The 225,658-nt window shown below is 43.2% G+C and overlaps 14 protein-coding genes and 2 long non-coding RNA genes across 27 annotated transcripts; 2 read left to right on the top strand and 14 right to left on the bottom strand.

The window, feature by feature from the left end:
- Positions 1–5,424: 5,424 nt before the first annotated feature.
- LOC139345939 (zinc finger protein 385D-like) lies at positions 5,425–25,816 on the bottom strand. The gene is made up of 8 exons (XM_070984826.1): positions 25,650–25,816; positions 21,195–21,310; positions 16,050–16,157; positions 15,353–15,521; positions 14,037–14,291; positions 13,768–13,949; positions 12,386–12,487; positions 5,425–7,532 (listed from the first exon to the last, which is right to left on the bottom strand). The coding sequence occupies exons 1-8, from the start codon at positions 25,657–25,659 to the stop codon at positions 7,290–7,292; spliced, it is 1,185 nt and encodes a 394-aa protein (XP_070840927.1). The 5' UTR covers positions 25,660–25,816; the 3' UTR covers positions 5,425–7,289.
- Positions 25,817–31,367: 5,551 nt separating this feature from the next.
- On the bottom strand, positions 31,368–33,818 carry LOC139345769 (ras-related protein Rab-25-like). The gene is made up of 5 exons (XM_070984582.1): positions 33,565–33,818; positions 32,744–32,939; positions 32,370–32,563; positions 32,148–32,228; positions 31,368–32,065 (listed from the first exon to the last, which is right to left on the bottom strand). The coding sequence occupies exons 1-5, from the start codon at positions 33,599–33,601 to the stop codon at positions 31,938–31,940; spliced, it is 636 nt and encodes a 211-aa protein (XP_070840683.1). The 5' UTR covers positions 33,602–33,818; the 3' UTR covers positions 31,368–31,937.
- An 852-nt stretch (positions 33,819–34,670) lies between these two features.
- LOC139345852 (ubiquilin-4-like) lies at positions 34,671–41,318 on the bottom strand. Its single transcript, XM_070984712.1, has 11 exons — positions 41,147–41,318; positions 39,536–39,687; positions 39,171–39,319; positions 38,812–39,074; positions 38,482–38,640; positions 38,133–38,355; positions 37,781–37,920; positions 37,195–37,278; positions 36,590–36,705; positions 36,256–36,496; positions 34,671–36,170 (listed from the first exon to the last, which is right to left on the bottom strand). Exons 1-11 carry the CDS (start codon positions 41,288–41,290, stop codon positions 36,018–36,020), a joined length of 1,824 nt encoding a protein of 607 aa, XP_070840813.1. The 5' UTR covers positions 41,291–41,318; the 3' UTR covers positions 34,671–36,017.
- A 4,622-nt stretch (positions 41,319–45,940) lies between these two features.
- On the top strand, positions 45,941–47,284 carry LOC139346249 (lens fiber membrane intrinsic protein-like). Its single transcript, XM_070985236.1, has 4 exons — positions 45,941–46,115; positions 46,591–46,740; positions 46,830–46,964; positions 47,223–47,284. Exons 1-4 carry the CDS (start codon positions 45,941–45,943, stop codon positions 47,282–47,284), a joined length of 522 nt encoding a protein of 173 aa, XP_070841337.1.
- A 2,972-nt stretch (positions 47,285–50,256) lies between these two features.
- On the bottom strand, positions 50,257–72,512 carry tinagl1 (tubulointerstitial nephritis antigen-like 1). The gene is made up of 12 exons (XM_070985358.1): positions 72,361–72,512; positions 68,826–69,136; positions 66,737–66,803; positions 62,287–62,379; positions 62,045–62,159; positions 59,660–59,786; positions 59,263–59,413; positions 58,976–59,162; positions 57,964–58,009; positions 56,779–56,902; positions 53,802–53,847; positions 50,257–53,477 (listed from the first exon to the last, which is right to left on the bottom strand). The coding sequence occupies exons 2-12, from the start codon at positions 69,127–69,129 to the stop codon at positions 53,310–53,312; spliced, it is 1,428 nt and encodes a 475-aa protein (XP_070841459.1). The 5' UTR covers positions 69,130–69,136; positions 72,361–72,512; the 3' UTR covers positions 50,257–53,309.
- Positions 72,513–87,037: 14,525 nt separating this feature from the next.
- cfap300 (cilia and flagella associated protein 300) lies at positions 87,038–88,794 on the top strand. Its single transcript, XM_070985340.1, has 7 exons — positions 87,038–87,156; positions 87,332–87,413; positions 87,632–87,704; positions 87,828–87,985; positions 88,080–88,252; positions 88,356–88,422; positions 88,663–88,794. The coding sequence occupies exons 1-7, from the start codon at positions 87,047–87,049 to the stop codon at positions 88,792–88,794; spliced, it is 795 nt and encodes a 264-aa protein (XP_070841441.1). The 5' UTR covers positions 87,038–87,046.
- A 2,846-nt stretch (positions 88,795–91,640) lies between these two features.
- LOC139345777 (potassium voltage-gated channel subfamily KQT member 4) lies at positions 91,641–134,082 on the bottom strand. The gene is made up of 14 exons (XM_070984598.1): positions 133,712–134,082; positions 105,396–105,486; positions 104,247–104,373; positions 103,954–104,129; positions 103,320–103,445; positions 102,927–103,037; positions 102,737–102,832; positions 102,563–102,651; positions 101,554–101,679; positions 98,521–98,750; positions 98,326–98,425; positions 93,383–93,514; positions 92,731–92,869; positions 91,641–92,389 (listed from the first exon to the last, which is right to left on the bottom strand). Exons 1-14 carry the CDS (start codon positions 134,011–134,013, stop codon positions 92,186–92,188), a joined length of 2,049 nt encoding a protein of 682 aa, XP_070840699.1. The 5' UTR covers positions 134,014–134,082; the 3' UTR covers positions 91,641–92,185.
- A 7,163-nt stretch (positions 134,083–141,245) lies between these two features.
- nfyc (nuclear transcription factor Y, gamma) lies at positions 141,246–162,795 on the bottom strand. Of its 10 annotated transcripts, none has more exons than XM_070984619.1 (11): positions 162,720–162,790; positions 151,546–151,655; positions 151,320–151,388; positions 149,795–149,908; positions 147,866–147,961; positions 146,636–146,812; positions 144,198–144,266; positions 143,588–143,746; positions 143,132–143,236; positions 142,967–143,026; positions 141,246–142,618 (listed from the first exon to the last, which is right to left on the bottom strand). In XM_070984619.1, the coding sequence occupies exons 2-11, from the start codon at positions 151,642–151,644 to the stop codon at positions 142,499–142,501; spliced, it is 1,068 nt and encodes a 355-aa protein (XP_070840720.1). In that variant the 5' UTR covers positions 151,645–151,655; positions 162,720–162,790; the 3' UTR covers positions 141,246–142,498. The 10 variants fall into 10 exon arrangements, with proteins under 10 accessions (XP_070840720.1, XP_070840718.1, XP_070840719.1 ...); XM_070984617.1 differs by having other exon boundaries at positions 151,320–151,391; XM_070984618.1 differs by lacking the exon at positions 162,720–162,790 and adding an exon at positions 159,603–159,703 and having other exon boundaries at positions 151,320–151,391.
- Positions 162,796–163,109: 314 nt separating this feature from the next.
- On the bottom strand, positions 163,110–172,578 carry LOC139345859 (uncharacterized). Of its 2 annotated transcripts, XM_070984720.1 has the most exons (13): positions 171,983–172,578; positions 171,504–171,572; positions 169,510–169,534; positions 166,771–166,857; positions 166,539–166,678; positions 166,303–166,422; positions 166,159–166,204; positions 164,931–165,885; positions 164,652–164,772; positions 164,490–164,555; positions 164,302–164,403; positions 163,928–164,198; positions 163,110–163,789 (listed from the first exon to the last, which is right to left on the bottom strand). In XM_070984720.1, exons 1-13 carry the CDS (start codon positions 172,034–172,036, stop codon positions 163,533–163,535), a joined length of 2,313 nt encoding a protein of 770 aa, XP_070840821.1. In that variant the 5' UTR covers positions 172,037–172,578; the 3' UTR covers positions 163,110–163,532. The 2 variants fall into 2 exon arrangements, with proteins under 2 accessions (XP_070840821.1, XP_070840822.1); XM_070984721.1 differs by lacking the exon at positions 169,510–169,534 and having other exon boundaries at positions 163,332–163,789; positions 171,983–172,209.
- A 917-nt stretch (positions 172,579–173,495) lies between these two features.
- Positions 173,496–180,793, bottom strand: LOC139346251 (regulation of nuclear pre-mRNA domain-containing protein 1A-like). 2 transcript variants are annotated; one of them, XM_070985237.1, is made up of 7 exons: positions 180,410–180,793; positions 177,867–177,996; positions 177,411–177,517; positions 177,119–177,213; positions 176,758–176,884; positions 175,984–176,159; positions 173,496–174,532 (listed from the first exon to the last, which is right to left on the bottom strand). In XM_070985237.1, exons 1-7 carry the CDS (start codon positions 180,558–180,560, stop codon positions 174,434–174,436), a joined length of 885 nt encoding a protein of 294 aa, XP_070841338.1. In that variant the 5' UTR covers positions 180,561–180,793; the 3' UTR covers positions 173,496–174,433. The 2 variants fall into 2 exon arrangements, with proteins under 2 accessions (XP_070841338.1, XP_070841339.1); XM_070985238.1 differs by having other exon boundaries at positions 177,867–177,938; positions 180,410–180,612.
- Positions 180,794–181,263: 470 nt separating this feature from the next.
- LOC139346018 (uncharacterized) lies at positions 181,264–193,430 on the bottom strand. The gene is made up of 12 exons (XM_070984929.1): positions 193,321–193,430; positions 188,414–188,460; positions 188,253–188,330; positions 187,916–188,058; positions 187,702–187,824; positions 187,557–187,614; positions 185,510–185,851; positions 184,735–184,871; positions 184,516–184,632; positions 184,099–184,156; positions 183,513–183,578; positions 181,264–183,391 (listed from the first exon to the last, which is right to left on the bottom strand). Exons 2-12 carry the CDS (start codon positions 188,436–188,438, stop codon positions 182,853–182,855), a joined length of 1,686 nt encoding a protein of 561 aa, XP_070841030.1. The 5' UTR covers positions 188,439–188,460; positions 193,321–193,430; the 3' UTR covers positions 181,264–182,852.
- Positions 193,431–197,368: 3,938 nt separating this feature from the next.
- Positions 197,369–199,971, bottom strand: LOC139345411 (uncharacterized). Its single transcript, XM_070983962.1, has 8 exons — positions 199,630–199,971; positions 199,474–199,548; positions 199,239–199,372; positions 199,002–199,133; positions 198,805–198,862; positions 198,638–198,712; positions 198,441–198,530; positions 197,369–198,097 (listed from the first exon to the last, which is right to left on the bottom strand). Exons 1-8 carry the CDS (start codon positions 199,637–199,639, stop codon positions 197,634–197,636), a joined length of 1,038 nt encoding a protein of 345 aa, XP_070840063.1. The 5' UTR covers positions 199,640–199,971; the 3' UTR covers positions 197,369–197,633.
- A 4,183-nt stretch (positions 199,972–204,154) lies between these two features.
- Positions 204,155–204,884, bottom strand: LOC139346311 (uncharacterized). The gene is made up of 3 exons (XR_011603244.1): positions 204,588–204,884; positions 204,376–204,497; positions 204,155–204,280 (listed from the first exon to the last, which is right to left on the bottom strand). It is a non-coding gene; the product is annotated as an uncharacterized lncRNA (long non-coding RNA).
- Positions 204,885–206,284: 1,400 nt separating this feature from the next.
- LOC139346135 (uncharacterized) lies at positions 206,285–212,718 on the bottom strand. The gene is made up of 13 exons (XM_070985066.1): positions 212,676–212,718; positions 212,519–212,575; positions 212,285–212,433; positions 210,475–210,576; positions 209,490–209,538; positions 209,322–209,402; positions 208,688–209,164; positions 208,524–208,601; positions 208,260–208,396; positions 208,053–208,154; positions 207,822–207,879; positions 206,387–206,532; positions 206,285–206,290 (listed from the first exon to the last, which is right to left on the bottom strand). The coding sequence occupies exons 1-13, from the start codon at positions 212,716–212,718 to the stop codon at positions 206,285–206,287; spliced, it is 1,485 nt and encodes a 494-aa protein (XP_070841167.1).
- A 336-nt stretch (positions 212,719–213,054) lies between these two features.
- Positions 213,055–215,955, bottom strand: LOC139345506 (uncharacterized). The gene is made up of 4 exons (XR_011603215.1): positions 215,887–215,955; positions 215,651–215,790; positions 215,142–215,261; positions 213,055–213,109 (listed from the first exon to the last, which is right to left on the bottom strand). It is a non-coding gene; the product is annotated as an uncharacterized lncRNA (long non-coding RNA).
- Positions 215,956–216,596: 641 nt separating this feature from the next.
- Positions 216,597–220,550, bottom strand: LOC139346136 (uncharacterized). The gene is made up of 10 exons (XM_070985067.1): positions 220,490–220,550; positions 220,100–220,236; positions 219,905–220,021; positions 219,401–219,458; positions 219,265–219,312; positions 219,044–219,112; positions 218,577–218,716; positions 217,917–218,048; positions 216,720–216,763; positions 216,597–216,609 (listed from the first exon to the last, which is right to left on the bottom strand). The coding sequence occupies exons 1-10, from the start codon at positions 220,530–220,532 to the stop codon at positions 216,597–216,599; spliced, it is 801 nt and encodes a 266-aa protein (XP_070841168.1). The 5' UTR covers positions 220,533–220,550.
- Positions 220,551–225,658: the final 5,108 nt, after the last annotated feature.

Consider the following 225,658-nt stretch of genomic DNA (forward strand, 5'->3'; position numbering starts at 1 on the left):
GTCTGTCTGCTTGTCTGTAGAAAACAAAAGTGGCACATGCACCACTGAAGAATGGAGCTATAGTAAATTTCTTTGAAAATGGAAATTAGATCATCAAGGGTCAGGCACATTCAGCTCCTCCGAAATTACTAATTGAGTATTTATAATTGACTGCTGAAGATAAGAGCTTGAGTGGTACTCTGGAAAGCGTACCGCTGCATGTGAAGAGAGCTGATAATTGTGTTAATCTTGTATTCCTTGAGGTTTTTTAGAAACTCTTGTGGCTCTTTCAAAATGAGATTACACAGTAGCTCCAAAAGCAAGTCAGTTATTGGATGAATACAGATTTTAATTTGAGCTAAAAAGTCTCATGACACTAAGTTCCAGTGTCCCGCTTTGAATCTTTTTTTTTGGGGGGGGGGGGGTAAAACAGAGGTTATATACACACACAACTTTCTCAAAGCAAACCTGCATCCATGGCACAAGTACCCATTTCTACCCTTTTTAGGTTTTGCTTAATGAATGTCCTGCAAATATTGGATTACACTGAATCACTGAGTCATGATCTCATTTACTTTCCCAACTGAGAGTCAAATTGGCATGTCTTACTTGGCAGAGTGCAGGGAAGAAATCTGCACCTTTGCCGCATGGTACTGCAGCTAACGTAACATCCATTTGGACCTTCTGTCAGCGAGGATCCAAAAAAGTGTCCATGACAGCCTACTGAATGGCATATTGAGGCTACAGAGGGCGCTTGGTAAATCTTGGGTGTTGTCAGTGTCACCCACTGAAAACAAATGACTTCAGCAGGGCCCCTCAGCTGTGAAACAGGCTGGCACTTTCGGGTGAGACCCCTTGAGTAAAGCTTCCAGACAGCTGATTTAGCTTTAGATTTAGCTGACTTTTCTCACAAATATTTTGCACTCTGCGTGCTCTCCATGGGATTATTTCCATATTTTGCATGCAAGGATATGTAGCAATTAAGCTTTATTACAAACAAAATGAATAACATTTTATTACAGTTTTTATTACAGAAAATCCACCTTAACTGCAGCTAACATCATAAGTTGTTTTGTTTTTTTGAAACAATGGCGCACTTCTAGTATGCATAGTGGTCTGAGCATCTCTTCTAGGTCTGAGTGCTCTGTGACTAAGTGAGCCATACAGACCTGTAATGACTCACTGTTTTAATAATAAGATCACTTCTGTTTACCTAAAAGGTGTATTATTCTTGCTAAAAGCAAGTAAATGTTACAGCTGTTGCCTCACTGCAGGGAAATTGTGAGTGTGAGTGTTTTTTGTGAGGCTGTGTGTATTTTAAAAGAAAAAGAGGGGGGGGGGCAGATAGACAGCCAGAGGGACTCCACAGGTTTTAGCTCAGCTTGCCTTAATGGACAAATCCATCACACCATCATTTCATGCCACCCCTGACTATCCACGTGTCAGATGCAGAGAGAGAGAAACTTATTATCACAGGTGCAGGAAAAGGGCAGAATAGGAGGGACAGATTAAAGTAAAAATAGGCTGTTGTTGCAGCCAGAGAAATTAGAACACATGCACATGCAAAGAACAGAAGATATGGACATCAATGCAGGTGCCTACATTGCCTTTTTTGGTGCAACAGTAACCAGTACATGTCTATTTATTCACTGACATGATGCACTGATATCATTATTAAGAGATCACAAACTCATCTCTGTCCAATCAGATTTCCAGCTCACCCATCGCTGTCCAGACAGTCTGACTGGCCAATGAAAAGATCATCTGCTTCTCTACCAGATGAAAAGTATTAGCTCTAATCTGTGCACTCGCCTCAGCTGGGGCCAAGAATACACAGCCCTACTTTTTAATATGGAAAATGTGCGTATGGTGCCATACTCAGAATTTATGGTAATGAAATCATAACACAGGTTGTGTAATCAACCCCAAAAGCAGCCTTTAAGAGAGAAAGAGCTCAGGAAATCAGATTATGACTTGTTTTACGGTGCTGAGGTTGATGGGAAACTGTGGGACAGATAATCACCACGTACATCTTCATCATGTTTCTTTAGTTTTGCTTATTTGACATTACAAGGAGGACATTAAACCTTATATATATGAAAAATGAATAACATGAATCATAAATAACACAATAAAGTCCAAGGCTTCTTTCCCAGCATTATACTGCCAACAAACCAACACACCTGTTATGCAAATTGCATTAAATAAATGCAATTATGTAAAGATAAATATATAAGATTGTGTTTAAAAATATAATTCATTGGTGCTGTTATTCTTTCAAATTGTAAGCTGTAATGGAAGCTGTTTTGTAAAAATACAGTGGTCAATTATGGTTCCAATAAGCAAAGATCAGTTATTACAAATTAAAAGAACAGGTACCCATGTTTGTTTTAAACCTCAGCAAACACAACACAATCTGCAGTCTGGCTCAACGCTTAATCAGTGTTAAATTTAATGCCCCCTAAAACCCACATTATAACACAATCAATCATCTAATTAAGAAGCTGACTATATTTAAAGGGGATAACTAGTCCACTGGTGCAGTGATTACTATAATTGTAGGGCTATTACTATAAACCACAATGTATTTCAATCTTGCAGAGGAGCTCTAACATGGCAATTTTTCTCTCTATGGGTGTGAGGAAGACCAATGTGTGACTGCATTGCTAACAAATCAAACTAGAGGAGCACTGCTTTACCATCACAACCTTTTAAAACCAGACAACAGCAGCACTGAGCCCCAGACACACAATCAACTCTCTGTGGGGAGCAACTTGGTCATTATGCCTTACAGCCGGCTCTTGAACACCCCGCTGAGCCATTTATTTCACAGCCAGCATCCCCTCCGTTTACTGATCTGTTGCTCCATGCCATACTGCTGCACTGCCTCCACAGCAGGACCGGAAAGCTTCACAGGAACTAAAAAAAATTGTCTGGAACTGCAAGGGCAACAGCTGCTACTTATGAGAAAACTGGAATTGGCGGCTGTGTCTGAACTTGCAACTTTTGCTCCCTGGACAACTGTGCAAGCGTGTTGACCCCGACAGATGGTGTCTGTGCCACAGCTCCTCTCTGCCCATCACCTTTTGTCCACCCACTACAGTCGGAGAAATACAGCTCATAAGGGCAGCTTTTACAGGTCTCGTGGTGTAGGAGTGCCAACCTTTAGATGTATAATACCTGTAGATGTTCACAACGATGTCTCTGGATGGGTTAGTCATACAGAGGAAAATACACACTCGCTATGTTTTTAGTGGATTATTCAGTACATTATTTGTCATCATTTTTCATCTGATCCCTGTAAATGAATGCAATATTAATGCAGACTGTGCAGGTGGCTTGCCACACAAATACATTTTTAGCTTGGCCTTTAAAGGAAAAGTTTGACCTTTTGGGAAAGACACTTATTTGCTTTCTTGCTGAGAGTTAGATGAGAAGAGCGATAGCACTGTCAAGGCTGCACAGTACTGTTAAATACATATGCAGCTGCAGCCCGCTGCTGGTTAGCTTAGCTTAGCCTGCCCTCTGTAAAGCAGCGACTTGTCATTTTTGCGCTAAAGGTGCAGGTAGACATACTGTTTCATCTTTGTACAGAGCTAGGTTAGCTGTTTCCCCCACATCCAGCCTTTATGTTAAGCTAAGCTAAGCTAACCGGCAAATTTAACATGCGGATGTGAGAATAGCATAACTCACTTAAACCTATATTCTTTATTTATACATTTATTTGAATGCAGACTTTAAAATGTACTTTGTAAAGAAAGGTTGGGGGTGTGAATACAGATTGCAGTTGTATTTTAAGTTTTACTTTCCAGCCAAGTGTCATAAAATCATTTTTTCCTTTCCACATTTCTGCTGGTTGTAGTCTCATTGCACTTACTTAAAATACAATGTGCAGAAGTGAAAATGCTGCAGCCTCACGCCAAGAGTTTATTACAGTCTTTCTATGTGAACAGCAAGCACTCACATGGCATGCACAGCTCTGCTTCGTACCTTTTGTACTCTCTCCAGGTAGCAGAGAATGAAAAACTCCCTGGATGCCAAGTAAGACTTTTGTTTTTCTGACATATGTTTATGTGTGCGTGTGCGCGTGTCCACCATGAATTTGATAGAGCGGTGAGAGACAAGAGAGGCGGTGGAGAGAGCAGCCGTGAACGTATTGTGAGATAACGAAAGAAAGATGACAAAATGTGAAGAAGAAAAGGCAGTGAAGGCTGGCGAGGGAATGAGCCAGAGAGTTAAGGGGCCAGAGGAGGTCTGGATTCCGACAGCCTGTGGAGAACTGAGCATCCCACACACAGATGTTCACAATCATCACCCCAGACAATTAATAATAATAATAATGACTGCTGTGACAACTGGGAGAATCAGGAGGCAGTGACTGATTGGAGGATAATTCTTTGAATTGGCCTGTGGTATTATTTACTTTGGAGCAGCGGCGCGAGGCAGAAGCAAAAAAATTCAAACTAATTAATCCAGTCAGATGTCTGATGAAAGACCAAAAGAAGAAGATAGCCTGAGAGGTCATAGACAGTTGAAAAATCAGAAATCACACAGCCCCTGACCTGATGGAGTGAGTTAATGCTGCGATCTGTGAGAAAAGTTAAAACAACCATCATACACATGTGCAATCCTATCTTGATCACAAATCTAGTCACAATTAAAATTTACTGCTGTTTCATTTTCAAACAAGAGCAAAAAAAACAACCCAGAGGTAACGTTTAAAAATCATCCTCAGGCGTGTCTGCAGTAAACCATAAACCTACCACAGATCCTCACATCAGTGCCCATACCAAAGCAGCAGTACACGCTCTCTCTATACCTTTAGAATAAAAAATAATTTCTGTTCAAACATAATCTTACCAAAATGAGCTGTGCCTTGCTTGAGGCTGCGGTGCAGTAAACCTCATCAGCAAGACAGACAATAAAGTCAGACAGAACATTCCTGCTTTGATTTATCTCAGAGAATGAAGCTGGAGGGGAAGCAGGCAAAGGTTTAGTAATTTACTCTTAAGTAATAAATAGTTAGAAAACAGAAGGTATGGATGTGCCTTTTTCAGTTTGTTTTTTAGGGAAAAAGCACACTTGAAAATTGTTTTTGCGTGCTGCTAAGTAGCAAAGGGGGATGAAAAGGGCTTAGGTCAGTGTCTGAATGCAGAGAGTTATGGTCTTGGGAGGAGGTGATGCCTGTCTGCATCTCAGCACGTCTACATTTCTGGCAGCGTCTGGGTGAACACGTACACGGGGAGCTGAAAAGACAGACGTTTGTTACAGCGTGTACACTCTATTTGTTGGAACAAAGAAGTATCTGCTGAACACCATATTATGCTGGAAAGATAATCCACTTATTCATTGAATAAAAAGCCTGTTCTGGAGCACTGAATTAGTGTTAAGTAATTTTCACTAATGACCAAGTGAAGATGTGTTCATACAGAAAGGAATCAGATGTGTTCGTCCACAGCTATTGTTTATTGGAAAATAATAAACATCTTCAGTCAAACATGCTCTGATTCATACTTATATGCATATCTGCACACACAAACACACACAGTTATAGTCATCATGGAAGGTCACCATGATGCATCTCCTTTATATCTATACTCAACTAAAGAGTCCATTTTTAATTGAGACTTTCTTTATAGTCATATAGATTATCAGCATCTATAAAACCTGTTAATTACTGGAGGAATGAAGTAGTAGTGCAGCAAACACATAAATAGCTGTACTTCTGTGATGGCTATATCTGCGCATGCACTCACACACATTCACACAGGCTTACATCAGAAATCTCCCTGCTCATTTTCTGCTTTGTACTTCCCCCATCGCAACCTGCCTCATGAGCCCCATTTTCACCACAGGGACTTTCCCCTGGGACAAGGAACCTTTGGAGAAAGTCAATGTGTTTCCACCACAGGGACCAGGATCTAAATCATGGGTGGGGAATGTCTGGCTTCAAGGCCACATGCAGCCTGCGAAACCGTTTGATCTGGTCCGTGAAGCAATTCATAAGTACAAAAATGCAACTCAGAAATGCAAAAAAATCCTCTTGACAGCAATTACTTTTTTCTACCATCAAAGAAAATAACATAAAATAGTCTACTAACACGTCCTTCCCTGAATGCAACACGCAGATAGCAGTTGCGCTGATGTAACATCAATAAACCACGGTGACTTTCAAGAGAAAAAAGATGAGAAATGTTTTCCAAGAGAGAGGGACAAACCACATAAATGGAGAGCCAGTGTGCCTAAATTAGTTTGTGGGGGTGTGCTCGCAGTGATGAAAAAGGCAAATTTTTAGCATCTATACAGCTACAAACATGCTAAACTGGATGGGCTGCAAGAACAAATGCTCCTCAGCAGAATTTGGATGCCCAACAAGCAGCTTTCACAAGACTGCATTCTGACCCGGTGTTATGCAGGGGAGTTTTGTGATGAGCGAGCTAATAGTTAACAACTGAAACCTCATTCAGAAGGAGAATTTGTGAAGCAGTGCTTTGTTGCTGCAGCGCAGCTGCTGCCACCAGACACAGTAAAATTATCCAAAGTGTAAGTTTGTCTCGAGGAATTGATGGAGTGGAAACTCTGTGAAGTGTCTGTGTGCTTTGGCCTTCATACTGGACATTACCAAGTCTTGGACTTGGTTCTGCTCAAGCAGTTCCAGCCATCGCACTCGAGGTTTGTGTGATACATGTGTTCCCTAATTTAGTGCGGTCTGATAGAAAAAAACTTCCCCACACCTGGTCTAAATTAAGCTCGAGGGACATTATTTTATCCCCCACCTCCCTGCTCAGGGGGTAATACTATAGAAATAGAGGATCTTTGATGGGGCTTGTGCCAAATATTTCAGATTTTTCGAGTTTGGTTGAGTTGATAGTACAGTCACTGTTTTCAAAAATCTGCAGCCAAAAGCAACTCTGTTTTTTGTTCTTCGTGCTTCGACACATCAACATGGAGTTAAAGAAGAAAGCATACAGAGGATGACAAAGGTTATGCCTTATTGAGTCACGCTCAAAAATGACATGTAAAGACAGCTACCATGAGTCAGCGGACAGAATTGCCTAATCTTTACTGGTCTTTAGACTGCGATGGAAACGCACAACAATCTGAGGGGAACATTTTAGTTCCTTGAAAAGCAGTTCCTGGGAATTATAGTTCCGGGTACGTTGGGTGGAAACACAACTACAGTGAATTTTGCGTCCTGGTCCATGAAACCCAGAGCATCTGTTGTTAGGTGGACTGCAGTACATCACATCTTGCTCAGATCTCAGGTCTGCTGTTAGCTGTAGTTCAGAGCGGACTAAGATGTCACTGGGTCAGTAGGGGGAAAACAGAACCGGTGTATGTGTTGAACAGATGGGTCCAGGGGCCGGATGCAGCAGCGCCTGGGGGAGGGGCTGACTCTGAAAGAGGCTGGGGCTCGAGTTTGAGACTGGACGGAGAGGGAAGGATGGCAGCGTCGCCATAGCAGCAGCAGCGGCAACAGAGAGTTGACGCTGTAGGAGACACGAGGCCAGAGGTTTGGTCAGGTCCTGGTTCTTCCGTAAAGCAAGATGAATCTGAGGGGGAAAACACAGACAAACTGCAATCAGGGCTTTTTTTTGTTGAGCAGTATAAGAAGGAAACAAGCAGCGGACATGCAGATAAAGTCTTAAGCCTAGTCCAAACATACACAGGCATTTTTTAAAACATAGCTTTTTCTATGCGTTTTGGCCTTTTGTCCAGAGACAAAATGCATTTTAGGTCACTGAAGACAGACCTTTAGGAAAACTTTTATTTATTACTCACCATATTATTACTTTTATTCACTTTTTTCTTTGTTTAGATGAGGCAACATTTCAGGCAATGGTGGACATGGCCAAAATAGTGCCAGGTCTAACGTTGCTAACAGACCTTTGGTATGTTTTTCCCAGAAAATTACAGTTACTCTTCCATTATATCGAGCAACAGAGGTGTCAAAATGTGCTACAGAGGTCACTGCTTCATAATCCATTACTCTCAAGACACAGCCCACGCTGCCAACGTTGCCAAGTTTGGACAAGACCTGATCTGTACATCCTGCTGGATCAGTACTGCTCATGTGCGTAGGTCAGGTCCTACGCCTGAGCGATGGGCTATTCTCACCTTAATTGTCAGGGATTCATATTTTTCACAAAAGTCAGACATTTTGCCAGAATGCCGGGAACTGTGTTTGTCGTTAATGTATAACTTCAGCCACAGGCAAAACGCCATATGTTAAGCAACACTAGATGCAACAGAGAGAAAAAATAAAACTATGGCTTCATCACCTGACTGCTTGCGTGTATTATTTTGTGGTATTAAAAATTCTTAACGCAAAAGAACGTAATTTATCTTGACCAACATTAATGAACATAATATAAACTCGACAGCAGCTTGAACTTCGCCTTAGCTGTGAGGAATATGAAAGTTCACAGCCTGTGATCTGTCTGCTGAGCACAGCCTTGTGGAAGTGATATTTGACAATTCTTCATTGACACAAAAGTCATTAAAGCAAGCAATTTGGCGTTTTTTTTCTTCATTCTATTAAGCTGCGGGGGACTTCATCAAGAAAAAAAAAAGGAGCCAGTCCACATGTCCTGGAAGATTTCAATGTCCCAGACAAATATCATCTGTGTTTATGGATCCTATTTTCCAATGTTTTTGTGTCTGACTATTGGGGACAACAATTTTTGAAATTGGTCCAGTACTGAGTAAGAGCGCTGCAGCCAGCAGATGATTCCTCCAGGTGTTTGCACACCGTCAAAGTACCTCCAGTAATAAGTTTGTTTTTGCCACTGACAGACTCAGCTTGTTATTCTAAGTGTCTGAGAACATTATGGAAAGGATCCCTGCAGAGATAGACCTATATCGCTCTTGGCAAAGCCACCAACACAGAAACATTTACAGAAACAGTCATTTTATCATTGTAAAACACAATTGACTCCGACTCGACAGAGACAAAATGAAAGTAATCTTTCCACTGTTCCAATAATCAACACCAACTCTGGTTTGGTCAAAATAAATATAAGTACAGGTGGTGGTTTTGCCTGCTTGGCATTTCTGCCTGTCGCACCTCCGACGGTGCCATTGTGCAGGCTGCAGGGTCATCAGCGTCTTCATCAATGTTTCACTCCATTATCCGCGGAACATCTCGAGGTGGAGCTGCAGCTTGCCTAAGATCCTTCTTTTCCCCACACCTTGTCTTTCCTTCGGAGCCAGAGGTCATGAAGAGCTCGCTTCCTATTGGAGCCTGTGACTCCAAGGGTTTTCAGGAGCTGCTGTATAGATGCCCCGGTGAAGCCTCTACACTCTACCTCCACTGGGAAGATAAATGCCTTCCACCCCACTTGTGAGTATGTTGCTGACAGATTCGCATACTTTTCCTTCTTTCTCTCGTATGCGGCCTCCATCTGTTCCTTGCATGGGACGGTGAGTTCCACCGTGATGACTACTCTGGCAGGTGCTGACCAGAGCACAATGTCTGGGCGCAGGGCTGTCATAGTGATCACTTCAGGGAATTTCAGCTGGCGGTCGAGGTCGGCTGCTAGCTGCCACTCACCTCCTAGTGACAGAAGGGACTGATCTGTCTTGGTGCAGCTCTGTGCTTGGTTCCCTCGCCAGGTAAACTGGATCCACTTCAGGGCTGTGGGTTGGTTGTTCCTGTTTGCTTCCTGTTTGCGGGTCTCCAGTACGTCCGCCAGCAGGACTCTGTCATTCTGCCACCTGAACCTGCCTTGAGATAGCGCGGTCTTGCAGCCAGAGAGGATATGCTTCAGATTTGGGTTTGGGGAGTTACATAAATGGCAAGGTTCAGGTTCAGGCAGGTGTACATGTTCCGGGGGATGGGGAGTGTGTCATAGGTGGCCCTAATCCAGAAGCTGAGTCTCGCCTGGGGTGTTCTCCACATGTCAAGTGATGGTCCTGTTGGTCACGGCCTCCCAAGTGGTCCGTCTGCCTTGCTGTCGCTGGCTCACCGCTATGATCTTGTAGCTTTCATCGTCCATCGTCCATTCTGGCAACTTCAGAGATTACAAGATCTTTCTTCTCCTTCTTGGTGGCTTTAGACCATCTCTTTGGCGCTGCTCCCCACCCTAGGCCAGCTCTGCCTTGCTGTGTGAAGCCATCGATCTCCTGGTGCTTTAGCTGAACAATGGCCTGGTCCACTGCTTTGGTTGCATTCCATTTGCAAATCTGAGAGTCTCGCCTTCTCCTTTTTATACCCCAGGGTGATGGACTGCAGAGGGAGCTGTAGAGTGTTTTTCCCAAAGAGTGCCGCATTGGAAAGGCAGCGGGGGAGGCCAAGCCATTTTCTGATGTAATTGTTGGCTTTTCCCTCCAACTTCAGGACCGTTGTCATGGTGATGTTGCACAGTTGTAAAGGCCACATTATGCTGTGGTACAGTGTAAACTGGTAACACCATACTTTTCAATTTTCCTGGCAGGGGGCACAGATCTATCTTGTGCAGGCCGTCCTGAAGTTGACTTTTGACAGCTGAGGCCATGCTCTTGTCAGAGAGGTCGGCTGTGTACAGCCTCCCGAGTCTTCTCACTGGTTCCTTCGCAAATAAAGCCTTAATACACCTCGTTAGATATGAAGATATCAGGAGAGGAGTGAGAGGGAGCGCAGTCATCAGAGAAGCAGCAAGGGAAAACAGCGTGTGGAGCTGGAATATTTTCACATTTAACTCTGGAATTAATTCCACCAGACATTATGACATCATGTTGGACAAATTACCGGATCAACCCTGATGAGTCCTGCGAGCCTTCTGTAATGGCCAAGCAATGTTAGAAAAGTCAATGATCACTCAAAGTTTAAAAGCAAAGCTCTCAAAAAAGTATGAGATTTTGGATGGATTCTTGGTGAGATTATGGTTGTCTTTTGTCAGTGTTGCTCTGTTTAAGGCACATTTCACCCTCACAATAAGCTTTCAGTGTGTTCCACTGGCACACACAGCTGTTGCACACTGTGTGTTTTAAGAAAGTAACAAATCAGGTTTCCGGTACTGATCAGGCAGGGACTCAGACCTCTTGTTCCAGGTAGCCTACAGAAAATAACTTTGTTCATGGTTCTGATTGGCCTGCGATGCTTTCGGGTTCAGGTTATATCGTCGTCAGTTGGTATGACATGATCTTCACAGTGCTTAATTTTTTTGAGAAAAGACCTCTGCTCCTCTCCTCTCTCTTTTTCATTTGCTCAGTCAGATTAGCCCCATGGGGCTTTGCACCACCTCCTTCCAGCTAGCTGACTGTCGCACCCACTGAATACCTAATGAATCTACTGTGTAGTTGCCATTGTTATTTCCTCACTATTGCAATCTCTGGTAGCAAGAAGATGTGGACTTTATTAGAGAAATGCCAATTTCTCTGTTGCTGGCTGTAATGACCAACACATAAGTCTTCCTCTACTCCCAGACCCACTGAATTAACTGTATTTGATGGAAATGTGATGGAAGTGTTCCCACAGCACTGTGTGTGTATTCTTTGTAAACGAGGACCAGCAACGGTACAAACTCAAGGATGAATCAGTAGCAGGTGGCCTAGACCCCACTTCACACTTGGAAGCTGTATGTTTTGCCATGTTTTATGTTGTTTTACTGTTGATTTTGAAGGTTAGCTTATTCAGCTTGGCATTAGCTTGTTGTTCGGCTAAAGTGGCTACTCGCACAGTCTGGAACATGAGTTGGACTCATGTTGTCTTGAGGGACAGTCAACAGAAACTGTGTGAAGGGATTTTTTTCCAGTATTTTTAAACCTGGGCCCTATTTTATTGTCTAAATGACCAGTAGGAACAAAAAGTTTTGGAACTGGTCCAGTACGGTCTCAGCTGGCAACCACAAAATGGGCTGCAATGGCTGCAAAATAATCCTTGTGGGCAGCTGTGCCTGTCAAAGTGCGTCCACTGAAGGCTTTTGCCACTAACAGGCTCAAATTGTCTGACAACATTATGGAAAGGATTCATCAAATCCACCACACTTCACTAACAAAAACCAATCATTTAATAATTTTACCATCCAAATCATCATAAAACACACTGTTCTAACATGACTGAAACAAAATAAAACTCACTGCAACCATATTTGTTAGCCTTTCCGCTGTTTCAACGATCAAAATCAAAATAAACCCCAATTCACTGAGTTAGATGTGAAAATGTTGTGGCTCTAAATGCTGTTTTCCACCCACTGCCACTCTGATGCCAGATCCTCCCTCTCGCTTCTCTCCTCATTTTCACATCTAACTCAGTGAATTCAGAGTTCATTAAATTTACTGGATTATTTCAACCATAAGATTCATTAACCCGATATCGCTGACAATTTGTCTCATTGGAAGACAGGAGTGAAGCTTTCTGGAAGAAAGGCTCCAGACAGTCAACTTGTAGGGATGAAAGTAAATGAAGCAACAGCAGAGTACTCACTGCCTGGAAACCCTGGTGACGCGGGGTGGGAGTGTAGGGGCTGAATTTAGGCTTGGCTGGTTTACCTGCTGCTCTATCCTTGTGTCTCCGACTGCTGATGTGCTGCAGAGAAAAACAGAGAGAAAAACAGATAAACACACAGAAAACTAAAGCCAGACAGACGAAGGCAGCAGCACAAGGACGGAGCGGGCAAAGACAGACAGACGCCTTTGTTTGGAAATTTGAATAATCAGTGAGGAGGAAATTAAACGAGACCTAATCAAAGTTCCTAATTTGAAGATTCAAGCAGAATGTTGATATTTTGTTGGCTCCGATTTAGAGATTCAAAATATTCATGAGGGGCGGGCTTGGAAATCTTTTCAATTTGATTGACAAGCGTAAACAGATGGCTACAGCGCAGTCAGCGGTGAGCTGCTAAATATTCATGAGCACCTGGCCAAAGTTAACTTTTAAACAGGCAGTTATGAAGACCAACACTGTGCATGCAGATCACGAACAGGGATACTCGCACCATGCTCAGATGCTGGCTGAAACTGACTAGGCTTACTAGCTTCGTGCTCATTATCTCGAGGGACCTGTGATTTTTTGACTCACCTGCAGCGACAGGTGTGAGATGTTCACACTGTGGTTTGGAATAGAATATGCATGGTCCTGGATGGCTCTTTCTGCACTACATGATGAAAAGAGCGACAGTGCCCCTGTTGATGCCTTTGACCGGCCCGACTGTGTGACTGTTGACCTTTTCAAAGCTTTAGATTCATGAGAGGAACTAACCAGTAAAAGTGATGAGCCAGTGTCTCGCATCACCCACACAATTACAATTACAAGTTACTGTTTAGATTAAGATTTTACATTAACATATGATAACGGTTTAAATTACAACACATTGCTGAATATTATGTGAGTGGTTCCCAGCCATTTTTTTTAGAAAAAACAAAAAAAACAGTGTTTAATTGAGGCCCCGTATCATGTTTCACATTATTAGCAGTTCCATCAAAGATTGATTTCCTCTATAAACTTCTCACATGGTTTAATTTAAATAATTGCTTGAGGCCCAAAGAGGTGAAGTTATGTAGTGAGTATAAAGATTCATCCAAATCTGTGGAGTAAAACTCTCAGACTGATCTTGTGACCCTCTGGAGGGTCACCCTGACCCACTACAGCAGCAAAATGCTCCTCAAAGATTGATATATCAGTGTTAACACACAAATAATGTTAGGTATAATAAAACATCAGTCACAGGGGACAATTTTCTGCAGAAGGAGTACCTTTACTTTTGATACTTTCAGTGCACTTAGCTGATAGCACTTCCGAACTCTTAATGGAAGTCTTTTTAAACTGTTGCACTGGTACTTCTGCCTGAGACATTTCCAGTGGCTGACCTGTTTGAGCTGAGTCTCGGAGTTGACGTGCACGTCACAGATCTCACAATGGAAAGTTTTGTTTTGGAGTCCAGTTGACAACTCAGACGGTGCGGCCATCTTGGCCTTGACCCCGGTCCTCGGGAAGGACTTGATGGCTCCATCACCACTCCTTGCCTCCAGCATTGTCTTGTGCTTAGTGCCTGAGCAGATACAAAGTCAGGTCAGCAGGCTATCAAACACAGTACGAGTGGGACAAGCTTGACGGCAGCGGCGCCTGCGTCTCTCACCACTGTTGTGGGCCTGCAACTGGGAGGCAGAGTTGACGGCCACCTTGCAGAGGGAGCAGTAGAGAAGACGTTTAGCTTTCTCTTCTTCTGTTTCCCCCTCTGGAGCCACTTCAACCTCTCCATCTCTTTGCGTCTCTTTCTCCGGCGTCCTAAGACTGGGCGACAGGGACGCGTTGGAGGGTGCTTTCACAGTTTCAGAGGGGCTGCTGCTTGATGGTGCTGCCTCTGAGGCAGCAAGGTTTGGAGCTGTGGGTTCTGAAGAAAAAGAAAGATGCCTCATGAATAAAAGAATAAGTAGTGTGAGAGAGTCAGGTGGAGACGAGGAGACAAACTTTTTTTAATTTGTATAAAATTCATGAACTCTTAGACGCTTACCAAAAGAAGCACCAATTTCATGACATGCTCAGACAGAGATAAAAACTCACCAGGCTACAGGTGATTATGAGCTCTATCAACCTCTCTAATCGCACTAATAATCAATGATTTCCCCTAGGAGCTGCCAAACGAACAGTTTTGTATGGAGATGATTTGGCTCCATTATCTTCTGTGCGACTGACTTGAAGAGGTTCCCCGGAGGAGCGCGTGCTGATTTAAGGATTCACTCTTTGCTAATAACAATGATTAGCTCTGCCTAGCTGAGTGGGTGTCTGTTTGTTACCATTGATTCCCCACTCTTAGAGGCCAATGAGGTTGTTTGCTGAAGTAATCTTCGGAGAGCTCTCCTGCCGGCTCTTCCACTTTGCTGGAACTAACTCCATTCAGGAAATGATCACTCCTTCTTCCTCTCTCACAAACAAAGTCTCATATCAGCAAAGCATATTCTTTTTGCTCTTCAGCTTGCAGCACAATGTACTGTTTTCATCCCTTAACGCCCACACACGTGCAAAAGTAGCACAGCGGGACTGGCACACATACTGTACATATACGTATCGGAAAGCAATCTGACTGCAGGCGCTTGCACAAACACACACACTACAGTTATCCACGGTACATACTCATACAATGCATTTTCACTGTGTTTTTGATCTCAGAGGGTTACTGAGCAGGGCAGTAGATGTAGACAATGCTAAACCTTTAATCTTTTCACTGTGAAACCCAAAGCAGCAGGAGGTTTATCACATCAAAGAGTTAAAGCCATGACTGGGAAAAGAAGGTTTGAGTGGTACATTCATATATCTAACATTGCCATACATTTGATGTCTGCACACGCATGCACACACACACACACACACACACACACACACACACACACACACACACACACACACACACACACACACACACAGGGAAGTATGCGTGTCTGCAGAGACACACACCTCCTGATGTTGTGTGCAAGCTGGAGGGCTGCGAACAGGGTGACGAGAGGATTTGCGATGTGGTTTCCTTGGCTACCGGTTCAGAGGTCCTGATCTTTGAATCTGGGGCGTCCAGAGCTTTCAGCCTTTTTGCATGTTTGGTGCCACTATAATGGGAAGAAGCCTGCGCCTGGGTACACAACAGAAAACAAGGAAGGATGAAGTATGTGAATAAAAATGTAGCTGCAGCACAAGTTTGAGAGGCTGCCATCGCTCCCACATTGATTAACAGATGTTTTAATATACGGAAAAACATCTGGCGACAAGTAAGTCAAACGTTTGTGCAGCTCCTTGTGTAAAAGCTTGCTTACATCAGTTGAATGCAGCCTTTGCTTACATTTACATATTCTTTCTGTTTTCCATGTATTTTTTCTGACAGTGATTCCCACACTGTAAATTGCTGTTCAGCACGAATTAGTGTTTGTTTATGAGTCATTGTGTAATAAACACAATAAAAAAAGCTCTACAAAGGTCAAATAAGAAAGGTGCGCACATTTCACCCAATTATTAAATGAGGCAGCTGTAACCCCTCAGAACCAGTAAAACAGCCAAATTAATCAAGCCAGCGCAACTGTCGTGTAAGGGTGTGTGTGAGAAATAGAAGCACCCTGAAAGAAAAACAATTAAGAGAGCGTGTTTCCCACAGGACAACACCCACCTCAGAGTTGAACCTCAGCTGACAGACTCCACAGGAGCTGGCTTTCCTCTTCAGCGGCGAGGTTAGCCCAAAGCCTGGGCCAATCAGAGCTTTATGGATGTGATCCATCTGCAACAAAGGAGAGGCTTGACATTAAGGTCATGACCGGGTTAGGGTTGTAAAAGACAAGACAGTGTGGGTAGTGAAAGTGATCACCTGAGGTGTAAATGACATGCTGTCTGCAAGCTGTGCTTCTTTCAAGAAAGCAGATTTATAATATCTCAGGTTAGAGGTGGGGACAGTTTGTCTGGTACCCGGTCATGCATGAACACAACAGCACATGGACATGTTCACACATCCTTCACTAGAGACAACGGGACAATATAATGAGTAATGGCATGTCCTGCCCTCCAGAGAGGCTAAAGCTAGATTAAACTCAACAGGATGAAAGTGACACTCCACCTAAAATCTTTTGACTATGAAGCATTGAGCCACTGTATTTTAGAAAGGTGGCTGTCAAAAGCAGAACAGAGGCTGTGGTCTGCTCTGGTTCACAACAGATCCATTTAATGTAATCAAAATGTTTATACAAACCTGATAATCCACTCTTGCAGCATAATCCACTTCTGCCTGTCCATCATTATGTTCCAAACACTATATGCACCTCAATTTTCTGTCAATCTTGCATGCAAGCTTTAATTTGTTCAATGGTTAGTGCTTCCATTGGTCCGAACACACTAATTGGCGAGCCTGATGCTGTACTTCATAAACATAACGCAGCATAAGTGAGTTAGCAGTACACGGGCACTGATGGACAGCAGATAATGCAGCAAGACAGATTTGAAAAGCTCCTGTGGATGCTCTGATAATTCTATTTTCCACACAAAAAAACATGCAACTATGTGACTCTGGCGCGACCACCATGAATCCCACCTGCTGGAGCTGACAGTAAACACTTTGCAGTCACCTTTCAAACCTACAAAACCTCGCCTCACCCAGACTCCATGACACAGATCCAAGAAACGTGTCATTCACGTTTAAAATCATGCAGTCAGATTTGTCCTGTTACATGAACGCACAAAAGAGCTAACCAAGGAGAAAATTATGGACCTTCACCCCCCACACTCGGTTTATTTATGAGTGTAACCAACAGGCAGTAAACCTCCCCGTGTCTTTGCGTGTGTGTGTGTACAATAACTACACCAGTATCTGACCACACAGCGCCGCGCACCTCTGGACATTGCCTACTGGAATGTTTAATGAGCACATATACTTGGTGCAATAAAACCCAACTGGCCTTCATGGAGCAAAACAAACCTATTACCTGTGATGAAATGTAGGGAGCCATATAACCAGCCACAAACAGGAAGGCTTTATGGAAATCTGGCTGGAGGTGACGTAAAACTTTATGTGTTATTATGGGTCAGCCAGCAAGTTCTGTACGGCCTGGGAACATATAGCACCACGCTGGAGAGTTAGCCTGTGTCTTTAGTGCCAAAGATGAGTTACTTGCTCTTCAAATGTTACGAACGCGACAGAATCTGTCTGAAAGCGCGCGCGTGTGTGTTCTCATTTTCTTTGATCATCACTCCAGGCAGCGGCACTGGAATGTATCTCTGCAGTCATTGGTCTCTTATCTCTCCCTGTTTCCCTGCAGCTGTTTGTGTATGTAAAACTCCAGCAAACACATAAAAACAAATATAGTTCTTTCATGTATCGTATAAAAAAAAGATACAAGAATTAAGAAATCGCTGATTACATAGATGTCTGCAGTAATAACCATTTATGAGGAGCGTAGTTTTATGTTTCTCCAAATGAACATTTTAACGTCAGTAAAAGTTCCCTCCTCTGCCCCAAGGCTCCTGTGTCACTATCCGACCTCCCATCACACATTCCTCACTTACACCCCTCCATCTGCTCCCCTCTGAACCCTCTGCCTCTCCCTCTGTCTCCTCCGTTTGATCAAAGCCACCTTCCCGCCTCCCGCTGGACTCACTCTCTCACCCTTCACTCCCACTCCTCGCTCCGGGGCGGAGCAGCACCTGTGGCAAAGTCATTTTGCCCTTCTTACTCATTGTCTCGCCTTTCTTTCTTCTGAACACACACTGCCTCACCTGCTGAATCAAATCTCCTTCCTCTTATCCACTGCTACCTCTACCCATGCAGCTTTTTGTGACGTTCTAAGCAATAAAACCAGTAGGTTCAGAGGACGACACAGTAAATAAAAACATACAGTTTCAATAGCCTGTTCTCTTGCACCTCCTCCTCCAGTGGTGGTGTGTCAGACATACTCAGCTCCATGGAGTGAGTTATAGCTGAAACATATGGCCAAGTGAAGTAAAGCAGACTTTTACCTGGAGCATGGTCAAAAGTCTCAAAATTTATAATGATGAATGTTCCTGGATTTACATCGTGTACCAGCGCGACAGCTTTGTGTGAGCGCATGACGCAAAGCACCTCAAAAAAAAGGGGCGGCTTATGATGAATGAGCTGCTGCTTTTGGATCTTTGTCATGTAAATTATTATTTGCTAGGAAACAAAAACACTGCTTTGTTTCCATTAAAAAAAAAAAAAAAAAGCTGTCAAAGTACAAGCCAAACGCGCCAGTGAGGTCCCAGTTTGCAGCGCTGGATCCCTGAGTCACGACAAACACTCACACGCACACATGCATGCAAGCCTGTAACCTTGGCAACCCACATGTGGGCACCAAACAAACGCTTTCACAGAGGCCAAAACACATAGCATCTGACGGTCGCTAGAAAATGCAGGCTTATACACTCGCAGGCCAAAAAAAGAGCACATATAAAAACACACATTCCAGGAGAAAAGGTAGAAAAGGTAGGCAGCTGGAGTTCAGCCGTGTGCCCACTTACTTAACACCCACAGGTTCAGATCAGAGGAGGGAGAGGATTCATATCCATTTTACACAATGGACAGATCTCCAGGTTGCAGACAAAATATACTTCAAACAAATCTTTATTTTGCTTCTTTTTTTTTATGTTGCATATCAAATGCTACCATAGGGTTCTGCTCAAGTTCACCTCAAGCGTGTCGCCACAGTCGAGCTGAAAAGATTAGCCGATTCATAGATTAGAAAATGAATCTGAGACTATTTTGTTGATTTCACATACAGAAAATTCTCTGGGTCCATGTTCTGCTTTTCTTTGTCCTATGTGACAGTAAATTGAATATTTTTGGGACTGTGACATTGAAAGTCCATCCATCCATCCATTATCTATACCGCCTATCCCTTTCGGGGTTGCGGGGGGCTGGAGCCTATCCCAGCTACAATGGGCGAGAGGCGGGGTACACCCTGAACCGGTCGCCAGCCGATTGCAGGGCCACATGCAAGGACAAACAAACATTCACACTCACACTCACACCTACGGACAATTTAGAGTCATCAATTAACCTAATGAGCATGTTTTTGGTCTGTGGGAAGCCGGAGTACCCGGAGAGAACCCACGCATGCACGGAAAGAACATGCAAACTTCACACAGAAAGGCCCCGCCTGACCCGGGGATCGAACTGGCAACCTTCTTGCTGTGAGGCACGTGCACTACCTGCTGCGCCACCGTGCAGCCCAACATTGAAAGTTACTTTGGGAAATCACATATATTACAATAAGTATTTTATGGATATTAAACGATTTAACGATGACTTGAGAAAATGATCAGCAGATTAATTGACAACAAAGACAGATCATTGCGAGAGGTATCAGAAGGGGCTTTCAAGGTGCGCTTTCATTTCAGACATGTAGCCAGTGCACCTTCTGCAGCTTCGCTGTATAGAAAAAAAGGCACGAATCTCCAAAATTGCACCCAACCCACAGTGAGCTTTGAAAAGGTCAGTGACTTTTTACAGGGCTGCAGAGTGGGAAAAGTGGAATAAAGTGAAACAAGGATCGAGTTATAAATAGATGAAAAAGGATGTGACTCAGCAGGGAGAAGGTTGGAGAAGGATGTGAGATACTTGAAGAAATCTTTCAACCTGTGGTAAATGAAGAGTGAGACAGCTTTCCTGAGTGGGAAGGTCATCCAAGAGAGCGTCTGAAAAATCAGATCAAAAACTTTGTGATTTTGGATGTCTGTGGTAAAGGAGGGAGAGAGGAGAAGAAAGACAGGGAGAGATGAGGAGCTGAAAACTGTGGAAGCAAGAAAAGGTGCATGAGCGGGTGAGGGATGGGCGAGATGACAGCGGGAGACAAAGTGGAAAATACAAGAGAGGAGAGCTGATGTGAAGAGGGTGATGGAGCAAGAGCGAGGCAGGAAAGTGGAAGAGATGGATGAGAGGGCTGGAGAGAGGCGACCCAGACCGATGCCTGATTTCTCCTCAGGTGGCAGGACGGCTTTTTGACGAAGAGGGAGAGGTCACACACACACAGCTCTCACACACACACACACACACACACACACACACACACACACACACACACACACACACACACACACACACACACACACACACACACACACTGACAGACCAGCAAATGCAACCACACACACACAATCCTCTTCTTCTATACTCTAAATGTGCCTCTTTATATCTTTCTTCAAAAGACCATTTACAGGCAGCTTCTTCATTTCAAGCTCAGGTTTTCTAATGGGTTTGGTATTAGGGAAAGTGAGGGGACAATGAAAAATGGAGGCACTTCTAGCACAGAGGTGTGAGAATTTTTTTTGTATTGTCGTTAATGCATCTTAACTGTAGTCGATGACTTACAGTACACTGATTCAAGCAGGAAAAATGACTTCATTCATCATGTAGCCAGAGAGTATATCAAGATGTAACAGCGTGATTCCGCTGTGAGCCAGACGTCAGCCCTCAGCCCTGCCTGACACAACATCTCTCTTCTGGGCTTGGAGCGTTAGTTCTCTCCACCTTCACCCTTCACAAACACATGGGGCAGACGAAAGCTGTGTGCGAGGAATACCAAGGAATCAGCTCCACCCCCCAGGTTGTGTGGAAATGTCACAGCTCTCTGCATCAGAGGTGATATATTTGGAAAGGTGTGGGCAGCTCGCTCATGCATCTGTGTATTGAAAAATAACTCCACTCTCGCCATGAAATAAACTCCTCCACTTGCAGCAGGAAAGTGCAGCGTGACAAAGGCTTTCTTGAAAAATTAAAGAGAGGAGAGTAGAGCTGGTGACTGGCAGTACTCACATCAGTGAATCCAGGCAGCAGGTGGAAGGGGAGGAGGGGCTTTGCGTCCGGGGAGGGCTGGGTCCTGCCCAGCGTGGGACGAGCCAGCGGCGGCAGAACGCTGTGACACACATTACCTAGGAGACAGCACAGCGGGGAGGAGACAGGTAGATAGATAAACATAGGGAGGAGGGACTCAACGGGGATGAGATGGCTCCCCTTAGAAATAACATGACGTCGATCGAAGCTAATACAGCTTCACTAGATGAACACGTTCTGATACATTTCCTTCATTGTTTTCCCTTTTATTTTCATTGCAACTTTACTAGGATCCTTGTTATCATTTGTCAGTTTATAGTCATGTCAGGAGCTAACCTGGGCACATTAGTCCATCAGTTATGATAATCATATATATATATATATATATATATATTTTAGATGTATTTAGCAATAATAATTCTGCATATTTACTTAAGTACACTTCTTCCACCACTGATGATAATTGCATCTATGTGTGCAATCACACTGTGATTCTTCCACCGTCTTGTTGAGATTTCTGAAAATCAGAACTCCTTCGGCCTGCGACTAATGATTGTTTTCACCATGAATTAATACGCCCATCATTTAATCATTTTGCTGTAGAATGTCACAAAATAGTGAAAAATATCCCCAGTTTCCAAGGTGATGTCATCAAATGTTTTGCTTTGTCCGACCGACAGCCTTGAGAAGCTGTAATCAATAAATCTTTGGCATCTTCGCTTTACAAAGTGACGTAGGTCATTCATGAACTATTAAAACTGCGGCCTGACGAATTTTCTCTGAGTAATTAATTAACTGACTTGTTTCAGCCATAAAATTCATTTACATCTGTTTTTGTCAAAGCCGATCACTTAATAAGAAGCTTAGCACACTTAAAATGAGCTTTCTTTAGATATAAGACTAGTATGATGTGTAAATCTGCTTTTACACACATACACACACATGCACACACAGACACTGGAGGTTAATCAAATACTCTCCACAGGTATAGAACTATAGCTACAGTTAGAGGCAGGGTGCGCATGCACACACACACACACACACACACACACACACACACACACACACACACACACACACACACACACACACACACACACACAGAGGCAAACAATCCACCACATCACACAATATATTATAGACGTATCTCTGCTTCAATGAGGCCATTACTAAAAGTGCTCTGTGATAAGCGTCTTGTTTGTATTACTGACTCCTGATTATGGAAGATTGTTTTCTAGTTTGCATGTTCTCTGAGCTTGATTACAGTTTGGTTCAGGACCAACCTGCATGTGTAATCATCATCATAATCAAAATCACAACACACCCATCCGCTCTGCCATTAGCCTGATTGCCTTTAACTTAAGTCGCGCGTGTATGTGTGCGTGTGTGCACGTAGGCTTAATGTGTACATTTGGCCCGAGTGTTTGCTTTCGCAGGCGGGGCTGCCCTGGATGCATGCATGTGCGACGACCATCACAGTTTTTTCAGTTGGCTGCACACATTTCTACACCGGATGAGTACCACGGCAGTCAAGATGGACTGAACTGTGTATCACTTTTCACTGCTTTGACACAAAATGCATTCAGCTTATTTTCAACTCTACATTCTCTGAGATCTAAATCTAAAAAATAAAAATAGAGAAGACCAACCACAGTTTCCTATTTTAGCAAAGTGCATACCCAGGTGGTTACGCTTTTCTATTCCGTGCCATGTATACACTTTAAAAGGGCAAATCTTTGGAATGAGATTTCCCTCAGTAAACATGGACCCAGGCAGACACAGAGACACTCCATAGAGGGTCCTTAGCCCCACAGAGGAACTATTTTCCTCATGGAGGTGGAAAGTTTCTGACCACCATTCACATGATCAAATGTCCCTCCTGGACGCAATGAATGCTGGATGTCTGGACATATCTGCAGAAGATTGCCAGCGACAGCTCAGGTATGCAAAAAGATTCTTTCCATGGTGAATTGCAAGAGGGGGCAGAAGGTGTGATGTGGATGAGAACCTGTGGTGGTCAAATGCCAAAGACAGTTGTATTTCTCAGTAGCTATAGCTTTGTATTGCATTACTGGAATTACATTAGATTCATTTTGTGCACTTGGAATTACTGGATGCTAAACTAGAAAGAAAATAAGCCTGTATTGTTGTAACAGGCAACTTACTCAGGATAAATATAATGATTCGTGTGATGAAGGATATTTAAAACCTGCAACAACCTTCATCTGCCACTGACTTGGTCAAAGCTGCAAAGAAAAAAGAAACTTAAATGTACAGGCTTAAAGCATGATTAACGCTCACTTTGAGGTATTGTCTTCAACGTCATATTAATGATGCGTCATGTTCAGATCATGTTTGTCTCATCTGTCAGCAGCTGCCTGTGCCTTCTTTTTTTTTAATCTCCTTATTCCCACAGGTCGATAGTGGGTCAATTGCTAATCTGTGGGCACCAGAGGACACAGAGGACTCAATTTTCCTGAGCGCAGACTGCAGTCAGGTGCCTGCAGTGCGTCAGGATCGAGCGTAAACGCTGTTTTGGTTACGAGGGTGGGACGAGAATGTCTTATCATATATTATATATTTGTGTGATAGAAGATGTGAAAATCACGGTCAGTCCCATCAAATAAGCTTCTTTCCTGTAAATGCAGATGACGCACTGGCAGTTTGGGAACCCTGAGGAGCGTTTTTCTCAGAACAAACTTATTGTCGTCTGGGACCTGCAGAGATTTACACATAAGGCAGGTCAAATATACTGTGAAGAGCAGGTGATGTCTCTGTCTAAGTTTTAAAATTCATTTTTCAGGGAATGTTTGCGTGACAGTTTATTTGTCATCACAATGATTCATACAATGAAACCAACAACTGAGGGAGGACTCACAAGACCTGAGGGAGACATTAGCGGATAGAGAAGTTGTAAGTGATCAACAATTTTTTTTATGTATCTGTTTTCTACGTGTGAGTATCCAACACCCGATTTGATTGGCAGCTGAAACTAGAGTAATGTAGAATAATAAACCATTAACCACCAGTTTGATGCGCACATAATCACAGTGGTGTCTGTGGTAATTTCGCAATAGTCTGGCACGAAACTGTCGCTTGATAATGCGCAGCCTCGCTCTCATTAGAGACTGCAGATGGAATAGATAGTCTACCTGCTGCCTTCACATGACTGGAGAGAGTCACCAGAATCAACGACGGGCCACCAAAACAGGTTGCTAACGATTGCGGAGCCGGTAGCGATCACTCCTTCATCTTTATTCTGTCTGTCTGGCATTAAAGTCATAATCATAAAAATCTGTGTGTCAGTGTGTGTGTGTGTGTGTGTGTGTGTGTGTGTGTGTGTGTGTGTGTGTGTGTGTGTGTGTGTGTGTGTGGTCGGGGATTGTAAAGTAGTGGAGTGGAAATACGAACACTGTCACTCTGGCACTCAGTTTGCAGAAGCTGCGCCGCTGGACTGGCATCGCCACACCCTCCACCGCGCCTCCCCTCCCACCGGGACGCCCGGAAAGGTGCCAGCTCGCCGGTGCGCGGCTGCGTTACACGCGGTTCCGTTTGAACAAAAGAAGAGAGCATGGGGTTGACGGGAGAAGCCCCACCAGGCAGCTGTATAACCACTGTAAATGCTGCGTAAATGCGCCTTTGGGTGTACAAAGTGTCCCATTTCCCTTAAGGCCTACTGCGCGCCATTATCTTGCCACAGCCAGTTGCCAACAGCCAACTCCTCCAAACTTTTATCTGAGGCGAAGGCACACCAGCAGACTTTTTCAGAAAAAAAGATATGTTTATCCTTCAAATTCACCATATATTTCATACCTGAACCCCACATGACAACGCACCTGTAGGCATTTGAACAGAAGCTGTCTTTTAACCCCTGTAACGTGTTCAGGCGCTTTTGTGAGAAATGACTTTATAAGACCCAAGAAACACGTGGTCGAGATGACACATGTTTAGACAAATCCGGCGTCGTTGGTCATAAAATACGATTTCCATAAACTGTAACAACCTAGAGCAATAATAATTTGTCTTACTTTGTCCAAGTACGGTTATTTTAAGTTAACAACCCTGCAAGACATTTACTGTGTAAAACCTTCAGCATCATAAGCATGCATTCTGTTTTTGTGAACTATTCTATCAGTTGCTGCTGAGGAATTCGCCCTGTGTGCTTCTGTTATTTTTCTTGAGGATTATTGGAGAGTCAAGCGCCATCGGACGCCTCGAAAGAAAACCATGATCTGTGTGTTTAATTCAAAGAGCTGCGCTGACTGAGATGCACCATCACCGCCTCTGTCTGCTCCGCTGAGCAGGTGACTGACTTCACAAAGCTCACATCCATTCCCACACAGCAACAAGTGACTCCGCTGCCTCATTATCAACAACATAAACACCAAAAAAAAAAAAAACTCGTGAGATGAAAAGCATAACGCGGCGTTTACGTACCGAAATACATTGCGGCACCAAGTGAAATCCGATTGTTCAGTGTGAGATAAAAGTATCTGTCATCTCCAGGCAGAGATGAGGCTTTGCGTCTCCTCTCCGGTCTACCTCTCCTCTCTATGTCTCTCCTGCGGCGCCGATGCTGCTCCTTCCCATCTGGATTCCCTCCTCCTCCTAACTACCCGCCCCCCGCCTCCCCCCCCCTCCTCCTCCTCATCTCCTCACGATTCGTGTACAAGTCTGCCCCTGTAGCTGCATCTCCCAGAAACCTGTTTTTAATTCAGTAAATAGACGGAAATGACCTTAACGAGTATACAGTACCACCCTGGATTAGAGCAACCCTCCATGCCAATACACACAGAGCAAGAGGCACATTTGGGGTTTTATGCAGTGTGCAACTCAATATAACAGCACAAAACAGAAAGAAGGGAATCCTCCTCTTTGATAAAGTTCCCTATTCAGCTTTTCAGGTAATATCAAAATGTTAAAAAAAAATAACAAGGGGAAATCCTTCCCTTCCAGGCCACAGCGTGACTCCTGTCTGCAGGCTTCCCTCCCCGGCTGCAGTCTTTGGAAGGAGCCCCCATGTTCCTCTTACGCTTCTCTAACTGGCTTCCCATCCTCACTTTCCTCTCGGGCCCGTGGTATTTTTAGATGCATCCTGGAGCTTTCGCTGCACAGGGAGGAAACTACACAGGACACACAACTCGCAGTCCAGCTAAAAACATCACAGACTGTCACGCATTTATGCAGGCTTATGCATATATGCATTGCACTCACTCACACGGACAAGGACTCTAGCATGTTCATGTCTGTCGTTCTGTCTTCATGCACGCACACAAACACACACACACACACACACACAAATGTAGAGAGTTTATATGTACTGTATCTCTTGGCAGTGACCTTGGTTCAACTTTCTTGTCCCTGAGCCCAAACATGTCCCCCCCACCCCCCACCCCCACCCTCTGTGTCAGGAAAGTGGACAACAACATGTGTTTTCCCACAATCTCAAACTCCAGGGAGACTCAGCTCAGGAAGGCTATCAATTCAGCAACTGTTGTTGTCAAAATGTGCACACACTGCCTCTGTGTGCTTGAACTAACAAGTACTCGAATTAGTGGTGCATATAAAATAGGAACATATTTCTGAATAAGAGGCGCAGCCCTCACGACAAGGACCTACACAACAAAACCATGAAGTGAAATGAATAAAGCCCAACTCAGGGTTGTTCATTCTGATGATTCACTGGATCAAAACATTATGTGAAGTGCATCTATATGAATAACCATCTTCATGCTCCAGACGTAGCTCCTGGTTACTGAGCCGTTTCATCTGGACCTCCATCTACAAGCAACATGGAACAAAAGCTGAGGAGGAGAAAAACACACATATGGAAATATTGACTCATAAGCTCAATTTAACACCCCTTTTGTCACTTTCTGCATTGCCAAACGCTTTGTTTTCCTCTGAGAAAGAGCAGAGCACTTTAGAGACCGGGTGGTAATATTGCTATTTTCCCCCTCCCTTGGAAGGAGTAGCTGAAAAGTTTCAGTCACACATTTTGGAATGTTTCATCTTCTTCTTTTAGCCAGGTGCCCTGTGCCAAGGTGAAAAAATCAGCATCGAAGTGGAAGTGTGAAACTTAAAAATGTTGGAGTGGCCAGAAATTTCTGGGTCAGTGGATTCGTGGCAAGTGCAGCAACATGAAACCAGGAAAAAGTCAGGTGTTGGGACTGAGGATAAAAGACTTTATTAAGCTAATGTGACTGAAAAAGGTGGCGTTCGCTGACTAAAACATGATCCGCGTCCTCCTCCTCTCCAGGTGTCATCACTTAAGCGCACATGTACACTCGGCAGAAAGCTCATCTGGGATAATATGTTAACGACAATCCTGTTTGACACTGTGTCTGGTCTCGGGTTTCAGCTGAAAGCAGCACTCAAATAATCGCTTGCTTGCTGCATCACTTTACACCTGCAGCTGTTTAGCATCGGACAAACACCGTGGCTGTCATGGCAACTGAGGTATGTAATATTATGTTAAGTGGACCGAAGCTGAGGCTCTTGGCTGGTTTGTGGCTGGCAAACTGTTTAATTGCACCCCGGAAAGGAATCTTGTGACCCAAACTGGGCCTTGAGTAAGGAGGGCCAAGAACAACAGGCTCGACTATGAAATTAGAGGGTTTTAAAGAAGTTCATTGACTGCAGTATATGGGCAGGCAATATAGCTAAACACAAGAAGACACACACACAAACATATACACAGTGCACAGTGTTTGCATCACTTTAGGGGACATTATATAGACTTACATTAATTTCTTGGAGACTACCCAAAGCATTACCAAGACCACTACTTGCCAAACCCCAACCCAAGTCTTCACCCTAACACTAAATGATTTACATTATGGGGACTTGCACTTTGTCAGCATAATGAAGTCCCCTCAACGTGAGTAATACAAATAGACACACATACACACACAGAGTGAGAAAGTGCTTTCTAGCACATTTTAATCCCATAACAAGCGGATCTGAGACTAAACAGCTCAAGTCTTCAAGCAGGAGCGATAAACACACTCTTAACATTTTCTCTTCAGTCACCTCCAGGAAATAATCCACCTCGCAGCTCGCTGTCAGCTCTCTCCCGCCTGTGCACCGAGCACGCCGCCATGCACCCATCAGCTCACCTCTCCCTTTGATTGGTCGTCATAACAACATCACCATGGTAATCAGCGTACATTGACTTTGATTCTATTTATGTGTTGATATCGGCTGACGTGGAAACCTCAAATTTGTGTTCTCCGCTGACATGTGCTGACAGATGAAGGATGATGGAGGAATGTCAGCTGTCACCGCTCTGGCGTTTGGACTTTGGTTTTGTTTTTGTGTTTGGCATGCACAGGTGCAGACAGGCGCGCACACACATGCACGATTACATACACCCACACACGGCACATCAGCCAATTTGGCACAATGGTAACAAATCACAAATCCAGCTGCAATGACAGGTGTATGTCTTATAATCTTGTTATATATCCCACGTATCTCTGCTGTCCAATTAACACAATGTGGTTAATTAAGTGAAAAATAAACCACTTAAAAATGGTGGATGAGCTGATTCACAGGACAGCAATAATATGCAAAAACACCACAAAGACCCCTTTTTGTGTGTGTGTGTGTGTGTGTGTGTGTGTGTGTGTGTGTGTGTGTGTGCCATGAATATGAGAGAGATGAGAGATTTGAGTTTAGTTCAAAACAGAGAGATAAAAGACAACAGAGCTTGTATGTGTTGTGAGAGTTTCGGATGTTTTTTGAGCCCTTGGGTGTATTCGAATGGAAGTTTATAGGGTCTCGTGTCGGTCCCTGGGAATCACATATAAAAAACAAACAAACACAAGAGAAAGAAACAAACAGCAGGAAAACTGCTCTGTAAAGCCCGAGACAGAGTTGGAAAAAGTTTGTGAAATCAGGACTGGTGAGGGGAGGAGAAGCAGCAAAGCTACAGAAACGATGGATCGCATAAGCACGGATTTTTAGAAAAGATCCATGCTTCATGGGGTCAAAGGTCATAAGAACACAAAGGTCACGATTATCCCCACACAGATGTGATGCTGCAACTGTAAATCATCTGGAGGTGAAGATTCCCTACAAAGACCTGGAAGAAGAGGTCTGGTAAATGGCTCCATGTTGGGGTCAGAGGTTCCACACCACTCGACACTTCAGCATGAATCCTTCTCTCAGAGACACTTTTTACAGCCTACATATGTCTAGTAGCATGTGGGTAATAGCCACCACATGTACATATGTGCTAAATCCAAATCTTTCCAACCACCATGAGTGCTTTACTGTGAAGGTGAGGTCAGACAGCGGTCTACGCACAGATCCAGGGGGGATTTGCCAAAAACTGTAAAGTGGTAGAAGAGAATCTAACTATCCTCATTGTAATTTTCTAATTTAATCATTTTTGCAAACATAACCCTTACCTCTAGGCTCAGGACAGAGGAAGATTTATGAACATCATGACCGGGCTTTCAACCTGTGCAGCCTGCTCAGCCGGTGTGGATTATTACACCAGATGCTTTTACTCGGCCCATAAAAATATCGTCGTTCACAGGAAATAATTAAACATTTACTGCCCGGTGCAGACTCTTCCCTATCGTATTTTCATAAGAGAAACTTAATAAAAGCATTTGTGGTCATTTCACTGGAGCAAAATGATCTTCGGCATGAGAAATCTTGCTTGGGGACACCACAGGCGCACACATGCACGCACACACTCACACCACAGTAAAGGCTCCTTATGCACATCTGTGAGCCAGAGATATCTGTCCAGAATGTCATTAAGTAGCACTGCTGTAGATTTATATTCTCTGTCGTGCCATATGAGCCTGTCTAATTACATCCATAGTCTGAGGATCATCTGCATACACACACACACTGACATAAAACCAAGAAGTCTGTGAATGAATTTACTATTTGTGAGGACAAAAAAAAGTGTAAATCAATTCCTTACTTCACGGGCATGTTGATTAGCGTAGAGGGCATCAGAGGTTGCTGCCAGGGCGTCAACAACGCAGCACCACATGAGCTTAATATCGTGATCATCAATGGAATGAACGCTGGATGAGACGGTAGTATGAGTCGGACTGGAGTTTGCTCTCTAGCAAATCAGAGAGGGAACAAATGGATCACGCTGCTCAGTACTGATGCTTCAAACTCAAATTGCAACGTCAGCACTGCCATCTACAGGCCGAGAAGAGACGGAGCACCTTCAGCTCGTGACCGTAAAGCTGCGCTGTTTCTGAGTGTGACCCCTTAATATGAAGCAATGTCTACCAGAGAACCCCAAAAGGGCACATGTCAATGAGATGTGATCAAAGAGTGATTTGTTTCATCTGCAGAGGTAAAACTGTAGCTCACAAGAACAAAACAAAAGAAAGAAAGCTGTTCATAATATCATGTGGCAGACTTCTAGTTTTTCTTATTTTCTACATCTGTCATAAGCACTGCTGTTTGATTCTGTGACAGATGTTTTATTCTAGATGAACTATGTACAATCACCACTAAGGTTATTGGCTATATCTTGATTTTATTGCTCACCATGTTTATATAGGTTTAGATATGGGCATGTAAACACAACATTTCTATTCTATTTTGTTACAGTATTATGACTTACAGAATTTATTCTTAAATTTCTATTCTATTATATATATATATCCTATTTTATTTAACTTTTTTTTTATTCTTATTTGCGTAGTAGCACCTTGGGCCTGTGAGGAACTAGATCTCATTCAGTTGTGTATTATGTATATGGATGAATGACAATAAACAAACTTGACTTGACCTGAAGTACAATTTGGAGGTACTTCTACTTTACTTGAGTATGACTTTTCACTCTATTACATTTATTTGACACCTCTTGTTGCTTGCTTGTTGTTGCTGGTTATATTTCGGATCCAGATTTTAGATACAAAACAAAACAAAAATGGTTTTCTATGAATTAAACTACCCAACAGCATATAAATTAGACTCAAATTTGCCTCATCTTGATCAGCTCCAACAGGAAATGCAGCTTACGTGTAAATGCATCATAAAATAACATCCCAGTAATATACTGTCATATGTACAATAGTAACACTCAGAAAGAGGACATTCTCCATACTGAGGACTGAGACTTTGAAATTTAACATTTTGCTGATAAAACCTCTGCACTTTCACATAAGTAAAATGTTGCAGGGTTCTCAGTGGTAACAGAGTAGTTTTGCACACTGGGATATCACTTCTTTTACTTAAGCAAAGGTTTCGAGTTCTCCTTCCTCCACTGTCTTTATTTCACATCAGCCCTCTCTCCTATTCCCTCGTCTAATTTAGATAATGTGTCTAATGCAGATAATAAATTCATGTCTTTGTGGACATGCAGACAGAATAACATAAATAATTTATTCCAAATGAATCCCAGTGCATTCCTTTATAAAAGCAATACAACTTTACAACGCCTCTTTAACAACATGAAGCTAAGATAAAGGGGGGAAAAAAAGCACAACTATCTTATAAAAAGCTCCCATCAGCCACCACAAGAAATACAGCGTATAAAATAGATTTTCTCAATAGATGCATCTCAATAACTTTTTTTTTATGAGTTACATACTCAAACATGGACTGCTCAAGTGTCAAGCAGGTACCTCGCTCTTCAAACTGTGCGAATGATGTCATGCTTAAGCTTGAGCGACAGTCAAGCCTGATGCTGGTTCAACGAGGACAGGGCGGATCATCGTAGGGCAGCAGGAGCTGCTGTTAGGAGCTCTTGCAGCAGCTCTTGCCCTTCTCCTGTGTCTCACTGGTGGGTCCGATGGGGCTGGACAGGGTCACAGCACTGATGGAGCCACGGGTCACCTCTCTGCTGGCCACCTTCTTATGGATCGCTGGAGAAAATAACGACACATCAGCAGGTGATTCAAAGAACTGAGATGAACTGCGGGTGTTTGGACGCACTGAGCAAGCTACCTGTGAGGACTTCATTGAAAGCAGCTTCGACATTGGTGGAGTCCAACGCTGATGTCTCCATAAACATGAGACCTCTCTTCTCTGGGTTGGTTTGAAGGGTGAAAGCAAGAAAGCAAAGATCACTAATCAACAAACTCAGACGTATTCAAGGAGCAGCATATGACACTGAGCAGTAAATACACCTTTCATGATCAAAAACAAAGACAGCACAACTGAACCGACCTGCAAAGTCCCTGGCCTCATCTGAGGGCACAGTCCTGAGGGTCTCCAGGTCTCTCTTGTTCCCTACCAGCATGACCACGATGTGAGGGTCTGCATGGTCGTACAGCTCTTTCAACCATCTCTCGGCGCTCTCATAGGTCAGGTGCTTGCTGATGTCGTAGACCAACAGTGCTCCTACTGCTCCCCTGTAGTAGCTGTAAGTCCACACCAGGTGAGACACATCAAACATACATGAGCTGGATCTTATGTTCGGACTGGAGGCTGTTGTTGTAAAATGTGTGACAGAGGTATAGCTAATGACTGCATGCACTGAAATCAGTCTCAAACTGCTTTATTAAGTGTCCATTATATGGTGTGTATGTGTGTGTACCCACGCTGAGGTGATAGCCCTGTAGCGCTCCAGCCCTGCTGTGTCCCAGATCTGGGCTTTGATGGTGAAGTTGTCCAGCTGAATCGTCCGCGTGCTGAACTCGACGCCGATGGTGGTGCGACTGTCGTGATTGAACTCATTCTTGGTGAAGCGAGACAGAAGGTTGCTCTTTCCTACGCCAGACTCCCCGATCAGAACCACTGGACAGAGACAGACAGACAGACAGACAGACAGACAGACAGACAGACAGACAGACAGACAGACAGACAGACAGACAGACAGACGAGAGAAGTCGTTCTTTATAAATACTGTCATACAACAATGGAGCATTTTACTTACTGACACGCTAAGTCCAAAAATGTAACAGTTAAACGGTGAAAACTAGAACTTTCTGTAATGAATCAGATATCCTTTATCTCCTCTAACACGTGAAGACTTCCTGTCACTCTCACGAGACACTGTGACATCACACACTGTGCAAGACCAACCCTTGACTGCCTCCACTTTGGAATGAGTGGAATGGAAAACTGTAGCTGGTTTATTCTAATCAGGAGAAATGGATATACAATGCTCATAAGTCTCTGTAGTTAAGCAGGACATGTAAAATTATGTGTCTGTAACAGGTCAAAGGTCAAACGGTTTATAGCCAAAAGGACAGAAAGGTTCCACTTCCTGCTTTACTTCCTTTGCTCTCGGACTTTTACAAAAATTGGAGCAGGAAGCTACAAACATTTGCACCTGACAGGTCAAAAATCAACTGAAGTAATCCACACTAATATCTTTTATCTCTTCTTCACAATCACAGCTTAAGTAAACATGACTCACCTTTGAAGACAAAGTTGTACGACTCGTCGGACCCCATGCTGGGTTGAGTGGTGAAATATTCCTGTTTCACTCGGGAAATATTCTGAAGCCACTTTCAATATTACTTAAAACACAGACAAAGAAAAACAAACAGAGCCTCACTCCTCTTCCTCTCCCTCCAGTGTGGAGAGAGGGACTAAAGGTGAAAATGGACAAGAAAGAGAAAACAGGTTCAGCTGCACCCGCTTCCTTCAGGGATAGGCTAACTCCTGATTGAGGACAGGCAGGCAGGCAGGGCAGGAGTCCTGCAGGAGACACCCGAGGGACGGCTGGAGGGGGGGCGGAGAGCAGGTGGAACAGGTACAACCACTTGCAGGTAGTCATGAGGAACAGACTCCACCCTCTCCAACGCTGTCCTTTCGCTCAGTGACTCAGATCATTTGTTTGATGATAAAGCTCACCTAACTGGTGGATCCGTGTGCCAGAGCACAACGCCATTTTGCCTCTGATGCCCAGAGGGATGTGGTTAGAGGCCGTGAGTCGACCTGTTGTAGTAACACTCGTGTTGGATTTTGTTTGTACACGTGGTTCTTTAAATGCTTTGTAGAAAGCAGATCAAAAACATTGATATAATTGTTGCAGCTATCAAAAACATGGTAGTAATAAAGGTTGTGATTATGCTGACTTATTTTACACGTCCATACATAATTACCAGATATAGTTTTAGAAAGCTTCCTGGAAAGATGTACAGATGAAGATGTTGTTCTCTGAATTCCAGGGGACATAAAGGAAATAGTTTACCAAAGTAAATATGAATTCACAAGTCATTTATTATTCAAAACTTTACACTCTAAATCTAAACTTAATGATTCCCTACAGACAAATTTCACATTTCTTTGCATGTTCTGTAAAATTACCTATAATTAGTCAGAAGTTTGGCAGACAAGTGTTGCCTTGTGGCGAATGACAATATGCAATATTTTCATGTTAAACAACAAACAGAAGCAGAGCAGAAATTGAATTTACATTATATGAACTTCAAGGCCAGAAGAGACTGATGAATGGAAATCTGCAGGCATCACCTCACACTGTCCCAGGGCCATAATCAACTGACACAGAGTGTAGACTGTTTTTGACCATGTTTTATTTTTTTTTTTTAGTACAGTACTGTTAAAAGTTAGTTTCAACATGTTCAATTGGGAGATGGATTTTTTTTTTTTTTCAGCTGAGGTCAACAGACAAAGCAGCTATAGAAGCAGTTGCCAAAGTTACCACAACTACAATGCTGAGATTTTCAAAAGGAAAAAAAAAATAAGACAACCTAGAACATGATTTTAGAAACATATGGTGCCACCATATCATTACTGTTTGTAAAGCCTTTCCATGATTTATTTACGTTTTTTTGCTCACTTGATTTCCACGTTTATTTTTAAGCGAGACAAATCAAAATCATCTCTAGGTACTAACTGCACCTCAAAAAAAGAAAAAATAGAATAAAAAGAGGAATCTGATTAAAATGAAAGGAAAGCTTGTTTGTTTAATTCATGTTCATTTTAACAGCATCCCCTGCTCCGGAGCTGTTACAGTGTGATATCGGATTATGGTTACAGTTCTGGATGATGCTGGGTGGAATTTACTGGGGGGGGTTTCTAATTAATCAACTGAATTGGGGTTGTAATTTGACCGACAATGCTCTTCTAGGGCAGGGGAGGGCAGAAGGCACAGCAGTGGTGCCTCAGAAGGAGAAGACACTGTGCACCCGTGAGTGGGCGCTTTTATCTGGAATGACAAATTACAAGTTTAGGGAAGTGTGGAGGGCGTCGTTTTCTTTAGCGCTTGCAATAAATAGTGAAAGTTGTTGGGCGAAAAACAGCTACTTGTGTAGAATGTCAAGAACAGGGGAAAGAGGGAGGAATGAGGTTGAATGTCTGTATGGTTGGTATCATCCTGTTCTTGTTCTGTTTACCAGAAATTTCTCATGTATTGAATTGCTAGTTAAATGCTAACAAACTGCCTCACACCTGCCATGTATAAAACAGAGCCAAGAGCCAATCACATAGCATGGATTTAATCTGTATTATGTCAATGTCTGTCTGCGTGCTTGACTCCAGTTTTATTTGAAGAAAACAATGAATGAAGAAATAGTTGGGAATCCCTTTTCAGGAGAGGTTTTCATTCCTTTTCTCTGCACCAGAACACCCCCTCAAGTTGAGAGTGGTTCAGTCCGGCTCTACAGCAGCACTCTGAGACAGAGATCTGGTTGATTGACGCCAAGAAGAGAAAGTATGGGGATTAGGGAATGATCTGAGAACAGATGTAGAATGAGGGTCTTACAGATCCTGCCCACATTTCTTCTGTAAAGTTTGGGACAATACACTTAAAATTTCTCTTGGTTCTCTGTAGATGCTGGGTGTGTTGATGAGTCAGGTATGTATGTATGCATGTGTCTGTGTGTCAGTATGTACTGTATGTCTTTACGAGGGCTGTGAGCCCAGCAGTCTCTCGATAGCGGCATTGATGTCTCCTCCAGTAGCGATGAGGGCCTGCAGGTTGGCCTCACGGTTGATGAAGCCCATGGCGCTCAGCTGGTCCAGCTGGGACTGGAACCGCACCTCTGGGGTCTGGGTCTGCAGGGGGCAAATGAATGGAACTTAAAAAAAAAATCTACAGATGTGAAGGATGTAACATCAGCGCATGGGTGTATGTGTGTACCGTTGCACTTCCTCCGCCACCTCCTCCAGCAAACATCTGGAGCATCTGTTGCATCAGCTGCTGCTGGGCGGCGTTCGTTCCAGCACTGCTGGGTGAGGATGCAGGATTCTCTGTGGGCATGCCAGGAACTCCACCTGTGGGCATGCCAGGAACTCCACCTGTGGGCATGCCAGGAACTCCACCAGTGGGCATGCCAGGAACTCCACCAGTGGGCATGCCAGGAACTCCACCTGACATCAAACTACGCCAAAAGAAAAAAACGAGAGTTGGAAAAACCACAAACCTTCACCATAAAAAAAATGCACCATAGGTATATGTGTCTGTGAGAGCATGCCTGGGCATGAGGCCTGGTGCTTCTGTCTGCAGTGTCTGTAGACCCTGTTGGATCTGCATTAGAGCTTGCATGGCCCGGGGATTGGTCATCACTGATAGGGCTTCTGGGTTCTGCATCTGCAACCAAAGAGAGCATAGCAATTAATTAGCCAACTGATCTACAATCAATTTGCAGTCCATTTACTGTTCATTCTTTTCGAGACAAAAGCATTGCGCATGTGCAAATAAACATCTGTGATAAATTTCATAATACCAGGATTAAGGCTTGTTACAGTATATTGCCTCTTATGGGCAGTTATGTCTCCAGGACTGTATAAAAAATGTAGTCTCTGTGACATCACCCATGGCCTTCTGAAGAGCCACTATGAAGCTCACTGACAGTGCCTCCAGCTGTTGCCATCTTGGCAGTGCCTGACTTTGCCACTGCTCCCAGCTAATCCAAAAATAGGCTACGAGGTGGAGCTGCGGTGGGTTAAATGAAGCCTGGTTCCTGAAACCTAGTGACTAGCTGGCACTCAAAGCGGTCACGACCATAATTATGCGTACCTTTAAGCCGTAATATAATTTAAAGTTATCAGAGTTATCAGACTGGAATGTGTGTCGTACCTGCTGCAGAAAGATGGGCAACTGAGATCTGAACTGTTCCTGCAGCTGTGGGTTCCCAGCAAACAAGGGGTTATTCATCAAAACCTGGAAGAGAAAAAGAAAGACAGTCAAGCTAATGTGCCACATCTGGCTATGCTGCCTACTCTCTACAGTTGAGATTTGAATAATAAAGGCTTTAGTTCCAGCAACAAAAGCTCTGGAGCATCACTGTCTTTCTCATCACTGTTAGTTCAACACTCCACTGTAAGGTTGTTCTTGTGTGCAGTACAGTCAGCGCTGTTTATTAGAAGCAATTAAGTCAGAGCCATGTTATTTATTGTTTCTTACAATTCGCTGAAATGCAAGTGAGCTTAACAGACAATCCCCTCTGTTGAGCGTGCACTAAATAGCTGGGCTTATTCGCCTAATGCACAACAGGCCTAGCTACATCCTACTATTCACAATTCATAACAAACTGCAGAGTTCAACATAATCAATCGATTCCATATGTGGTGCACAATCAGAACAACAAAGAGCAAGCTCTGAATCTAGATAACCAGGATTTGCTCTGTAATACGACGCATGTCCACGTCTTTTCATTCCATACCTGGGAGGCCAACTCTGGATTTTGAGCCAGTGACTGCATCATACTGCGCATGTAGGGAGCAGACAGCATGTTCTGCATCAGCTGAGGGTTTTCTGAGATCTGCTGCAGTAGACTCTGCATGCCTGGGCTGTTGAACATCCCTACAAGGCACAGAAAAGAGAGGAGATTAGTTATATACAGTATATGTGTATACAGATAAGTAAATAACAGATCTAGCATGCAGGGTGTACTGAGATAGATAGATAGATAGATAGATAGATAGATAGATAGATAGATAGATAGATAGATAGATAGATAGATAGATAGATAGATAGATAGATAGATAGATAGATAGATAGATAGAGTGAGTTACCATTGCCCAGACTGCCAGGGTTGATACCCAGAGGGTTGGACACACTGGGGTTGGTGCCCCCAGTAGTGCTAGTGCTTCCTGTGGTGCCCCCTCCACTCTCAGAAGAGTTAGAAGAATTTGGTGGCCCCCATGGATTAGGCAGGGGTTCACGGTTCTCTGTCCGTGATGGCTGGGCACCAGACTCAGAGGTCCCACCTAGAGCTGAGAATGGGTTGCTGCCAAACTACAGGGAAAGACACACAAACAATACCATGACAAAGGTTATAGCCTGTGTGAAAACAAATAAAAACAAGGATTAATGGACCACAAACCAACCAAGATTTGATCAGTACACATCCTTCCCAGATACCTGTTCCCTGGCAGCGCTGAACATGGGTTCCTGGATGTCTGTGTACATCCTCCGCAAGGCATTGTAACCTCCTGGGATGCTCTCCAAGTTGCTCAGAGCCCGGTCCTGGTTCCGCATCATTTCCTGCATCATGGCTGGGTTCCTTGCCAGCTCCATGGTCTGGGAGGTGAGATAAAAGGCGATAGGAGGTACGTCAGTAAAAGTTTCTTTTCCACAGAACTAGTAAAATCCTGAATAAACAGACAAAAATGCAGCGGAAATCTGCTTTTGTCATGCCTATGCAACAACTAAACAACTAAGTGCAATTCAGTGCCTCTCCAGTTTGTCTACCTGTCTCATGAGCTCAGGGTTGTTGAGCATGTGGGAGATCTCAGGGTTGCGTTCCATCAGCTGTTGCATCTGAGGGTTAGCCATGATCATCTGTCTCATCAGGTCCGGGTTGGACATCATGTTCTGCACCAAAGGATTCTCCATGATCTGAGAAAGCATCTCTGGGTTGGACATGAGCTGCCTCTGCATCTGCTGCTGCAGCTCCATGAAGTTAGCTGAGCCCATGCCCAGTCCAGCCAGACCAGCCAGGTCACCGAAGCCAGCTGAGGGAGGCCAGATGGGTTACACACATGATCACTGTGGTGCTGAACAAATAAAAGGGTGTTTGACTGTAAATAGTTAGACACAGGCGGACTCACTCAGTATGTTGGGCGTCTGTGTGGGTGGAGCAGTGGTGCCAGTAGAGCCTGCTGTGGAGGAGGGGTTGGTGCCTGGACTAGAGGTGGAGGTATTGCCTGCTTGAGTGGAGGTTGAGCTAGAGGCCGAGGTGCTACCGCCATCTCCTGCCCTACAGGGATAATTTGCAAGCATATGAGAAATTCAGTGCTTGCATAAGCTGATAGTGTGTCTGAAACTCAATGAAGTCAAACATAAATACAATAACAAATGCAGTTAACTGAATTCTGCACCAAGATTGTGTTCCAAAACAACTGAATCCTTCTTACAGGCCTGCTACAAAATGATCTCTTGAGCCAGCGTGCTTTGTTTAATAAAGCAGCCTTACTTGTGTGCCGTCTTTATGACTAGGTGAACTGTCAGGCCATCCTTGATGCCGTGCTGGCTGAGGCTGTCGCCATCCTTCAAGATCTTCCCTGCAAAAATCAGAACCAACTGGTCCTGTTTGGCTTTGAATCGCCTCGAGATCTCTTCTTTAAACTGAAAGATAGCAAGAAACGAAGAGAGACAAGAAAGGAAATGGGACAAGAGTGAGAGGTGAGAAAGAAGATAGGAAATGAAAAGGATAATATTAGGAAAATGATTATTTTTATGTGAGCAGTACTGCAAATGTGTTTCTGTTCTGTTGCAACTTTCAGGCCTTAAATTCTAATTTCCCAGAAAGTCCTCTGTACTTATCCTATTAGCAGCAGTCTAAACACTCCAAATCTGCCAAATCACCATTACTCTTTGACTAGAGTGGGAAGGTAAATTCGCAGAGAAAACGGTCTTGTCCTGAAGGAAGCTGCTCTCATTACCTCTTTAATTATAATTGTTTTTATGTAAGTTCACTTCACTTACTTTCCGATGTTTAAATTTGTTTTGTTCAGCATTTCTTGTTCTATTAATACTGTCTAATTTTAAGTATCTGTTTACTTATATCATAGTCATGTGTGCACCCCTGGAAGACTAGCAACCACCTTGTTGTAGCTGATGAGGATGAAAATAAAGGACAGAGAACAATGAATGCTGTTATTCGCATTAGCTCTCAGCTTTAACTATTTCACACCAGTGTATATAAAGAGTTCTTCTCAAATAATGAAAAGTGTTTACATGATGTGTATCATATATAGAGCCTCGTGTACATAGGGATGACTCACTTGGATAGGAGAGACGTAAGTCCAATGTCTGAACATGAAACACCTGAATATATAACCATGACACACATACAGCCAGACAAAAACGGCTACTCAAGACCACACAGTAACCATAAAAGCTTTCCCAGCTAAAGAAACTACGATTTGCTTCTGGCTACATGGACTTTATTATAGTTTCACAGTAAGACGTCGCCAAGCCAACAGTAGCTGGGAATACTGTATATTCCCTAGAAAGCTGAATGACTCAGTGGCAGCAGTGAGAATGTTCTAGAGGGATAGCAGCTTTAGCATTTTGAAAGCTGTTGAGCCGAAATGGGAAATGAAAGCCGTTCGGCATATCATACTGCCCAAAACCGCTTCTGTGATTCTGTCAGGCCATTGTTGCTTTTGCAGTGGGCACAGCAAGAGCACAACCCGTCAGCTGACACTTGTTTGGCTACATACTAAGCTAACGTCGGCTAAGCTCGAAAGCTGAGTTAGCTAGCTAGGTAGCTCTTACCTAGCTACGCTAACCGTTAGCTGGCTAGCCGGTTAGCCATATCAAATAAAACATGGTTACATCGCTCTTTGAGGTGTCAACAACGTTGATAACACGGAACAATTGTTGATATAGGTAATAATACTTTCATCAGACACGACCTCTCTGATTTCACACACTATCAGTTAGCCGGTAAGAGAGACGATGCTATGCTAATGCTCACACGGCTAACTAGCTTCCTAGCTGAAGTTGTGGGCAGGGGCATGACGTTGGAGCACGGCGCTGAACCGCACTAGCCAGCTCCCCACCTGCGAAATCAACAAACCTGAGTGACAGAGGCATCTTCTGCGATGGCGATTTCTTCTTTGTCTTTAGGAGTTTTTACTGTGACCTTAATAATAGTTCCCTCCGATGCTTCAGGTTTATTATTGTTGTTATTACCAGGATCTGCGGCGCCTTGGTCAGCCATCTTTACTCCGCCGATGGAACAGCTCGGGTCTGGCGTCAGCTTCCGGGTCATGAGAGGTCAAACCCCTTTCCAGAACTAACGTTTGCCTGGTGACACACGATACAAGCCTGAAAACGCGTGTTTCCCCTGAAATTTCTGTTATTGGTACAGTTTTATTTTCGGCTTGATAAAGAAGCCTAAATGCCATGATAAGGGTTATATTACTCGAATAAAAACAGTAAATCATTTGACTTAACAGATGGCCTGTGTCAGGAAAGTTGTTGGGCTATTTATTCTGTCAAATATCAAAGCGTAACAGGCCTCTGAAAATATATTGACCGAATTACGTAATGCAGAAACCATTAGTTATTTATCAATTGTCAAAAAAATTAATTACCAACAATTTTGATGATCACGGAGAGGCTAAATGATTCATTAATAAAAATAATAATAATAATTGATCTTTAGTTGTAGCCTCAAAGTGAAGCGGTCAAGTTAATTTTACTTACTCAGGTCAGTGTCCCAAATTATTTTTTTCAAGGGGCTTTACTTTCTCATTTCAGATAAGGAAATTGGCAAATATGGAGCCATTCTTTGTCTGCATCTGTTAAGTGTATGTTAACAGTGACTGTCTACTTCCTCATATGAAATATCAGGCCTAATTGCTAGTTTTTGTCAACAACTATTTATAGTAGCACATATACAACCACATAAGTTCTACAATAAATAATCACAAGATTTCTTTTGTTCCTTGAACAGATGGTCCTCCTGCCCGGAGGGCTGTGTTTTGTTGTAAGTACACCTGAACATACCTACAGATGCCTGATGGTGAGGGTACTTCCTGTGGGTTTGTGGGTAATTCTGGAACGGATCAAACCTGCTAGCCTTGGGAGAGCCAAAAATTGGTTTAATATGCAGAGATAAAAGTGACTGTACCATCATCTATGTGTAAATTGTGTTCCTTCTGGTCCCTGGTGCAAAACAGAAAGAATGGATGATGCAACATTCAGTCTACACATAAGGTGCAAGGTATAAAACAAGCTACAGAACCATGTAGTGCATTATTAAGGACAATTATACCAGACCATCCATCCATCCATCCATTGTCTTCCGCTTATCCGGGGCCGGGTTGCGGGGGGAGCAGTCTGAGCAGGGACGCCCAGACTTCCCTCTCCCCGGACACTTCCTCCAGCTCTTCCGGGGGGATCCCGAGGCGTTCCCAGGCCAGCCGAGTGACATAGTCACCCCAGCGTGTCCTGGGTCTTCCCCGGGGCCTCCTCCCGGTGGGACATGCCTGGAACACCTCCCTAGGGAGGCGTCCAGGGGGCATCCGATAGAGATGCCCAAGCCACCTCAGCTGACTCCTCTCGATGCGGAGGAGCAGCGACTCTACTCTGAGCTCCTCCCAGGTGACAGAGCTCCTCACCCTATCTCTAAGGGAGCGCCCCGCCACCCTGCGGAGGAAACTCATTTCAGCCGCTTGTATCCGGGACCTCGTTCTTTCGGTCATGACCCAAAGTTCATGACCATAGGTGAGGGTAGGAACGTAGATTGACCGGTAAATCGAGAGCTTCGCCTTTCGGCTCAGCTCCTTCTTTACCACGACAGACCGATACAGCGACCGCATTACTGCAGCCGCTGCACCGATCCGCCTGTCAATCTCACGTTCCATCCTTCCCTCTCTCGAGAACAGGATCCCAAGATACTTAAACTCCTCCACTTGAGGCAGGAACTCTCCCCCAACCTGAAGGGAGCAAGCCACCTTTTTCCGGTCGAGAACTATGGCCTCGGACTTGGAGGTGCTGACTCTCATCCCAGCTGCTTCACACTCGGCTGCGAACCGCCCCAGCGCATGCTGAAGGTCCTGGCTCGAGGTAGCCAACAAGACAACATCATCCGCGAAAAGCAGAGATGAAATCTGCCGGCCCCCGAACCGAACCCCCTCCGGCCCCTGGCTGCGCCTAGAAATCCTGTCCATAAAAATGATGAACAGAACCGGTGACAAAGGGCAGCCCTGCCGGAGTCCAACATGCACCGGGAACAGGTCCGACTTACTGCCGGCAATGCGGACCAAGCTCCTGCTCCGGTTGTACAGGGACTGTACAGCCCTCAACAGAGGGCCTCCAACCCCATACTCCTGGAGCACCTCCCACAGAATGACGCAAGGGACACGGTTGAATGCCTTCTCCAAGTCCACGAAGCACATGTGGACTGGTCGGGCAAACTCCCATGAACCCTCAAGCACCCTGTGGAGGGTATAGAGCTGGTCCAGTGTTCCACGGCCAGGACAAAAACCGCATTGTTCCTCTTGAATCCGGGGTTCGACTATCGGCCGGATTCTCCTCTCCAGTACCCTGGAATAGACTTTACCAGGGAGGCTGAGGAGTGTGATCCCCCGATAGTTGGAACACACCCTCCGGTCCCCCTTTTTAAAAATCAAATCATCAATTATATCAGACCGTGGTCCAAAAAATCAAAAAGTATAAGAATAGTATAAAGTGTCAGTAGTTGCAGTAGCAGTTTGCAGGTAGTCAGACAGGCTATGATGACCGGTAAAGTGAGGCAGGGAATGAAGTGACTACTGTGTGTAGACATTAGACATGTTATTCTACCCTATGATACAGTGAAACATGGAAATGGTCATGTTAATCCAGCCTGTCTCACTGATGCTGACTTGTTCAGGAGTCATCCAGTGTCACATCGACTCCTCTGTTGCCCTGGACTTGGGCCAGAGGTGCCAGCAACAGCACTATGTGGACTTGCTTAGCATGACACTGGCTTCTCTTACAGCGATAATTTTTTAGGCAAATTTATACAAGGAGGAGAAACAGAGCCTTCTTGAGACATTCATACAACTGGAAGCTGCCCAGCACACAGTCTAATCTGTTCCCCAAGTACCTCCACTGGAGTAGTTAGCCCTTGCTCAAGGGCACCTCAGTGAGGGTCACTTCCCTAACCTTTAGACCACCACCACTGCCTACGGTATCTGTCTTTTCTCTTTATTGATTATTTTTTCTCACGTATGCACTCAAACACATGCAGACAATCTCACACACTCATACTTTCTGACCCCTGTTGTTACAGTGTATACTGTGATATAAACTGTGGTTTTGTATGTTAATCTTTTGTCTATTTAATGCAAGACTGGAAAAGTTCCCATTTAGTTGTTGCATGTGTGGTAGAAACAGAGAGAGAGAGAGAGAGAGAGAGAGAAAGCATGCTTATGTGTTTTTTTTCCTCTGTTTGTGTCAGTCCGTCACATTAGTTCTAGATAGTTTTTAAATATTCATCTCAATATAATCTCAAGATAGCGCCCAGGATATAAAACATACATTATATATTATTATATATTATTATCTTAGTGAAGACAAGCCTATAGTCGAGGGAGAGAGACAGCGCGTGTATAGTGCGCTCCCTCTATATGTGTCCCTCCACACCACCACAGTGTGACAGCACTGAAAGAAAAATGTGTGTTTCAGCATGTCGCATTGACACAGACAGTCCTGCATACCTCTGCATATCCCCAGTTCTAGAGCACACCATTTACAAACAAACAAAACCCCCCAAAAAAGAAACCTGGACCGCCACCCCTCGTCTAAGGCCCCACTAACGCCACGCACACACTCAAATGTACAGAGTCACATGCACTGTGGCCCCTACGGTGTCTCATTCCACACAGGGAGACTGATTGTTGCAAAGGATTTTGCTTTCATCAACAGAAAAACGAGGGGACAACTTTTGTGGTTGTAGTATTGTCCGTGACTCTCTCTCTTTCCCCCCCAAGTGAGAACCAGCTCTCTCTCTCTCTCTTTTCCCCTCCACCTGTTGCTATCTTTACCTCAGAGAGTTGGACAGTAGAGAGGGTGCATTTCCAGAAACAAGGTAAGGGATCAATTTTCAGGCTGTTTTTGTGTACCCGTGTGTATGCTAGAGCAATACATTTTAACTTTTGATGACTGTGATCAGACAAAGGCTTGCAGAATCAGATAAAACCTCATTACTGCTGAAGAAGCACTGCTGTGACATGAGGATTGGGAAGGGGAACAACAACAAACTGCAACATTATAGCTTTCACTGTGGTGCTTTTGCTTGCGTCTGCTCATCTAACAGTGATGTTTTCAGTGAAGAAGAGGTAAATATGTTCCACTTTGCTTCATTTAACAAAGCAAGGGGTTAAAGCAGCTATGAATGTGCTCGCTAAATGTTCATATGTAGAGTAACACTCTCACTTTGCTAGTTTCTTATTTCTGTGGTTTTCCTCATTGTGGAATGACTTGTGATTGGCTGGCTTCATATCAAACAGAGCTTCTAATGTAGTAATCATTTGACTGATTCGATGGATCCTTCTGTTTTAAGGTGTTGAGGAGCTTGTATGAACACATGGAGTGCTAACACACTTTTAAACATATGCTGTGTTACATATCGCACCACATCAGGAACCCATTTAATTGGTTTATTCTAGCAATTATATTTTCAACCTCTAAAGTTGCAGGTCTTGAGATAGTATGTATGTATGTACACTGTAGTGCAAAATGTGTTAACTTTGACTTGACATGCTGCCTCTGTGTGAACAAAACACGATTTTCCAGTATCTGCAGTTCCATTAACATCCATGGTTTTTCCTCACTATGTTACAGTCGCTCTGCAGAGGCCCCGTTATCTCAGCTCAAGATGTACAGCTTCATGGGAGGGGGCCTGTTCTGTGCTATTGTTGGTAATATCCTGTTGGTGGTCTCCACTGCAACGGACTACTGGATGCAGTACCGTCTCTCTGGGAACTATGCCCACCAGGGTCTGTGGAGGTACTGCATGTCCAACAAGTGCTACATGCAGACTGACAGCATAGGTAAGACACTTGGGGTGTCTTTCTGCCCAAGATAAACGATCAGGACAAATCAGGATTGCATTTCTCTGAGGGGATTTTCACACAGGTCTCACAGACTATGAGCCCCTGCCTACAGTTTATGCAGTGTATATTTGAGCACCAGCTAATGCAAGAGACACACATAAAAAGAGCTGTATTCTTATCTATAGTTGGATTGTGTTAAATTTGCAAAGAGCTAAATGGTTACATTGAAGGGCAAAATGGTGAACTGGATAGACCGAGTGTCCCTGAGCTAAAAACTACAATCATATCTGGAGAGAAGATAAAATTTCTGTTCACGGAACAATAAATGGACACTTATAAAGGGGAAACTGAATCACTTTTATTTTCTGCATTGAAAGGATCCTGACAGATGTCATGTCAGCATTAATTAAAAGGCAATTAAGGACGTTTTTAAGGAAGACGTGTTTGACGATTTCTACCTGTTTCCTTCCAGCTTACTGGAATGCCACCAGGGCGTTCATGATCCTTTCAGGGATGTCGTGCTTCGCAGGCATCATTGCTGGCATCATGTCCTTCTCTCACTTCTCCTCCTTTGAAAGGTTCAACCGCTCCTTTGCTGCAGGAATCATGTTTTTTGTCTCCAGTGAGTCTTGTTTCCTCTGAATGGACACACGCATACACTTACTCTTACATTAACCACAACTGACATGCACCTCCCTCTCTCCCTCTCAGCTTTCTTTGTTCTGCTGGGTATGGCCATTTATACTGGAGTGACAGTCAACTTCCTGGGCAGGCGCTTCGGTGACTGGCGCTTCTCCTGGTCCTACATACTGGGCTGGGTGGCCATGCTCATGACCTTCTTTGCAGGTGAGAAAGGGCAAAGGATGAGGACAATGGACAAACCTCATTATTATACAGCAAAAACCACAGAACGTACTGTCAAATATTCTAGAAAATGACATGTTTATTTATATTTACAGTATGAATGGAACCCTAATATATTTCAAAGGAGAGTTTTGACTCCAAAACAATTTTTTTTATCACAGTGATCTTTGGGGACGAGTATTTCGAGTAGACCTATTGAATGTAATTTTGCACCAAATGCATCTCCTCTGTCTATTGCAGGTATTTTCTACATATGTGCCTACAGAATGTGTGAATGCAGGAGAGGAAACAGCCCACGCTAGAGGGAAAGAGATAGTTTGTCTAATAAAAAAAATAAAAAAGAGGACAATGCTACTTTAAATTGAGGACAAACTTCAGGCAGTCTGGACTGATCTACTGAAGAGATGACGTCTGATGCTGCTCCTGGAGGCCTCTGACGGTCTGCTGAACATGCTTTCCTAAAGTCACCTTCTTGCAGTATGGATTGTTTTTAGGAATGACGATAGCACAGAGAAAAAACAAACTTAATAAAGTGATTCACATGTCTAATTAACGTCACAGGATACTGGTGTTATTTAACTTTCTTTATCAAATTATTTGGACACATTCATTAAAGTCGGTCCTCAGATTTTAGTGTGATTTTTGCAGCTGTACTTAGAGGCTACCAGAAGGTGGCAGCACTGAAGTACACCGCTACTGTAGGAGGATGAAGGATGTAGGCATTGCATTACATACAGATTGAATCAGGATCAAATATCTGGTTGCAGACTGTTGAGAAACATCGATCATTTATCATTTACAGTCATAATCCTCCAACTCACAGGAGACACTATAGTGGCAGGTAACACATGCTGTGGAAAAGTATAGAATGCAGAAATATTAGCCCACACTGCAGAGAACAATACACCAAAAGTACACAGTACATGAAGCTATTAAATTTGGTCCTGCTTCAGTACTTCTGACAAGGAATACCCCAAACATATTGTTAAATGTTGTTCTTTATTAAGTTCTCGTTCATGGGAAAGAGTTTGGCCTCTGGCAGCCAGCGTGATCTTCCACAACATGTTTGTTGACGTCCCCCTGAGTGCACTCAAGCACAGACAGCACTTGGAAAATTGGTGGGAGGCTGTTTGTGTTTGTTTGCACAACAGGCTACACGGAACCTGAGAAGAAGATCATGTTCCTAGACCGGGGTACAAGGGTGGGGTCTGCAGCCACTGATTGTTCCTCTGCCCCTGTCTTTAATAACGGCTTCCTCCTTCGTGGTGCTCCTTCTTTCCTCGCCATCAGCTGGGAGGTTGAGGAGCAGTAGCAGCTGAGGTAATGAATGCTTTGGCTACTTGGTGACGCAGAAACAATGAGAGAAATGTAAACAGTCACTGGACAGATCCCTTGATCCAAGTTTCCATACTTGGTCCCTGTGGCTGCTGTGAAAAGATAAGCTCTGTAATATTGTGTGCTTTTTCTCCAGATGCTTTCATAACCTGCTCCAAAGCTTTCACTGAGGCCAGGTCTTAATAACCAGTGGGATAACTTGGCAGATTTTCATATTTTAGAAAATCAGATAATGCTGAGTAATATTTACTGACTGCAGAAGTACACTGGGAAGTTTCACAGCGCCGGGGCTGTAAAAACTGAGGAAGTGAGGATGGCGATGATAGTTTCATTCATCCGTCCCTTCACAATGAGCAAATTGTGGATTTTTGAGAAGGATTATATGGAAAGATTGAAAAGTATTAGTAGCTTTCCAGGTCAAAGTCCTGTTTTTTTCTTCAGCTCAGAAAATGTTGCAAAAACACTGAATATAAGCTTGTGAAATAGCAACAACATGTGTGCTTAAAGTTGATGTGTAACTTAAAATGAGCAGTGCATACACTCACATCTCATTAACGAGTTTCATAGGTGAGCAATTGCATGCAGGAATGCAAAGTGACGTCACCTCTCCAAGGCGTCTGTGCTGGACACAGCAGGTCCGCTCACCCTTCTATTAGTGTTTGCTGAACATGGAGTCAGTGAGAACACCTGGTAGTTTTCACTGACAGAGCCTGTTGATATACAGTATGCGACAATTCGCTCAACATGGCTAATTCAGCAGACCTGCAATTTCTCTCACTTCAAACAGGAGGGCGTCCTCTCTCCGGGGTGGAACACTCACCCTCTGTGAGGCAGATGTTCCTCCAGGTGTTTACACTGAGGCACAGACATGCTAAACACACAAACACACTAAAACTACTTCAAGGAGAGAGGATTGTGTATTTATTGAAGTGCTGTGTGTGTGCAGTGGAGATTACGCTTCATCTTTTATCATTCAATTTAAGGATCAAGGGAAAATTAATGTTTGTGATGTTTTTAAAAGAAATTTAGCTGAAAGGGAAACACAAATGACAAGAGATAGTGAAATGGTTTGTTTTTGGCCGGCGGTCCACCATTCATTTTCGGTTTTGGCCTTCCAAGGGAAAACGTTTGGGCGCCCGTGCTGTAAGTGCAGTTGTCATATAGAAAATCAACTCTAACAACTTTCACAATCATATCTCCATTGTTTAATTTCATAAATCATTGGCAAAAGTCTGTCTTTTTTTAGTTATTTTTGTTGTTGTTGTTGTTGTTTTAGTTAACTCACTTAAACGCATCCAGATTAATTTTTTATTATCTTCTAACCAGAATATTTGGGGGTTTTGTCGAGCCGTTTCATAAAAAAAAACAAAGATGTTCCTAAATCATTTAAGTTTGTAGAGTACAAAAGAAAATGGGACTCACTTTCAGTTTCCCCCAGTTCACACATCTCACTCAGTCTGTTTCCTCCAGAATATTTTTGAATCTGCTTTGCTCGATGGCCAGAGGAAGAATATGTGCAACTAAAAATATCTGACTTCCAGTTCTTTAGTTTCATAAACATGTATGCCCTTATTTTTTAATTGGCTCCAACATGGCAAACAGCATATACTGCATGTGTAAATATCTATGATCAATTATGCATACTCTTTGGTCTGGTGTTCTTCTGACTGATGTTCAGAGTTATTGCTCTCAGTGATGGAAGAGTACGCTGACATAGCAGGACCTTATGAAAACTGTCCTCATCCCACCCGGCCTCGTCCCATGGAGCTTCCCCCTGAACACCCTGCACCCAGACCTTCCCATTGTGCCTCACTGATCCCTTATGTTCCTAACAATCACACACCTTCTCCACCATCTAACTTACATACAGTACATGCACACATTTTCCAGATCATCTCGCCTTGTTCCAGCATCTCAGGTGCTCACAATGAGACCGTGTGGTTTTGGAAAGACTTTATTGTGCCGCACATGTGAACATGAATGTGGTATTGCAATTTAGTGCACACAATACAAGAGACAGAGAGATAATAAAACATTGCACAGGAAAAACAAAGAATAAAAGTATATAATTTACACATCTTGTCATAAATAAAGTCTACACATCAGTGAATATGGAGTGGTTCATTTTACATAAAATACACAACTTCTGAGTGGATGTCTGCTGCAGCTCCTGGGGGAGTTTGGAGGAGAGGTTGTAATTAAGTTAAGATCAATTTCAATGGAATTGTTATTTTTGGTCCCATCTGAACCTTTATCTAAAAATACTCAGATTTAACATGGCACATGTTTGTTTGAACATTTCCTTGAAAATGCTACAGCATAAGAGCTTGTATATATAATCAGCGTCATATACATCATTTAGGTCCAGGCTAACAATGAGCCCGAATGAACGTAAATCCAACATACTGTAAGCAAAATAAATGGACATGGACAACAAGATGTCTCTGCTCAACAGAAATTAAATGATTCCATCTTTGGTCAGATTCCAATACTTCCTTCTGCACGGAAAAAAAATCACTTGTTTGCTTTTCTCACCAGGCTGTAACAAGCACAGAACTCATGCATCTCACACTGATGCTGCTCTTGAGGAGGGATGTTCTAAAATATGCATAAATTATTATTAAGGCCTCCCAACTCCACTGGTGGAGATATGTGTAAATTGTAATGAAACAAGCAAGACCAAATCTGTGCACTTAGAGTGAAGGCTGCAGCGCAGTAACATAAACCAAACTAGCAGCTGAAGTTTTGTCCATTGATCTTTTTCTCTCTTGTAAAGGAGCTATAGCAACATGCCCACAGAGGAAAATATATAAGAAGAATCTCCTTTCTGCTGACAGAAGATTAATCACTCTTCAGACCAAAGAGCTGTTTCACATTGTCATTGGTGTCATTTATTGTAAACCTGTTGTGCATCTCATGTCGACGGGCTGCTCTTCATCACCCCCTGCCCTCGCTCACTTCAGAATGAAAGCAAAGATTTGAGTACACTGCATGAGAAACATGTTATACTTGCTTATCTATGTACATCCCCTCCACCACATTGCACATTGCGTGTCCATCCAGACATTTCTCTCCGCTTTTATGTCTATCTTCCTATCCATGCCTGAAGGAGATGATACGGGGACCTTAAAGATCACAAGACATGATGATATAGAAATAGAAAAGGCTTCTGAAGTTACAGCTGAAGCACACCAGGATGTAATTTAAGGTAAGTGGTAATAATGCACCGTGCTTTCCTTTTCAAGTGAGGCCGTGCTCCGAAAAGATCTGAAAATCCCTCAATCAGCCCGCAACCAGGTGAAATAAAGACATAAAGCACTGTGGTACTGTAGCAAAGATAGGCACACGGCTGATAAGATGACACGTTAAGTTTTCCAGCAGAAAACAACAAAAACGAAAAATAATATCTGAGAACATAAAGCCACACAGCTCATCTGCCACCTGCATGACTTGAACTGGTGTTTTGGCGTTTGTTAGGCATGACTTAGCATGTTTATTACATATGAAATGCATCCAACTAAAGGCTCTGCAGTCAAATACTGTAGCACAGACTGGACTTTAGCAGCAGTATAACCCCCCTCATCCTCTTCGCTGTGGTCAAAACAACTAAGAAGCGCAAGCAGAAAAGCGACTGAGTGGTGAGTGTGTTATGAAAGTTACTACATACAGTACATCTTTAAACAAGTAGTAAAATAAAACTTCAAAATATAACTGCAACACAAAAAAATAACATCTTTAGCTCAAATTGTAACAGTGTACACAGAACTGAGCAAATGAAGACTACTATACACAAACACTTTCTTTTGCAGTGGTCAAACCAACTCTGTTTCTTTAAGGCATTACAATCGTTTCAACCTCTTAAAGCATCAGTGTTATTGTTTTCAAATGAGACAGCGGGGTCAAGAACGGCAGTTTTTATTTATGCGTTAATCATTGTGAACGGTGACTTCTTTTCATTTACTGAGACTGAAAATTTATTTCACCTGCAGCCAAGACCAAATGACACATGTTTGATCTACTGACACTGTGCTTCCCAGGATAAACATGTCGCAGAAGGGACAGGGTTCAGCCTGGTTTATCATTAAATTGCGTTCAGGTGTCCAGTGGTACAGCATTGTGAGTGATTTCATTGCTGGTCATGGTTAGTGGCACTGTAAATGCTCTAAAAATTGTAAAGTTATACTCCACATCAAACATCATACTGCTTCCAGTGTCAGATTCTACGTTTTTACTGGAATGTGTGAGAAACTCTACCGCCTGCAGCTGCTAACTCTATACAAGTGTCCTCTCTATAACTGAGGGAATAAGCCGAACCGTGTGTCTGTATAGTCAACAGGTAAGTGTCAGTAAGGTCATCTATGATATACCATCATGTTACACAGTTCAGCTGGGTGTGTCTCTCTGAAGGGGTCGGATGTCTGATAATCTGGCTCTCAGATTTACTCTTTTCCAGGCTGTCTGGATTATCTGGATTATCGATTTAGAGCTAGAAAAGGTTCAGGTTGACAAAGAAGCACAAAGGATAAAAAAGATCAGATTTAGCTTCTCCTTCTGTCGTCACCCAACTTTGACATGAACACGTGTCACCGGATATTACGCTGAGGATTCTGGCAAGTGTGGTCTTTGGATCAGTAGGTACCTGAGGTGCCTAATTGCAAGGCATCGTAGAGGAGCTTTAGCTTAGTTGAGTTGTTCTTTGTTTTTTGGTGCCATAAACGTCATGTTATAGGGAGAGTGGGCTGGCTTGTCCTCTATAAGGGGTAAAGATGGAGGAGAAGAGGGGTTGTATTGATCCCCAGAGTAAAGTAAGGTATAAAAAAGAGGGTTCAGGGGCTCTGGGGTTGAATTTGTGGCTGTCCCAGCCAGCTTGATGGGTAAGGGGATGTGCTGAAGTTCTGAGACTCTTGGTGTGGTTCTCCTCTGGGGTAAAAACCAGCTATAGGTGGGATTAAAAAGAAAGGTCTCAGTGGGCTTTTAACATCTGTCATGTCTCTAAATGTGTCGGCGATGATGGTGGTGGTGATGGTTGTGCATGTCCTCCATCGTGATCCTGCCCCAGACGCCAATCACAAACGTTTCAATCTCACACTCGTTGTCCCCACGAGCGATGCGGAAGTAGCCGTTCTCTCCCCAGTTCTTTCCCCAGGAGTTGGCAGCCATCTGAAAAGGAAAGTATAGCTGGACTTAATATAGATGAAGCAGATTTTATGTAGACAATGCATATATAGTACCAGGCACAGTGTGCAAAAACAGAGCGGACAACACTGTCGAACACTCCCTTTAAAATTTCTTTTTTTCAGTAGAAAAATATGCTTGAGTTTTGATTAAGACCTTATTTGGGTTTTAAATGTGCTTTTTAATATAATAGAATCAAAATTTTAAAGGCTTTTGTTTGGTTTTTGTAGGTAAACCTAACAGTTCTATTTTTAAGGACTGATCAAGACAGATGCATGTTTGCTTTGCACACTGACAAAAAAAACTTACCCAATATTTTTTTGATGTCCCATCAAAGTTTCTCTCCTCTCCCCACCTGGTGCACGAAGCAGACAGAATGTCACTCAAAATGCTCAAACAGCCAAGCAGCAGGAAAACAAAATAAATCAGCTGTGCCACAGTTGCCATTTTTAAAGTATGGATGTTTTCCAAGAAACGTATCAGACCCCGACACTTCTTGGAATGTGTTAACCCAGGACACGCTTGGCATTATTGATGAAGAAAAGCAGGATGAAGCATAAGTATTCAAGTGGGGGAAAATAAATCTTTTATCTTGTTAACAACATCCTGAAAACAGAGTATTTATAGCTGGATGCCGCCTAGTTGCACTCCTACATCATTCCAATCCAAAGAGCATGGAATTTCCCTTTTCCTCTGCCATTTCTGGTCTTTGGACACGAGACAGGAAGGAGAGGGAAGGCTACAAGGAAGTGAACACCACCTAAACCCAATCAATGCACAGACAGCAGATAACAACACTCACGACGTCAAACACACAAACATACATGTGTGAATCTGAACTGAGAGGCCTATCTTTAACCTTCTCCTTGTCCAGCAGCTTTGTTCTCAGGAAACCTTGGCAAAGGCCCATGAATTCCCATCATGCCTTGCACTCTTAGTTTAGCTCACTGCCAACTTTTCAGACGCCCGCCGTTTCTGCTCGTCATGATCAAAACATTCTCCCAAAGCCAATTCCCATCCTGTTTTTGCACTCCAGGCCTTTCGTTTCCCAAGAGACTCCCGGTGCCCAATCGCTTGTTATCTTTTATAAGGGAAAGGAATGCTGGGAAATAGAGTGGCTGCTGTCGGACTCTGCCAGCGCAGCAGCCTGCCACCATAACACCGGCAGATATTGCCAACCTTCTATCGGTGAGTGACTTTATGATCTCAGTGTTTCCCTGACTGGACTCAGATGTCACACTAACCAAGAGCAGACGCATTAAAAACAGCTGTGTAAACAACAGCAGCCAGCTACAACCTGAAACACACTGGGGAGGTGAGATTTGAGAGCAAGGGCACATACACACCTGCATACGTGTGTGTGATCCCACATGCATGCCTGCCTGCCTGCATATTTATTGGCATGGACAGAGCCAGACAGAATCGGACCACTGCTGATCTCTTATCTGGCCTCCAATCAGCTCACTTGCTCACTCGGGGACAATGATGGGCATACCGCTGTGCCCATGTGCCCCCGCCCTTCCACAGCGCCCCTCAGCCCACCCCTGACCTCTTCTCCGAGGACTGATCCCCCTCTCTCTGTCCGGTGCGGTCAGGATCAGCAGCCCAGACAATGCCCTTTCCACCACAGTGGACCTCAATGCTCTTTCCACAAACTTTCCCAGGCACTGGGCTTAAAGGGACGCATCGCTATGGGATTTGGCCTATGTAAACATACTGATGCCTGTGGCTGGCAGGTTGGAGCTCAAAACACTGTGACCCCCGCCCCTCTTCCTCCTCTCTTCTCTCCATCCGTTCCTAAACCCGTGTCGCCGCTACATCCACATCCACTCGCCCAGTGAGCGACAGCGTCAGTAGAAGGAGCCAAAGAGCAGGAGACATTCAGGAAAGCTGGGAATCCTCATGCTCAGCATCATCTCACACCGTGCATCCACAGTTTATTGGCAAACTTAGACTGTTTAGAGCTCATGACACCACAGAGCGTAATCCTGACATGAGCATGGTGGACAAACATGTACGTCCACAGTCTTCTGTGAGAGCAGCACATGCTCGTGAGCTCTGTGTTTTAAACAAGCTAAGCGCAGGTTGGAGGCTGAGTGTTTATTATACACATGCCTTTACATGCCACACGATGTCTTAAAATATACATACAAGCTGCTCTAAAGGTGTTTTTTTAATTTGATTTCTGTGTTTTTTAAAGCACAAAGACTGCTTTCATCATAGCACTGAGATCCCCTGTCTGGAGTTTTTGTTATTTTTTAGAAACTGATGTTCAAGTCAGGGGCAAGCTCAGACAGTGAGGTACTAAGCCACAGTAAAATGCTCACAAACACACATTCCTTAGCCCCCATTATAAAGCCATTACGAGGTAGCTGCTCATTTCTGCAATTTGGAAAGTGAGACTGGTGAGCAGCAACATATCATTGTCACGACAGACACACTTCAAAACCAGCTGGATGACTCAGAGAGAAGAGCCCCATCGAATATTTAAGCAAAAAGGACTCCTCTAATGTTTTTACAGGTCAAAACCTCTCCTGGCCTCTCGCTGGCCTCCAAACAACACATAAAAAACAGCAGCAGACAGCCACCTGTCTGTCTGAGCGCAGTCGACACGATAAGAAGTGCATTTTGGCTCTGATGTGGAGAGCAGAAAAAGAGAGGAAGCGAGGACAGTCAGCGAGTCAGACAGCCAGCTGAGGAGTGATGATGGAGATGTGGCAAGAAAAGAGGGAGGACGGGGAATAACAGAGAGACGGCAGGGGAGAGCAGGTAATCCAGGTGTGTCAGCCATCTACCCGCCTGCATACTTGTGGTCGCTGTAGTTACTAGATAGAGGAGTAGGGGGGGGGGCTTGTCTGGGACAGACAAAGGAGTGGAGCCAAGGTGTGTCTCAGAGAGCAAGCAGCTCTCCAGCAGGGAGGCTTGTTCACTCATACACTCTCAGCTGAGCGCAAACACACGTGCAAGTGAAGCTTTGAATCAAACCTCATCCCAGCAGCTGCTCAATTAAAATCTGATTCATCCTTGATAATCACTTTTTTCTGCTGAATTGGCATCTATTGAGCATGTGGTAACGGTAAAACCAGACACAGGAAGACCCCATTCAACCAACAAGTGAGTGCAAAGTTTGCGTAACAGCCTCAAGTGTTAACGTTGAGTCTAATCAGGGTTATGCAAAACGTCTGCTTAGGACCATGCTGTGACTGCAGGCTGCCGGTTCACAAAACAAGGGAAAAAGGGCTCCATACCAAATGTTTTGTACTGGTACTGTATACTGGTCACTTACCCAGTGATCCTGACGGAGTGTGTGCCATGTTTGCGGTATTGTGTAGGTTTGGTGAAGCTGACGTCAGTGTGTTTGTAGATCCCATTCTTATAGACAAAGAAGTCCTCATGCACCTCCATAATAGCTGCAAGAGCAAACAAGTAGGGAGAATTAGTGAGGGGACATGAAACACACACACACACACACACACACACACACACACACACACACACACACACACACACACACACAATATGATTATCTTTTGTAAAGGCTGCTGAACCTCTTGTGGCTTGGAGAAATAAAAATCTTATACAAACAATCTAAAAGTAATTACCTCATTTCACCAAACAAATTCCAATTTCTCCCCTGTGTCACACACACCCAAACATCAGACAGTGTGTGTGTGTGCGTGTGTGTGCGAGTGTGTGTGCATGTGTGTGTGTGTATGTATGTGTGCCAGCGTGAGCTCAGCTGTGAACTCTGTGTGACTTTTTTATTTCAGCTCGATGGCAGTAACTCTGCGGATGTACAGCTGAGACATTCCCTCATTTGGAGGAGTACCTGCACTTAACCTAGTGTTCTCAAGCTGAGAACACTGTGTGGAACCCTGCTCGCTATCAACAACTCTCTCTCTCTCACACACACACACACACACACACACACACACACACACACACACACACACACACACACACAGTTCTTTGCCTTTGTGTCAGAGACAGGCTCAAAAGGAAACTTGGCCAGTAAGTTTTCCTGGACTGCTAAACAATAAAACAAGAGGCTGGAACAGGCTCACAGAGAATCACACACACACACACACACACACACACACACACACACACACACACACACACACACACACACACACACACACATACACATGACTCCATCATTCAGTGTACTTGACAATGGTCCAGATGGGCACCAGACAGTGAGGCGGGCTTGTAAAGGAAGGTCAGTTCAACCACACTGACATGAAGGCCCATCATTTCTGACCAGGTGACTGGGGTCACAGTTGAAACGCAGGCCAAAACCATCAGGTTGACAAGGTCAAACATGACATCATTCGAGGTCGGATACCCAACACGACTTCGAGGTGCATGTGTTTGGAGTTACGTGTCTCTTGGGAGTGCAGTGTTGTTTCTATTTTTTAAAAAGTGACACTCACTTGGTAGCAAATATTGACACTAAAATCTAATTTACCTTGCACAGGGCCATTATCCATAATCTCCTTCATGATCTCCTTTTCCTGAAAGAGACAATAGAAGGAACAGTTTATAGGCAGCGGAGAAAGACGGACAGAAAGATCATTACACGTCAGTGAAATGGAGAGGATGAAAACAACCCCTCTGGATGTTAAAAGTCAGATAACAAGATTGAGACCAGCAGGGCCCCCTGGCTTTAATGCCTGGCTTATTGACTTCACAAGCCATCGGGAGACAGGAACAACAGGCTGTAATGATTTCGAGAGGCATTAGCTGTCATTTAGCATTGATGGATGTGAGCTGATAAAGCCACGTGTTGGCTGCAGGTCCGTGGATGGCTTCGAATAGGAGGAGACACATGGGGCTGCATGCAGAGATGGCTTCTGGAAACGGTTTTAGTGAATGTTATGTGATACTTTGTCCAAATAAGGAAGGCCAGAGGTGCCTTCAATGTGAAGTGGACTTTAGATCATCCAACCTTTACATTGTGAAATGGTAAGGTAAACACAGAAATCTAATTCCAGATACACTTTTGAGTCTTAAAATGATGGCAGGTAATGATGTCTGTAAATTGCTTTAGTTCACTCACTGGCCTCTATAGCCAATATATTTTGAGCCTAACAAATTCAGCAACAAACAGTCATAATTGCTTTTTCACTTTGTTAGAAGTCAATCAACCTTCATCAAAAGCACAGCTTCTCGCCGTTCGCCGACTCAGTGAAGAGTGCCGTCGAGCACTTAATCCTGTACATTCCCATGTTCATTCGCAGCAGAGTCAAGCATGCATGAGGAAAGTGTGCAAAAACACATACTGTAATAAACACGTGAAAGAGATTATGGTCTACTGCAGCACGAGGAAGTCCTAAAAATGTACAGCAGGCACATGAGAGCTGTTTACTGAACACGATGTCATGGTCAGGTGTTGAACTGATGGAGGTGTGCGTACTTGCATGTGTGCATCATGTACGTCTGTTTGTGGATGCATTGTTTTGCGTTTGTGTAGCGCTTACATTGGATGACAGCCTGTAGGGCGGTGTGGACTGGTAGATGTCGTTCTGGTAGTTGTGTGTGTTGGGGCAGCGCTGTGTGGCCTGCCTCTTCCCCCGACCGATCGAGCGACTCTGCATCATGCAGCGGCCCACCTCTGCTGGTGTTTGCTGTGGGGGTCGGTATGGATAACAGTCTTCTGTCACCACTCTGTGAGAGGAGAGGGGATGTTGTCATCAAGGCATCTCCACAACTTATTGTATGCTGCACTGTTTTTTTATTTTTAGTTCATACAAAATGAAACCTTTACCCTCTACGTCGGAGGTACCACCAGGCTCCATCGATGCGTCCTCCAGTACAGCCCCCCTGGTTGCGAGTGTCACAGGAAATAAGATTCTGGGGGGACAGCTGAGGAGTCATGTGACCCATTGACTGGATGGAGATTCTGTCTGATGCCACAGCTGATGAGGAGGATAGGCAGTATTAGAAAATGTCAGCTGAAAACCTTTTCAAGAAGATGCACCCTGAGTGCTTTCCAATTAAATTGAAGGATTTTAAGATTTTGTTAGTTAATTGTCTACATTTTGCAGGTGCTGGGTAGTATGGGGAGCATGAGCAACCTGTCAAATATGTCAAAAGTTACTCCACTTGACAAAGTTTTATGGATTTTCTGTCCATTTTCTCCATTTGTTCTGTTCCTGCTCTACCTGCAGTTGAGAAAGCCCAGGATGCGGCACAGTTGCCCTGGTCCAGCGGTTCATGAATCTTTCCCGGCCACTTCTCTGCTGAGTTGAAGTAGAGAGGCAGACGGTCAGTCTGAGGATCCATGTTCATCTGGCCGAAAGAGGAAAGGAGAGACAGAGAGACTGTCAAGACAGGCCTGCAATAATAAAGTCAGTCAGGCTTAATCACTGAGAAAACATTAACCTTTCTCAGTACAAACAGTTATTATCATGAATGAGAGAGTAAGATCTTCCACAGTTGGTTGAATGAAGACCTTTCCAGACATACTGAGTAACTTTTTTTTTTTTTGCCAATAGCTGAACACAAACTAACAGCTGCAATTAAAACACTTGTGGACAGCTTTGTGTGACATGTTCAGATCACTGGCAGGTTACATAAGTCTGCTAATCAGCCCTCCAGTGGCAGGGACTTTTTCACAGGACCGTTTGGCCCAATGCCACTCTGTGACACTGTAGAACAGACAGGAACCGCTGATCCTGGTCCTCTCCATGAGACTATGAGTCTGTTTAGTTACCGGGATGAGATCGAGTGCGTCATTCAAACCAGCTTTCATGGAGCATAAGTATCACAGTGATGATAGACCCAAATTAGGATGTGATAGAGTGCAAATATCCACTCTCAGGTGCTTCTCAGATGCCAAACATACTCCATCTATTAGTTTCCCCTCCAGGTTGGATGCTCTCCTAATCTCCCAGTTATGTCTGATAACAGAGAACACACTTCTGCAGGACTGACTTTCCCTCTCTCTCGGCCTGGCTGCCTGCGCTGCATTCCTCTGATTAATAGTGAGGCATTCAGAGCGCAAACGGCCACCTGATACATAACTAAGGAATGTGCTTCTGGTCAGAGGTTTGTAGCTGTGGAAAGTCAAAGTCCAAAAGCGCAGACACCTGAAACACCTGACCTGAAGGCATTGTAAAAGAGGAAACAACGGCTGCGAGAATAACGTGTTGTGTAATAAATTCATTCATGGATTCCCAATCGTGCATCCCTTAGACAGGAGACAGACAGGAAAGGAGAGGAATGAGGGAGAGATTTATGAATGGGCAGCAAGGCTCTGATCTGGTTCCTGGCACAGGTAGGGACACGCTGATGGCGGAAGGAGGAGGGGGAGTTATGAGGTTCTTTTTGGGGTGGAAAAAGTCGTGGAATGCTGGGAGAGGTAAACGCTGGGGGAGTGAGGATGGATGGATGAAGGGATGGATGGAGGTGTGGAGGTGAAGACTAGAGAGGAGGTTGCTCTTTATTCTCCAGGCTGCCACTATCTCCTCCATCTTCTCTGTCTGATGTTTTGGTTCCGTCTTATGTAATCTGTCTGGGTAAAATGTAAACAAAGGCTGAGCGGATCAGAGCGGGCCGAGGTTCCAGACGGAGACGTCACATACCACAATCCACCATGATTAAGTGGAAAACGTTTTGATCAGCGCACCCTTGTTGTAATAAGTTTTAAGGTCGTAAACTAATAGGAAGTATGCAGGCGATTTTACAGAAGCAAAAAACCACAACGCAGCTGTAACACTTTTTCTGCATTCTCACCTGACACCAGAACTTCCTGCCCGCACCTTTCTCCTCCTCTACAGACGGCTCTGCCCATCATGAGTCACACAGTCACACTGATTCACACCTATTTCTGCTGGTATACAGCACTGTATTTCAATAAAGGTTTTAAATCATCTTTTCATTGCACTTCATCGCATCTTAAAATTGAAATTTGAAGACAAAAACAGAAGATTAACCATTGTGGCTTGAACTTAACATACATTACCTACCGAAAAGACAAAAGGTGATTTCAATTCATGTTTTTTATACCATTAAATAATCGAAATTTTTACAACTTGAATTTAAATGAGTCCGTCTTTCTATGTAATATTTTGGTTCCTGAATTCTTTTTTGAAACAGCTGCTAACCTGGTTCTAGATACTTTCTTTTCTCCTGTATGACAACATGTAAAACACATGTTGTCATACAGCTGCAGTGGGAACAACAAATGTACAAGATGTATGCGACACTGTGTGATTGCATGCAAAGAAAACATGTTTAAAGTGGAATTTTAAGGGGAAACTCAGGGTTTAAGAGGTTACACCCACTAGCAACATGATATTCTTCTAACTCCTGTGTGGAAATTCTCTGTTGCCACATTTTAAAAGCGAGGTCAAAGGTCAGCTACAAAACAGTAGCACTGAGGATGGTAAGGATTTCATGACGTGCTTAAGGGCAACTGAAAAGTACCAACGCTGAAGTTTCTGTCTTGCCTTCAGAAAATTGACCACTCACATATTTCTCTTTCGACATGCTCTTGGTCTGATTAACCCCAAAATTAATTTTCAAGGACGGAGACTGTCCTGTACCTGGATCTCATTCATGTTCATGATGGTCCTGGAGGGTCTCTGTGTACCCAGACGGTACCGGATGCCCTCGTCGAGAGTCATGCCGTAGAGCTGAGTGTAGTTGGCTGCCTTCCACCTGAAAGCACAACACAGGGGGCGAAAGGGACAGAGGTGCGTTTATAACCATCCTATAAAGATCTTGCTGTAGAGCATCAAACACCATCAAGTAAGTGTGTTTATGTGTGCCTTAACTAGTTTTTTACCCATAGTTTCCTCTGTTGATGGCGTGGATCATGTCAGGCTCCATCAGACAGGCGTTCTGCTCACACTCCCAGCGTCCTGTGGCCCCACATGTACTGCAGAGGAGAGACAAAATAGGGACAGAGAGATGAGACCATTCAAATGCATTAGCAACTGTAATTGCATGAAAATAGTCCTGATTTCCATATTATATGCTGAAGCCAGTGAAGTCAACAGCGTAAATAGAAAAGGCCGTTTGAGACACAGACAAATATGCGGAGGCTCAGAGGAATTCCCAAATAAGAAATGAATTGAGAGAAGAATGTATGTAACTGGAAAAGGGATGAATGAGGGGGTGAGAAATTGAGGGAGAGGTTAAAGGAGACATTCAGCCTTTTAAGGCCGCAGAATTCAGAACCATTTTTAGAAGGAAGCAGAGAGACTTAAGAAGTCAAGAAGATGACAGAAGAGATAAAAGAACAGGATATTAATGATGATGACGACGTTCACTTTGGGGATGTTCAAAAATAACTCGCACTGAGTACTTTCTGATGACTCACTGTGAAGGAGTGTGTGTGTGTCTGCACATGTGTGTGTACCAAAAACTAAACTGAGGTCCGTATAAATATTACACATGACTTTTAAAAAGCACAAACGTTCTCTGCACGATATTTTCTCACTAAAAAGTTGGTATTTTGGGAAATATGGTTCTTGCCAAGTACAAGATGTGGGGATTGATTCTTTATTTTATGCCTGTGCAATGTTAGGGTTTTTTTTTCCCACGATGGCAAAGTCACAACCTACTCTGCTCTGCCTCTGATTGGCTAGTGCTTGTTGCCTGACTGGACTAGATTTAGGCATAGAGGACCTTTTAAATGAATTGCAGAGGTCTCATGCGAGATTCAATGATTGCTCTTTGAAGATATTAAAGCTTTATTGATGCTCTCTTGGTATCTTTGTTGTCGTTCCATAAATATTTATGTTCTCAGGTCCTTCTCATTACCTGGTTAGGTAAGGTTACTAAATCACCATAAATTACTGTGTATAACAGCTACAGAGCCAGCAGCCTTTTTGGTATTATCATAATATTTGAGCGTGATAGCAAGAGAGAAAGAATGAGGGCTGTTTCCCACAAAGGTGTTTCTAGACTTCCAACCATAAAGTCTACTGTACATCATACATCGTGTTTACAGAGAGGGGAACCTGCCCATTAAACACAAACACATAGCGATGAAGAGGCCGAATTCCCCTTTCGTCACACTTAAACCTGCACAGTGTGCATCACCTCTCAAACTGCGCTCCACCCTGCTGGGTCTCTGAGACACAGATGCAGAGTTTAGACCAGAGTTTAGACCAGTGAGAAATCATCTGACGGCTTTGACTGGAGGACAGACAATGACCTTTTGCCTCTCTCTTCCTTCAGCAGGAACACATAATATGCACATATTACGTGCAGCTCAATGCCAGTTAGTCAAAAACGACAATAATTCAGGCAGTAATAGTACTGGACACACACACAGGGACAGTCCTAAGGACAGACCCATGGAGACCGGGGGACAGAGTGTGACTGAGAATGAAATGCGAGGGCTGCAGAGGGACAGTGGGAGACCATATTTCACATTCTTTGTCACACACACACAGTTGCATACATCCTTACAAATACACACACCTGGATATCATGGGGTGTATTGCCTCGCTGTTGAGCCTGCCAGATCAGTTGCAGCAGAACCTTGTTTGTGTGTGTTCAGATATGAGATATCTGCACCATCTGAGAAGCTACAACAACTTAGAAAGCCCAAGCTGGCATTGGTTTTTGTCTGATCTGAAGCACAAGCCGACAGAGCAGAGCTGCTGCCAAATCAAAGAGGAGATAGTCGCTCCTTTGGGCTGTGTGAGATTGCCGGTGCGAGCAGGAGGCGCCATGTTTCAGATCATTTGGAGCAGATAAAGAGTTATCAGGATGCCAACAGCTCAGGGAGGAAAAGGCCTCAGCTGGAGATCTCATTAACCCTACAAAAGACTGCCACGCATATCACCGTACATCTTCACACATGCACACACGTAACAGTAAACACTGCTTCAACAACACTCGATTCTCAGTGAGGTTGTGCTGTGTTTCTATACCGTCTAGCACTGACAACATCTGCCCGGCAGGAAAAGTAAAAGTTAGTACTGTTTGTGATATTAATTACTTCCTAATTTTGCTGAAGCCAGTGGTTAGTCAATACATGCAGGAGGTTAGATAAGAGCGTGCTGTGGCTCGATCACTGCTAATGAGAATCTTTGGAGGGAAAAGGGGATCTCTGTCCACCCAAAGCGGAAGCCGTCTCCTCCACCCTGCAGCCCTGATTGTGAGAGTTGGGAGGCACACATTTGGGAAATTAATAAGTGAAGGGAGTGGGAGTAGGAAATGGGAGTGTGTGTGTCCCTCTGCGCCAAAGCTGTGGTGCAATTTTTCAAGCATCCATGTGTATTACCTTAACAAGCACGTGTGAGAACGTATGTGCATAAGACTCTTTTGTTTGGCGGTGAGAGGGGGGAGTTAGCACATAAACTCTGTTTTCTGGTGGCACTCAAAGTTATTTTTACCACGCAGCTTGTGTTTGCTCAACATCCAGATGAAGAAACGCCAGCCTCGCCATTCATCAACTTCCACCCTTGCCTATCTACACAGCCATCAGGCCCTTGAGGTCAAATATAATTGAGGTGCCTTGACAAAATACTTCAGGTCTATCACAGCGATGCAGCACAGCTTCTGGAGTCAAACAGCTGCGAGGCTTAAAGCAGAGGATGTGGAGGGATCAGGGAGGGAAAGAGGTGTCATGACAAACAAGCATAATGTGTTCTTGTTGCATGAAAATAAATACAATACGGATGTACAAACTGATGTTAAATCAACATTTGTGTGTGCGAGTGTGCATGTTCACACACCTACACATGCCTACAGTGTCTTTGAGGAACATCAAATGACACAGGTGTGAGAAGCCACAGTGAAGGATAAGTGAGAAATTCCTTCTTCCTGCTTCACTCGACTCCCACGCGTCCTTCTAGTCTCTAGAGAATTGCTTTACCTCTCCTTGACTGCCACTAATATCGTACAGAAAAATGACAACAGCCATTTGGACTCTGTTGCCCTCATGGTGTGAAAGGCCATGGAGATAGAAGACACATATCTTAAGACACTTATCTAAAATACTGTATTTGGAAACTATTAACTTCATGTCATGGTCACAAGGTGAAGAGCTGTTTATGAATTTGTCCATTAATACCCCTGAATTGGAGAAAATAGTACAACATTTTCAAGGAGATCTATTCAGAGAGACAAAACAAAAAATAGCTTTGTGTCACACTGTCACGCCTCAGTTTTGGGCTTTATAAGAAAGTGAATTTTTATTTACATCAAAGTGAGAACACACTGTTCAGTTCAGAAAATCTTTCCAACTGTGATTTATCTTCGCCACGTTACTCAGGAGGGGATATGAGAGACGCTGCTGGAAAGGCTGGCGCAGGCACAGCACTGAGTGGGAGATGGGAAAAATATGCATGGGGCTGATTTCTGTTCTTATTTCTCCTCACTTATGCAGCTACTGTTCCAGACACAGACTTCCAAGCTGTTCAATACCATGAAGCTGCTGATGTTTAGCAGGTATGATATCTATGATGTTCACTATCTTTTTTTAGCAGGTGCTAATTAGCGTTAAACATGAAGCACAGCTGAGGCTGATAGAGACGTCATTAGTTTGGCAGGCATTTGGTAATAAACTGAACTTTCCTTGTCACAGAAAAGCACAGGTGTTACTTATGATATTAACAATGGCTCTGTTCCATTCAAGTGTCTCAGTATGTCATGACAAGTAGCCAACATGCACCATACCAGCACCCTAAACTGAGCACCTAAGTGGAATTCATCCATCATTCATTTTATACTTTTCCTACTGTGACACGTACTTAAAAGACTCTTATGAGCAAAGAGTTATTATATACACTGCAGTCAAGGAAGTAAAGCTGGACAGGGTCAGTGTGTGTGTGTGTGTGCGTGTGTGTGTATGCACAAGGATATGAAGATTTCCTCTCGAAACATGGATATGAAAACAGAATATTACGCCATAAAGACACCAGTGATTTTATCATTACAAACACATGCTGTGCACAAACATATTTCGTAAACCCGCACAACCTCCTTATAATTTTAGTACAGATCCCTGAGGTTTTAAGAATTCCAAGTACTGTGTGTCACCGTGAATTTTGGGGAAATGTGATGCACAACAAGTTTTTTCATGGCTTGAATATTTCACTCGGTACAAGCATCTAATGGTTCATGTGAAGTGTGGGAACAAGTAGATGCAGAGCATAAAGATGAAGTGAGGGGGGGTAATGTTATTAAAATTTTAAGCTACTTAAGGGGACATTTAAGAGAAAGCCCAGGATTTAAGAGGTTAAAGGAGAAATAGAGGGAGAGAGGGGTTTACATACCATAAATTGCAGTTCTCTTTGTATGTTTGCCCCGTAAAGAACTTGTTTCCATTTCTTTCACAGGTGCCTGAGAAGAGACAAAGAGAGGCATCTTAGGATATATCTGGGTTTGATGTGGCTAAACAACAATGATCCTGCCACTAATCTCAAAGAAAGCCATGCACAGAGATGCAGACTTACATACACAGCACTCACGCTTAATATGATACAATCGCACTGGCCGAATTCCTTCACTTGCACCCACAATAAAAAGTGTTACCAGTAACTCCCCGGCTGTGTGCAGTGTGTGTGGGTCTGTGTGTGAGTGTACACACAGAATATGTGAGGTCTAAGGAGCTCTGAGCTCCAGTAATCCAGTGTAGGAATGTGGCGTTAGCTTCTTTCCTGCCTTCCCAGGCTTCCTGGGCCCTCGTCATGCTTTAACCAGCTTACGCTCCTGAGACTCAAGCAAAGGGCCCCAAAAGCAGCCTGTCCATTACACCCATAATTAAGCACCAAAAAACTGAACATTTGTGAGCTGCAGCGGTGAGATAAAGTCCACTCAGCATTAGCATTCCTTTTGAATGAATTTGACCCATTGCACTTGAAGTTTGAACCCTGCTTACTCACAGATTGTGAAATACTGTGTTGACCTGGTGACAGATTCATGAGGAAGGTTATCTACAAGCTGATTTACAGTGGATGGTGCTGTCCCAGTGTGAATTTCAGATGGAATTTAGGGCATGAGCTGGCTAACAATTTACAGTGTGAGTAGGTTCTCCGGCCTGTGCTGTGAGGCCCAGAGCTGATAGTATGATTTATGACTGAGGCCCTCTGATAGCCATCTTCCCACCTCACAGCTGTCTCACCCAGTCTGCCACAACGCAGTTACTGAAGAGTGTGACAAGTTACACATTGACAGAGAAGGATCTTATACGGGGAAATTATGATGAACTGAAAAGCATGTGCCTTGATGTAACATTCACGTCATTTTAGAATGTATAAAATATTATCTGCTGACAACATAATGAGAAAAGGCCAGCTGAATAAAGCGTTGAATATTGAGTTATGGACTGCAACAAATTGTGCCTGCAGGACAGCGATAAGAAAAAGGACCTATTGTAAAAATCTGTCACCTCCTTCCTTTTGAAGCTCTGCAGCTTTCTTCCAGGCTGTGTGACAGCGTGGTTGAATATGTGTGTGCGTTCATGCTCTCAAGCATACATCAGCGTGCGTGTCCCACCTCGTGATCCCCCCACCTTGTCGTCCAGGGAGCACATACCTGCACCGACCCCGCCCGCCTCCCGCCCTGCGCCCGTTGTCTGTCTCTCCCTTCCTCCACATAGCCCAAATTCTTTCTCCTGACCTCCATTCATCCCCCCGTTTGGCCCTCCACCCTCCCTCTGTCTGGGTTAATAAGAAGTCTACTGTTCCCTGTACTGTTCTGTTGTCAGGTAAGCCTCTGCTGGTGCTGGCACATTTTACACCTCCTCCTTGAGAGAATGGAACTGTAAGTGTATGGGGAGTCCAAATTTAGTGTAAAATCGAGGAAAATTAGTTGAATCTGAACTTATCTAATTAAGGATAAAACAATCTATTCATTGTTTTTATACTGAATTAATCCAATACAATTGTATCTGCAGTATGCACATATTAATATATTTCAATTCTCCTCTGACATTTATTTTTAAAAAACAGATGCACCATGGGTCAGAAAGGAGTGTTAGGCCATATGCAAAGGACAACAAGCCTGTGTTTGTATCAGGGTTAATCAAAATCAGAAAGTATCTATTAGAACAATGTCTTATTTTGAGAAATGGGCAGAGATTCAGCTCCCCTGCCCACTCGAATAATTCTAATACAGTCCTTAATTGTAAGCATGTTTCTGTCCTGTGAGTTGAGTAGAAAGCAGGTATGTAACTGTAATTCATTTCCAGGTGTCGTGCTGCTGCTTTGTGATCCAGCACAGAGTCTGTCAGTGGGGTTCTGGGCTGCTCTCTGACGGAGCTTAACTACCTGCCACAGGCCCACACACACACAGACACTCCCGCAAGGCTCACTCATGCACACACAAACACATTTACACATTTGCTTGGGCACCCTCACTCACCAATGAAAGGTGGCTCTATGCCTAGACAGTGACCCCAGAAGTCAGGGCAGCAGTCAGAGACAGTGCGGTTGCAGAACAGGTCGCAGTAGCAGATGGTGTCCAGGTAGGGAACTGTGCACAGGTCGTCCCTGCCGGGGCAGCAGCCTCCTCTCCTCTGGCAGTAGGAGCCAAACGGGTCCCTGATGCCTCCAACATGAAGAGGACTGGCAAGCTCCCTCTTGGTCCTTCTAGACAGAGTTCTCTCTGCACTGCTCTCTCCCACCACCAGGAGCAGCACCGCCGCAGTCAACAAGAGGAGCTTCATGATATATCTGTGGAAAGGAAGGGGACAGGAAATAGGATATATGATGTTTAGGTAAAGGTTATACTATGTAGTCCATGCCCCTCTATCATCTGTATCCTTGCAATGGATGATGAAGCAGAAGTTGGCCTGCTTTTCTCAAGAGACACACTCCAAATGTTTCACGCTTGGCAGGAAGAGAGGTGAAGAGGTTGCACTGGGAGAAGCATAATTGGGGTATGACTGCTGCCAACACACTATCCCACTGTGTAATTCACATGCACACTGACACATATACACTCAATAGCACGATACACACACACACACACACACACACACACAAGAGATACATTTAATCAGAGCTGGCAGCAAATAGTCCAAATAGAAATCCACATGATCCTCAGAGATCATCTGCTTATTTTTTTCCAACTTTCCTTTAAAGCATCCAAAACAAACAGAAGAAAGTGATGGAAAAAAAAAGAAAGAAAGAAGAAAAGAGGTTTTTAACATGCTGGATAATGTACGATGGGGTCACTTCAGGGCTCATGGTCAAAGGTCCTGAAGCTTATTTGTTTCCCTCTTAGCCCTTTGCATGACTCCACTGAAGATGTGTGTAATGCCCACATTTTACTGTAGTTTTCCTTCATAAGTGTTGGTATTTAGTCCCTCTTGCAATGTTGCTATTTCCACGAATGTGGCACTGTTTGCATTTCACTGTCATATAAATCCAGCTGCACTATAAGCACCCTGTAATTAAATATTTAGCTCTAAGAGGGACCTGCCAGTGCAGTTATGAGGGGACATTATCATTTGAGATTAGCATGCTATCTCGGTCACAGAAATAAAGTAATGTCCTGCTGTCAGAGCTAATCTGTCACACTCGAGGAAATTGTCTGGGTGAACAGACACATCCAGTATTAATGGACCTCAGAGACAATGAAGTTTATCTAAATACCACGCGGGGCCATCAACCAGGCAGGCAGAGGGAACATACAGTAAATGTCTGTCTCACATTTATTCTCTCATGAGTGTGTGTGTAACACCTTCATTGACCAGGCTTAGCCATCTTCAGCTCACTCGTATGCTTCCCAAATGTCAAACAACCACCCATATGTATGTGTGTGTGTGTGTGTGTGTGTGTGTGTGTGTGTGTGTGTGTGTGTGTGTGTGTGTATTGGTCTCAGGTTACTGGCTGGGTGAGTCTATGTGGGGCCGAACAAAGACGAGGGGTTGGCCCGCTGCTCACATAAATAGCAGCATTAATTAACCAATCAGATCTCAGAACACAATGGACACTCTGCACATAAAGCGGGGCTCCGGAAAAGATCTTTGCTGTGCTGTTTTCTGCATGACTGTGCCTTTAGTTGAAACACCCCCAACACACACCCACCCATACACACACACACACATACACACGCACACCAGCATATGGCAGCATGGGATGGGCAGGTCTCCTCCTTAACACAAGTGTTTTGTTGTGGCAGACTCTGAGCAGCAGTGCAATAAAACACCCACCAGTCTGCTCAACAAGCTGCTGAGGCCTGCAGCTCAAACTGACAGTGTTAAAAAAAAAACCCACATATGCTGGCTGCTGACAGTACCTTAATCAATAACTTCGCTATATGGAGATACTTAAAAAATATATATATATATATGATTGAATATTGGAAAACATTTGATGTTTGGTGTAGTTCTTTCATAGCTCATAATATTCATCATATTTGCTGATGAGTCAAAATTATTATGAAATCTCAATATTTCAAACATTATAGGCTAAAGTTAGGTAATTAAAAATTAGCATGAGATGCCGAGCGATAGTTAGGAGAGCTTCCAATACTTAATGCATACTAATACACTCGGCTTCTTTTCTCAGAGTGTCACAGAAGCTGCCATATGGCTCATCAGTGCTGCAAGCAGCTGTAGCCAAGCTACTGATCCCACACTGCAGACACAGGACAGATGAACCCTGAGCACAGGCAACATAACACACACACGTGCGTGCACGCGCACGTGCGCACACACAGACATACATAATGTACATCCACATTACAACATGGCAGAAATGGTAGAAACGTCTTTGTTCACCACAGCATCAGGACCATGTCTAAAAACATCAAACACACAGTTGTTTTCTTACAGGATTCACCCACATTATTACATCAGATATTTCCTGTCTCATCTCAGTCTTACTCAGTCGTTTCCGCTTGCCCAGATTTTGATTTATAGTCTCTAAGATTTAAATCAACAGCATGCCTTTCCAATAACAGTGACCAGGTAAGTCTTGATCATCCACAGAGCTCACTCTCTGAAACACTCTGAAACTACTTTCTACTGAAGCAGTTGACTCTATACAAACTTTTAACAGCACATTGAACATTTTAAATGTTGTTTTTTTTTATTTTTTTCAAAAGCCATGGGCACCAGAAACTGTATAAGTTTATGTTTTGTTATGTAAGTTTATGACATTGAGGTTGAGCCAGAACTGGACAGAGACAGATATCTGAAAAAAACTAAAAACCACAACTATCTGCACGAAAAATAAGAAAATATGTGATTTCATAATTTGGGTGAAACCTTACAGGTTCTGTGACCCCACTCTCCACTCTCAGCAAAACTTTGAGATATCACTGCACCCCCATTCATACGTATAAAAACCTTCTCAGCTCCATGTCCCTCTGTGTCACACAGTCCTTGATGATTATCTGTTCAGCTCTATTTTTAAAACACCCACCAGGTCAAGGTGATGGAGAACAGCGAGCATTCATGACACTGTGCAGGTATCTAATGAGACCTGCAGCACAACAGGTGAGTGATGAGATAACTGGTCATGATTTATTATTAGTCTCATTGTGGATTATGGAGCTGCCACAAACTCACTGAACTTAATAACCTCCAGAAAAAACTTCACCAGTTTCCCACTCATATTCTTGAGCCTCTGAACAACACATTGAATAATATTGCGTCCACCAGCCCCACACCCTGAAGGTAAATAAGTCCTAACAGTCACGACTTGACTAGTTTCAGTTCTGTGGCTTTGGCTAAATAAAGCAAAGCTCGGAGGAATTAGCCCTAATCTCAAAAAAATAATGATTAGCAAACGTATAAATCAAAAGATCTTAAGAGTTTCCATAAATCAGAGAGATATTTTGGGTAACATGAGATCAGCATAAACCAGGCTGTGACGTTCAGCCTGCACCTGCCTGGAATAAAAGAGGGCTGCTGTTGAAGCCTGAAGAAAGCAAAGTCTGTTGTTACCTTGAGTTAGAGAGAGAAATCCTGCTTTTGTAATCCGACAGAGAACCGCAGAGCTTTGCTGGTGTTGCTCAGGAAGTCATTCACAGGTAGAGAAGGTTTGGGTAAAAGGTCAGTCTCCTCTTTCCTCTGTTCCTCACTCTCTCACAGGATCTGCTCTGTCAGACTCTGTCTTCTCTATATACAGGCAGTCAGCGAGGGCTAACCACTCCCCCCACCCAGACCCCCCTTCGCTCTCTGTCCTGTCCCCTGCTTCACTGCCTCCTGCTCAAATCTGTGCTCTCTCTCCCTCCCTCCCTCTCTCACACACACACATTTCTTTCCTTGAGACTCCCACAGGTTTGCTATCTCCTCATGCCTTTCCTCTCCTTATCAGACTGGAACCTCCAGTCTGAGAGTGCAGCGGTTTGCACTCGCACACATCGATATTCACTCTGCTTCTTTCTTTCCTCTGTCACTTTCACTTACGCCACTTTCTCCTCCACTATCTGTGGCTGCAGGGTTAAATGGACTTGTCCCTCTGTGGTAGACACAGTGGTGAGTGCCGCTGACCTCCTGTCCACCATCTAGTGGTCATGGGTTGCATATCTTCACCTCAGGCAGCCAGGAAATTATGGGATAGCCTGCGGGAGACCTCCCAGCTTCTAGAAACTTACACGAGTCTCTGGAGGTGAAGTTTTGGCAGGTGTTTTAGGGAGGTCAAATACTCTGAATGGACAAAATATTACGGATGTTTTCTGTTTGCATGATCCACGTGGCAGTTATCTTGGATCTGTTTGTACCATTTGCCTCTATTTTGTAACATCTCCTCCTTTCCAACCTTAACAGATTGAGGAAATCACTAAGATATGAGGTCTTTTTTCAGTGAAGTTCAAGGCTTTTTTTAACTTAGTGTTTATGAATTAAGTATTTAACCCTCTCATTTACATATGAATTCAAAGGTCAGGACGTGTGAATATGAGCAGTTTTGATTATTATTGCTCAAAGTGTGCATGATGATGCAAATAAAGAAAATGTCAGTGAGGCAGTTTCAAACACTGAGCCAAACAACTGCCCAAATCCACTGGGAACGAGTCTTTAGGATGATGAATGCTACAATACATGCTCTGACTTTAATTCTAACATGTTGGCATTTATTTGGACATCTGGAACTTGGCAAATTGAAGAAAGGTTTGATTTTTTTTTTTTTCTTTATTTCTATTAGCTCACAAAATGGAAACAGGTTCCACCACAAACTCTCTTTAAGTCAAAAGCATTCAGTGCTTATTGTTGAGATGCATGCTGCTAAACTGTCTTATAGTGCGAAAAGACAAACATCAAAATGGGGCTGAAAAACCCACATTAACTGCTTAAGGCTACTTAAGACTAGTACTGTCTACAGCAAAATGCAGTATCCGTTTTGTTTTTGCAATTTTGCCAGATCTCTGAAAGACATGTGACTTTTTGGCTACTTGGCCAGAAAAGTGAAATTCTGCCTGAACACTTGCAGGAGATGACTCATCCATTAAGTTAAAGACAAATTGTCTGATTTCAGAGGGACAGTGAACTGAATACAGTGTGGAATGCTAAAATACATGCAGCATTTAGAAACAGGAAGTCTGTCTTGTAAAATGATGTGTGATACACTTGGATGTGAGACAAAAGTTTCCTGTATTTAATAGTAAACAGACGTTTGGTATCTTCTTCTCTAAAGGGCCCAAAACAGTGTCTCAAACTGACATGACAGAAATGAAAAGCTCTCAGACAGCTTCTGTCATTAATGTGAGCACAGATGAGACAGTTCTGGCTAACAGGTTCACTTTTCATGCAGCACTGTAATTATGGCTTTAACACCTCTTACACAACCTCATGCCTCCTGAAGAAAGGTGCTCTTTACAGTGTTTTACTGTCCCCACCGCCTCAATCATTATTGCAGGTTTTACTGTACATGTTGCCTTCCACTGAAGGTTGATTCAGTTGAACAAACATGTGAAGAATGCTATTTTGCACAACTACTGGCAGTGAATGAGTCATGTATAGAAGAGTATGGCTGTGATGCTTCATTGACGGTAAACACAAAAGAGGGTGATTGTAGCTATCAGGAGGAGAAGGCGTGTGTGTGTGTGTGTGTGTGTGTGTGTGTGTGTGTGTGTGTGTGTGTGTGTGTGTGTGTGTGTGTGTGTGTGTGTGTGTGTGTGTGTGTGTGAGAGGACCCTAATGGACCCCTGAATCAGAAGAGGAAGTCACCAGATGAGGGAGTGTGTGTGATTCATTCATCTGCAAGACGAGGAGAGTGAATCACCTTGAATGGCTGTTAGACATATGGCTCACTGTAGGCGGTGTGTTGCAAGGCTCTTGTATGAGTGGTGCGCTTTCGATATGAACACACTCAGTGACTCAGGCCTTTAATGAGACCCAGGATGTTTAACAGTGACACTTAGTTCTTCAGGGCAGCAGCAGAAAAAAAGGAACCAGATATCAGACCAGCAGTGCTTCTGTTTGTGAGGTAATTTCCCCGAAAATAGACCGAACTGTGGAGGCAGAGGACACACATGGTAACAATAAAGCCTATACATACACAGCAAACCCTCAGCAGAGGCCCTCCAAACCAACACATACACACACACACACACACACACACACACACACACACACACTCACATGCACACAGAATGACAATTGTGTGCACTTTCAGATGTGTGTGCATTTATAGCAATGTGTGATCAATGTGTTTAGCAAGGAAACTTCCAGAAAAAGAATCTAGCATTGAGAGTGGACTTGACAGACACATGGCGTGGGCCAGACACACACACACAGAGTCATCCCGAGGAACAATCCCTCTCTTTCTCCCGATCATTGCATCGCAATCCTCCGCTGACGCTACGCAGCGAAGCCGGGAATCCCAGCTGCACTGTGTCGGGGTGGATCTCTGCTCTCCTGACCCCATGGAGGAGTGGACGCAAATGCACGTCCACGTCTCCAGTGCATTTCCTCTTCCAGGAACATGCAGAACGCGGGCGGCTGATAGTAAACACGAATGGGCGTGCTGATGTCACACACGTTGACGGAGTGCGGGGTGAATCAGCAACCTTTCTAGATGTTTTTGAGGCAGTTTTCGGCAGGTGTGTGGAAAAAACACCCACATGTCAGTGCTGATGAGAAGCACAGACACTTGGAAAAATATTGGAGTTTCAGTGTACTGTTTGTTCTCTCTGCAGCTGCAGCTACGGGACTTTTGTTTTTGAGAGCAGTCGATGTACTTTTGTTTGGAGGATACATGCCTCAAACAAAATAACCTTCACACCAACAGCTTAATGGAGTGGAATATGAGATACATCTATACTGGTCCCCTTTCTCTCCGTAATCCTCTTGCTCAGCTCAGTTTCAGGCTCAAATTCCTTCACATGTTAAGTTAAAAGGTCACAACGCTGCACAGGGAGTTACATTTGCTTTTCTTCTGCATATCTCGAAGACAAAACACCTGTCCCAGGGTCAGTGCAGCAAGGACAGAGGAGGGCAAAAGGAAGACATTTTTAAAATGAGTGGAGGGATGTGAAATCCTGATGATGCAGAAGTCAGCAGGTTGTACTGTGAAAAGAGCAAGTTATGTCATTTTTTTCATCAAGTCCTGAAAATGACTGCACACACACGTATGTATCTATACATTGTCAAAAATGACACTAAACTTGTTTTAAGAAACGTGTTGCCACCTGGATTCCTGCATGTTCAGGGGGGCATTAGTTCGCTAGTTTTTAAAGCGGAGGAAGTGCCTTGTTTTTGGACCACATGGCAGTCTTAAGGAGCTGGTTGCGGTGGATTGGAGGCTTATGAAACGCAGGACTTTGACACCTGGGAGCAGGGTTTGCATCCTGAGTGCTGTGTGTGGTCATGTTTAGGCAACAAATGCATTTTGGTTAAGGTTAGGGGAAGATCGTGGTTTTGGTTAAATGTTGCTTTTGTCGCTTAGGGAAAACAAATTAAATATGTTGCCGCTGAAAGTTTTGCAAATATGTTCAGGATGAACATTTTCCAACTTGACATGAATAGAAAATGTCATCTGGGCAGTGGTTCCAGTCAAAACCATTCGCCATCATGAGATGTGAAATTGGATCGCTCAGCATGTATTACAGGAAGTGAATTGCAGTGAGGGTCAGTCTGTCTGTCACCTCTGCCCCCTCACATGTCTGTCACATCAGAGTCGTATCGATTGCGAAACCACAGACTAGCGGATTGATTATTGCTGACTGAGAAGTGACAGATCCTGATTCATTCAGCCATCGGAAAAAATGAATCGCTAAAAGTCTCTGACCTTCATTCGTGTCAGCAAAATTAAACACACGTTCTGCTTGATAACGAGCTTTACAGATTTCTGTGTAAAAATCACATCAGGACATAATATTGATTTAAGAATAGAATTTTTTTTATATACTAACTAATATCACTAGTTATATCAATGTTGAATTAAACATTCATTAACAGTCATATTATCACTTCATTATAAAGTCAAAGCCTTCGTGTTACACCAAAATCCGTCCCTACGTTTTCCTAAAAACAATGAAAACCCAATGTCGTGACTTGTTTTGAAACCACACAGGTCAGATCTGGAACCATCAAATACAGTCACTATAAATCCATTCAAAAAGATTTTTGTTGATATTTTATTACATTAAATAAACTGCTGATATCTTCAGTGCCAAAGATTACACATGATGAATCAAAGCCAGCGCCCTGAGCCGTCTCTTTGTCTAATTAAGTTAAGACCTCCAACACTCTGTTGCCACAACTATATTCCAGGCAGAGGTTCCTGCGTGTGGCATGCAGAGGCTTGTTTGCCTTGATTCCTTTGTATTTTTCAGCTGCACACTCAACTCTGTTGTTCTCTGTGTGAGATGTGTTTCTCTGCACGTCACATGCTGGAATATTACAGATTGTTTGTATAAACCGACTTGAAATCACCACAACAACATTTGATTGAAAGACTCATTTGGGGGAAGGATTCTTTGACTTCCAGGGGAGGAAATGCAACATTGGACAGTGAAGGAAACACTTGTAAAGGGATCTGGCCAGATTTAAGATATGTGTGTCCACTAGGAGAAGAGAGGAAAAGCACCGCATAGATTCCCCCTCCGCTACACACCCTCTCCCTCGCCTATGATGTCACCTCTTCGCTTTAAACAAAAAGACAAGAGGAGGCATCAGGTGGTGCTTCATCCCCCTCTCCTCCTATGTCCCCACAGGGACTGACCCGGCCGAGGTGGTCTAACACCCTCGCTCAATACCTGTCACCCATCCCTGCACTCATCTGTCCATCCATCCATTCACTGAAGGTACTCATCTCACCTAAAGGAGAACAATACATCCCAGACCTGCTCTGTGGACCTCTTTAAAGGCTTTGTTGTTACACCAGCATTTAAAACATTTTGCAACACAATCTGGTCATTTTGAAAGAATCACTATGATTTGTGAATCTGCTTGCAGGGGTGAAGTAAATCTGCACAATTGTTCCATATCGAGTTCAACTTTGGTGAACCTTGACTCGTAAATTCACGGTGTTGGCGGATAGCAAGTTGTCTTGACAGCGCTGTGCTTTGAGGGTACAGAGAGCAAAGTGGAGGAAGCTTTTTAGCAAAATGGCTACATCCACTTTTGTTTGAATAGAGACTGACAACAAAGAGAAATGGTTTACAGACAGTTAAGTCCTTTGCGAAAATTTGAGCTGACTTTCCAGGTGGTTTTTCTGACTTTAGAGAGCGTTCACGTGAATTTGAACGCCTCATGATGGCACCAGAATATAAGAAGCGTGAATTCAGACACAGTCCTTGTTAACACAGCTAGCTAGCAAACCAGGAGAGCTTTTCTTCTCTCTTCTCTTCATTATTGAATGAATGAATGCAATCCTGAAAATCCGTCGCAATCCGTCTAAAAGTGCTGAGTCACATTAAAAATGCATACTTTGTCTCAGAAATAGTGCCCCATCAAGTGATAAGCAGCATGACTCATTACTGCATGACTCTCAGCTCGATTTCTTCAAAAGTATGTTTTCCACAAATAAAGTGGAAATAGGTTTATTCCTGAGGAAGAGTCTTGTTTTATTTGGAGCAGACTGGAGCTCAGAGGGCCAGCTGAGAGGCTCAGGGGGCGGCAGCACCAGCAGCACTCCTCACCTCTCTCGTGTCCATCATCTGTTTATTCTGTCCAACTCGCACAACCGTTACACAAGCGATCCACTGATCTCTATGGGATTTGAGACTGAAGAAACATCTCATGGTTTGGAATAATTTGGTTTCTTTGTTTGTGCTGGTAAATTAAGACTTTTTAAAGGACTTGCTGAGTGTTGTTTCAGGCTGATATTAGGCATTCTCTGGTAATTTGATCTCTGCTTAGTCCTTCCTCCTCTTTCTCCCACTCCTCTCTCAGTAAGGCAAATTGTGGCTTGTTTCCATACACAATGGGACAGTTGAGGGTCTCGCTGGCTACAGGAAGTGGGTGGGAATGCCTTAAATAAACCTACAAATACATGCATGATCAGTGGTGCATGTGTGTGCATGTGCTGCTGCAGAGCCCTGCTGTTTACAGGGCAGATGGCAGCAGGCAGGGACTGTATGAGCTTTGCCCCTTGTTGTCTGCCATTCAGTGCCACAGGAGCAAGATTGTCTCCATCAGAGGCTACAAAAGTCTGGCAAACACTTGAGATTCCTGGACGCCTGCGGAACATCGAGCATCATGTTCCATGTCGGACCATTGCCATGGAGACTAGGACAGAAAAGGGCTAAACAAGAAGTGTTGAGAAGCAGGACAAGGAGAGCGTTCTGGTTGTCTCACAAATGTCAAGGAGGGTGAGAGAGTCATCAGCTTGGTGCCCAGATGATATAAATGGAAAGTGTTGCTAATAGAAAATGCACTTGTGTCACATGTTTGTAAATGGAGTCTATTAACGGTCTCATGTTAACAAACCACAGCACTTTGACATCCATCTCTGCTTCACCCAGCAGACGCTTTTATCCAAAGTGACTTTGGATTTTTTCCCACACATACACACATTCAAAGGCTCAAGGACACTTTGACATATGGACATATGGATAAATGGACAAAACATCAACCTATATGATTAGTGGACATTTTAAGTCTATTGATCAACAAACATAACACTGTTACTTTATGAACAGTGGATTTTTGGAATCATTTGAGATACAGCAACAGCTACAAAACAGCAGATAGAAACAGAGAAGAAAACTGTATACCCCATTCTTATCTGTGCAATATTTAGCCAAAAGTATGCAGACACCTGAACAAAGCATTGTAATGTTTCAGTTTATTCCCCAGTGCAATCTAATACATGTAAATACGGATTAAGACTCCTCTAAAATAACTACCTACAGCTTGTGGTTTGCAGATGTTGTTCTCTTTATGCTGCTTTCTCTCCAGAAATTATTGGACAGTTAGTCGTTACCATCTACACACCACTTGTACATCTCCCTGGAGCAGAAACCATGGTGCTCATGAACAAAACACCTGATGTTGTGATGGCTGGAATGTGGAAGCAAACGTGCAGCATTTTTACGACCTTGTTATGATCTCAGCGGTAACTCTTGAGCTAACAGTATTGCTTATACTACTACTACTACTACTATGATGAAGAGAAGCTGTTGTTATTGCTGAATGAGATATTACTGGTGACAGAAACATATATTATATAATATAATATGTAGGAGACCCTATAAAACCATGCATATGAAAAAAGAACAGCTTTAAGTCCAAACCCATGCACCAGCCACTATAATGGTGCTGACATCTGACCCTTGCAGAGGTGAAGCCTCTTAAAACATAACACTAATGCTGTAGGACCATCAACACTGATCCCCCAGGACCATCACTATCTGATGACAGCACCTGTTATCCATCAATACATTTTAAGCTAAGTTGCTGCCAGCATTAGGTTAAAGAGGCGCAGCACGGTGAGGAGACACAGAGCAGACAGTTCCACAGATACTATCATCGAAAGGCGGCCACATCAGTGAAGCTATCCCTATACCTCCACCTCCATCCCTCCTGTCTCTTGTCCCCCTCCTCATTTCCTCCTCTTAGCATGTCCCTACATGGCTCCTCCAGGATTCCCAGAATATCTTAGATACACAATCACACAGCATCGGGGAAAATAAAGGGAAAATAAAAGAAGCGAGTGTGCTCGGAGGAAGACATAACAAAGTAGCTCTGATTTCTGATGTTTCCGTTTCTCGTGTCGTCTGCTTCCTGTGTTTGTGTACATGCACATGCTAAAGAGGTGGTTCTCAACCTGGGGTTTGGAACCCCTTATGAGGTCCTAAGATAAATCTGAGGGGTCAACAGATGATCCCAGGCCCAGGACAAATAAATATACATCTGCACAAAGAATCTCTTTGTTCCTCTCATTTTTGTTTTTTTCTTGTGAAATCTTCAATAATTCATCCCACTAAAAAATATTCAAATATAACAACCAGAGGAGGAAAAATTGCTCTTGTAGCTGCGCATGACTCATGTCCATACTGTGGCTATCACACATTACATGTGATGAGGCACAGACAATGCCATATATTCCAGGTGTCACAATAGTTGAATTTATTCTCAATTAATTTGGATGGTGGATTCTCATCAAATTAATTAAAATGTGTATATAATAAGCTATAATATTGTTGCTGTACAGCAACAATATGCAAACTTTTAATGCAGATATTCTCTCATCCTGTAAAAGTGAGTTGACATCACCAAATGCTATCACTATGGGTCGAAAAAACAGAGACAAATCAAATGTGTTTGGGTCTAGTCTCTGTATTTATTTTTGTCATGAGCCACTCCACAGCATCACAATATGCCATACAAACACAGGAGCAGAGTGCAGAGTGATTGAGAATAACCAGGCTCCCTTTGGGACTCACAGCCTGTGCTGCCTGACCCTGACAAGAATAAATGGAGATCAGTAACAAAGTTCACTCTCACCATGACATCATTAGGAAAAGCTTCACATACTGATTCATTCATTATCAAAACACCCCAGCAGGATTTTTCCATTGTTCTCCAAGTCTGGGCACAACTCTTGGTTCCTCTCTCTAAGCAGGAGTGGCATATCATCTGTGCATACAGTCTATTTTTAAAATCATGCAAACACACTAGTGCAGATAATCTTGACACTTGTCTTCTTAATCAAAATGTCCCATTAATATTTCTGCGTCTAACTCCTATTTTAACTGAACATTTATAACAGGGGTGATTTCAGGTTCGTGGAAAGTGCCTTAGTAGTGCCCTTACACAGAAGTGGTGATGTCTCTGATCTCAACAACTATGGTCCAATATCTTATTTAGCAAAATTCCTAAAATCAATTTACAAACACATTGACTCACTAAACATGCTACACCCACAGCAGTCTGGTCTTAACACAATAACTGCTGCAGTTTCAGTCGTTTATTTGACCTCAAAACAGCATTTGATATTGTCGATCATAAAATCTTACTCCACAAAATGCTCAGTCAAGCCTCTTACCATCAGAAATGGGCTGCCACAGGGCTCTATCCTTGGTCCATTACTGTTTACTTTATACATAAATAACATAATTGTTCCTGATCAATATTTCACTGTACATTTCTTTGCTGATGATACTATCTGATATGTGCAGCCCAGGCTCTGACCTGCCTTTAATGTTTTCTAATTATTACAGTAGTTTTCAATGCAGAAAAGACCAAGCACATGGTGTTCTCCAACTCCACCAGTGACTGACGATCCTGCCATTAAAATGTCATTCAGATCGCTCCTGTTGAGTCATACAAATACTTGGGAATTTGGTTTGACAGCAAACTGTTTTTCAAGACCCATATTCAACATTTGACCCAAAAAGTAAAAATCAAATTAACCTGATGACACAAGTCGCTCTCACTTTCAACTCATCACACACAGACGCCCGCTCAGGATCCCTTCGTGTAACTTTTTCTTCCAGCATGCAGGTTAGTCTGACAGAAGCTTATAGGCAGCCCTCACTGCCAATGTGTCAAATGATGTCGTATAAAGAGTGAGAAAAGCCCACATAAGGAGCAGGTTGGGTAGGGTGGATCAAACAAATACACGATTTTCACCCGCAAGGCCACTGTTTGTATCCCATGTGTAACCAAAAGGGAATGTTGACTTCTACTACTTATGAACTTATGTACGAAATGTCAGTGAAGTAACGTAACATAACTGAAGTAACACAGAAACTGTAAAGTATTCCTTTTGCCGAAAATAGATCAATATCAAGTAGAACAATACAGTCAACATGAAAATGAGCAAAAAGTGTCCTTATTCACTTCACACATGTGGTCTATCCCTGAAATGTTCAGTAACTTTTCCTGCATGAGGTCATTTGTGAATGGGAGTGCTCAAGGCCTGCGCCCCCCAGCTGTGTGTCATACTCCAGCACCTCTTTAACCTCAGCCTACGTCTGCAGAAGGTCCCTGTCAGGCTTTGTTTCCTAATTTTTACTGGACTGAAAAATGCAGACCACAAGTCAGTATGAACAAACAAAAAGACATTTATTAACAAAAAGAAAACACAAGAATTCTTTAGCACACACAAGGGAACGTTTGGCAACACACAAGGAAAACTCATTTGACAAAGGAGAGATTAGGACAAACTAGCAACCAGTAATGCAGAGAGCCAACCTTAAGTACTGTTGGTCTGATGAGCCTGATGTGCCACAGGTGGGCAGGTGATGAGTGTAGGAGACCACGCCCAGCCTCAGACAGACAGGGGACTGACAAATAACGCTAAGGGAAAAGGGTAAAAGGAAAACACTAGAGACAGACAGTTTGACATCCTGACTGGTTCGTGTACAGTCTGACACATCGCATTGCTGCTAAATATATCTGCAAAATGTTCATCTACATATTTCATTTGTTTTCACAACATAAGCGAAGATGAGCATATTTCTGGTATGTTAAGGGAACTCAAAGCACTTCGGTATGGTTTGGGAAAAAATGTTGTCTTGTTTAACTCAAACAAATGCACATACATTTATGTCTGTAAAATATAACTTTCCATTTGCATCTTTGTCTTCATCTTAACTGATACACTAACATTTCTGCAAACAAATGCCACCTTTTTCTATGTGTAGAGCTGCAGTACAAAAGAAGCAGACGACTCAGTGATGAGCGTATTTTCATTCCTGCTGCATTTTAAGTGACATAAGAAGATGAGGCGAGATGATAAGTGAAGAAACCACAACAAATACTATAAGCTGACCCCACGAAGATGATGATAGTGATGAAGATGACTTGAAATGGTCCTCCTGGGGGCCTCTCTGGATGTGCCTGTAGCAAATTGGAGCCCCTCATTTGTTTGAGTGACATTTGGGAATAGGAAACACAGTCTGTGTTGACAGATACAGATCCAGGATCAGCTGAGTGGCTCACCACTGAGAGCTCTGCTGCCGCAGGCCTCCTCAAACTTGTGTCACCAAAATATTATTATCATATCAATCAATATCGTCTTTCTTTCCATTATCTCACTTTTAATCTCCAAGCTTGTTCACCCTGCAGAGGCACAGGTGAGGATGGATAACCATCAGGGAATCAACATCTGTGACCATAATCTCTCAGCCTCGTCTGAGCGGTGCAATGCAGACATAAAAGAGGTTTCAGTCCAGAAATTTTGCTGACGATAACAGCAAAGAAGGAATTTGGAGCCTTTAACAGCATCAGCAGCATTGCACATGCGTTATTTGTCCTTTTTCTGCATGTCTCTTCCTTCATTATCCCTGTGGAAACAAATGGTCACTGTTTGAATAATATTATGACCAGTTAGTTTGATTACACGGGGGGGTTTGTGAGAGTCTGAGCAAATGAAAATACAACAATAAATGATTACAAATGAATGAGAATTTAAATCTGCTTTGCTGTTGCTCACTCTGTGAGTTGGTAGTCCATATGAATTCCCCCACCCTTTGGCAGCCACAGTCACCCTAAGAGGCTGAAATGAAAACCCCCTTGTGTGGGTATGTGTGTGTTTGAAAGTGTGTGTTCATGTCAATTGGCTAACAAAGGGCAGTGGGAGTGGTCTATGGCAAAAAAAAAAAAAAAAAAAGCGTGTAATTTCCAAATGTATTTGTGTTTTCGTAGACTTGCACAAGATTTTGTGGAAAGGTTGGTCATGAGCCAAAGGACTGCTGGTTAATTGTTCATGCCATGCGAGGTTGTGTGTGCGTGTAAAGGCATGAAGGCGTGGACACAGGCGAGGTTGCAGTAATGATTAATTTGCACTTGTTTTTAAGTTTAGTGCCATCGCCAAGAGGCCACAATTTCCCCCAACACAAACAAAAAAAGCCTCTGGAAGGATATACTCAATCCTTCCTTTGTTTCCTCTATTGTTGATCTAAACATTAACATGTTTAAATATACAGTCTAAAAACTACAGAAAGGGGCCTGTAATCAGCTCCCAAAGGGTCACGCAGTTGTCATCATCTAACAAAGTGTTAGTGAATCTGTATAGCTGTCATGGAAACATGTGATCACAGACAGGAGTCACCTACAAACATTCCTCAGCTGTTACGTCTTCTCACCTGCCTCGCCTGCCTGCCTGCCTGCCTGCCGGCCGGGTTTCACTTTCAGTCCTGATTGATCTAATGAGCAGCAATCAAGTGCAATTACATACATTACAAAGAAATCAGCAGACAGTGAGAATAAAACTTTTAATGACTTGGCTCAGTTATGTCAGGTTATACCCTGGCTGTACAAAACATCAATTTGGCACATTTTTCCCTCTCCTTCAGGCCCTTCTTTTGGCTCTAACAGCTGGATTTTGTCCCATCTTTGGCTCATCAGGCATCCTCTGCATTACTTGTCACCAACACTAAATTATCCAGGCTGTCTGCTTTCACTATGAGAACATCGATTTTAAATGCAGTCCATTTTATCGCTCCAATCATCAGTATTTTGAGAATGGTCGAATATTAAACATATGGCTGATGAGTTTACACAACGGTTATTAGTCTTACATCATGCAGACATTTCATGATGATAGTGTTGTCAGGCTGAGGAGTGACAGCAGTATATTTTTTCATCCGCAACCTGCAACTTTAACCAATTTAAATGGCAAGGAATGGCGTCATCGATGCTCTGAACCAGTACATATAGAAATATAATGCCTAAAAGTGACTAGATTTACTCTTGAAGATGCTGAAGTTGATATCTGACTCAGTGACCTGCTAATTGTTTCTTGTCTTTCTTCACCATCTCATCACTCATGTCTTCAGCTGAGATGGGTTTTTTAATCATTATAATTACAGGTTTAAAAGATGAAAAAGATAAAAACAATTACACATTACATTTTTCTCTAACAGCATTCTAAAAAGAGAGTCAGATCATATCACTTCTCTTACGTCTTAATTAAAGCTCAGGGCTGCACTTCCTTCATGCTCCACTTCAGAAACGACATATTTATCATGGTAATAAATCTGACTTTGCTCATCTGACGTGCATTAATGCATTCTTCATACCAAAGGCAATGATACCAAATTACAACACAACATTATGACAGTATGGTGACTTCCCCACACAGGATATTCTTGGCTCTCCTCATGGGGAATATCACGGTCTGGCCGTGCTTTACTGGAATGTGGATCAAAGGAATCCCTCATCTTCAACCATCCTGGAATGTTGGGAATGAAATGAGCATTTGAGCCCGGATGAATAAAAATATTTGTCGGGATCTGTAGGGAGTGAGGTTGTACAAGTGTAAACATGCACAAACACAGAGACATATGCAGCCTGTCATCCTTAAGTGGTGAGCGGCCCCAGACGAGGCAGTGCCCTTTGGATGTGACGTCAGACACACCTATAAATTTAATAATGCTGATGGTAAAAGGGACCTTGCCCTTTTTCTTCCTGGTGTTCAGGTGGTCCTGCCAGATTGAGCAGCTTTTGAAGCAATCTGAGGCAAATGTAAAGCAAAGGATTAGTCAAAACATCTCGAGATGCATCTGTGCTTCACCTCAGGGCTTTACAAAGAGACACACAGATAAGATGTCAAACCTGATGCACACTATACTAACACACAGTAAGGTGAAAGATTTTCTTTTGTCAAAACTAAGGTCCATGTACTGTTTCCAAAGTGATGAATGAAGGCCAGTGCATATTCACACTATGGCACAAATCCTCCTGTAGGAAAGAGAAAGAAAAAAGGTGACAGAGAAGGAGGCTAAGCGCTGAATAGGATTATGGTGGAGATGGTGATGCAGGGGCACTGAGGTGGAAGATGAATGAGGATAAGAAACAATAAGCAGTGCAGCCTACGTCAAGCAAAAGCTGCTGACGCCGTTAACACAGGGCAATGTTGCTCTCTGGTGGCTGTGAAGACACCATGTCGTTCTAAATACATGTGTGTTCAGCCTGGTGGATGAAGGTAGTTGAATATATCTCTTAACATTGGGTTGGACAAAAAACGACACTAACTGAGCGAAATTAAAGCGGAAAAAAACAGCGTCCGTTGTCTAGACAACAAGTATACGAATCATCTAAGATGGGTGTAAAAGTGTGATTAACCACTCCGTAAATATTCAGTGTAACCGGAACAAACAGTCCACAGAACGCGCTGATTGGCTGTTACTGAGCACACCTGTCGCTGATTGGCTTACAAACGCCTACAAACGCCGCTACTTCTTTGTCACCACCAGCGAGTCTTCGCTGCGAGACTTCGCTGCTAACAACAACCATGGCAGGAGAGAAATGCGAGTTTGAGCAAACTTTTTCTTTTAGTCCTCTTCCCTCTAAGAAGCTCTCCTTCCTCCAGGACAGAGACACTTTAGCACTGTTCATGAAATGGTGACTTCAGAAATTTAGCTCACCTCAAAACCTTTTACAGTCAGTCGAGCTTCCGTTAGCTGAGCTGGAGGTGAGCCTGGTTAATGGAGGTGTGTGTGTGTGTGTGTGTGTGTGTGTGTGTGTGTGTGTGTGTGTGTGTGTGTGTGTGTGTGTGTGTGTGTGTGTTCAATTTCAGGTCCATGCTGGGGAGGATGTCAGCTCAGTGTTACAGCTTTGACCAAAGCTTTTACCCTTACAGCAGTGAAAAGTTTGCACTGGTAAGACCCAGTATAATAACTGAGGTTATTGCTGATATTGCAGTGTAAGAGTTGACTAATGAGTCATTCCCATTGTGTTACCTTCTTTCTTACACTTCAAGAGCAGATGTAGTTCATCTTTTTTTTTATACATAGACAGAATCTGCTGCTGAAAAAGATGATTGTTGTCTGTTCTTGTAAACCATCCTCAATCATATTTGGATGCTGTGCCTCTTCAGAGCTTCTTCAGAGATCCTGATGTGGTATCCAGTCTGTCCGCAGAGATGAAGGTCGCGGCCCGGGCGCCTCTCGGTATGCCATGTCCCCCAGAAAGCCTTTCATCACTGATAGTAGGAAATTGATCTCATCTGCTGGACAATATTGGCAGTCAAATCTCAGAGGAATGTTTTTGTCTTCTGTGTGTGTTTCTTGTAGACATGCCAGTGCTGTCTGTTGATGTAGAGCCGGTGCCGTGCACGAAGATTTCCATGGAGCTGTTTGACCCAATCTACTCTTGTGGGATCCTGAGGCCCTCTGGACATGTAGTTAAATGCTTTCATGATGTCTACCCTGACTACGATGAACTCAGACAGGTCTCTCTTTTCTCATCCAGCTGTCTGTCTGTCTCAGGCTCTATCTATATTTTTTTGAGATGGAGTCAGTCCAAGTCTCAATGTGTCCCTCCAGATGTTGCAGGAAGAGGACTCTGAGCACTACGATGTGGTGGGGAGAGAGGAGCGGGGAGAGTTTCTGTTTCGCCTTTTCAAGCACCTCTGTTTGGGAGGAGAGCTCTGTCAGTACGAAGACACCATTGATCCTTACATCAGCACCACAAAGCAGATGTACAAAGACCTGATCAGGTGGGCAGAATGTGAACACTTATTGATCAGGTTTACCTACAGCTTCATTTTCAGATACTTCCTCACCTATGATGTCATTGTAATGTCACCCTTTACTACGTAGTGTCCAGAAGGATCCAGAGACGAAGAAGATAAGCGTCATCTCCACAGTCCTCAAAGTCTGCGCCTATGTAAGTGACTGGCTGAGTGTCTGTTCAAATGCATGTATGTTTTAATGAGAACAGACATTTGATAAGAAATGAATGGGATTGTGACCTCTGATTGGCTGATGATTGAAAGCCATTAAAAGATACCTCATGTATTAACTTAAGATCTGCACTTCTATTGATATTTACAGTGTTACTTGGTCAGCATATAATGTTTAACCAGTCATAATTGACAACACACATTGTATTATTTGTCCTTTGTAGGACGAGTCTGGTCGATGTTACCCTGGAAGACGAGAAGAGGAGCAGACATTTGCCTATTTGATTGTCGACCCCATCAAACGTCACGTGACTTTGTTCTACCACTGCTGTGGCGTAGGAAACTTCACATTGTGACATAGAAGAACTGGACACACAATTATTTTTTTCTGGTAAAATATGTCAATAAAATTTGTTTAAACAGCCTTAAAAATGACTGTGCGTCTGCCTTTATGAGCCATGCTGAGCATAATGTTGGCCATGAAACAATGAACAAGGTAGGATCAAATATTTTTACCTGGCTTCAACCCCTGTAATAGTATTGAGATTGCAAGACACAAAAAAGAGACCAAACATACAGTCCAAAGAGCTTTATTGAAACAAATAAATTAATAAGTTAGTCAAGTGAGCTCATTTTATCCTCAGCAGATACACTTTCTCTTTAAAAGGTCAAATAGAGGTGTGCATTAGATTAGAAAATGAAAATAAGCGCAGTATTTCATCAACCAGCAGCTACATCAATTGGAATTGGAAGACTTTGTTGGCTGAGCATTGTGCTTATTGCTTTGATCAGTTCGTGTTTCATTTTAACAACAGTTCGGATTCCTAAGAGAGCAGTTAAAGGGCAACGAGCTGGAATGTCAAATGGCAGCAAGTTGGTGGATGATGGATGGTCGGGCGTCGTGACGAAGAACAGGGTGAAGAAGAGAAAAGAGAACGTGCAGATTGAGTCATGCATAGCATTCAGTCAGTTAGACAATCAGATACTGTTTCTCATACTCGAGTTTCTAGACTAGCGCCCCCTAGTGGCCTCAGAGGTAGTTGTGTGGAAGCCATATTTCTCTATGTGACATGCTTATGAAAGGACACATGCCTGCAGAGTTTCCGATGACGATAGAAATGTCCATGCCTCCAGCCTCCAGATCTGACTGGTATTAAAATACAGCAAAGGTGTGGATGCAAGTAGATCCTGCTAGAGTTACAATGATACGCTAAACATACAATAATAGTCTCAGAAAATATCAAAGGTTGCAGCACCCTAAACCCTAACGTTACATGTTCAGAACAATTTTGATGGTGTGTCTTTACTTGGATCAAGGTTTTGCAAAAGAAAAAAAAAACATTGCTATCCTCATGTGACACAACGATGAAACGCTGTTCTCTTCAAAGCAGCATTAATATTTAAGTTTGAGATAGAATCATATTAGTTACAGAGCGAGGACAAAGAAGGCACAGGTCATTTCCTTTCGTGTCTTGACTTAAGACTTAACAGGAGACATCCTTAAGTGTTTTTTTTCCCTCTAACAACGGGGCGACCACTAACAACAACATGCAATACAGTGGTCTCACATACATTTTCATGAAGCTCAACATTCCAGGTGACAATGAAGTGTTCAGTCTAACACTGCCTCTAATAAGCAGGCGTCTCTGCCATAAGAATAAAGCGACCGAGCATTTCTCTATGAAATGAATGCAAAAGTTGTATGATGTCAACAGCAAGCTCTGATGCGCCATTTTATTTCCCACTGCAGCAAGATCATCGTAGATCTGAACAGACAGAGCAATGGTGTACATTCACTGTTTGAAGTCTAGGCTTGGCTTGAATGGAAAAGTGGAGCACCTGAGTCAACTGGCTTGACTGGATCAAATAAATGAATCACGTACAGGGGCAGATGAACTGGGTGGAGAATGTTTTCTTAGTTGAGGCTGGCAGCGATTATCTGGTGACATTAAGAAAAACGTACACATGAGCTCTGCGAGTTGTGATTGTGAACCTGATCGTTACAGTTGTGTCATCCATGATTCAATTCCACAAAAAAAAAAATGCTACATTTATTTAATGATCGTATCTAACTGAATTAAATATATTAACTTAAATCCTACATTCACTTTATCAACCAAAATCAGTTAAAAAACATAGAAATTTGTCATTATAGGTTACACAAAATCGAGTGCATGAACATAATTACCACAAAGAAGTCGAAACAAAAAGATAAAATTGTACAAGACAAAAACGTGTTATAGTTATCAAGTGCCAAAGTATTTAAGTAAAGGAATTCCTTTCATTGTGTGTGTGTTTGTATGTGTGTGCATTTGTGCACTCTCCAGTTTTGTCCACAAGCACAGAGCATCTCCTGTGCATCAAACATGTCCAAGAAAGAACCATCGCAGACAGCAGGGAGGAAAGAGGACTGGAGCCCAACCCTCGCAGTGAAGCTGGAAGACTGGGACCTTTTCCTAAAGACACGTGCATTCATGAGGATAATGGCCCGGAAGTCATGCATTAGACCTGGACGCCTTAAAGGTTGTTCACTGTTTAAAACTGGCCAAAAGAGTCTCTGCGACGTCTCCGCAGCTGCTGACTGCAAGAGCGCGTCGCGTCTGAGGACTCCAAGAGTGCGAACTGTGCGCCTGTAAGAAAGGCTGTGAAATGTTACTGAGTGCCTGACCTGAGCCTAGAGGTGAGCGATGAGTGCAGGAAACGTGATACAAATGTCTAAATTCTGACTGAGGATCAGTGAGGTTTTATCTACAGGAACATGCATGTCTGGAGGGGTGGGCTGCAAGACAGAGAGGTTTAAAGGGCGTCTTAAAAACACAAAGTCAGGGGACTGAAATACTCAAGGAGCGATGGCAGCCTTTGAAACAATGCAAAGAAGGTAGTTTGGACTTGTGAGGGGTCATTTTGGCTCTTTAAAATCCTAAATAAGTAGTAAGATTCCTCACCTGAATGGGAGACAAACAGGGATTTAGGTTTTTTTTTGTTTTTGTCTTTTTGTCTTTTTTGCAGTGGGCTTGCTAGAGAGATAACTTTAGAGAGAGGGAATGGAGATGAAAACAAACAGCAATGTACAGTACACATCAGTCACTCCGACACGGCCCCCCAGCTCTGTTTGGGCAATTAAAGCAGGATTAAGTTTAAAACTCCCTTGTTTGGGTGGGAAGGTGTACCGTGGAGGTTTGGTGCTTTGGCAAGGTGTCCTTCCAGGTCTGAGGGAGCAGATTATCTCAGTGTCGACGGCTCCTTTATTTCTTATTGTTCGTCTGGTAGTGTGTGAGTCAACAAACTCTTAGTCGGTTGATTCAAGCAGCAAAGAAAAAAAGCAATGACGATGGAGGGAAAAGATTTACAAAAATCCAAAGCTTAATGTCTGATTTTCTACAGCTGAAGCTTTAAAGTAGGCATAGTATAGCATGAGCTGAGCGGGTGAAAGTGGTTCAGTAGTCAAGTCATAGTTGTTCACCTCGTTCATCTCCACCTTCATCCAGTGGGTTCGGAGGCGTGTGCGGTGAGCAGCTTTGGCTGAGGCTCCTTGTCAGGTAGAGCCATCTGGTGGCCTCTGGAAGCACATTCACTTCAGGAGAAAGAGGTGAGGGAGGGATAAAAATCATCCCAGGCAGACATGAAATGCAGTGAAGGGACGACATTAAGGTCGGGCTGCTTCAAGTGAGGACTCGGCCGCAGGAAGACGTACTGTAAAGGGTTTGTGTCTGTGTTCGAACAGCCCCAGGACTGCTCAGCTCGCTGTCATTCCAAGTTGCCGCTCTCAGACAGGGAGATGTTGAGTGTGTTAGCGGAGGGGAAGAGGTCTCTTTGGTCCGTGGGGCTGTGGTAGTCAGATGTCAGGTCAGGGTCCAGGAGGGTGGAAAGGGTGAAGTTGGATGAGCCTTTCTTCAGGCACTGGGAGTAGAAGTTGAGCAGGAGGTCCAGCTTGTTCTCTATAGACTGTACCTGAACAAACACACACACACACACACACACACACACACACACACACACACACACACTGAAATGTGTCAAGCTTCTTTGGTTTCACTTGGGAGCCGCAGAAAAGAAAGACTGATGAGAGAAAACTCGCTCAGTTAGCTGAACAGGGAAGTCAGCTCTTAAATGCCGGATCAGATCATTTCCTGCTTTCAATTTATTGCACTTCCTGTACTTTTTATGGCACCTTTTTTAGATCGACCAGAGTGAATGAAGGCAATCCATTGAGACTGTGCACCTGATTCACATGTTTTTACAGAGAACATGGTTCCACAACTGCTACAAAAATCAAAGTCTTCCTCCGTTACCTGTTTTTCCACCTTCACTACACGTCCCATCATGCTTAGTTCATCCAGTGGGTCCAGTTCTGGCGGTGTCTTCTCTCCCTTTTCAGGACGCACCTTCTTATCGGGCTGGACGGTTCCTCGCCCAATAATCTGGTCCACTCTTTCACACAAAAACAACAGATTCCAGTAAACATGATGAACACTTAGACTTGGAGAATCTAGGAGTTGCAGACTCTTTTTATTGATTTGACATAAGCTTAAAGGACTAATTTAGCATTTTGGAGAACATTTCCTTTCTTGCCTTTGGATAGATCCAATCCAGCTGTTTCCAGTCTTTATGCTAAGCTAAGCTAACAAGCTGCTGACTGCAGAGTCATACATACTGTAAAGGCATGAAAGTGGTATTGATCTTCTCATCTAACTATTTGCAAGAAAGTGAATGAGTGCATTCTCTTAAAATGTCAAACCATCCTTCAACAGGGTAGATTTAAAGGCACATGAAAGTGAACTTAATATTTTCAATGAGGAGGAAAGACTATTTTTTAAAGAAAAAGAGGTACATGGATGGCCAGATCCCACAAAGAGAATTTGAGATTTTAATAACTCAGCTTTTTTTTTAAACAAACCAGATGTCAAGCAACAGAGCGGTATTGGCTGTATGTGCGAAACCTACCGCATCTGCAGGCTCTTGATACGGCCCAGCATATCCAGATGTCCAGCAGAGTACTGCTCTATGACGTCCTTCACATCATACGGACGCAGCGTCTCCTTAAACTTCCTCTTGGCCACAAGGAACTTTAAGATCCTGCACAAACACACAAACACAGCAGACTGTTATCATTCCTCTGAGAACCTTTACAGAGCCTCACAGCGCACACCCACGTATATGGACATAGAGTTAACCTCTGGAAAAAATGCAGGGGCAAGACAGCTATCAAAGGGTGCGAGAGACCCTGAGAATAACAAGATTAATTACAGTCAGAGTGACCTTATCATTCACAAACAGCCCCATAAAGAGAGCAGAGTCCCTCCCGTACTAAACCCTGTGGATATATTGTGATGATGACAACATCTCCGAGAGACATTTGCTTATCAGTGCTTGCTGTTTCAGCAAATCCGCAGATAGTAATGTGTAACACGTACACACACCTCTATTGGAGCTTTCCCCTGTTTCTGCTCTTTTCTCAGGATGACAGCCATATTGGTGTCACTGCAGCTGCTCCCACCCCCAGAGCACACATCTCATCATCACCACCCACATCCCGTTGTGGGGGGATCACACCGAGGAATGTTGACCCAGCACTACTGCACCCAGTGAGCACATCACTGACAGCCTCCTCTGGTTGGACGTCACGGTGGAGGGAGAGGAGGATGTGCCAGAGATAATGAGGAAAGGAGGACAGTTTAAGCATGTTTGTGTGTGTGTGTGCTAGTGGGTGTGCGCCTGGTTTTGTGTGTGGAGGTTGGGTCATCCAATTCCCTTCTTATCACTTGTGTGATAGGCAGCTCAGAGATGCTGGCTCCGCACAAGGTCTGGAAACACCAAATGTAAGCGAGACAAAATATACACACTCAAGCTGTCATCTCACCCTGTGATGGATTGCGCTACAAATCAAGCTGGGAGAGATGGAGAGAGAGCGGAAGGGCGAGGAAGGAGGCTTTTTTTTTTTTTTTACGAGGGAATCCTATCTCACACAACCAGACGACTAAGTCCACTGTAATACTCCCATTTGCCTTCACAGGAAGAAAAGAAATCACATCAAAGGTCTGGGAAGCGGAAGATCAGAAACGCTCAGCTGTTCTGAGAAAACGTCAGACGCGCGCAAATCTGCGTAGACAGAAAACAGAACGCCACGAAAGCAAACATGTACACACTCGTGGTCAGAAGTAAGCACGCACCAGCACAACTACACACACGTGGGCTGAGCGAGGGGCAAGTGAAATCTGAACTTAGAGAGCGGGGTCAGCTTCTGAAATAACCACTGTAACCTTTGTTGAGGTGTGCGGGGCTTGCATTTACAGCAGCCACATACAGCATGTGGTTTTGTGGAGTGACCGGTGCTGCAACAAAGAAGAAAGGGGGCTGTGAGGGAGAGGGAGGAGGAGGAGGAGGAGCGGCGGTCTACAGCTGGTGGCGTAGCAGCCATCAGCGCACTCTTCCCCCTCATGCAGCACTATGTTTCTTGATGACTCCTGCGTATAGGGTATTTTTGCAGGCGGTCTTTTCTTATTTTGCAGGTAGATGCAGATTTTTTTTGCCAGGGTGGGTCTCAGGTGTGGGTAAAAGAAAAAGTTGGGGATACGGTGGGCGGGGGCTTTTGATTTGGAGCCTCCGAGGGTTTCCTCAAAATGCTGACTCTCTTGTCCAGTGGATGAAATGGCTTTCATAATACATGGCCAGGTTTGACCGTGGCCCCCACTGCCCCCCCAAGAAACTTCCAGCTACTGTTGCACGTCACTGGCTGTGGTACAGTACAGCTGAAACGGCTTTCTATAAGATATTGTACCTTCCTAATAGCAAGTGGAGACGTAAAAACACAGCAATAATTGGAGGGACAGGAAGTGTCACCCAAAATGCTTGCATAGCTAGTGCAAATATTTTTGCAATTCAGCAAAGGTGGATCCCAGATAGTCTCCAATGGCGAGGTTTTATCTGTAACTTAGAAATGACTGTTATGCTGACACGAATCCTTGGTGGGCCACTGCAGGAGGCACGTCTGATTCTTCGCCAGGTTAGACTACCGACCTGCTAAGTGAACAAAATTTAATGCACAAGCCACAGTATGTGTATTCAGACAGTAAGCATGTCTGAACTATTCATTTAATAAAGTAGGGGCTGAATCCAAGACTGCAAACAGGCAGAAATTTTGTGTTTTTGCAGTATTGGATTTGTGCATGAGGAGAGTCACAGTAGAGAGCACAGAAAGACATCAGGGCTTGCTTAAACATCTTCCACCACCTGTCTTCTTCTTCTCCTCTTGCTCCCTCTGCCTACCCCTCTGCACATAAGCAGAACACCGTACGCGTTCGTTCCAGCAGCCATACACCACATGCATCTCTCTAAAGTGAAATCTCAGCACTGCCGCAAAATTCTGTGTTTCATAGACATCAATCATGAGACGCCTCGTGTGTGCATATGTGTGTGTGTGTGTGTCTGTGTGAGAGAAGCACCTGCTGTTTACACACCTGCACTATCTATAGGAACTCCTTCTCTTCTGTTGTCTGCAGCACAGAGCAGCTGAGGTCAGAGCTATCTGCTGAGTCAAGTGCAAACCCGAGGAGGGGTCATATTATATCCTATCGGTGGCACAGCGATATCAAACAATATGTCATGCTGCATCCCAAGACCAGAAAGTACCTATGTGCTGTAAATCACCAAAGAGCTTAACACGGGGCCATGTTCAGAGAGCTGATTTGTTTCACTAATTACTAACTTATTTATGAAATTGCCTTTATTGCACAGTGAGAGTGGGGAGCAAGAAGGCAGCGCGACACACACAAAGATCCCTGGATGGAACCAAACAGACAATAATGTGATTATACGTTATGCATCTCAGCAGCTGGGCCCAACACGCGCTGTTTATTGCCAGGCTCAAACCCACTTCATTCAAGAGCACCACAGAGCGCATATGGAAGCTCACAGACTTCACGCTGCCATGAGAAATGCTGCGAGGGAAACGGCGCCGACATCAGGGAGCAGCCACTTTAATCCGCTCGCATCAAACCTCTCTAGAGACCAGCGTGGCCTCAACACCAGATGTTTGCTCGCAGTCGTAGTTTTTTCTGCCACCATAAGTGAAAAACAATGCAGTTACACTATTACACTCATGGTATAGGTCTGCCAGCAGAGCATTTCCTCACACACACACACACACACACACACACACACACACACACACACACACACACACACACACTGCATTAGGAGTGCATCTAGTGTACACGTGCAGTGTTTTTGCCTTATTCATGACTATAAGGTGAAGAGGGATGTTCCCATTCATTAAAAGTGTTAAAGCACACAGCGTGTAAGGACATCCACCACTGATACACAGCGGTAACAACACATCAAAGCATCTAGTCGATGAATTACAGGAAGAGATGACACAATGACAGCAATCAATATCAATATCAGCAATGCTTTTAATCAACTGTTATTACAGTTGTCCTTGTCTAAACAGAACAATATCGTTTGTCTCTGTGCAGTCGTAATGTACTGTGATCCTCCAGCTGTACAGTGTGTGTGTGTGTGTGTGTGTGTGTGAGAGTGTGTGTACTCTAACATTCCACCCCATCACGCCACCTTACACATGACCAGTCTGAATGAGCGGAGCGACAAGGTCACACGAGGGAACTAACCCTGCCTGCACGAGGGCTCAGTTACCTCTTCTAAGTGGACATTTCTACTCCGTCAGCTGAATCTGCACACGCCAGCGCCTAAATGGAGGAGCGGCTTGTTGTTCGCCCATTAGTGCAGGCTGTAAAATGCCATGAGAAGAGCTCACGGTCTGAATATGTGTGCATCGGTTGTTCATCTGGCCTAAGTGACCTTATTCTATCAGTGGCCAGAGACACAGCTGCTCCAGCTTGCACCTTTAGGAGCCTTGTCAGTGTATTTTGAGACACTGCAAAAAAATTGTACTCGCTATCATTTAGTGGAGCACATTCAGAGTTGTGATATCTTGTTGATGAATGTGTTGTATTTAACTCAACCTGACAGAGCCATTTTTAGCACGTAGCTGAAATATGTTAGGTTCAAAAATATCCCACAGGGATCCTGAGGATTTCAGAAGAAGACCGTGTGACCTGCTTTCAAAAGTAAAACCGGATCCTGTGGCTGTATGTAGTTTAATTGCAAAGGGGATATCAAACATAACTATGTAAATCCAGACCCCAAAAGAGGCTGATGACTTTGTAATAGCTTTTTAAAAACTTACCTTTACCACTACAGTAATGGGAGAAATATTTTTAATGATAACTTCTCCTATGAAGACATATTTGATATTATTCCAACTGCGTTTCACCATATTCTCATTCATTAACTGTTTATACTCCAACGTTAACTCATATGCAGCCACAGGAGTTATAAATATATAATTAAGACTTACATTTGCTTAGATGTACATTATAGTGTGTTATAAAGCATTTCTTAAAGTTTTATATGCCGCTTATTCCATTCAGTATTTGTTGAAATTCTTATATAAGTATTATTTTCCTGATCTTGTCAATGAATAACTCAAACATTATAACAGTAAAAATGGGTTATCAAAGACAAATTTCAGCACAATAATAGACGTCACTCTGATCCCTTTTGGGGGTGGGGGGGGCAAAGATTTCTTGTGTTTCAGCACAAGTCAGGAAAGGTTTATTAAAAACCACAAGAAGAGGATCCACTGCCCACAGAACTGTTGTACTGTTGCACCAAAACACAGATGAGCAGGTCTTTTAAAAAATCTTTCATGTGAAAAGTTTGTTTATTGGGTTTAAGAGACTCCTTTTAATTCACTTTAACAACTACTACTGCAGCTGGAGCTCCCACCTTGTTTGGAGGAGGCTCACAATTACAAAAAGCTGTGTGATCAGCTAGAAAAGAAACATACTGTTGATAGCAGGACTCACCTGACAGCCCGTATGAGCGTCTTCACTGCTGGGATTACCTCTTCCATGGCCACGTCACAATACGGTTTATCTTCCACGCTGTCCTCCCCGACCCCCTCCACTGAGCCAAGACAGAGGGACAGACGTCATCATGCAGAAACGATCCCTGCGAGCGTGAGTGAACCAACAGTGTGTGGACATCTGTGTGTCGCCTACCATCAGCGGGTGGACGTGGTTTGAGCCGAAGGGAGGTGCGGAAGCGTGTGCGGTCATTAAAGCTCCAGCTCTTCTGGACCTTCCCCGGGCTTGTGGCCTCGGGGACGTTCTCCTGGCTGGGAGAGCGGCGGACACTGGAGCCCGGCGGCAGCGGTGACGCCTTGTTCCGAATGGTTTGGGATGATCGGGAATTGTTCATCCTGATCCGATCCCGGAAGCCAATTTTACTGCTGACAGTGAAGATAAAATAGTCAAACACCTGAAGGTGCAGTATTTAGTTTCAGATCAGGACAGGCCCTGGGTTTTTCTCAAAGATCACAACACCTTTGACCTTAGTGGGAAACTAAGCTGTGTTATCCTGGGAGTTTAAGGAGGCAGCAGAAGGGCAGCTCGAGCTTGTCAGAAAAGAGTTTGTTAGTAATAGTGAGTTAACACAAAAATATGGCCTCTGACTTTCATAACAATCGCAAACAAACACACAAAACAGGGACACAGGCAGACATTTACATTCTCAGCGAAGGACAGACTAGCTGACTTGTCACGGAGGCAGCTTGACCACAGGGACCACTCAGTATTGCTAAAAACTCATTCTGCCCTGAGGATTTGCTCATTTAATGTGCCTATCATAGCACCTGAATCAGCAAACTCAGACTGAAACCTGATTCAAGACTTGCAGTAGTGCTGGGACGGCGGAAAATGTCCCACCCACCATCAGAATAAAGACACGCTTCCTTAATCCGTTCAACAGAGTGAATAAGCATCAAAATACAGGCTTCAAAGCACAGCCGTACAAAACGTGTCTCATTAAGTACTCTCCGGCCGATATGTGAGGTCATCTGTTTACAGGAAAGCTATTTGGCAGCCATTCTCTCCAACGGATTGACTCCTAGCACGCTCTTGAGACCACTCCCTCTCTGTAGCCACTTACATGTTACACACTGTCACGGATCCATAAGGCAATGCAAAAATCATGCACCGCAGAGCAATTCCTGCCCAGTCGTTCACTCCCACAGTTTTACGATGATATACTCTTCATTGTGAGTGCCATTTAAATTAAAATTTAAATAGTTAAGGGATGTTAGTGGAAACGGCGTTTCATACTGGCAAGCTGAAACGCTTCAGGTAGACTGGAGGAAATGGGGAAGATAGAGTGAAAGACTTTTGCATGCTGTCGGGATGTGGAGGCATTCGGGACTTTACTGAATTCCAAAACACTGGAATATCGCATGCAAACAAAAACGTTTGAGCACTTACAACCTTTTAAAGATACAGCACAAACACACTGATTTTGTACAAAGGTTATGGCAAATGTGCACTAGGAAAAGCATGCTGAATCATTTAAACGCTCTCTCCAAGAAGACCTACAAATGAGGCAAACGGCTGAATTGAAAACATAAAGCGAGTCAAGAGCGGGGCAATTCTTTTCACTTCGGCTCCAATTTAGGGAAAGTTGTTGCTTATGTTTGAGCGAATGTGTTATTTCCTCATTTTATCAGAGATGACCGATGAAACATTTGATGGCAGCTAAAAAGGAACAGGTCTTTTTGTCACAGTCATAAACCATTGAGGACTTCAGCTGTGTTTTCATCACATGGTTTATCACGTCTCTTAAGCCAAACCAAGCAGAATCAGCCCTAAGAGCACAGCATTTCCTCACAGCAAAGGACTGACTCAAGCATTTGTGGACCAGAGCGTAGAGTCTGCTCAAAATGTAATTAGTAAGTGCAGGATATGGTTGAAAATAAGACAGATGCCATCATAATAGCACCTGCTCCTACAGTTAGTTTTCATTCAGCTAATTCTTGGTGTGAATGGTTTAACAGAAACTAAACAGTCCACAAATGTTTGAGTATTTCAGGCAAGGCGAGCAGGTTGTGCGTGTCAAAGGAGGAGAAGGGGTGGTGTTATTGATTCGGTGATGTTTTGGCGTGCCCCGTGCACAAGCTTGTTGCCGTGGATACCTCTGCTTGCGGCCAGCGTGAATCCGGAAGAGACCCCGTTTTTTAGAAAGGAGCTGACTGGGGAGACACACAAGGCAGAGGGAGAGAGGGTGAGGGGCAGAGAGGAGTGGAAGAAAGGAGGGGAGGGTGAAGGTAGACCAAAAGTCCTGGGACACAACCCGGGTGCACGGTGAACCCGTGAGGATAAAACGTAGCCAAGGAAAAACCAGGGAGAGAGGGTGAGGCAGAGGGGTCAGGTGTGACATCTCAATATTCCAAAGTGCCCATCCCTTCCCTGATCTTATCGCCTTCCTGGAAGCTGGTAATGTACTTCTGAGAGGCAGCTTTGGATTATGGAGAGACACGTAGTGAGAAGTGAGGAGGTGTTTTCAAAGGATCATGCAAAGGTAGTAGGTTTCACCTGAGTATATTCATCAGGACAGCCCATTAAACATCATGGTGGGACAGCAGGTCCTCACATCAAACACATCATTTCTACCAGCAAAACTTCTGTTATTCAGGTACACTGATCTCTCATCTAATGCATGCATAAGTCCATGAGTCCCTTCAGTACCCTGTTTACGCTAAAGAAGTTATGAATCTACTGCAGCAAATCTGCTCCAACTATAGATACCCTTCAATCAACAAGCACGGCTCTTGACTTGAAGAACAAACCTGCATGGAACTTCTGCCCTCCTGAGAACAGATGAAGGATGGAGGATGGACAGCATGGAAAAGATACGATGGAATATAGGGAAAGAAAGAGGAAGACAGGAAGAGGCAACCAGTAAGTGAACAGCGGGAGGCGGTGGAGATGGCAAGACTATGAGCTAAGCAGACAAAGATGCAGAGAAGCAGGGGGGCCTGCAACACAGTGGTCTCACTTCAGCATTAGTGACACATTGTTAGATAAACAACACATCCATGCAGAAAGCTCCAGCAGCAATCAACTTTGATTTTCTTTGTACACCTGTTGAATGTATTGTCCCATGTTGTTACTGTTTTGATTGGGTGTCTGTGTGTGAGTTTAAGTAGACTTTCAGCCACCTGTCTGGGTGTGCTGTGAGGCTGTGTGAGGTGGCGGGGTGCATACCTGTCCCCCGACAGATAGGGGGAGCTGTAGGGCCACAGCCCAGACAGCAGCGTGTGGTAGGAGTTGTGGAGAACCTTCTTGGTGCTACGCTGTCGCTGGAGGTGACTGAACAGTAGCGTCAGTTCTCTGACACCCCACGTGCACAAATAAACACAAAAAAAACATGACGAATGAACAAAAAAACAACAAAATATGAAAAACTCACAAAAAGGCCAAATCAATGGTCCAAAAGCTCAAAAGAAGAGGGATACTTGAGAGAAATGAGATAAGTGAAAATTTTCATTTGAAGGTCCAGTGTGTAGGATTTAGTGGCAGCTAGTGGTGAGGTTGCAGATTGCAGCCAATTGAATACACCTCGCCACACCAGCTAAAGGCGCTCTCTAGAGCCAGTGTTTGGTTTGTCCATTCTCAGCTACTGTAGAAACATGGCGGTGTAACAGGGAACAGGGATCTGCCTAAATCTAACACACTGGGCCTTTAAGATGTTGCAAAGTTTTGACGTGATGTCAGTGTCAAAGAGATGTCTCTGTTTGAGTTTCTCATGTTCCCCTCCTTTCAAGCAAATCAAAATTAGTCAAATTAATGCATTCTGTAAATGCAAAATATAAGAAACCACTGCGTAGAACAAAAGTAATGTAAATGTATATTGAATAGCGGTGGCAGAAGCATTTGGAAGGGCTTGGCCCAAATTGAATCCAAAATAATAATTTAGCAGTTCTTTTGTATCTAAAGCCACCACTGCACAAATGTAACTAAAAATGGTTCTTGATGGACAAAAGGTTGCATTTGTGGTATGTGCTGTGTCTTCTTTACATGAATATGAATGAATGAGCAGGAACAAAACAAAGTATCACTAATGATTGTACACGATTCACTATTTTGTGATGCAGCTCTCAGATCTCTGTCTGCATGTATTACAACACTTCAAACAAAGAAGCAAAGGCAACCAAAGATTTGTGATGGTTGAATCCACTCAGAGCTGAACATGGAGGCAGATGAGAGAGCCTACCTGAATGACGGCAACATGCTGTCATAGAAGTACCACGTAGCTGTCAGATAGGAGTGTTTGGCGTCTGTAGAGTAGAGGCGCCATGCAGCCTGAAGAAGGTCAAACAAAGTCAGCGTTAACTGTAGCTTGAGTGTGAATCTATCAAACACCATACTGAAACACTGTGGTCATTACCTGTATCAGGTTGGCAGCAGGCATCCTCCTCTTCTCAAAGTGCTTCTGCCGGTGCTGCTCTTGCACCTTCAAGGCAAAGCCTGACCCCAGAATTCCCTGAGGGTCAGAGGTCGAATCAAAGTCACAAGAAGAGCCACTAACAGGGTTGTGAAGAAATGTATATGCTTGTGTGAACATATGGGAGACTCACGGCAGGCAGGGCAAAGAAGGAGACTCCCAGCAGAGCAAAACCTGCAGCGAGGAGCCGCCCCTGCCAGGTATGAGGGGTCTTATCACCATAGCCAATAGTGGTTAGAGTTATCTGGGTGGGTGAAAAAATACAGATGACCTCACATACACTATATGATAAAAAAAAAGCTAAATATTGGGCTCACAGGCTGCATTATTCTCTGTATTTACCACTACTGCTATTAAATAAAATTGATTCAATCTTGAATCGTGGATTACTGCTGATATCTGTTTGCAAACTTTTTTTTATTCATTTCATGTACTATTCCTAGATGTCGACTGTTAATGATGACAAAAGTAAAATCTCACTTCTTCAGCCTCAGTGTGCGTGCATTGTGCATTGTGTAGTACTCACAGTCCCCCACCAGAGGGAGTCTGCATAGGTGTTGAAGTCTGTGTTGCTGTCTTTCTCTGCCAGGTAGACGAGGAAGGAGGCAAAGATCAGGACCAGGAAACCTATGTACCAGGCTGTAATCAACTCCTGAGAGAGAGACAGAGACGTAGGTATCAATCACACCTGTCAGCAGCAGCAGCAGCATCTTTACCATCATAATCCCTGCTGTCATTACCGTATCACTATCATCATGATTGGCTAAACTCCCATCATCATCACATTTGGCTTCTACTTTGACTTGGCTGCACGCTTCCACTTAGACAGCCGATGCATCAATTCATCATCATCAACACCGTCTAACTGTGTTGTGCAGCCAAACGGTGGGTGTGAGGTGTTTGGGTCAGCACAACAGCTAATTGGCAAAAATGAGCAGCTAAAGGAGAGTTTGGAGTTTGAGGGTAGTTAGTGTAATCAGGTAACAGCTGGCCATCCGTCGACTCACCACACATTCCTCAACACTGAGAGTTAAGAAGTTATTTATCCTGTTCAGTGTCTAAACAGCTCATGCACAACAATCGCCTCAAATGTAAAGCAGAGAAAGTGTGTTTTTGTAGTAGAGCATGTTCAAAAAGAGGACTATACTGAGCATTCCCACCTTGCTGTGAGCATAAACCACTGAGCCCAGTAGTTTCCAGGTGCCTCCCCGTCGGTCCATGCGAACCATTCGCAAGATCTGCAGGAAGCGCATGCTGCGCAGGGCTGACGTGGCAAAGATGTTGCCCTGCGTCCCTGCTGCTATCACCGCCAACGATGCCACAAACACTATGAAGTCTATGGAGAAGTTTGTCATTATGAGGAGATAAGATTTCAGATTTTCTCATGAGCTCACACAGATGTTTGACGTGGGTTTGCAAACTGTTCACACACACGCGCGCACACAACACTAACCTATGACACAGAAGGGCTTCCTGGCAAATCTCAGCCGTCCCTGCCATCCACGGTATCTGCAGCAACAGCCAGCCGCCCAGATCCTGATGAAGTACTCCAACCCAAACACCACTATCATCACAAACTCCTACAAACCACACACACACAGTCAGTGAATGTGCTGTTTGACAGATCACACAAACAAAATTTCCACCACCTACCCAAGAACCAAGTATATATTTTTCTTTCCTTTCAAAAGTCAAATAAAACAGTTTCAATGCTTTTCCTTAAAATCATTAAATGTAGCCATTGTGCATCTTTGTTAGCATGTGCATCAATTTCTCCAGAGAAATGTTATTGTGTTTATCCAAAGCATCATGCACATTTCGTCATATGTGACAAATCCCATCATTGTGACGCCTCAATCTGTGGGAAACACTGAAAGCTGATGTGTATATTCTTCACACGATGCACATGCTCTATTTAATAAACTCTGCTCCAAAGCGAGAACTGTTACGCCTGTTTTGTTTTTACTCTATAAAAGATCAAGTTAAAAGATTGAAAATTATGAGAGTGCCACTGTAGCAGTCACATCCTATAAACACGCCACTCTGTCACTCCTCTCCATCTCTTTGTCTTTCTTGCTTTCAGGTTCCTAGACTGTACGGGCAGTTTAAGGTGCAGTGAACCAATGTGTCATTAGAGCAAACGTCCGTGTAAGTAAAATCCACTAATGGCTGATTGCCTGCTAATGGCCGGTTGATTGATCGAAAGAGCGAACAGACGGAATGTGAAAGTCAGGAGTCCGACCATTAAATAACACGTAAAGATGAGCAAGGTGGGTAGAGGGAGGGGAGGGGGGACGAGTCAGGTCCAGAAGGAGAGAGTGAGTGTCCATTACCTTTCACTAAAGCAGCTGGAGCACTAAGGAGAGTGGCGATTATGGGATAGCTATTAGGATTAGTGGATCACGTCTGTGATTTCCTGCACAGTCGACAACACCTGAATCCTCCCACCTGCTTACATGGCTGTCTGTCCCTCCATCGGCAAGTAAGTCAACACGTACGCAAGCACATACGCATGCACTGCAGTAACTGAGACGATGTGTTTAAGAGGACAGGGCACGAAAACAGATGCTGAAGTGGTCAGATGTGCGTGAAGGGGTCTTACCAGGATGAAGAGGCCTTGGTTGGCAAACTTCTGGTGTTCGGGGATGGTGGAGAACACAGACAAGACCAAGCAGCTGAACACCAGCAGAAAACTGAAACACACATCACACAGTTTCAAAATACACACACCAGAAATGAAAACACTCCTTGGGTAACTTTTGAGTTCCATTAGTCATTACTTGACTGAAAAAGAAAAAAAAAAAAACTCATTAAAATGTGTTTTGTTCTCTCTCTGAGTGATTAACCAACAGAGAAAACTGCATATAAGCAGGAAAAGATTTGTTGATCCATAACTTAATACAAGAACAGCAGGCCAGGTCACACATGGTCACTGGCACAATAATCTGAGTAATGGAACCAAGTTTAGTTTTATGTTAATAAATGACAGCATATAAGAAATAAAAGTAACAATGTACAGTAATTATTTTCAACACAGTGAACCTGAACATGTGGTTTCATGATAACTACATCTGAGTGCTGTTAAACTTCCTCCAATGACCCTGATTCTGCAAAAAAGCCCACAGACTGGATGATGGGCAGCATCTCCAGATGTGCTTACGTGATCTCCTCTCGACAGTGAAAGTGTTAAGCAACGCGCACTGTACTGTACGACAGTGTGCTACCACTCCTTTCCTGCAGCTCTTGCTGGGACAAAAATGACCGTCCCGCAGAAGTAATGGCCACTTCAGCTTGAGAACTACTCCAGAATAAAACACGACATAAATTCCAGCAAATTGTGCCTCATGTTCAAAGTGCTCTCTTGTTCATATAAACAGGTCATCTATACATCAACACTGGGGAAGTGAGGAACCTCCTCTAGACAATCTCCATTACGAACTTGGGTTCAAGACGAGAGAGACGAGAGCACATGATGTCTGCTAACACTGCTGTCGCATGCATGTTATAGCTCATAGTTCAGATTTCACATACAGATATTACATCCACAATATCAGTTCCTCTTTCAGAAGAAAAAACAAAAGACGTGAGTTCCCTCATGGTCAAATCTTTTTAGGGACAGGTCACAAGTACCAGTCGCTGTTTAAACAAATGTCCCTCACTACAGAAGACGCATTAACTTTAACTTCAAAGTAAAAACATTTATGTTTTAAATGGCGTGCTGCAGAAAAGAAAAATGTTGGCATTTATGTGACACTGTGTCCCACTTAACCAGTGGAAAAAAGTTATTGTTGGATGTTGCTCCAGTGGAACTGTCAACAGCAAGACTAAAAGGATCTGCACAGCAAACAGAGCGCAGAAAGGTGGAATTTGATTTCAGATAAAAGTGAGGAAATAACGCCCATTTTGTATTTTCATTACCTGTCAGTCATTAGATCATCTGTATTATTTAATGATACATTAATGTTTGTGGTAGAGGTCACGGTAGTTGGTGGGAAGTGGGACGGAGGAGTTACTATTACTGTAAACATCACAGGTTAGCTTCAGTAACTTTATGCAAAGAAGTCAGGAAGTCTCATTAAGATCAACAGAACAAAAAAACAGCATTCAAGAAACAACATAAAGCAAAGAATCAACAAAAATAACTATTTAAAAACAAGGCTTATAAAAATATCAGACAATAAAGCTTTAAAATGTTCAATACTGTACTCCAAAGTACACGTTATCTACTTAATGTCACATCATCAACCACGAGAAATAAAGCACATTTTATCACCCATGGTTAATAATGTGTCACTTCGTAGATAAAGCTCTGTCTTTCTTATGTTTTGTATCATAAGAAAAACTTCTTTTGTGACTAAATAGAAGGATTTTAAAGTTTATTACCAAGTGCTGCTAAAAAGTAAAAGCGTCTCACTAAGTCAAGTTCAAACTGAGCTCACCACACTGAGATGACCTTAACGGCCTGGATGACAGAGCAGTCACGAAGTTACAACAATCTGCTTTACATTAGTCAGAACTCTAACGGACCCCTAAAAATACACCGTATACCGTAGCGTTTGCTGGCTTTATCCATCAAACTCCTCATGTATGACACCTTTACTGCAGCTCCGTGACAACAACCAGAGCGCCTATATAAATATACTCTGTGATCTGTGACCACAGAATTATTCTATGACAACACGCCCGGTAAAAAATAAAGAGTTGAGAGGGAAAGAAAGAGAGAGAGAGAGTAGTGAGAGCACACAGCAGCACCGCCTGCCCTGGGTGCCATGTAAATAGGGAACAGCAAGGCAGGATTAGGCAGGTGGCAGCTGCCGGTCCAGCTGGTCTAGATGTCAGAGCCCCTAAAGTTAGAGAACACTTGTTGGACACTAAACCAATTCTCATGGTCTCACACAATGGTGGCCTTTCTCTTCGATTAGTAATGCGATCAACAGGTCTCTCACCAGGCTAATGTGTGTAAAATGAAATGCATTTTAAGCGCTCGTGTTGAAAAGCTGCTTAAAAAAATGGGGGAAAGTAAAACAACACAGCAGCGGTGGACAGCTGCTGATGAGAAACAGAAAATAGGAAGAATTCAGCGGCTGACGTGATCGGAAAGACCCGTTTCAGACTGTTGTGATGCTGATTTTGTGTCAATTCAGTGTCAGTCAGTTACTAGTTACTGTCAAGCTAGCAGCAAAGTAAATAATAGATTGATAAAAATTAAAAATAAACAGTTGAAATGGTCAGATTCTGCTACTTCAAGTGGTCGTAGAAGGAATGCAAACTTTACCAAATCCTACTTAAACACTGGTAATCCAGCTGTAAGAAAAGACTGAATTGTAACATTATCCACTGTTTAAAACTCAGTCCAGCCCATCTGATAAGGATGTGGGGGTGCATCAAGCAAACCTGCCAGTAGTGACTCATACAGTCAGTCTGAAAAGCCTGAATCTGTCATCTCTTTCCTCCACCTTGCAAAAACACTGGTTTGTCATCACATGCGCGAGGAGTCAATGAATGAGCAACATCTCTCACTGTTTTGGTTCCGTCTGCCTGCCCAGCCACAGTTTCCAGATGGTGAGACACTACAAATACAAAGACAAAGTAGATCTTAGACAGCTAGAAGGACACCGTGTGAATAAACAGACACCCCAAAATTACTACTGTGTCGTGCATGCGCGCGGCCGAGTTTATGCTCCAGCCGCGGCGAGTTAGTTTGGGGAAAAAAAAAAAAAACTCCCCCAGATGACTGTCTGCAAACAATGCATTTTGGTCGTTCATCAACTGAGTAATGTGCTGACTAAACGGTCTGTCTTTTTCACCTCAATTAACTCAAAGCACTGCGTATTTCCATAAGGACGAGATTAGTCGGGGGCAGCATCTCAGGTGGTTTCTTTCATTGACTTGTGTTTTATGACAGGAAACAAGGTACAGATAGCCGGAGCGACAGCCTGGCTTCTAGAAGATGCAGACACGACATTCCCGTAGAAATAAGTTATGAAAACAACTCTGCATTTACATGAATATAATACTATCCCTTACATACAGTAACTCCAAAGCACTGCAGCGAATTACTGCCAACACAGCTCACCATATCTGTTTATGCAGCCAGTCTGTATAATCACGATGTGGAAATCTGCTGGGTGTCGAGTGACAAACTCCTCAAACCTCATCTCATTCAGACCACGAGCACCAGACAGGCCTTGATTCTCAATATCTGCCAAACTCACGCAGGGCTGCAAAATACCACTTACACCATCAACGCTGAAGTCTTCCAAGTAAATGTCAGTGTCCTGTGTTGTTTAAAGACCAAGCAACACTGAGTGCGTAACACAATTAATATGGTATTTCTGGCACTTAAGGGATAAAGATATTTTATTATTGTTATTATTGTTACTTCTCCCAAACGCCATGAAAAGATCAAAACCAACAATGTGGCAGTCAGTCTCTGAGCTCTAAGCCCATGGGTTGTTACTAATGACATAAATAATCATAAAGTCACAAATACATCGTTACACTTTTATTAGCCATGCTGGCAATATCCCAACAACTACTGAATGGAGAGCTATGAAGTTTGGTACAACCATTCGTGGTCCCTAGAGGATGAATCCCTGTAACTCTGGTGATCCTCTGATCTCCTCTAGCGCCACCATGAGACTGACATTTGTGATTTTGAATGAAATTTTTCAACAGCTATTCAATAGATGGTTGCTTCCTCAGGATGAATTATAATACTTTGGTTTATGTCACTCCCATCAGCCTGAGCTGTACTTTGTGTTTAGTGATAATAGACAAATGTTAGCACACTAACACATTAAACCAGGATGGTGAACATTGTAAACATGATATAGCACCCTCTAAACATCAACCTGTTATTGTAATTGTGAGCATGTTAGCATGCTGACTTTAGCATTTACCTCAAAGCACTGCTGTGCCAAAGCGCAGAGCCGTTAGCATGGCTGTGGACTCTCACTTCCCTGTGCGATATGTAAATAAAGACATATATAATTCTGTTTGCAAAGACCAAATGTGTAGTAACCGCTGTCCCCACAGCAGTAACCAACATGTTGGCACAATCTCCAAGGGCAATACAGAAATAGCCTGCATTGGTTGCTGTTGCTGTATTGTAACACTTGACATGATTCTAATCAATAAATTGTTGTCTCCTCTCATGAATGTAGTGCAAATGGTGAAATCAGTTGAAACATTGTTCAAACACCTTGCTGCTAAATGTTGGTAGTAAGACGCGTTCCAGTGGCCAACAGGCCGGTAGGTTCCAGCGATGCTGCGATAAACTGGCGCAGTGTTTCTTACCAGGCAAGAAACAAAATGAATAGATTGCATTTCATGCCAAATTTACGAGAAGCATGAATGGTTAAGAAGCTGCACGGTGGTGCAGCAGGTAGTGCGCGTGCCTCACAGCAAGAAGGTTGCCGGTTCGATCCCCGGGTCAGGCGGGGCCTTTCTGTGTGAAGTTTGCATGTTCTTCCCGTGCATGCGTGGGTTCTCTCCGGGTACTCCGGCTTCCTCCCACAGACCAAAAACATGCTCATTAGGTTAATTGATGACTCTAAATTGTCCGTAGGTGTGAGTGTGAGTGTGAATGGTTGTTTGTCCTTGCATGTGGCCCTGCAATCGGCTGGCGACCGGTTCAGGGTGTACCCCGCCTCTCGCCCATTGTAGCTGGGACAGGCTCCAGCCCCCCGCAACCCCGAAAGGGATAGGCGGTATAGATAATGGATGGATGAATGGTTAAGAATTTGCCAAAGGCGTTTAGCAGAGTTTATTAAATTTGTCCTCATTCAACAACTCTCAAAAATCTTATGAGCACAAGATTCTGAGCCCACTGCTTTAAACAGTCATCTGCAGTGACTTCTACATAATATATGACTGGAAATCCACAGATGTCCTCTTTGATCACCTCATCATAAGGGTGGCTACAGCTCCTCATGTTGGGTAGAGTTAAATGACCAGGGAAGGCCCGCCCAGACGACACCCCTGCTCCCATCTGTTTTGTTGTCCCCACTGAAAAGATAAGTATATGAACGAGCAAATACATCCCTAAATAAATACATGAATAAATGAAACAGATGAGGAGACTTTGAGGCCATGTGGAGAGAGAGTCACATTTCTGCTGAGGGCACACTTTCCCCACCGCCGTCTGTCCATCCACCCTAGTCCCACCATCCGCCATCCCTCCCGCATGTCAGGGAAATGTCAATTAAAAGCAAAGCATCAGACAAGATCCACCAAATCAGCAGCGATGGTCTCATGGGTACATGAGGGAAGGAATCTGCTCAGCCCTGAGTGCTTTGTTGACGTGCCTCAAGAAAATATCTTCATACTGAAATATTTCAATGAAGACATCTGGAAAGGATTCCCCGTTTAGGGTTCAGACAGGAGACAAAGTAAATATCTGAACACACCTTGCTCTCATGGCAATGACACTAAAATAAATCAATGGTTATTGGTTTAGAGGTAAAGATCACAGTGCTCCACACATTCAACACAGGATAGTGTCTCCCCTGCCACAACTAGCACGGACATGTGATCCCACCAGGGGTGAAGCAAGGATAAGGTGGAGTAACAACCTGACTCATTATACTCATTATAAATGGACATGTTAATGTATAGGTGCATCACAGGCCATGTAGCGAATCCTCTGGATCATGACATAATGAATAAAATAATTTATGAAAGTCTGATGCTCAGGTTTACTGTAAGACTGTCAGCATTAGTAATTGCTCCAGAACTTTTAGAAAGAATAATGCATGCTCTGCTATATACGCAGAATATCTGACTTTTCTCCAAAAGCAGACTGAGTGCAATTTGTCTCGTGGACACTGTGGAGAATCGAGCAAAAATGCAAGCGCAGTAAGACATAGAAAGAAAGAAAGAAAGAAAGAAAGAAAGAAAGAAAGAAAGAAAGAAAGAAAGAAAGAAAGAAAGAAAGAAAGAAAGATGATCTATACAATTGCTATTCATTTACATCCCAGGTACACTATCTCTTCCCTGAAACTCTAACCAATCACTGTTACACACAACAAGCCCCTGTACGTATAAAGTGCATACAATTTGGCTCACAGCCTGCAAAGCTCCAGAGGGCCATTGGGCTGCTGGTGGGGCAGACAACGAAGAAGTGTGCAGCAGCCTACAGGGCAACCAGATTGCTTTTAATGGAAGTGAGGCAGGGTGCTTTTACTGCTCTCTTCCTGTAAGCATACATATGTGAAAACCAAGATCTCACATTACTGTCAAAATATTGCAGGGAGATGAATAGCTATAACCAGTGTGATAAGTGTGTGTGTGTGTGTGTGTGTGTGTGTGTGTGTGTGTGTGTGTGTGTGTGTGTGTGTGTGTGTGTGTGTGTGTGTGTGTGGCCATGTATTCCTCACATCATAAATCTGTTTACACAGTCACATTGTGGGGACTTGATAATGTAAATCATTAAATTTTAGGGTTAGGCAAGTAGTGGTAATGGTTATGGTTAGGGTAAGTCTCCAGGATATGAATGTAAGTCTATGTAGTGTCCCCAAAGTGATGGAAACACGACTGTGTGTGTGTGTGTGTGTGTGTGTGTGTGTGTGTGTGTGTGTGTGTGTGTGTGTGTGTGTGTGTGTGTGTGTGTGTGTGTGTGTGTGTGCGTGTGTGTGTGCGTGTGTGTGTGTGTGTGTGTGTGTGTGTTTCTGTTTGTGTTTACGAGGTTAGCACTCCATGCCAGTCATCATGCTTGGCAAGAGAGGAGCGGGGCTGGACTGTGGGAGAATACACTTTTGATTCAATCACCTCTGGATGATAAAGCAGCTATCAGTTACAAGCGACCGAGGAGGGAGAGGAAGAGGAGAGGGCGATGAAGATGCAGAGGAAAAGATGAAAGTGAGGCAGAAAGATGGGAAGACAGATGGTTGACGATTCAAAGAGAAAGAACTAGCCGCCTGGAACGATGGCGTGCAGTGACAGAAGGGGACCCGGGTCATGTCACTGTACCTGCACCTGTACATGTGAGCGCACGTGTATATGTATGTGTGGCGCCAGCCCTGATCAATGAGGCTCTGACGATGGCTTTCAGGAATTGACCTGCAATCTAAGCATATGCAGCAGGTGAACAAACACACAAACAAAAGGAGAACACACACGGCCCAATTATTGAACACACACTTGCAGTGACACCTTCACAAGGACATGCACAGGTAAACATATAGACCCGCTAAAACAAACGTGCCCTAAAGAGCTAAATTACAACATGAGATTTATTTGTGGCTGAGGGTGACAGACACGGATGAACCCATGTCAAACGTCACCTTGGAAATGCAGCACTTCACACCTTTACTGTGTTTACACGCATGCCCCCCCTACACAATGCTAACAGCAGCTAACAAACAAGCCATAAAGAGGGGAACTATTGAGCCCTGCCTGAAGAGGAGGAAAAGGAGGAAAGAGAGTTAACGGAGCGTGAGAGGGAGGAGTGTGAGTGTCGTGAGCAGAGAGGGGAGGGAGAGGAGAAAGAGAGGAGAAAGGTGGAAACAGTAGAAAGATATTAATAGCATTTCCCTCTCTTTAAATAGCGACTGCAGGCAAAATGTGTGCAGGTAGGCTGCAGAGCACAGCACAGCACCGCTTGGAACAGGCCAGTCACCGGTCCCGTTAGTTGCCCCCTACTCCTCCTCCTTCTTCTTCTTCTTCTGGGACAGCAAACTTTTCAAAGCAGGAGCAAAAAAGCAACACACAAACCAATAAGAGATGAAAAGTGCTTTTTCAAGAGGAAAGGAGCTGACTGAGCGATTCAGGGGCCCTAGTAGCCCACTGACGCATGCTGCAAGAAAAGAGGAGGGGGGGGGCTGACATGAGAACGCTGAGTAAAAACAAGAGGAATGTGTTTGTTTTCCTCTGAATGCCACAACCTTCAGGAATATTACGTGACTAGATCAATTATTTACATAACGGAGAGAAACAGAGTTGTGTAATGGGCGTCGGTCGCGCGAAGGTGCACCCTCGGCAGTTTGCATCACGAGCGGCCTACCGGACACCTCCACACAAATAATGTGCTTTATTACGTACACAGACTGCTTCTTCACACACAGACAAACACCTACCGGTCGGCCAGACATTCACACGCTCAACAAAGAGCCACTCACTGCCACGCTGTTCCACCGTTTGTCCACACATGATGCATTTCAAACAGAGTGCCAATTAGACTGATACATTTTCCTTGCTGGAGAATGTCACTCCCAGTTACAGCAGCCATGGAAGTATCTGCCATCAACACACATACACACACAGACAGTGCCTGCGCTCTCACTCAGCCAGTGTTACGTCACTTCATATTTGAGCCCATGCTTTTGATTCATTGAAACTATTCCTTTAGTTGCACAGAACATCAGGTAAACAGAAGATTTCTTCCTGTCACTTAATGTTTGTTCCTGGCTCTCAGCAACACAGTAATCACTAGAAACCGGCACACTGTGCTATTGAGGCCTTACACACAACAGATGAAGTGCGTCAATATGCAGTTCCTGCAGTCTTACAAGCAGTTTTGAGGATTTCAGTGATTTATTAGTGCCTCCAACCAACACAAAGAAACATTTCACCCAGTCTTTTCGAGAGAATGAGACTTAATTACGCGAGAAAAATCCATGAATTCCAAGTGACATTTCCAATAATGGTATTTTAATGGTTCTTTTGGATTCAGTTGTTTTCAGCATTTTAGAGTTCCAAGGCATTATTCCAAATAGAAAACACTCAACAAAACTTTACTATATAAAACATCCAACATGCAAATTGACAAGCTATTTTCTCAAGTCTCAAGGAATATTATATTAATATGTTATTCAAGTAACAAGTGAAAAATAATTTGACTTTTTTCTACTACAGTCTGCAGTAGTCAGGGCCAACCCCTCAACACCACATCACGGACAGTATTCACCTCCGGCAGAACATTTGTAAAATACACAAACATGCATTTCACTGTATTTCGATGGCAAACGCAATCATACTTGTCATGCTTGGCAATCATTCTCATTCTTGACACAATTACTTCCCTCATTTTTTGTATGGAGTGTGTCTCTATGAATGCACTTGAGGAGAGACGGTGTGTGTGTGTGTGTGTGTGTGTGTGTGTGTGCGTGTGTGTGTGTGTGTGTGTGTGTGTGTGTGTGTGTGTGTGTGTGTGTGTGTGTGCGTGTGTGTGTGTGTGTGCGTGTGTGTGTGTGTGTGTGTGTGTGCCCTTATCCCCATTTGTAGGATTAATTGTGTCAGGACTACAGAGACATGCAAAGGCCACCAAAATCCTGGAGAGAGATCAGAGAGATGGCAGCCGTTCAGAAAAGTTATAAACACTTTTGCCTGAAGAAGCTGTCGGATGTCCCGTTGTATTTCATTTAATGGATGTGTGAACCCTTAACCAGCACGGTTTCGCCTGCTTGTACACTCAACTATTAAGATTAGCATAGAGAAAATATGGACAACATGACTTTGGTGTCCTCAATGGCTCTGCAGAGCAGTTTTTCTTCTTGAAACGAGGAAAATTTATCTTTGGACGGCATGTACAACAATCCACAAATATCAAGAAAATGCTGCAAGAAAAGCTGATATGCATTTGCAGGGTAAAGGAACATTATTTGTGACTGCGTGTACAATAATAACACAGACACAAAAGCAAAAGAGAAGTATAACACCACAAACGCCAGCCTTGAAAAACACAGGAACTGCTGTGGCCTCTTACTGCAGCTCTTGCTGTTCGTGTCTCATCTGTATACTTAATCTTTTATATCTGCATCATGAGTAATACAAAGCCCTCCTCATCATCGGCCTTGATTCATTAACCAAAATGGTTTATGCGTCATAATCAAGCAGCATCTCATCGTTTCTTGACACAAATACCACAAATTTGTATCCGTGCGGATGCATTAAAGTCATGCACCGCTTTCAGCTTTGTTCGATTCACGTAGCACATTCGTTATAAGGTGGAGTGTGGTTGGCACTGGTGGTTTCTTGTGCCTCAGTAACTTGATTCCCTACGGTTAGAGGCTGAAGAAATATGTCCAGCGTGGTCACATATCTAACCAGCTAATGAAGCGAAATGAAAGTATCACCACAGAGGAGGGAAAAATTCATGATGTGAGAAAAGATGTCATGCAGACTGGACAAGGCTGTGTGTGTGTGGGTGTGTGTGCGTGAGAACTGGATTAACAGTAATTACACACAATTTCTTGGTGATTGGTGGTGTTTTGACCTGGTGGGAATATCAGACGAGAACGGTTAATGACATCAGGACAATTCAGTGTGAAATTGTCCACATAAATTAAAGGAGATTTATGTCATTACAGAATACGAGGATGGGGAAATGAAGCCGTGCGATTTATATGCACAATATTGACATCACTTGTCCACTAAACTGGAAGAAATGGAGACCATCGTAAAGACCTGGATGAGCTTATAATCAGGCGAAAGTGCCAACCCGTGCACACACACACACATGCATGCACACACACAAAACCTCCGCCTACACCCCAACACAAACCTGTCCAGAGGACGTGCTCCATTGGTTCTGATGTTTTTTCTACTCTTTGGTACTTATGGACTTGTTGTGAGTGAAAGCTCGGAGATGTGACAGAGGTGGAGGCGAAGTGCTAAGAGAGTTCTGACATGTAGCTGTGGCACTGTTAGCACCAGCTAGCCAATTAGCACACAGCCTAGAAAGCCTTTGGTACTGTAGGTGCACCAGTGTACTCAACACTGACATTTCACCAGTGAACCAGTGAGTGTGCTCATCTTTCACACAGCTTGGATCAGCAGGGCTGGAGGTTGGGCAAGTCATTGTTGATAACAAATGGGAGACGGGATTCTTATCAACATGTTTTCTTATCGGTATAAAAGAATTAGGAAGAAGAATTCCTTTATTCACCACAATTGTTTTACACATAACATGCAGAGTTGAGGGGGAAACTGCACACGCCATGCATTTGTGAAATTCTTCCTGCTTTTTGACCCATCCATGGTCAGTCCTTCCTCCGTGGGAGACCAGGAGCGGTGGGCTGCCAGTCGACCGGTGCCCGGGGACCCAGCTCTCGTTTGTCACCATTGGTCAGGTGGTGATCTTCTTGCGTGTTTTTAGTGGGGGTATTTTTATGGAGGATACCCCAGGTGAAAACGGGGAGAACATGCAAACTCCACACAGATTGGCCCTTATTTTTCCTCGAGCAGCAGGCACCAAAGGCATGGTGGAGGACACACCCCCAGCGCCCACAGTGGGATTCAAACAGGGGACCTTCTAGCTGTGAGGCGACAGTGTTACCACTTGTCACCAGCGTGCCACCTAAATGTGTGTTCCCTCACCGGGAATCAAATCGGCCGCGGCAGTGAGAGCGCCAAATCCTAACCACTAGACCACCAGGGAATTTTGGCCTAAAAAAACGTTGAAACCTTCAACCAGAGAACACACCAGGAGAAGTTAGGACCCAATCATGTGACTTGCCAGAGGTTTACTGGAAGTGAAACCCCCCCCAACCCAAAACATACGTATACCCTACACTCCGTTACTCCCCTCCTTGACCAGGGCTACGACTGAATTTCAGGCCCATCATCATTACTCTGTGACAGGTCTAATCTTGTTACCATGGCAGCAGGGATCTCCATTGATGGATTACAAAGGGTCGGGGGCATCTCTCGAGGATTGAGAAACAACAAAAAGAAAGCGGTGACTGTAACATTTGAACTCAGGGTAATGGGATTGGCCCAGCAGTTTGAGGCATGGGGTGTGAGAAAGTGAGCCGGGGTCACGCACAACCCCGGTGGTCAGCGGATCTCGAGGAGGAGCTGACAGGATTTACAGAGGACACAATGGGTGCAGTGATATGAAGGCCACAGTTACTAATACCAAGGGTTGAGGGCATTAAAGCACTGTGCGAAAATGATCCCAGCTGAGTAGTGTAATGATGCTGTTTGTGCAACTCGTGTTGAAATGCCACATATTTTGCAGTAATTCTTAAAGTCAGTAGTGTTTGAGGCGGCGAACAGTAAAGACAGGCTGATAATGAACCTTGAGGGAGAGATCAATATCGATATTTTAGAGTGCCCCTCAAGATATGTTCAAAGGAAATTCTTCATCATGCACCCTGAGCAACCCAGTCCCCTTTATAACATGCATATATTATACAGGATTATCAGTTTTATTCATTTTAGATTTAATATTATCATAGTATACTGTGTCATATCAATATTAAGTTACATTATATAGGATATTATATTAATCAGCTTTTAATATGGTGATTTTTAGTTTTGATATATTCGACTTAAAACATAGTTAAAGTAGCTTTTTTTTGGAATCAGGTGAAAAGTTAAAAACTCACTACAAGTAAACAAGGATATGATAAATCATGCAGCACCACTGACCCGTCCTCAGCAGCTTTGGGACGCACTGTGAGAGAGCACAGCTGAGAATCAGACAGGAAATGTGAGGTCACAGAGAGACAAAGGTGGACGCAACCATGGACGCTGTGTCCACATGGCACACGGCCCACACCACCAAGCCACTGTGATGCTCCAGTCAATGTTCAAGTACGTGAATATCTGCTATTATATCAGCCGGGCAGTTTATCTGTCAGTCAACATTTACTGACATGGACTTCCTCAGTGGTCTGTGCCTTCATCTAACTGCCACACAAACATTAACTATTAATACCTAAATAGTCGACTCTCATTGTCCATCCATCCATTATCTATAACCACTTTGCAAGGTCGCGGGGCTTTGGAGCCAATCGCCACAGACATTGGACGAGAGGCGGGCTACACCACGGGCAAGTCGCCAGATCATCAAAGGGCTGATTCACGCACACATTCACACCTACAAGCAACTTAGAGTCGACAGTTAACCTGACCTGCATGTCTCTGGACTGTGCACCGAGAGGAACATGCAAACTGCACACAGAAAGCCCCCAGACGGCCAGTGGGTTCGAGCACAGGACCTTCTTACTGCTGCCTGCTCCTCTCATCGTACTCGCTGGAAAAATACAGAATTCTGACGGCTTGAGGGGATCAACAACAATTAAACACAAACAAACATTATGATACTTCATCTGACCATCAGACCAAAATCCAAAGACATCCTATTTATACCTGCAGGGGATTAAAGGCAACTAAGGTCTTAGTATGGAGTTACCGTGCTGCTCAAACCACAACATTTTTTTGTACCTGACTGTGGTCACGTAGACATGAGGGTGCACGGGACTCATCTCAGAACAGAAAGCGTGGATTTCGTGCTGACACATATCTCAGATCTAAACCAAGATTTCCACCGAGAGCTATCAGCGACTTCACATATGCGACACGCATTCGCTCCGTCCTTAACACGTCTCCATTCTCCACCGGTCTGGGCAGATTGACGCCTGTCAAAAACACGCTCAGCACGTATTCTCCTCAGAGCAGAGAGCAGATATGCTTCTGGGATGCTTATGAAACTCCGATGTTATGCATTGCAGCTCTAATCGACAGTATGTCAGACACTTAAATAAAGGGTAGTTATACTGAGCTAGAGTGAATCAGGGGTGATTTTGGACGAATACGTTCTTCAACCAGTGTCTTGCAAGTTGTACATTCAACATGTGCCCTCTTAAAACAGAAAGCAACAAACCATCCCCACAGTTTTACCACTGTTCTAAGCTGGTAACCACAGCAGCGACCACATGACCCCAAGGCTGGAGTTCCCTCTTTGATGGTGATGTCTCATTTGGTATGGGACAGATATACAGTCGCTACAGAGGTGGTGACTGAGGACCCAGACTCTGCCTCGCTATCTGTCTGTTAGCGTTATCTTAGCTGTGATTGAAGTCAAACACTGCTACGGAGGTCACATCACATGGAGGGGCTGCACTGTGTCATCCTCAGCCCCGTGTCAGTGCTGCTATCCATCCCTGTCAATAAATGTTTGTGTCTCTGTGTGTCTTTGTGTAACTGTCAGTGTCTATATGTTATGTGTAGTCTTGAGACAGAGCCCAGAGCCGTCTCAAACTTACATCACCCTCCAGTGAAGCCGTGCAAACACGCCACACGCTCACAGTGACTTTGCCAACGCCACTTCCTGAGCTGCCCCTATAGCCGAAAATGAAAGAGGCTGGCCAATAACTGGAGCTGTGTTTTTGTTTGATTTTTACTCCTTATACAGTGAGCAGTCAGACTTGAACAATCCAAGAGAGTGGGCAAAAGAGCACAACTAACAGAGGATGTATTCTTTGTAGGATAAAGGGTACAGCTCGTCACGCACTGCTGCATCCGCTTCTAGTAAATGCAGCATTTTTATCAAATGAACTGCACTGGACTACATCACTCGGTAAAAACTGTTGACCCTTGTTCACTAACGTAGCACAGGAAGTATGATTTCAACGCCTGGACTTTTGGGGCATAAATATCTCATCTATGCACAGTGTAGTGTTATTTTTTCCCCTCTGACACACATCCCCTCGCGGGCTAACAAAAACATAAAGCAGGATGAAGAGCATTCATTAAGAGTTTACTTTCCGAGCTCATACAAAGTCCCTCTTTCACGTTACTGGACTGGATACTCTGACTTCAGGTTTGTGTCACAAAGTGATTATGTGGATCTTATGAATGAATTGCAGAGAAACCACGTTTTAGGTGTGCCACTCTCCTCCTCAAACCCTCTTCTCTTACTAGCATTATGTTTTTCTTCACTTGCACCAACTTTCCCATTCTCACCCAAACTCACTCCTCCTCCTCCTCCTGTTTCCTCCCCTCCTCCTCCTTTCTTTGGTGTAGCTGAAGCAGAGCCAGGATCAGAGTGGACCACTTGTGGACCTCTCAGCCTCACCCTCTCCCCTCTTTAACTCATTACAACCAATTAGGTGACAGGCCAAGGAGGGGAAGGGTGGATGAGAACAGAGAGATAATACTCTTCTGAATTATTCATCCCTCTGCTGAATCTACCTCCACCCTGCTCCTGCTCTCTTGATGCTCAAACCTATTAGATCCCCTTCTTGTTGTTACTCTCTCTACTATCCCTCCAGTCTCTCCCTTGACTCTCTGTGAGACAACAAAGTGTCCAACCAGGGTTTTTTTAACCAAAAGGCCACACTTGTAGGTTGGCCAAACATGGAAAGTCAAAGGCGCTGCACTGAGTTTTAACACATGAACAGGGCACACCTGGCCAATCATTGCGCAGAGTGAATGTGTTTATCATATGAATGATTGTATGTATGTATGTATGTATGGGATGAATCTCAAAAACGGCAGCTATGCATCTTAATGTAGACAAGGAAAAGGCCTGTTCAGATACAGCTTGCGTCTATATGTCAGCAAAGTTAAGAAACCAACTTATCGTCAGCCTTAACATCCTCTGTGATGACTCATTTAAATGCCAATAAAGCCAATCACACTGTACAAGAGACGTCATTACAATGAATTTATGTCATTTTATCAGACGATCCTAAAACAAACCTCGTATGAGGCGTGTTTTATGCCTTTTTCTGAAATATCTGTGCATGAAAATAACTACATTGCGAGTTTGGCTGTACAGCGTAAGTGGGCATGGAGAGCCCTACTTAGTGCTCGTATAAACACACGTTTTCACCTGCAAGCAACTTTTTCAGATTTGGCCATAGTCCACGGGTTTGCTGGGCTTGACTGCACAGTTACGGTAAGTTTTCTTTACTACTGCTCTCAGTTTTATTGGCCTTGTCTGAAGTGCATTCTGGGAGACAGGACACTGCGCGGACGTCACAGGACACCACAAGGTCTGGCACCCGTGGGCTGAAATGATTGATTGAGCGCTGATAAGTAGTGCTAAGACGAGGCAGAGGAAGAGAGAATAGATATAGTGCATTAATAGATGTATAGACAGAAATAGGAGGGAGGGGGTACTGAGGAAGGAGGCAGAGACCACAAGGAGTGAAAATCAGTCAGATAATGAGAAAAAATTGGGGACAAGAGACAGAGAGAGGTGGCTAAATAATGTATTGGACAGACGAGGGGACAGTGAGACGAGGAGAGCCAGAATGGAAAAGAGAGAGAGATGAGGTATCGTCTGTGAGGTCTCATCACACACTCGCTGACATTGCTTTAATCTCAGGGCCAAGAGAAGACCAGCGGGCCCATCAACACACAACACACACACACACACACACACACACACACACACACACACTGTTGCAGCGTGAACATGGTTGCTGGCATGGAGGGACAGATTTACAGTGTGTTAGTGTGTGTGGAGCAGGGCTAGCAGCTGTTTTTTTTTTTTTTTGCAAATGGAGTAAGAAAAATCCAGAAGTGAGTCGGGCCTCCTGCATGACATCCAACCACACAACAATAAGGACAGTTTGATGTGGCAAGTTTCTGTATCTTCTACGAGAAAACGTGTTTTGACATCAACTGAAACCTTCTCAGCATCAATAACCCTTAATTACACCATATACTATGTTATATGTCTGTTGTAAAAAAAGGGAGTGAGTTAGTGTGATGAGGCCAAAGCAGCAGCAGATGTGGAAGACTTGGAGCACAGGGGCGAGATGACTTTTGGATAAAGTTTCTCTGACTTCCTCCTCAGCCTGCTGATGGTGGTAGTTAGCAACCACAATAGAGAGAGAACAATAACAAGAGAAAACTATAGGTATGAGAGGCATAGGAGAGAGAAAGAACGGAAGTGAAGAGAGGGGAGAAAAACAGACAAGCAGGTGCAGCTTAGAGGAAAAAGAAAGCATAACGTTCTGATGTAAATAGACCGAGATATGAGAGCAGAGAAGCGCATGACAGCAACAGGAACTGAAAAAGTAACCATCGCGCAGCAGGAGAGGAAATGACACTGTGTGCAAGTGAAAGAAGTGTGCAAAAAACCCGGCATTTAGATCAGGAGGGCACAGAACGCAGGAAGAAAACAATCTCACAAGAGTGGCAGTCAGCCTGCGTAATTATGGCTCCGTCGTTAACATTTGATTATTGTTTATGCAATGCCACTGGTCCAGGCATTTCCACACACACACACACACACGCACGCACACATGCAGTCTCCATAAACCCACACATGCATGAATGCACACACATTTTGCAAATGTGCACACGCCAATCAAGACCTTTTCTAACAGCATGCACACTCAGCCACATGAGCAATGACGCACACTCACACACGTATATATACAGAACATACACACATTGCAAAGGGCTTTCTACAGGCAAGGCAGACCTTATAAATACTGTCCTACATTGTGATTTTGTTTGAGCTCTGTCTCCATGGTGCTGCTTCCTCACATGTTTATAGTGACTGCCATTATAAATTAAAATGATCTTAACAACACTTAAGTTGGAGACAAGATTAAGACAAGAGACAGACAACAAGCAGAGCAGGGTTTGCTCCAAATGGCAAGCAAGACGTAGAGCAACTCTTGACCACGGGATTCTGAAAAACCTGAGGATGTTTTAGCGGATCACATCAGGTGTGCCTGCACAGTCATGCAGCCTGAAAGCTATATCCTCAGCGCTCACGTGTCAGATGGGGTAAAGTTACGAACACGTGAACGGAGAATAAAATCTAATACCAGAACAATAATCAGTCGGAGAGACGCAGTCTGCTCTACAGACGTTCTCTGAAGTTGAACCTGAACCGGCCCACCTCTGCAGGGACAAACACCAGTGATCAGTCTTCACTCACACCACCGAAGCTCTCAAGTTTACAGCGCAACAATTTACAACGGTTTAAAAGTGCATGTCTACTTTGTTTTCACATTTAAGAAGCTTGGTACCCTGAGCTGATCTTTGAAACTCCTTTCCAACAGTTGCGGGTTGTGCGATATGACAACATACACAAACCAGGAGACAATAAATTTGTCTACTGTGAGCAATTTTACGACAGTGTAAGGTTAATCCAGAGAAGCTCTATGTTTAACGTGTCTGGGTATATAAGGTCATTGTGGGCAATGCTGCAAATCAATGAGCAGGACCGATTTATGACAATATTGGATTTTTATCAGTGTGATGAATTACATTGATGTGTTGGGTATTTTATTTGCTGGATTAGCCAAAACCAGACGTACAGTTTCTCAATTGATATTCCATAAAATGTACGTCGTCACAATATATCTGAAGATATAAAATAATATCCTGTTAGAGCCATATCGCCCCTCCTGACCTATCATTTAAAATGCATTACTTGAACCTGATATTGTCTCTGTCTGGAGCCTTCTTTAAAAACAGCATTTCCTATTTCCTATTACATTTCCTCAGTCTTGCATCAGCAGCTAAACTTGTCACCTTTCAGTTGCAGTTTCACCTGCAAAATTGTGGGCATGTGGTCATGTGGGAGCAGCCTCTCCCACATTAGTATCAACTAACATGCTAATTCCTTATCAGGGTGAGCTACAGAGCTGGTTTCCACATTATTCAGCATCTGCTGATAATGAGCGGTGTGCAGGTGCATCCTCTCACCCGGGTCAGGCCTTCAGTGTGCTGCTGAGAGATAATGGTGAGGCTAAAGCTATTGACTTCTGTTCTGGCTGCCTTATGGTCTTCACAGCCGCTGGCAACACACAAACACTGCTTCCTAAGCTCTCTTTATAACTCTAACTCACAACACCACCTTGACGATCACTTGACCCCGTTCACTGATACTTTCTGTCACTGGACAGAAAAGTGAAAGGTCAGTATGAATTGTCGAGGCTAAGTAAGCAGCTGATTGTGGAAAATCGTTTTAACTTTGCGTGGAAACTCACATACTGAGCCGGCAGGGATGGATACTGTATAGATAATGACAGTGTGACCGAGCTGAGGACAGTTCTCTGCCTTGGTATACAAACAAGATTTAACAGAGGCGTATGACTGTGTAACATTTACCCAGGGTGACGCTACAGAGCAGCTTTCCAATGAGTTGTAACACAATATATTTCCAGTCAAAAGAGAGCCAGACTTTACTGGCAGGGCCGTCTATCGTCACCAAAGTCCTAATTGTCCTGTTTTAACTAACTGCTGGGTTGCCTGGCTTTGACAGCCCAGTGTAAAATTGATTTAAAGCAGGGCAGTGTGAGAACCAAAGCAGTGGCAGCACAGGAGAGTTTTTTCAAGTGAAGGGTCCAAAAGCAGCCTGGCAGAGGAGGTGTTGGGTGAAATTTAGCAGTCAAATGGAGAGAAGGTAATACTGATTGATCAACACCAATCAGGCTTGAACGGCTTGTCTGGCAATAGCTCTTTATATTGTCACATGGTGCAAACGCTCAGATTAGAGAGTTTTTTCCAACAGAGAAGTAAAAGTATAATGCAAGACAGCAACTAAAACTGCTTTCGGACTGAAATTGCTCTGCCTCAAAAACATGCTTGCTCTCTAAATTTAGAGATGGTACCAGTGCTAATACGTGGCAGATGGACTTTTCCCTGCCTTTTGTGACCTGTGAGTTAAAAAAAAGGTGAGCCCAATGTTTACTTTAGTCTCTCCTTTGTTTTAAACCGTGTTAGTTGACAATTCGTACAACCTCCTCAGCATCGCTGCACACACAGAAATGTGTCAGCAGATAACAGGAACATGCAGTTTGAACAATACAGTCTCCTAACAACACAGGGGACATGCTGGCAAAAGTCCCAGGAAATTAACAAAACCTCCCACCTACAGCGTTTTGTTTAAATGAATGACTGCTACAAGAAAATGACACAACAATTTGTCAGTATTTGCCACTCCTGTAGTCTACAGACTCGCCACCTCTGCAGAAATCGCCCATGCTATATATTGCAGAGAGATGGAGAGATATAATAATAAGATATACAGTAGAACGGAGCCTGGAGGCTGCTTCTGGATTTTCCAGGCTGTGAAAGTAGAGATGTTCAGAGGGTCTTAACTAGTCAAAATAAACTCCCTGCATTTCCCTCCGACCCTCACAGTCAAATGTCACAGTATTCCTGGCCTGCTTCAGACAGTAACATTACATAAACACAGATTACTGGAGATTAGTAGTCAAACCTCCCACTGATCACCCATCTGCAGGAGAATCAAACAGAGCCATTCTGTGTGGCTCAGGGTCCCTGCGGAGTGTGTGTGTTTCTGCATGTTCACTCATTTTCACCTTCAGCCTTTTAACGTGTCCTGCACCATCCGGTAAATAAACAGCAGTAGTTTGCTTTGCCCCCTCATGATCATTGTGCATGTGTGTGCGGATGTTTGTGTGTGCATGTCCTGTTCCTCGGTGAAAGCGAGCAGAGAGAGCAGGGCTGGATATTGGGGGGGGAAACCTGATTCCTGGTTGGCCTTTCCAGGACAGACAGTCCCCTCCCTGGGGAGACACATTTTGCCCCGAAAGGAGAAATTAATACAGCAACTAACCTCGGCTCTCTTTCCGACTCCTGTTCTCCTCTCCCTCGCCTTTCCTTCAGTGCACACACACACACAACTCGCTCCTTTGAAGGACGATAAGAACACCTCCGAAACAGGGATGCGTTCTTTACATTTCAATCTACTGTTTCTGCACACACTGGATACTCCTGATACATCCTCCCACCTCTTTCTCTCCCTTTTGACTGCCTTTCAATCCAAGTCATCATCTGCAAGCACCTGCCGCGCTGAAGTGCCCTTGAGCAAGACACTGGATCCCGACCAGCTCCAGGGCAGCTGCTGTGGCAGGGGACAAGCGGAAAGAGAATTTTCCAACAGGGATCAATAGAGTATCACATTATTATCATTCATTCTTAGCAACCAAAATCAAGCTCCCTCAAACTCCTTCCTCCTTCTGGTGCTTGTCCTCTGTGTCACACTTTGGTGTGAGCGGGTTGCGGAAAAATAAAGCCACAGCTTCGGGGGGGTTGACAAGGCGGTTAGAGCAGTTGCTGCAGAATGTGACAGGACACATGACATGAGACCTCAGGGCGGACTCTGACACACACAAAGGCCAGGTGTGAAAGGGGAGGAAAGACCTTAAGACTGATGAAAAAGCATCTGGATAACATGCACGCATTCACATCTAATGTGATTAAGTTAGTAAAGTAAGTTAAAAATCTCCCCAATTCCACTTAGGGAATAATAAACAGAAAAATATTTTATTATTATGGTTTCCCTCTCTGCTGTCTGCTTTCTGGCCTTTAAAAATGTGTAATTCAAAAATGGAGGAAGACAATGATATTTGAAATGACCCTATAAACGTCTCTTCTGCTGTTGTCTTATATCCCTGATGAACTGCTGTCCCTCTTGACTCAAAAATGACCTTGTGTCTGTCTCCAAAACGGTGCCTATAAAATATCAAGAACACAAATCAGCCAACATCATCTTCTCTGTGCTCCTGACCCATCCAGTTAGCCTGACCTTAATCTCATTAGCAGCTCCACTGGACGTTGGTTAACTCTAATCAAAGAAAATGCCAAAGATGCTCTAGAAAAGAAGAATTGCACAGAAAAATGTAAATATCCTTTGAGTTTCCGTGGAAATTTTAGAGCTTTTGAGGCGTCGATTTATACCAACATTTAAAATAAGGTAGCTCCAGCTCCTAAACATTAGCTTACTCACTTGTGCATTATTGCTTATTATCTATATCATCTACTTATTAATGTTTTTATCCACCACATTTTCCATGAGGCTGAAAGCTGATCTTGCAGACTCATACACAAACAGAGCCGCCAATCAGGACTGCGAGGACGGCAGGGGAAGAGATAGAGAGGCAGTGAGGAAGGGGAAGTCAATTAGACAGGGCAGTACAGCAAATGAGAGATGATATTCCCACTTAGGACGAAAGGGAAGGAGGGAATGATGGAGGAGAGAGAGAGAGAGAGAGAGAGAGAGAGAGAGAGAGAGAGAGAGAGAGAGAGAGAGAGAGAGTGACAGAAGAACAAAGGCATTCGGGCCATAAAGGATTCTTAATGGAGCAGAATTTACACAACCTGCTGAGGTGAACAGATAAAAAACAAACAGCAGCGGTAAATGAACAACAAGCACTTCCAATGTGCAGTCCTGAGCAGGTTAAAAACCCCGCACAGAGTGGCTTTCTGCCTCTACGGCTTTATGGTGCCACTTCCCTCTCCACTCCACCCCTCTTTCTCCCTTACTTAGTCATCAATAAAAACACATTCATGCGCTGACTAAAAAAGCAAACAGCAAAACAAAAGGCTATTTTCTGATTTTCATTACTTTGACCATTAATAATAAAAAAACACAAGAGCGCGTCAGTGGTTTTTGGAGGATGCCAGAGGCAAGAGGGGGGCGATTTTAGTGGATTTTGTGTCGCGTGGCCGAAAACGTGGAAAAGCAGACAGGACTGTTTCCGTGACCCAGGTGAGGAAGTAGATTAGCTGGCTCGGACAGGGTTCAGAGGGAGGGAAAACTGCAAGGATAGACAGATACAGTAGAGGGAACACATTCAATCAACAAGCTGTCTGGGCTAAATGAGTTTAATAATGTCAGAAAGGCAATTCACCTTTAATGAAAAGCTTGCGAGCTGCATTCTGTGTACAGCACTGTTAGCACAAAAGACGTGTGATGAATTAAGCATCTATCTCGAAGGCTCTCTGACTACGCCATCAGCGGAGAGGTTACGAGCATGTGAGCAGGTATCTCCCTCCACATCTGTAAATAATGTGGCTTTAGACTCTAGCTTTCATAAACAGACACCATCAGTGATGCTTGTGCCATAAAAGGTTAAAATGAAGCCATTCCCACACGCTGCCGACGCTGAGGGTTTGATCTGGTAAAGTTTTATCCAACATAAGATGTTTACTTTGGAAATGTGTGAGGCTGATGTTTAAGATAGAGGGTGGTGCTGTTGGTGTCTGACTCTGCTTCGCCTTGAGTCCATTCTTCGTATAACACAACTCGTTAACGACTTATCGTCAGATTCATGGAAGTTCAAGGTGTAGTTGTTACAGAGCGGCAAATTGAGCATGGGGAGGAGGTGGATGGATGGAGGGGATCACTGGTCATTTCCTGTTTCAAGCTGATAGTCAATACCGGCCTCTCTTAACCATAACCACAGTCATTCACAAACCCTAACCACAGCGATGATCCCCTAACATTACAGGAGCATTTATTCTAACCCAAACTGTGATCATTCCCTAAACTCAAGTGGTTTTTATGCCTATATCTAGCTTCCCCGTAACCACAGGGCTGTCACATGATAAAATTGAGTTATTTTATGCAGTGATCTGTGACGGTCTTGGAAGGCACAGAGAAATGATGTCATCCTCTCATTAACTGCTGGTGACGTCCGTAGCATCATCAGTTGTTTTCTCAGGCATGTTTTCACAGTCGAAGTAGGATTAACACTGACTATTAAACTGATTTTGATGTGTTAAAGTCGTCTTTAACTTGAGCAGAGCTCACCAACAGACAGCTATTCTCGAGAATAAAATCTGATAAACTCTCAATTAGCCTGTCAGTAGTGTTCCTCCTAGACGAGCTACTTTTAAAGCCATGAATACAGATGATACTGCTCCAGCTCCAGTCTAGAAACTCCATGATATAATTTTGCTCCACATCTCTTCTCCTCCTTTGCAAGACATCAATAATACATGACTGGTATATTTTCACCTTCCTTAGAACCAATCAATCACTCTGGCTGGTCAGTGCTCGGTCTTGACTGCTTTTCCTGTCCATCCACATGCAATATTACTGTATCTTCAGCCTGGGCTCCAGGGGAACGCTGTACCAGGCCAGAGACTAAGATGGGGCATGGGGACGCCTTCTATGATTTCCATAATTCTGGTATTGGTTGGCACCATGTAGTATGACCTGATCTGGGACTGGTAGTCTAGAGGTTAAATTGGGCTGGGGCTGTCCAGGGCTCAGTGCCAGCACATAGACATGCCCCATTAAAGAGTAAATCTCTGGCAGGTAAATGTTTGTACCAAAATAGCCATGTAATAAAAAAAACTATGCTGAGAGCCTCAACTGTGTTTCGCTGTCATTTACAGGTGCAGTGCTTCTGTCCTCTACTGTATACACACACACACACACACACACACACACACACACACACACACACATTAGGTTCTCATCACTTACATTAATTTCCGGGAGACTTACACTAACCTTAACCCAAGCCTTCACCCTAAATTTTAATGATTTACATTATGGGTACCTGCATTTTGTCCTAACAAGTACAGCGAGTCCCCACAATGTGAGTAACATTGGGGCTTCATGGTGCAAGCAGGTGTGCCGAGTAAAATTTGAAATCTACATTGCTTTGAGTGGCAGGGTAAATTACACAGTGATGCTAAATTATGATTCCTACTATGGCCAAGAGATAACCCACAATGCACTGCCTCTGATTGGTTAATACTTGTTGCCTTAGTTGGTAAGTGCTCAACAGGGACATCATGGTGCATTCAGGAGCACCTTGTAAACTCAGTATCTATATTCTAATGGCCATGAAGGTTGGTTTAAATCGGTCTTGTCCAGCGCGTCTCTTAGTGCCTCTGTGATAATTGTTACGTTATTTCACTGCAGTATTTTCAACAACTAAACACATCGTCACAGTCATGCATGTGCATTTTGGCAGGTAAACCATATTCTTGGGCCTATTATTATTCTCCCCTACACAAACACACACACACGCACGCACACACACTTTATAGATCTCATTTTAACCCCTGGGTAACCTGATTTTAGACTGGAGTTCCACGGCCCCACAGGACCTCCTGCTGGGATGAATTACTACGGACAAAACTGGCGGCCTCATGTGATGGTCTATATGTGGCACTGCACTATGGTGGAAATGGGTACGCGGTCAAAGGTGAGAGGAAATATTGAAACTGATACTTCTGAATGTTGTCAGTCATTTGCCAAGCTCAGAGGGTAGGTTTACACATTATATACACTATATGTATAAACACACAAACACATTATTGATACGACCAGTTAGGGCCATGTCCAGAAAATTCATCTTTTTTATTTCATTGTAAACTTAATATCTTTGGGTTTTAAACTGCTGGCTGGACAAGACAAGATATCTGAAGATGTCTGACTCTCCTCTGAGAAATTGTATCACTACTTTTTACCCTTTTTATAAACAACAACAACAATAAACAACTCAACAAAAGAATTGGTAATGAATTTTTTTTTTGTTTCAGTCTAACTAATAGCTAGATAGTGCTATCTACACACTAAGAACAATACAATGATGTATGCGTCTGAACTTCTCGGACACCTCCACACTCTCTCACCATCCAAACTTTCTTGCTGGGTCCGCTGGTGTTTGCATAAACTTTAACGGACAACCCCAGCTCAGACGAGCAGACCTTCCCTCCTGCTGACATTCACTGCAGGTGGATTCAATGGTGACAAAGCGGTCTTGAGCTTTTACTGTAAGTGACTGAGCAAGTGAAAGGACCGTAACTGGACAAGTGCCTCGTAACCTCGTAAACGGTCCACGCACCATTTGAACGAGAGCCTGAAGGAACACAGGAACCTGCAGTGTTGTCTAAGCAACCAACCAGGTCAGCGAGCAGTGGAATTCACAGATTAACAGATGTTTCCCAGGAACACTATTGTCTCTTTTAACAAGCTTCTGCCTCCCTCCCTTTTCTTGGTAGTGAAAACAGGGCTTTAGTTGACTCTGTTCACTTAACTAATGCCAGGTTTCCAGGAGGAGAGGAGAGGAGAGGAGAGGAGAGGAGAGGAGAGGAGAGGAGAGGAGAGGAGAGGAGAGGAGAGGAGAGGAGAGGAGGCACATGCCAGCTCTGAATTAGCATACAGCTGTTGCACTTGCAGGAGAGAGTGTTTGAAGAAGTGTCTCATCCACAGGAGACAGTCGACATACAGATGTGAAACAGTTTACAATGATGTAACCTGAACCATTTAGAAGGCAGGATGTTAATGCTACCCAAGACCTTTATCTGGGAGAGAAATCTGCCTCTTTGAAGATGCATCTTATGAGCAGCTGTGACAGAGCAACAAGGACGGCTGAGTGTGGCGGGACTTATGTAGAGAGATGCTATAGCGAAGAGGTACTTTACCCCTTCTCCATACACACTCCAACACACACCTGTAAGGAGAGGCTCTCTAGAAGCAGTGCATCTGTTTCAGCATCCCCCATTACAATGCAGGACTAATTAAAGGATCAAGGGAAGTTAGCATAGTGCCCCACACAGCAGTGCATGGCTCAATTTAATTACAATAGATCAACACCGCCTTAATTGAGCTTCATTGCAGTGAATTTTCCTCACGCAAGGCACAGCTCTCAGCATGGCGAGCACCTCACATGTAATTAATCACAACAAATGCATAGCTCAGGATGGTACAGTATCATGGGAATGGTGCACTAAGAAATGCATGTGCATATGTGCACGCATATATATCATGTGAAAGTGCAAGGGTTTTAGAAAAGCCCGGTAATATTTTAGCCTCAGGTGCATTTTGCATTCTGCTAAGACGGCAACATAAAACAGGCCATCACAGAGGCGGCTCTCTTCTAAAGTCAGCCCAGCATCGTCTTTGAGTCCATGGCATCTGAAACATGATCACCTCAGAGCGCCCGCCCTGCCTTCTCTGACAGAGAAATAACAACAACGGCAGAGCTGCCATACACTCCAACACCCACTAATGTCAGGGAGAATGTCACCCGCAACTACCCTGCCAAGGCCATCGCCCTTAATGAGAAGCGCACAGGGTGGTGGCGGTACATGACATGTAGCTCTTTGTGTGTGCTGAAAAGACATCTCTGCATCCCCCTGAAGGAAGGAAGAACCGAGCAGAGAGAAGTGAAGGAGGTATAGGCCGATCTGCGCTCGCTAATGTGCTGACAGTATATGATGAGAGCACATAGAGTCGAGGCTCCGCAGTGGGATTTCCCTCTGTTATAAACATATGATAGCATTGGCAGGGAGACTGCTGTACTTGTCTAAACAACGACACGGAAAGCACAGGCCGATCCAAGGAGCCCCCACACATGGAACTGAGTGAACTTTGACTTTTAGTAAGACATTTATTCCTTTCATTCACATCAAGCTATCTGATTATTTATTCACTTATTAAATCTGAAACAGGGGCACATTCAACGAGAAGACAATACAGTCTGGTTTGGACAAATGAGGGCTCTGTTTTCACAGATTAGTCCTGAGCTGTTGGTCTAACAGGAGGGAACAGTTATCACCACCAGTGAGCTCAGTGTTTTCCAGTGTTTACATGTTGTATACATTGGACAGCATATGGCACAGGGGGACTTGTAAGTCCTGACGGAATAGTTTCTATGGTACAGCGGGGGATTTGCTTTCAACTGAGCTCAGTGTTTACTGCAAGTGTTTAATTGGTGAGATTATCCCTCATCTGGTTAAAAAGATGCCATGTGAGGGGTTCACAATGGGTTAAAGTTTATATGCATTATTTACTTCACCTGTCAGAAAAGTGCTGCAACAAACAAGTGGAGTAGTGAAGTTTTAACCACACTAATGCCCCCCTCACATGAAAACACTGATGTTATTTTTTACTTCATGTCATCACAAACCTTTCCAATACATTGCTCACACCTCTCCACCATTAAACTCATTAGTCAAGCAAAAAGTAGAAAAAAAATGTAATGTAAGTTATTTAAACGTATGGCTATCAGCAGGTATCAAAACATGCTTACAAGGGGATTGTGATTAAAAAATGCCAATTACCCCCTCTGGATCTGGACAAATTCAATTTAATATCCAAGGTCCTCCTGATGATTTAATCAGACAGAGACAAGCGGAAATTGAACAGAAGACCCCGTGTTGTGATGATGTATGGCATATGACCGTGCTAATTTCTGCATAAGAAACTCTTCTTGGTTAATTGGAAAATTCATCCGACGACTGAGGCGTATGCTGATCAAAGCACATGATTGGAAACAAGTCTAATGTGGCACATATCGCAGCATGTGGCTTCACTCACAACTTCCTGAGACTTCTATGAAGTTGTTATTGGAAAAGAGAGTAGAGGAAATAGCCACGTGTGCTGTTAGAAATGTGCATGATTTTGTCACGAACGCATAAAAACAGTGATGATACACTTACATGAATGCGTGGTAGATGAATGCGCATCCTCTTGGTCTTTCCAGCACGTTGTACAGACAGTTCTGCAACTTTCTGAAGCGCTTGCTTGTGGCGGACGTGTTGGCTCGGGGTCCTGGCGGCCCGGGCAGCGGGGTGCCCAGCAGACCTGTGCGGTGTGACGGGTGTCCGCGCTCCGGGGTGGACGGCTCGCTCCTCTCCGTGTGCACAGCGGTGAGAGCCACGAACTCTACTCGCCTGTCGTCGTTCGGACCCGGAGGCACCAGCATTCTGATGCCGCCGTTGTTTGACGGACTTCCTAACATCTTCAGGCTGACACGATCAAACTACAGATCTGACTCTTTTCACTGGATCGACCGCGGGTGCGCACAGCAAAGTTTTGACCGAGTCATAGTCGGGTTTGTCTTGCCTTTAAAGTGGACTAAAACCAGTGTTAAGGATCAAAAAGTATGGATAAATATCATCCCTGCTATTCTTCAGTCTTGATTTGATTGGCTAAGCTTTCAAACTTATCTGTAAATCGAGTCACGGACGCAAACGAAAAGATGCACAACACTGGAACAAGTGCGTCGCGCTGAAACGTGACCTTCAGCGATCATTGTTGAGAGTTCACAATGAGAAGTAATCAGCGGGGTGCAGACAAGTAATAACACATGCACTGACTCCGAGAAGACGCTGAGCTGCTAGCGACCTGCCATCAATTGATCTGCGACCATAAATACACTTTAAACATGCAGTTTTAAATCACTAAACAAGTCTACGAAGAAAGCGAGCGCAATGGTCATGCAGTGGATCTATGTTCCCCAAAACCAACTACATCCAACTACAGTGAGCAGCATTCTTTCATGAAGTTCGTCTTAGCTGTTCCTGTAGTTTGAAGTGGCAGTGAGAGTCGCCACAGCCGCTATCATCCGCCTGCTCTCCCCCTCCTCGTGCGTCTCTCTGGTCCAGCGCTCCTCCACTCCGGCAGGCGGGGTGGAGCGCGCAGAAGTGAAGACCATCAGTATGATGTCAAGAATCGCAGACGGGCAACTCAAAAACTCTGCAGAAAAGGCCAGATAAAAGCTTGCTGATGTTTGCATCCGGTGTGTAAATGCTTGCAAAGGTGAAGCCCCCCTCTGGAGAGCGCAGAGAAGAAAAGCAGGCAGAGGAGAGAGCACCGCGCAAGAGACGGGTATGAGTATGGGATGCACGCACTGACAGGGAGAGGGAGACAGTGATTTTATCATTTATGAAGCTTTCCAGAGAGGATCAGAGGTTTAGCTGATAACTTTGATAAGACAACAATAAAATAGCTGTTTGTTTTGAGTGGTATGGTATTATAAAATTATCGAGGGAGTAGAAGTGGCCCGGATACATTCTCCAGGCTGAGCCTTCCAAAACAAACTTTTTAATGGCCAGGGACTGAAGCCCTGTGCTTATTGTGGGAGGGGGACTGAATCCATGGGACTGCAGAGACAGGTGCTGGGGGACACAGTGACACAGACCGCAGCCTCCTCGCCAGTGGACAGAGCTTTCTAAATCTATGAGTGTGACACACACAGAGGCTTGTGGTTATGACACAAATATGAGGGTTATGGAGAGCAGTGGCCTGCTGAGAGATCACCTGTCATGAGGGCCTCTGAGGAATGTGAGGTGGTCCCCAAACTCCTACTGGAACTCGCTGTATCATCTGACTACCGAAAGTGACATCAGCAAACAATCAGGATACAATCCCAAAAAAGTTGGGATTTACAAAGTCTTCCCAAGCCCAGGTAGTAATATCCTTTATACAATCATATGTCACAAAGTGGTGGACCTCGCTCCATCCTTGCTTGTGAACGACTGAGCCTTTTGAGGATATTTCAGACCCGATCACGACACTCTCACCTGTTTACCTGTGGCATGTTCCAAACAGGTGCCCAAACAGGGCAACTTTCCCAGTCTTTAGTTGCTCCTGTCCCAACTTGTTTGAAACATATTGCTGGCATCAAATTCAGAAAAAGCAGATATTTACAAAAAAAATTAATGAAGCTGATGAGGGGAAATATTAAATATATTGTCTTTGGACTGTTTTCAATTGAGTATGTGTCGAAAAGGATTAGCAACTTCTCACATTCTGTTTAAATACTGTTTTACAGAGTCAAAACCTTTTTGGAATCAGTGATGTAATTCTGCTCTCTTTCTCCAGAGCCTCACGTCCCCGGCCCTCGCTCGAGTCAATCATTCCTCAATGACGACACTATTGTGAAATTTAAGTACAATTCATTAGTTATTCCTAAATTTAAATATACACACCATCGCCTGCATCAAACAGAGAAAGTGACCATCTGCCATCGACGTGCGCTCAGCATTATGCAAGCTTTACAGTGCTCCGTGGCAACAGCAGAGGCAGGTTACTCATGTCAACTATGTGTATTGTGGCTGCTGCAGTTTATGGAACATGCAGGTCAGTGGAATGACGTGTGGGAATGCAGCTGGAGCCCCTCACAAGTCACAAATCTAGACATTATTCCCAGGCCCCACTCCCATTACATAACTTACCATCACTAATCCTTAACTCTTTACTGAGTATCTCACATATAGACTGATGGTCTTATTGTTGGCTATTAAAGGGAATCAACTGCTGACAGCTGTGCTTCTTACAGCGACGTGTTAATACAGACTGGGGGCTGGTTATCATTACAAATCAGTCTGAAATGTACAGGGACTGTTTCATGTTACCTGTCTTTTGTTTGGTCGATTTTAGATACAGTCATTTAAGATGCAACTGATATTTATTCTTCTTATAAATTTGTAGATTATTTTTTTCTGTTAATTGACTAGATAAACATTATTGATCCCACGCAGGAGAATGAAAGTGTCACATGTCAAAATGTCAGACCTGAGTGAAAAATGAGCCAAGCTGACATCTTCAGAAGTCTTGTTTTGTCAGACCATCAGTGAAGCCTTTGAGAAGCTGAAGCTACAAAACTTATGTTTTTTTTGCTTAAAACAATTAATCAATCGCCTAAATTGTTGTAGATTACAATATTTTTCAAAGATATGAAGGCATAACCGTTGATATAAAGCTTAACAAACATGTCACCCATCATGGTTCCAGACTTCTGAATTGCAGCCCACATTTCATCCCTAAAGTCACCAAAATTCAAATGACATTTTTCGAACCAGCTGTCGCCCCCAAATTCCACGCTGGCTCTGGTTCTGGTTCCAGACAACAACTGAATCCACCTCACTCCATTTCTGATGCTGTTTATAGGACTCAGCCAGGTTTATATTCTTTCATTCTGATCAATTGAGAAGCACATAAACTGCGGATATTTAATTTCTAAACTTGTGCGATATGAGTGAATTTACTTGAAAAAATAAAGAACTGGGCCTTTAAGCAAAAGATATTTTTGACTTTTTAGAATAGCTATGTGGATGTAAATGACAGAAAGGACAGAGGATCTAATTTGGGAAGAAGGCCATTTAACAGGAGAGTCCTTAGAAGCCAAAACATGGACGATGAAAGGAGGGGGCACGACCTAAACATCAACACAACAGCATCCTGTACTGGGAATCTCCCACGACAACCCCTCTCCCCCTCAGCCTGGTTTCCTCTCCATCTCTCTGCAGTCAAAACTGGGCCGGGGGGGGGGCGACGAAGAAAGGAGGTGTCGACGGACAGGGCAGCCCTGCTCGTACCCTCAGGGATTTACATGAAAGTTGCACAAGGCAAAAACCACATACCACCTCTTTCTATTACAGTACCAGCCCTGCTCCAGTGTTGCTCTCATCCAGCAATCAACACCTAGAGCTGCGCGGAGTATCCGACGTGGCCTCTGGGATAAAGGCTTGTGACACCGCACGACAGCTGAGCAAGGTCAGACTGTAAAACCCGAATGTGGAACGGATGTTTGAAATGTGCAGAACCAGGCCATAAGGAAAGGGCTCACACACTCATATGCACAGATTCGGTGGCACTACCGGGTGGAATTACAGTCGGGGATGACCCAGAGTGGACTTCAGGGGCCCAGTGTTGGGAGGTGGCTGTTGTGTTCCCTTCACGCCCACCTCTCCCCTCTCTGTTGTTTTTCCACTGCACTCCTCACTCCAAGCATTCACTCACGCCCCACAGAGCCCGCTGAGCTCCGGGAGTCGACAGCCACTCAGGGAATCTATGGGAACTTAAAAATACTCACATCAGCAATTGTGCGCTACACAGAGTACAGTGCAAACTCGCTCCGCCGACCCCCACCAACCTTGTATTTCCGCTGCGCACTCGGACGTTTCCTTACGCCACTTAATGGCTTTCCCAGACCGCACTCTTGTTTTCTTTTATTTAATCTCTTTTCTCTCCTTTTTATCTGTTTCCTCCTCTTTAACCCAGATTTTTCTACATCATGGAAAACATCAGAGGGACCGGGGGGGGGGGGACAAATGAATTGTTGACATACTGTCTGTTGTTTAGGATTAATGCTGTTGTGATAAACCTGGTCATAGTTGTTGGAGAGATTAAATAAATGGCGCTGTGTTTGGAGCAAGAACGCCCACTGAGCCACACACTCCAACCATCACGTCCACGCTGTAAAAATGTCGACTGACGTGAGGCAGTTTTCCTGTGTGAATCAATCTGACAGTCTGCTGCATGAATATGGAAGTGTCAGCCACTACATCCACTGACTGAGGCAGGAAATTACAGTAGTTTAGGTTAAGACCTCACTCAGTGGCCCATTCATGACCAGTCAAAAGATCCTTTGTAACTTACAACCGCTCTTAGTGCTTTTACAGCAGTGAGTGACTGAGCGAGTGAGTGAGCACACTCCTAATAAGAGTATGCTGTGTATTACAACCATTTAGAAGGGTGGCAGGGACTGCAGAGTCGACACTACCTGACTGAAGTCAGGCGAAAACAACCCTAACACATACAAGAAAAAGATTCAGTAGCAATACTGAAAAGTGTTATAACTGATTTGAAAACATACAGAGGTCAGGTGATACACTTTAGTCCATGAGGGGCAAAAGTCAAAGTCTACAGGGTATCAAAAAAGTCAGGTTTATAAGTGAAGTTCTGTATTATTTGTTCCAGTCATTCGTCTGTATCTGAGGTCAAAGGGGGAGCCAAAATATGTCATGAGTTTGTGTTATTGTGTGACTTTGGGGGTTAAGACTTTTTAAGATAAGACTTTTATTGATCCCATGCTGAGAAGATTCACTTGTTAAAACAGCGAGAATAAAAAGGAGAGGTAGAAAAAAGAACAAACAGACAATGAAAAAAGATAAAATCAACTATAAAGACTATGTACATTATATTGTACAATATTGTGAAAAAGAAGTTCAGATCCAGACACCTAAGTCACACAATAACGCAAACAAACAAACAAACCAACCAATCCAGGCCGCAGTAGACAGCGTTTCCCATGTCCTGTGTGGTAAAATGACTGTTTTTGTTAATAGAGTCTGGTGGCTTTGGACAGGGCAACGCAGCAGCTGTTTCTGGTTAAACAAAACGGATCTTACTCTTTAACAAAAAGGTCTATCTCTGTCTACTGTCACACACTTACGGTAACAATGCGAGCCTGTCAGTGGCAAAAACAAGCACTTCTGACAGACGTACTCTGACAGGCACAGTTGGCTCCAAGGATTAAGTTGGAGCCCATTTCACGTCTGCTGGCTGAGGCGACATACTGGACCCAGCTCCAAAAACTTTAGCAGTTATTAGTCAATTACACACCAAAATATGTAAAATAGATTTCATTAGGGATTTTTTTGTTTGTTTGTTTTTGTTTTTCAAGTGCCCTGAAATAACCTGAATGATTACTTATTATTAAGAAGGTCATCACTGAACTGTTGGACCCACCTTTAAGGCTCCATGTCAGCTGTAGAGCAAATTATATTTCCTTGAGAAACTAAAAAGACTTTGTGGAGAACATCACTGTACAAAGAATATGGTTAGTTTTGTTTATAAAATTAACTCAAAGTAAGTATTTTGTGCCTTTTCTCATAAGAACTAACAGTATCTTCAAACTTTACAGATTTTAACGTAATTTAAGGCCTTGTTTTTTCAGAGTTGATGTAATAGTTTTCTATACTTTTTAATGCACTGGAACAAAAATTGGAGATAAGAGAAAGTCACTACGTGGATCATTGAACTGTCACATCAGTCTTACACAACAGTGACATGGCAGGACCTGGGAAAAGCTTGCATTATGGGTTGATGGTGATTAAAAGAAACTCTTCCGACACCTCAGCAAGAGAGAAAGGAGGATCAAACACAAACCCCATCTTAGTGAATGTCCACTCCTGTTATGGGTTTGTCCCTAACTTGGTGAGACCAACTGGGGTTGTGGCCCAATCACAAGGTCCGGACCGCAGCCAAGGCAGTCAGCCCCAATTCATCTGGCCAAGGTTGCCTTGATCTGACCAGACGAGCCGGCCAAGAAAAATACCACCAGACAATCCTTTTCATGCTTGACTTAAGCTCAAACATTCTCACAATCCTCGCCGCTCTTATTAGAAAGAGCCGAGCATGAGTCTGCACTCATTAATGCAGTTATTGTTCGCTGATTAAGTCGATTAAGAAAGGGCCCTCCGTTTGACTAATGTTTACTTGTGTGTCTGCCCACCGTAGCTTAACCAGACAATGTGTAGTAACAGGTCACCGTGGGTGTATGTGTGGGCGAATTCATTTTCTACACATACGATACGAAAGCACTTCAAAGCGATACTTCTGAGCTTTGACTTTCAACGCTGACACAATGTTGAATGCGAGACCTTTTACTTGGTGTAAAGTGGGACGTTATGAGCGCCCTGCATCTCCCTGCCTGCTTAATTTTCTCTTCCACCATAATTACCTCTCTTCCTTTTAAGATTTAGGTCGGATAAGGAATGCAGTCTGATCTTGCAGAAGCTGAGCGGTCTCCAGCCAAATAACTCGTGACTCTATTGTTAACCGCTTGTCCTTTGTAGCACATGAAGCTTTTCCAGCACTAGAGGAGGGCAGCAGGAATAAGATTAGTGGCGTTCATATTGTCTGGTTTGGGTGCAATGTGGGTAGATATTGATCGCACATTTTTGCCAGCACACTAGAGTTAAGACCGGGCTGCTTAAACAATGCTCCTGGTGAAAAATTGTTAACCTGTGTTTGGCAATAAATCAGGTGCCCTAATACAGTACATCAGTGGCAGTTATAGTTTGTTAGATCAGTGCTGCCCTCCTCCGTCCACCTGGGAAAACAGCACAAGCCTCACACTGAGACTAGCACTGTCCACAATTAAAATGAGTGTTGAAAATACTTTTAGTCTTATGATGTTGCTTCAACTTCAAACCTATTGGATTAAAGTTACTATAAAAAGCAACAAAGACAATGATACGTTGGGCTCTGGTAGTGGGACGTGTCTACCTGGAGGGGGGTTGGTTCAAGTCTTATCTCTTGGTGTGCTGTTGCATTTCACTCCTGTCTCCCTGCCTACAGTCCACACACTAGTGAGGTGCCTAATTCACCTAAAACAAAACAATGAAAACAAAGATTAGTGCTTGATGACACAAACTCTGAAAAACACTCCAAAAACATGACTCTTATGACAAGTTGCGGTTTTTATTTTTTCTCACAAACAAAGTTTGTTTACAAAAAAGTAACGTCAAAAATAAAATTGTACCTATCTATCGCATGTCATGCTGGCAGTTTGAACTACATGCAAAAACAACAATAAGAATGTTGAGAATAATCATTACTGTACATTAAAAAAAAATGATGGGGAAGGTATGAGACCTAACATCTCAAAAACAAGAGAAAAACAACTGCATTGAAAAAAGAGTTCTATAAAAAGGATGTTTTTTTGTTTTTTTTTTTGCTCCAGACGGAGTCATGTGTTTGTACATGAGACATAAACCAGGGCACAAGACTCCAAAACCACCCGAGTAGGAAGGTTGTGTGAAACTGCATAGAGGCAGAGAAAAGGCTCCCTGCTCTAAAGACAGAGGGGTGAAGAACGAGTGAATGAGAGGAAAGGGTGAAAATGGAGGAGTAAAGAAGACTGTGGTGTGTGTGAGCTTGAAATCCAAGTTCACACACACGGCTAACCTCAACAGTTCGAAGCCCTTACAACAAAGTCACGCTTCACCGTCAATGTGGAAAACGACACAAAAAGAGAAACTACATGAAATCATCATTAATCCTCATGACCTCTCCTTGAGTTCCCTTAGACTGACTTGCTGTAAAAAGTGATATCTGAGGTATATGGCTTCATTTCGTCCCTCGAGTACATGAAAAACAACAACCAGGGTGTTTTCCACCGTGAAAAGCAGGAGGTGAAGAATGTGGGGGCTACTTTCAAACACAGATACACCAGGAGCAGGTCATGTAGACAGAGACAGACACTTTCCTGATTCATGTCCAAATGGAGAGCAGAAAGGAAGGCGCCGAGAGTAACACACACACTTTTTTTTATGCTTTAACAATCTTTGAAGTTTGGACACGAGAGGAGAGGAAGAACAGAGTTGGTCTGTGGAGAGATGGTGTCATGGACTGTGGCAGTGATGCATATTTTGTTGACAGATGTGGGGGACAAAAAGCATCTAAGCATGGATGTAACTTAACATGAGATACTGAGAGAGTCAATCAGCGTCCCTTTGGTTTTCTTATCCAGTGCACTAAATTTATTACATAGAAAGAGTTGTACAATATTTCGGGCCCCTCGTCTACATGAGCAGTGCTTAAAATCAAAGTTATCGGGCTTCCGTTGTTGAAGTTGGTGGCATCTGTCGGCGCCACGTGGGCTGGTGTGCGTGCTGTGTGCGCGTGTGTGGAGAAAAGGTTCCTGGCTGGGCTCAGTCGGTGCTGACCTGCGTGACCTGTGCGTCAGCTGTCTGGTTGGTGGACTGAATGAACATTGGTTGGGTCAGCTCCTGTCCTGCTGGCATCGTCACCTGCTGAATCTGATACAACTGCTGTAAAACAGAGGGACAGACGGAGAGGATGAAGGCCTGATGTTAACTCTAACAGACTGTTATTGCTGTTTTTCTTGGCCGGAACATTCACAAACAAGAATTTTTTTATCTCAATTTCTGGTTAGGTTAAGGCTAAATTAATAGCATTTTTCTACAAGGCACATGTCAGCTTGTTTGCAGCTATATGTCTGAGTTAAAATGAGAAATGCTAACAATGCTAATAAGGCAGAAATAAGGACAGTAAGTCAGATGCCACTTGGCAACAAATAAAAGATACAAAATTGTGTATTTAGGTCAAAATGTCACTGTCATTAACAAGGCTTTGGATATATTTATTGTGTTTGTTACCTGTCCATCAGTAAACTGGTTGAACTGCTGCTGTCCTTGCTGTACCTCTGTCTGTGTGATCTGAAAACAAAAGAAGTTCGATAAAATGAACAAAAGAGCAACATAAATGTTTGGATATCGGATCATTCCTTGTACGAATGCTACTTTCGCTGCCATTAAGATTACCTGCTGGGTGTTGGCGAGAGTCTGAATCTGTCCTTGGACCACTTGCGCTCCTGAGACGGGCTGAGCGAGACGGATGTACTGTAGCTGGCCTGTGTTTAGTTGCACCTACGCTCAACCAACACAGGGGGGAGACAGAGTTTGGTTTAGAGCAAAGGTCATTGGAACGCAGAGGTCACAGCCATTTTCCTACTCTGGACAACAGCACCAGCAATCATTCACTTTCCTCTGGTGACTAATTAACTTTTGTTTTCTTTTGACTCCCATCATAGAGTGAAGGATGGATAATTCACTAAAACAATGTTTGTGTAGTGTTACCATGTCAAACCCATGCAACACATGCAGACTACTGCAAACTGTCTGTTTAAACCTGTGTCCATCCATTCTTCCCCTCGTTCAATTCCCTGACCTCCACCATCAATCCCTCCCCTTTTCCTTCAGATTGATGTTGATTCCTACCGGGATTTGCTGGATCTCTCCTGTGTTGGTGATGATCTGCTGCATGACCTGCATGGTCTGGCCTTGGGCTTGAGCCGTCTGAGCTTGACCCTGGGCCGCCGCAGCTTGGACAATCTGTACCTGCTGGCCCTCACTCACCTGCATGGCCACGGGTGCACTCTAATGGAGAGAAAAGGAAAGATAGAAGCAGACAGGGAGGACAGACAGAAGGAGAGAGACACAGAAATCACATATCATTTGTTGAACAGGCATGAAGTTTATGATTGACATAAAGCCCAGAACCAGGAAATCCCTAACTTGCCTGGAATTTGGTTTTAACCAGCACCACAAAGCTTAGCCTTAAATTTCTGTTAAAAGACCATCAGGCTGGTACAAAAGAAACAGGGACATAGCTTGACGACGCAAGGTTTCGACTCTTCTCTCTCTTCTGTCTGTCACACTATCTAGAAAAGGCCACCTGATCTCACGGTGCGATCACCCCCTACAGGCCTCAGTCCCCTGAACAGGGCAGAACTTGCGTGCAGCAGTCACGTACAGGGCCGTGGCAACAAGCAGTGGCCTCTGTGTGTGGTTAGTGAACATATGAATGCAGGTGTGCATGTGTGTTTACCGTGATGGGTGTGCCCTGTGACTGCACCTGCACTTGCTGTAACTGCTGCATGGTGGCACCTTGCAGCATCTGATGGCCCGACAGAATAGAATGAGAAAATGAGAGAAAGACACACAGTGAGAAAGCAGCGATCGCAACAACTCAACATGAATGTAAGCGTGTGTGGAGCGACTGCGTAGAAAGCTTCAATGTTAGAGCTGCAAACGGTGACATATAAGCGCCAAATGACATTTAATGACGTGTTTATGAATGATAAAAAAGCTGAGGTGAAATGTCAGAAACAGATTAAAAAAAAAAAAAAACATGGACAGGTTTTGAAAACGCATGTACATCACAGTGACATTTACATCAGCTTCAGTAATGTCAGCTGTGGTTTCGTAAGTGCTTATGAGCGAGTTGGTGACCTGAGAAAAAAAGTGACAGAACTGGTACAACAGTGACAACAAGTGACACTGAAAGCTCTGCACATGGACACACAGACGCATAAATAAAGGGACTGAATTGAGATCTGTGCCCATCATCTGTTCCTGTGCTAAATTCCACCATCTTTTCTTTGTCTTCTTCATCCTGAAGCATTTCCTGCTAACTCTTAACTCCACAGACCCAATCTGTTGTACCACATATGGCATGTGCCTGGTGGGTAGTGGCGAACTAACCAGCTCTGTCTGACACCAGCAAACCCTTATGTGACTTAAATACTGACAGAGAAAGGTGCACATTCCACACAAAACTGAGAGAATCAAATAAAATAACTTGGTTGTAATAACAGAAAGACTGAGATGAAGCTTCAAAGATTCCAAGTTTGTATTTTATCTCTTCGAGAAACCAAATACCTTTTTTGTAGAAGCAAATTTAAAACTTCCACTTATTCCCAAAGGCCCATCTTTTAAAGTGCCATCTTGTAAATAGCCTACAATAGAGTCTATGTAAGGTGAGTGTCAAATTGTGACCTCCCTGCTCTCAGCAGGGACTGCAGCAGTAGCAGCGCTAGTGAATCAGGCAAAGTCTAAATGAGTATGACAGCTCAGCTAAAGGCAGTCTGCTGAAGCAGCATGAGGCACCACAGCAGCTCAGGAGTGCAGCTACATGACATGCAGAGACCAAGCTGGAGAGAGAACACTTAGCAGCGAAAGTAGCAGGAATGAGATAATTAGAAAGAGAGACAATTGAAGGGTGCCCCTAAATATGCATGTTTGTTATCTTACTAACTGGTGAAAGCACTGCAATACAGAGCATAAATAATGTGTGTGTGTGTGTGTGTGTGTGTGTGTGTGTGTGTGTGCGTGTGCGTGTGCGTGTGTGTGTGTGTGTCTTTGTATATGTGCTCGGGACTTGGTTTCATAAAGAAACAGCTTTTGAGTCCCTGTGTTATTCACTCTTTACTACATGATTTTAGAAATTCAACCGTGACCCACACACTGCACGTCTAATATGTGCTGATTTTGGAGGCTATGACGGGGACTGATTGCACGCATTTCAACCAATTGGTTACATAAAGTTTTCTATAAACATTTTATTTCCATAATGGTTTCATATAAGCAAATAATAGATATGGGAATATTCTGTTTGGCAAAGAGTTCAGATCAAACGTTTCCCCTGCAGGGTTTCACAAAGAGGGTGTCCATGTGTGCTGGGTGTGTTCTGAGGCTCAGTTATTTCTGCTGGTGGGAGAGTGGTCGGCTACCGAATGTGAGCTTAGACAAATATCAAGAACTCCAGGTGTGATGACCCTAAGCAACAAGCCTTCTGCAGCATGATTCCCAGCACTGGGTGGAGTTTAGAATGTGCTGCTTAATCTACTTGGGAGCGGTAATCTTTCAGGTGTTACACAGACACACACGCACACAATCTTTTTCACGAAGTTCAGAGCAGGCTTCCTGAACTGGGAATCTGTTGGCACTTGGCTGCAGCCTGGAATTCGTTCTCTTCTCCACATCACCCTTACTATTGCCTAAAATTCTCATATCCAGCCGTGGTTTCATTTTGTTGTTGCTTCTTTAAATCTTGGTGTGTGCACTCTGAGAGGTGCTTTGATCGTGTAAAACATGGATGCATCTCTGTGACGTCACCCATAGGCTTCTGAAGAGCCATTGTGAAGTCCAGTGACAGTGGCTCTGGCCGTTGTCATCTCTTGCAGTGCCCCACTCCGCCAACCTCCCCGCTAATCCAAAAATGTGCAAAGAGGTGGAGCGTGAGAACTGAGGCCAAATTAAGCTACAGAGACCAAAACTGGCAGACTATTTATTTCTGACATAAAGTTCAGCATTTTAATGTGGGGGCTATGGGGGATTGACTCGATTTTGGAGCCAGCTTTAAGTGGCCATTCAAGGAACTACATGTTCTGGCACTTCCGTGTTGGCTTCATTTTTCAGCCCAGGAGGCTGCCGTTTGGGCAAACCCTGCGAAACAACACTCTTCAAACAACAGGTCAGCTGTACCTGTCCTTGCTGTGGCTGTGCAATGATGATCTGTCCCGGCTGGATGGTCGTGGCCGTTTGTGCGCCGGGCTGCTGGGCCTGTTGTGTGCCCTGCACCTGTACAGCTCCAGGCTGCTGGGCCAGAGTGAAGTAGTACTGCACCGGCTCTGCTGGAGCTACTGACTGGCGCATCTCCTCCTGAAGATGACACGCACACACAAACAGAGAAGAGGGCATATCAGTCCATTACATCTCCATGAATTATTTTTGCAGGTGTAACGGTAGAGGAGGGCAAGTCTGATAAATAACTGATGGGTTGTGGCTGGGGAAGAGTAACGTAATCTGGACATAAGATCCATTACAGGCAACATACTGGTCAATACCATAGACTGCAGGTCTGGAGGCAAGCTAAGCTGAACATATGTTTTAACTCTGACAATTGACAGAAAAACAGGTATCCTAAAACTAATACTGTGACAGTTATTGATTCATGTATGTAAATGTCCTCTCTGTCCATCCTCATCCTGGATCAGCCGCAGCAGTGCAGCGTCAGAGTTTGCTGGGATTCAGTTTACTCAGCACAGTTCAGCAAGTTAGACGCTTGCTGGCATGGAGGCTTGAACCCAGGTCAAACAATTACAACACATCAAATTACCAGTAAAAACCGACCTGTGTCACTCCGCTTCATAACTGACTAATGAGGAATGCTTCATCTTGATGAGGTGTCTCCATCACCAGAAGTGTAAACACCCCTCTCCCAGCTCCATGACAACACAGCTGAGAGTGTAGGATGTTTACATGCCTGGAGACAGTCTACTTGACAACGAATTTAAATATCTCACTCCTCCAGCTGGTACGCTACATGTGTATAAAGTACATCACTCTCTTGCTTGAGCAAAACTTCAACATGATTTTATCCTTACTGAATTGGTCCCATCAAGCGGACGTCAAATTATGCTTTTCTGTTGCCAATAGTACAAACTAACGTCATGGGGTTATTGTTGGCTGTCAGAGGCAATAAGATGCTGCAAACATCCGACTGAAAGCCCTCACAGTCCAAACCCCAGCTTCCAGTCAAGGATGTTTACAGCACCTCCAGGTTGCCAACAATGGCGAAGCACTTGAGATGAAGACGCAAATGATCAGCTGTTGTTCCTGTTTTAACTTTAACATGTATTTTCCAAAAAAATAAATCTTCTGACACCTGCTGTTTGCTTGTCACTACAGTCCTTGCAGTGTGTGCTTTCCTACCTGTCGTTTTGGCGGCTTCAGGTCATCGCGGGGCACAATGTCAATCAGGAAGTCAAACTGGTCAAACTTTGTTATGGCCATGGCAATGTCATTCCTCTGCAAACATAACAGAGGCAAAGGGTCCAGCGATGAGATCATACCATAATTATGCTAATTCAATGTATGCAGTGACACACACACACACACATACGCCTCAGGGTCTGAGGTCAACTCTCCCAAAATAGCCACACAAGAGGCTACTCTGGAATTGAAATCAAGATCCCAGTTTCACTGTCAGAGGTTTATGCTTTCATAACTGAGATCAACGTCAATGAAGATAACTTTAGAGCTGAAATGACAGGCCCACAGAAAATTAATTGCTGACTATTTTAATAATCGATTAATCATTTGAGTCAAACATTTGCTTCTTCCAGCTTCTCAAGTGTGAGGATTTGTTGGTTTTCAGATTAAACAAGAGTGATAAGTTCAACTTCTTTTCTAACCAACAGTCACTGAAGGCAAACGGATGAATAAAAAGCCATCATCCCAGCATCACAGTCATAAACCTGGTGAGTGTGTGGAAATAAACTGATGACGCTTTCCTGCCCTCAGCCTCTGCTGCTGTACCCCTTCCTATATCCACAGCAGTGTGCTGTCTCTGTGGAATTTTCCACAGGATATTGGCTGTCAGGACCCCCCATTGTGGCCCTCCCTGCTCTAGAGGCTATTTATAGTAGCTTGATTAATATCTGGTAACACCAGGTCACATCTACACTTGTTCTATTGATGAGCGTTGCCATGGTGACCCCGACCGGCGTGCCCTCTTCACAATAGGACTCAGGCTTTGTGTGGTTGTGTGTGTGTGTGTGTGTGTGTGTGTGTGTGTGTGTGTGTGTGTGTGTGTGTGTGTGTGTGTGTGTGTGTGTGTGTGTGTGTGAACATGTGGATATGTAAGGTGTTGTTTTTCCTCAATTAGGCACAAGAAAATCACACATTCATGACGTTCAACCATGACCTGTACCTACCATGTACTTGTATTTATCATCTGTGGTGTAAAATGTAATTAACGTGTACACCTGCACAGCAGATGAAGTGTGGAGATCAAACAATCGAGAGTTTCAGGCTAAAAAAACGACTCCGGGTCAAAGATAAGTCAAGACAACAGCACAGTGAACGCACTTCCAAAGTAGGTCTTCAACTGAAGACTCCTCCAAGACTAACTGCGATGAGAGCGATTACACTTTTTTTCCTGTCTCTTTCTCTACCTGTGTTGGCATAAACACACACACATCCATGGGCTGCTAATCTCTCAGAGGTATGTGAATGGATAAAGTGGACTTAAGGGCTTTCATGTTCTGCTCCACAGTTTTCCCCTCTTGACGTCCAGGTGAGACAAGCTCTTGTCTGATTTTCACCACCATTAACACACTCGTGTTCTGTAACCCCACCCTCCACCACCACATCATTGGAGAGTCCATCTTATTCAACTTTGGGACAGCAGAGGAGGCAAAATGGCACCGGAGGGAAAAGTGGGTCAACGGCACCCGCCTGGCTTTGCTTTCAAAGTCAATGGAGGGAGAAAGAACTAAACAGAGGGATAGTCCTCAAGGGGATGCTGGTATGGGGCCTCTGCTTGTATATGCACACAGACACAGGCACAACAAACTGAACAGACAGCCCAATGCTGCAAGGGTGTGGGAGAGGAGTGGAAAAGAAAAAGACAGTAGAAATATACAGAAGGAAGAAGGAGGATGTGCAAATATTACAATAGACGGACGTGACAATCCCAACAAATAGGGTACAGAGTGAGAAGACAGTGGAGAGAGAGGTTTCCTGCACTGAAGCGTGATGTGAACAAGGCGAAATGTGTCATACCAGACGGATATGAATGTGTGAAAAAAGAAAAGACAAGGAACAGTGTTGACACATTTTTTTTTGAGCGTGTCTGACCTGTAGCGTGCGTCTCTTGTTGTCCTCGGTGTGGATCCATGCTCTGAGGGTGAGCTCTGTGATGAAGATCTGAGCCGCCTTGGCAAACAGGACCGGCGCCTCTGCGCTGATCATCTGTGCAGACGAGATGGAGTTACAGCATCATTCACGTATTAGCTATAACATGAGTCACTCAGGGCACAGTAACAAATGGCTGCATCCCATTCACAGGCACTGCAAAATAAGCAATAAATGCATCCATTAAAAAAAAAAAAGTTCAAAAAGAACTATGTTAGCTGGAGAACATCTTCAGTTATAAACTCACTCGCCTGCAGGCATCTGGTGGCAAACTGCTTAGCTTCAAACTCCACTCTTTGATATCAAGTGGCACTGGACTCTCAGATCAAGCCACACAATAATTATATGAACACATATGTGAAGCTTAAATGTATAAAATGGGACTATAACAGCACCACAGCACTCACACGCACACATGCAGTGAAAGCTGCTGTGTCAGAGCTTACAGAAGGGTCTTGTCTTCAGATATGTTAGGGATGTCCTGATCTCTTTACCACTTTAAGCTGCTGCTTAACTAAGGGGATAGTGCTCTTGACACGACACATTCAAGCCACACAAACAAACACATAAACACACACACACACACACACACACACACACACACACACACACACACACACACACACACACACACACACACACACACACACACACACACACACACGTTCCGAGGCATTCTCTTTAGAGACTATGAGCAGCCCTGGCTGATAATCTGGTGTAATGAGGGAAAAATAATCACTGCTCCTTGTGCCTTAACTGTCAAGTTAAGTGCAACTGACATATGTTGGGAGATGGGTAGGTTCCTTTGAATAAAGTCTGTGGACACACGCACCTAAAATTGGGATTGAGATTGGTATTGGTATTGAGATCTTTGCCATAAACCACAACTTGCAGCAATGTGGAATATGCTTTAAATAGTCAACATGCAGCTAAAGCGCTTGCAGTGTGGAGCCATTTTAAAAACTACAAAAGCAGTTGCTTCTTACAGATTACAATGCCAGGGCTTCACAGAGTAGTATTAACAGCGACTTGCTACGCAATCAGTTTTGTAATTTCGCTTAATGATGCTTGATTATGCCTGTATGCACACTGTTAATATGCGCTGATAAACTCACTCGATATAAATAATGGACTTCTTATCAACAGACTCTGCTGAAAGCGCAAGAGTTGATAATATTTTTTCATTATAAAATACGTCCAACAGACCATTCACGGACACTGAAGGGTCTGAGCACAACAGGCCACAAAGCATGAGCTTGACAGAATACACACACCAAATTGAAGGACGTTGTCAGTCAGCCTATAAGGCATTAAAATAATCAACATTTTGTATAGAATCAAGCTACACATAGCCTGTTTTTTAAACATTAAATGGAAATATCATGATCCTAGAAAGTTCCTTTTACTACATATTTACCCCTAAACGTAATTAATATTTTCCCAAAATAGTCACTTCCTGTCCTTTTACCTTGACATCCTCATCCAGCTTCATGATTTTCTTGATTCGAGCCAGAGGCAACTCTTGCACACGGAAATCCTTCTGAAAAAAAACGTGTTATGGACACAGAATACAGCATGAGAAATTCATCCTTCACTGTTAACACGTATGTTTGAAATCATGTGAAACCACTGAATCTTAAGTGTAACTTGGCGTGTGACTAGTGTGTCTGTCTGTTTCAGAGGACATAACATACCACAGTCAGGTTCCTGATTTCCTCCATGACCCGAGGCCAGAAGGACTGCAGGGTTTGTTGGGCATCGCTGCCCCCGGCTCCAAATGCATCTGCGGACATCCTCTACTTTGCTGCATCGAGGAATGACAGGGGAGGAGAGAGAGGGAGAAGCACAAGGTTAATTATTAGAAAACACAAAAACAAAGGCGTTGATGTGTTGATTCAGACATTCGAGACAGGTCATTCGCGAAGGACATGAGACACCAGGACACAGAATACCGTGTCAGTCCAAACCCGGCCTGTGCTGCCCAGTGCTCTTCCCGTGTGTCAGAACCACACATCCCATCATAGCCTATAATTATAATAGAGTTAGATCTAAAATAGAGTCCCGACAGGCTTCTATTCTTGTACTTGTGGGATGTTGACATGCCCAAAAACCCACCACCAAACTGACTGCAAATTCCCCGATTATGAATGCCTCTATCACCTTCGGCACAGAGCAGCAGCTCCTCTGCAAATGCAAGCATGTCAGCCAATCGCTGCTGGTGACCCCATGCACTGAGGACAACGCTGAAGTAACAGATCCGAAAGAGAAGTGTGTTTGTGTCCTAACGACAACTGCATCCCACTTTTTTTTGATGGATGCTCTTTATGAACACACACCGAAAAGTTGTGAAGTTAAACACACTCGCGTGCATGCATACATAGGAGCCAGTGCTCCAACAAGGGGTCTGACGGTTTGAAAGAGGATCCAGCAGGTTACTATGGCATGCCAGGAATCTGCTCGGGGAATATTGGCCTGCCTGTCTGAGCACGCAGGGCTTGGAGTGTCTGGATTGCACTCTTTCACTCTCTGCCTTTCCTCCCTACCTCAGTGAAAAGATTAGGCAGAGAGGAGAAGAAAAAGAAACATTGGGGGGGCGGTGAACAAGAGATGAGTGTGTGGAGCTACTCAAGAGAGACGGGGTGTGTTTGTGTGAGTTGCTGAGGGAGGGGTAGTGCCTTGTCCAGTTCAGCATTAATCCAGCGCTAAGACAAAGTGCCAAAGGCTTTAACAGGGGGAGGTAAGAGACCGACAGGGCTGCAGTCAGACTGCTGTGCAAACTAGCTATGTGGGTCAAACAAGACAGAAAGAGGGAGATGCAGAAAGAAAGAGAGAGACATGACAGAACAAAGAAAAAGAGTGTTAGGAGAAGGGGGGGGTCTCTTCTTTATCTTCTCTTTTCTCACTCTGGGCCAACAAGCATGAATGGCTGCAGCTCTGGTCCAGCTGACAGGCCAACGCAAAACAAAAGACAGCCTCTCACTCCATCACTCCAACTCTCCATCTTGTGTCCCCCCTCCCACCCCTTTACAGCGGTGTTGTACGGGATTGTTTCAGCTTTGGGACCACATCAGCTCCTTTATTTGTAGCACTTAAGTGTGGTTGTAAATATTTTACACAGATAAATCACTAATTTGGAAGGCAGGCCCTTCACCTAATTGATTTTTGACAGGAAAGATTGCTTCTCTGGCAGTTGTGGAAGTTACTGAATAATATAGAAGAGGCACTGCTGCATCCTGTTCTGTCATACAGTTTTCGACAGAGAGTAGCCTAAATCAATGAGACAGAATGGCAGTGGGGGGTGGCTTTATATAAATCAATCAGGCCGCTTGTAGCTATGGCATGCCAGGCTAGTGATTGACCTTGACAATGTCTCCCCTTCTCTGTCTGACGCTTCAGTGTCCAGTTGCATTTCAAGGTTGATTGAAATCCTGCAGTCACTAGAACAATCCCAGCATTCCACGGGGCAGGAATGACTGATGGGAATTGTAGTTTTTCTCCTCTGGCCAATCGAGGAACTGACCTCTGGCGGGTTCTTTCATGGCCTCTGGGCACTTTGCAGCACCGTGACCATGCAAATATGATGAACACAAGAAGAGCAATGAAAACCGTTTGTTTTTCCAGCTACACAGCATTTCAGCACCAGTATCAGCACTTGATCTTGTGATCAGTTTGAACAAGACAACCTTGTGTGTCTGTGTGTGCGCTGTCAGCTTGTGTGGTTCTCTCCAACTGGTGGCCTGATAAGGAACAATAATTAGGCAATTCACTTGACAGCATTACAGACAACCATCAGGCTAATTACCATGGTAACAACGTGGTGGTCCAGAGGAAAGGGAGGAAGATGGAGGAGTTAAAACAGCAAATGATTCAATTGATAAAAAAGATAAGTGAAACACGCGGGCCACATCAGCTCCTTCTTCTGCTCTCACACACACTCTCTTAAACTGCTGCCTTTTCTTTACACACTCTGAAAGAGTGAGCGGTTATTAAATCGCACACACACCCCAACCCCCTCTCTTTGACCCCGTGACCTTCAATCTAAACACACAGCCATGCACTAACCACAGCAGCAGAAGGGGGGGGGGGCATTGAGGGGAAGTCAATATGTGAGATGAAATGAGAAAGCAAGTGTGGCAAGAGGCAGTCTGAAGTGTGCAAGGGGGAGAAAAAGAAACAGAAATACATACATGAGCGAGGAGAAAAGGGTTAAGTATCAACACGCCCTTGAACGCTGCTCCTCCAGCTAGCTAGTGTTGTGTTCTATCTAGAGTATACCAATATTAACATATTTCCCAAGGCTTTGCATCAATGGAAAGTTTGCGTGGGAGCCCGCCACACAAGTGCAGAACATAATGTCCTCCGCTGACTTCTGCAACACCTTCTATGGTCTGGGTCTAGACTAGCCAAACAAACACCAAGTGTGGCAATCCCCGGCACAAAGAAAATCAATTTTGAAACTCCCCAAAAGCTAATAAATGTCAATGTTTAAAATGCTGTAAAAGGTCTGGAGGTTGATGCAGACAACTCCGGATAGCTGGTGTCAATGTGGCTTATTTCATCTGCAGTGGTAAGTCCTATTTGCTTCTGTATTTGAAGTGCTACTTAAATGGAAATCTGTTAAAGCTTCTTAGCCTTAAAACTTATAGGCACTCAAAATAAGGTGTCTCCAAACATTGTGGATGTGTTGTGCTTTCATGTGAGCTTGCTGTTCTGAATAATACTGTGCATCATTCTGTTGTAACGAGCCTGACAAGCTCGTCTCTGCTGTGCTGTTCTAAGCTGCTACTGTATGCTATATTAGGGTACATTGTGTTTTCTGCGCTATGCATCTCTCCTCTTCCCTGCGGTTCTGTTGTCCTTCATTGGGTCATCGAGACAGAGAGATGCCAGTGTTGGGTTTCCGAAGTGCTCTGCTGTGTGTGTGAGTCTTTGAGGGCAAATGTGACGTCCGTGCTTTGTCGACACTGTCCAACACAGCAACTTGCTCTTGCTCGTTTAGGGGCTCTATGTCGTTCTTCCTGTCTGCTCTCCATCTCTATCACTTGTGGGTGTGTGCTTCTCCCTTGCTCTGCCTTACATGCTATCACCTGATCCCCTTCTTCCAACTTCTCTGAGAAAGTCAATGCTGCTCCGCTTGTAGCAGCTGAATCAGCGCAAATGTTGTTCCACCAGGCCCGTCCTGCATCTCCTCTCTCTTGTTCTCTCCATCTCATCCCTCCCTCCCTCCCTCGCTTGCTCGCTCACTGGCACGTCACATCAAGTGGCCACTCACAGCAGCATCGGCGACTCGCTCCAACTCTGACATCACAGCACTTTACATGAGCCTTCAATTCCTGTCCAAACAAACCTGATAGCAGTGCATGCAGAAGACTGGAAAAAATAACAAGCTAGTATCACTTCGTCATATGCCTTTTCATTTGCTCTTTTAGATTAGTGAAAGGGCAAGGAAAGGGCAAAGAGGCAGAGCAAAGTTTTCAGCTTCACACTCTGCATGAAGGCATCAACATATAAAGGAGAGAGCACAGCCGAACAAATTCATTAATTGGTCTTTGGTTAATGTGAAATGTTCTGCAGTAAACTGCCCCCTTAGTGACCTGACGGTTGGTGTAAACTGAGCATAATTTTGCTGAGTGCATGTGATAGGTGCTGATGCAAGGCAGGTAAGAATAATCTGAAGGCCTGTTTGAGGCTGAAGAGAAGAGTGAACTTTACCCTGAGGTGTTTCACTATCACAGCCTCATTTTGCTGAAGAACTCATCTCATCCCAGATCTTTCCTAGAAGCAGAGCTGACGCTTCACACAGAAATAGAGAGACATATACTGCTCCAAACGAATGCGTGAGTGTGGCAAGTGTTAGAATCTGCAATTAGTGTGGATTTGTGAACTGCAGCCACAGAGAAACTTTATCACAGCTCACTGAAATTATCAGTGTAGCCATTTAGTTAATATGTCTGGTTGATGTAATGAATTATTCATCTAACAGTGTGAAAAGATGTGAGAAGGGCTTTAAAGCGGTAGAAGATTTAAATATGAATTGTAAGGTAGTAGTATCACAATCGAATGGCATATTCCATGTTTTTTTATATAGTTCAGGTAATGCCTTTAAGTAACATAGTTACTCTTCATGGTTACTGATAGTTAAATCATAAGGCTGTACAAAGAGCAAACACGTACCCACGTGGACAGGCTGCCACCACGTTTCATTATAAATGATGAAATCAACAGAAAGACATTTCTCTGTTTTTTGGAAGATATGGTATTAACTATGGGATGAGTGTTGGTACACTGAATGTCTTTAGCAAGAGGTCAGTTTTCCACATGCTGCTGTGTGAAAGTGTCAATGCTGCAGAACGGACAGCTAGGCAGGAAGGTCACAAATGTAAAAGCCTGCTATGTTTTAACCAGCCTCCTACGCAGAAAAACAAATGCAACAGTCTGCACAACATACTATTACCATAAACCAGGATATATCATTGGACCACTAATAATCTGGTACTGTTTTTCATTCAGTCCGTCAGTTTTATTCTGATTTACTATAACCGAAAAGATGAAATAAATACAGGTATAATAGGTAACAAATGTCATACTGACAAGCATTCATTTTAAACTATGACCATAAATCAATGCTTTATTTACAAATTCTGAACTATGAAAGCCTTCACCTCAATGACCCCAATCACAAATACCACACAGAAACAAACTGGCATGGTTACAGCATGCAGGGTAAATGATCTACTCAGGCAAAACAAAAAAACAAGAAGTTCCCAGCCAGGAATTACAGATTAACTACAGGGACATGCACAACATTTTCACAGATGTTCGTGCAAATGTTTTGAGATAAAAAAAAAAAAAAACAGGACAGACAGGGTTATAATGGCACGCTCGCTCATGACCTGCAGTACAACATCCCTCTGGCATGGCCGGACCGAACCAGCAAACCAAGCGGCCCTGCAAACTTTGCCCTTGGTTCTGCTTCAAGCCAACTCCAGGAAGTGCTAGTCACTGATCTCCCAAGGTCATTCAACAGAGGAGAGAGAGAAACCAGAGAGGGAGGAGGGAGAGAGAGAGAGATGAAAGAGAGAAGGGGAGGGAGAGGGGGAGGATAGAAAAGGACAGGTTTTTCAACTTTCACTGCAGCACTTAAGTGACCCCAGTGGTTCGGGCTGCGTACTTTCTAAGAAGCTTAGTAAAAACATCACATACTGTACATACTAGCTATGTTCCATATCCCCCTTTGAGTTTCGCTTCCTCTGTGTCCTCTCATCTCCCTCTACATGTTTCCTTCTCAGTGCTGACAGAGAGACTGCGGGAGCCAATCTCACATTCCAGTGACCTTCATCCAATGCTAGGCCCAGTCTCTGGCGTCAGTGTAGGCAGGGCTAAAACTACCTGCATATTACATGCTGGAACACAGCTGACTCCCCCTGGCTGCCCACACTGTCTTTAGTGACAGTGTACACATGTAAAACACAGGGGGGGCAAGGGCAAAAGAGTGAATGCTCTGCGGTAGTGGTCACCTTAGTGATAAGCCGAAAGGCCTAGCTATGTCTAAGTGGTTTGCGTGTTTCGTTTACTTTGTTTCTATGCCCGATGTGCCTATGGTACGGTGCAGGGCACAAATGATATTCAAATCTCATGCAGACAGCAGCCAACCCTGGGATTTGGCAGCAAGGGCTTCAACTTAAGAGTTATTTTTAGTCTCCCTCTCTCAATCTCCCGCACTCTCTCTCTCTCTCTCTCTCTCTCTCTCTCTCTCTCCCCATCGGGACTTGGTTTTGTCAACGGCACCAATGGAAACTTTCAATTAGGGAGCAAGGGAGGGGAGAGAAAGGGAGTCATAGGCAAGTGAGAAGAGGCGCCCTCCAAAGATTCCATCAGAAGAGATCAGATCAAACTATTAGCCTCCTCTGCCCCTGAAGCTGACAGGCTGACAGTCTGTCCCATCTGGGCGTCTGGCACTGTCGGGGCGGGGGCCTGGGGGGGTCCTGAGGTCACTGCAACCAGCTGCACCTCCACCCCTGGGGACCCCTGGCACCAACAGTGACAACAAGACTGAGAGATATCCTCTCAGAGTCCTCCATATAGCGAATCTGCTTTCAACATGGATGCCATCTTTGCCTCTCAGCTCTGCGTCACTGTCTGGCGCTAGCACGTAAACAAGGACATCCAGGGGAAAGCGGGGTTCGGACCAGCACCGGGAGCCACTGTGGCCACAAACTCCCAGGATATCAACACCACCAAGACAGCGAAGTGCATTTGAGCTCAGAGTCTGGCAGCCGTGCTCTTACGAGCACTCAATTGCAGGGTGCTGAGTAAGTGTGGAAGTCTGTGTGCGTGGTGGTTCAAAGTCAAAACACAACAAGTGACAACCAAAGACAGACAGACTTCACTCTACATTTTTACTTTGCAGATGAAAAAATACAACACACATACAGCATGAACAACACAATCTTTTAACACAGTCCATTCTGTGAGAAGCATCAGTGGTGTCCTGATGTGACAACTGAAGGACATGGATGAGAGGCACACGAAATGCACAACTCCAATCTTCCAAGGAGAGTACTACAGGACGGGAAAGCAAGGGGGGGCGGGGGGATTGAGGACGGCTGTAAAGGACAGACACTGTCTCATCACTGCAGAGCGTGATGGAGAGAGAGACATCAGAAAGTGAACACAGGTGAACAATTTATCCTGAAACTCAGCCTAACCAACTTGACAGGTCTTCTCAGTGTGTGAGTGTGTTTTCAGCAGTCAGACTTACCCCTGTGCCCTTCATGGTGAGCGCTCTGCCCTGTTGGAGCAGAGCAGAATGGGGGGGAAAGAGACAGCCCTGTTCAAGTCTCCTTGAGAGCAGCCGCGGCGGCAGGAAGAGGAGACACAGAGGTTGACAGAAAAACTCTCTCAAGCTCCCTCACTTCCTCCAGTCCTCTGATCATATCAACAGACAAAAGGCACTCTGGCCCACTGGACAGCTTTAAAAAGGCTCTCAGCCTGGACACACAGAGAGGAGCAAGCCCCCCCCCTTCGACCCCTCCCCCGCCTCTCTCTTCCACTCTCCCTTTATACATTGCCCCGTCTCCTTCAGCAGCCCCCCAACGTCCTCCTCCTAACTAAACATACAGCCGCGTCTTTCCTGCCTCTCTTCTGACCAAGTCCCCTAAACTCACTGACCCCTCTCTTCTTCTTCTTCTTTTTTTTTAAACTCTCTCGCCCCTCTCCCTCTGTCCAGCCAGTGACCCGTACATTTGTCTTTGAGCTGACCCCTGGCCCGGCGCGGAGAAGAGGGCGAGAGGGAGTAGAAAGCCAGCGCAGCAGCAGGCAACAGCAGGCAAACAGTACAGCGGCACTCCCGACTCTCAGACAAAAATCTCTAGCCTCCTTCCCCTTTAACATTCAAGAGTAATCAATCTAGCATGCTACATGATACTCTAGCCCCGCCTCACACCCGGCTCCCACCTCACTCCGACACGTGCAGCCAATGAGAAGACAAGGTCCTCCTGTGCCATTGGACGCCGCACACACCAATCAGCTCTGACACATCCTCCCCTCCGCCCGCCCCTCCTCTTTCCTCCGCCCAACCCCCTTTTACCGACAGCCAACTTCCTGCTCTAAGTTACCTTGAGCTGCAGGATAGGGGTCAGGGAAAAGAAAAGAGGAAGCGAGAGTAGAGACGAGAATAGGTGAAAAAGAGCAAATAAAGTTGTGGAAAGCTCCTCGGAGAGTGTGTGAGGGTGTGCTGGTGGTGGCTTGCCTCGGCATTGTCTGTCCTCAAGCGATCCCTGCCTCTCTTGCTGCCGGACGGATGAGGAAGGTTCCACGGGCTGCTCTCTGACAACTGCTCTCTGCTTATTTACAATGTCAAACTAAATGTCTCCCTCAGCCCCGCCTCCTCTCTGCCGCTACAGGCTGACAGCACGGTGATGCAGGCAGCCACGATGGCCCCCACTGGCTAAAGCAAGTGCCAGAATGGATGCCGCATGTTGCATCCACATGATTTAAAGTACAAAAGCATACTAGGCAGACTCGCTGTCTCATACGTGTGCGCAGGTATACATGCACATCCACGCGCACATCAGCGTTTTGTCCTTGCTTTCTCATTCATCCTTGCTCACAGTCACACACTGCAAACATCAAGCCTCTAAGCAGCCTGCTTGTTATGATGTGATTCATTGTACTGTTAATATAATGCTAACAGAGGGGAAAGAAATAGTCTACATGCATGGTCACTCATTATTCGCTTACACTATGAATTACTTGAATCTGACTTTATTCAACACATTTTCATGACTCATGGGAACATTAGTTATGCAACTTACTGCAACCACAACATTAATCCAATGAAATCCTAATTATGGTGTCAATCAATTTTACACAAACACTAACTACTGCACAGCAGATCACTGCAGAGCCTCAGTACAAAGTGAAGAAGAATCAGCTGACTGGTGAGCAGATGGGATGGGGAGGAAGTGCATTTCATTCTAGTCCTATTTGTGGATAAACAAGACTTAAGAGATATGGGTGAAAGTCTGTAAACAAAGACATTGTTGTCTTGACCCCAAAAAAAACACGCTCACAGCAGCTTCCACGATAAAAACGTCATCAAAAAAACCCACGTCAGCAATGTCATACAATGCCCTTCTTGTTAACTCGCTGCTGGTTTAATGTGCATACTTACTTCCTTCATAGTAACCTTTACTTAAAAACACCAAGGTAGGACACTGCTGCTCCTGTGCACAACTCATGGTGATTAATGCACCACCGACTACATCAGTAATTCCACATCCAGCATACAAATGCATTAAAACACCTATTTTAGAGAATAAAGTGTCTAGAAGTGACAAAAACTGAAGGTGTGATGGCAAAGACATTTTGGCCTGAGCAGCCTTTGACTGACAACTTGTGCAAAGGATGGTGGTGCGACCCAAAGCTTGATGCTGCATATTACTGCAAATCCCGACTGTAGTGAGGAACACAAGAAGCTTAAGAGAGAGAGAGAGCAAACCTGCTCCATCAATGAAAAATCTAGAGGGGGAGGGGAACCGGAAGGATGGAGAAGGACAGAGAGGAGAGTTGTTACAGGGAGGGAGGGGTAGAACGAGTGGAGAGAGGGCGAGAGAACAAGATAGAGACTCAAGAGAAACAAAGCTAAATGTTCCCTTTTCTATTTTTGTGAGGAGCACGGGGACTAGAGCAGGTACAACAGCCATCCAGTTAATGATTAGAGTGGAGCTGCACAAATATTAATCTCTCCTGCATGGCTGCCATGCCAGGGTCGCTCTCGCTGTAGATGTATTCTGCCTACCCAAAATGCCTCAGTAAAGACACCTGGCAAGGTCATTGTGCAAATGAGACCTTCCCATGACCTGTGCTGCCCATGGCAGGGACATGTTTGCTCTCACGATGGTGTTTAGAGATAAATATACACCAGCCAGTCTATGGGTTTCATAAACACACAGCACCCGCAGGGTCGCCAAGCCAAGCCATGCATTCGCCCACAAACATGCAAAAACACATGCACACCTGCATGACTTAAGGGTTAGCCGAATGATTTGCACACAGGTTACTCAGGTTAAGCTCCCTAAGGTATCACCAACCCTCATTCAGTCATTTTAAATAAAGTGTAACCACTGGATTAAACATGCATAGAGAACAGTGATCTCTTAATAAAGTGAACTAAGGTGCAGGAAAGGGTCTAAGGCTGTAAATGGTACACAGTATTTTTCTCCACTTCTAACAATTAATAGGAATACTGAAGCACTTCGACATTCTTACTTTTCAATTGGAATATGGCTGATAAACAGTATTTGTAATTAAAGTGCAGCTTCAAGCTGAGTGATTTAGTTCTGCGTTAGTATAGTGGGTGATTTTTGAAGCTATTCTTTCATTATTTAAGTGTTATCAGGTACACTACTTTGATGGAAAACAGGAGTGTTGCTTACACTTACCAGTTTAAGAAAACAAAGACACACTTCATATTTATATATCGATAGGGAATTGTATTTACACTGTGAGAAACTTTGCTCTTTAATGCCCTAATACGATGTTGCACTTTAACTAGGTCGCTTCAGTGTACATCATAAGCCACACAGGACGAACAAAGCGGCTAGCAGGAGACAATGAAAGAAATGCCATTTCCAAGGGTGGCAGAAGGAAGTCTGAGGTCGCTAAAAAACACCAGCGTATTGAAATGTAATATAGTGCTAAAACGTGACATAATGGCTACTGAACACTTATGATAGCAACCTTAAGCACACACAGTTAGCATTAGTGGCTAACGTTATGCAGGTCACTGTTGACCGTAACTTCGTGCTAATGTTAGTGCCGTTAATGTTAGCTTGTTGGAGTTGCACACGGGTGCCTGTTATACAGGACAGGAGACCCGTATATAGCTTTAATCACCGCTGGACAACGAGTCCTGAGATCAAATGAAAGTTTGCAAAGCTTTCCAAAGCTAGGAAGAAGCAGTCTAACCAATAAAGACAACGTTTGGATCTGTCCTTCAGACCAATCAAACCTCGGACTAGATTCCACCAATCAAGGTTTTTAGGGCTAAGCTCGTTCTGCAACTGACGCCATTCGGTGTCCTTTAGAAATAGCCACTCCGTCTGACAATCAGTCAGTCAAGAGCCAACATGGTGGACACAAAACATCAGTTTCCTGGCCGCCCGTGATCCCTTCAGCGGGCCACCAATAAGCGCCTCAGAGAGCGGGGAGGGAAATGGCGCCTATGTTCATCTTCCAAAACAATCGTCTATTGGTCAAGAACAGCAAATGAAAAGAAGCGAAGTAATTGCCCCTACTTCCACCCAACATGGACTCCTTTCATGTAAACGTTCTACACACATATGAATTTTAATTTCTTACTCACTTTGTTTTACGGGTTCGAAGTGAAGTCCGGCTCAGCGTATTATTTATTTTATTTAGCTAGCAAGGGGAAACAAGATGGCTGCTACTCGAACCGGAAAGAGTTGAATGCACGAACGTGATGACGTCACATCTACGTTCCCTGGGCACGGCGTCAGCTCCGATCGGTTTTCATTAAATTTTTATTTTTATAAATTAAAACAGATATGGGTTATGTGATTAGTGTATTAAGTCGATACATCATGTGAAACATGAGTGAGCTGGTAAAAATTCAAATATCTCCAATTTTAATGTGGGAGTAATGTCCAATTGCGCTGTATAACAGTGATACAGTAAAATATATGAACGCTGCTGCTGCTAATAGTAATAATATTGCAGGAAGAATTAAAGATTTGGTAGCAAGATATTTTAATGTTCTCATTTGACTCTTAAATTCGACCACATTATTCACAAATGTCTGCTGTAAAATGTCTACAAACATCAGTTAGTTTCAGTTTAAATAAGATTTATTTAATTGAATGTACTACACAGTTAAGACTAATGTGGCAAAAATCAATCATACTTCTAATCTCAGCACTGGTGAAAAGTAATATGAAGAACTGACAGACATGACAGTTGCAGTTGACAAATGTTTTAATGTTTACATAATTGATTTTTTTTTTCAAGAACAAAATGTTTTACAAACACCTAAAGCAAATAACTGGCAAACAACAAAAAAGCTGTTTTACAAAAAAGTTTTACAAAAAAAAAAAAATTCACAGGTGTCCATTGAAAGTATGGATATTTATCTCTCACAATAACTATGGATATTTGATGACTACTTCCTTGCCACAAGCTCCAGGAGTGTGGAGGTGATTTTGTCCAGGTTATTTGAGTACCGAGCGCCTCGGTCTATCCTCTGCCCTCTACCCACGTGGAGGGGAGGTGCAGGAGAGCGGGAGTCCGAAAACTCCCCTGCAGCAGGTTGGTACCTCCGAGGTTGCATGGATTCTTGAAACCTTTCAGGATAGCGTGCTGGCTCATCTGGATGGGTAACACGTGGCATCCGAGACACCTCAGGCAGCCCAAAAACTTCTGAAAAATACAACAAGAACTTCAATGAAAGCGTTTAAATGAAGAATATTTTGTCGTCTGACTGAAGTGAGTATGAACTCACCCATTATTGTTTGGTATGCAGTATATAGAAAATCATTATGTGCGTATGCACTTTACCTTCATAACGGCTTCTGTTTGTGTTTGGGTGTCTGGGTTCCCCGCTTACAGGATGGAGCCGCTCATCAGGTGTGTGCTCACGCTGCTTCCAGCCTCTTCCTCTGTGATCTTCTTTAAAGTCTAGGTCTTCTGGTTGTCGAAGGTCTGAATCTTCTCTGAGCCCTGTCTCATACTGATGTCTTGGAGACAGCTCTGTGGCCGGCTTTAAGCTGTTGTAGTCCTTGGAGATGTTGTAGTCCTTGGAGATGGCCGCTCGACCGTGACTATTTTGCTACAACAACAAAAACACTACTTTAGACTACTTTAGAGAGGCAGAGAACTTAACTGCACGCTTAACTAGAAAGCCTGACCCTGTTGTGCGGGGTGATACATACCCCAGCTTTCTCTAATTTTTTGGACCTGAATTCTTTGAGAAGGTCACAGAGTTTGTTCTTCAGGAAGTCAGCCTCTTCTGCATTCTCAATTTCAATGTTTTTCTAGGGAAAAAGACATAAGATCCTTCAGTGAATGGTCACATATCAAACACATCCCTGCTACATGTGTTGCAAATACAGATTCATACCAGCACATCAAAGACACCCGCTGACTCACAGCCTCCTCTTTGGTAGCTTTCAGTATGATGTGGACCCTAAAAAACAACATCACTGCAGTTATACACAGAATATAAAATATTGGCAGGTTACTGGTTAATCACACCAATTGATCTAATTTCACATTTAACTACCTGTGATTCTGTGTACAGGACTGGGTGTTGTGATCCATGGATTTCAGGTCTCAATGGTGTATGAACTGGTCTGGGACGACAGCCGAACTTTGGATTTGGAGGACCATATTCATCTCTGAACCTTTAAGGGGGAAAAAAAAAAAAAAAAAAAAAAAATCACACGTCCAGAAAAATAATGCAAGATGACGAAAACACAAAGCATTCAGTCAAACAATGTAAAACAATTTCAAGAGGTATGAGCCAGCCAGTTTCATAGAGAGCAGACGCATTCTCACTCACATCTCCTTTGCCTTTTCCACCTCGTCTGCCATGGCATCAGAGAAGCGACTCTTTCTTTTTCTTTTCGACTGTCCCTCATCTCTAGTGGCCCCTTTCAGGAAGCGCCTGAACGGCTCTGGGATGTCAGACATGGACCTGGTGGCTTCCACTTGTCTCTGGGGGTTAAGGGACCCTGTTCTGCTCGGCCCAGAGTTGACAACTGCGTCTTCTTGATGTGGTTTGCTCGTTTCGGAGCAATAATCGCTGTTCATATTAAACAAACGGTCACGCAACCAGTCACTCTCCGTGGGTGCGGCAAAGCTCCTCCTCTTGGCCTCTGGTTCACTTGACCCCTGCCTACCTGCTCTATTCATACCATCATGTCTACCAGATTCCCGGTCCACAGACCACCGGCGGTTATTGCCTTCTGGATGCACCGGCTGCGAGGGCTGATACTCGGCAGAACGAACTCGGCCACGCCTAACTTCCTCAGAGTAGAACTCCTTCAGCAGATCTCTTTCTGGGTAGGGCCTTCTGCCAGGTGGAGTCTCCTCAGAGAAATACTCCACATGCTGAGCCTGGCCACGGGGTACCTCCACTCTCGAGTCATACATGGGACCACCACCAGGCTCAAGCACGGCTCTTCTTTGTGGATCTTTAACATATTCTGCATCATACTCCCTACAATAATCAGGGCGCATGTTCTCAGGCCTGTACAAATCACTTTCCCTGTAATCTGCCCTCCGCAGTTCCTCTTGCATGTGGTCATTGCTGCAAGCATCCTCCAGTTGGTACAACTGCCTATCACGGTTCATCATGTAAGGTTCTTCTGTAATTCTCTGGAATTGGGGTGTACCCGAGTGCCCTGAGGGATACCGCCCTTGGTTAGTGTACTCATCTTGATTGCCCTTGAGTTGTGGTTGGGTCAAACTCTGAAAGATACCGCGGCCCCTATCTTGCCTCTGCGTTGGGGGAACTAGGGAAAAAGAGTAAACATAGTTTAAGTAAAATACAACAGTATGGCCTCAATGGCATGTTTTCTATAAATAGCTCCTTCACAGCTTCAGCAGGCCTCAACCATGTGCTACATGCAGCGACTCGTAAACTGTTCGACTTCAGGTGAAATTAGGCCCCCAAGAATTCTTCTGATTTACAGCAGAGTTCATGTCATCATTTGTTGAAAATAACATCGCATATAATAAATCTTATCAAATGTCTTCTGCTACAAGGAATCACAGTATGAGTGTACCTGCTGACATGTTTAATTTGCCCTCTTTCTTTTTTTTCGGCATCAGCTGAAAAACAAAAAACAAGTGCATTACTTTCAAAATTATTAGGCTGTGATTTGTCATATTATATTCAACATGTCTGGCTGCTGAAATTTTTGTCCCACCATTGGACTCCCTCGTCCATCCTGTCTTTCTACTATCTCTGCTCTGGCTCGTATGATCTTTCCTCCTTGGGATATTATGGACTGCTTATCCCAGGTCACCAAGTCTGGCCGTTTCAGTTCCTATATAAACACAAAAGTGAGGCGTTCTCACTTTGTACCACCTTCTACATTAGAAAACAAAACAGACACTCGGAAAGATCAACTGGACTTTTCTAAAAATGTTCACAATGCTTTACCACATATTTCTGCCGGTGTTTACGTCCAATCACATGACGGACCATTTCTGCGAGGTTCGCAGTCTGATGACATAGCCTACATGTGTATGCGGGCCCTGCTTGTGGATCATTACAAGGCACTTCATCCAAATAGCTCAAACCTAAGAAACAAGAGCAGAAAAAAAGCTAAATATGTATCAAATTAACATAGAAAAAAATGAAGCTTGTTCCAAAATTGTATGAAATTATTCACCAATGATGGGCTCATCAAGCTTAACGTAATCCAGATACTGGATTATGTCCTCAAACACTGGTATGGTCTGTTGTCTGACGGCAAGCCCTGAGAAATCCAAACACTGTCGGTTAGCAAGAGAAAATATTACAAAAGAGAGTAAAAGTATTTTATGTACAGTGCATGTTCCAACTCAAGTGCACGAAGCCTTTTTCATGTTTGCAAAATGAACTGCCTCACGATGCGCTGGATGTCATAACTATCTCCCTCAAGGTTTTTATTAGAGAATGATCCCACGTTCCAGCTTATGACACCAAATGTCATGAGCATAGATTGTTTTACTGTAGCGAAGCCAAAAGGGTTGAATTCTCCAGCTCAGATACTGTCATCAGAAATCTGGCTCCTGCAAATGAGTAACCATATGTTTTCATGTATGATCTGCAAAGTTTCACCTTTGAACACTTCCGTCTTCAAATTCTGCTCTACTTACACTAGCAGACAAGTCATCTCTGTGAGACAGACGTGGAGTGCAATCTTTTGCGTCTCGTGATTCTTTGGTGTTGCTGTGCGAATGTCCTCAGGTAAAGGAATGTTGACCAAGATGATTTCATGATATACAAACATTTACTTTGCAAAAAAAGTAACACCTGGTGAGGAATTACAGCCTTCGCCTCCTGTAACATCAACCTTATCACAAGAGCACCTAAATGCTGATGTTTAACCTACATTGCTAACAGTAGAGGAAAATTATTTTTCAAAAAACAATTTTTAAAAAATCCCAAAGTAGTCGAAAAACAGATACGCACGTTCAGTTGAATGTGCACGCAACAGCTCTTTGCTCAACTCAACTGAAATCCACCTTTCTGTGTTAGCGTATGCCACATTCAACAGGAAAAACTGGAACACGCTTCAGGCTGCACATTAGCAAAAGTGCACAGTCACTGTTTGGAAACATTTTTGTGGCTGTTTCTTTTACACATGCAAATAACACGAATGCAAAAGAAAAGATGGATCTAACCATCAGTCTGTTTGATGTGCCGGGTTGCAGAACACACTGTTGACATTTGGTGCGGGCATCGGCTTGCCTGCAGTGAAACCGCGAAGATGTTGGTGAGTGTTTGTGCACTCACTGATGTTCAAGCACCAGAGTGAGTCATGGAGCAGACAAATTTGGTGAAAGTAAGAAGTAAGTTTTGGGGCAGTCTTGTAGGTACAGGTGAGCCTGTGCTGACCAGTTTTTTTTTTTGTAAGTGCAGCCTATTTGAAAAATGGGTGAATTAACACGAAGTGTTAAACTAACAGGAGAACAGCAGAGGACAACCCCATCCAACCAGAATCAAGTCCAGCTCACAGAAGACCATTCATTGATGGTAGCTACCTTGTGTAAATGTAAAACTGTCCACAAACTCTCCCTATATGGGTGAAACAGAGGTCCTTATATATCGAGGATCGTTCTCAAAGCCAGCCAGTTGCGCCCACCAACTCCAAACTGACAGACTGGGGCACACGGTGGAAGGAGCCTTTCCCAATGCCAGCTCACAGCACGCTGAACCCGGCTCACCTGCTATCCAAGTCCCTGATGCCATTGTATCTGGGGCTGGTTCAAGTCCAGGTGGTGGCTCTATAATCATTCTCCCGCTGGTAAATGGGTGAGCCTGTCAGCCTAAATTGAGGTAATTTCATGCTATGCAATCAGTGACTGATTACTATACAAGAGGTATCTCATCCAAGTAGTTAATGTTGCAGAGTAACATCACAGAATCCCAGTGCACATTATGGGATTACAGCAGAGGACCCCAAGATAACGGTTTTTGTGCAACCCATAAAAGGGAAGGAGAAAAATGCTGTCTATTCTTCAGTCATTGAGGATTTTGTCCTCCAGACACTTTCCCCAGCATGCTTCAGCTACCAAGAGCAATCACTTCATTCCCCAAGAGGAGGTGCACAGTGGACCACCTGTCCTCCACCGTTAACAGAAAAACACAACAGGTCATCCATGCTGACATTTCAACTGACAGCAGCTCCAGATAGATGCACTCTGGCAAGCTTTGGCCAGGTTCAATACCCAGAATGACACGTCAATTCCAGCAATTCATTCATTACGAGATCTGCGTCAGTCTGGCAATTAAACATGTTGGATTTAAACAGCCGTTAAGCCATTTTGGCTCTCTGGGACACTCGGTGCAAACTCACTCTGCTGAAGATCTGACCAACATACATTTTGTGGCATGTATGTGGACAACCAAGCTTTCCACTAGTGCAATTGTGAGACATCTCATTCCAAAACCGCTGGCATTAATCTGCTGCTATGGCAGCCTCCACTCTTCTGAGAAAGCTCTTCACAAGATTTTGGAACCTGGCTACAGGGATTTTCTCCAGTTCAGCCACAAGTGCGTTAGTGAGGTTCACCGCTGATGTTGCGCGATAAGGCCTGGCTCGGAGTCGGTGTTGCCATTCATCTCAAAGGTGTTCAGTGGGGTGAGGTCAGAACTCTGTGCAGGTAAGCCAAGATTGCCATTAACTGGAACAAAAGGGCCTAAGCCAAAGATTTGTTTTGAGTTCATGGCCATTCTCAGAGGATACTGCCAATGGTCTAGATCTGATCTAGACTTAAAATGGCATCCATTACAATCAGGCAACAGATTAGAGTGACTTCTGTTACCTTTTTGTGTGGACCGCATTACATGCCAGAGCAGACAGCAAATACACTGAAGGCCAGAGAAGAACAAAATGAAAAAGCTGAAGATGACATCTACTTACCCGCAGCAACAAAGCCATCCTCTTTCTGCCAGGAACAAAAGCAGAGCAATAAAAATTAAGTCAAACAGTGATGGGTAAACAGGTAGTAAGAGGTCACCACTGCTTCAGACAGAGAAAGATGTATCATGGCAACATATTTTTTAAACATGTAATGGTTAACCAAAACCACAGCTCATTTGAGGTGCAGTATAGATACATATCCTGACCATTTATTTACGGAGTTAGATTTTATTCATAGTGAGTGTATGAAGAAAAAAAGCACTTAATGAACAAGGAGTGAGTCCTCCTGCATGTCAGTTTTTAAACAGTATGCTTCAATATAATGACATATATTGAGCCATCTTCCTGGGAGAAGATTAGATTAACTGTTAAAGACCATATTTATGGTGAAAATGAGTGTGTCTATGCAAAGAAGCAGTATCCAATTTTCTTCAACACAAGGAAACCGACCAAATGACATTGACCAAAGTTCAAGCAACTTTAGCTTGCATGCATCACGACAACAGTTGTGTATTGGGCTGTGAGGTCTGCCAGAAACGCAGCTGAACACACGGGAGTACTGTTGCTAGATGCTTCCCGTGTAGACACGGACAACGGCCTGAAGCTGCTGCCAAGCTGCCATTGTTACACAGTGTGGACAAGGTATTAACAACTGTAATGCTCAGCTGTCAAAGTACAGTCCGGGCTAATGCATCATTTGTCTTCCAGGCCTGACTCTCCAGGAGCACAGGAGGAGTGTGAAGTCAGTTGTCAAACCTTCCCACCAACACATGAATCCCCGGGGTATCTTATCCAAGAAGATTGTGACATTTACATGCACTTTACTTTGAAGTACAGCAGCTTTTGGTCAACTCAAAGCCGCAGCAGAAGATGTCCAGAAATCTTACGAGGTCCTCGGCTGGAAAGTTTCCAGAAGGAGTTGCAAGAACATGTTTCAGTTAAAGTGCAGGTAAGACAGAGGCTCAAGAACATCCTCAATATGAGACAATCCACTCAAAGGGCCTGTGAACAAAGTCAGAGAATCTCTCCCACAAAATACTGTTTCACAGAACGACAAAGGTCGCTTGACCAGATGACCGGACTCCATTGGAGATTTTCATCAGGTTTAACTCAAATCATACCAATATTCTGGTAAAGTGCAGGATTTCATGTTGTTATGTACAAAAACCACCAACAGGCATTCCAATGGTGCGGTGTAAGAAAGAACCATGGCTAAAAGCTGTGTTGTTGTAGCCTTGAGTCTCAATACTTGACTGCTGTGGGTGATGGCCACCAGAAAACTAATGGATACTTCAGAAAAGTACTGAAAAGAGACATTTTGTGATGCAACGCAGTTGCACAGCACATGTTTCAAAAACACAAAAAGCTGCTGTAAGTGCAAACTAGTTGTTTCCATCACAATTGTCCACATACGATGACGTGACACGATGAAACAAGTGACAAGTCGTATAGGTCAGTCTGACCTAAATGTGTTGTCATAAACTTACTGCAAGGTACACTCTTCAAGGACAGGGTGCTCCTCCAAAACTAGTAGGACATGGTCATCGTGATGGTCAAGACAAATTGTGGTAAACCTTCATTTTCCCTGGCTGCTTGTTGTTGCTAAAGAAGTGACCGATCACTTTAGTTATTCAGTCCCTCAGTCCAAGTGAACGTATGCGCCACATCTGAAGAAGTTCACTCAAGTTGTTGCTGAGATATTATGCAAACGCAGACAACCAGAAAGCCTGAAAAGAGTCCCCAGATGTTTCTCATGATTTTGAACAATAGTGAAATATCACTTTTGGATGCTCCTTCTTTCCTGCTTTTTGTTTTGTCTTGAATCTGAGGGAGACCTGTGTCTGACTGAAAGGAAAAAACAGCAAATCATGGTAAAAACACCAGTCACAGGTAAGTTCTCAATGGCCACTCAGGTTTAAGTCCTGGTAGGCGTTTAAGCTGGGTTAGTTTTCAACACAGCTTTCACAGACTGCATATTTGTCTGTGCGGTGTACCTTTATATGTCCTGGTGTAGTCAGGTGTATCTTGTACAAGGTCTCGCCTCTTATGGATTTATCACAGACCTGGATTGAAAGAGAGGACATAAATCGATCAGCATCACGAAGGCAAACGATGGTATGATGTTGCCATGTTAATTAGGTACATATCAATAAACTAAAGTGGTATTTAGTCTATCCTCATAGCTATAAACGGGAGTGATATAACAATGGCAACGTGTCTTAGTATAACGCAGTTCTGGTTAACAGCAACACAAACTACTTCCTCTCACGTCTGCGGTTTTGGACTGCATTAGGTATCACTAGGTGTTCCAAATTAAACTGAAAATGAGTGTACACATTAATTAAACGCTATGAAAAAGCCACACTGTATTTCGGTCTCCAACCTTGCATTCGCCAACTTCATGAAGTGCATGTATGCTAACGCTAGCTAGCATGTAAGCTAAGCGTATGTAAGCTAAGGTTAACTAGCTTACCCTGCATTCAATAAATGCAGCGTCCTCGTCGTATGGTGTTTCGATAATGTCCATCGTAGAATGTTTTAGACTTGCGTTAACGTTACCGTTTCAAGAAACCTTAGCGAACATGTAATTAACTAACGTCTGCGAACACGACCAAGCCGGTGGAAACAGTACTGTCAGGGTTACACTGTTAGCTAGCAATTTGCGGTGTTATGCTAGCAAATGGGTAAGAGCTTCCTATTGGATCACTACTGCATGGGCGATTATCGATCAGCTGGCAACAAGTTATTTAACCCGAACTGCTGCAATGAGTAGCTTCTTATTTCTTAAACAACCATGTCGAAAGACACATCCGGTTTGAGAAGGGTCAAATCATTGGCATGCATCAAGCAGAGAAAACATCTGAGATTGCAGAAACTACTAAAATTGGGTTAAGAACTGTCCAACGCATTATTAAAAACTGTAAAGATAGTGGGGAATCATCGTCTTCGAGGAAGAAATGTGGTCAGAAGAAAATCCTGATTGAGCGTGATCGGCGTTTGACAAAATCAAATCGTAGAAAACCAACAGTAGAACTCAGGGCTATGTTTAACAGTGAGAGTAAGAGACACACGCACAATGCGAAGGGAACTCAAGAGATTGGGCCTGAACAGCTGTGTAGCCATAAGAAAAGCACTAATCAGTTAGCCTAATCGGGAAACAAAAAGGCTTCAGTTTGCTAGGGAGTATAAAGATTGGACTCTGGAGCAATGGAAGAAAATCATGTGGTCTGATGAGTCCAGATTTACCCTGTTCCAGAGTGATGGGCGCATCAGGGTAAGAAGAGAGGCAGATGAACCGATACACCCATCATGCCAAGTGCCTACTGTACAGCCTGTGGGGGCAGTACTATGATCTGGAGTTGCTCAGGTCTAGGTTCAGCAACATTATGTGCCCAAAGATTGAGGTCAGCTGACTACCTGAATATCCTGAATGACCAGGTTATTCCATCAATGGATTTTTTTCCCCCCTGATAGCACGCGCATATTCCAAGATGACAATTCCAGGATTCATCGGGCTCACATTGTGAAAGAGTGGTTCAGGGAGCATGACACATCACTGACACACATGGATTGGCCACCAAAGAGTCCAGACCTTAACCCGATTGGGAATCTTTGGGATGTGCTGGAGAAGGCTCGCGCAGTGGTCAGACTGCGTGCCGTAATCAAAGCTAAAGGCGGTCCAACGAAATACAAGTGTGACCCTTTTTTGGTAGCGACTTTTTACCTGTATATTTATATTTTACAGTATATTTGACGTTATGTGTGGCTTTCAGCTACTTATTTACATTGGGCGACACTGGAAAATTTGTTTATTTCTACTTCCTGTGTGATTGTGCAGCGCCCTTGGACACTCACATGATCCGGGTCCCGAACCATCACGGTACAAAAACGAACGCACACCGCAGAAAATGTGCACATTTTGATGGATACGCCCCCTGTTGGCCAGGTCCTCACCTGCACTCAAACATCAGAAAGGACTGCAAAGATAGTGCATTTTCTGTTTATTTGGTTCTAAGAAGAATTTGCTTCATATGTACAAAAACAAACAGCTCAAGTCTGGCTTTGGAACCTGGGGCACCTATCAAGCTGTGTGAGGCATCTGCATGGCATTCAGTAGACATTAGGAGAAATCTAGGAAGCAGTATGATACAGTAAACAAGACAATGGACCCCTTTCCATCCTAACCATTCCACAAGCCGTGACATGGATATGACTCGTAAGCACTTACAGGTGTAACTCCCATCATATTTACATGCAAATTTGAATATGTACACTACGAATATGTACACACACCCCTCTGACAAAGAGGCTTCATGTAAATAATAATTACACACTTTGATTTGCTTTCAGGGACATGGCTTACTACTCAGCTTCAGAATATGGTTTCCTAATGGTTTCCCAAGTTCTCCACAGAGTCCATTATCACACTGCATAAAACATCAATCCAGTTGAAATAACGGTGGAAATGATCTATAACAGAGAGTTCAACAGATGCGTTTACAGCAATAGTAAAACAAAGCAATGAGAGAAATCATTATGAATGATCACACTAAGGGGATAGAGTCTGGTGCATTATCTTAAGTCACTATAAATACAAAAATATCACACCAGCATCACCCATGCCACTTTAAAGCTGTAAAAGTTCGATGGGCAGGGGCCAAAGCCTGAGGGGCATTATAAACCTTAATTTACAACATACCGATAACATACAGCACGAGGTAAATTCACAGACAAGGAAAAGAAGACTGTTAATAAAAGCCATGTGGATAAATAATCTGCTGAAGACAGACCGAGAACCACAGGTCACCACACAGACAGTTTCCAAACTGAGACTTATGACAATGTCACAGATCAAATATCGAAGAGATCTGTTGAGTTTCAGTAGCAGGAGGGGAAGGTGTCTGATCAGGAGGTGAAGCTTCAGTCAGTTTGAAGAGTTGTAGAGTCCTCCTGGAAGATTGTTCAGGCGTGAACGCAGCTCCTTGCGGACCTGGGTCACCCTCGCCAGTTTGCGTTTGTATTCCTGAAAAAGTCCACAGTGGAAAATGTCGGTCAGAGCTCAAATCACTAGGAGTCAGAATGAGTGACAGTGTTAGTTTTTTTAAATGACTCAACTGCAATATTTTTGGAGATTTTAATTAGAAAATGAATATAAAGACAGCATAAAATGGAAATAATGTCACAGATATGATAGGCTTGTGTTGTATTGTTCATTACATCTCAGGTTAAATACTTCCATCAAACATGGCTCATCTGAAAAAATATGTGAAAAAGGGTGTGTGAGCACGTCAGATACATCTTGTTTGGCTGTTACGCTTGAGCCCATTTGCCTCTGTCCTCTCTCAGTGCACTGAATGGATGACGACATCTGAAAACAACTTCTCCCTCACGTTTATGACTAACTTTGTAACTCCACCTCCAATCAATTGAAAGAATATACTAAGCAAAGGTTAAACAATTTAGCTTTATTTCACTTTAGAAAAGTTGTCAAAATATATCCCAGTGGCCCATAAAGAAATGAACAGCTGTGACAACTCATGTATATGCACCAATTTTTCACCCCGTCAAGATGTAGTAACATGACATGTCACTCAAATGTTTCATCTTTGCTGCACGCATGTGCTTATTGTGTATGTTTGCCGAACAGCTGATGCAAGCGTGTTGCACAAGAACACGTTTCCTCAGACCACAGGAGGCTTCAAAGGCTTCCACTGACATCACATGGACGAGTGTAAGCAGGTGAAATCATCCTGCTCTGTACTAAGATTCAGAAAATCTGCTGTCTCTTTTTGGTTTTGGTTTGATCTATAAGAACATTAGGATTGGCCTTAACATAACCATGAGCATGTAACTAGCATTTAATACTGTCATACAGACAATTACTGAAACTGACACTTTGTTCGATGAATGTACCACCAGGAGCTGCAAGTTACAGCAAAATAAAAGCACTCACAAAATCAGTTTTACTTTTTATTTTCATTTTTTTATTACAAAAAGACTTGATGGAGTGAAGACACAATTATGAAAAACATTATCCTCTTGGTGTCCTGCGGATAAAGGCTGGACAGTTATTAAGGATGGCTGTGAGAAAACAAGAAAGTCTGTAGTGAAGCAGAAGTTTTTCAACATCAATTATTCTGGTAGATACTTACCTTGTGGGAATTGAGTGCACAGTGAGTTGAGACTGAACTGAGTTAAATGACAAAGGATAAAAGAGCATGTTGTAACAGCAGCAGGCCTAACACTCAAACTGAAATCTACAGTCTGATTCTGCAACACAACAGGCACCCCAAGTATGCAACATGCTGAAATACACGAAAATAAATGTTAGTTCAAAAGGTTGACAGACACTAAATGTGTGAATGCACGGCTACAAAGACAGATCAACACGGAAAATCAAAAATAATGACACAAACGTGAGGCAGACACACATAAACAGTCAGTAATCGAAAGAGGAAAAAGTGATTTACGCACTTCAAGTTTCTGCTCATTCTGGGCCAGGCCGTCCTTCTGACTTTGCAGGAAGATCGTTAGTGTGCGTGTGAGCTGCCTCCTGTCGTCAATCTCTGCCGCCAAGCGGCCGCTGTAGTCTGCTAGCAGCATGCAGGCCTCCTCCACCAGCCGGGAAAGCCGCTCCCCCGATTCCTTATCTACAGCACGGACAGCAGAGCAGAGCGCAATGCTTAAACACAACCAGACGGTTCAACTGGAGGTCAATCAGTTGTCCATCGATACTGGTACAATGTAAACAACTACTGTACAATCACTGGTAAATCAAATATGGATTCCTCTGATAGATGAAGACATTTCAGCCTTTTTTTATATTTATAGTTTCAGTGTTTTGCTCAAGGGCACCGCTTTGCGGTTAAATGACTTACAGTTTTCCACACAGAGAGAAGTAAAACATTTGTAAGCGTCAGTGAACCATCTTTGAATATAAAAAAATCATCCACTCTATGGTACTCAGCAGTCAGCTCTGATATATCTATGTGTGCATGTGTGTGTCTGTGTGTTTGTTTGGTGTGTCTTTTCATCAGATTCCTCTCTCACCCACATCAATAACAAAGTAGCCAACATACATTAAAGGCTTAGGTATGCATTTGTTTTATTTGTTTCTTTCTATGGGAACTCACACAGAGCCTGATGAAGAACACCTCGGTTAACACCTAGGGTTGATACCTTGAGTCTTCTATTTGTGTTTGTGTGTGTACACACAGTATACAACAGTCTGCCGTGTCTGTCTCCTACCTGTGATCCTATGAAGCAGTGACGTGTCTTGCACCTCAGCAGGAAGGGAAGAGATGCGCTGACGCAGCACTGAGTCGCCAGAGGCTGCATTTTCCAGCTCCTGCAAAGCTCGGATTAACTCTGCTGTCTGAGGCAGAGAGAGGATGAGCAGGGAAGGGAGGTGAGAGGAGCAAAGATGGGAGAGAGGTAAAGGAAGAAGGTACAGTAGATGAGTAGCTGGCATACATATGTGTCAAATATGAACAATATCAGAGAAGCAGAAGAGAAAGGAGGTGTAACAACAAATCCATCCAGAGGCAGCTGTGGTGACTGTAAATGACCTCTATGTAGTAAAAACTATAACTATTTCTGTAAGCAGCACCTGTGGGGGCTCAGCTGGTGAGCTTTGGGAAGCAAAGTCCTCATCATCTGGTTGGATCTCCTCATATGACCTCTTCTTAGTCTTCTTCTCTCCATCTAGGACGTACAATAAAAGACAGAAAACATGACGTTTCCATTTCATTTGCGTTTTTGAACGCCTTATAAAAGCACTGTCAGTAAACACAGTTTGTTTGAAAATGGCTGCATTCTGTCCGAACCTGTGTGGAATCAGGCGGATGCTGAGCACTGCTGAGAAGCCCGTGCAGGTGCAGCTTAGTGTTGTGTGAACTTACACAGGACTTGTGAGAGCTGATCCAGCAGGTTGTTCTCATACACAGCTCTCTCCTGCCAGATGGATAAAACTCGACCCAGCTGTTTCTTACAGCCCTCATCACCATCTCTGGACGGGAAAACACAAGACAGAACAGACGTGGATGCTTTCAACAGCTTTGTGAAATTCAGCTGGTGTTCAGGCTGAACAATACAGGAAACAATGCGATTAGTTCTTCAGAGGGACTCATTTCAACGTGAACATATATACATATATATACACATACACACACACACACACACACACACACACACACACATATATATATGTGACGTAAATCAAATTTTTAGCTGCAATTCGCTTGTGCTAATCTTGACTACAATTTCTTGTATTGTACTGTACTGTGCTGCATTTTCCTCAACCATTTACCGAATTTTAGACGAGGCAGACTTACTAATAAATTGTAATATAGTCTGACCTGTAAACATGTTTGAATGCATCAACGATGACCGGTGCAAAGTCCTGGGTGAATTCTGGTCCTTTCTTCTTGCTGTTCTGAATGACATCGTTGGCCAAGTAGAGGAAGGTCAGCTTGCGTGATACCTGAGCTGCATGCATTCAAATGTACACAGACATATAACAGTGAGGCAGTTGGTCAGGATTTACAAGACTGAACTTTAAGCACCACAGTGGGTATCAGTGCACAAAGGGCGTGTTTTGATTTATGGAGAACACATTTTAAGATAACAATTAATGATCCATCAGTTAACATTAAAAAAAAACTACAAGATGATCACACCGTGAAAGCAAACCCATGTCTTTCCCACCAAGCCAGGCCAGTTTAGATTAAAAAGGTACAGACAGCTATCAATTACAGCTAAGAACACAATCTAGCCACTGACATTTAGTCACACCCTCATTCATTCAGGATTTTATTACACAAGTAATATTCACACGGCTTGGGTTTTATCCACCAACACGTATTTCATTTCATGTCATCTCGCAGTCAAATCACACATGCACATGTGTCTTTGCTGTTTTTGGATAGGTCACACTCAACACTGAGCTAAACATAAAGCTCCAGAGAAATGTGCTATCTCTATCCCCACTGTTATTAACATTGCACACTCCCTTTCAGTCCTCAGGCAAGCTCCTAAAATACGACATCCACTTGAGATATCATTAGGTTGTTGACTAGCTCCCTAAGGAAAGGCTTGCCACGATTAGCTACAACTACAGCAATAACTGATCCATACAACATGCTTTTATAAATGCACACATCAGCTCAGTTATACACTTACACTAGAACTAGAGCCTGCGTTTTACTGTTATGATTCAAGGTGATTAAGTTTTCTTACAGTAATCAATGGCAGGCTAGAGATCTATACCTTCCATCTGACATGCTTTGAATGGCTACAAATCCATAGGCCAGTCCTCACATTACATAATTACACAGCAATGTTTGACACTTTAGGGATTCCTTTTGGCAGTGACCCTTTCAAATAGTGTCACGTGTGATGTTTTATAGATTATTACGAACACACGGTGACAATGAGCAAAAAATCAAATTGTATATTGAATGTCAAATTGACATTGGAAATAATGGCTCATGATGTGTTTAGTAGTCAATGTGTTGTTGTTACACATCTTGTACCCCAAAAGAGATATTTTAAACTTAGATCAGGCTTAAGAAATCACTTTTGCTATAGTTCAAGTTTTCTGTCATCCCAGAGGAAATTCAGGCCCATCCCAGGTGCTTCAAACTATTGAACTAGTATGAATAGCATTGGCCAACTGATCACATTTGAGGTTAAGCTGTTGATCATCCTGACCCAGGACTGCCTGCTGTCCCACATGAGCCACCTGTTTTAGGTGTTCAATGTTCATTATGAGAGGAAACAACATTGACAGTATCATCTTTCAAGTTTGTAAAGCAAACTTTGTAACAAACAGCTACTAGCAGTTACTGAACAGCATCAACATTCACTTGAAGTTGTGTCCACCTGGTGAATGTAAGTCCAGTATTCACTGTTTTTTAACTCTGTTTTGGGTATCCACCAACTCCTGAGGGAAATAAGTGGCTCTTTAGCTGCTAAAGGTTCCACTGTGTTCACCAGCTAATTGCAACTAGCTAACTGTGTCTGTCTTGTTTGGTGCTTAAAATGTAGTGTAAAGTGGGGTTTTAGAGCTTTTTCATTTAAAACAGACGTCTCCTGTGCTTGAAAACAACACTGTGAGAGCATTCAGAATGAAACCACAAGCCGGACATTTAATCAATGAGCTGAAATTCGCTATACAGCTCAGCCAAGCCGAGGAGAGCTGCAGTCCTAATTCCCTGTACGAACATCCCCCTTTCATGCCGTACATTTATTTTCACGCTGTCATTTTGTGATTATAAATTATTGGCAAATAATTAAAGCTGCATTAATCAATTCCTTGGCCACCAGGGGACAGTAGAGCGAGCTGTAAACGCAACACTAATATGTTATTACCTATTAGAGATGTTATGGCAAACATGTTGACCAACACTTTACATACTTACACATCTCACAGATGTGGAGCAACATTAGCATTCATTATTGTTGTTGTTGTTGTGATTCTGGCCTCCTGAATAGCACTTTAGGACATACTAGGACGGCCTCATATCAGGACTGAACTATTGGGAGACTACCACTATCTTGTTTACGAAGGATACCATTGTGTGGCACACACTGTGAGACCCCAGCGTCAATTTCCAGAGTAACTTTATTAGTCTTAACATGGCTACCACAGATTAACGTACGACGGCGTAGATAACGTGGTTTCCGTGTTAGCCAACGTTGATGAGTCAAACCTTTACAGCTGTATTGCACCAAAGTTGTCGGGCGTCAGCTAACAACTTTAACGTTAACTAAATTCCATTGAAATTCACAGTAACACTGCAGACAGCTCCTGCAGCTAAAGGCTAAACTTGCTTGAGACTTCAACAATCGTGTTAGCGGTCTGTGTTACGGGGAACTAGCTAGCTCATGTCAACCTTACCTTTTCTCAGTTCGTTGAACCAAACATTGACAATGGTCCTCGAGTGTTTTCTGTGGTGAATGAGCCATAACGACAACGTCTGCACACTTTGCTGTGAGTTGCTAAGCTCGGATAATTTCTTTTCTAAAGCCGCCTCAGAGAAAGCTGACATCTTGAAAAGAGAGAATACGAGACGCTGGCAGAAGCAGCTTTAACGTCTCTCCCACATGTGTTGTCTACAAGTCAACCAGTCACTACAGGAGTTTTAGCCATTCAAAGAATATGTCGTACGCTAACCTTTCCTACACAAAGACTGGTTGTTTATGCTAACTTGCTACAGCCGTCCTCTCACTCGTGTTGCAAGCGTAGCTGCCTTGCTAGCTTAGCTTGGGGCAAACAGCAAGCAGCCTGTGAAGAGGTGTTTACGTTCCGTACGGCAGCTGTGTTGTGTTCATGTCAGAGGGAATTTACAGATTTGATTAGGAAAATCCACCTGGCACTTATCTATGACTAAGCATTACCTCTGATAAATCAGATATTTGAAGCAGATCATAGTCATTTTGAGGTTTATCCGAACATTTAACATTAATAGACAATAACATTAATTAATAGTTTTTGCAGTGTTTGAGTTCAGTGTAGGACTATAGCTCTGCAGTCACGTTACACCATTCTGGCCACTCCGCATTTGTGGTTATACCTCATGTTTGAGGACTAAAAGTTTAAAATCAAGAGCTTGTATATCTGTCCTCATCCTTAATTTCCCATCTGATGTAATGCAATAAACAATAACTCATGTACTCAGCGGATTTTGGGAATTAGGGCCCAACTAACAATGATTCAACCACCGAAATGTGAAAAGAAAAAAAACATTAAAAGACTTTTATAAAACTCCTTTAATGTGCACCACAGCATTGGTCATATGCATAGTCACTCCAGCTGCTAACTTTAATATAAAACATACATGAATATGTTACCTATCTTGAATGACAGATACATCACTTGCATCATTTCCCAGGTCTTGTTTATAGCAACACACTGTATCCCCACTGAGTGGTGCTTTCAGTGGGTTCACGTTCATAATTAATGCTGTTAAGTTCACCTCATAATAACGAAGTGGTATTATTTTGTTCATGGTCTTGTTTATGATGGCATCAGTGGAGGATTACAAGATTTGGACACTGACGCTGCTGTAGCACACAGTCATCCCAGTAAGCAGTGGTGGAAAAAGTACTGTGATTCTTAACTTAAGTAAAGTAAAAATAACATTATTACAGTGTAAAAATGCGCTGAATGCCCTGCATTAAAAATTCGGACAGAGCAAAAGTATGTAAACAGGCTACTTTCAGTGTTAAATTATGGAGTTGGAAGATATTAGTTGGAGTACTTCAAATTGTACTTAAGTTACTTAGTTATTTTCCACCAATGTCAGCAAGTGACCTGAATTAAAGGAAACTGACAATGTCATTTTACAGATACCAAAAACCAATACTTAAAAACAAAAGAACATCACACTGTGTAGATTTCTCCAAATGACAAAGAAATCAGTGTTTGATCTCATATCAGTCTATTATACAACATAATGGTGCATGAAATCAGCAAAAGAAGTCAAAATCATGTAAGTAACTGAACAGTGTCTTATTTACCCTCAAAAGTACAGAAAACCTACTCGCAATGAATTCTGAAGTGTCTTCTTTGGACTTATTCAAGCACAGCTACATAATTGTCTAAAAGAAACATAAAATGTCGGTGTTAGTAGTTAACATATTTAGTGAATGTGAAGTGTTTCAAAACTCAGAATTTCTGTTGTTGCTCTGAACCAATGCAAGCTATAAAAACCAAGCCCATTTAAGTTTCATGGTCCAAAATCTCACTAGGAGTTGTTCCTTCTAAACTTAAATTCATCAAACCTGACAAACAACAACTCTGACATTAAGATCAGCGTGGGCTCCATAACACAGAGGGACGAGGAAATAATTAGTCAGGGTTCGTCACAGTCTAGATATTGTAGCTGAGGTTAGACATCATCCCATGGCTCACTTGGATGGCTCGATGAGCCGTAGGCGGCGTCACATAACTCTGTGGAGCTGAGTGGACGTTGGTGAACTCCATGTATGTTTGCCATTGTTTCTGTTCACTCTGATGATGCTGTACTCTAGGCTCTGGTGCAATGTCGCCACTTTGAGTAAGGCACTCTCCGAATTGAGGACACATGTTCATCCAGGCAGCATATAGATGAGGAGCCAAATCGCCATACAAACCATGCTGCCCCATAGTGCCTGTCAGGGGGCTTGCATCATCTTTTGCCATGCACTGATCTTGGGGCTGTTGTCGGCAATCATATTGAGTAGCATCTGAACTCATCTCCTGTCTCTCTTCTCTTGACACATCCACTCCTATGCCAGCTTCACTTGACGTTAAATTGTACCACTGCCCAGTGCAACCCTCCTCACGTCCATAGTAAGAGTTATAGGAAGCACAGTCCTGAGTGTGGGACACCGCAGGTGACATTTTGCCAATCTTGATAAATCATCTTCCTTGATCTTTCTTGAGAACCATGCTGTCTGCTGTAATTCTTTTCCCCATGAAACCTTAGGTCATTTGTCCCAGTTAGGTAATCAGGCTGGTTGAAGTACTCATTGCCGCTGAAATAACCACCCACCTCTTGATAATGACTGACAAAGTTTCTTTGTTGTGCTATGCATTGACCAGCATCTGCCTCTTCAGTGTAGAAGTCCTGCTGAAGTTCTGAGCTTGTGCTCATTGAGGTGTGCTCTGCGTCGTTAGCTGAAAATGATCCAGTGTCAAAGTCCAATGACACAGGGAGGCTGTCCAGACTGAAAGGCGTCCTCTCCAGCAGCACCGAATGCTTGGTAATTGGCAGGTTTACCTTGAACACAGTATTACTCACTTTCCTCTTCTTCCTCTTTGTCTGCATCCCTTTTGGCCATACTACAGCACATTTTCCTGGCATGCTTTGATTTGAAGTCTTGTTCCACTTTGGCCCTTAAAGAAAAAGTGTTAAGTGGATCCAAAAAGCTTGAAAAACAGGTAATTACAAAAATACTTAATTACTGAGAGAAAAAATATGTTTTGGACTCAAGTGAACTGTGCTACAGACACACACCTTTGATAGCCAATTTGCTCTTTTGGGTGCTTGTACACATTGATCCATTACACAGCATCTTTATACCTGGAAAAGAAGAAAATGAAAAATGCATTGAGTGAAAGAATAAGTAAGGAGTAAAAAAAAAACATGTTTGAATGCAGGAAAAGAAACACTTAAAAAGGGCTGATTAATACAGCAATTGATAATAAAAGACACATTTTCCTCAACCCTTTCACATCCCAAAATACTTACTACCTTTACTATAAAAAGTGGTTGGAAAAGTTTCTACTATGCTCCATTTTGGATGCTGTGGTCACCTCGGACTTGTAATGGTTACTGCATACTTTTTTTTTCCAGCAACCTTTCAAGCCTGGAGGGAGTCGTGTTTCAAACCTGAGACCTTGTGGAGCAACATTTTTATGCTCAGTGTCGAGTATTACACTATTCTTCTTCTTCCCTTCATGAAATGATACCTCAGTCATGTGAGGGGAGAGAGTTAATTTAGCATTATACTTACGTCACAAATGGCTCCTCAAAAGTAAAGATTTGGGGCTAAAGAGGTGAATGGTTTCGGGCCAAATGACAAAAAAGTGCATGTACTTACACCAGTGGTAACTTTTGCTGGTCAGCAGGATACAGAGTGATTCTGGTGCGTTTACCACCTGGAAACATTTCGATGGACTGATGAGTACGAGTGAACGCAAGACGGTTTTGGTAACATGAAGAGTCATTTGGGACTCTTCAAGTCCTGAAGAATTCTTATCTTCAGGACATGATTTGACACACTGTCAAACCAAGTCCTGTACAGTTGGCTGGTCTTTCTGACTGTGTGTTAAACTGGTTTAAAACCCGCAGTAAAGAGAAAAGGTTTAACGTCAGTCTTGGACATCACGTGTTTGAGGGTTAGGGTTAGCAGGAATTCCTGTATGAAAGGTGCTACACAAATTAAGTGTTATTATCATTATTATTATTATTATTTTACACCTATCATAAGCCAGAATAATAGAAGTAATCATCATACTTTCATCTCTCCTCTGCCCTCGTCGTGCTCCACTTTCTTGGCCAGTGATTGGAGAAGCTGATAGTTGTCATTAATATCTGCCATCAATACCTCCATCTGCTCCGGACGAGTTTCCATCTACACACAGATGTTTTGGTTAACTCAAAAATGAAGCCCTGCATGTTCTCTACAGCCTTCAGCATGGTAAAGGATTCAATTATAAATCCACAACAAACTGACCAAGTAGTTCACAAGATGGGAGGAGCCAGTTAGGTGATCAATGATGTCCTTTTGGTTGGATCTGACACGGCAGCAGTGACATAAGAAACAGTATGTGTGGCCATCTTCACTTTTACATTCAACCACACAGAAGAGACCTGTTGCAAACACGTATAAGCAGCATTTTTTGAGCAACAGTTTGACTTTAGAAAAGACAACCAGTACCACTCTCACAACTGTACAGTAAATATGTAGCTGGAGCCAGTAGCTGGTTAGCATAGCTTAGCACAAACACTGGAAACTAAGGGAAACATGCTGTATGGTTCTATCCAAAGGAAACTATATCCACCTCCAGGCATCTCTAAAGCATACAAAATAACATGTCTCTTTCTTTAATGCAAAGAAAATTCCAAGTGTACAATATTTGACATTTTACGGGGGTCAAGGGCCACACTAGTACTTGACTGGGAAGTTTCAGATCCCAGTAGGGATATAAGCTAAGCTAAACAAAGACAAGCTAACCAGCTGCAGGCTCAAGCTACATATTTACCAAAGAGACATGAGGTGGTATCAATCTTGTCATACATAAAAAAAAGCACATAAATTTCCCAATTATTTTGTTTTGTTTTTTTCATTTAATTTTAGTATTTTCTAAACATCTTCACCAGTCAAATGAGCAGAAATGTCTTATCCTACAACCTACTGAAAATGTGTGCTTTTCAGTCATGCTGACAAAAGTTTAAGGCATTTTCTGTAGTTCTATGACCTGCTGTTGGTATTCTTTATTTGTGCTTACCAATAAGAGGCGTGGTTCCTGTGTAGCCATCAAGAAAACTGTTGTTCTCTGAAAGGACAGAGAATGGTGACATCCGAGTATTGTCTGACAGCGACAAATATGTGTCATTAAACCAGCCTTCTGACTTGACAGAAGGAGTCACAATTGACTCGATCTGTGATGGGGGCTTGTTTGTCCCTGCTGAGGTCTTCAACGATTCCTTCGATTGTCTCCATTTGTTCTGAGCAGGCAGTACAGTCCTCTGGGATTGGATGGGACAGTGCTCCAGCTGCACTGATATCTTCCCTGAATGGCTCTCAGGTTCACCCTGCCCATCTCTTAAAAGATTTATCAGAGTTACTGCTGAAGTGTGTGAGACAGAAAGAGACCCATATGGAGTTAAAAAAAAACGGACATGTAACATTTGAAATGTGGAATAATGACATAAAAACACCAGAGGCCTGTACCATGAAGCTGGATTACGGCTTAGCGAGATAACTTCAGGCTTAACCCTGGCTTTTCAGTACCATAAAGGTGGCTTACTTTCTATCGGGCTACATTGCCGTGGTAACCTATGCTGAACACCTAACCTGCTCCGGAGCAGGATCAGTTCAGGATAAGAGCTCAGCAGGTATAAAAGCCCCACCTACTGACCAATCAGTTCTCTTGGAGAATGGCCTGTCCGTTTGATGAGAACCCGGTGGATCTTGGTGCACAGCTTGTGCGAAGAGCACTCAGGCGCGAGAGAATATTTAGAGATCGCTGTAATCCGTTCGAATTGTCTGATCAATCACTGTACGAAAGGTACAGGTTTTCAGGAGAGGGGTTACAATACATCTGTCAGCTGCTGGAGCCTTACATCAGTAATGTAACGCACCGCGACCACGCGCTGACAGTCCCGCAGACAGTGTGCATTGCACTGAGGTTTTTTGCCACAGGTAATATATTTCTTAGTGATGTTTGTAATTATTATGATGTCTTTAAATCCCTCGTTGGATGGGTTACAAGCAAGCCACAGATAAAATGCCATTAATCAATTATTTGTTTAAGTAAATCATGGATTGATTCATTCATTCATAAGTACTTTTATGTATTCTGTTGGCGATGCCGAAAACCTCGGGAAAAACACAGTATGTAGAGCTATTCATAAAGTCGCGGGGGCCCTGACTGAGCTTGTCGATGCATTCATGGTGTTTCCCGGCCACCTGCCCACGCAATGCATCAAAGAGGGCTTTTATGACATCGCAGGTAAGCAAGGTTGATGTGTAATTTGCATAATGTAGACTAAGCCCTGGGATGTTTGCCGTTGTATATTGTATTGTATATAGCCTCCAACATGTAGGCCTACATATACATATGCTACATGTATAAGATATAGTAAGCGTACTGACCACTTTGAAGTATATTTTTATACTTATGTTTGATTTGCTCCACTCGGGTTGCATCTGAAATAATAAGGCTACGATCACATGCCATAACGAAAAATTTCATACACACATACATTTATGGAACACACAAATGTTACTGCAGTCAGATATACAAGTGCAGTCATAGTGGGGAAGTAATATTATATGTTGTTATATGGCACTAACTTACGCATTGACACAGTCGGCGATTTTTTGCCAGCAATCCTTGCGCCGTTTGGCAGCTGCAACTGTGTTGCTTTTTGCCTGGATTATTGATTTGTATTCCTCGTATTTATTAATTATTATTGTTTGCTCCTCCGTAGTGAAATATGCGGCTCGGGCTGATTTTTCCATGTTTGCGATTGGTCGCATGCAGCAAACTCTGCCCTTTTTATGTGAGCGCGCTCAGATCTAGATTGGACAAGCCTGAATTGAATTAGTGAGTTGATAGCCGGCTTTATGGTACCGAAAATCCGGAGGGCGGATGTCTCGTTAAGTGAAGCCCGATAAGTAAGAGGAAGCCCGGCTAGGTTAATCCAACTTTATGGTACAGGCCTCAGGGGTGATAGACACAGGAAGTGGGAAGACCAAGAGTGGGTTTGAAGGGGTAGACACAGTAAACTGTGAAAAACACTGTTCTAAACAAGTGAATAGTCACTGACCATCGTTCTCACTGCATGTAGCCATCCTCTGGTAGACAGCATCTTCAACCTCAAACAACTTCATATGAACATGCAAAAAGATATGAGTACTTGTATCCAAAACACTCCACTTCTTGCAAAGACATACGCAGTCCAAATAATATACCTGGACATCTCCTGGTCCCTCTTTTCCCTCAAGCATCGTGGCTAACTCCATCAGTGGCCAGGCCAGCTTCGATAGGTCAGAGTTCTCCTTCCATTCAGGCACTAAGTGGGGGTGCCATGCTTTCTGTCAAGCAAAACTCACCACATGTAAATAAACTACAATCTAAGGCAGCAGACAAACTTACCATCATGGCGACTTCTACAGTACTACTTACAATGTACTTGTATCTGTGGAGACTTCCCATAATGTGGTTCCGTATGTCAGCTTTGCTAAGTCGACACGCACACACCTCACACAGGTACAACGCTTCTCGGCTGTGTGTACCCGTCTTCACACATTCCATAATATTGCCCAGGCCTGAATGTACATAAAATAATTATTTATTTATTATTTATTTCAACACACACACACACACACACACACACACACACACACACACACACACACACACACACACACACACACACACACACACACACACACACACACACACACACACACACACACACACACACACACACACACACAAATAGGGATTTGTTGCTACAGACCAATAATGGGTTGCAGTCTGTTCTTGTTGTTCAGATACACCTTCAGGGAGTCGAAAAGCTGGCTTTTGGCAGAAACTCCTACAGAGAGTGCATCAGACAAACACACTTACAGAAAAATGGTGTAAGTACAGTAGCCCACATGCAGAGAGTGAGAAAAATACCTTTTTGTGCCTCAATCGGCTGCATGCTGCAGTTGTAGGATCACCACCTGCGCACAGTTGAAGTTAACAGTGAGTGTTGAAGAAAATGTGTATGTCTGGCCAAACTTCACTTATGATGAATAAAAGAACTCTCTCAGACCAAGTTGCATATGTGGTGCATTGAAACTGAAGTTCCAAGCCACATGGACCAAAAATCAAAAGTTTCAGCTGTGTTCAATGGTCTGTGTTCTGTCTTATATTCAGTTTGGTACTAGTTTTCAACACCTCTAGGACATCCCCCAGGTGCTTTCCAAAGTCTCCGGTTTCACACACCATTAGGCAATCTTTTGGCAGCTGATCTTTCTTATTTTTTCCCTACTTTCCCAGTCTAAGTCAGCATGAGCCCATCCTTGGGGCATGCCTTTTTTTCCCCCTTTCTCTTTCTCCTTCTTAGTTGTTGCTTATGCCATTAAAAAAAAAAAAAAAAAAAGATAAAGGAATAAAGAATAATATTGTCATTAAGTGCACTTTAGGATTATATCAAGACCATGGTCAGGTTATATTGACAATCAGTTCATTGATAGTTATAGTAAAACACGTAATTAGGAGTTATAAAGGAGTGCATGATTATGAGTCTTTTGCTTGTGACCTTAATGCACTCCTAAGTTTCACACAATGCTCTGTAGGGGAACTACCTTAATTTGATGTTGCATTCGTTGACAAAATGACGGGGCACCACCTTCCTCAGCTAAGAAGGACTGCAGAAATTAACTGCTATTACGATGATAAAATACTAACGAATGAACTAACGGTAAACCAGTCTGATAATCTGAAGTGTAAACTCTGGATGCAGGGATCGTATATATTCAGCTCAAAAGGACACCGTTTAACCAGGACTTAAATCAAAATCTCATTTATTAAGCAGAATTATGGATAATGAATGATATGTCATGAACGGTACGACAGAAGATATGAGGTGATATGACAGAACACAAAAGAAACTTATGGCAACGCGATGGCAAACAAGTTTGGCGATAGTGAGAAGTAGTCGTAAAGGGGATAATAGGGACGCGAAGGTAAAGGGATTAAACGAGCAGTTGAGAGAATTTGGATAAATTAACTCTTATTCAAACCCGCTGAGCATGCCTACTGGTTTGATGGCATCCCGGTGAGTTCTGCTCCGAACTAACTCGAAGATGCCCAGGTGCTCATCCGTGGCTCGATCTGCTCGGTGGTCCGGTGGAAGGCCCAGGCACACCAAGGTGAAGAGCTGATGTTGGACGGTGATGTCTCTCGAACTGGGTTCTACGGTGTTGGTTACAGATAAGGGACGGCTCCGGATGGTTGTTAACCCAGACCAAGGATCAACAGCTGGCTGCAGGGTTTTGGTTCGGTTGAGTCAGTGAAGGATTATTTTAGACGGATAGTAACAAAATTGATAGTCTCTTCGATGGCCGATTGAAAAGGGTCTACAAAATTATTATTATTTGACTAAAATTTACAGACTAAAACAAAAACGTGTGGCTTAGAAAAATGAAGGTTTACGGCAAACTATAGAAACACGTCTTCGGAAAATTAAATCACGCTACTCGGTATGGCTTTTGCGTAGCTCGAAGACTGGAAAAACTTAAAGAGCAAAACGACTGTACAAGACTAAGACAACTAAGAAGTAACAAACAAAACTAAGACATAACGTAACATAACTTAAGACAAGACTGAGTAATGCGCACTGAATTCATGCTGCGGCTGCAGACATTTAAATCTCGCTCCGGGGCGTGTCTAATGGGCAGGCCGTCACACATGTGAGACGGTTTGTGACGCGCAATGTAATCTCGCCTCATGGAGCTGGAATTAATTAATGATTCATACGAGGGGCTCATCTGCTTCTCACTATGGTCAATCACATATGTTTTGAATGGACGATTTTCAATGACATTTCAACATTGTTCACAACATGCATTAGGCAATTCCTATGATTGTATGACAACATTAAAGATAATCATGGTAACAATTTCATCCTAATATATATGATGAATCAAGGTATAACTAACACAAAATAAAGAGAGGCAGACTATATTTCATATATATATCACTATTACGGTTACTTATTAATAAATGCATCACGTCAAGCGTATTGTTATGAACCTCTAGATGGCAGTATGGTTCCATGATAAAAATTCAGACAAACTTTATAAAACAGTTAAAATCACAACTTTGTCATACTTCAGGTTAGAGATACTGGGAAAACACCAATATTATGCATACAATGAGTCCTGTAGGGTGAAAACATCAAAAGTTAAGTTTAACATAGAAGTTTGGTTATCCTGGAGTATTGAGAAAAAGCACACAAGCATATACCACCAGGTGCTTCATGAATGTCCAATTTACAACCCATCAGCATTTGCTGATTTTTGTGGATTCCTCCGAGGCATGTCATTTGTCTCTCCAGACAGTTTTACTGTCTTGAGCCCTTAGGGCTATTGGGGAAGAATTAGCCTTAACATGGGACATCCTGGGTAGGAGATGCCCATGAGGTAAAGGCGTTGACCTTTTGGCTCTCCTCCTTCAACGTGTGAGAAGAGTAGTTCATTGAGCCAGACATCCTGTCTCTCTCCGAAATCACATTTCATTATAAGTAAACCAGATGGTCTATAATTCAATCAGTTGGCTGGTTTACACCTCCGTTGCTCATGAGAAGTCAGAGAGGGTAAGAGAAGGTCAGTTAGAGGCCAGTTCTGCTACAGCTCTGTAAATGTTTCTATTATGTCATACTCTCACATGACATTGATTCATTTTCATCACATATCAGCTAGAAAATTATACTATTCTTATACACCTATAGACAAAATAGAACAGAGTTATTTGTACAAACAAATCTGTTATTAGAGAAGATCTTGGTGCAGCATGTATGATACACTTAAAACTTCCAAGTGATCCACATTGTCTTCAGTTTATACATCCTATAGCTTTGTATAACAGGTCATAGGAGATATCTGAATAGGTCAGATCCAGTGATCCAGATAGGACCAGTTTGTACATGTGTTGCAGGAAACGGAGCACATTTTCAAGTGTAGGGGAATTGGGTTATTAAACCTTTGGGTTTAATGTCTGCACTCGTTAATACAGAAAGGGGCCCCAACCTTCATCAGATTAGAAGGATTTTATTTATTCTTTTTTTTCTTTTTGAATCTTATTTAATAATAATTAATGAATTAATGGTAGATCAGTCTCATCATCTGAAGCGTAAGGTCTCAATACAGTGATCGTCTATTTCCAGCTCAACAGGACACTGACAACAACTTAAGTGAAAAGTAATATTTATTTGGCACAATAATGAGAATGGATATGAATATTGAATGATATGATGAATGATATAGATTATATGATGTAAAACAAACAACTGAATGAAGAAGCTATAGTGGGATAATAAAATGAATGAGTTTGGCAACTGAGAAGTAGTTTTGAAGAGAATGAGGACACGAATGCTTATGAGAATTAAGATCATAGTTTTGTCATTTTAAAAGCTACAAACACGGTAAAAACATTGATACCATACAAATTATGAGTTTAGTGCTGTGGAAACATCCAAAGTTGAATCAAACATGTAGTTTGCATTATCCTGATGTGGTAGAAAAGAAAGCACGCAGACACACAAAACAGTTTGCTCCAGAAATGTCTGATTTACAACATGTCTGTGTTACGTGGCTCTTGAGACCTGTTAATCGTCAATCCTGACGGTTCTAACGCCTTTATCTGGTGTGGAGCTGGAAGAAAGGATTAGCTTCTCTGTGAAAACAGTCTAACTGATAGGTAACCCTTTGTAGTTGAAATATCTTTTCTCCTCAGCTCTCCTGAAGGAATGTGGGGGGTTAGATGAAGGTCTCTTCTCCTACACAAGGTCCTTCTAATCATGTCTACTGGATAGTGGACAGCAGCTAATACACAAAGTTGCATATGAGTGAATGTGATTGTGACCCCTTTGTTTTATCTGGTGACGACACTGTACAAATTGTTCATACAATCATGTGTAATGTACATTTCCTGAATGTTTCTTGATCATAGCATGTAAGTTTGCTTATCCAATTCTTTGACTAATGAAAACTATTACTCTAAATGGTCAAACAAAAAAAAATCAGGGTCCAAATAATACCCTGTAAACAATTTTACTACTACAATGTAATCAGCAGATGGCGCTGTAGTATCGTCTACGGTTCGGAGAGGACACAAGAGTCTCCCCACAATGAGGTTGCCAAAGTGATTTTTAAAGATTTTATAACTAGACTATTACATTAATTAAACCCTGAGACAACGTTTAACAATAAACTGAGGATTTAATTACTGTGGCTCTCTGCCACTGTTTCAGTGTGCCTGCATGCACTGACCATAACTTCATTGGCTTATTGGTAACTCCCAGCCCAGAATCTGGCCTGTTTCTTTAAACACGAGCATTTCATACATACATATATACATGCGCTTATCTATCGTGTGTTTTCCATCTCCCCTCACTCGGTGGGGCCTCTTTCCCAAGTGAAACAATTTTGACTAAAGAGTCAACTTGTGTAACAGAACGACACAAAAAAGCTCGTTTCAAATGTTAATGGAGGAAAACACAGACAGAGAGCATCTAACGTAAGTTGGATGCAGTAGGATTTAACGTTACACACAGCTCGTTCTCTTCCAACCTGTTCAGACCCCGACACGAAATGGGTTCATTAATCCCACCTGCCGTTACACTTCCATTAGCGAAGGGTGCAGAGGAACAATGATATAAACAAGACATTATTAGCTAACAAACGTCAGCCTAAGTGCTTCCCCGTCAAGCTAAAAACAGAAGTGTTCACTTTATCAGTTTTTTAACAGCCAACTAACGGTTGAGTAAAAAAAAAAAAAGTAAAACAAAAGACAAAACCAAAAAACGATTGACTTACTGTTAGAAAGTTATTGTCCGCTTCTTTGTTGTTGTTGTCGCTGTAAACGACCCAACTTTAAAAGTGCTACGCTAAAAATCTTGGACGCTGACACACAAAGCTTTAAAGTTCAGCGTCTTCCCCACTGTCTGCCAGAGAACACTGAAGTAGGCAGGGTCACTACGTCACTGTGTAGCACGTGAACGCACGTTGGTGGCGCACTTGAAATCTCGCGACTCAGGTAGCGTAGCAACGCATGGAAGACTTTTGCCAAAGCATGAGGTCATGATGACCTGAACGTTCACTGGATACTTACTGTCTACACACTTCCAGGGATCATCAGTGCACAGTGCATATCTTGCTATAATTTAAGACGAGGAAAAGCTGCAAATAGCCATGTTTGAGATGCTGAAACCGTTAAAATTTCAGGTCTTATTGCATGAAAAATAACTTTGACAAATAATCAGCTGTCAGAACAGTTGCTAACTGATTTTTGGTAATTGACTGACTACTGAAATACTAGTGTAGAGTAGCATAAAATACTACTACTCAAGTATACTACAGGCTCCTCAAATTTCTACCCAACAGTGTTAGAGTAAATGCACTGTGTTTGATTCTGCTGCTGTCATTATATGATCAATCAGTGTTGGAGAAACATATGACCACAAAGGAATGTTTGAATCTGTCTCATAAGAATAACATCGTAGTTAATCTGAGGGTTTCAGAGACCTTCACACTTGGTATGTTTCATTGTTGTGGATGATAAGATGGGAGGCCAGACTCCCTTGTTGGTACAGAAGGATAAACAATGGCCCCCCTTCCCTGCTTGTTTTTGACCTTCCAGTGGTGTTGTATCTGGGAGGACCTTGGTTGCTCTATAAAGACGTTTGTTCTGCTGAGACGTTTAAATTTTGTCTAGATGACTGTCCTCAGTCTATGAATTGTACAAGTTTCTGTGGCCCTTTCTCCCTAATGTAAGGGAGAGGACAGAAGGTCATTCGATGAGGGGGTTTATGATATAGTATAAACCCTAGGACACAGGATGAAGGGGGCAATTTAGGGTGCAGTTCATTGTGCCTGAGGTATGGTATAGTTTATGGTATAGTTTAAACCCTAAAAAAGGATCAGTGCAATCCTCAAATGGTCATTGCTTTGGGGGAGGCATGATTTACCAACACCAGGTCTATGTGACAACCAGTTTTCCTGTTGTTGCCGGACAGTATAAAGTCAAGACATTGTGGAGATCTGGAGAGAACATGAGTCTTCCCTCCATGCTGCGTGTATTAAAGAGACCTGATTCATCACACAGAGGTTGTAATTCTTCAGAGAATTAGCAACTCTCAGCGATCAACAAGGAGAATTTCCCTTACAATGCTATGCCAAAAACCTCTCTGATCAGATATGTTTCGTATTAAACTTACACATTCAAGCCTTCCTGTGATTACAACTGAGATTAAGGGCCGTAAAGTAATGATGAGGTCATCTATTTCCAAAATTTTCACGTGATAAGCCCTCATCTTTAAAGGTAAGATCTCGACCTCCTCTTGTCAACGTGAACAAAACTGAGTCAATTAATCGTGCTTTAGAGTCACTCTGTTGGTGTGGGAGGAAGAAATCTCAGTTCTGGGTGTGCTCTGAATGTCAAGGCCAACCTTCTTGACAGAAGTATTTGCTTTCATTAAAAGGAGCTTCCTGTCAAGAGAAAGGCTTCTCAGTCAGTTTTTGTCTAATTTTAAACCAGAACAGATACTTTCACATTCCATCCAAATGAGGAACTATGAAGTTACGCATTATTCTCCCATAGAAAAGTGGCAGTCAGAGACTTTGACAGGGATAGAGGTAAAAAGGTACCAGCTACATGCTTTGGGGAACCAGTGCATAGAGTGAAGCATTTATTTTCCACCAGCGCTTAGTCACAGATATGAGGTTTAGGTGTAATCAAGGCCACTGGTTTGCCTAGTTTATCTCCGAAGAACATGCGACAATTCTGCACATCCAATGTGGTGCCCTGCTCTATAACCCAATTCAGCTCAAACTGTTTTTTGATCACATCAAAATCAACATTCCGTCTACTCCAAAAGCCCCAGTGCATTCTGGGACTAATTCTGTGAGCCAAAAGAAAAAGACAATTTCAGAAAACAAATATACATTAATTTTATTAAAATTAACCAAATATGAATACAAAACAATACAAAAGTCACAGTAGATGTTAAAAACTGAAACTAGCTACAGTAGCTTCATATTTTGTTTTTCGAAAAGGCTCAAAATTCAACCTTCATACTTAAAGCAACAAATTCCAAAACTGTTGCTACTCAGACAAAATAAGTCAGCTTTTTTTTAAAAAAGGAAGTTTTAGGATTTGAAACATCTTCCTAACTGTGGCAACTAACAAACAAGAGCCAAACATTCATCATTTTCAAGGTGCAAAAACATTAACACAAATTGAAATTAAGTGGGAAAAATATCAAACATAACAGGAACCCTTTGCTACAAAAAAAAAGCTTGTATGTCTACAAGGTCAGTCACCAAATGCAGGTCTGTGGCACATCCAGTTGTTACATCCCAGTAATGTGATGGGGTAAAGGATAATGTTAATGTGCATGAACTGATCAGAAGCGTTCCCTTATATTCTCACATTAAATCACTTTCATCTCATTTGGCATGGTGAGTGTAGTGGTGCTTAATATCCTGTATACCATCTTACTGATAAAGATGAAATATGAAAGCTATGTCTTAAGTCAACTATGGCTACTAGAAACAAAGACAGAGCACTGTCGACTGGATGTACTGCAGAAATTATTTACCATGCCACTGTAAACTGATCTTGTTATTGACATGGTTTAATTGGTTGCATCATGGGAAACTGGAAGATTGGCTTTGACCATAGTAGGTGCTACAGTAAAAGAGTGTGCAGGTGTCTGGGATGTGATTCCACTGTTGGCTATATTAGGACAGCGAACGACTGCAGGGCTGAGGTAAACTCAGGAGTGTTCTGTGTTATTATTTCAAGTGATTCTGTTGGTTCTATAGTCGTTCAGGTCAAACAATTACTGATGAGATCGTCTATTTCCAAAATTTTCACCTGATAAGCCCTCATCTTCATAGATAAGAACTCAACCTCCAACGTGAACAAAACTGAGTCAATTAATCGTGCTTTAGAGTCACTCTGTTGGTGTGGGAGGAAGAAGTCTCAGTTCTGGGTGTGCTCTGAATGTCAAGGCCAACCTTCTTGACAGAAGTATTTGCTTTTATTAAAAGGAGCTTCCTGTCAAGAGAAAGGCTTCTCAGTCAGTTTTTATCTGATCTAATCTATTAACCACAACAGATACTTTCACATTCCAGCCAAATGAGGAACTATGAAGTTACACATTATTCTGCCATAGGAAAGTGGCAGTCAGAGACTTTGACGAGGTCAATAAACAATTGAGAACTGTTTGTTGAAGTGGTCAATGGAACGGCGTAGCCATTGGTCCTGTTGTCACCTATAGCAGCACTTGACCATGTGGAGTATTGCTGCTGCTGTGTTATTAACTGCTGCTGCATTTCCAGGCGCACCCGTGCTGAGGGCGTTGGAGTTGCTAAGCTGTGCCCAGAACAGTTCGCTTCCTGCAAACCGCTTTGGGCAGAAATCTGGCTTGGAGAGGAGAGCCTCGTAGTGTACCCTTCGTGTTGGTGTAAACATCCAGTGTATACAAGAGGATTGTCTGGTGCTGTGTAACTGGTAACAGCACTGGAAGGACAATAATCTGTTCGAACTGTGAAGAAACTGCAAGCGACCTGATTGCTTGTGTTCATCTTAGTGCGGTTCTGTAGATTATAGCCACCCAAAAACTGCTGGTTAGTGGGGTTTGGCCTGGTAGTTACAATGGTGCTAATGGGAATGTGAAAACCCCCAGTGCTGTCAGCCTCTGTGTGACCCTGTGGCTTTGGTATCTGACCTGGGTAATGGTTCACAGCTACACATTGGAAGGGACGAGGCTTGAACTGGCGCTCAGTTCCAAACATGTGCTTTGGGTCACCGGGGTCAGCAGCTGCCATTGTAGATCCAGTCTGTGCATACACTGGACAGCAGCCTCTTTCCACACCATATTCAGATGGATTGTCAGCACAGGTGGTGTTAGCATTATACAGTGCTGGTATGTTGGCTGATGTTTTTACCTCAGCCCTCTTCTCTCTCAGAATAGCTATTAAGCCTGTTAAACCTGCGTGCGGTCCATAATCAACTTCTTTTGTTTGACAGATCCTGGTCCCGCGCCTTTGTCCTGAGGAGACAGGAGGTTGGCGGCTGCAGCACGGCAAACAGGAGTGGACTCAGAGGCTGATTCAGTGCTGCACTAACTGATAGGTTGCAGTGAACCACATGTGCGTTTGGCTGGCAAAGGATCCTCGAGCTGGCCGTTATTGGTGGCAGGTCTGACCAGTGCTTCAAGAGATGTGACAGCTGGCCTTTTCCTGATTGGAAGGCATTTATCTTTGGGAGAAACAGACAGGGTTTGACTGTCTTTAAGACTAACAGTTGAGGAAGATGGGGATTCGGAGTGCAACTTGACGACACAGCTCTGACTGTCTGGTGGTCTGAGTTCTGGTTGCATAGAAAGGCTCCTGCAGCTCTCTTGTGGTTTCTGTGTCATGTCATTACATGTGTCAGCACCAAGAAATGGAAAGACAACAGAGTTAGCCTTTGAGGAGACACTGGTCACATCCAGAGGACTCAGGACTCTTCCTTGTTTGACCTCAAACAAATCTCCAGTCATCGTAGTCTCTTCAAAATGATGTTCACCTGTTTTTTGTACTGCTTCTATTAGACACAGCGGGGAGGGAAGGAGAGAGCACAAGAAGGAAAGCTTAAATTTATTACAGCTTAGAGAGAGGAAGTGATGAGCCACAATTTGGTAATGATTTCCAGTGGTGTCAGATGTACAAAGTGAAGCCGTCATTTTAGTTTCAAATGGTTTTGAATTGTAGTTGAGGGTCTTGGAGCCCAAGACAATTCTACAGAAGTGAATTTTTTTCACTGGTTGGAATTCTGGGCCACTTTTTCTGAATTAGGATTAATAATAACATTCAAGCAAGTACATCAATTTAGTGTACCTCAACCTGAGGAAAAAATGTAATTATTGTAAATATGCTAAACGTCATACCATCATCACCTCCCTGGTCTGTCTCACGTGCTTGTGTTGACTGCTTCGCTGTGGGAAGAGATTGCTCTCGACTCTGCTCAGGCTGCTGGTCTGTGCAACACAAAGCAAAAACCCATCCCTCATACCCATATTCTGCATGTATGAGTCACTTTACTTAAGCTGTGTATAAAAATGAGCCTGTGACTGGGCTGACTCACCCTTTTGTTGTAGAGCACTGATGGGTAGACGGCTCAGTTTCGGCTCTCTTTTGATGTTCTGCACCAATTTTAAAGCTGAAAGCAAACAGCACAGTTGAGACTACATAATTACTGTATGCTCCCATTGACCATAACTTCTGTAGATCATTGTATAAGCTTACTGCTACCTTCACTGAATGGAGCTGTCTGAATATGTTTAAACAAGTCCTCTCTCAGCAGTATAACCTTTGAGAAAGAACACACACAACAGCATAATGTATTTCCACTTTGTACAATAACTTGTTTTTTGAGAAAATAATGCCATGTATGTCAAGTATGTTAAATACCCAAGGACATGAGATAACGTGCATGATACATAGGTTACCTGTGCATCTATCTTTTTGTAACGCTCCTGCTGTGACATCATCCCAGCGACGTCCTTTAAGATATCCAGTTTCATATCTGGGAGCAGGTCCTCCAGCCAGAACAATTTGTACCACTCAGGGCGCTGCATCCGCTGAAAGACATGCATATCATATCATAAAAAAAAACACGTGGGAGCAAATATTTAACTTCTTTTGTTGTTTAGAGGTTTAAAATCCATTATTGAGGCACCTCTCACCAAGTAGTTGAGCTGGTGCGTAACGCTGGCCACGTGTTGACAGACATTATCGGGGTGGAGCGTCTCCTCGCAGCTCTCACACAAGAAGAACGTGCTCTGTTTCTGCGCTCTACACTCCCACACCGAGCCCAGACCTGATGAGGATGCACCATCTTTAACATACTGTGTGCTTTTGTGAAACGGAATGAAATGCCAGAATGGAAACGGTTTGCTGTGTGAGGATGGACACACCCACCTATAACTTGTTCACTGCCAAGTCCCCTCACAGTCAAGTAAGTGTACAAATGACTGTGACCCTGAGTTCTTCTCCCTATGACGACCATAAAAAAAAATCAAATCAGTGCATTCAATGGCAATAACCACCACGGACTCATAAATGCTTAACACGTACCTACTGACATCCTTGAAAGTGCCTGTGATGCGCTGTGCTGCCCAGGTCCTGCACTGAATCCTGAAACATGACCTGCTTTCTGGCTGGATCTTGACTGGGCCTGCTCTGGCTTCACTGAAGCAGCAGAAGGGAGGGGGTCTGGCTGGAAGAAATCTACAGGTGATGTTTTCTGAGTGCATTCCAGCACCTTCTGCGTGTCCTGTAACTCTGGGTCACTTCTCTCCTCCTGCTGTCTTGTCTCAGCAGTCTCTTGGCATTCGCCTGGAATTTGGGCAAATCTGCCTTCAGATTCTGAAGCACTGGAAAGAGGATCTACACGAGCCTCAGGTATCTCCACTGTGACTGCTGGGAGGTAGGGATGAGAGAGGTAGCGGACTTGTGTAAATAGGTGATGATGCAGGAGGAGGAGACAAAAGAAAGACACAGCCAGAGCTATCATTTGAGTAGCGGCTAAAATAGCATGTGTTACAAGCACAACAGCTGAAAGGGAAAGAACAAGGAATCTGAACTGCAGACGTCAACGGTCGACTGGGACTCCACATCAGACTCAAATGTCTCCACTTTAACACCGACTAAACATTACAAAGACTATCTAGTATTAGCAGTTATGTTGATATGTTTTTCGGTTGGTGAATGTGTAATGACACACAGACATGCCTGCTGTGTCCTGAAGGGTAGAAGTAGCCATGGGCTCTGGTTCATTTTCAATTAAGGTCGGACACGACTGAAGCTGGTCTGAAATCAGTCCATAAGCGTCTGGCTCTGGGCTCTTCAAGCTCTTGGCTCTGTCCGACTTACCCGCAGCAGGATTTCCTTCCTCTTTTGAGATGGATTTAGTTTCTGCATGATGGACAGCAATATATTAAAAAGCATGAATTTTCAGAATGCATATCTAAAGTTCAAATGTATTTGCACCTGTAGGGAAAATGCAGGTACATTTCAAAGTTGGTGCTTAGAACAGACAAATGAATTTACCATCAACTGGGCTCGAAGCTTCACATGGACTAGCGAAGGCAGCTTGCAGTCTCAAAACTGCAGTGTCGGATGTGGAAGAGGAAACCTGCGAGTCTTCCTTATTCATCATTGCTTTCAGTCTTTCTAGAGCTGGAAAAGAAGAGGGAAAAAAATCTCCATTTGTGAGCAATTTTCCTGCAAAGTTGATCATTTATCATTCCATGTTTCATTTAATACAATATTATAAATGGTAGGCTTATAAAAAGTGAACTGTGACTGTCTATTTCCCCATTAACAGTTCATAACTAAGTGAGTGTCGACTTGAAATAAATATATCAAACCTTACAAAAACAAAATAACTTGTAGCAGAACTGGCCTCTAACTGACCTTCTCTTACCCTCTCTGACTTCTCATGAGAAACGGAGTTGTAAACCAGTCTAACTGATTGAACTATAGACCATCTAGAGTGCTCATAATGAAATGTGATTTCAAAGAGAGACAGGACGTCCCACTCAATACTGACTACTCCCCCAATAGCCCTAAGGACTCAACACAGTAAAGCCGGCTGGGAAGAACAAAGGCCAGGTTTCAACTGAATCCACAAACCGAGTCTGCTGATGGGTTGCAAAGTAGCCAACCTTGAAATGAACTGTTTGTAAGCCGGAGGACTTTGTTTCTTGGTATACCTGACAATTGCATCTCTGTGAACAATATTGAAATGTCATTGAAAATTTGTCATTGAAATTATATGTGATTGACCATAGTGAGAAGCAGAGGAGCCCCTCGTATGAATCACTGATCAATTCCAGCTCCTTGAGGCGATTGCGTCACAAACCGTCTCACATGTTCGATGGCCTGCCCATTAGACACGCCCCTGGAGCGAGGTTTAAATGTCTGAACCCGCAGCATGAATTCAGTAGTGTGTGCGCGTTACTCAGTCTTGTCTTAAGTTATGTGACGTTATGTTTAGTTTTGCTTTTAGTTCTTTGTCTTAAGTTTTGCACGGTCGTTTTGCTCTTTAAGTTTTCCCGTCTTCGAGCTACGCAAAAGCCATACCAAGTAGCGTGATTTATTTTTCAGAAGACGTGTTTCTATAGTTTTGTCGTAAACTTTCATTTTTCTAAGCCACACGTTTTGTCTTTAGTAAATTCTCGTCAAGTAATAATAATTTTGGAGACACTTTTCAACCGGCCATCGAGGAGGTTATCAATCTTATTATTGTTAAATCTAAAGTCTTGCTTCGCGGTTACCAACCATCGCGTTGCCATAAGTTTCTTTTGTGTTCTGTCATATCACCTCATATCTTCTGTCGTACTATTCATGATATATCATTCATTATCCATAATTCTGCTTAATAAATGATATTTTGATATAAGTCCTGGTTAGACAATGTCCTTTTGAACTGAACATATACGATCCCTGTATCCAGAGTTTACACTTCAGATTATCAGACTGGTTTACCGTTAGTTCATTCGTTAGTATTTTATCAGCGTAATAGCAGTTAATTTCTGCAGTCCTTCTTAGCTGAGGAAGGTGGTGCCCCGTCATTTCATCAACGACTGCAACATCAAATTAAGGTAGTTCCCCTACCTCCACTACAAACTTGATAAAATATGTCAAGGTAAACTGCTGTCAAATACTCATGATTTCCAAATAAGGACGAGCAGAAAAGGTCAGAACTTTCAGACGACGGGACGCTGAGAACATTAAGTATTTCAGAATGCTTAGAAACATGTTAATGGTATTAATGCCACTGGATGATTTGTGATTTTCTTCAATGCTTAAATTTTACATTCAAACTATTTCTCAACATCATCTCTTTATGACTTCTAAAAATGTCATTCCACTTTCAGTATATTTCGTAGTTAAAGCGCAGCTTATCGCTATTTCTTTTTTTTTTTATAAAATATTTCGATTCTGTCATGCGAGTATCACTTTCTTTCCTAAAAGGCTGATTTGCCTCTGGCCCCACTGCTGAACAGCTCAACAGACAGCAGAGGGGCTGGTCCTGCTCAGCTTGGTCAGTCATGTAGAAAGACATTTATGATGGGTTATTAGCACATTGTAGTATAATTTTGCTTTTATACAGTTGGGACTGTACTTATCCACGCCTATTGTCCACCCTCTAAACATTGTATAAGTCTTAACTTATTACACCATTAGGTAATTTCCCAACATATTAGCAGATGACTTTTCCTGTGTCTTATTACATTTCCCGTTCCAGATGTTCCCTAATTACTAGGACATCCCTGAGGTATGTCCTCTTTTTATTTAATAATTTCCTTTAGACAGATTACACCAGTATTTTCCTTCCCTGTTTTCCAGTTTTGCCTGTTATTTCTAGCTCCAGACACCGTTATTTCTTGGCTGTTGCTTATATTTTCTTTAAAAATAATAGTTTTATGCAAGTGCACTTAGGGTTTCATTTAAGGTCACAGTGAGGTTACATGGACAAAGTCCATAACAGCCATTTCAACCTCATTAAAGATGCAGTCGGTAAGATCGAGAAGAGAGCAGACAGCCTGAAAATTTGAACCAACACAGGTTCCACATCACTCCCCCTCCCTCTCTGCTGCACTCATGCCCTGCCTCCAAGCCCCTCCTCCCTGCGGCATCTGCCATCACAACCAGTAACGTTAGCCTAAGCATCGGAAACAAGCTAGCTCCATCACAGTCGCTAACATACTGTACACGCTGCGGAGTGTTCTGTAACAATCACCGTATTAGCTTTATGGTTATTTGCTGTGTTAGCCGTATATGCTGCAGTGGTGGTACAGGCAGTTTCTCCTGTGCAGGTGACTGTTGCTCCGCCATAGCTTTCGCTAGCCTCCTGACGCCGCTCATAGAGCGGTTTGACTGAGTGGCAGCCGGCAGCATGAGCAGAGGGAGGGGGCAGTTCGCCACGTGTGTGAGTAGTGATTGACAGATATTAGACACTCCCGCAGACGCTCCTCTGGATCTGATTGGTTGTTTTGTGTCGGGCGCGGACTCTTGGACTCTTGCAAGTCGCAGTAAGAGCAGTAGGTGGGACCAATGCAGCCGTGTTTTTTCACAGATTGCATGTTTGATGTACTGCTGTCTGGGCATAGGGAAAATTACTTGTATACAAGTTACCTACTGCAGCTTCAACTCATTTCCTTCTACGTCATACTGATGTACTTCCTTAATCTAATAAACAACACACGATTATCATAAAGCATTGCCACATGACATTTCTTCAGCACATCACATACAACATCCTTACCTTTGTTCGCTGGAAGAGCAGCCAGCCTTTGGTACTCGTCACTGTTCAGTCTCTTTCTCTATGAGAAAGACATACAATGGTAATTGAATACCATACAGGCTACTCAGTGAGACACATTTAGAAGATGATGACTCTCACTTGCACAGAATCAAGGTAGAATAAATGTCTGAAATACTGTCATCTGGTATTTGACATGTCAGCTTCCACATGTTGAATAATCCCCTGTCTTACTTGAGTGAATTTTTGTACCTTGTGTATAACCATTAAAGCAGATTAACAATCACACACAGACTGTCAATTCTGGCTCATTTTGAATGTGAGGAGGCTCGAGCAGGTCACCTGGGTTAACTGTGATACGACATCTTTCTCAACAGCAGCCAGTTGGCCCACTGTCTTCTTCAATTTGCTCTTCATCTCAGATGGCTTGGCAGTCCACTCAGGGAACCTCATTTTCTAGTCAGAACATTAAAAGCATGCAGTAAGCATATGTCACACAGCCTTGCTTTACAAGCTTCCTGCGTATTCTACAAGACTTCTCACATACGCACCACATATCTGTACTGGTGTCTGAAATCGGAAACGTGACTGGACCGTTTCAATCTGACTGAACATAGCTGACAGTAGACTTGCTTCTTTTTCCCACAAAACACCACGATCAGCTGGTTTAAGCCTGAAACGACAATGCAGACCTCTGACTTGTATCAAAAAGAGACCGATTCATAGAAGCTTGCTGAGTGATTGTTCCAGTACAAACACTTACCAACTTGAGGAGGCCTTTCACTTGGCATTGTCTTACTTCTGGAGGTACGTGACGACTCGGTGGGTAGACTGTTTTCAGACTTGAGCGCAGTCAGGTGGGAAGCTGCAGGTGCATTACTTTTCTCAACATTTGCTGCAACATTGGCATTTGGCCCCACCAATTTCTTTTTAAGTACAGACTCAGCATTAACAGCTGTCACCATAGCCTTAGATGCATGTGTAGTTTGGGGTGCAGTTTCATAATTTTTGGAGGTTGTGCTGGAACGGCCACTAGTTGCAGTCTGTCTGGTAGTGGTTGAAGTGGCACTGGAGGTAGTAACTACAGATCTGCAGGCAGTAGAGATGGGTGCTGGTGATTTGTTGACATTTGAATTAGACCTGGAAGACTTGGCTAGACATTTGGAGATGACCTTCATGGACACGGTGGAGGTGGTTACAGCAGAATCTGAAGCAATTTTCAGTGGTGCTACAGTTGTGTTTGGGATGATTTCAGCTTTCATTTCATTTCCTGTAGAATCAGGCTGCAAACAGGTTGTGTGTGTCCCGCTTGCGGACACATGTAGACTCGATGCGTCTTCACTGCTTCTAGAAACAGTCATGTGGGTGCTAGAGTTGGTTTCAGTTATCACAGACGCGGCGGCAGTTACTGAAGATGGCTGTGCCTCAGAGTCATCAACCACTTCCATATCCACCACCTTTGAAATGAAATACGTATATTAATAGACTGCTCATTTTTCAAAGAGCTGCACAACAAAACCATCACTATCCATCAATTGTGTTATGTTACTTAAGTGAGACTTGTTTTTCATGACGTACCATGAGTTGGTTCTCAGGTGACTTAGTATCTCTACTCCCAATTTCATATTTTATCTCTCATAATTGCAGTTAAATGAGGTAATGCAGTAATTTTAATACAATCCCAGCAAGTCAAATTACTATCCAATAACACACGAAAGATATCAATAAATTCCAAAACAGATGTCTTCTTGAGCAAATGGTCACAGGTGAAGAGAAAGAAAGCAAGAACCAAGCCCTTCTGACCCCCGACCCATATGGCGCATTTCCATTACACAGTTCCAGCTCTACTCGACTCGGTTCTACTCTACTCTACTTGGTTTGGTTGAGTTTCCATTACAATTTAGTACTTCATAGTACCTCCTCAACGTAGGCGGGGTCGTCATACCACGGCTGCGCGAAACTGCCATGACGTCAATTTGTACGCGACGCAAACAGAGCTGACAAACAATGGAGGACATCTAGGCGATGTTGTATTTGCAGAAAAGTCTGGACCTCGTCGACGGACCACGGTGATATTTTACGAGCAGCCATTTCCCTCGAGTGAGAATAAAGAATAAAGTCAGCGGTTGCTGTTGCCCGGCGTCACAATGGAGGGGACGGGATTGTTTTTCCGGCGTTGGACATTGCAGACCAGTGACGACACTCTCTGGCCAATCAGTGGCCGACAGGCTGTTGACGTCACACATATAGTATCGCTTCTACTCGCTTGGAACCTCGCCAGCACAGGTACTAAAAATAGTATCGGGTACCAGGTACTATCCCTAATGGAAACACAAAACAACCGGGTAGAGTCGAGTTGAGTCGAGTCGAGTCGAGTCGAGTCGAGTCGAGTCGAGCCGTGCTAGTGGAAATGTGGCAATAGTCAACATGTGAGATATAACATGCTAGAAATCCTTCAAGTTAGAACTGCAGTGAGAAAAGGTGCATGTGAAGGAAAACCTGGGTCGCCCTTGTGACAAATGAAAGCAGTAGAAAACAATTTAGCTCATCTGATTGACTGACCTGGTGGTCATCTGAGAGAGAACAGACCTCATGTTGAGCATGAAGGGTAACTGAGGTGTCCACAGGCTGAACGGCAGACGGAGCTGAGGTCAACGGGAGTTCACAGCAACCGTCCCGAGCCTGGAGTGCCTTCACTGTCTGTATGGCTGTGTAGACGATGGAAAAATAAAGATATACTGTACAATAAAAGTGCAGATTCACTTGTTACTCACACCAAACAAACAGTGTAGAGACCTTCATCTAACCCCCCACATTACTTCAGGAGAGCTGAGGAGAAAAGATATTTCAACTACAAAGGGTTACCTATCAGTTAAACTGTTCTCATGGAGATGCTAATCCTTTCTTCCAGCTCCACACCAGATAAAGGCGTTAAAATCATCAGGATTGACGATTAACAGGTCTCAAGAGCCACGCAACACAGACAAGCTGTAAATCAGACTGGAGCAGACTGTTTTGTGTGTCTGCGTGCTTTCTTTTCTACCACATCAGGATAATGCAAACTACATGTTTGATTCAACTTCGGATGTTTCCACAGCACTAAACTCATAATTTGTATGGTATCAATGTTTTTCCCGTGTTTGTAGCTTGTAAAATGACAAAACTATGATCTTAATTCTCATAAGAATTTTTGTCCAGTTTTGTTTTTTTCCTTTTGTCTTCGTTCCGTTTAGTTCTTCTTTCAGTCTTCTAGTAACTTCATTTTTTTTGGCCGTCGTTTGTCTTTTTCCCACCTATTGGCCCGTTATTGTAATCTTTTGTCTACTTTACTTACAAAGTTAAAGCCCAAACTCTTCTTTTCTTTAACCGTTAAGGCAATCACGTAATAATATTTTTGTAGATATTTTCAACCGGCATCGGAAGTATAAAATATTATTAACACATTAACATATTATTAACCATGAATAAGAGTTGGTGTCATAGGCTATAACAATCTCAATTCTCATTAGACTTGCTTACTCATTAATTCAGGAAATTAACACGATATTTTTGTCCCCAGTCTCTTCAAAACTACTTCTCAGTCGCCAAACTCATTCATTTTATTATCCTGCTATAGCTTCTTCATTCAGTTGTTGTTTTACATCATATTATCCATATCATTCATTCATTATTCATATCCATTCTAATTATTGTGCCAAATAAATACTACTTTTCACTTAAGTCGTCACACAGTGTCCTTTTGAGTTGGAAATAGACGATCACTGTATCGAGACCTTACGCTTCAGATGATGAGACTGATCTACCATTAATTCATTAATTATTATTAAATAAGCATAAAAAAAAGAATAAATAAAATCCTTCTGATCTGATAAAGTTTGGTGCTCCTTTCTATATTAAGGAGTGCAAACATTAAACACAAAGGTTTAATTCCCCTCCAGTACGAGCAAAATACAATCTTTTAAAAAGGACCCAAAATTAAGGAAAAGTCTAACCTTACCTGATTTAAAGTTTTGTTTTAAGATGTTATTGTAAGTCTCTTCATCCAGATCAACAACCTGGAGTCCAGACATAAAGAATCAGTCAAATGTATTACTGAACTCTCTCAGTTATTTTGCCTTGTTCTTTTCTCCAACATTATCCAGGACTGGCCAAAGGAAAACGGGTTGATTTTTTAATCTCAGTTATGAAGTTATAACCATGTCCACAAGGAAAAGAAACAGGACCAAACCTGAGCCTCTCCATATCCGTTCTCTTGTTCAAACAAAGTCGCCAAATGTCGAATGTTCTTCCTCAGCTGCTGCTCTGGTGGAAGTGTGAGTTTCTGGAACCTCTAATGTCAGAAACGAACACAAAAGAAGGAATTATGATTACAAAACATCTGTTCTGTATGTATACAGCGTGGAAGAAACTATGTAGAATCCTTAACTCTACTCACCCCCAGATACAGTTTCTGGTGGTAAGCTCCAGTAACATGGCTGATGATCTTCCTCTCTGGGATCATCACGGAGCAGCACTCACAGAGGTAGATGGAGTCATGCTGATCACAACAGCATTCAAAAAGTGCACCAAAGCCTAGAAGATATATTGGTCTGTATATATATTAGTGCATCATTTTTTCATTTCCTCTCTGACCTTCCATCATGAAAACGCATGTGAAACCAGCAACACAACAATTAATATGAAAAAAAAAGGCACTGACCAATCAATGGCTCTCGGCTCCTCCTCTTGACATACTGCCACAATCCAACTGCTTGTTGGTGGGTCACATTAGAGGAATCTGTAAGACAAGTGCAGACAGCCACTGACTGAGCCATTTTCACAGAACAGGAGAAAAATCCTCCACAAACTTACATACTTACATACCTTTATCCTTTGCAGTCTCATGATTTGGTTTGCCGCTGTCTCCCTTGTCTGCGGTGGTCACCTGCTTTTGTTCCCGTGTCGGGATGTCTTTGCTAGCTTTGCTCCTCTCCTTACCCGTCTTGCTCTGACAGCTTTCTCGGGTCTCCCCACTTGGGTTTCTCACTGCAGGCTTGTCCATCTTGTCTATTTTCACCTGGCACCGGGTCTCTCTACCTGCGTTCTTTATCTCCTCTGAGATCCTCTCTGAGTCTTTTTGGCTTGTTGTAGGAGACTCTTTGTTATCTGTCTTTTCAACAATGTCTTTACTTTCTTCACAGGGCGTATTGGTCATTTCAGCACCGACTTCTGCTGAAATCATTTTCAGGGTTGTCTCACTATTTCCTGTACATTTTTGACCACTCTTTTTCTCAGACCCCTCCATCAACTGGCTGTGTCCCTGACTGCTGTCTCTTTCGTTTTTCAAAGATTCTCTGGGGACTGAGAAACATTCAGGGCATTACAAATGCATTTGATTACAATTATCTGAAATATTTTATCAAGTATCCAAATAGTGAGCAAAAGAAAGTCCCACCATGGGAACCCAAGCCTCATTCATGAAAAAAATACAAAGGGTTACCCATTTCGCTCGACTTACCTAGGTTCTTTTGAGGATTTATTATGGGTTCGAGCTGTCCTTCCCTGGCTCTCCTCTTTGCAGATCCCAGGATGACTTTTGCTGGAACAAAATAGTGTAAGAACACTCAAGAAACTGATTCGGTTACAGAGTCCAATGTGGAACATTCATCGCAATACAAATACTCACCTTTGTTGTAGGAGTATGGCTCCCAGATGGGCTTGTCCAACTTTATTTCCTTTGAAGACAGAAAATGTTGAAACATATTGTAAGCAAAAGAGCTTGACTAGAAGTGGAGCAACACAGGGAAAAAAAACACACTTATGCAAAATTTAAAAAATTTTTTAAAAAAAAGTGAAAAATACACACAAATGTATTATACTGTAAATAATTCCTGTGCATACTGCCAGGGTGATCTCAGTCAGGGGCTCTTTTGGCAGCAGCACAGCATCTCAAGCTCATGCAGGTAAGTATGAGCGAGTTACTATGGTTACAGGGAAGTGTTATATTTAGGGTTTATTTTAATCACTGTGAATTATTTCCCTTTTCTTTGTATTCGTGTATTTTTCTGTCCTCATGTGAACCTGCAAATCATACTCCTTAGTTTGAACACTGTGGCATTCAACTCGATAAGACAGACACCAGATGTGCCCACAGAATCCTCTCTTATCTGTCAAGGTTAAGTCTGTCTTGTTAAAGACACGCCTCGAAACCAACACACACACACACATCTTTTGTATTATATTTCAGTTAGTTCATGTGAACTTTGGTTGGCCTGTTCACATCAGAGATAACTGGGAGATCAGATGTAAGTCCAACCTCTGTAACGGGGCAAGTCCCAGCCCAAGAAGATAAAATGTGCATACATCCGGAAGTCTGGGCCCGCTCTGACTGAGATCCTGTGAGAACTCTGTCACTTCCAGCCCAGCGCTGCCTTGCTTCACCTGTGACCTGAATAAACTTTACATTTCTCCTGTTTTGTTCTTGGGCTTCCAACAAAAGAATCAGGGCTAACAGAAGCTCTGCGTTCATCAATCTGAAACATGATTTCCAGTAATAGGTTTGTCTGCCCGCTCTAAATGCACTGATATCAAATCTCACACCAAACTAAACTGAGAAGTTGGTAAGCCTGCTGCATGAACGGTACAGAAGTTCAGTGTTCAGTATACAATACCTGTACATGAAATACGGGGTGAATACGTGCTGCTTGTTTGGCCAAGTCCAACAAGGTCTGTGCATCAGTGCTAGAATTCAGCGAGCCTGGGTGGAAACGGTCCTACACACAAAGCACATACACGTTTAGTCCAGTGAACAGTCAGTTTTTTGACTAATGTCTACACATATACAGACATTTTTGAACAGTTTGTTTTAAAGACCATCAGCAACACACAAAATCCTACCAGAATATCGAAAACATGGCACAAAAAGACATTTCAGTTTATGTCTAATTCACCATCTGTGAATATCTGTCCTCTTGTCTTTCTCTAGCAACATCACTATTTCCAACAGTAAGAAAATGCCATATGACTGAACTAGCTAGCTAATGTTAGCAAACTAAAATTGATCATACATAGAAGCTCTAATTCATAAGATACCACTTGATACAAGCAAAATGTATTTGCCATGTTGCAAATTATCATCGAAGTGTGTATCAGATGTCATCTATATATCTAGGGATCAAGGAGAGAAGGACAGAGATCCGACCGATTCGACCCAGGCTCTCCATCAGATGACCGGCATCTGATTTGATACTAAGCTTGCTAATAAAAGTTTTCTTTAACATAAGCTTGTATCAGCAGAGTTATTTCTACACCGTCATCACACCATTGCTTGTTTCAACGAGGACATGAAATAAACATCAAAGGAAAATGCAATTGTCCTTTAAACTGCCACTTAAGCTCACAGGATTTGGCTAGAGTTAGCTTAGTTGGCAAGTAGCTTGTCTAGCTAACTAGCTAGTGCGATTAGAGCTGCAGTGTTAGCCAACAAGTGATATGATTAATTTACAACAATTATTTACCCAATTAATTTGTCATTTAATCTACGTAGATAATGTCCAAAAAAGCAAAAATGTCTATCACAATTTTCTAGCACCCAGAGTGATTTAAGATTTGCTTGTCCGGCAAACAGTTCAAAATTAATGTTGGTGTTATATGTACAACTGATATAACCACTACAACTGAAAAAAAATAAATAAATAAAAAAGGCAGCCAACCCTCACATTTGAGACACTGGACAGACCAACACTTATTTTTGTTAAATAAACAGCTTAGAAATTCAGGACACAATTGTTACCAAGTGATTTTCTGTCAATTATTTGACTCGGCTAATCGTTTTAGCACTACAAGCTAGCTTATTTTAGCAAGCTAGCTTGTACAGTGCAGCTGTAGTTTACATTATCTACTAGATACAAGATGTGATAGTTGCCAAAACTGATGATGATTTTGGACTCACCTGAGGCAAACAGTTGTAACTATTTTTGATTTTCTTACTGAAGATGGGAATTTACCTTGCCATCAGGCTAACTTACACATATCCGTACTGATTTTGTTACCTTCAGGCATTGAGTCAAAATAAGTCTTGAAACTAAAAAAAAAAGAATCCGTTTTACAAATAGAAAGTCTCCAAATTTTAAGATTTGTTTTTTTCCAAATCAGAAGGAATTAAGGAATTAATTATATAAACAAAACTCAAATTAGTCATCAATTTGTATTATATTAGCTGTACATACAGCACAAGAATGAAAATGAGTAACTGGTTAGAAATGTATAAATGACTGCTGTTGATGCCCAAAAAACAGTCTAAATTCATAAATGTACAGCACAATCAGGAGCTCCTACTGTTATTGTAGGTATCATTGAGTGTAGTTTTACCTTACAAAAATGAAACGACTTGCAAACAGTGCTTTGTGCATTTCATGTCATTTTAAATCAGGGCATTGGATTTCTTCTTTGCAGTGACAAGTGTTGAGTAAACATACTCACCAGAAATGCAGTAACATGTTCCCGACTGAACACATGAGCGTAACATTCCATGTCTGACAAAATCCTCCCGCAGAGCAAACACAGAAATGCCACTTTTGTAGACTGATGCCTTGTGGAATACACATCATGCATGACCATGAACTGTTGACCTGCAGTGGTGAGTTATAAAAAAGTCAAAAAACATCCATAGTGTCTTTCTGATTTCTGGAAATCTTTCTCTCCAGCGGGACTCACCGAGCAGGGGAAATCTCTCGTTTTGTTGAAGTTTGCTGTTTGTTTCACACCGTGGAACTGCGCAGATATAAAAAATAGACAAAAATGCATAGACCAGATTAAAGTAATCACTTCAAATATTTCATCTTATTTAAGAAGAAATCATTTTATGACTTGCCTTCACGCTTCAACAGAGTGTGTTGTAGTTCAAGGGCTGCCATCACTGCAGACAAAATCAAGAGACAAATATATTTGAATCTGCTTCATGTCTCATTTTTGGATTTTAATGTTCTTCCAGGACACCAAGTGCACACAATTTTGACTTAAATATAAAAAAAAAAAATTATATTTATAAAAAAAATAGCTATGTGAGGAAATGCATTGATGTAAAGAAAAACTGAAACTTCAGTGTATTAATTAGTGGCACTTCATGAAAGTGCCACTTCACTGTTCTGTCTAAAAGGCAGGTTGAAATGTAAAGAGGAAAGATACAGGGAGTTTCTCCCCTCAGCTATCTCTGAATCATTTACATCACTTTCATCAAGACCAATTCTTACCTTCTGGGTAATGAGGGATGAGTTTCCAAAATATGCAGTATGGGATATCAAGTACCTGAGAGAGGAAAAATCATTGTGTTGAGTGTATTCTATTCCCTTAACAAGCATTACTGTAACAGGCTGGTTTAAGACTAGTGCTGTCAAAAATATTGTGTTAACGCAAATCAATTTTAATGGCATCATTTCTTTTTTAAATCGCAAGATTAATGCTCTTTGTGACTTAGTGAACTTGTAGTTTTTTATAGCTGTGGCCACAGCTAGTAACTTAAGAAAAACTACAGGATCCAACAATAGGCATGCCCCACGCGCGTTTGGTCTTGCCTACTTGTAAAAGAGTAGGCTACAGGTTTGTGTGGATGTCAAGAACGAAACGCCGAAATGGATGCAAACAAGATTCTGAATGGAAAGTTTAGTTTCAAAAAGTTGCCAGATGGGTCGACTGACAAGTTATCTGTGTGTATTGTTGGTGTGAACTCCAGTCTGAAATACCACTTGATGGCCAAACACACGGCAAATGCGAATTCTCCGCCGCCTCCTTGTCAAAACCAGGCGATAATGGATGGCTTTCGACAGAGGCATATGGATGCTATTATGTTCAGAGGAAACTTAAGAAAGGAAAGTTTAAGCCATGGTTTAACTGCACTATAGCCTGAGTCCTAGTTTACACTAATTTTGCACTTTGTAACTTTATCTTGTATCACGGGCTTTTCTGTAACCAAGTATTTATTTATTTTTGTCATCTGTTTATTGACAGTGTTAAATTGTGTGAGATTTGATTCATTCAAATGTGAACGACTGCTCAAAGAGAGAACGTTAGTGTGAAATATCACACAACACGTTGTTTTCAATAAAAACATATTTGCACAAAGCAAGCCTATCGACTTTTCCATGTTGATAACAGTATTAAAATGATACTGTTTACCCCCCACCCAAAAAAATAAAAAAATAAATAAATAATGGCCAAAACAGAGCAGGGTGGGTGGAGGAAGCTGAAGGATGGGCAGGGGCGGAGCCGGTAATCTAAGGCAAGCAGCCTGAGAACGGGATGGGGACAGTGCAGGAGACCTCAGGTGGATAGCCTGGGGACTGGACAGATGAATGGAACAGCACAGGAGGTCTGGCATGAGGCCAGCGACAAAGGCGAAACCACTCCGGATGAGGGGCTGGAGACCGTCTGTGAAGGCGATTCCCTTCTGAGGGTCAGCCTGGAGACTTGCAGTGAAGGCTGAACCTTTCTGAAGGTCAGGCCGGAGGCCAATAGCTAGGCGGGTCCCCTCTTAAGGCCAGTGAGGTGTCTCAGGAACAACATCAACCACTGGCAAGGTACCCAAGCAGCCAGCTGGCAAGAGGGCAACAGGCCTGGAGTCTGGCGACAGGGCAGCAGGATCAGGAAATGGCTGAGGACCAGGAGCAGATGTCAGCCAGGCTGCCGAAAAAGAACCAGGAGCAGGCCTGTGGCTAGACAACTCAGGGGCTGGTGCTGGCAGGAGGCTAGCAGACCTGTGGCTAGTGCTGACAGGAGGCGTCAGCTCCCAAGCTACTGCTGATTATCTGGCTGCAGCAGCTGCAGATGCCATGAGGGCCTCATGGCGCTGGAGGAAGATGTGCAAGTGCAAGATGCAGCAAGATCAACATTGCCACTATTAGAGTCTCTTGAAATGTTTGTTGAGCCAAACATTCAACTGTCACAGACGGGCAGAGATCCAGGAAATGCAGGGCAAAACACTACTAGTTTACTAAATACTGACGGCAGAGGCATTTACCAGAGACTAGAACATCAGGCAAAGTCAGTGTGAGTGTGTGTGAGTGTGGCAGAGCAGCTTAAATACTGGACTGATGACTAATAAGAATCAGGTGAGCGGGCGTGGCTGGCAAGGGGAGTGAGAGTGGAGAAGTACTGGCTGAAGCAGTGAGCAGATGGCAAGGAAATGGCAGCGGGTAAGAGACTGAATGCACTGTGGCAATTACTGTGGTACTGTTAGTATTGGCCTTTTTAGACTCCATTTTAAATTGTATGCTATGAATTTTTGCATATACTGCACAGATGTGAAAACCTTAAGTGAGAAAACACTGAATTGGCATTTTACCTTTAGCTTCATCTGGTTTGGTCCTCTTTCCTCCTCCTCTTCCCATGCCACTGACCTCAAGACTTTCACATCCAGATCTTTCTCCCAGGCAAAGGGGAGCCGCCAAGGATTCAGGTAAAGCTAAGAATTGAAGACAAATGCTGGTATTATGAACCAAAGTATATCCAGTAGGAGTCTGCTGTATAATGCTGTGTTTCTGAGCAGAATCTGATTCCAAAAACAGATCGCTTATGTGACATTTGTGCACGCAGGTAGACAGAAACACAGACGGTACGGCCCCAGTACAGACACTGGGAGCAGACTGGAGACAGTTCAATGAATTTATTCATGCTAAATGCTGCTGAGAGGCAGGCAAAGGTCAAAACCAGAAAAGGAACGTCTTTCGCTATTCTCACACACTCACACACACACACAATTATTCGTGCTGCTGACGCCAACACATAGCTGCCCTGGTGCCACTCTAGTGCAGATACAAACCACATAAGGAAATAACTGAAACAAAAGCTCACCAACGTGCGTATGAGATGTTTTCTAGAGCAGAGGTGTTGGCTGAGACTGGACTCACAGAAACAGTCCCGACAAGCGAAGCACACGTAAATAGGGTCCCGCTCAACCTGAGAGCTGATACAAGCCACAACCAGGGATACACCTAAACAAACACAATAAATAACATGTTTCAAATTTTTCAGCTTAAGACTTTACAAAAACACAATAACAAGTGATAAGTGATATCAAGTCAGCTCACCAATAGCTGGTTGATTTTGCTTCAGTGTCTCTTTGTGGTATCTGTATAAGCCCAGATTGACTGTACATCCTAATGTTTAAAGAAAGAGGATTAAGAGAAAGAGCGGAATAAATACCCAAATCAAATGCAAGTTTTCTTAAATTATAGCAGACGTTACAATCAACTCAACCTTTGTGCCCAAAACAGAAAAAACTTACGATGTTCCATGATGAACTTTGTTTGGAAATCATGACACCATCAATCATTGTAAAGAAAATGTCAAAAATACTGTATTCTTGAGTAATGTTCAAATGCAAAGGTCACTGTGAAGTAAAGCGAGTTCTAGGATATAAAACATATATATCATATATAATTATATCATTTTTTTTCTGTATTGTTTTCAACAAAGTGAGGAAAGTGTACCTGTTTGGTCATCACCATCAGCTCTTTCAGCTGTGAGAAAGGGGGAAAGTAATTATGTTTAAATTATATTTAAATGAGCTTTAACAATATCTAATAAAATGAGAAACAAGAAAAAAGTGCTGGTACCTTTGCCAAAGAATTTCCTCAACATCTGGGGAAGAGCATTCGAGACAGATGTTATGTAAGGGTCATACTTATAATCACAAATTCTTTTAGACTTTTCTGCCGGAAGATATGAAAATGTTGATGAACCTGTTTGTGTGCCAACCCCGACAGATGTTTAGAATACTGTGAGTCAGTATTGAAGGTCATATTGCAGTCCTGCCACAAAGGAGACACAAGGGTGAAACAACGCTCACTGTGTTAATCAACACAATAATCTGCAGGCTTTGAGAGGGAAATCCCTAATTGTGATATTTGTAATGTATCACCTGACAGTGGAGTTTGTACAGTAACGCTGACACAGCATGATGCTCTACAAAGAAAAAAAAAAGGAGTAATAGGTTACAATATTACAATAATTCCATATTGTAAAAATAGACAGTAGAAGAAATTGAATGCATTGTCTCTTCAAATGTCAGACTACTTACTAATAACGAGGGCAACAACACACAGCAGACAGTTCATCATCACAGCCAGTGTAACAGATGAGTTATCCACTGGTTTAACTCCAACTCGTTCACACTGAAGTAACACATACCCAGTTTGTTCCCTGGTTTGACACTCGTAATCAAGCTGCTCTTCATGTTTTCCTGTCTGACGGATTCCAGTTCCTTCAAAGCTACAACCCACCAAAGGCTCAATGAGTAAAACGTTGTTCAAAGGAATACAAACACACTTGCCAAAAAGTTGGGACGCTGTGTAAGACGCAAATAAAAACAGAATACCAACGTTTGCAAAGGAACTGCCATCCTGGCCTGTGAACAGCTGAGCTTTACAAAGTCGTCCCTTTCATACCCAATCATGATACACAGTCACCTGTTACCAATTAACCTGTTCCACACAGGTGCTTTTGGAGCATTCACAATGTCTTTTGTTGCTCCTGTCCCAAATTGTTTGAAATGTGTTGCTGCATCTTATTCAGAATAAGCAGATATTTACAGAAATCAATGAAACTAATGAGGTAAAATATTAAAATACATTGTCTTTGTACTGTTTTCAATTGAGTATATGTCAAAAAGATTAGCTAATTCTGTTTTATTGGTGTAATACCAGTGTTTCTCAATTCCGGTCCTCGTGCCTCACTGCCCTGCATGTTTTAGATGTTTCCCTCCTCCAACACACCTGATTCAAATGAGCGGCTCGTCATCAAGCTCTGCAGTGGCCTGATAACGAGCCACTCTTTTGAATCAGGTGTGTTGGAGGAAGAAACATCTAAAACATGCAGGGCAGGGGGCCCGAGGACCGGAACTGAGAAACACTGTGTTATACACAGTGTCCCAACTTTTTTGGAAACTGAAGCATGAAAAAGAAACACTAACCTTCCGCATAACAAGTGAAATTAACTGATGCGAATTTGGCAGGCGCCAGGCTCACTTGCTGGAACAAAAATCATACTTTTTCAAATTAGCGTGAACAAAAGAATCAATGTTGGAAACCTGTAGCAGAGACTTTTTGGAATATATTACCTTCATACCGGTGTGTGCAGTGCCATGAATTCGCTCTGTCTGCTTTGCAAAATGAAGCATCGTGGAGACGAAGGAGATGGTGTAATGCTGGTAGCAGTGCTTTGACATCAAAGTAGAGGGGTGCCACGCTCTCTGCAGATTAAAACCGATGTGAATGGTGTGAAAGATGTGATGTGAAGACAAACTACTGATTTCAAACTGACAGCTGAACAAAGATGATCAAATTTAGGGCAGATAATGTGGCAAATGCTGAGTAGAATCAAACTGTTTACTTAATAATAAAACAAAGAGGTGCTGAGTGTTGGAAACCCCAAACATTTCAGCAATATTTCAGCAGAAAACTGTATATAAGCAACTGCTTTCTGCTTCTCGGGGTCTTTGTTCCTCTTAGAGGTAACTCAGACGCAGGACTTTACATTGGCACGTATAATTTTTGCACCTTTGCAAAACTCCTAAAGCTGGTGGCTTGCGAATGAGATGCCTCAGAGGAGTTAATTCCATAAGCAAACCAATGTCAATCAGCTTTAACTTTAATCTACTGAGCCAAGCTGAAGTAACCTCATATTTTCATTTCCTTCCTCACGGGCACAAGAGGCTGAAGCAGTCTTTGTCTCCTGCTGGAGAAATTTCAGAAAGGAATATTCTCTTACTGCTACTTACAAAGTAACAAAAGATGTGGTCAAAGCTCAGGACGTGTTTGATGATCATGTGGGTGGCAAAAGTTAGGTTGCAGAGCGTGCAGAGGTAGTGTCTCCTCTCAGCTGGTCCAACACAAATGCATTCAATAATATGCTGCAATCCTGCAAGACAATGACAAGACATTGAAAGAAACTGTAAGGACGCGATATTCCACTTTTTTCAGTTGATTCTGTTTTTATTATCAAATTCTGTCACGTTGTCTGTGTTTTCTGCATCACTGAAATCACAATCACTAAAGCACATGGTTCACGTGTATAGTGTTGGTATCCTGTCTTAATACTTCACTTTAATACTTCTTCCTTACACAAGCATGTCCTTTAGGACTGAACATACCCCCTTCCTCATATCCCCCCAGCCCCTCTGGTGACAAACAAAGAGGGTGTGGGTCAACCAACACTGCTTTAATTAAGCAGCTAAAATGTACTTACCAATAAGTGGATGTTTCCGGTTGCTGTCTCTTTGGTACGCTTTTATCATTGTCCTCTTTGGCATGCCAGCTAGGGTAAAAAAGAAAATAAAAAGATTAAGAAAACAATGAAGGGCGATAAGAAAAAGTAATTAAACACAGATGTATGTTAAATATAATACAAGTAGTAGAAACGAGGGCAAGATTGATTTCTGTGACTGAATACTGAAAATATGCACACACCTTCAAGTAGCTTCAGAAGCTTTTCATTTTCAGTGAGAGTCTGCATCACTGAGGAGGAGCATTAGATCATTTTCATTCAAATACAATTTTAGAAGATTCTTGAACAAATATTACATAGAGAAAACACATAATTTACCTTTAGAGTAGGTACTATTTTCAAGCTTTTTCAACAGATTTTCAGGCAAATCCAACATCTGCAAAGAGAAAATGTGATGAAAACACATAAGGCAGTTGAAGCAGATTGATCCAAACACTGAGTAGTTCCCGTTTAATGGATTTTCGAGGGGACGTTTCGAGCACAAGGCTCTCGAAGAGCTACCAGTTGCCTTTTTAGACACACAGCAGATACGGACAATGACGTGAGCATTCATTTGTGGCATCCTGATGAATCCAAGTCCTGTACTAGGTCTCCCTTACGCTCTGGTTTGGTCTCCACCAACTCCTGAAGGAAATATCTGGTTCATAAGCTGCTAAATGCTCCACTATGTTCACCAGTTACCAGAGTGGGTGATAGTTCCTGGGGTTTTCACTACGAGCGACCCCTTTTACAAACAAGTAGCTACACGATCCACTGTTAATATAAAAAGTCTGATTCAACTTTTCAATACACATTTACATTTATGATTCCAGGATTACAAACCTGTAGATGTCTGGGCTCGCATTCTTGTGATTGCCTTGTGAGCTCAGCCCTCAGAGTGACTCCCATATTCATGCTGGGGAGCCAGGAGAACCTCAGTGCATTGGGGTCCGTGTAGCTCTAACATACAAAACACAAATGAAATTGTGCTTCGAAAATTGTAAACACTGGCTAATCGCTATGATGTTCGGCACTTACAAAGTAGTTGCTGCAATGGTCACTTGAGAAGAGGTGGCACAGAAGCCTGCGCGGTAGACAGATTTCCTCACAGATGTGGCACAGGTAAAAAAAGACGGTTGTCTCTGGACTGAAACACAACGTCAGCAGATTCAAGCCTGGAAGAGGGACATTTAAAATAGATCATCTTTTACATGTTCAGCAGTACTATAACGAGTAATGACATTATGACAGTGACACTCTTACAGCAAAATCTACAACCTGAAACTTCAAAACAAATGTGTCTATTACAGCCGTTACACACACAGGAAATATAAAAACACACATCAAACTGAAGGTCCACTTATCAACCATATCACACACAGTAAATGTATACTGCACGGCATTTGCATTAAAACACATTTTGCTAACCTATGATGGGATTTTTGATGTCTTTTTTGGTTTCCGGATCCATCACAATAATATCAGGAAAGAAGCCTGTAGAGCAAACATAATGAGAGAAAAACTGATTTAAGATGGCCCACATTACTTCAATTTTAATGTTCAAATAAACAGCTGGAGTGATTACATTTTTTATGTCATAATAAGAGTGATATTCAAATTTGTTAATAACTCTGTGCATTGTTATTGGTTTGAACCGTCGCAGTCTTGACAATAAGCTAAAGGCTTCCAACAGACAATCCAACAAGCGCTTCTGTAGTATAATTTTTTCTAATGAACATGTGAAGAATCAAGTATAACACTGTAACTAATGGTAGAAAGCAGTAGCAGCTCTGTGGAGCTTGATATGATAGTAGGAATTGATTGCTTGCTTGCTTGAGTAAAGAAGGCGCGCATAAAAGGTCAAGATGACATGGCGCAAAGATAAACAGAGAGGTTGCTGTGCAGTGATGATGATGTGCAACAATGACACCATGCAGCAAACATTATGAGGGCAGGGCACCTGTAACATGAATCTTTGGGGTTTTCCATGGCCTTGCAGGTGTCCCTGCAGCTGTCTTAGCCGGTTCTGACTAGATTCAGACCAGGATGGTTGTGGCCTAATATAACCCTACGTGTCCTTACATAACCTTACTGTATTTAATCCATGATTGAATATTTGTTATAATCATAAAAGAACTGAACAGTCTTATAATCACAACTATGATTTACTGTGCTTTAACGAATGATGATTTGGGATGATTCAATATACTTTGCTATATTTTTAATACACTCTCTATGTGATATGCTCTTATGCTCGCATGCAATTATGATGATAAACTGTAATTTGATGTTTTTAAAAAACAGAGCCCATAAAAAGTCAAAACTAATGGTGTAAAATTAGAGGAATAGAGAGGAGACGGCAGCCAAAAAGTACCTAATGGTGTAAAAAAATAGAAGAGCCTAGAAAAAAGAAAAGATGCCCCAAGGGCGGGAATACCTTGAGCTGAACTGTATAAAAGACGGAGCACTGACCATTGTGAACAGAGACTTCTTCAGATTTACACCCTGTGTGTTTCTGGATATCTCTCCCTTTGTTGTCGCGGCAATAAAGTGTTTGCTTCTCGGACTCTGACTCCTGCAGATCCTTTTTGAGCACTTATCTCAGACAGCTGAATTCGACTATTTCTGGCCTGTTGTGGATCGTTCATTTGGCCTTCACATTCCACGACACTTCCTTTGAAGCATACTGATGCCTTCACATTCCCTTGTTTGACCACTAGAAGAAGTTTTTAATTTGAAAATCCATCCATCCATTTTCTATCCCTTTCGGGGTCACGGGGGGGCTGCAGCCTATCTCAGCTGTCAACGGGCATGGGGCGGGGTACACCCTGGAGTGGTCGCCAGCCGATCAGGGCAACATATATACACAAACAACCATTCACACTCACAATTAACCTAATGAGCATGTTTGATCTCTCTGGGAGGAAGCCGGAATACCCGGAGAGAACCCACGCATGCACGGGAAGAACATGCAAACTTCACACAGAAAGGCCCGACCCGGGAAATCGAACCAGCGACCTTCTTGCTGTGAGGCACGCGCACTACCTGCTGCGCCACCATGCATATTTGAAAATCCGTGAGCCCCATTGGTTTTGTTCTTGTGCAGGCACATAAAGAGAAGGAGAAGAAGCATGCTCACCATGTTCGCTGAACTTATCTAAACAGGTAAGAAACAAAGAACAAAGATTAGTGAACTGGACATAGAATCTGAATAACAGATGTTTCCTCATGCAGGAAACACAAGACACAAAATGAACATGGAAGGTAAAAAAAAAAAAGTGTTACCTTTCTGGAAGACTTCTTCCATTTTCTGTTGGTAAAGAACAGAAGAAACACGCAAAAGTGGTTTATTAATGCTGAGAAGAAGAAATGCAACAACAGAAATACAGGGACTGTCTCATGATAGAGGATACAGTTCACTGGAAAACTGCACTAAATTAGTCAAATGTAGAACCCATAAATACCTTCAAGTATCCATCGACACACCAGTGCATTTTCCAATCAGTTGGTCAATTCTACCATCTGACAAAAAGGTCCAGGGGTTGTGGACTTCTACACAGGATATTCTCTTATTCTATTTTGTATGTCTAGGAAGTGTCCTGTAAGTTCAGGTCATTATGTCCTGATACTTTCGCAACGGCACCATCTAATGCTGAGCTATCACCTTGGTTGCAGAATGACGAAATGTCTTTGGATGGACATTCTTCCAAAATGAGTGTGTGTTGGTCACTTCTTCACAGAAGCCCCGTGTGTGTGCGTATGCACGTCTGCAAAATTCTATAAACAAATATGGGCAGGATAGGATTCTGTTGTTGAACATCTGTTTACTGAATAAATCCCGCTCTGGTTGCCTCTGCTGCACCGCGTCATCAGTGTCACCTCTCTCCACAACATGAACCATGATTGTAGCTGCAATGATAATCTTTTTAACTTTGAACCGTCACTGTGTTTGTGCATTATTTGATGTGTATTTGAGTGCTTCCAGACAATTTCCACGACAGGATCGACGCTCTGCCTCGGTACCTTTGCATGTGGGGTTTGCAGGTTCTACATGTGTTCATGTGTTCCAAACCCCTTTTTTAATTTTGGTTGGTCCACGACTCTGAGTGAGAATTTTGTGCCTGTTCCAGCAAACACTCTGAAGAACAACCAGGTTAAGTGTACACAAGTACACAAGTTTAATGCCCACCTTCTGATGTGCCCTTGAGCGCACATGTCTCTTGAAATCAGATAACCTGTCAAATCTGGAGAGGCAGACCTAAAAGTAGGAAGGAAAAAAACAAGAGAAAAGGTGCATCAGCAACACAGAAATAGAATAAAATCTTGTTCCGGTCCTCATTCAAAATGGACCAGAGCAGCAGATAGCAGTCAGGTGATCACCAAAGTCAGTTCTAAGAATCATGAAATCATCTGACGGGTGGAGTCTACCACATTTCTGACAGACCAAGCAATACGAAGAGCATGACCACAAACCCAAAGCGGCAGTTTGCATTCTTGCATTCTCATACACACATATCGTGTCTGATCGTTACACAATTCTGAAACCCAGCAGAGGAGGGGCCGCTTGTGTTGTTACGTAAAACACTTTGGAACATAAAACATCTTATTACTTTGAAGGAACCTCATGTTCTTCATTACGGTTGCATGTTTTGAAGAATGTGACTCCTAGCTCTGAGTCATAAATATTAGGTGCCTGGAGACAACCAGTCCTGTTAACCACAGATACTCATGGTGCCTCTCTTCCTTATTTATGATGCTTGTTACATCAGCTCCACGCCTGAAGACAGCACACGCGCGCACACACACACACACACACACACACACACACACACACACACACACACACACACACACACACACACACACGTTGTTTATCACATGTCCAGAACAAAATATGTTGTGCCTAGGACTTGGGAACTGGCCAATTATGTTCTGTAACGTATATCTGACTATTGTATGGGGTTGGTCAAACCCAACACCATAAATATGAACTTTTGTCTAACAACTGGGCTCATTCTGGCTGAGATCCTGAGGGAACTCTGACACTCTGAGACCAGTGCTGCATTGCTTTACATGTGACCTCAATAAATACTTTGACTGTGAACTGAAGACTTCTCCGGACCGTTCTTGGGCTTCCAACAAAAGAACCGAGCTCCCAGAGCTAACAGTGTCTTGGCCAGAGGTGGTCTCCCATGCAAAGTCGCGCCAACAGTACTGTCTGATTGGCTCTGCATCACAAATATTAGCCTATCAATACTAAAGGTTTTTATGTCTGCAGTACCACAGACCTCTTTGCTAAATGATTAAGAAGCACTTTTCTCCTTACGACCTCCAGCACCTATGACATTGACAGGCTCAGCATTGGAGGTCTCATGTCTGGGGTGGCCCCTGGAGACAAAATGAAGATTCTAGACACACTTGTGCAAAGGAAACTTCATCACATCCATTGGCACCACCAATTTTACACCTGAAATTCAGTTTAATTGTTAAGAGGACAAGGCTGTGAAGACAGCTGCATAATTAGGATTAATGGGCACAACTGAGAAACATTACAGGAATCGCTGGCTCCAGTATTTTTAAACTGTACTCAAGACGATGCTGTTCTGACTCTGACCTTTTTTTTCCAATCTGCCTCTTGTTGGCTCACAACTGCCTGCCTTTGGGCAAGAAGTGTTCAGGTGGCGGTGTCCAACATGCAGTTCAAGAACACTTGTGGATCAATTATTGGTGTCTTCAGAAAGGGTTCAAGGGTCCTGCACAAAACACTCTCCCTCTCAGGTCTTCTACAGCTCTTCATATATTCTAGAACAGTGTTTCTCAACTCCGGTCCTCGAGCCCCCCTGCCCTGCATGTTTCAGATGTTTCCTGCTCCAACACACCTGATTCAAATGAGTGGCTCGTTATCAGGCCACTGCGGAGCCTGATGACGAGGTGAAACACTGCTCTAGGTGTACTTGTTGCTTCAGTTCCTTGTACTTCATCTACTTGAGATACCTCACCTCCCATTTTCTCACCAGGATATCAAGTCCTTTTGTGTCTTAAATTGTGATGTCTAGACCTCTTAGCACCTACATACAAAACCATGCAGGATGCCTCCAGTGTGGACCACCCCCTAGGAGGTCGGCACCAATACCTACAGCAGACCAGAGGGTGGGAAAACACACCCTTGGGTAGGGGGCATTCCTCGGGTATGAATGTTTACCTCTCCCCATGCTTGGGGTGTTTTCTTCATTTTACCGTTCATCTTATGAGTGACCTTTTCTTTGCAAAGAAAATAAAAATTTTTTCAGCTATTTATCTTCATGACTCTGGTAATTATTTTACCTGTTATACTGTAACCAATCCAATCCCGTTTACCAGTTTAAATATCCTTGGCGACCTCTGTGTCTTCCAGACTCCACATTTCGGCAACAAAATGAATGCACAAATCCACTAATATGAAGGATGACTGTGATGTTCCGATGATTATCTGGGGAAAGGGAGACCTTCAGCGGTGACTACTAACATAATGTTAATTTTGGACTATTAGTCTTGCCGTAGTTTTAATGATACAAGGTAAAGTAAACGGTCTTTTTTTTTTTTTAACTTTAGTTGGCC

This window comes from Chaetodon trifascialis, chromosome 17 (assembly GCF_039877785.1).
Source record: "Chaetodon trifascialis isolate fChaTrf1 chromosome 17, fChaTrf1.hap1, whole genome shotgun sequence".
Classification (NCBI taxonomy): Eukaryota; Metazoa; Chordata; class Actinopteri; order Chaetodontiformes; family Chaetodontidae; genus Chaetodon; species Chaetodon trifascialis.

Excerpts from the sequence above, each read along its gene's own strand:
- LOC139345939 (XM_070984826.1), bottom strand. Across the intron at positions 13,950-14,036 it reads GTTGCAGGCCCACAACAGTG|GCACTAAGCACAAGACAATG; the intron begins GTGAGAGACGCA and ends GTATCTGCTCAG. Across the intron at positions 12,488-13,767 it reads CCGAGACTCAGCTCAAACAG|CACATCAGCAGTCGGAGACA; the intron begins GTCAGCCACTGG and ends TTTTCTCTGCAG.
- LOC139345769 (XM_070984582.1), bottom strand. The coding sequence starts at position 33,601 with ATGGGGTCCGACGAGTCGTACAACTTTGTCTTCAAAG. Across the intron at positions 32,564-32,743 it reads TACAGGGCTATCACCTCAGC|CTACTACAGGGGAGCAGTAG; the intron begins GTGGGTACACAC and ends GTGGACTTACAG. Across the intron at positions 32,229-32,369 it reads TGAGGCCAGGGACTTTGCAG|AGAAGAGAGGTCTCATGTTT; the intron begins GTCGGTTCAGTT and ends AAACCAACCCAG.
- LOC139345852 (XM_070984712.1), bottom strand. The coding sequence starts at position 41,290 with ATGGCTGACCAAGGCGCCGCAGATCCTGGTAATAACAACAATAATAAA. Across the intron at positions 39,688-41,146 it reads AAGATGCCTCTGTCACTCAG|TTTAAAGAAGAGATCTCGAG; the intron begins GTTTGTTGATTT and ends GCTATCTTTCAG. Across the intron at positions 38,356-38,481 it reads TCAGCGCTGCCAGGGAACAG|TTTGGCAGCAACCCATTCTC; the intron begins GTATCTGGGAAG and ends CTTTCCCTGTAG.
- LOC139346249 (XM_070985236.1), top strand. The coding sequence starts at position 45,941 with ATGTACAGCTTCATGGGAGGGGGCCTGTTCTGTGCTATTGTTGGTAAT. Across the intron at positions 46,741-46,829 it reads AATCATGTTTTTTGTCTCCA|CTTTCTTTGTTCTGCTGGGT; the intron begins GTGAGTCTTGTT and ends TCTCCCTCTCAG. Across the intron at positions 46,965-47,222 it reads GCTCATGACCTTCTTTGCAG|GTATTTTCTACATATGTGCC; the intron begins GTGAGAAAGGGC and ends TGTCTATTGCAG.
- tinagl1 (XM_070985358.1), bottom strand. The coding sequence starts at position 69,129 with ATGAAGCTCCTCTTGTTGACTGCGGCGGTGCTGCTCCTGGTGGTGGGA. Across the intron at positions 62,380-66,736 it reads AAAGAGAACTGCAATTTATG|TACATGTGGGGCCACAGGAC; the intron begins GTATGTAAACCC and ends TCTCCTCTGCAG. Across the intron at positions 58,010-58,975 it reads CCTACAGGCTGTCATCCAAT|GAAAAGGAGATCATGAAGGA; the intron begins GTAAGCGCTACA and ends TGTCTCTTTCAG.
- cfap300 (XM_070985340.1), top strand. The coding sequence starts at position 87,047 with ATGGCAGGAGAGAAATGCGAGTTTGAGCAAACTTTTTCTTTTAGTCCT. Across the intron at positions 87,157-87,331 it reads TTAGCACTGTTCATGAAATG|GTCCATGCTGGGGAGGATGT; the intron begins GTGACTTCAGAA and ends GTTCAATTTCAG. Across the intron at positions 87,986-88,079 it reads ACTACGATGAACTCAGACAG|ATGTTGCAGGAAGAGGACTC; the intron begins GTCTCTCTTTTC and ends GTGTCCCTCCAG.
- LOC139345777 (XM_070984598.1), bottom strand. The coding sequence starts at position 134,013 with ATGTTAGGAAGTCCGTCAAACAACGGCGGCATCAGAATGCTGGTGCCT. Across the intron at positions 102,652-102,736 it reads CTGCTGCCAACCTGATACAG|GCTGCATGGCGCCTCTACTC; the intron begins GTAATGACCACA and ends GACCTTCTTCAG. Across the intron at positions 92,390-92,730 it reads TAGTGAAGGTGGAAAAACAG|GTACAGTCTATAGAGAACAA; the intron begins GTAACGGAGGAA and ends GTGTTTGTTCAG.
- nfyc (XM_070984615.1), bottom strand. The coding sequence starts at position 151,644 with ATGTCCGCAGATGCATTTGGAGCCGGGGGCAGCGATGCCCAACAAACC. Across the intron at positions 151,392-151,545 it reads AAATCAGGAACCTGACTGTG|AAGGATTTCCGTGTGCAAGA; the intron begins GTATGTTATGTC and ends GTTTTTTTTCAG. Across the intron at positions 143,237-143,587 it reads GAGAGATCCAGCAAATCCCG|GTGCAACTAAACACAGGCCA; the intron begins GTAGGAATCAAC and ends GGTTGAGCGTAG.
- LOC139345859 (XM_070984720.1), bottom strand. The coding sequence starts at position 172,036 with ATGGACATTATCGAAACACCATACGACGAGGACGCTGCATTTATTGAA. Across the intron at positions 166,858-169,509 it reads GGATGGCTTTGTTGCTGCGG|GGCTTGCCGTCAGACAACAG; the intron begins GTAAGTAGATGT and ends TGGATTTCTCAG. Across the intron at positions 164,773-164,930 it reads GTGGAAAAGGCAAAGGAGAT|GTTCAGAGATGAATATGGTC; the intron begins GTGAGTGAGAAT and ends TCCCCCTTAAAG.
- LOC139346251 (XM_070985237.1), bottom strand. The coding sequence starts at position 180,560 with ATGTCAGCTTTCTCTGAGGCGGCTTTAGAAAAGAAATTATCCGAGCTT. Across the intron at positions 177,214-177,410 it reads TCAGCTCTCACAAGTCCTGT|ATGGAGAGAAGAAGACTAAG; the intron begins GTAAGTTCACAC and ends TGTACGTCCTAG. Across the intron at positions 176,160-176,757 it reads ACTGCTTCATAGGATCACAG|ATAAGGAATCGGGGGAGCGG; the intron begins GTAGGAGACAGA and ends TCCGTGCTGTAG.
- LOC139346018 (XM_070984929.1), bottom strand. The coding sequence starts at position 188,438 with ATGCAGCCGATTGAGGCACAAAAAG. Across the intron at positions 184,872-185,509 it reads AGGAACCACGCCTCTTATTG|GTCTCTTCTGTGTGGTTGAA; the intron begins GTAAGCACAAAT and ends TGTTTGCAACAG. Across the intron at positions 184,633-184,734 it reads CCCATCTTGTGAACTACTTG|ATGGAAACTCGTCCGGAGCA; the intron begins GTCAGTTTGTTG and ends ATCTGTGTGTAG.
- LOC139345411 (XM_070983962.1), bottom strand. Across the intron at positions 199,134-199,238 it reads CGCACCAGCTCAACTACTTG|CGGATGCAGCGCCCTGAGTG; the intron begins GTGAGAGGTGCC and ends CATGTCTTTCAG. Across the intron at positions 198,713-198,804 it reads GACAGCTCCATTCAGTGAAG|CTTTAAAATTGGTGCAGAAC; the intron begins GTAGCAGTAAGC and ends GTTTGCTTTCAG.
- LOC139346135 (XM_070985066.1), bottom strand. The coding sequence starts at position 212,718 with ATGGCAGCCCTTGAACTACAACACACTCTGTTGAAGCGTGAAG. Across the intron at positions 212,576-212,675 it reads CACTCTGTTGAAGCGTGAAG|TTCCACGGTGTGAAACAAAC; the intron begins GCAAGTCATAAA and ends ATATCTGCGCAG. Across the intron at positions 206,533-207,821 it reads AAAACAAAACTTTAAATCAG|CCATACAGACAGTGAAGGCA; the intron begins GTAAGGTTAGAC and ends TCGTCTACACAG.
- LOC139346136 (XM_070985067.1), bottom strand. The coding sequence starts at position 220,532 with ATGGATCCGGAAACCAAAAAAGACATCAAAAATCCCATCATAG. Across the intron at positions 218,717-219,043 it reads CCGGAAACATCCACTTATTG|GATTGCAGCATATTATTGAA; the intron begins GTAAGTACATTT and ends ATTGTCTTGCAG. Across the intron at positions 216,764-217,916 it reads CTGCACACACCGGTATGAAG|AGCATCATGCTGTGTCAGCG; the intron begins GTAATATATTCC and ends TTTTCTTTGTAG.